The following is a 288,358-nucleotide window of genomic DNA, read 5'->3' on the forward strand; positions in this document are numbered from 1 at the left end:
ATAGGGTGACAGAGTTTTCTCTTTGTTTGGTAGCTCGGTCAACGCAAGGCCCACTTTGTGTCATGTCATATCAAATCAATACGCTACTGAATCTCTGTACCAAGTTGGCACTTGGTGGTGTTTAGACAAAACAGTCCTGTGCTTGGAATGAAATTTAGCACCAACAGCAAAGGCGTGAAAGGAAAACGACTCAACAGGCATATGCATCTACATTATGCATTAACGTAATTTGCATTTTTAATGTGGCATTTAATGGAGATTTTAAGAGCTTTCTTGGCTTGATTGAAAAGGAGATGTTCACCATTTTCTGTGCAACAATATTCAGCATATAGCATAGGGTTTTTTTTAACTATTCAGAAATCACCCTCTGTTTTCTGGAGAAAGAGCAACTTCCAACTTGTCAGGATTCAGTTTCAGTTTGTAGACCCTCATCCAATCTATTAAACCCTCCAGACACTGATCAGCCCCACTGGAACAACTTCCCTCAACACAGATGGCAAGAAGTGAAGCTGAATTTTCCCCCAAAATCTCTGGACGATCACTTCCAGTGACTCTGTAAGCCTTAAAGAGCATGTGAGAAAGAATCGACTCTTGTGGGACTCCACAGCACAGTTGCCATGGGGCCAAAGAAACACACACACACACACACCCAAGACTCTCTGAAATTGGCCATGTAGATACATGTGGAAACACAAAGACCCAATTTATCCAACTCCCTGTCCAGGGAACCGGTCCAGGAGGATCCCAAGGTTGATGGTTTCAAAAGATGATGAGAAATCAAGGAGGGATCTATAGGATTGCCCTCCTCCTCCTTTCCCAATACAGTGGTACCTCGGGTTACAGACACTTCAGGTTACAGACTCCTCTAACCCAGAAATAGTACCTCAGGTTAAGAGCTTTGCTTCAGGATGAGAACAGAAATTGTGCAGCGGCGGCACAGCGGCAGCAGGAGGCCCCATTAGCTAAAGTGGTGCTTCAGGTTAAGAACAGTTTCAGGTTAAGAACAGACCTCCAGAACGAATTAAGTACTTAACCTGAGGTACCACTGTACAGACAGACAATCAGGGCGACCAAATCTGTTTTGGTGCTAAAACTAGGCCACAAACTGGATTAAAATGGGTCAAGTTAGTAAGTTCCCACCAAGTACTGGTTATACACTGTTATACATTTAAAGCATTTTGAAAAGCACCCCTTGCAAATCCTGGGAACTGTAGTTTTTACAGGGTGCTAAGAATTGTAGCTTTGTGAGGTGTAAACTACAGCTTCCAGGATTTTTGAGGGGGGGGGGTATATGGTGTGTACGCTGCCTTATTCTGTAATCAGGCCTCCATTTAAAGGCTAATTGGGTATTTGTTCTGGGGATATATATGTTTTGTCTATTTTAATGAACCAAAATTTGTTTAAGTGGATAAGATTCCACATAAGCCCCATTCTACATGTGTATGGAAAATTATGTTTGCCACTTCTGCCTCCTCCCCATAATAAGGAGAAGAACAAATCCTTGATTGTAATTAGCGGATATTTGTTAGGACAAAGCCGGCAGCATCTTAGAAGTGGCTGCTCTGTCTATGCTGAATACAACACGTCGGAAATAGCATTTCTCTCGATGCATTTGGTGCGCGATCGGACAAGGACACCCAGTGTGATACTTCGATTAATTGCTGAGCTTGTGATGCAGAGAGCGAGCGAGCATCAGTTTACCAGTGCGATTTAAACAAATTAAAGTGAAACTTTGAAACGAAAGCTCGGAAGAAGTTGACTGTTGCTTTTATGGCTCATTAACTATTAGCACTAGCTGTAGTGCAAAATGGCTGTTAATTAACGTAAGTGTATCTGTTACACAGCCTATTAGCCACCGGAGAGGGGGATGCATTGGAAATGAGATGCGGCGTGATCCGACAAATAATAACCTGGCTGAAGGTTCACAAAAAAACTCACATATTGTGGATCTTTGCAACAGGAAGTTTTCACTTCCTTTGTGCTATGTCGAGGTCTAAGTAAAAGTTTGGGAAGATCTGATTCACCCCCACCCCCCTTCCATGATCAGGGAAAAAAATTATATGTATGAAATATCCAATAATACAACGCTCTAGGGTTCAATTTATTCAATTCTCCGCCTAGCTTGCTTGAGGATGCTCTGTTGAGTTTCTGGCTATTTCACTCATGAAATCTTCGCACCAGTGTTGAGACCTGTTGTCAAGGAGAACAGATGGAGTTCAGAACTGCAAGTCTCCACCTTGCTTTTCTCTTAAAAATCCTACTACTAATTTCCTTTCCATGTCTTGCAGACAAAAGTGGGTCGCCATAACAAGGCGATCCCTAAAGCTATGCCCTCTTTCTTTTTTCTTTCCTTTGTATAATTTTTATTAAATTTTCTGCTTTACATTTTAGAATACTCATTTAAACAACCTTAAAATATCAATGACTTCCTTCTCTTTCCATGGTTCATTTTGCATAACATAAATCCCTGCATATTTTATATAAACTAAACCATTCAGTATTCCATTATTACATCCATCAAAACTTGTTTACACTGTTGAATTTATCTTAAAGCTGCCCACGTTTTCAAATGTGCACAATTCCCCCCCATATATTCAATAAACCTTTTCCAGTCTTCTTTAAACTAATAATAATAATAATAATAATAATAATAATAATAATAATAATTTTTATTTATTTATACCCCGCCCTCCCCAGCCAAGGCCGGGCTCAGAGCGGCTTACAAGCAATAATAAAAACAAGATGAATGATTACAACTTAAAAACAAAAATAAAAAACAACATTAAAATAATGGAACATTAAAATATTAAAATGTAGCCTCATCGCAGGAGGAGAAGGAAAAGAAAAAAGAAAGAGAGGGAGGGAGGGAGGGAATCAAATTGGCTCCAAGCCAAAGGCCAGGCAGAACAACTCTGTCTTACAGGCCCTGCGGAAAGAAATCAGATCCTGCAGGGCCCTGGTCTCATGAGGCAGAGCGTTCCACCAGGCCGGAGCCAGTGTTGAAAAGGCCCTGGCTCTGGTTGAAGCCAATCTAACTTCCTTAGGGCCTGGGACCACAAGGGTGTTGGTGGTTCTTCTTGTTCTCTTATTCTATATGTTAGGTCCACAAGCTGTGCATATTCCATCAGTTTAAGTTGCCATTCTTCTTTAGTTGGGACTTCACTCATTTTCCATTTTTGGGCTAACAAAACACGGGTCACAGTAGTGGCATACATAAATAACCTTTTTTTATATACCTGGGAATTTCCGTCTGAATTATCCCCAATGAAAAGGACTCTGTTGTTGTTTTTTGAAAAGTACTTTTAAACATTTTTTTCAGTTCATTATGAATTATTTCCCAATACTCTTTTACCCTTTTACAGGCCCGCCACATATGATAAAACGTACCCTCAGTCTCATTGCATCTCCAGCACGTATCTGATTCAGTCTTATACATCTTAGCAGGTCTACTCGGAGTTAGATACCACTTGTAAATCATTTTCAGGTAGTTCTCCTTCAAGGAATAACATGCTGTAAACTTCAGATCACTCTTCCAAAGTTTTTCCCATAGATTTGGCCATGCCTGCCGTAGACCATTAGTCAGGGTAGCCAACTTGAATAAAATACTGGGGGGAGGGCAGGTAACACCTGCCCCATATCAATCACATTATGCGGTGCACACACACCATTTAAATGGCAATGCCCATCAACTTTGGGGGGACAGACCCCTCAATATATTTTATTGGGGGGGGCAAAGGGACCTCGGCTCCTAGGAGTTGGTTCCTATGATTTCAATCACCCAACAGACATATATGTTTACCCAGGTTTCCAAACTCTTCTTCTTGCACACTTTCCTCTTTTTATGTTAAGCAGTATATAAATCATATAAATAGATAACCAGACTCCCCACATCCCTGACGATTGGTCATGCTGGCTGGGGCTGTTGCAGTCCAGAAATATTTGGAGCATCTCAGGTGGAGCATCCAAAATATTACTGATAACCCACAAATGATGTCCTGGCAATCTGGTATATCAGATATTGGGGGGGGGGGCAGTGGAAAGAAGCACATTTGGAGTCTCAAATAGTTGTCATTTTAATCTGAGGGAAACTACTTCATGTGCCAGGTATGATGACCCAGGTACGCTGCAATTTGAAAAGACAAATACTGTCTGTGGGGATGGAATCAAGTTATATTTTCCAAAAGGGGAAAAAAAATGATTGTCCAAACACCTCTTTAATGTACCGCTGCTGTCCTCTCTCAGCAGCCATTCCATCAGGCTGCGGCAGAGGAAGTGGTAAAAGCACACAGTCCACTCAACTGGCTTGGCCTTTCCACCTGTTTTTTTTTTTAAATAAATAAATAAAGAATTAGTTACTGAATTTGCTTGTTTTCTTGTTCTTTCCTCAGTCCCCTTTCCCTCCCTAATCCTTTCTATCATCCCTCACACCTGCCATTAAATGTGTCTTTGCATCAAATGTGCAGGGTGATTTGTTATTTTAAAAAATGCAAATCACATTAGCTGATAATTAATGGGCTCAGAGCAGGCACAGAGGGACAAATTTAACCCTTTTCAGCCCCTGTTCTGAAATTCCCCTTCTGAAACTAACCACAAGTGGTAGCCAATGGGAGATTTCACCCTCATGCCATTTCCCTAGGATTTGACTCAGCGCACGGTGGGGGCAAAACATTAAAACCCACCCCTCACCTCCACGATGTCAGGTTTGCTCTGGATCGGGGCTTCAGGCCACTGCTATTTACTCAAACAAAGAAACGTCATGCGATTGTTTATTCATTAAACTCCTAGCCTGCCCTTGCGTCCAAAGGAGCCCAGGGCAGCAATCACTTCTGCGAACAAAAAACTGCGATGGCAAATATTTACCGCACTTTAGAACGGTTAAGAAACGCCTTAAAATGATAAAACCTCTAAAACAAATTTCAGAAGAGATGTGACAACGTTGTGTAGCTGGCTGGGCCTCTTGAAACATTTTGAGCAGAGTGATGTTGTCTGTCTAATGTCTGTTTTGACCTTATATGAAGTGCCTAGAAAATGTTTAGCCAGAGTGGCCCTCTCAACCTCCCTACCTGGCCCTTGGAATGCTCCTCACTGCTACAGTCCCTACTTCACAGTCTGAGTGTTTTTGTCTGGGTGGAATATGCCATTGAACTTGCATAATGTCCTTTCCCTGTCTGGATAGAGGATAAAAAGGACTGTGTGTAGAACTCAGCCTAGCGCACAAAGGTAAAAATTATATTTTTAGCTCCAACCAGTTTTTTGCCTTGGCTACCACTGACACGTTCCCCTTGGAGAAAGGTTATCCAGGAAAATAATAATAATAATAATAATAATAATAATAATAATAATAATAATAATAATATAGCATATCCTTTATGAATAGCAATAGGGATATCATGTGTGCATGTGTGCGAGACAGAGAGAGAACGAAGGAGACCCGAGTATTTATCCAATATAATGCAAGCAAGTTTGGTGCCAGAACAAATTGGCACTAGAGTAAAAGTTTTCACCTTGAAATGCTAGGAGATTGTGAATGATAGCTTCTTGAAAAGAGAGGAGTGATGGGAAAGAAGAGTGTGTTTTTATAAAATAATGTATTGGATAATGCTCTGCATATATATTGCCCACAGGTAGTTATGAAGAGCAGTTACTGTGCGGGGCCCAAACGGGAGCTGATTTCCTAAGATTAGTAAGGGGAATGGCTTAATTTCTCCTCTGCCTATGAAGGAAAGGAGCTGCATTGCATAACGTGCCAGCGGCACATTCTAAGAAATCTGGATTCAAATTGGATTAGCTCACACATAAAAATGAGTCTGACTGTCAGAGCCTGACTCCTGGTGGAATTCTGTCTGCAGAATAAACACTATTCAATTTGGCACGGTTGGCAGTCTCTGGGCAGAATAGCAAGCATGGGGTGCAGGCCTAAGCTAAAGTATATTGGTTGTGCCTTACTTTGCGGGGAAAAGCGGGAACCTTGCCAAGCTCTAAGTGGCATTATCAGCCCCTCAGGCAGGTGCAAGAAGCAAGTGAAGTTTGGCAGGGCCGGCTGAAAAGACGAGGCTGGATTTTTTTTCATGTGGGAAACTGAAAGGAAATGTGGTTGCATGACTAATAATTTCTTTTTGAAGTATTATTATTTTTGCAGGGCTTTTTTTCCAGGTGGGTGCCTCTCAGGTGGGTGCCATTGCCATACTAAAGGAATGTGGGGGGGTATTCATGGTGAAACCTTTTTCCCTAGAAAAATAGCACTGATGATGATGAGAATGATGATTAAAGGCACACTTTATGCAGTCAGTGAACACCACGTTGGTTGAAAACCTACTTGGTTAGTTAAGATTAGGGTTGCCAGGTAAGGAGCATCCCAGACCTTGAGATTTCCGGGGGGGGGGGGCGTCTCCCTGAACACTGCAGGCTCCGAGACATAGGGAGCAGCTGACAGGGTGCTCCAGGAGGCTGAGGCAGGCAAGAACAAGAAGAAGAATTTGGATTTGATATCCCGCTTTATCACTACCCGAAGGAGTCTCAAAGCGGCTAACAATCTCCTTTCCCTTTCTCCCCCACAACAAACACGCTGTGGGGTGAGTGGGGTTGAGAGACTTCAGAGAAGTGTGACTAGCCCAAGGTCACCCAGCAGCTGCATGTGGAGGAGTGGGGAAGCGAACCCGGTTCCCTAGATTACGAATCTACTGCTCTGAACCACTATACCACACTGGCTCCCTAGCTGGCCAGGTGGGGCTCGCTAGCTCTGGGAGGAGGGGTGTGATTTCTCACCTGGAGTAGGCTTGGAACAGGTGAGGGTCATCTGCCTCATCAAGCCCAGATGCTGCAACCAGCATGCAAAGTACAAAAAGGAAACAGAGGTGGGGTGCTGTGTGTGCTCAACTGCCCATGTTGATGGGCCTTAGCCTGGATGCTCGTGGGCCTCAATGGGGTTGTGCTTTGGGTTTGACTCTGGACTGTATCCTGACTGCAGGACTTGGCTGCTTGGATTGACTCTGGACTGGGTTTCCTGACCTTTGGACTTTGCTTGTGTGGCTGGATCCTGGACTTTGTGCCTGATGCACTGACTTGCTGCCAGGTAGGCCAGTGGGCAAAGAGACAGCCTGGGGGAACTCTCGGGGGTAGGAAATCCAATACAGTGGTACCTCGGGTTAAGAACTTAATTCGTTACAGAGGTCTGTTCTTAACCTGAAACTGTTCTTAACTTGAGGTACCACTTTAGCTAATGGGGCCTTCCACTGCCACTGCGCCGCCGCCTCACGATTTCTGTTCTCATCCTGAAGCAAAATTCTTAACCCGAGGTACTATTTCTGGGTTAGTGGAGTCTGTAACCTGAAGCGCCTGTAACCTAAAGCGTCTGTAACCCGAGGTACCACTGTATTGCACTAGTAAGGTAAATGTAAAAGACCCCTGGACAGTTAAGTCCGGTCAAAGGCAATATGGGGTTGCGGTGCTCATCTTGCTTTCAGGCCGAGGGAGCCGGCATTTGTCCACAGACAGGTTTCCGGGTCATGTGACTAGCATAACCAAAGCTCTTCTAGTGCAAAGGGACACCGTGACAGAAGCCAGAGCGCATGGAAACGCCGCTTACCTTCCCGCCACAGCGGTACCTATTTATCTACTTGTACTGGCATGCTTTCGAACTACTAGGTTGGCAGGAGCTGGGACAGAGCAACGGGAGCTCACCCCGTCGTGGGGATTCGAACCACCGACCTTCCGATCGGCAAGCCCAAGGGTCTCAGTGGTTTAGACCACAGCGCCACCCACATCCCGGAATTGCACTAGTACCACCTCCAAGGAGATGCTGTCTTTGTTAGCTGCTGTCTAGCTGTGGAGTGACTTAGTGAGGTCGCAGAGCAGGACGTCTGAATCCAGCCCCAAGCAGATTCATGCGGATACAGCAGGTCCTGCAGGTAATTAGTTGCCAAGCTATTTAGGGGCTTGAAAGGAAGTTCCTTAGGGGCTGGAAATGAGTAACCAGTTTTGTTGGTGTGAGATTGGTGTAATTCAATCCAGCTGCTGCACACCCAAGATTTGGGGGATTGCATCTTATACCCGTTGAGTGTTTGCCAGCCTCTGTTCACACCAAAGTAGTCTATTTGGGATTTGAATTCGGCAGAGGCCAAATGCGCTTGCTCAGTTTTCAGTGCCGTTAACCTTTTTTGCAGAGTCTCGAGAGACAGTCCACTTCTATATAGAACAGCAGGTCCTGCGGCTCATTTTTCCCAGTACAATTGGGTATGAAAAACCACACTGCACTTGTCTGCATGCATTTCATAGCAATAAATCAGCCCTTCAAAATACTGTTTGCCTGCTCGGTAATATTTGGTGACTTAGATGAAATCTCTTGGGCCTCTTCCAAGATTCAGGACTTGCTGCTGCAAATGATTATTATTACTGTATTTGTATTACTGCTTTTTTTAAAAAACAACAACCAAAAACAAAAAAAAACCTAGCACCATCTAGTGGAAATATCAAGTACTGCTGAGTTGCTGCAGATCTGGAGGGGTACGCATTTTTTAATTAGATTTTCTGCTGTGTCCATGGATGTGTGTGTGTGTTTTATCACACACAAGAAGTAGTTATGGTTCGGTTTTTCTGTGTGTGCATTGGTGCAAGGTTGTCCACGACAAGCAGTCTAAATCTTATGCCAATGTTTAGGAACTGCACAAGACCTGAAGCTGCCAACCCTGTATGTGGCAGCTGTGCTATTCATTGCATGCTATGGAACATTAGAAAAGGAACTGAAAAATAAAACCACCGATAGCATAAAGCCGTTTTGCATAACTATGGTGTGTAAAAATTGGGGTTTGCCTTTTGCTGCCCAACTCCCCATGGGTCTCTGAGTCCCCTAAGTTCATGATCGGTCCAAGAAGAATGGGTGGAGGTAGGATCCAGTGGAAAGCAAGGCAGATATTTATTTTTATGTTGCAACAGAGTTCTCTCGCCTCCTTCCAAGGAAGGAGAGACCCTGAACAAAAGTGTGCAGGAACTTTTAAAGACTTTTGACATTGCCCAACCCCCTTAGCCAAAGGCCACCCTAAAATCATCAGACATACATCATAGGAGGCAGTCTACAGCAGAAATCTTGTCTGCCAGGATACCTGATAATGATCACTGAGTGCATTACCTGGGCAGCCTGGCCATTCTTTTGTGATGGCTAATACTTTAGTTCCTGAATCTAGATCACAGGTTCACACTATTCATACACAAATATGCCCTTAAGACAGGATTTGGAAGCGGAAAAGACAGTGGGAAGGCTTTCCCCATTTGCCTCCCTTACTGCAGAGGAATATTTGAGGTCACTGGGAGAGTGAAAATAGCCTCAGGATTGCTCTCCTGTACTATTTCAGACACATGGTTTATATATTTCGATACATGTGCATGATTGCTGTGGCGCAGGATCGCCCCCTGGGCGGATTGCCCCGCCCCCGGGTGCATGGCATGCGTGCCCTTCCGGGTGCCCTAGTGGCTAGCTCCGCCTCTGCCACCACCTCACCCTTCACTTCCTGCAGCTGAATATCTTGAGCTACTCCTGTCCATCTCTGGCATACCCTCCAACTTTTGTCTGATGGAAATAGGGACATCTTATTTAATAATAATAATAATAATAATAATAATAATAATAATAATAATAAAAAATTTATTTATTTGTACCCTGTCCATCTGACTGGGTTACCCCAGCCACTCTGGGCAGCTTCCAATATCTATAAAACCATAACAAAACATTGGACATTAGCAAACTTCCCCATACAAGCTTCCCCTTCTAAAGGTTGTATAGTTACTTATCTCCTTGGCTCATTGGTCGGATAACTGCATACCTTCCAACCTTTCTCTGATGAAAATAGGGACCTCCTATTCCATACCCTGGGACGTGGGTGGCGCTGTGGGTCAAACCACAGAGCCTAGGACTTGCCGATCAGAAGGTCGGCGGTTCGAATCCCCACGATGGGGTGAGCTCCAGTTGCGCGGTCCCTGCTCCTGCCAACCTAGCAGTTCGAAAGCACGTCAAAGTTCAAGTAGATAAATACGTACCGCTCCGGCGGGAAGGTAAACGGCATTTCTGTGAGCTGCTCTGGTTCGCCAGAAGCGGCTTAGTCCTGCTGGCCACATGACCCGGAAGCTGTACTCCGGCTCCCTCAGCCAATAAAGCGAGATGAGCGCCGCAACCCCAGAGTCGGCCACGACTGGACCTAATGGTCAGGGGTCCCTTTACCTTTTTATTTTTAAAATAATATTTATTACTTTTAAAGCTTATAAAAAATGAAAAGAAAAAAGAAAAGACAAAAGAAAAAAGAAAAGAAAAAAACAATACAATACAAAATATAAACAATACAAAGCACAACCTTAACACATTAAACTAAACACATTAAACTAAACAAAACCCTATCCCTAACCCTAACCCTAAACAAAACAAAAACAATTTAAAAACATACATCACACCTTTTCCATACTCTATCTTTCATTCCCTTGTTTCATCGACCTCCTCTCACCTCCCTTTTTGTATTCCACTTCTATTAATTAATTATAAATATCTTAACATATTTTTAACCTTATTTTCCATTAAAACTAGAATACTTGTATATGCTTAACTCCTTATAACATTTCTACTAAGGCCATAAAATTTCATTCCAACATTTTTCTATCACTCATTAATTTTACAGTATTTCTATAAATAAACTTTAAATTTTCCAATCTTCTTCCACCATCTCTTCTCCCTGGTCTCGGATTCTGCCAGTCCTTTCCGTCAATTCCCTATAGTCCATCAACCTGGAGATCTTATGTCCGAGGCTCTTAACTCTTTTCCAAGTTCCTTCTGCAGGTCTTCTTCATATTCTTTAATGCTAAAGAGCAGATCTCGGGGAGACTCCAACCTAACAATGCTTTTATTCCTTCTCGACAGGTCAGCCAAATTTCCATAGTTAAAGTTAAGATCCATAAAGTATTTCAGGACATGTTTCAAGCTTCCTCCAAATCCAAAGGCCCCCAGAACTTCAATCTCCTCCTGACCCAAGTCCATATCCCAAAAGTCTGTTAATCCCTGCATAGAGGGATCTTTCCAACTTTCCTTCCATAATCCAAGCCGGGCTCCGATCCTCAAAATCTGACTTTTTCTAGATTCAATCATAGAAGGCCTCCACTTATAGTCCTCAATTTGCTTCTGTAAGGCTGAGGATCCCGCTTGTATTACTTTAGGTTCGACAACAACAGCTTTCTCCTCCTCCACCACAATTTGTCCTGCCAAAGTAGATTCCTGTACCAAGTCCTGAATAATTTCTGTGTTGGTGCTCACTTTTTGTCTCAAATTAATCGCTTTTTGTCCCAAGTTGTCAATTTTAGTAGTCATATCATCCGTCTTCTTATGAAGCTGTTCCAGCAAATAGCTTATCTTACATAATGCAGTCACTATGGCTTCTCCTGTCAACATTTTTAAATGGTCCAAGGTCAATCCCTGGTTCTCACAATTTCTTATCTTGCAGCTGGAGATTCCCCAGTTACACTCCTGTAACAGTTTCAAAAGCTCCCTCTAGAGGGAAACAATCTCCACTTGTATCAATCCTTTCAAGCACAACTCAAGCAATAAAGATAGTTTCAATTTTCAGTTACTTTTCCTCCTTTTTAAACGCAGAAGAGGACAATGGAAACAATATATTTCTCTTGTTTAGCTAGCTGTCAAATACGTTCTGTTCACAGTCAATGAACTCTCCCAAAACGTCACTCTTTCTGGCAGCCCGTTTCCAGGTTCAGAGCAGTGGTAATTTGATTTTTCACTCTCTCCTGCAGGCTCGCTAGGTCCAAAATTTCCCCCCTCTTCTCCTGCTTCCAAGGGGGGTTTGATAATTTTAACCGATGGAAATTTAATCCTTTGCCAAAGGCTTTCCGAGACTTTAGCTTGTAACGTCTTTGCTTCAATCTATTTACAAAAGAGGAAGGCGGACTTCCTGTTTAAAACCTTCCCGTTTCGGTGCCAAATTAAGGTATTTAAGGATCCAATTTTCCGTTCTGCTCACGGGTAGTTGTTTAAAGTCCAATTGTCCACAGGAAAAAGTCAGCGCTCTCTGGCAACAGCAACGCGGCTTCACTCCGTGAAAGAAGCAGTCAATTCGAAGCACCGCGCCACTCACCCCACGTCGCTCCGGATCCCCAAAACAGGGTTTCCCCGCGAGTAGGGGAGGCGCAAAAGGTGCCAGCCGAATCCCAGGTTCACAAGCTTCTCCCGCCTGTGATTTCAGTGGGTCTCCGCCTTCACCGTGGCGGTCAGACCCTGCTTTCCACGGAGCAAGTTCCTCCCGATTGGAGGAGCTCCACCATTGCCACAGGCGCCAACCTGGAAGTCCCCAGGGGTCCCTTTACCTTTTTATTCCATACCCTGCAACATTTCTCTGATGCAAATAGGGATGTCCTAAGGAAAAGCGGCACATACCAAGATCAAATCAGAAACCGGGGTGGCTTCTTTAAATCTGGGACTATCCCTGAAAAACAGGGATACTTGGAGGGTCTGCTTTGGCACAGGAAAGCAGTTTTTCTGAGCTATCCTTGCAATCATGAAGCTTGTAATATTGCTAAACACACACACAAGGCCTTCAATCGTGCCCCTCAAACAATTTCCTGTTTCTGCTCAGGAGCACCACAGGGCAGAGATCAAATAATGTGCTTCTCTTTTTCAGAAACAGGGCTTGAGAAACTGTCATGGATCACAGAGGTATTCTTAGAACAGTCAAAGTCTCATTTGGCAGCACTATAATTAATTGTCAGATAGATGACATTACTTGGAGTCATCAATTTCTGCTCCCCCGTGCATATATTTTAAGTTCTTGGCATGGGCAGGTGGACATTTTCTACAAACTGTAGTGCTGCATCAGTGACCCAATGGAAATGTGCACATTAAAAAGCTCCTATTATCTTTCTGAAATCAAATCACTACCTCGTTTGCCTCTGCCTTGGATGTTTTAAGATAATGAACACTTCCATAGCAACAAAAACCTGATGAGAAACGATTAGTTTGATTTGGACTGTTGCAAGTGGGGGGGAGTAATATAAATTGTTGGACGGGGCGGAAAGCTGCATTGAGACGAAAACATTAAGGTGAATAGGATTTCTACCGGCCCCCTCTTTCTGCATGACAATAGTCTTATCTGAAAAGGGAATGTCTTCTGTAGGGAACAGCGGAGCAATGCAAGCAGCAGTTTTCCATGGGCCAAAGTGGTAGATGCTGCTGCTTGGGATGTGGCCGGGTACGGAAAAGACTGGGTGCACGGGGCACATGTCCTGAATACGCCCCAAATTGATGTGCATTAATTTATACTAGTTATCTCCCGCTTGGACTACTGCAATGCGCTCTACGTGGGGCTACCTTTGAAGGTGACCCGGAAACTGCAATTAATCCAGATTGCGGCAGCTAGACTGGTGACTGGGAGTGGCCGCCGGGACCACATAACACTGGTTCTGAGAGATCTGCATTGGCTCCCAGACATTTCCGAGCACAATTCAAAGTGTTGGTGCTGACCTTTAAAGCCCTAAATGGCCTCGGTCCTGTATACCTGAAAGAGTGTCTCCACCCCCATCATTCAGCCCGGACACTGAGATCCAGCGCCAAGGGCCTTCTGGCGGTTCCCTCATTGCGAGAAGTGAGGCTACAGGGAACCAGACAGAGGGCCTTCTCGGTAGTGGCACCCACCCTGTGGAATGCCCTCCCATCAGATGTCAAAGAGATAAACAACTACCTGACATTCAGAAGACATCTTAAGGCAGCCCTGTTGAGGGAAGTTTTTAATATTTGACGCTGTACTGTTTTTAACACTTGATTGGGAGCCGCCAAGGGTGGCTGGGGAGGCTCAGCCAGATGGGCGGGGTATAAATAATAAATTATTATTATTATTATTATTATTATTATTATTATTATTATTATTATATGGGCAGCAGGATATAAGATGGAGGGAGGCAAGGCGCTTGCGGGCTTGCACTTTGCAACATGCTCGGATCCAGTGGAAGCAGGTCCATTAGGGCAGGGCTGTCCAACAGGTCGATTGTGATCTACCGGTTGATCGCTGGTGGATCCTGGTTGATTGTAGGATCAAACCCCCCCCCCAAAAAAGCTCAGCAACTTTGGCTTCCCTAAAAATAGCTCAACAACTCTGGTCAATCCAATGGGCAGATCACTGCCAGATTTTTTTATAGTGGTTGTAGATCGCAGTCTTTTGGAAGTTGGACAGCCCTGAATTAGGGCAAATGGAGAGCTGCCCTGCTAATCTCAGACTGCCTGCCTGCCTGCATTCTGACTTAAAGCCCAAACAAAGGCTTTCAGGCTTTCACCAGCTCTCGGGACTCACTTGTCTTGTGCCGAGAAAGCATGGACTTGTAAAAGGGTAAAGGAGTATTGGGAAATGATTCATAATGAATCGAAAAAAATGTTTAAAAGTACTTTCACTCCCCAAAAGCGGAGTCCTTTCTGTTGTGTAATTCAGACTGAAATTCCCAGGTGTCAGAAATTGTATGGGGTGAGTGCTGCCAAAGCCAGCATAGATAAAACTCCAGGCTCGCTGCCAGTTTCTGTCTTTAAGATTTATTTACAAAGTTCAAACGGTTTCAAGAACTTCAAAGCATGTCCGTCCCTGTCTCACTAAGATGCCTCGAATGGTTTTTTCTTACTCCTCCTCCCGCAGCAGGCCAATTTTCGGAAGACCCGCCTCTTACTTCCTCTGTTCAGTGAATAGCTATTTCCAGTCTCAGAATCCCCCCTCCCTGTCTCTTTTTCGCTGTCAGATGAGAAACTGCTAATTAGCTCTTTCGGCTCTCTATAGTGCTAGTGTCCCCCCTTGGCTCTCTAGCCGTCTGCACTTCCCTGACAGAAATGGTTATTTATATATGCCACTGCCGCGACCCATGTTTTGTTAGCCCCAAAATGGAAAATGAGCGAGGTCCCAACCAGTAAAATGAACCATGGAAAGAGAAGAAGGGAAGGCATTAATATCTTAGTAAAGGTAAAGGGACCCCTGACCAATTAGGTCCAGTTGTGGCTGGCTCTGGGGTTGCGGTGCTCATCTCGCTTTACTGGCCAAGGGAGCCGGTGTAGAGCTTCCGGGTCATGTGGCCAGCATAATTCTGGCGAACCAGAGCAGCACACGGAAACGCCGTTTACCTTCCTGCTGGAGCGGTACCTATTTATCTACTTGCACTTTTGACGTGCTTCCGAACTGCTAGGTTGGCAGGAGCAGGGACAGAGCAATGGGAGCTCACCCCGTCGCGGGGATTCGAACCGCCGACCATCTGATCAACAAGTCCTAGGCTTTGTGGTTTAACCCACAAAGCACCACCCGCATCCCTTTTAGTATCTTAGTATTATTTTAATTGTAAAACTGAAATTTTAATAAAAATTATATGTACATATACATACATATATATATAATATATATATATGTGTGTGTGTGTGTGTGTGTGTATATATATATATATATATATATATATATATATATATATATATAATTTTATATATATAGAAAGCATGGGCCCAACAATCAGTTTTTCCCCCTTGACCTGCTCTTTTCCCAGGGAAAACCCACTCTTTAGCTCTATATTGGAACAAACAGCAATCCGCAGAAAATCAGATTGCTTTGGCTGAGTGCTAAAGAGTGGTTTTCCCCAGGGGGAAGCAGCAGGACAGAAGTGTGGATATATGCCCCCACTTTTCATAGGCGGCTGCATACGCAGTATGCCTTCAAAGCACATTCCTCCCCTCAAAGAATCCTGTGAGCTGTAGTTTAAGGGTGCTTTGAATTGTAGCTCTGTGTGATGAACTACAGCTCCCAGGGTTCTTGGGGTGGGTTGTGTATTTCGAATGCGCTTTAATGGTATAGTAGGCAAAAAACAGTGGCCTGCCCTAAGTTCAGATACCTTTCTGGTATACAGCTAAAGCCCTGTAGTGACCCTTCATTTAAAGAAAAAAACCCCAACAAAGGAACAAATCATTTTTATTTTACATTAAACAAAAATTAACCTCAAATATATCTCACTGGTTCTTTTAAAATGTTGATTAATTGTGGTCCATAGGCCCTCGATACCTAATTAATACCTAGTGTTGGAAAGTCAGAGTCCGTGAATGACTTCTATGTATCCTGATATCTTACAGAGACAGAGCTGATTTAAAAACGGATCCCAGTTTTTCATCAGCAGGGGAAAATTTATTACTGTCAGGACATTTTTGGAACTGTTGAAACCAGGTCTTGCTCTGTCACCCTGTTGGAGTGTTTGGTTGGCAGAGTTATGCGGTCTTGAATAAGTCATATGCTGCAAGTTACAGGGCAATCTGTTTGAAATTTAGACACCAGAAATATTTGTTTGCACATCCAATTAGGCTAATTGTGTCTTCTGCGGTGGATGCCTGCAGTTCCCTTAGTACCATATTCATATTGTTTCGTCTCATTAAGTAGTTTAATTTAATTATTTTCCACTCCACTCTTGGCTGCATTCTGTGCCTAGCCATTTAAAAGTTTTCCCAATTAAACAAACACTCTCCATGCCATGGGCATTTCCCCCCTGAAGGTATTGGCCTAAGCCTTGGAACGGCAATGGTTTTGTTTAGTTTAATTTTGTTTCATTTATCTCTAATCTAGTAACCTACCAAATATTTAGGGATGCATAACCAAATTTGCAGCTTGTGTGGTGGCGTGTCTGGTGGGGAGGGGTGATGTGTGTGGGGGGGTTTGGATCAGTGTGGGTGCAAAACAGCAGGAGCACCACATTGCCTCCAGCTCCCCACATCTCCTGCTCTCCCTTGGGTAAGTGGCAGTGACTTGCTGTATACAGTGGTGCCTCGGGTTACAGACGCTTCAGGTTACAGACTCCCATAACCCAGAAATAGTACCTCAGGTTAAGTACTTTGCTTCAGGATGAGAACAGAAATCATGCAGTGGCAGCGCTAAAGTGGTAACTCAGGTTAAGAACAGTTTCAGGTTAAAACGGACCTCCGGAATGAAGTACCGTATTTTTCGCTCTATAGGACGCACCAGACCATAGGGCGCACCTAGTTTTTTGGGGGGGAAATAAAGAAAAACAATTATCCCCCCCAGCCCCAAAGAGCAAAGAAGCCAAGACAGCCAGCGGGATGGACAGCCAGCCTGTCTTGGCTTCCTCTTTAGCCACGCACAACCTCTCCAGCCGGGAGAGGCTGCATGTAGCTTTGGCAGAAGCCAAGACAGCGAGCGGGATGGATCCCGCTCGCTGTCTTGGCTTCCTTTTTAGAAACAGGGCTGGGGCGGGGGAAGCCCGAGCTTCCCCCGACCCCAGCCCCAAGAACGTGTCCAGGAGCGGGGGCGAGGTTGTGCGCAACCTCGCCTTTGCTCCTGGAGATTGCTGCTATCCGCAAGCCTTCTGAGCCCAGCGGGAACTCCCACCGGGCTCCGAAGGCTTGGGGATAGCTGCCCAAAGCCCGGGGTCCACAGCGCTGCGCTCCCCAGGCTTCGGGCTGCAGGCTGCTATCCGTAAGCCTTGGGAACCCGGCAGGAGTTTTCGTGTGCTGCTCTGGTTCGCCAGAAGTGGCTTAGTTATGTTGGCCACATGACCCGGAATGACTTACCATATTTTTCGCTCTATAGGACGCACTTTTCCCCCTCCAAAAATGAAGGGGAAATGTGTGTGCGTCCTATGGAGCGAATGCAGGCTTTCGCTGAAGCCTGGAGAGCGAGAGGCGTCGCTGCGCACTCTCCAGGCTTCAGGAAGCTATCCGCAAGCCTTTGGATTTCCCCCCCTCTATTTCCCCCCAAAAAAACTAGGTGCGCCCTATGGTCCGGTGCGTCCTATAGAGCGAAAAATACAGTAGTCATGACTGGCAACATGACAAAGTCCGGCTCCCTCGGCCTATAGAGCGAGATGAGCACACAAGCCCAGAGTTGTCTGCGACTGGACCTAAGGGTCAGGGGTCCCTTTACCTACCTTTACGGCCATGAGTGGTACCCTACACAAGTGGTTCCTGAGAACAAGGAGCAAGCTTTCATCTATGTTTGAATCTGCCATTTTGAATCAAGGTTACGGATCAAACCTTTCGAACTTGCACTGATTTCAAAATGGATATTGTGGTTTCTAAGAATTCCTGAGGTAGGAGGCAGCTGTTCACCAATGTTTCTCAAATGAGAGACCATTCCACAAAATGACCCGTAAGCCCATGGCAATGGAATGTAAGGACCTCCCATCTTAACACTTGAAGAGAATCTTTGGGTGCTGACCATGGGTGGTAAATCCCAAGCATGGACATTGCCATTCAAATGTTGTGCATGTACCATGTCATGTGATTTTTTGGGGTGGGGCTTATCTGCCCTGCCCCCCCATAGGCATAGCCAGGATTTATGTTAGGGGGTGGGCTTTATGAAGAAGAGTTTGGATTTGATATCCCGCTTTATCACTACCCGAAGGAGTCTCAAAGCGGCTCACATTCTCCTTTCCCTTCCTCCCCCACAGCAAACACTCTGTGAGGTGAGTGAGGCTGAGAGACTTCAGAGAAGTGTGACTGGCCCAAGGTCACCCAGCAGCTGCATGTGGAGGAGTGGGGAATCGAACCCGGTTCACCAGATTATGAGTCTACCACTCTTAACCACTATACCACACTGGCTCTCTTATGTTGGGGGGGGGGCAGAACCTCAGTTAAGTATTTTTATTGATTTACTTGATTTATGGTGGCAGGCTGCCCCCCTGGCTAGTATTTTATTCAATTTGGCACCCCTGGAACCAAGAGTGGATTTTTGTGATAGGACCATCAGCTCGATTCTAGCACTGGAATGCTTTTAATTTAATGTTCTTTAATTCTAAGAGGGGGCATGTTGCTTCTTTCCAGCTGCTTTTTTTTTTTGTACCTGGAGTTTCTAGTGAAACAAAGAAACCTCTGCAAGCCTAAAAAGGTAAAGCTACCCCTGACCATTAGGCCCAGTCGCGATGACTCTGGGGTTGTGGCACTCATGTCGCTCTATAGACCGAGGGAGCTGGTGTTTGTCCACAGACAACTTCCAGGTAATGACTAAGCTGCTTCTGGCGAACCAGAGCAGCGCACGCAAATGCCGTTTACCTTCCCGCCAGAGCGGTACCTATTTATCTACTTGTACTTGACGTGCTTTCGCCAGGGGTCAGCAACCTTTTTCAGCTGTGGGCCAGTCCACAGTCCCTCAGACCATGTGGTGGGCCAGACTATATTTTGAAGGGGGGGGAGAACGAATTCCTATGCCCCACAAATAACGCAGAGATGCATTTTATATAAAAGCACATTCTACTCATGTAAAAACACCAGGCAGGCCCCACAAATAACCCAGAGATGCATTTTAAATAAAAGCACACATTCTACCCATGTAGAATCCGCTGATTCCTGGACCGTCTGCGGGCCAGATTGAGAAAGCGATTGGGCCGCATTCGGCCAGCGGGTCTTAGGTTACCTACCCCTGTGCTAGACCATCGTTAAGCTACACTGTAACTGGCAACAACTTTCCAGGGTTTCATGCAGGGATTTTCTACAGCCTTACCAAGAGAGACCAGAGACTGAACCTGGGGCTTTCTACATGCTAAGGGAGCTAACTTGAATAAAATTTTGAGGGAGGGGGCAGGTAAGCCACGTCCTGCATAATCGATCACAAGATACAGTGCACACACTCCATTTGAATGGTAATGGCTGCTGCTGCTGCTGCTGTTATTCCCTGCCCATCTGGCTGGATTTACCCAGTCACTTTTCGGGGGGGGGGGCTAGCCCTCTTAAATATTTTATTGGGGGGGGCTAAAGGGACCTTGGTCCCTAGGAGTTGGCTTCTATGCTACATGCAAAGCATGTACTCTGCTCCAGTGTGACGGTAAATGTGGAACTCACATGTCCCAAGCTTGCATTTCATGGCCTTTGGGTTTCACACTTCTCCCCTCCCCCTATTTCACATTTCTCTCCTTCCCTTCCCTTTTTTTATGCATACACCAGATCTGTCAGAAAGGGGGCTGTGGGTCTAAGACTGCCACACGTCCGGATTTTCCCGGACTTTGGAGAAATTTCAAAGGCGGAATTGATTGGGGGGGCGCATTTCCGAAAGCTGTTGCTTTGTCTTGGATCTTAGGCAAGTCAATCGAAAAATTGAGCGTTTTTGTAAAATAATAATAATAATAAAATACCTCAACAACTTTGGCGTTTGCCTAAAAAAAGTTCAGCAAGTTTCAGGTTTCCCTAAGAAAATTTCAACAATTTCGCTGGTTTCCTTTAAAAAAGTTTTGGAGACTTCCTAAAAAAAAGCTCACTCTTGGGGTCTTCCTGGGGGAAAAAACCTCAATCTTGGGGACTTCCTGGAGAAAAACACCTCAATCTTGGGGACTTCCTAAAAAAAAGCTCAGTCTTGGGGTCTTCTTAAAATCTTCCTTTAAAAAAGTTCAACAACTTTCGGGGTGTCCTGGTTTTTCGAGTGCTGCTCGTTGGTGCCTTGGGAAACCCTCCTCCAGCGCGGGATCCTCGCGTGCTCTCGCCTAGTGACGCAGCTCCGGGTGGCCTCTGCGACTGGCGGAAGGGGAAGGTTGCTCCCACGAGGTCGCGCTCGATTGGCTGGCGGCGGGGGAGGCGGCCCGACTCCCCCTCGCAATGTTGCAAACCGCGCGCCTTTGATGGGCAGCTGGCCGCTTCTTGCGCAAGGCCAGGCAGGCGGAGCTCGCCGGGGACAGGCAGCCGGGCGCCCACCTTTCCCACGCGTGGACCCGAAAGGTAAGCGAGCAAAGTGGCGTGCGCTCTTGGAGAGGGCAGCCAGCCTGACTGCCTGCCTATCTGCGACGGGGGAAAAAGCCTGAGCTTTGCCGCTCCTAGGTGCTGAAGGCGGAGATCATATATATATTTGCAACGGAGGCCTAGGAGCCTCCGGGGATCCCAGCGCCCACGTTGCTGCTGGAGATGCTGAAGCGGCGAGATCTAGAGATCCAGGCGCCTGGGATCGCTTTCCGTAGGCCTACCGGCGAAAGCCGAGGTGCAGACTTGCATTGCACAACCTCTGGTGTGAAGCTGCGTTGCGTTTTTTTAGTGGAGCTTTTTTTCCATTTCTGGCAATGCGTAATTGGAGAGCGTCGCGCACTCTTGCCTTTCACATTTGAGCAAGCCTTTAAGTTTCTTTTTATAACGATTTTTTACCAGTTTTCAAAACTAAACTAAGCTTTTAAAGTTTCTAGCTCTCAGTGTGGGAGCCCAAAGATTTCTTCTTCCCAACGGATTAGGCAGAGACCCTTTAAAAAGAGAGCGAGCGAGCGAGCGAGAGCGGTGCTCCTCTGATTACTCGGCCATATGGGTGCTTTCGTGGGCCAAAGAAACCGGGTTGTGTTCTTTGTTCGCGTCTCCCCATCTCCCCTCCTACCTGAGGCTTCATGCACCTGATGAAGTAGACTTTCCTAGCATCCTGGAGTTGGAAGGGACCATAGGGTCATCTAGTCCAGCCCCCTGCAATGCCGGAATCTTGTGCCCAACGTGGCACAAGACTGGACTGGAACCCACAACCCTGAGATTAACCCTCGTGCTCTAGCAACTGAAGTTTATATAATTTTTTTTAAAGGTAGTTTTAAAGTTGCCACAAGCCTGTGTTGTTGTTGTTGTTGTTGTTTTTTTGCTTCTAAAGACTTAAAAGGGTTCTGGACATTTTAAATGTCTTCCCTTATCATTTTATAGGCTGATGGGCAATGAATGTGGTGAGCAACTGACTCCTCTTCTCCACAAGCCTTTGTCTCCCTCCCTGCATTCCTCAAGTCTGGAGACTTGAGGAATTTTTAGCCTGAGGGAAAGGTGGCTGTTTCTTTCAAGAGGAGTGGCTAGGTTAGCCTTTTGATGCCAAAAAGGGCAGTGAGTCTTTAAAGCAATGGTTCTTAAAGGGTGTGGCAGGAGAAGATGGCAAGTGGGGGGGGGCATTTAAACACGTCAGTGTAGTATGGTATCAAACAAACTTTTAGTATACAGTGGTACCTCGGGTTATGTACTTAATTCATTCCGGAGGTCCGTTCTTAACCTGAAACTGTTCTTAACCTGAAGCACCACTTTAGCTAATGGGGCCTCCTGCTGCCGCCGCGCCGCCGCCACACGCTTTCTGTTCTCATCGTGAAGCAAAGTTCTTAACCTGAAGCACTATTTCTGAAGCACTATTTCAGGTCTGTAACCTGAAGCGTATGTAACCTGAGGTACCACTGTAGTATCATAGTATAGTATCAAAATATTTTTGATAGTATAGTATAATTTTTTTAATTTTTTGCAGAATATGGATAATTATCTTTTCAAAATGAGAGCAAGATCAATGAAGTGATACTGAGGGCAATCCTAGTTGTGTTTGTTACCAATAAAAATAATAATTGGTGTGGCACGAACAAATTTTTATTCTGAAAATATGGCCCAGAGGAAAAAAGTTTGAGAACCACTGCTTTAAAAACCATAATATGTTAGCATTTCAAGGCTCCCTGTCTTTAAAGAGTCTACAAGGCGCTAGTCTTCAAGGAACCACAATACTCTTTATTGTTCACCTTTCTACCTTGCTTCTCTAGTTGACAATGTTCATAGGCTCTGGCAAATGTACAGCCTTTGCAACTAGAGACAGATAAGTTTAACAACCTTTTTGCATTCCCCATAGAAAAGCATAAAATCTTTTGCTGTTGATATCAGTGGTAATTGGCTTCCACTTATTGGAATATGTAAGGACCTTTAAGCTCAGTAATGCGAATGGTTTTACTGAGGGCTTGGTTGTCCTGGTAGTAGTCTTGCATTTGTTTGGAATATATTTAAAAGGCAGTGTGTGTGTGTTTTTCTTTTTTGCCTTAAGCCAAGGCAAAGTTGGACCACAGAGCTCTCCTGACTTCAAGGGAATAGTGTTTGCAATGGCATCAGTGAGGAGGGAAGAGGTTTGGGAGTGGTGAACTTTTCCACTCTTAGTCATCAAATAGCAACTACTGTGACTGGTGAATCGTACAACCGAGACCAAATAGTTGTGAATGTGTGTATGGAACCATTGTTGCTGAGAACTGTAATAGCAAAGATGTTAAAGCTACAAATATAACAAATTGTTCTCTGTGTTATCCAGTCTGATAGATTGTGGCACTAAGATCAACAGTTCCCAGTCCGCCTTGGGAATGTTGTCAGGCTATGATGAGATGGGCAGTAGATCATATTTGGAATCAAACCACTTTCTGCTCAATACTGGAGCCACAATCTATTGAAATTTTACAATGCCTGCTGGGTAATTTTACTGTGTTGATATGTATCAATAACAACATGCATTTTGAAAAATTGAAAAATCTCATTCTCCCTTCAATCTTCCATGAATTTGGTGTGTAAAACAGCGGGAGTGATGTCGGTTGCAGTTTCAGATTTCTAATGTTTGGGTTTTTGCTTCCTGTGGAATAGTGCTTGTTTCAAAGGAAACCACCAAGGTTACTAAAGGGGTAACTAAAACTTCAGTCCTAGGCACACTTACCTGTGAGTAAGCCTTACTGAACTGAAAGAGATTTACTTCCAAGTAGAAGCAAGCTCTGCAAAACAATTTTGGGCCTGCAGTATGGATATCTTCAGGGCTGCGTCCAAATTCTTCTTTTTATAATGTAAAGAGAAGGCCAGGGTTTCATATTGCATTTGACAACGTAAGAAAATGTACATGGTGCTGGTCATGTTTAAGAATGGAGGTATAAATATTTAAATAAAACCAATAAATGGACAAATGTTGGACAAATGTTGGCGGTTATAGGTTGGCAACTGTCAACCTTTCACGCTGTGTATCATTCATCCTTCCACTTAGTGTGAGAACCATAAATCTATTCTTGCATCCATAGTTTTGGAATTAAAAGTCAGAAGGGACTAGCTGATGATTTAGGCCAAGTTTTTCCTCATTCATTCTGCACTGATTACACTGTTTAGAATTCTTGGGTTCCTTGATTGAATTTGAGATACAAATGTTACTTTTGGCTGTTACCAGATTGCTTCCCTTGTAACAATTTTCAGTTCATGTTCTCACTTGTAAGGAAGACAACATTCAAGGTTTTTCCCCCTCTGAAAAAGTTTGAAACGTTTGCACAGTTAATTGGCAATGTGCAGTTATGACTTCTGGATTGCACCTTGTGTTAAAAACCAACTAGTTTTACAGCAGATTTCTAAGGAGACCAGGGGTTTTTTTTTGTTGGGGGCAGGAGATGGACGGACACGCAATGGCTGATTCTGAACACCTTTATGTTGCATCTCCTTATTACCTTGTCTTTGCTTGCTGTTAGGTTTTTAATCATGCTTCGAGCATTCAAACGCACAGGTGGTAGGTTTGAGAGCCATCTTTCAAGGTGGCAGCATTATCATAAATCTGTCCTGGCAATCAGAAGAGAGGATGTCAATGCCTGGGAAAGAAGAGCCCCGTTAGCCCCACGGCACGTCAAGCTTTTAACCAACCTGGGCTACAAAGTTCTGGTGCAACCGTCCAATCGAAGGTCCATCCATGAAAAAGTAAGTCCTAACATTTTTGTTGTTGATCACGAGGGCAGGAGCGGTGTACAGTTTGTTTCTTGTGCACATCTAATCACAATTATTAGGCCCTTGATGTTACAATGCCCATAGTGGTTTTATGGGTGCTGATGAAGCCTCTTGGCAGTGATTGGCCGAACTGCTCTGATGTCACAGAGGGACTGAGCAAGCCACAAAGTTTGCTCTTGCTGTTTGAGCTGCCTTGTTTTCTGGAGTGGGGCAGAGCAGGGTCCAGAAGGCCCTAGAGAAGGAGAGGTTGAAAAAGCAAACACAAGGGACTTGGTGAAGAGGTGGCAGGCACCAGACAAGTTTGTAGAACTGGGCAGCACCTAGGAAAAGAGGGCTGGAAGGAGGAGTGTGTGAATGAATGACAGGAGGTGATGGAGCTGCAGATGAATGAGTGGACGATGGAAGAGTTGGAAGCAGCAGAGGGGATGGAGGCTGAGGTTGACATAGTGGTGACTTCAGTGGGGGGTCCAGGCCCCACTCAGCAGAATGGGCAAACCCCAACAGGGCCAGCATCCCATTTAAAGTAAATGAAGTAAAACGGCACCTGAACTCCTCCCATAATAAGTCCTTCAGGCTGAGAGTCTAAAATTGCTTTAACAGCCCCAATGAGATCACATAAAGATTTATGGAATCAATATTGTGGTGGCCTATGGCTTTAAACAATTATGAACCCACAAGCCACATCTTTGGCTGAAAGCCTCCCCTCTTTCTAATATGAAAATAGCAATCCTTGTGTACTGCCATTTTGCTGTGGCACAGAGTGTGTGGTTTCATTTAGAAATGGCAGGTGAGAACGATACCCCTCATAAGTGGGGAAGGAATCTCTTCTCCCCCACCCACAGGAGTGGTTAACTTGTATAGAAATAAGGCTCACCTTCTGGAATAGCATCTATGGAACAATCTCAATATTTTCTGCCTTTGTTCAGTTTGGCTCGAAGCGTCAATTCCTCTCTTCAATGCTTTGTTTGCAGGACTATGTTAAAGCTGGCGGTATTATACAGGAAGACATTTCGGAGGCCTGCCTGATTGCGGGTGTGAAGAGGCCGCCGGAGGATAAACTAATTCCCAACAAGAACTATGCATTCTTCTCTCATACTATTAAAGCGCAGGAGGCAAATATGCCCTTGTTGGATGAGATCCTGAGCAAGGTAATATTTCACTTACCGAGGACTGCTAACTATTATTATAATATGGTGAAATGGTCAGTTCAGCAGGGTGAGAGGATTTGCAAAGTGCAGTATTGGGTTTCCACCATGCGACAATGAATTAACGGCAGTGTGTTTTAGTAGCATAAAAGGCAAAACAAACATTAGTGTTGTAACTCACTCTACGTGGGGCTGCCCTTGAGACTGATCCAGAAACTCCAGCGGGTGCAGAATGCCGTGGCGAGACTCCTTACAGGATCAGGTTTAAGGTGCTGATTTTAACCTTTAAAGCCCTATACGGCCTAGGACCCTCGTGCCTACGGGACCGCCTCTCCTGTTATGTCCCACGGAGGACCTGACAGTCTTCAAATAAAAACATCTTGGAGATCCTGGGCCACAAGGAGGTTAGGCTGGCCTCGACCAGAGCCAGGGCTTTTTTGGCTGTGGCCCCGATCTAGTGAAACGCTCTGTCACAAGAGAGTAGGGCCCTGCGGGACTTGACGTCTTTCCACAGGGCCTGCAAGACAGAGCTGTTCCACCAGGCCTTTGGTCAAGGCACAGTCTGACCCCCTTCTTCTGTAATCTTCATAGAACTCTAGCCCAATGGTTGCCATTAATTTGATTCTGAATTGATTTTAGAATGTATTTCAATTAATTGACTGTGATTTTATGTAAACTGTGTTATTTTTACTGTTGTTAGCCGCTCTGAGCCCGGCTTCAGCTGGGGAGGGTGGGATATAAATAAAATTTTATTAGTATTATTATTAGTGAACTCAGAGTAGACCCACTGAAATAAATGAACTCAAGACACATTTTCCCTGATCTAACCCCCTACTGAGATGAATGGAAGTGGCTGGAAGGCTTATCTTTGCCTCTTTTTATTTAGAAATCCCATTTATCTCATAGGAGACGTTCCCAATGCATTGCTCTATAAAATAATTGAAGCGACTTCTTTTACATGCATATTTCTATAAATGGCAGGGTCTGCTGTGATTTGATTTTAATTTTTAGTGTACTCAGATGAGTGGAGCCTGAGAACAAATGTATATGGTGTGTTGTACTTTCAGAACATTCGACTGATAGATTATGAGAAAATGGTGGATCACAGAGGAGTGCGAGTTGTAGCCTTCGGAAAGTGGGCTGGCGTTGCAGGTATCTAAAGAAAATTTATATTGTGTTTTGGCCATTTTCAACCAAAAGGAACTCCATATCTTTGCACCTGCTAGCTTTTATTTATTTAACTTACTCATTCGCTATAAAAGCATTAACACACTGCTTAATGTTATATTAAAAAAATCTCTAAACAGTAATTAGTGAGCATGGGATTAGGGAGGGATGCTTCTGCTATGCCACCTTCGAGATTTTTGCATTTTATTTTATTTATTCTATTTTTATATATATACTTTGCAGGTTTATACATTTCACTAATTTTACAAAACTTTTGACATTTCAAAACTTTACTTCCTCCCCGCTCTTTCTGCTGTTCCTTAAATTTATTTTTAATATCTTCTACATATCCAAATTAACTTAATTTGCTCATTTATTCAGCTTCTTTAAATATATACTCTTATGAAACTGCAGGTTATTACAATAATCCTGCCAATGTCTGTTTACAATTTATCTGTAAATATTCAATGAACCATTTCCACTCTTTTATAAAAAGTTATCTTAAGTTTTTGTATCCATTCTTCCTTTGCTGGGACTTCTGCTTCTTTCTATTTTGGGGTGACTGACATTATTGCCGCTGCAGTAGCATACATGAATAAGTTTCTGTACAGTTTCGGTAGTTCTGTCCGTGTAATTCCCAAAAGGAAAGCTTCTGGTGGTTGTTTTTTACACAGGTTATTTTAAACATCCTTTTCATTTCATTATATATCATTTCCCAGCAAGCTTTAACCTTACTACAAGATACAATGAAAAAAAATCTTCTTTCTCTTTACATTTCCAACACTTATTTGATTTAGATTTATACATTTTTGCCAATTTACTCGGTGTTTGCACCTTAAGTGAGACGTAAGAAACTTGGGAAATTGCCTTCCATCTGGTCAGTACTACTCGTCTGTGAGGAGGTGTTGTGTGAATAGTGTATATGAACGTGCATGAGTGCTGGCTGTGCACATGTGAGTCCAAGTACACGCCTGTAACATGGCTGTCCCTGTAAAATCTGCTATGGCAGTAGCTTTCCAGCAGGGCTTTCTTTTCAGCTGGAACTCCCCATAAATCAGTTCTGGCATCTCTCAGGTGGGTGCCATTGCTGTTATAAGAGAACAAGGGAGCCTGTTCATCGTGAGTTCCAGTGTCTCTTTTTCTAGAAAAATAGCGCTGCTTTCCAGGGTCTTGGGTCAGGTCTTGCCTGATCCATTTATAACTAGACACGGTGAAACCTGGGAGCTTTTGCATGCAGAACAAGAGCCTCACTACTGCGTTATGGCCTTTCTTATTTTCTAATTTTTTAAAATAAAGATACTAAGACGCATTTGGGAAACAGGAGAACGAAACCCCCCCTAAAATATTTTGCTTGAAGCAACTATCAGGAAATAAGGATTTGCTTTAAGTTTTTCATGTATGCTAAAACTCAGTCTAAACTTCTTCTTTTTAAAAACAAAATTGTTTAACCACATCAGTTAACGAACATGGATGCATATGCTATAATGTTAATATTTTAGATAAATAAAATCTTTAAATTGTTATTAAGGAAATGATCGTTTTTTCTCCTTCCAATAAAGTACAGCGGAAAAGTTGTCCAAATAGGAACAGTTAACTTATTAAACCTCGTAATGATTTCATAATTCTCTGTCTATGTATTTCTAATAGTATAACCAAATCAGTAATTTTTGATATAACTGTAAAAACTACTCTGAAATTTTATTACTCCAAAAATGAAACCTTCATCTGGTAGTAAATATTAAGATGATACCAGCAAGAACAAGTCTTTCTGTAAAAAAAATGATTTAAATCAAGTCTTACTGACTAATGATTTAAATCGTGATTTAAATTGATTTATTTAAATCAAATCCACCTTGGGCTTGGATGACTGTTGAGTTCATGGTGGGTGTTCGGCCTTGCCCAGGCACTTGGAGCAAATGGGCCCTTGAGGCATTGTGGCTCTAGAATTCCCTTTAATTTTCCTTACTTCTCTCACCAGTTTGACTTTGCTGCAGCATTTGATAGCTCTGTGTACTGTACTAACTATGTATTATGTAATTCTGAACCAGGTATGATCAACATTTTACATGGAATGGGATTGCGATTTCTTGCCCTGGGGCATCATACTCCTTTTATGGTAAGGCGCTCTCTCTCTCTCTCTCTCTCTCTCTCTATATATATATATTATCGGGGGAACATGGGGGTGGAGGGGTAGGATGGGTAGATTTTTGTTAATTTGTCCCCAAGGCCCATTGACTCCATCATCAACAACATCATCATTTTGTTATTTATACCCCGACCATCTGGCTGGGTTTCCCCAGTCATTCTGGGCGGCTCCCAACAGAACACAAAAACAGAATAAAGCTTCAAACAGGGCTGCCTTCAGATGTCTTCTAAAAGTCAGATAGTTGTTTATTTCCTTGACATCTTATGGGAGGGCGTTCCACAGGGCGGGTGCCACTACTGAGAAGGCCCTCTGCCTGGTTCCCTGTAACCTCACATCTCACAGTGAGGGAACCACCAGAAGGTCCTCAGAGCTGGACCTCAGTGTCCGAGCTGAACAATGGGGGTGGAGGTGCTCCTTCAGGTATACTGGGCTGAGGCCTTTTAGGGCTTTAAAGGTCAGCACCAACACTTTGAATTGTGCTCGGAAACGTACTCTGAGCCAATGTAGGTCTTTCAGGACCAGTGTAATATGGTCTTGGCAGCCACTCCCAGTCACCAGTCTAGCTGGCTATTGACATTAATCTCTTCCTGGTTTCAGCACATTGGTATGGCCCATAACTACAGAAACAGTAGCCAGGCAGTCCAAGCAGTCCGTGATGCTGGTTACGAAATTTCCCTAGGCTTGATGCCAAAGTCTATTGGACCCATAACATTTGTGTTTACAGGCACCGGCAACGTGTCTAAGGTAAGGCATTCTTCAAATGCATGGCACTAGTACATTTTCTCATTGCAACTGAGGTATTGGTTTCTTGTTGTACGTATAAGGCTTGTTCATATCTTCCAATAAAGCTATAGGCCCCTTTTACTGCATTTCTGTTCCTTCCACACAGGAATAATGAGATGTGCACATAAATTTTCCCATGTGATGGCTGGAACATAGGAAGTTGTCTTATATTGAGTTAGATCATTGGTCCAAGTCAGTGTTTGAAATTAGCCAGGTGCCAGGCGCGTTTTGCTACTAGCGTGGGTCCAGTTGCGACCACATGGAGATTTCTGGGAGCCAGGGTGGCAGCTGGGCCTTACTCCACAGTTGATACAATTTTCATTTCCACTGCGTGTGTTTCTCGTTCTTGCATACTGGGATGAGTGAATTGTTGTAAGAGCAAGCTGCAGTCAAGCAGTACGTTGTTGTTGTTTAGTCGTTAAGTCGTGTCCGACTCTTCGTGACCCCATGGACCAGAGCACGCCAGGCACTCCTGTCTTCAACTGCCTCTCGCAGTTTGGTCAAACTCATGCTGGTAGCTTCGACAACATTGTCCAACCATCTCGTCCTCTGTCGTCCCCTTCTCCTTGTGCCCTCCATCTTTCCCAGCATCAGGGTCTTTTCCAGGGAGTCTTCTCTTCTCGTGAGGTGGCCAAAATATTGGAGCCTCACCTTCAGGATCTGTCCTTCCAGTGAGCACTCAGGGCTGATTTCCTTAGAAATGGATAGGTTTGATCTTCTTGCAGTCCACGGGACTCTCAAGAGTCTCCTCCAGCACCATAATTCAAAAGCATCAATTATTCGGCGATCAGCCTTCTTTGTGGTCCATCTCTCACTTCCATACATCAATTTTTTTTCTTTCCAGTAGCACCTTAAAGACCAACTAAGTTAGTTCTTGGTATGAGCTTTCGTGTGCATGCACACTTCTTCAGATACACTTAGTTGGTCTTTAAGGTGCTACTGGAAAGAAAAAAAATTGTTTGTTTTGACTATGGCAGACCAACACGGCTACCTATCTGTAACTGGTTCCATACATCACTACTGGGAAAAACCATAGCTTTAACTATATGGGCCTTTGTTGGCAAGGTGATGTCTCTGCTTTTTAAGATGCTGTCAAGAAGTGTAGTTGAGATCAAAGAATCATAGTATTGTAGCATGGGAAAGGACCCCGAGGGTCATAGACAAATAGACAGTTCGTTGTTGGGATTCAAGGTGTCATATGGTGCCTAGCTTATATGTCTTGAGTTTCTAACACTGGTCCCAAGTCTGTGTCTAAATCAGATCATTGGTCATTGTCTGCATGGACTGACAGCAGCTAGGAGTCTTGCTGACCTACCTGGAAATGCCAGGGATTGGAACTTGTGACCTTTTGTGCAAGGCATTTGTTCTTCCACTGAACCTGAGCCCCTTAAACTATTAGGATGAACATGATCTGTAGGTCTCTAGCTGTGTATATGCTGCCACTGCTGTTTGATTTCAGCCCTTGAGGAGCACCCAACCATCTGGAGAAGGTGCAAAGGGTTGGAGGAATTGGACGGTTGAAGGTCTAGGTAGCAAGTATACATTCTGGAATAATATGGTAGGAAACTGACAAAAGCAGACAGAAGGAGATGCCTGAGGTCATACACCAAATGATGTGCTATTTCCACAATTTGAACTCCAGTCTTCCAGGTTTAATTCCAGAACCTCCCTCTCTCTCCCTCTTTCTCTCTCTCTCTCTCTAATGTGTGCAGGATAGTCCTTGGCAGAAGTGTTGTTCCTTTGATTGCCCGATGCCTTGCATTTTATTTATTTTTTGGTAAATCTAACCTCACTATCTGTCTTACTTTTATCTACAGGGGGCCCAAGAAATGTTCAATGCCCTCCCTTGTGAGTTTGTGGAGCCCCACGAGCTGAAGGAGGTCTCTCGAACTGGAGGTAGGGCATTCTAGGATGGGCTTCAGAAGCTCTGTGGGGTACGTTCTTTCTCTTTTATTTACAGTGCTCCTCTCCACAGACCTCAGAAAAGTCTACGGGACGGTGTTGAGTCGACACCACCATCTTGTAAGGAAGACCGATGGCGTGTATGACCCCGTGGACTATGACAAGCACCCAGAACACTACACCTCTCGTTTCAACACGGATGTGAGTACACCACTCCCATTATTGTACCCTTAAGTGTTCCAAGAGGGTCAGACTCTGCCCTATAGTTACCATGACCTCTGTTACCTACGACACCCAATTTCCTGTCAGTGTAGCTCATGTAACCAATGTGCTTTTCTAAAAAATAATAATTAAGCTGATGATTCTCATATATATAATTTTTCTGTTTTACAATTTAGAGTATTCATTTAAACATCCTTAAAATATCCATTACTTCCCTTCTTCTCTTTCCATGGTTCATTTTGCATATCATAAATCCCTGCATATTTTACAAAAACTAAACCATTCAGTATTCCATTATTACATCCATCAAAACTTACTTAGACTGTTGAATTTATCTTAATGCTGCCCATGTTTTCAAATGTGCACAATTTCCCCCATATATTCAATAAACATTTTCCAGTCTTCTTTGAACGTATGCTCTTCTTGTTCTTATTCTATATGTTAGGTCCGCAATCTGTGCATATTCTGTCAGCTTAAAGTTCCCATTCTTTAGTTGGGACCTCGCTTGTTTTCCATTTAAGCTGATGATTGTCTGGATGCATCTAGAGAACCGCCTAGTTCCATGACCAGATGATAAAGTGAGGCTTACTATCAGCATCAAGCATTTGCATCACATAGTTACTGAATCACATAGTTAACTATTTGGATCAAGGTGTTGGTTCCTTACAGGATAAGAAGAAATTGCAGCTTTATTTTACAGATTGCACCTTACGCTACTTGCGTGATCAATGGGATCTACTGGGAGCAGCATACTCCGAGGTTGCTAAGCAGGCAGGATGCACAGCGACTTCTGGCTCCTCTGCGACCTTCTGCTGCTGCTACCGAAGGATGTCCACAATTGCCACACAAGTAAGAAGCTTGTGTTTGGTGATAGCAGGCATCAGTTAAATCGGTGCTGGGGATCCTCTGTTTTGTTTCTCTTTTGAGGACTGCATTTGCTCAGAGGCAATCTTATGGGGACTGAAACTAGAAGTGGGCGGGGCCAGAGCTAAAAATTTGACTTGGCTTAAAGTTTGCTCTGTCATGGAATTCTACTCAATATTGATCCAGAGTAGAACTCTGACGTATAATTTCCAGTGTAAAAACTTAAACACGTTGCAGGATTCAAAAAAAATAGACCAGAGGCAATTGTATTTCATCCAGCAGAGCTTTACTTCTTGGTTCTCCAGCTGTTTTTGGACTATAATTCCCATCATCCCTCACCACGGGTCTTGCTAACTTGGGATTGATGGGAATTGTAGTCCAAAAACAGCTAGAGAACCAAATTTTGGAAACCCTGGTCTAGAACCATTCCTTGTTTGAAATATTTACTAAGGTTCCCTGAGGAGAGTATTTTGTTGAGTGCTAATGACAGACTAAATCTGTCTTGTTCAGCTGTTTATTTCTTTTGACACTGTCAATGGTGGTGCACTTGGGTATTGTATCTTCAAGACTTAAAAAAACTGAAAATCATTTATTGACTATGTGGCTGTTGTTCTTTAATAGACTTGTTGCAATATGTGACATCTCTGCAGACACTGGAGGGTCTATAGAATTTATGACAGAATGTACAACAATAGACAGCCCCTTCTGCATGTATGATGCCGATCAGCATATTATCCACGACAGGTGAGAGGGTCTTTCTAATTTTCTTTTGTGTTGAAAAGCTCCGTTTTAAAGCAACACACAGTTATTTCGTAGTGTTGCATTTAATTGTGATGGATACAGTTGAGGTGTCTCCAAGCATGCACGGTCTTGGATCTTGGAGGTTAAGCAGCTTAACAAAATGCACTAGAGGAAACTTCTTGCGTTCCTATTTTGTGCAGGAAGGTCACTCACACACAAGAAAGCCACTTCGGAAGGTTGGTGGCCTTCCCGAACAAAATAGGGTTGACTCTTGGTGGGGAGAAGTGGAACTGCCTCTGAAGACAGTTCGGAAACTTCAGCTGGTGCAGAATTCGGCTGCCAGGTTGCTCACAGAGGCAAGATGGTTTGAGCATGTAAAACCAGTCCTGGCCAGAACGTACTGGCTGCCAGTTAGTTTCTGGGCCCAATACAAAGTGCTGGTTTTGACCTATACAGTGGTACCTCGGGTTACAGACGCTTTGGGTTACGTGTTTTCAGGTTACAGACGCGCCGAAACCCAGAAGTACCGGAATAGGTTACTTCTGGGTTTCGGCACATGTGCAGAAGTGCTAAATTGCGCTTTGCGCATGCGCGCCAAATTGCATCACACGCATGCGCAGATGCAGCGCTGCGGGTTGTAAATATGTCTCCCGCACGGATCATGTTCACAACCTGAGGTTCCACTGTAAAGCCTTAAATGGGTGTGGGCCGCAATAGCACAAAGACTGCCTCTCCCCATGGGAAACTTCTTAGACCATAGCTGTCAACTTTCAGATTTGAAAATAAGGGATCAGCAGCCTCGAAAATAAGGGATCAGCAGCCTCACCTGTCCTGGGGACAGTCTACGGGATATCTAACAATCCGGGATAGCAGCAGGAAGCAGCGGGAAACGGCGCTGGAATAAGGGAATTTCCCGCAAAAAAAAGGGAAGGTTGACAGCTATGTCTTAAACCCTGTGATCATCATCTGAAACCCTTCTTCATGTGTCTCCTCCAGGAGAGGCCTGGAGGGGTGCAAGGACCCTTTTCTGCAGTGGCTCCCCACTTGTAGCATGCTCCCCCCTCAGAAAGGCTCACCTTCCTATCATATCTTTAGGCGCCAGGCAAAAATAATAATAATAATAATAATAATAATAATATCTTTATTGTCATTGCCCCCTCTCAGGGACAACGAAATTACTTGACTGCTCCATAAAAACACTAATTAAAACAATACAGTATAGTACAGCAAGGAAGATTAGATGACTTTCAAAGTCCAGGCTTCCCATTCAGGGCCGAGATCGCTCTGGAGAAGAAGCTGTTCTTAAGACGGCTCGTTCTTGTCTTCATCGTCCTGTATCTCCGTCCCGACGGCAGGAGCTCGAAGAGACAGTGACCAGGATGCGATGGATCTTTTACTATGTCCAGTGCCTTCCTATGGCACCTTGTGGCATAAATCTGCTCTAAGGTGGAGAGTGGGCAGCCAACAATGCTCTCTGCTGCCTTAACAACTCTGCACAACCCCATCCTGTCCTGGGTAGTACAGCTTCCGTACCACACACATAAGCCATAAGTGAGCACGCTCTCAATGGCACAGTGATAGAAGGCAAGCAGCAGTTTCTGCGGAAGATGGTTTTTCCTTAGAAAACATTTGTGTGTGTAAAAAAAAAACTTTTAAAAATGTTTTTTAGAAAGAGAGAAATAGTGCACAAAGCTTTTGTTGCCTGGAATCAAATTTCTGTCTCTTCTAGTGTGGAGGGATCAGGGATTTTGATGTGTTCCATTGATAATCTGCCAGCTCAGCTTCCTATAGAATCAACAGAATGCTTTGGAGACATGCTTTTCCCTTACATTGAAGAGATGGTAAGTGGGCGACTTGTTTCTATTTTGAGTGTTTAAGCGTTTGTGCGTTGGGGAGCTTCTGGGCTGCCCCGTAGGTAGGAAATCTGCTGTAAAACTTAACTGGCGGAAATGAAGTGTTTCTTAGAAACTAATTCAGACTACACAAGGTAGAAACTTCTCAAATAACGGTCTTTGGCGGGACCTTTCCCCCTCCTCCTCTGAAACCTATGGCTGCTAAACACAGGTGACATGGAAAGTTGTGCAGACCTCTCTTAAACAAGCCATTCCAATAAATGTATTTATCCATTTTGATGAATAGGATTTTGATTCTTTACAGTACACATTTTTCACAGTGGTGATCTGGCCAGTTGTGTAAGTGTTCTTTTTCAGAGGGGAATTAACTCTTTGTGTGTGTGTGTGTGTGTGTGTGTGTGTGAGAGAGAGAGAGAGAGAATTAATTTTCTGTTAATAGCCAAATCTTAGTGGCTGTGTTGTGACAAGACATCAAGTTCATTACAGTGGTACCTCGGGTTACAAACACTTCGGGTTACAGACTCTGTTAACCCGGAAATAGTACCTCAAATTAAGAACTTTACCTCAGGATGACAACAGAAATTGTGCGGCGGAGGCGTGGCGGCAGCAGGAGGCCCCATTAGCTAAAGTGGTACCTCAGGTTAAGAACGGTTTCAGATTAAGAACGGACTTCCGGAACGTTAATCCGAGATTCCACTGTACATGGCATTCAGGTTGAGAAGGGAAAAAATCCTGGGGCGTGGATTTATTCCACTGCCCAGCTCATTATGGTGCCACTCCCCATGGATCTCTCCGGTCAGCAAAGTCTACAGTCAAGTTAAAGAAGCAGAACAGCAGTCAGCAGACCTGATCCTTATTTGTTGCAACAAGGTTCAAACGCACAAAGATCTCTCCCCGTTTCCCATAATACATTTTTCAACAGCGTCATCGATACAGCACAAATATGTCACAAAGGAGGAGTGTTTGGTGTGTAGAAACATGAGCCCATCACCCACTCCTGTCAACAGCCCCAGTTCTCAACACCTTTTAACTACCCTCTTTCCCAAAGAGCAGTAAAGGTATTTACACACACCCCTAGCTAGCTGCAAGGCTTTCCTGCGCTTCTCCTTTGAAAGTATCAGAATTCAATCCACCATCCTGATGGATTTCTGTCTAGGGTATGAGCTGCCCTTGATCGCCTCCTGCCTCCTATTGTGAGGCTAAGTTCACACCTTATGGAGGGGCAAGGAGTATGTGACCTTATTCTTAAGGGATTATGGGGGCAGGGGGAGCCCTGGATTCCCCTCTTCCAGAGGAGTCATTAGCCGTTGGAACCAAAGAAATCGGTCAAGCCATTGAATTCAGAACAAAAAGAACATCTATAAACAGCTGCATACTATTAATTTTGAGGTTGCCGGGAATGTGGCTCTGGAGTGGAAAGAAGTTCTCCAACCCTGGTCTATATACTGACTGGCATCTCTCTAAGGTTTCATACCAGTCTTTTCCAGCCCGGACTGGATTGAACCTGGGATCTTTTGCATGCAGATCCTATGCTCTGCCATTGAGCTTAGGAAGCCCTTTGCAGTCAAGGCCCAGCAGGTGACATTTATATACCCCTCTTCCTGGTCATTGTTTTTCAACTCTTCTCTGAAGCTGTGTGTTAATGGCTTTGGATGAGTCATAAGTGGCTGCTTAGAGAGTGTTAATGGTTGTTGTGTAGACTGGAAGCAAGAAATTCCAAGAGTCCTGGGCTCCCTTAATGGCAGCAAGAGCTTTCCTGCGAATATCTGCTGCTGCAAAAAGTGAGAGAATGCCGCAAACCATCTTCCCCTCCATACAGTGTTCTGCACTGTGGTGTGGAGCCCCTGTAACATTTTTTATTTTGACACAGGTCATCGCGACACATAATCTGACCACTTCCAATTCCCTGTTGAATTAAAAAGAGGGGGAAATGATTATCTTATAAAGACAGCATTTTCTTTTTGCTGTTCATTAAAGGCCGTTGTATATGCTTGTAATAATTCAAGTGATTAACTGTACAATCCTATGCATGGCAAGAGAAAGTGACCAATAAATTTAATTAATAAATAATAATACAGTGGACCCTCTGGATATGAATGTAATTCATTCCAGGGGTCTGTATGTACCCTGAAAAATCCGCAAGTAGAGGCGCTGCTTCTGCGCACATGCACGGTGCAATAAAGCGCTTCTACGCATGTGCGTCCGTCGAAACCCAGAAGAATACACTTCTGAGTTTGCTGTGTTTGCAACCCGAAAGTTACGTTACCCGAAGGTAACATAACCTGAGGATCCACTGTAATATACTGGAAGTAAGACCGGCTGAACTAAAGTGTATGTGTTGTGTGTGGAGCTTTGCTTAGACATAGGCCACAACCATAACCCCCCCCCCCCCCGGTTTTTGAGTTACCACAAAACAGCCAAACAAGAGTGAGGCAACTGCCTCAGGGGACATATTCCCAGAGGCAGTTGCAGCAGCAGTAGCCCCTGGCTGTTCTCCCTGAGACCCTGGTCACCCTCCTCTGTTGGCACACGACCTCTCCTGAGCCTTGGTCCAGTTGCAGTAGGGGACATAATCCTGTAACCTCTTTTGAAATAAGATTCAGCTCCCGTCCCATGAACTGCTCTGTGTGGAAGTGGCCATCTTGTTTGTCACCTCAGGTACCAAAATGTCTCGGGCCAGCATTAAGCAGTGTTTGAAACTCCCATTGTATCTAGGCACATTTTGCGACAGGGAATTGCATCAGTTTCTGTGCTCTGGGCGCAGCCCTGCGCCTGAGATTTTTGATTAAAAGCGCAGAGTGGAAGGAAAAGACGACCTTTTTCTGCCTCCCCACTACTCTCTGAAGACTGGAAAAGAGACCCTCTTAATAATATTAGGAGGGCGGGCAGGGGAAGGACTAGACCGTGTATAAATGAACATAATATTTTAGTTGCAGTTCATCCATTTTCAGCTTTGTATTTTTGTTATTTAAAAAAAAAAGCGCCCAGCCATTCCGTTGTTGCGCCTGTAACCTCAGTTTCGGGTGCCACTTAGCTCCTAGCTTTCATATCTCAGTTTCTAACACTAAGAGTTAGCACTGTGCATCTTGGGGAGACAAGTTGCTGCATCACCTGAGGCAGAAAAATATCTTGGAGCAGCCCTGGGCAGGTAACTCACCAGTGTTAACTTATCTCTTCTCTGGTCAGTCAGAAAATACAATCTCATTGCTTATCACCACTTTGTGTAGTTAGGAGAGCTTTCCCCAGCCATCCTGTCTCTTAACTTTAGCTCTTGTATAGGTGAAAGAATGAGGTTTCCAGAGTTACACATGTCTGTCTAGATTAGTGGTTCCTAAATCTCTACTAAGGAAACCACAAATAGAATTTGTCCCTTGTCTTTTTGGCCTTCCCCCAAATCCTGACTCGGTTCTCCAGCCTGTTGGTCCTGCTTGCGGGCTTCACGCTATATAGATATACATGGCAACAAGATTTCTTTCATGCGTATTATATCTTGCCTAAACGGTGGCACAGCGGCTCTGTGAAGCGGGGTGGAAGGGGGAAGTGAATCTAGGAAGAAGAATTTAATTGACAATTGAAGGTCAGGAGAATTTCAGGTCTTCGAAGTAGCCTGACTAGCAACACAGCCTGCATTTTAATCTCAGTTTAAATCTTGACGGTTGCCTTGTTTTTAATGAAATATACTTTTCCGAGACTCTTATCTGTGAAAGATAATTATCTGTCTGAAAGCAAGTGCTCTGACGGGAAACCTTGATCTCCACAGCTGTTATCTGAAGCCTCGGAGCCCCTTGAAAGCCAGAATTACTCACCTGTTGTTAGAGACGTAAGTCTTGCAAGCCAATTGACTCCTTTTTTTCTCTCTTAACTTGGGCATGGCGAGGTCAGCCGCCAGGAAAGTAATGATGTGTTTCGTATACTTTTGTAGGCAGTGATTGCATCCAATGGTTCATTGACTGATAAGTATAAATATATCCAGAAACTGAGGGAGCGCAGGTAATACATAGCTTTCTCTCCCCACCCCCAGTATATCTGACTAAAGTTTTGAATTGTTGTGTCATATTGTGTTTCAATGCTGATGGGTTATTCCTACCTTGTTTTCTGTGGCGAAGCATGAGTGTGGCATGGCTGTCACAAGTATTTATTCTAATGGCGCTGATGCAGAAGCCAACTTGGGGACCTTCTCTGCAGGTTGTTCAGAGACGTGTTAACGATTCCACATTTCGATAATTTCCTCTGTGAGTTTACTAAAAGAATGCCATGGGGTCCCCACAGGGCTCTTGGGGAAAAATTAAGCAGGGGGTGGTTTTCACTAGAAAAAAGTGACTTCGGGGTGGGGGGAACTGCGCTGAGGAGGAGGCAGTGTTCAAATGAAAGAACTGGCTGCAAAAGAATAGAATTGAAATACAACAGTGAAGAGATCTCAGCTACACGGGAAAATTCCTTTCTGATCTTGTACATAGGAAACAGTTAGCTCCAGAAGATGAGAACAAAATCTATCCACTGAGCAACCTCAAGAGGAAGTTATTGAGATCTTTAAAAAGATCTAGCTCAGGGATTGGGGAACCACCTGCCCTCCTGATAGTCTTTGGTTCCCACCTGCTCTGTGGTCCTGGAAGTTACAGTCCAACAGGAAGTGGAAGGCAAAGGATGAAGCTCCTTGATCTAGGTTCTCAGCTTTTCTTTTCTTTTAGTGTTTCAGTTCTCATGTTGGGGAGGGATAGGCTTCCCAAAGTTTCACCCTTAAAATATGTCAAAGCCCAAACCTTGAAGACACACAGCTTGTAGGAACCTGGTTCCTCCATCCAAGGACACGGGTGGCGCTGTGGTCTAAACCACTGAGCCTCTTGGGCTTGCCAATCGGAAGGTTGACAGTTCAAATCCCCACAACAGAGTGAGCTCCCGTTGCTCTGTCCGAGCTTCTGCCAACCTAGCAGTTCAAAAGCATACCAGTGCAAGTAGATAAATAGGTACCGCTGCGGCGGGAAGGTAAACGGCATTTCCATGAACTCTGGTTTCTGTCACGATGTTCTGAAGCGGTTTAGTCATTCTGGCCACATGACCCGGAAAGGTGTCTGTGGACAAACGCCGGTTCCCTCAACCTGAAAGCGAGATGAGCGCCGCAACCCCAGAGTCATGTTTGACTGGACTTAACCGTCTAGGGGTCCTTTACCTTTTTACCTATCCAAGGGCTGTAAGAGAAATGCTTTCTTTGTTCATGCCTCCTTATTCTAAGATTCAGTAACTTTAAAAAGTTCTAGTTAAGTTTTAAGTTGACCCTTTTTCTAACTGTGTCAGGATAGCTTATACAGGAGTATCTCTTTAGCATGTCATGCTGTCTCAGGTCAAATGTAGGAACATGCAAAGGCATCTTAGATCAAGCCAGGCCATTAGTCAATGTAGCCGAGTGTTGTCTACACCAGGGCAGCCCAACTATTCATGCCAAGGGGTTTGCAAGAGAGCTTTGACATGGAACCCGCATCTCGTCATGTGTGGGGTGGCCTGAGACCCTGGCAGGGTCCCAGAGTCCACCCAAAAAGGCCCAAAGACTGCTTGTTGGACCGCCCTGGTCTATCTGGACGGGTAGTGTTTATCCAGGTTTATCCTGCAAGGAAGATTTTCTGTCACTGAGCCACTTCTCTTCCCTGGAGCCTTTAAAAGCCAGAGTTTTTAACTTTTATTTTCATATTGATCATGTTCATAACGATGCCATTTAGCAAAACAAAATTAGCACAGAAAAGCACATTCAAACGTTTTTTAAAGAGATGATATGCCAGGAGTAATTTTCATAGTTTTCCTTGGAAACATAAAAAAAAAATGCAGAGCAGACCCCAGAGTTGTGGGGTGGAGACCTAATATTTTGCTGTGCTCGTCTGGTTCCTTTTCCACTCCTAACTGAGGCTGAAAGTGTTTTGGCTAATGTTAGAATTTTTTGGAAGACTGGATTGAAACCATTGTGTTAAAGAGAGCTCCTTCCTTGCTTTCAAAACTTACTTTAAAACATACCAGTTGTTGAAGCCTATTTTGTTGACTTATTCTCTTTACTGACTTTTGTCTCTTCTAGGGAGTACACCCAGTCACTGACCATGGATAAAAAGAGGAAGATCTTGATACTTGGATCTGGCTATGTCTCGGGGCCTGTGATAGAATACCTCACGAGAGACCCCAACATTGAAATAACAGCAGGTTTGTAAGTAAGACTGTAGCATTAGAAGCAGAAAGGAGTTGAGAGTGTTGCCTTTGTATAAGTAAATATTTCCTATTTGAAGTCCTAACATACCTGATACTCAGATCAGTGCTCCTTATTTTTCATTACAAAGTACAGCCATTGGGTGAGATCTAGCACTGTAGCTCCATACACGGAATGAATTTCATTTATTATATTTCTGTGCCAATAATAATAATAATAATAATACATTTATTTATACCCTGCCCTTCTGGCTGCATTTCCCCAGCCACTCTGGGCAGCTCCCAACAGAATATTAAAAACACAATAAAACATCAAACATTAAAAACTTCCCTAAACAGGGCTGCCTTCAGATGTATTCTAAAAGTCAGATAGTTGTTTATTTCCTTGACATCTGATGTCGGCTTACATACAATAAATATATCCAACATATATCCAACAACGTCGCAACATGAATTGCATAAAACAATTAACAAATCATCAGTAAAACAGCCACCTTCTGTAAAACACTCTTAACAAAACAAAAAATAGGCTAAAAAGGACAACCCCAGGAAAAGTCACATTATAAAATTCGCAAAGCATTACAGCTCTCCTAATCCACGAAACAAGATTAACAGCATTAACAAACCAACAGCCAAAATCAAACTAAGCACTGTTGAATTCACACACAAACTCTCCCCTTGCCTATGACTCATAGCCTTCCACTCAGTTCATCGAAAGACAAATACACATCATGCCCATGGAAGCAACTCCACGAAGGCTTCCAGGGCTCCAAAGGCTGGAATTTATGCTCATGTGGGGAGAGTTACACTGATGGAAAAGGCCTTTCTAAGTTCACAAGCTTCCTTGAGTACAAAGACTCCTTCTGTTCACAGAGTGACTGCATTGGCCCAGTTTGCATGTCACGGTAAACCGTAGTTAATTTTCATGTCACAGTAAACCATAGTAAATTTGCATGTCACAGTAAACCGTAGTCAATTTGCATGCCACAGTAAACCATAGTTAATGGCTTACTGTGAATGCGCTTCTCTAGGCTCCTTTGCTCCCTTCTGTTAGCACATGGAAGAAACAAACCACAGACTGTTTTCTACACATTGTAGTTTGTTGAGGGTGAAATAAACCCTGACTCAGATATAATGCTCAGACAGGTATTGTGGTTTGTTTCTCCACAGTAGGAAGAGAGGCTCAAAGGAGTTCAACTGGCTCATGTATGGTTTACTGTGACGTGTACCTACTGTATCATATCTGTTAGGAGCTATGTCTTAAGGAAGCTGGTCAAAGCAGAAAGGCAAGCGGGTGTCTCAAAGGAGATGGCTGTGGACTTTGTTTCATCTTCTGTGTGTCTTGAAGCCTGAATGTATACATACATTAGATACTTGCCCGAGAGGGAAACAAACAATGCAAATCCAGGTTTTCAACATCTTACATGGAATGGTTATCTGCTTTTGAGCCTTATTATTGGAAGACATTGTTTTCCTTTCTGTTTCTGTAGGTTATTTTATGAACTTTCCCAGATCCTATATTTGCATTATTTTTCAGAAACACAGAGATTTGAAAGCTAACAGATTTGAAACTCAGGCTATTAAAATAAATAAATCTGAGCATTTCAGGCATGATTCCATCATGTTCTCAACAGTCACAAATGCTATAAATTTAGTTTGTTTAAACAAGACTAGTTCGCAAGCTGTACCAAAGGCTGGCTGTCACACATGGCCTGCTGGCTATTACAATGCCCACCTCTGTTGGTGGAGACTTTTGTAGGAGTGAGTGGCTTAGAGCTTCTAAGACCTAGCCATCTTTTAGTCTTTCATTCGTTGATCTTCTTGATTTCTTTCCCCCACTAACAGTTTCTTCGTTGAGCCTTTATCCTAGAACAGGTACTGCTTTGCCTGCATGGATTAGCTTAGTTTTAGTTGGGTCTTGCAAAGTTCTGGAATGGATTTACCAAAACTGAGCGGGTGACTTTGGGTCCGTCACAGCCTCTTAACCTAACTCACAGGGTCATTGTAGGGATTAACCAGGGGAGTGGGGAACCATGTATTCCTTAAAGACAAAGGTGGGATGTAAATGCAAAGAAATAGGCTTAAGAATAGGCTTAATAGAATAGGTGGCGCTGTGGGTTAAACCACAGGAGCCTAGGATTTGCTGATCAGAAGGTCGGCGGTTCAAATCCCCGCGACAGGGTGAGCTCCCGTTGCTTGGGCCCTGCTCCTGCCAACCTAGCAGTTTGAAAGCACGTCAATGTGCAAGTAGATAAATAGGTACTGTTCTGGTGGGAAGGTAAACGGCGTTTCTGTGCGCTGCTCTGGTTCGCCAGAAGCGGCTTAGTCATGCTGGCCACATTACCTGGAAGCTGTACGCCGGCTCCCTTGGCCAGTAAAGTGAGATGAGCGCTGCAACCCCAGAGTCAGTCACGACTGGACCTAATGGTCAGAGGTCCCTTTACCTTTACCAGGCTTAAGAAAGCTGAAGGCCCAGCTGGATGGAAATCTTAGCCTGCTATCCAGAAATCTCCATGTGGTCGCAATTGGACCTGTGGCAATTGCAAAATGCGTCTGATCCCTTGGGAATTTCTAACACTGGGCGAAAGGGAGGGGTCCTGGGAATGTGGAGTCCCGAAGGCTCCCTTGGCAGCTGGACAGAGGAGGGGGTGGAGAAGGGGGTTCATTCTTCCTGGTGGCAATATGTCACAATTTTATACAGAAAAGGGGAATCTACCAGTAAAGAAAATCCACCCCCTCATAAAAAAAAATCCATGACACGCTCTTTAAAACAAGGAAGAGCAGCAACCCATGCTATCCGGGGTCCAGTTAATTTCTCTGAAAGCTTCTAAATTTAAACCAGGCACCCCGCCCCCCCATTTTATACAGAATTGGTCCTGCCGAGGTTGCATGACACAACGTGACTAAGTTGTCTAAAACTTGCTGAGAGGTTATGATTGAATGCTTATTTAATGGGAGCTCAAGAGGAGGAAGTCTTGTCTACCGCTTTCAGCCAATGTTCTTGCTCTACGACAGCATCTGTCATGAAGAAACAACTTGAGCAGCTGGCTAAGAAATACAGCAATGTTGTTCCTGTCGTTGTGGATGTCACCGAAGACGAGAAGAGATTAGAGGCCATGGTGAAGAAGCACAACCTTGTTATCAGGTCAGTGTGTTCTGGTGATCGCGTAGATCAGGGGTCAGCAAACGTTTTCAGCGGGAGGCCGGTCCACTGTCCCTCAGACCTTGTGGGGTGGGGGGCGGACTATATTTTGGGGGGAAACAACGAATGAATTCTTATGCCCCACAAATAACCCAGAGATGCATTTTAAATAAAAGCACACATCCTACTCATGTAAAAACACACTGATTCCCGGACTGTCTGCAGGCTGGAATTAGAAGGCGATTGGGCCGGATCTGGCCCCCGGGCCTTAGTTTGCCTACCCATGGTGTAGGTGCTTCAGCGATTCCCCATGGTGTGGGTGCAATGGGCCAGGTTAGCTCTTGACGATTTTACCTGGTAGTGATGGTACTGAACTTCAGGCTAGAAGAGGATGCTTTTGTGGAAAAGCCCAAAATGCAACTACTGGGTGTTCCTTCATGTGTTAACACTTTGAAGAGATGCACTGAAGTGTGTATTTGTGAGAGAAGTCCATTCTTTCAACTGCATGCTTGACAAGGATACTGCAGAATTGGTTGTGACTCCCTCATTCATGGGTGACCCTTTCATTTTATCATCATTATAAAAACCAGGACTTAATATTTTGCATGGAATTGTCTTCCCCATACTGTGCTACACATACGTTGTCCCTTGAGGTGAATGGCCATGCAGGAAGGGTTCCCTTGTTGGTAACATGCCTCTTGAGAGCCAGTGTGGTGTAGTGGTTAAGAGCGGTAGACTAGTAATCTGGTGAACCAGGTTCGCTTCCCCGCTCCTCCACATGCAGCTGCTGGGTGACCTTGGGCTGGTCACACTTCTCTGAAGTCTCTCAGCCCCACTCACCTCACAGAGTGTTTGTTGTGGGGGAGGAAGGGAAAGGAGAATGTTAGCCACTTTGAGACTCCTTTGGGTAGTGATAAAGCGGGATATCAAATCCAAACTCTTCTCTTCTTGAGAGTCAAGGATAGAGCAGGTCACCCTAAGTTCACATTTTTCTTTTTAGCTTACTGCCTTACGCATTCCATCCTGTGGTTGCTAAGAAGTGCATTGACAACAAGGTGAATATGGTTACTGCCAGTTACCTGACACCTGCTATGAAAGAGCTGCAGGAAAGGTAAGTCTGTCTTATGTTCTCCCTGCTAAAGGGAGAAAGCAACCCTGTATCAGGAATTTTAAAATGTCTAACGTTTTACAATTTTTCATGTGCTGTAAGCCACCCAGAGTGGCTGGGAAAACCCAGCCAGATCTTTCATGTACATCTCTTGACTCGATGCTGGAACATGCATTGCGAAAATAGTGTCACTGTGGCAACTACCACTGCTTGCACCCATTCAGCAACCATTCCTCAAAGGTCCCTTTTTACAGTCCACTGGTGGCTCAGAACTCATGATATAGATAACAGGTGGCACCTAGGTAAAGGTAAAGGGACCCCTGACCATTAGGGCCAGTCGTGACCGACTCTGGGGTTGCAACACTCATCTCGCTTTACTGTCCGAGGGAGCCAGCGTACAGCTTCTGGGTCATGTGGCCAGCATGACTAAGCCGCTTCTGGCAAACCAGAGCAGCGCACGGAAACGCCGTTTACCTTTCCACCGGAGCAGTACCTATTTATCTACTTGCACTTTGACGTGCTTTCGAACTGCTAGGTTGGCAGGAGCAGGGACCGAGCAACCGGAGCTCATCCCGTCGTGGGGATTCGAACCGCCGACCTTCTGATCAGCAAGTCCTAGGATCTGTTGCTTAACCCACAGCGCCACCCGCGTCACTTCAGGTGGCAGCTGCACACATATAAAAATGCTTTAAAAAAAAAGTTTTGAAAAATACATTGAATTTGGCGACTCCACAGAGTCTTTAGCAAAGGCAGCTAGTTTAAACTTTACTGATGCAAAGGTGCAGTCATGTTTTCTAAGTTCTGTTCAAGTGTGCAGAGCAATGGGAGAAGGGTGACCTGTTCCTCCTTGCTCTCCTTGTAAAAAAGGGGTGCACAGATTCAGTTGCCTGGATGTGGGTCCCCTATTTATACTCATGTTGTTTGTGAACTATTGAGCTTGATTTGTGTTTCGGTGCCTCCCAAGTGTCCCAATTGAAGCAGGACATCCCAGATTGACAGAGCGATGTGGTGCCTCAATTTTCCCATTGGAAATCTTGGGGGTATGTTGTTTTGGTCTGTAAAGATGCCCCGTTACGGGATTCTTGTTTTGAAATGATATGCTCTCATTTCAGTGTTGAGGCGGCTGGCATTACCGTTATCAGCGAAATGGGTCTGGATCCTGGGCTTGATCATATGCTGGCGATGGAGTGTATTGATAAAGCAAAAGAAGTGGGGGCTACGGTAAGCTCAATAAGTAATCAATCTGTTCAAAGGTCTTCCCCTCCGCACCAGTCCTATTTTATAATACCGTATTTTTCGCTCCATAGGGCGCACCGGACCATAGGGCACGCCTAGTTTTTAGAGGGGGAAATCAAGAAAAAAAATCTAATCCCCCCCCCAGCCTCAAAGAGCAGCGTACAGGCTGCGCGCAACCTCTCCCTGCCGGGAGAGACTGTGTGCGGCTATCCCTGAAGCCTTCCTAGTGCAGCGCAAGTTCCCGCTGCGCTTCTCAGGCTTCGGGTTCCTTTTGCTGAAGCCGGGAGAGCAAGACTCTCCTGGCTTCAGCAAAAGGAACCTGAAGCCTCCAGAACACAGTGGGAACTCTGAAGGCTTCAGGCGGCTATCCCTGAAGCCTGGAGAGCGAGAGGGGTCGGTGCGCACGCCTCTCGCTTTCCAGGTTTCAGCGAAAGCAACGCGGAGCGCGGAGGGAGCGCTCCCTCAGCGCTTCGGAGGCTTCGCATTGCTATCGCTGAAGCCAAGGAGCCTGCATTCGCTCCATAGGACGCACACATATTTCACCTTAATTTTTGGAGGGGGAAAAGTGCGTCCTATAGAGTGAAAAATACGGTACCTCCTTTGTTGTGGGTTTATCAGCTGTCACCCACTGGGCTTAGAACATCCCACTCCTTCCATCCCTTCCCAGCTCCAAATCTAAAATTTTGTATTTCCTTCCTTTTTTACTTAAGCATCAGCTACTGCCTCACACAGAGACAGGGTGGTAGACTAGAAGTGAAGTCCAGGCTATTTCCCTTGAATTCCTTTAAATGTGGAATTCCATTTAAAAAATAAATTTAATTAAATGGTTTTTCAGATTAAAACTTTACAGTCACGTATCCAACATACAACATAGAAACAAGATTCCAAAGAATCTCCTGGACTTCCCTTCCTCCCCTTTGTGGGTCCTATTGTTAATCATTTCCTCCTGCATCTTTTATAATAACCTCTCCATTGTGTCCAAAATTCACCATTAAACTACAAGTGTTATTCCAATCCTACTAATGATTTTAACTGGTTACAATGGTTTTTAAGATAAAATATAAATTTTCTCCATTCCTTATTAAAATTTTGTTCTTCCTGTTTCTGATTCTTCTGGTCATTTTAGCCGTTTCGGCATAATCCATCAGCTTGATCTGCCATTCTTCTCTGGTAGGGACTTTATCTTCTTTCCATCTCTGGGCCAATAAATACAGTGGTACCTCAGGTTACATACGCTTCAGGTTACATACGCTTCAGGTTACAGACTCCCCTAACCCAGAAATAGTGCTTCAGGTTAAGAACTTTGTTTCAGGATGAGAACAGAAATCGGGCTCCAGTGGCGTGGCGGCAGCAGGAGGCCCCATTAGCTAAAGTAGTGCTTCAGGTTAAGAACAGTTTCAGGTTAAGTACGGAATTCCCGAATGAATTAAGTACTTACCCTGAGGTTCCACTGTATGGAATTCCATACAGGAACACGACTGCACACAGGGGATCCAGCTTATATAAGTCAAGATTAAGGGTGCAATCCTATAGGCCAGAGGTGGGGAACCTGAGGGCCATGTTGCCTTCTGTGCAGCCTTTTGAGGGCCGCTTGCCAGGTGGGTGGAGCAAGCCCACCCCCATGAGTTCTGCAAGGCTTACTTCTTGGGACATGAGTCCCATGTTCTAGGTACATTAGTTCAGGGGAAAGTTGACTCCCCCCCCCCAGCTGTGTTGGGTCTGGAGGGGATGAGCATCTGGCTGCTTCCAGAGTAGGAGGCAACTGGGATGTTGGAGAACTGTTATGGCCATCTTTGGCCTGCTCTGGTAACTAGCGTGTTGTCATCTGTTTTGCTGTGTTGCAAATATATTGTAAGCTGCCTCAAGTAGGTCATTTTGTAAACAAAGTATGGATATTGCTAAATGAAGACGTGGGTATGGAATTGCAGCCTCAGCAATACAGAATAAAGCTGTGCCGAATGAACCTGGAGCTTTTGGACGGATATAGTTTAATTGGAGACAACTCCTTTTCTTCATCTGCAGGTGGTGTCTTATACTTCCTTCTGTGGTGGCCTGCCAGCTCCGGAACATTCTGGCAACCCCTTGAGATATAAATTCAGCTGGAGTCCGCAGGGAGTCCTGCTCAACACAGTTCAACCCGCTACATATTTAAAAAATGGAGAGGTGAAGTTGTCTTCATATACCTGTTAAAATGCAAAGATGGGAAATCACTAAGTTTAATAATAATAATGAGTTATTTTCCTGTCTTTTCTCCTTGACTGAGTGTACCGTGCTTAGAATTAAGGCATAGGGTGCCTCCAAGTGCAGTTGTAGCCTTGGGATTTGGTTTTTTGGGTGTGATGGAATCATTCTCACAGTCCTGCCACACACAAAAACACAATCCTGTTCCCCCCCCAAGCTTTAATTTTAGCAACCTAATCTCTCTGTAAAATATTTTTTCATTAAACAATTGGGAGTCGAAGTCTTTGCCAATCTACTGTTAGCTAAATACCCTCCAACATTTCTCTGATGAAAATAGGGACATCCCATTCCTTAACGACAATTTTACTATTTATACCCCACACATCTGACTGGGTTGCCCCAGCCACTCTGGGCAGCTTCCAACATATATAAAAACATTAAAAAAGAACACTTCCCCATACAGGATTGCCTTCAGACGGCTCGGGGGTCAGATAACTCCATACCCTCCAACATTTCTCCAATGAAAATAGGGACATCCTAAGGAAAAGTGGGGCATTCCAGGATCAAATCAGAAACCGGGACGACTTCTGTAAGTCAGGGATGTCCCTGGAGAATAGGAACACTTAGAAGGTCTGAGGCTATAATTCTGAGTGCCCTGTTATCTCAGGCCAAGTGAGCAAGGCCAAGGCACCAGGGATTGTTGTGGCCTGTATCATTGCCCATGCATCTATTCTGCTCCTGGTGTAGCGATCTGGTTCAACCAGTTCTACTGGAGTTCAAAATGTGCAGAAGCACCTCGGGGTTCATGTTCTTGTATTTTATTTTTCTAAGATTAGTAGAAGAGTGTCTGTCTCTTATTTTCTTGTTTTCTATGACAACTCCATGTAGATGCTCTCATTTAAAATGCATTTCTACATTTATTTATATCTCACCCTACTGAAGTCTTCTGTGGTTATCAAATTAAAATGACCAATAACATTAATATCCTTAGAATTGGGGTCATTGTGAGGTTCTGTAGCCATGAGCTGTTACCGTGGACTCTGATTATTTCCCAGGTTTACTCATCCCATGCATAAACTTTGCTGTCAGATGGGATTGTTCTAGGTTGCAGTCTGAAGTAGTCCAATCTGATAACTTAAGATCACTTCTGAAATTTTACGAGATACCATTGGTGTCTAAATAGCTCTGCGCATAAATATCTCTGTGTCTCCAAAGCCTTAACATGAGTTTGCAGAGTTGTAATATGAGAGATGTGTTTATTGGCTGCTTGAGCCAGGCAGGGTTCAAGAGCTGGAGCCTATGCATACCCTGAATTCACTTAAATGTCATAATCTTAACACAATTTATTCCTGTGACTTTCAGTGATGTTGTAATTCCACGTGACACTTGCATTTTTGAATGTTTAGGATCAAAGTTTATAATCATTCCGGTTTAAGACACCCCAGAACTGAGCAATTTCTATTGCGAAGAACTGGTTTGCTAAACTGAACGTTACGCTGTTAATCTTATAAATTAAATAGTCTTGAATGGATTCTTGTTGACAGCCTGAAGGATATGTTTGCGTAGGTAGTTATACTGAGAGGTGTGGAGGGAAAACAGGAAGTTGAGGATGGGTTTGGGATCCTGCTGCGTAGAAATGAAAGGAATCCACAGTCTTCCACCTCACGGGAGACGGACATTTCTAAATAGGGACTTGGTGCTTGTGAGGACTCCTGCTATAAAACATAGTACTGACTCTTGTTTTTCACAATCCTTAGATTATTAATATTCCAGCCGGAGGAGCTTTGCTTGATTCTGTTACTGTCATGGATTTTTTCCCAGGATTAAATTTGGAAGGTTTTCCAAACAGGGACAGTACAAAATATGCCAAACCCTATGGCATTCAGTCAGCTCACACTCTCTTAAGAGGAACATTACGATACAGAGTAAGTACGCTTGGTACCGTGAAGGTCATGGGGAATTCCAGGTGAACGTATGTTATGGTTTTTATCCGTTAAGAGAAAATTCGGGTGGGAGGTTCTGTAAATGGCTGATATGCCAAGCTTAGCTTGTGGCCGTGCTTATGTAATAAAATATTGTAGAAATGCGAAGGTGTGGAGAGCATCCATTTTACTTTGTGTGAGTTTCGGATGAAGACTGTCCTGCGTGCCCTTAACTGTGATCTCACCTGTAGTTTTATAAATCATTTAACGCAGTCCTTTTTTCTAAAAAACACATTTAGGGGGTATTCTTATTTTAACTCAAGAAAATCATCACTTTATAGTTCAAATAGGGAAAAATAAATACAGTAAATAGACAAAAGTACAAAGATTCACAAAATGTGTTAATGTCCCACCCCCCAGAAAAAAAGCACTGATTTAATGTGTTAAGACAAATGGAAGTTGTTAATATTGCAGTTGTTGTATAAGGGATTGTTATCTTGACTGGAATATAATTGAAATTAATAAGATTTTGGAATGCAGAAATAAAGTAAATCATCAAACCATCAATGCTAGCACGCGGGGGGGCCACCTAAATTATATCATTTGGTGTTTGAATGATTGGTATTAATAATTGTATTATAATTTAGCACTGTTATAATGAGGCTATTATTGGATTATTGTAATTGAAAACTAATAAAAAATATTATTAAAAAAACTGATCAGCCGTAGGTCACCCTTTGCATGCACAAGGTATTGGGTTCAATGGAAAGAATCTTGGTGCTGTGAAAATGTTCTGTGAGATATTTATGTGAGATCTTGGGAGAATAATTGCTAGTTGGGGGAGGAAATATTGAGTTAGAGCAAGGTTAGCTAATCTGTGACCCTCTAGATGCTGTTGGGCTACAACTCCCATCATCCCCGCAGGGGGGGACTTTGTTTTATCAAAATTCAATGGTTCCCTGTGGCGAGGCTAAAATTTACCTTCCATCCTGCTCAATTCACCGTGTTGCAGTTACAGCGCCCCCTAGGCTGGGAACCCAGTGCAGTGGAACTGGTCGCGTTGCCCTAATTTTCATTTTCACTTCACCTTTAATTTGTATACTGCCTTTCTATTTTACTACACACAAGGCAGTTTGCAGCAACAAAATATACAACCAGGAACTCGCACCTTGTAATATAACCTGATCCCATACAGAAAGTCACAATTAAACATAACTTTAAAATGGAACGACTTCTATCAAATAAAGTAGTATTCAATAATTATTAGACTATAATAGTGCACAATAAAATTAACTCTCGAAACATCGGCAAACAATAACGAAACACGAATTCACTCTTAACCGTTACAATGAATAATTATGAAATTGTGATCAATAAAAATAACTGCAAGTCACAGTGCATAAAATACCAAAATGCATGCAGAACTATCCACCTCTGATCCCTAACCATTGGTCATGCTGTAGTTGGAGTCCCAACAACATAAGGAGGGGCACAAGTTCTCCACCTCTGGGTTAGATTGACCCATGGCCTGACAGCACAATTGTATGTATGCTTGTTTATTTTATTTAAACTATTTTAGCATAGCACCCTATCCAATTTCAGGGTGGCTTACAACAGCAGGAAAAGCACAGCAAGGCACTTATTGCACAAGAACTGTGTGTGCCAAAGCCGTCTTCAGATTTGTTGCATGTCGTTTGCTGCCTTCTGTCGTAATACCTATGCAGGCATATCGAAGGAAAGCTCAAAGGTTGGAATGGGAGGGAAACCATGTTGGTAGATTTCTGGTGCCACATATGAGTTTGGCATGTTGATCCCTGTGTTCTGTGGCAGTTTCTAACCCCTCCCCCCCATTCTTCCAGGGTTATTCTAAAGCTATTGGAGGCTTTGTGAAACTAGGACTGATAAATTCAGAGCCATGTCCTATGCTCAGTGCAACAGCAGCTTCTATAACCTGGGTGAGTGTTGCTTTCGTGGTCCAAGAGAAGTCTGCAGCTGAGGCATGTGTGAAATGGGTTCGCTTTGTATTTTTGCCATCTACACCTATAATTATTTTGAAATCCAGTATTCACACAACAGTGGGCTATCCCATTCTTGACAACAAAGCTCTCTTTGCACAGCCAATGGCTGTACCTTCTGCCCTTCTCATAAAGGTAAAGGGACCCCTGACCATTAGGTCCAGTCGTGACCGACTCTGGGGTTGCGGCGCTCATCTCGCTTTATTGGCTAAGGGAGCCAGCATACAGCTTCCGGGTCATGTGGTCAGCATGACTAAGCCGCTTCTGGCAAACCAGAGCAGCGCACGGAAACGCCGTTTACCTTCCCACTGGAGCAGTACCTATTTATCTACTTGCACTTTGACATGCTTTTGAACTGCTAGGTTGGCAGGAGCAGGGACCGAGCAACGGGAGCTCACCCCGTCGCAAGGATTTGAACCGCTGATCTTCTGATCAGCAAGCCCTAGACTCTGTGGTTTAACCCACAGTGCCATCCGCGTCCGCCCTTCTCATAGCCCACCCCTTTTCACATTTCTGCTTTGAATGCGGACTGTTTCTACTATCGCACGAAAAAGCTGGTGTTCGTCACCTGCAGTTTTCTTAAGGTGCAAATGCTTGTACTTTCAGTGTTCTGACTATTGGATGGTGATCTGTTATTGATTTTTTTATATATATACCCAGAAAGAACTTATGTGCAGGCTACTTGGACTTAAGCAGTCTGCCACATACGATGATCTCCGAAATGCCGTCTACAATAAACTGAATGAAGATGCAATGCAGCTGGATGCAGTCGAATGGTAGGAGATTGACCTTTCGGGATTGACCTTTCCCCACATTTCCCCCCCTTTTAAGTGCTTCTCTAGCAAGGCCAGCCCACTCATGAGATAAGGTGAGGCAGCATATATCCACAGGGGCAGCAGATCCCAATGTAGATCTTCATTCCCCCGCTTGTTTCTGATGTAGATCTTTACTCACCTCCTCCTTCCCTGGCAGGGAGGCGAGTGCCATTTTGTGGTTGGCCTCAGGTGCCCAAATGACTTGGGCCAGACCTGCTCTCTATCATCCAGGCATATGAGACTAGTTAAAATGGCTAAGAGTAGCCTGCCAATTCCCAGAGAGCCAGTGTGGTGTAGTGGTTAAGAGCGGTGGACTCGTAATCTGGGGAACCGGGTTTGCTTCCCCGCTCCTCCACATGCAGCTGCTGGGTGACCTTGGGCTAGTCACACTTCTCTGAAGTCTCTCAGCCCCACTCACCTCACAGAGTGTTTGTTGTGGGGGAGGAAGGGAAAGGAGAATGTTAGCCGCTTTGAGACTCCTTCAGGTAGTGATAAAGCGGGATATCAAATCCAAACTCCTCCTCTTTCCATTTCTTAAAAGCATATTTCAAAGTGAAACATCTGGTGTGAAACTGCAATGTTCAGCAGCTCAATTTGCATGTAGGCCTCTGGCTTGATGATGTTGTTATGTGATACTGTTCTTCATTTGCATGCTTCATTTTGGCTGTAAGGCCACAAATGCATAATGATAGAATAAGATTATAAAACAAGCAAATCCAATAAAGGAGTAACGGCAATCAAAATAATTACTGTGACATAATCGGGTGTACTTAACCTTCTCTGCTCTCTGCATATATCTTGATAGAACGTAAGTAAAAACTGAAAAGGAAAATGCAAGCTGATTGCAGAAGTTTGGTTCTGCATGGCAACATTGGAGGTGTAGCCCCAGGGCATGGCACTGTAATAAAGATGCCAATTAAGATGTGAGGAGGATTGTTGCATCTGCTTCACTTTCTCCTGACACATCGGTTGCCTGACCCAAATTGCGATGTGGTGGCATCCCATTCTTCTCGCTTTGCGATCACGGGCTCAAGCCACTGCTCTCAGTTTTTGGGGAGAAGGTCCTGGGCTTTTTCTGACAAATGGTGCCTTGTCCTTGCTCTTTCAGGCTGGGGTTACTTGGAGATGAGCCCGTTCCAATAGCAGAAACAATAGTCGGCGCACTAGCGAAACACATGGAGGTCAAGCTATCCTATGGTATGTGAAACACTCTCTGCTCATGCTGGTTTTGACCTATAAATCCTTAAATGGCTCAGGACTGCAGTACTTCAAGGACTGTCTCTCTCCATATGAACTAACCCGAACCCTGAGATCACTTTCTGAGGCCCTTCTGCGTGTGCTGCCTCCTTGAGAGGTCCAGAGGGTGGCAACATGAGAACGGGCCTTCTCTGCAGTGGCTCCCCGTCTGTGGAATGCTCTCCCTGGGGAAGTTCGCCTGGTGCCTTCATTATACACCATTTTTAACCGGGTCTTTGGTTGATTGACATCCGATGCCCTTTTAAATGTGTTCCCTTGTGGAAGGGGGAGGGTTGTTGGGTTTGTTTCTATTCCTATTTTTATTATGTCTTTTGTATTGGTTTATATTGCAATTTTATGTGAATTCCCCTGAGATCTACAGGTATACAAATCTAATAAATAATGATAATAAATAATATTATATATACTAATATTATGATATAATATCAATCCGGCTATATTTTTGGATTGATCTCTCCACCTTGTGTGGGAAGCTAAACAAATTATGTTGCTGCCCCCCACCCCAATTGCTAAGGGCAACCACTTTAGCATGTCTAGGCCAGAATACTAAAACAAGCAACTCCATTTTGTTCCTTCAGTCAAGACTATTTAGCTCCCCAACCCCATCCCATTTATTTTTATATTTTATTTCTGGTTGGCCACAAACAGATATTGGTGGATATGTCTACATCAGTTATGTTATATTCTGCAACGTTCTACATTTGGGAGGCGGAAAGATGAATTTCCTTTGCAATCAAAAGCAGAGCTAAGGAGAACAGGGGTGGTATCTTTCACACACTGAGTTTTTCTTGGGTGTTATGCAGTTCACTGTTAAAGCTATAGCTTGTTCATCTTTTCTGACAACAGAAAAAGCAACATATTTCTGTCTATTCCTTAGGTCCCGGAGAGCGCGATATGATAGTCATGAGGAATGAAATAGGAATCAAACATCCGTCCGGTCATTTGGAAGACAAATATGTCAATCTTGTGGTGTATGGAGACGATAAAGGATATTCCGCAATGGCTAAAACTGTAGGGTACCCGACTGCTATCGCAGCAAAGATGGTTCTTGATGGTACGTACGGGTCTTTCTAAGTTGTGTGGTACACCTGAGATGTGAGGTTCTTTTAAGTAGTCTTCAAATGTGCAAGTATTGTTTTAAGCAATACTTTTAATAATTCTTAAAAGGCTGCATCATCATTATTAATATCCCTATTAATAATCACTTGTGGGGCTTTTGTGTGTGTGTGTTTGTACATGACAACACTCACCAGTATGGAGTACTGGCACCCCTGTTTTTTTGCTCCCCATGGCAGCCATTTTGTGCAAGCAAAATTGAGATAGATAAGACTTCCAGCACCTTTTTATCCCCCCCACCAAAGAAAACACCCCACTGCTCATTTGTAAGTGTGAATTAGAAGTCTTAAGCTCATCACAGTGATTCTGTGGTCATGCAGTTCATTGTTGTCCTCACATTCGCCACAGTTTTGTGTGCTAAGATCCTTATCACCCATGTGAGCCATCATGTCACATACTTGGGCCAATTTCCAGGTCCCAGAACCCAGCAGGACCCAATGTTGTTATGTGTCCCGGACCCCCACACTCCTTGGCACTCTGTAGAGAAGTGTGTTTGTGTTTGTTATAATTGATATTAGCGTTCATACTGTTTTTGTAAGGTGTTTGGGGCCATTTATATGAGGAAAGCGGTTAATTGCAATAATTAATAATATAAAGTGCAGGTAGACTCTGCCATCTGGAACGCTTTGTAGCTTTGCTCAGAGTATTGCTGCCTGCCAAAGAGAAGGGACCTCACAAGATTTTGCGCAGGGTCCCCTCGGCCTAGGGCAAACGGGAGGTGCTATGGGTGAAACCACAGAGCCTAGGACTTGCCAATCAGAAGGTTGGCGGTTTGAATCCTTGCGACGGGGTGAGCTCCCGTTGCTCGGTCCCTGCTCTTGCCAACCTAGCAGTTCGAAAGCACGTCAAAGTGCAAGTAGATAAATAGGTACCGCTCCGGCGGGAAGGTAAACGGTGTTTCCATGCTTCACCGGAAGCGGCTTAGTCATGCTGGCCACATGACCCGGAAGCTGTACACCGGCTCCGTCGGCCAATAAAGCGAGATGAGTCCCACAACCCCAGAGTCGGCCACGACTGGACCTAATGGTCCGGGGTCCCTTTACCTTTACCTTTTACTCCTCGGCCTGCAGCTGTAAACTGTAAGTGTAAGAGGAACTGGTTTGTTTTAAGAATTGGTAGATCTCTCGTGCCCAGTTCCTCCCAACTGAACCCTTTCAGATGCTGTTGGACTACATCTCCAGTTATCCTTATCTCTTGGTCATGCTGACTGGGGCTGATATGAGTTGGAGTCCAACAACTTTTGAAGCACCCCATGTTGGGGAAGCCTGCTATAAGCACACGTAATTTCGCTGTTCCACTGTGACAGAGTGCCAGGGCTTCATTTTAGTGAGGCTGCAATCCTTGTCACCTCACTTAAATTGAATTAAATAGGACATACTTCTAAGAAAACATGGTTAGGATTGCACTGTAATGTTCTAAAATAATTGCCGTACAGGTTGCTTTTTTCTCTATATCTCCTTTAAGGAAGAGTTAATCAAATACAAGATGTCTGGAGGGTGGCAACACAGGAATGGCCTTATTTGGGTTGGCTCCCCCATTTGTGGAATGCTCTCCTCAAAGAGGCTTGCTGGGCGCCTTCATTACATAGCTTTAGGTGCCAGGCAAAAATGTTTCTCTTCAACCAGGCTAATTAACATGCCCTGACCTTTTAAATGTATCTGTGGAAGGAGGTTATTGGTTTGTTTTGCTTCTGCTTTTGTTTCATTATGTATTTTGAAGTTTTAGGTTGCGAATCGCCCTGTGATCTTCAGATGATGGGGTGGTATGCAAATTTAATTAATGATAACAGTGACATTTTTCTCTCTATGTTCCAGGAGAAATTGACACCAAAGGCATGGTCATCCCATTAACCAAGAATATTTATGGACCAATACTTGAACGTGTTCGAGCTGAAGGAATTACGTACAGTACCCAGAGCGTTATCAAACAATAAAGGAGACATATTTTCTAGCCTCCTTTTTTCCAGCTTGTAGTTTTGCACGCACATTTTGAAGCCTAATAATAGTTGTCCGTAGGCACCAATTCCCTGAAAGTCTTCCCTGTCCAGAGCCCATTGAAATGAATAGCAGCTACACAACAGCAGAACTGTTCTCTTGTGTGCAGTGCCAGTCTGCTTTAGTGAAACTTCAACAAGAGAAATTCCAGGTGAGTTGTGCTGTATGCCTTTTTTTACAGACTGGGATTCAACCCACTCTTGACCTGGAAGAAAATCCCATGTAATTCAGTTTGGCTTACTTCTGAGCAGGTTGCCCTGCAAAGGTGATTTGTAAAGCTTTCAGGTGGAGAACAGGTGTCCAGTCATAGCAGAGGAGCGCAGGACTCTTCAAACGATGCCAAAATGTTTTTACTCATGTCCTAAATGCTGCAACATTGCTGAATGTAGTGAGTTCAAGACTTCATTTTTAAACGGAACATTGACCCCAAATATGTGACAAGAAGAAAATTGTAATATTTGTTGCTTTCCCCATTCTATTCATCATATGTGTAGTCGGCCTAAGGTTCTGATACATACTATGAAGAGCTTCTGTTTAAAGTCCAGGAGGTGTTTCCCCCCACAAAATGGCAGTCATTTTATTGTGTCCTCGGCCTTCTCAGAATGCATATGGGGCAGCCCTCCCACAAATACGCACCTCAAGAGTTCCTACTTCCTTGATGGCCATGGAGCCAGATGTGTGCTGGAACTGCATGCATCTGTACCCTACATGGATCCCATCATGAGGTTTTCAGAGGCCATAGCTCAGCCCTGGCACCTCCTCGTAAAAGGATCTTTGGAAGAAAGAACAAGAACAAGCCTAGGACTGAAGACCTTTTTCCAGACAGAAGATAAAGGGTCACATAGACCAGTGGTCTGAAAATCCTTTCATGGCAGACATAGCCATGGGAGTTGCTTGCTTGCTCTCTCTCTCTCTCTCTCTCTCTCTCTCTCTCTCTCTCTCTCTTGTCCTCATCAGGTGTTCCAGTTAGGTTGAAGTAAATGTGGGGGGCAGGAGGAGAATAACTTCTGCGGCCTCCTAACTTTGTTGGGTACTAAAATTTGAGGTACCTTCACAAATTTGCTTCAGACCGTCACCTTCCATAAACTGGAAGGTGACAAGTATAACAACCGTGATGGTGGAGCTAGTATCATTTGCCCCACCTAGATGTTTACTTTAACCTGATCGTGATACCTGAAGGGGGCTTATATCATAATCAAAAGTGGAAACTCATTTTAATTTGCACTATAGTGCTTAGAAAATCACATCAACAGTATGTATGTATGTATTTATTTGGGAAAAACATGATTCTTTAGAACACTTTAGTAACATATTTGATGTGAGAGCTTGGAAAATAGCATTCTCTGTACCCTATGTCAAATATAGTTTCACATGTGCCAAATTTTGTATTGTTTGAAACCATGCTTCAATCTCCTGGTTAATATCCAAAACGGACCTAAGCTATGGAAAGACAGTGCATTGCAGCTTGTTGCTACAGGCCTTTAGTTTCTCTACTATATATTCTGTGAAACTATTACATTGTGCCTCATCTTTATTTGCTTGTGAGGTACAGCAATATTTTAGATGCAGTTTTTGTGCTGTGTGCACTGTCCTTTTGAGAGAAACGCCTAAGTGTTCTTGTTCTGCAGTTGCCTTTCCAATCAACCTCACCCAAAACAATAATAGGACATTTCGGCATACTGGGCTTGTTAACTATGACCATTTCTCTGCCTTATAATCACTCATATCTGGTAGTTTTAAATGGAGACATTCCAGATACAGTTAGGCATCCAATGTCTTTGCATCAATAAATGAATAAAAGGTCATTTTCTTCCTGGAAAAAATAAGGTCATAGAGAGCCCAACTGCTTTGGTATGCGTTCATTGTAAGCACCAGGGATACATGGAATGCATCACATGAACTGGTTATTATATGGAATTTGGCTTCTGGAACTCACTGGTTGTCTTTTGCATGTAATGCTAAACTTATGTGTTATGGGTTAGCACATGAGCCACAGCGAGTCTTGGGTTTGCATGCTCCACTCTCTTCCTGCAATACAGTCCTGAAGGAGAGTTTGGAAACTTTCATTTCTGATGCAGACTTAGACTATAGCTGCAGCTTTCCATGTTGCCCAGACCTAGATTGACCGCTTAGTCTGAACCATGCTTAGTCAAGCTATAGTTCTTGAAGCGGCCTTATTTTCACCAACTGTGATTAAGATAAAACACAGTTCAGGGTTCAGATGTAAAAACTAAAGTGTAGGTTGGGGGAGCGTGGGAGCCCAAGACTCCTTGTGGCTTGTCTTCATTATTGCAGTTCGCTATTGCATGTGAACCATGCCATTGTTTAATTTTCAAGTTGAAATCTTGCTAAAAAGATTTTCCTTCTGTTTGCCTCCGGTACTCCGGATTTGTCAGACATCTCTCTCGAGGGTGAATTGCCAAAAAATAATTGTCACCTCTGGCACGATCTCTTTAGTAACGAGTTGAAAATGTAGATGGAGCTCTAGTTTTGTTATAAAACTCCTGTTTCTTTTGGACAAAATGAACCGAGGAAATGAACTATAAAATGAAATAACCGTTGTCGAAAACATGTACTTTTCACAGAGAAGAAGCCGTAGGAAAGTGGTAGAGTGAAAATGATTTACTGTTTCATTTGAATTCTGACTTATACATGTTCTGTGTTCGAATCAGGGGGCTGCCAGCCTAGAAACCTCTTGCCACATGTTTGAATGAAGGGCAAGCTATGCCTCACAATCCTCTAACTTCCTTACGGTAAAGAAAGGTCTGTTCGAGAGCAATCAAGAAGGTATTAACTTAAGTTATCTACCTGTGTTCTTACAGAATATGTCTGCGTACAGGAATGTGCTGCAAGAAACATGAGGAAGAAATAAGTTCAACGGGTTTTAGTGCTCACCCAGCCCGACTGCTGTGGTGGAGTTTGTATACCAGACCAGTTCGGCTGCTGGCTGGATTCAGCCCTCTTAAATAGCTTGGAGGGTTGACTAAGGGGAAGATGGCTTCTTTCCAGTTTGCTCTATGAAGTACCACATTTCCAGTGCCAACCCTGATGAAGGGAACACACAAACCCCCTGCTGGCTGGGTATCCTTTTCAGTCTTCTTGCCATAGTCGGGTTTACTACCTTTGGGGCTCTCACTTTCTCCCTCAATGTAGGGCACAGAAAGCCACACACACACACCCCTTTGGCATGGAAGCATCCCTTCTGTTTTTTGGGGGGTTTTTTTTTAGTAATTGGGCAGCTTTTCAGTTCTAATAGGCTGTTTATGACTTTTATTTTAGAATTACAAACCCAATGCATGTCCTCTTCCCACTGCTCGTCCAACTCCCCCAGGCAAAAAGTTTCTTTTCATGGAAACACCCCTTTTATATGACCTAATACTTTCAGCTTGCAGGTCTGGAAAGGGACAAGTGAAATCGCATCACTTAGAGCCCGGATCACGGAAAAAGTTTGTGTCTGCATTTCTTTTCAGTATCCTTTTCTTACCAAGGTCAAAGTGTATTTTTATGTGCTGTATTGGGTTTGGGTAAATCCTGTGCTGCTTCTGCGATGCCATTTTCAATTAAAAACTTTTGACTTTCATTTATACTTGTCTCCTTTCACATGGATCAAAGCTGTGTGAGTGTAAGATACAGAACTGCAAAGGGGCCGAGAAGATGAAATCTTTGTGTAAGCCGACTGCAGGACCTTCTAGAGGTTTTGCAGGGGCCAGGAACTTTTTTGAAATGCTCTCAAATTCTGAGAGAGTACCGGGGGGCCCAGTCACAAAATAGATGCTATAGTGGGTGGTGGTGGCATAACACAAAGTTAGTCACCCCTGACAATCTGTTTAGCATGGGAAGTTAGCCAAGTTCTGCTCTTCCAATTGTGGCGATCACACAACATTAATTTCACTCACACTGATGCTGCTGCTGTCTATCAGAGTGCTTCTCGGGACCAAGAAAAGTGTACGAGGTGGTATCACCAAACTCATTTCACAGAAATCTCTTCGAAAGTTGCACCATAGCTTTTTAGAAGGGCTAGAGCAGGGGTAGGCAACCTAAGGCCCGGGGGCTGAATGCGGCCCAATCACCTTCTAAATCCGGCCCGCGGACTGTCCAGGAATCAGCGCGTTTTTACATGAGTAGAATGTGTCCTTTTATTTAAAATGCATCTCAGGGTTATTTGTGGGGCATAGGAATTCGTTCATATTTTTTTCCAAAATATAGTCCGGCCCACCACACGGTCTGAGGGACAGTGGACTGGCCCATGGCTGAAAAAGGTTGCTGTCCCCTGGGCTAGAGACTTACTATTTTAAAGAAATGAAAGCTCAAAATCTTTGGCACCTGCCCAGGGCTCCAGTAAGCCTTTGTGGGTGCTATGAGTTGGCAACCCTGGCCTTGCATGCTGTTGGTGTGTGAATCTTGTCAGTTTGATGTTTGCTGATTGTTTTGAGCTATGAACGTTAAGGTTAGTGAGGTAGTGGAATATCTTTCTGGGAGTTCTTTTTTAAAGCTGCTTGGGTAAATGAAATTTGTTTAGCATGTGTGGGAAAATGTAGTTTAGGGGGTGAAGGTTGTTTTATTGTAGAAAAGCACATGTGTGTGTGTGTGTGTGTGTGTGTGTGTGTGTGTGTGATTGTGTGTGAAAATGTGAGTCTCCTTTCAATGGCTAGATTTGTTATTCTGCTAGTAGTCAAGGTGCTATGTAACCTACAGGAATCATAGCCATGAATACTGATGGTTCGTGGGTTATCTGGAGGCATTTGGCTGACCTGGTAGGAAGCAGATTTAGGTGGATCTGGCCAGATTCTTCTTATATTCTTTACCTCAAACCTGTGCCAAGAAAAGCACCTATTAAGTTTCCCATCACATTTTGACAGGGGTGGAATTGACACACACATGAAAAACACTGTGAAAATGCTTTTTTTAAAAAACCTTTTGAAAAATACATTGAATTTTGCGTAGCTCAGTCTCACCATCTAGTGTCACATTTGTATATTGCACTTTACAACACATGTAAAACGTTTTATTTTCAGTTCTGTAGCTGAGCCCAGGATGCCTGTCGGGTGACGAGCTATAGTACAAAACAAGAATCAATGTAAGAAAACAGACAACATTTTGTCAAATGGCGACAATTTCAAAATTCTCATTGAAGTTAAAAGTGGCATCATTACAAAATGGTGATTTTCCTAGATGACTGTGCTTTTGAAATGTGTCAGGCAAATGTGATCCCATGCAGGTTTACTCAGAAGCGAGTACCACTAAGTTCTGCAGAGTTTACTCCCAAATAAGTGTAGGATTGCAACCTGGATAAATCTTTTCCTGGCACCCATCTCAAGTTCACTTCCTGGTTTTCCATTTTTGTTGTTGTTACTTCAATGCTGTCCTGTCCTGTGTTCGTACTAACTAGGTAGCTATTGTCAAGTTTGCATTTTTTGTAGTCTGAGAAAGGCAAACAAAAGTTAAATAGGCATTGCTAGTTAAAGATGTCTTGGGAGACTTGCGATAAGTGCAACAGCATCTTTTCTACACTTGACCCAGTTTACCGAAGTAGGCTCTGCATCTTTTGAGTCTGCAGCATGGATTACAATAAAAAATAATTAGAATATGTCATTTTTGTCTGAGACTGTTTGCTAGCTCAATTTAGGAACCGATGCACATTTATTAAAATGAATAATCCAGGACAAGTTAAAGATTATGAAAGATTTCTTATTCCTTTTTGCCCCAGATCAAAACCCAATGTGTTGCTAAAGAGATTATTCCAAGGACTTATGTTTAAATAACTAGTCAGCATGCTAAAATGATGAATGTGATTACAGATGTTGATGGAAGGAGACCTTGCAAGCAGCAGACAATTCCTTGATTTCTTTTATTTATTTACTTACTTAAAATAACACCCCTTCAACGAAGTTTTGCATAAAGGTGGCTACCTTAGTGTAACATTCTAAAGGGGGCCATTTGCCGCCATAGTAAGTGATTTTAGGATTGCAACTTTAGTTCACAACCAGGTTGATTTTCCTGGGTCAAATAAGTGGTGCACAAGATCATTATATCCTCATTGATTATCTGAATTGCTCTGTGCCCTAGGATTATGGGTTGGGAGAGAAAATAGAAGGAAAGAGGATTAGGAAATGGGGTTATAGAAGCAGCCATAAGATCAAAATTAACCCTGTGGCACTTACATCCCCAGAGATATTATGAAGAAGAATTATTGGGGCTGCTTATGCTCAGTGCTTGTTTTGGAACAAATAAGGGAGCAGGATGAACTGTCCCAGTGAAAATTGTTTTGCCTTTTTAGGCCGTGCATCTGGAACATAAAAGCTGCCCTCCCCTCCGGTATGTACTTTAAATGCAAATTTGGATTTACTTTCTTTTTGAAGGCAGCTCAGTGTCTTGCATGGTAGCTGCTCAGACTAGAGTAGGCAACCTAAAGCCCGTGGGCAGGATGCGGCCCAATCGCCTTCTCAATCCAGCCCACAGACGGTCCTGGAATCAGCGTGTTTTTACATGAGTAGAATGTGTCCTTTTATTTAAAATGCATCTCTGGGTTGTTTGTGGGGCATAGGAATTTGTTCATATTTTTTCTCCAAAATATAGTCTGGCCCACCACATGGTCTGAGGGACGGTGGATGGGCCCATGGCTGGAAAAGGTTGCTGACCCCTGGACTGGAGTGATCCCTGAGGTAGCAGCAGGCATGCACTTTGTAACAATAGTGACAGCACTGGTTGCCTTTTTTGCGGGTTCAGCCCGTTGTTTTACTGTACCTCCTGAAAGGTGACTGGAACTGCTAAAGCTGTCAGTGTACGACATCCATTTAGCAAGCAATCTGAGCAGTGGATGGTGTGCCATTTAGGAAAAGAGCATACATGGAAAGATCTAGTCTTCCTCTCCTGTTTCTGATCATATGTGCTGATCTATCGGCGGCACATCTCTCTCTAGTTATTAAGAGTTACAGATAGGTAGCCGTGTTGGTCTGCCATAGTCAAAACAAAAAAATTTTTTCCCTTCCAGTAGCACCTTAAAGACCAACTAAGTTAGTTCTTGGTATGAGCTTTGGTGTGCATGCACACTTCTTCAGATACACACCAAAGCTCATACCAAGAACTAACTTAGTTGGTCTTTAAGGTGCTACTGGAAGGAAAAATTTTTTTTTGTTTTAGTTATTAAGAGGTATACAGATGTATCCACACAATGTTCAGAAAATACACTACTGGTGTCTTTTTGCTTTCGCTTCTTTTCTTTTGCAGTTGGTGACTAGGCAACCTTTCAAAATTTGTCGTGCTTTTTTTTTATTTTAAAAAAATCATTTAAATTGGATTTTTTTTTTTTACATAGCAAACAGATAAATGAGGAACGGTACGTCTATTGTCTCCGCTTTCAATTTATAGTCTATAACAAAAATGTCTCTCACCAAACTGTTAAAAAATAGACATCTTGCAGTTGGGGAGGGGGATATTGTTCTATTGCCTATTCATAGTGTCAGCATCACATGGGTTAGGTCCTTTGTTTGTGTATTTATTTTTATTGATGAGCTTGGTTGGTTGTGGTGTGGCTTATTTGTGTGAGGGAGGTGGGCTAGGTTGTTGGGTCAGGTGGGCCATATTGATTTGTATACTGTTGGAGGGGACAGGCCATTGTCCTGTTGTGGTGCAGATGTAATACAAGGGAACCATACTAGGGTGAAGGCATCCTCCATAGCTTGTCCCCGTGCTGCTTTGAGTTTGTTGGTTAACTTTTCTAGTAGGGTGGTTTCCCATACGTTTTGGTACCAGTGGTCTATGTACACTCCTGATAGGTCCTTCCAGTGTCTAGTTGTGATACTTCTAGCGGTTGAGAGTGACTTATGCGTTCATGTGCATTGTTGTCCTGGAAGATATTTAATAGGGCAAGTTCTAGAGTTGCTTCTTGTTATCTTGGAAATTTCCTGCAGTACTGATATCCAGAAGGGTTGGACTTCCCGGCATTCCCGCCACATGTAGAGGTACATGCCTATTCTGGTGCAGCCTCTCCAGCATTTAGATGAAGTTCCTGGGTGTATCTGTGCCAGTTTCCATGGCGTTAGAGTAAGTTCTCTTCTTTTGGCTGAGATGGATTTGAATGGCGGTTTAGACCATTGGGCATGGTTTAATTCATGTTCTGCTCCCATTGGTTTTAATTGTGGTAAGGGGGTCTGTAGTATCTTGTATTTAATATATTTACTGATTATTATTTTTTACTGTGCTTCCCCCTCCCCACTAAAATCTATTCTGCCCTTGGAAAAAATGAACAGACACCCCCCTGGGAGTGAAACTTGATTCTGCAATATTGGATGTTCAGCACTGATGAGGCAGATCTTGTTTAAAGCATATATATATTTACAGTAGTTGGAATATTGATATTTATTTTGCAATGCCTTGGATAAAAACACTTTAAACAATGCTGAGTACAGATGTTATTCTCATAGAAACTTCTTATTTCAAAACAAGTGTATTTCAATTTCCCACAAAAGTTAAAACTGCATGCAGAGATATGGTTACTCACTTAGGATGCATGGGATAATATATCAGAAGTTTTTTTTTGTTTTTGTTAAAATTAAAAACAGGTACTGAACTACATCATTTTAACAATGCAATTACACAGAACTAGAAAACTGACTTTGTAGTAAAATATAAAAATCTACAATTATAAATATAAATTTGGTCCATGAAATCCACTCTAGAAATATTTACAGTAAGTATCAGCTATTCTAAATGCCTACCAAAAGTTTTAAAATGTTGAATATTACAGAGAGGAGAATTATATTTACATTCTACCATATTAAAAGTTAGATTTCTAGCAAATGTAAGGAATCCTATAAATAACAGCAAGTAAAGGGATACTGAAACATGACATTTGTTGCTAGGAACTTTAGGATCTATAGTTATGATTTAAAAAATAATTTAAAATAAAACCAAAGAAATTAGAAACTATTACTGTAAAAGAGACCACAGTTTCATTCTTAGAAACACAGTATAGTTCAATCAAATTAGTCCAAACATAACAAAATGCATTACAATGAGTCTTTCAAAAAGGCACACATAGTTAATGATATAAGTTCAGTAATAGAGCCATTTGTAACAACAGTTTCTTTTGAACAAGGGAAATAAAAAGATTATCGAATAGCTGGACGTTTCTTCCAACCCCACCTCACCCTCACTGCCCCACACAATTTTTAAAAATTAAACGCAACAGTAGTGAAATTTCCAGCTCTTGATAACCATTGCCATGTTCTGTTCATAGTCAAACTAAAGATTCCAAGCTTTCCGCTGCGTTGCCGTCTGGTAAAGCTGAACCATTACTGTCTATAGATACTGAAGGGTTTTCTTCTTGCCTTGAGCTAACAAGACTGAGAATAGTTTTGTAGAGGAACTGATACTGGTCCTAAAAGCGGGTGGGGTAAAGTAGAAGGTTAGTGTGGTTGGTCCAAACAATAAGAATCACACCCCCACAGCCCATTTGCAAGCTCAGCTGGTGAGTGGTGGTCATATTGTAGCCAAAATAGGGTGAACATAACAAGAGCCTGCTGGATGAGGCCAGTATTCTGCTCTCACATTGGCCAGCCTGTGTGGGAAACCCCTAAGCAGGGCCTGAGTACAGTCGTACCTTGGATCCCGAACGCCTTGCAAGTTGAACGTTTTGGCTCCCGAACGCCGCAAACTCGGAAGTGAGTGTTCTGGTTTGCGAATGTTTTTTGGAACCTGAACGTCTGATGCGGCTTCCATGGCTTCAGATTGGCTGCAGGAGCTTCCTGCAGCCAATCGGAAGCTGCACCTTTGTTTTCGAAGTCGAACGGACTTCCAGAACAGATTCCGTTTGACTTCCGAGGAACCACTGTACATGACAACTCTCCCTCCTGAGGTTTCCAGCAACTGGCATTCAGAAACATATTGTCTGTGAGAAAGAATGGGGTGCTCAGGGAACCCCAAATATTGCAGAAACACACACACAAACCCTTTATGCAAAGCCTTTTTAGATGATGCCTCAGTTACGCAATTCCCTCTCATCTGAGATAGGACTGGCAGAAACTCCTTACGAATTTTGAACAGGCCCTTGATAGATATTAGTCTCTGTGATGCCAGGTATTTCATTCCTGCTGCTTTACTAGACATGTTGTATTTTAACCTCTGTGTAACTGACTCTGGATTGCTATGGCAAGGAAGAGTGGTTTAAGAATGTTTCCCTGAATTAGAATGACATGGGGACCTTAAAACACCTTTCCGAGTCATTAAATGCTATGCTGGAAGGCTGGCTAGCAAAGCAAAATAAGATGGTAGCTGGTGAAGAATATATGCAACCTTTATGTAATTCTTATTATTACCTGGGGAATTATGTAACACTCAATTACCATAGTTTTAACCCTATTTTTTTATAGAGCCATTATTTGGTGGTCAGAGTGTTGAACTAGGACTTAAGAGACCAGGGTTCAAATCCTAGCCTAGCTATGAAGCTTGCTGAGTTGAGTCAATCAAAATCTCTCAGCCTAAGCTACCTCAGATTTTCGTGAGGATAAAATATGGAAAAAAGAACTGTGTACCCCACACCCATGACCTCTTTGGAGAAGAGGTGGGATATAAATGTAATACAGAGGTAAGTAAAAATAAAAAGCATATAATGTGATTCTTTCCTTGATGGGAATTTCATAACACATAAGAAAATTGTGCCAGATATTTATTTATTTACTTACAATGTCTGTGAAGACTCCAGGCCTCATCAGATTTATCATCTTAGCTACGTGATAAACATCCACACAGTTTTCATTTTCTAGCTGATGCATTAGCGTCGTTAATGCACAGAAGGTACCTGCTGTCACTCCTCCATGCCTTTGAGGGCAAAAAAAAATACAAAATACACATGCAGAAATAGTCATTTTCTACACTTAAGGTAAGCAAGAAAAACAGAGACTTGATTTATTTCCTAACAATGGTGCAAATCTGACCACTAAAACATGTTAATTTATAAATAAGAGTATTTATATTGTTTCATTCTTACAACCAGTGTTTGCACCTATTTGTCACAATGTATACGTTTTGCACGCCTTCCTTTTTTACCTAGAGAGGGAATGTCTTTAAATATTCCCCATACAAGGTCTTATGACCAGCAGTGATGAAATGTGTCTATTGGAGCCCAGAAGACTTCTGGATCTGAGCCAGGAAGGCATGGTTAACATCATGCTGAGTATATAGTTTTATAAAGAATATAACATTTGGGTGTTTCTGTCACCCAAAAATATAGGTTTGGTAAATCTGCAGTTGCTGTGTGAAATGCACACAGAGATACAGTGGTACCTCGGGTTACAAACTCTGCTAACCCAGAAGTAGTACCTCAGGTTAAGAACAGAAATCGCGCAGTGGTGGCAGCGGGAGGCCCTATTAGCTAAAGTGGTACCTCAGGTTAAGAACGGTTTCAGGTTAAGAACAGACCTCCAGAACGAATTAAGTTCATAACCAGAGGTACCACTGTAATAGGATTTCAGCAACTGCAGCAGGTCAGTACTTACTCATCATGCACAATCATGGGTCCATCTCTGTTGGAAGTTTCTTCTTTGATGACATTTATGAGTTCAAATGTTTTACTAATAGGACTGTCTGGATTTGGCCATTTCGGACACTGAAAATGCCTCACTTCAAGCACATAATCATCCTAAATAGGAAAAAAAAAGACACAGAATTCATACCTTCAACTGATTCTTGTTCTGTGTATTTATTGATAAAAAGGTGTGTATTGAGCCAGCTGTCACACATTCATCTTTCAGCTTTCATGATCTTATGCTTTCAAAGATGTCAGTCTGTGTGTCTGCTCATAAATTCGCCTCTCCCTCACCTGTGGGCCAATGGCTCATAAAAAAGAGGTTGGGGGGGGGAATTGCCATGAGCAGAATGGATTGTTTTTATTTCTCGGTTTGTTTGGACTGATAATCCAAATCAAGGAATATGTATCTTCATAATGGCATCATCCTGAATAGCAAAGTGACTTTAAAAGTTGCTAGCAATATAATCCTTGGGAGGGTTCAAGACTAACTGAGATGGATGGTGTCCATAGTCTTATTGTGCCTTTTGCAATTACAATAATACAGAGATAAAAGCCAATCTGACAAGTTAGAAATATTAACTTTTTCATCATAGGATTATTTTATTAGCAGAAACCTCTATAGCATGTTTTACATATGTGTACCTTACTGCAAAATATTTGAAGTCCCTCATGAAAACAAAAAAGGGTGTTTTTTGTTTTTTTAAAAATAATTTTTATTAACCGGCCAATCAAATCAAATTAAATCACATCACACAAATTCCGAATTACAAAGCCAAATTTTAAATTTTAAACAAAAAAGGGTGTTTGGGTGTGTGTGTTTTTGGTTTGTTTACTTTTTGAAAAAAAATTAACTGCAATTTACTCTGGGGTATGTTTTTTAGTTAGCAATTCAGATCACAGTTTTATTGTTGTTGTTTAGTTGTTTAGTCTCCAGCTATAAGGCATGGTATCAAGAGTACCTGTGTAGCTTCTAAAATGAAATCCTGGATTATAAGCTTCTCTTCATTTGACAAGCATTTGTGTTCTTCCGAAATCAGGCTGACTTTAAAGCTCTCACAATTTATAGGGTCTTCTTTGTTTGGCCAGTATACAAATTCATCTTCAGCCTGCTAAAAGAAAAAGAAACACTTCTAAACAGTGCTACTTTTCTAGAAAAGAGATGCTAGAATTCACGATGAACATCTCCTTGTTGGTGGGCAATGGAACCCACCTGAGAGGTGCCAGAACTTAGTTCTGGCTGGGGGAAAAACATGCTTCTAAACTCCAAATTAGTTATAAACTATAGCTATATCCAGTTGTTTTGTGAAGCAAAAAAAATACATAGTGCTAATGATGTGTATAGGGACGCGGGTGGTGCTGTGGGTTAAACCACTGAGCCTAGGACTTGCTGATCAGAAGGTTGGCGGTTCGAATCCCTGCAACGGGGTGAGCTCCTGTTGCTCGGTCCCTGCTCCTGCCAACCTAGCAGTTCGAAAGCACATCAAAGTGCAAGTAGATAAATAGGTACCGCTCCAGCGGGAAGGTAAACGGCGTTTCCGTGCGCTGCTCTGGTTCCCCAGAAGCGGCTTAGTCATGCTGACCACATGACCTGGAAGCTGTACACCGGCTCCCTCGGCCAATAAAGTGAGATGAGCGCCGCAACCCCAGAGTCGGACACGACTGGACCTAATGGTCAGGGTTCCCTTTACTTTAATGATGTGTATGCCTTACTTAAACTTAACTGAAATTATTAAACATGCAAGTAATGTTATGCTAAAACCATGGTCTTCCCGTTTCTTTGCAAAACTCCCCATTCCTCATTTCATATTTTTTTAAAAATCAAGTCATCCTTACATGTGAAGGAATGACTTTCTCATCCATAGCTATTCCTATGGATGCCCAGAACGCACACAGTTTAGGTCTAAAGTCTTCAGAATTCCTACATTTTAATACTGGTTCCTTATTGGAATTATCACTGCTTTGAGAATATTCTCACAGCACACAAATTAAATCACTAATCACTAACTACCTCTTTATTTTATTTTCATATTCTTAATGTCAAAATAATTACTTGATGAATGGTAACTATAAGAAAAGATGAAATCTCATGTTCTATGTTTCTTGCTGAACTAAAAACAGTGCTATAAAGTGAAGTATTTAACTCTTTAATATAGTCTTACCATATTCTGACTATCTGGAAGCATGACAATTATCTGAGCATTGTGGTCCCATATCATTCTCCAGAAATCTTTGATAGTGTGTAGTAGAGGATGCTGGGTAATAATGTATTCATTACTTTGATAATAACCCTGCAAAACAAATACATTCAGTGAGGTTACCCTGTTCTTATCAAGAAATAATAACAACAACAACAACAACAACAACAACAACAACAACAACAACAACAACAACAACAAATCAGTCTACTTCTCACAAATACAAGATGAGGTTTAAACCCGTGCTATGTTTTTCCACATCAGTTCTACAGATAGAAGGTTCTGAGTTCTTCTCTTCATGGCATCATCCTAGGACATAGCTAGAATTTTAGCTTAGTTTACCAACTTGTTTTTATATATTTGTTTGTTTAGCTTCCTAGAAGCCCTTTCAGTTTACAGGTGACATATAAATAAATATTACTCCTCTGCAAATAGAAGGCACTCATTTTATTATGCAAGCTGGCCATAGCCTTCATTTCACTAGCTTAATTTAGAAGCTGTTTAGAAGCTGTTTTTCCTACGCTAACAATATTCTCAGGTTTCATTCTTTAGCAGATGGAAAAATAATACATTTTTATATTAATCTTACTTAGCTGCACTACAGGCAAGTGGAACTGGCTAGCACAACAGAGGCCTTGTTTCTGGATTGAATGTTCCTCTTTACCTTCATAAATTTTTACACTTAGAAAACCATATGCAAAATTGAGGAGTTATAGATTAACGATGTCCCTGATATGCTCAAGCTTTCTTTTTGGAGCTTTAGTGGCATTGATAATGGTTGGCTAGCATAGCAATGCTAAATACCGTATTTTTCGCTCTATAACACGCACCCAACCATAACACGCACATAGTTTTTAGAGGAGGGAAATCCGTAGGCATGCCACCCGTAGGCATTCCCTCCATAACACGCACAGACATTTCCCCCTACTTTTTAGGAGGGAAAAAGTGAGTGTTATGGTGCAAAAAATACGGTAATTACGTCGGAACTAGAAATTAGTGCAATTAGCAGGACACGGGGGTAGGCATAGTTATCAAAAACATTTGGGAGCATTTCTATGTTATCTTCTATGTCCACACTCTACACAAAAGCAGTGGCATCGCAATGGGGTGGCACGCCCTGGGTTTCATGCCTGCAGGGGTGACAAGAAGTCACCCCGTGGGGGATCGCGGTGGCGCAAGCAGCCATCGTGCCGCCGCAGCTGCCTTTGGAAGATCCTTTGTTCACGGCTGCAGTCGCGAGCAGAGGATCCCGGCACAGGCAGCAAACCGCTAAGTACAGTGCATGGGCGGTGTGACACACATGCGCTGTACGTAGCAACGGCACACATGCGCTGTATAGCGGTTTGCTCCAGCGCTGTACGGACGGTGCCGGGATTTCTCCATCGCCACTACAGCCATGTTTGCGGCTGCAGCGGTGACGGAGGGATCCCGTCACCATCCGTACAGCGCTGGAGTGGCGCCGGCAGCCTACCACTCTATGGCGCATGTGCGGTGTTGCTACGTACAGCGCATGTGTCGTATGTAGCGATACCACACATGCACCATACCTCGTGACGCCCGCCCCGGGTGTCACGACGCCTTCCTTCGCCCGTGCACAAAAGCCATGTGCAGAGTGCAATCACCCAAGTGATTGCCAAGAAGCTGGCAAAAATACGCAAATGATTTCAAATTACAGTATAATTTAGGAAGAAACTCTCTCACCATAATATAGGAAGCGTTGATGTAGTCTGTGCCTTCACCAGACAACGATGGAATACCAACTCTAGATCTCTCCACTGTAAAACAAGTGTGAGAGCCATTTTACTTTCTCTAGCATACATGCAAATTCCTGCTATTTGCACAGATTCTGTATTTCTTCAAATCAAGAGATCTGGGAGAACCACTGACTTAATGGCAAGGGAGCGACATTACCCATTACCCAGCTGCTCTGCCATTGTGTAGGAAGGGGAAATGCCACAGGTCTTTTCCTCCCTTCTGTCTGGGCAATGATGAAAGACAAAGGGCCCATCTAAATTATCCTGCTTTGTTGTAGGCTTTCAATCTTACAGCAGTGGCACAGGATGAAGTGATGGAAAAACAGCTTTTGCGCCACTCCAGAAATTTATGGACCTTAGTTTTAGCGGGACTGTTCTTTCTGGTCCATCAGGATTATTCAAAGTCCCATGCAACGCCATTCATGTGGAACTGTTCCCCAATGCAATTGTGACTACAGTGGTACCTTGGGTTACATATGCTTCAGGTTACAGACTCTGCTAACCCAGAAATAGTACCTCGGGTTAAGAACTTTGCTTCAAGATAAGAACAGAAATCGTGCTCCCGTGGTGTGGCAGCAGCAGGAGGCCCCATTAGCTAAAGTGGTGCTTCAGGTTAAGAACGGACCTCCGGAATGAATTAAGTACTTAACCCGAGGTACCACTGTATTGGAATAACACTGTCACAAGCTATGAACAAAGAGGCTTTATGACTACTTACATTACATTGTCTGAGCTGTATAGGGAGCAAAAACAACTTGCCACATGGTGCTACACCCATATCATGTCTTTTTCATCAGCCACCAACACATTAGGCTACACGCTGAATCAGGTCTAAGCAAACTTATAAAATGTGGAACTACACCATAATTAATCTGGGTCACCAAGCAGCACATATTTTAGTATGTCAGTCATTCAGCTACAAATATCAAAAGGTAGAAGCTGCAATAAAGCAGTATTTATTCTCTCTGAAGTTCCCAATGTCATTTATGGATAGTCACTGTGACATATAGGATATTAGGCTTAAGTGGCTTATTGGTTTAATTTTGTAGTCAAACTCAAGGTATTCTCAACAAACTTACCAGGAATTATGGATGAGGTCCTGTTCTTTTCTCTATTACACTGTTTCAGTGCAGTAGAATAATCACACTGCTGTATATTAGATTGGCTCAGAAGCTGAAGACGAAATGAAGAAAAAGAACAGAGTTTTGGGTTGTGTGAATCACAAATAATATACATGCAAGTGTGGTTCAGGCCAGGACTACATATATTTATTAGGCTACACTGGCCAATGATCCCAGCTTTCATACCAGTTTATAGGATTACTTATATTGCAAATTCAGCCAATTAATTTTCTTTATTAATGGAACTTTTAGAATCACATCTTTGTTTTCAACATGCTTTAACAAAAACAAATAATTAAAATTAGTTATAAAACCCTGCAAAAACAGCAGCAGATTAGCACATCCTAATAGATTTCAATCATCAAATGCCTTGGAAAATGCAGTTACATTTTAATCTGGCGTTGGAATCCCATTAAAATTAGAACATGGAATGGCTCCAGGTAAAGAGAATTACATAGGGATGGATCCATCACTGAGAAGGTACAATCCCACACCATTAACCAGCATACAACAGCCACTTGTGAGGTGTAATCCTGTGTCACTAACCAGCAGAGAACAGCCACTAATTAGAGAGACAGAGAGAAGGGCCTTTCCCACCAATCTTAAAACCTCAGTCAGATGATATAAGAAGTGCTTTGACAAATACTTGCATCCCAGGCCATGCAGAGCTCTGAATAATGGGTGTTCTATGGCATGATGCAGATGCTGAATTCTACACTAGCGGCAGTTTCTGGCCAGTCTTTCAGGGAAACACAGCACAAAAGAGCATTGCAGTATTCCAAATAGGAGGTTACCAGAGTATGCAGTACTGTGGCCAGGCTCTTCCAGTCCAGAAATGGACACAAGTCATAGCTGGTCTCCTTGCCAAAGAAACTGCCTGGGGCTCAAGTGGCAGTGCTGAATCTAGAACAAGACTACGAACCTGCTCCTTCAAAGGTGAGTTTTAGCTTCAGGCTGTTGGCCATCATCGAACTCATTAAAACAGCCCTACGATTCAAATGCCATATAGACATTTTTGTGCAGCATCGGTTGTCCTGAATCCTTGAAATCAAAGGGATCTCACCTTGAATTGTTTCTCTAATCTTGTATTTCCCATTGGTCCAGGTATTAAGAGTGAATTAACATAAGCGTGAATGTGGTTTTCAGGTACTTCTGTTTCTTTGCTTAGTATGGCCTCCACAAGTGCATCATGAATAAAGACATACTGTTCCTGTTTTAAAAGAAAAAGTAAAGAAAGACATTAGTGAATCATTTCAGTTTTATTATTAGTTGTTATTGCTGCCCAAAAGCCAGCTACCTTTGCCTGTGTATGGTACAGGTTAACCACCAAAACCAGAATAGATCTTGCTAAGGATGTACAAATATTATCCAAAAGGCAGAAACCTGTCATCACCACGATACAAATATCATCATTTTATTTTGTATGCCGCCTTTTCCACAGTTAAAACAATATTCAACGTGGCTTACAACATGACAAGATTTACATAATTACAACCAAAGCAAAGCAATCATAAAAATAAATGAACCACATAAAAAACTACATAACCAAACTGAACAATTTCCACACAAAAATAAAAGTACAAAGAATTAATATCAATAACAGCAGCAAAAACTCCCCACAGAACTTCCCCCCAAAATACCTCAGTCCTTGTTGGGCAGCAGCAGCAGAAGTCTTTAAGGAGCCTGTCAGGCCCCACCCTAGGCCAGGCAGAGAGAGGCAAGGAGCAGGACCCACAGGCTCTCAGCAGTTATACAGATTTCTATACTATTTGTAAAGGGTAAAGGGGACCCCTGACCATTAGGTCCAGTCGTGGCCGACTCTGGGGTTGCGGTGCTCATCTCGCTTTATTGGCCGAGGGAGCCGGCGTACAGCTTCCGGGTCACGTGGCCAGCATGACTTAAGCCGCTTCGGGCGAACCAGAGCAGCGGACAGAAATGGCGTTTACCTTCCCGCCGGAGCGGTACCTATTTATCTACTTGCACTTTGACGTGCTTTTGAACTGCTAGGTTGGCAGGAGCTGGGACCGAGCAACGGAAGCTCACCCCGTCGCGGGGATTCGAACCGCCAACCTTCTGATCGGCAAGTCCTAGGCTCTGTGGTTTAACCCACAGTGCCACCTGCTTTGTACACAAGTATTAATAATTATGCTAATCCCTTCCATTCTATGATTCTGTGTTGAGATTCCTGCATTGCAGGCGGCTGAACTAGATGAGTCCCGGCAGTCTGTTCCAACCCTACAATTCTTTGATTCTATTTGAAAAGCATTGACTCTGAAGGTACTGCAGTGTGATCCACTCCCAGGGTGGATCCGCATGCCAACGTCTCCTATTTCTACTCTCCCAAATTACTAAGAAGTTTACTGGAAAAGAAAAGAAATAATGTATGGAAACAATACATTGGCAATTAGGAAGCACTTTTCCTCGAGCTAGAGAACGGTAAACAACTTTTTTTATTGGTTTTTTTGGAAGCTGCGGTTTAAATTAGCACCAGAGAGTTCTAGTAAGTTTGTTTCTCGATCTGTTTTAAAATCATGTAAGAGGTTTTGTGACACTAAGAACACACTTTTTCTTACCTCCGTCTGCACCAAATAGTTCCTTTGCGTCCGTATGTGCTTCAGGAATCCAAATATGTTGACAGTCCCTTCGTGCTGAATCTGCTGAAGCATACTATCTAATACTATGTATGTGCCCGTCCTTCCAACACCAGCACTGTTAAACATTGGAAACAAAATGAATAAATCTGAATCTAAGAAACAGCAAAAGTACAGCAGCCCAGAGCCATCCGTTCATGGAAACACAGCCAGATATGGATTAAATAAGTTTGGTATTATTTATAGGTAAAAAAGGTAAAGGACCCCTGGATGTTTAAGTCCAGTCAAAGGTGACTATGGTGTTGTGGCGCTCATCTTGTTTTCAGGCTGAGGGAGCCGGCGTTTGTCCACAGACAGCTTTCTGGGTCATGTGGCCAGCATGACTAAACCGCTACTGGCGCAACGGAACACCGTGATGGAAATCAGAATGCACAGAAACACCGTTTACCTTCCCACCACAGTGGTACCTATTTATCTACTTGCACTGGCATACTTTCGAACTGCTAGGTTGGCAGGAGCTGGGACAGAGCAATGGGAGCTCACTCCATCACGGGGATTCGAACTGCCTACCTTTCGATCGGCAAGCCCAAGAGGCTCAGTGGTATGCTTACAAAACTCATACTAGAAACAATTCTGAACATTATGGTTCAAAGATTGCTTTGTTGAATGTTCTTAACTGATCGAGGAAGCCACCTTCGTGGAAGATCTACATGCATACATGTGTTCATAGGAAGCTCTTGATTTGAGACATGATAGGTCCAGAAAACATTCATTCAGATTTTATTCTTGCAAATAATGTGAGCAGTAATTGCTTTGGTAAAAACAACAGACCTGCAATGAACCACAACTGGTCCTACAGCATGACGTTTAGCATACGATGCCTTTCGGACAAAGGTGAGCACAGGCAAAGTATATTCAGGAACACCCATATCAGGCCACTGAGTATAGTGATACTGAGAAACTACACGACCACAAGGCCTTCCTTTTTGGGAACCCTAAAACGACAATAATTAGCGAGAAATGCATATTTAAAAAAGAAAGAAATACAAACATTATTTTTTAATTGCCCAAACTATGAATTTTCAAATTCTATGTTGGGGAAGAGACAGAAAGCCACTGCATCTGATATGAATATATAAAATTATAGAGAGGATCAGGACATGGATGATAGAGAGGAAATTTTATTTCTATACCACCCTCCTGCCATCGTAAAAAATACAGTGAATAGTCAAAACATCTAAAAATTGAGAAACTAGATCATGATATAACAAAGCAGCGCAATAAGAGAACTGTAGTAATAATTACAACAATGAATTTATTCATATGCTGCCCATCTGACTAGGTTGCCCCAGTCAATCTGGATGGCTTCCAACAAATTAAAACACAGTAAGTCATCAAACATTAAAAACTTCCCTATAGAGGCCTGCCTTCAGATGTCTTCTAAAAGTCAGATATTGGTTTATTTCATTGACATTTAATGGGCTTTCCACAGGGTGGATACGACTACCAAGAAGGCCCTCTGCCTGGTTCCCTGTAACCACACTTCTCGCAGTAAGGGAACCACCAGAAGCCAAATGTGCAGGCAAAGAAATTGGCTGAATATTAACGTTGGGGGCCCTAAGTTCAGCAACTGAGGTGCTGCCACTAAAAAAGTCCTGTCTCCGTAGTAGGTTGCTAATCAGGTGCGGCCCTAAAAATAATTTCCTGCGAACATCATTATAATATAATTAACTTCTCTGCTTATTTTAAACCCAGAGGCCAATGAGAATTTTACTGGTAAGTTGACTCTCTTGCAACAAGAAAAACAACTGTGTCTCACAATGGTATACAAAACTTTTTTTATTTCTTCCTGTATCAAAGTTACTATTTAGTACTGCCACCTACCTTTTTCACCTTGGTATTCCTAATAGTAAAATTCCTCACAGTGTAATAGGCAAGTACATGAATGCTCTTTTGAGTGACTAGAAAGTTTCCATATTCTTCGCTACCATCAGCAGGCCAGTATTGGTCACATTTTCTCTGACAGCCAAAGGAATATACAGTGTTAAAACAATGTTTTATCATTTCATACATTAAGTGGGGTGTGATAAATAAAAAAGACTGCAATCCTAACTCCATGTACCTGGAAGTAAGCCCCACTGAATTCAGCTGGACTTGCTCCTGAGTAGACATGGTTAGGAATACATCGGAAGTATTTTTAATCAATAATATGGCAAGGAGAGGGAAGAAAAACACATATTTTTTTTGTCCCCAGCAGCTAATCCTAGGTCCCCAGGCTGCTCAGACTTGTTATTTATATACAAAGAATATGTATATTATTTGCATCCCTTAGTACCATTATTCATAGTATTGAATTGAATCTTGCAGTACAATACTGTGAATATTTTCTCAGAAATAAGTCCCAATTTGTTCAGTGAGAATAATTCTCATGAAAGTGTATAGGTTTACAACCTCAGTGCATTAACTAGATTCACAGAGAGAAATGTGCTATATAAAAGGAAAATGTTTATAAAGAATGTTTATACCCTTCCTTTCTCCACCAGGTTAGTTATCATTACAATGACTTCCACATTATGTTCCCAGATCATTCTCCAGAAATCTTCTGCTGTTGATTTTAAAGGCCCTTGAGCTGCAATATATGCTTTTGGTCTGTTGTAGCCCTGTGGAAAAGAAAAGTGTCCATTAATATATAGCAGAATAAAAGGGAAAGAACTATCAATTGATTGCAAGGAAGACATGAAACTAGTCCACAGAGACCTAGTGATAGTCTCCTTGCAGCAGCTCACATAAAGGTAGCTTGTCGCTGGAAGAGATTAAGAGCTGTTCGACAGTGGAACAGATTCCTACAAGAGGTTAGGGAGGGGGGCTCCTTCCTTGGAGGTTTTTAAGCAGAGGTTGGGGGGCTATCTGTCCTGTATTTGAGATTCCTGCATTGCAGGGAGTTGAACTAGATGGCCCTCAGGGTCCCTTCAAACTCTATAATTTTTTTATTCTATGGTCCTAACATTAATTTCAGGGCCGATGCCAGTGAAACAATGTTCAGGATGCTACAGGCTGCATTGCAAGGGACTCTTAATGAAATCCAGAGTTCCAGATGCACTGCATAAAGGTGAACAGGTTCAAGCTGTGGTCAACCAGATGTTGGCGATTGGATAGCTCTGTTGGTGGAGCATGAGACTCTTAATCCCAGGGTGATAGGTTTGAGCCCCATGTTGGGTGAATGATTCCTGCATCCTAGGGGGTTGGATTATATGACCCTTGTGGCCCCTTCCAACTTTACAATTCTATGATTTTATGGTTGGATTCCAACACCTATCAGTCCTAGGTTGCATGGCCAGTTTCTAGAGCGAGTCTTGATCTATTCTACCTAGCCTATAACTTAACAGAACTCCATCATTCTACCTCCTCCAACCCCCCCATTGCCACAATCTGGCATTGCTCTCTTTCGGTTCCAATGGTGGAAAACAAAACATCCCTCTCATCTGCTGCTGCTACACCCAAAGTCCTGTTCTAGTGGCTGGAAAGAACAGCCCTAACACAAGCTCACAGTAAAGGACAGTGAAATAGGAAGATGAACTTACATCTACGTAGTTGGCATTAATGTAGTCAGTAACTTTTCCATCCTTGTCTGCAAGTTGTGCAAGTTTAACTCTGCTATGATCATCTAAATTGAGGAAGAACATTGGAATACACAGCTTTCAGAATAGTGGTTTTCATTCTTTGAAAGTAAACATCCAAAGTTAAAAGTCAACATTGATAGCTGAAGCTGCTTCAGTCCCCACATGCTGCCTTCCCACTTACCGTACATCCCTCCAGTACAGGAGTGGCACTGCATGTCAGCTTCCTCCTCATTCTCAGTGTTGTAGAACTCAACAGATATTGGGTTGGTTCTGCCTGTCATTGGCTCTGGTTCTATCCTGCCTTCCACCCTACCAGTTCCAACGGGCACCAGCCACCATCTGCAATACAGTTGTACCTTGGAAGTCGAAAGGAATCCGTTCCGGAAGTCCATTCGACTTCCGAAACGTTCGACTTCCAAAGCATGGCTTCTGATTGGCTGCAGGAAGCTCCTGCAGCCAATCACAAGCCGTGGAAGCCCCGTCGGACATTCAGCTTCCAAAAGAACGTTCAAAAACCAGAACACTCACTTCTGGTTTTCAATTGTTCGGGAGCTGAAACGTACGAGTTCTGGGGCGTTCGAGAACTAAGGTACAACTGCATTTGGACAGGAATGAAATTCTGAAAGCCCATCTGGTTTTGACATGTAACTATTTGCCCACGTCTTGGCTGCACTGGGAAAACGGTTTTTCAATATAGTTTTATTCCATTTATTTTGGTTCCATTTTTTCACCCTTACACAGGCGGTATCTGTTATGCGAGGTGCATGTGTATGTCCAACCAGCCCGCTCATCCCAAAACAATGCATGCAGAAGATCTTGTTTTGAGTGCAAATACTCTGAATGTTTGGCCTTTTGGAAGAGTGGAGCGACTGAATGCATGGGTGAGATTTGCACACAGGCCTTCTATAACAGGCAGGGGTAAACTTTCGTAATATGGCGCCCGATGTGTGGCCAAAATTTGGAGCACCCAAAGAATGGTTCTTCTCAATTATGGATCTTCTCAATTTTGTTTCCCCTCGGCTCAGCACCCTAATGTGGGGGAACTGCCCACCCCAGCATTGGCCTAAATCCAGCACTGCAATAGGCACTGGCTGATTTACCAATGTCCAATCCTGGGATATAGTTCCAAACAGCAAATTTGTATCTTCATGTAAACCCTTGATTTTATTTCCTGACTTCTGGCTCTTAAAGAAGATAATGCATCATTATGTCAAACTGAAGAGGGATTAACTTGGAAAATGAAGGTACTGTCTCTTCCCATATCCTTTCCTTAAAAAAATGTTTCTTTGATATTTCACATTGGCCTTGTTAGGTGAAACTTAGCAATATTTTTTTAAAGCACCAAAATATTCTAGCTCATCACCCTCTGCAGCTTAAAACAACTACTGTATATTTATTTAGTTATACCTATGCCTTATAACTCACTTGTTTCATTCTAGTGATTTATTACAGATATTGAGGCTGTATGGAGGAGTGCCCATGGATCAGAAAAGGATTCCCTATACACTTCACTATAGGAGTCTGTTCTGAACATTCAAAGGGATACATGCTTATTGTTGAAATGGATGGGAAAGCTCTGTAAATGTAGGAGATCCTTGATTACATTTTCATGGGCCCTCAATAGTATCTGAAAGAACTCAGTATACCTGGAGCACTCAAGTGGCTTTGGAACATACCAAGTATTTAAGCTCTTGACATATGTGTACAAATGGAGGAGGAGGAGGAGTATTTATACCCCACACACCTGGCTGGGTTGCCCCAGATGGATGCAGTTACTTACAGGCAACAATATTTATGTATCTATTCTTATTCTTGTTGTCCGGATGATTAGAGCTGTCTGAAGTGATGCCCAGATCAACTGTGCAGCTCTGAATTTCCTGAAAATAGAAAGCGAGAACATCCTGTTGAATACACAAATCTATTTGCGTGCATGGCCCCACCCCACAAAATATACAATGCATGTTGCAACTATGTCTTTTCTAAAATAAGGTATGTTGAAAGAATTCCTTACCTGGTAAAACTCTTTCAGTGTCTAATGAAGAAATGAATGCAAAAAAAGGTAAAAATAAATTCCACAGCACACAACAAATGAGTAAATGTTTATATAGTACAAATACAATGGAAAGCAATCATGGCTATGAGATAAATATACACATATATACACATTCATAATAGGACACAGCTGAGTATATCTAATTTACAGCATGCAAGTAAAAGAAATTAAAATAGAAATATAATTTCAGTGACTAGAGAGATAATTTACCTGCCACTGAGGTAAATAGCAAGCCACCCACTGACTGTAATGAATCAGAATGGCTGATTCAATACACAGGCTGCCAATAATTAACCATAGATTGTTTTAGTATTATAATCCACAAAAAGTGGTTTGTGGACACAACCAACTTATTTGTTTTACAAATAAAACTATTAATAATGATAACTTCCCCCATTGGAAACATGCAATTATTCAATCATGCACAAAAGAGCTAAAATATATGAATTGCAAATGAAGTTAAGTTCGGTTTTAGTGATGCAAGGCACAGAAATTAGGTGTTAAATGAAATTACTTTTAACACTTTCTTATAGCACTATATCCATCATGTATTAATTACAGAGTTATCACATTCAATTATCTTTGGGCCAGTGGCACTGTCAAACAAACAAACCAACCAACCAACCAACAAACAAACAAACTGAAAACATGATTAAAGTCTCACAATCAGCGTTGAACAGTTTCCCCAATATCTTTCTGAATTTGTCAAATTAGTGAAAAACTTAACCATTCCATTTTGATCAAGGGCCTGTTCAGAAGATGTATTCCATCTATATTTAGAACACGTTCAAATTTCATACACAAGTGTAAAAAGAAAATGGCTTGCATTTTCTGCTTTTGTACTTATTGTATAATGTGTGAAGTGGGAACTCAGTATCTCCTGACGTGAGATGCATATGTTGAGTTGCAGATTATAGAGCCTTAGAATTTACCAGAAGAGAGCTTTAGGAGTTCACACACCGAACAGAAAATGTAAGCCACACATAATTCCTTGCACTTCTTTGGCTAGTTCATCTGTTTATTGCTTGATATATGTCCCTGAGTTACTGCACTTCTGAAGCTCTTAATGTGTAGGGGTTCCCCACTGTCAGCTACACAAATGGCGCTCACGTACATTGAAAGTTTGGGTCTCCCCTTTTCATAGCCACACATGAGAAAGCCATGTTCTGAAGAACATATACTCAACAATCCTATCTGTGTACATGATACACTATGTGGTCATGCATAAAATCTGATGGGGGTGAAAGAAGTAGCTTCCAAAAATATTAGTGCATATTTCCTCTACCAATCACATGGAACTTCTACTATCACAGTCACATGAACACCTGTAATTATAACGGAACGTTCAAAACATGTACCAGATTCTCATTTTAATAGGAAAATATTTCATACCTCAAATTCTTCAGCAAACCCATTACTGGTATGCAAGTCTGCAACGTGTTTTGGAAACTGCTTTGTTGGGATTGCTCCAACATCATCTTAAAGATGAATTTCGAGAGAGCAGAGGGGGGAGAGAGAGAAATATAATTCAAAACCATGCAGTAGACAACATTTCCGTATTTCTCCCAACTGTATTATGGCAGAGTAAAACATGCAAAATATTCAAGTATTCTTATTAATTCAGCACATGGTAGTGTCCCACAATCTTGCTTCACACAACTAAGAACAGAGCTGGAAGTGTGAGATACCAGAAATAGAAATATAGTTGTAGGTGGAATGTTGTACTTTGGTCTACTCACAACCCTGCTGTGAATTGCTATTCTGTTTTTGGATTGCTACCCCTCTTGGCTCAGTGATGTATCATTTTTCATTTTTCATCTGGAGCCATACAGTCATTGCAGAGGGTGAAGGTATTGGCTGAGATGATGCAGCAGGTCAAATACTCAAAGAATCCTCCATCCGGGAGCACTCTTAAGAAGGATTGCTTATATTAGTTGAAAACCTTGTTATGAATGAAGGCTGCTGGGTGCCCTTCATCTCCCCCTTCCAGCTGTGTTAAGTTTCTTCCCCCTTCACATATATGCATAGCCAAGATGCCTCTCTTAAAAGGTGCAGAAAGATAAGGAGGTCGTCAACCCCCAAACAAAACGACAACAACCATGCCTTTATATGCACTACAGTGTGGGGATAAATCCTGATTGTTCTCAAGTTATCCCGCAGTCTCACATTGGCTTTGCAAAGTTCCATTTCATTTTGTCTATTTAGCTACTGGAGAACTGATAGGACATTGAGGAAAATTCAAAATGTCCATCACAGGAAGCTCCATAACAACTGAAATCGAAAGAGAATTTCTAGGAATACCAATGGATTGAATTGAACTTAATAATAATAATAACAATAATAATAAATTTTATTTATACCCCACCCTCCCCAGCCAAGGCTGGGCTCAGGGCGGCTAACAACCAATAATAAAAACAAGTTGATTTAAATACAACTTAAAAATAAGATTAAAATACAACAGTAAAACATCAAAACATTAAAATGCAGCCTCATCACGGGAGGAGAGAGGGAAAAAGAAAGAGGGGGAGGGAATCAAATTGACTCCAAGCCAAAGGCCAGGTGGAACAACTCTTACAGGCCCTGTGAAAAGAGATCAGATCCTGCAGGGCCCTGGTCTCATGAGACAGAGCGTTCCACCAGGCCGGAGCCAATGTTGAAAAGGCCCTGGCTCTGACTGAGGCTAATCTAACTTCCTTAGGGCCCGGGATCACTAGGGTGTTGCTATTTATGGACCTTAAGGTGGTGCCCCATGGTTATATTGGCTTCACTTGCAGGCTGGTTTTCTGATGAAAACTCTACCCAGTGCCATGAGAAGATCACACATTCAAATTATTTTTCATTGTAAGCATGTATGTACATATGCATATTTTACTGTAAGGAACAGTGTTCTCTTCCCCACAAGTCAACGTGCATAATACCCAAGGAGGGGGCAGTTGGTTTGGCACCTGAGACATAAAATCCCACAAGCACCTCTCTCCCCCTGGCACCAGAAGTACAATAGCACCATATTAAAATAAACAGTTTCCTTTCCTTTCTTGACACCCGTAACCAGCTGCTTAAGGCAGCCACCTCACTCTGCCTAATGGTAGGGCTGGAAATGAACAGCATGTGTTGATCCTGAGCATTGTAAAGTATCAGCAGATTTTCAGGAGTAAATCATATAATTCTTAATCAAGGCCTTGTTCCAGATATAATGATCACTTACTGGTCCAATCAAGAGGAAGCCAGGCATTCATAAATGCCATTGAAATCAATGGGGACTTCAGAGCTCTTAACTGTGCACTGAAGTTCCCCTGACTGTAATGAACTTGCAGCCTGATTGTAGCATGTTTACTTGGCAACCTCATTGGAGTCATATTTTCACACACTGCAGCCAGAGATTTCAGGACATCATTTTATATTTTAGAACACAATTCGTTTTAGGTACAGAAAACATGCATTAAGTATAATCTCAAATAGACACAGTCTCGTACAGAACCTGAAAATGTTCTACTCAAAACAGGTTGAAGTAGTAAACATATGCATTGATTAACTGGTGAAGGTCACACTGTATCAAGCACCTTTGCCTCTGGAACACAATACATTTCCTCAAAAGTATTTTCAAAGGAATTCTACTGATTATTCATGCAGAATTGGGCTGTCTGGGGGCTCCTGGAGGGCCATGGTTAGGCACAGATGAGCAAGATGAAGCTTCAGTATCATCTAAACAGGTATCTTATTATTTCTATGGAATTTCCAAAGTGCTTCATGTGATGAGGAAATGTCAGGCAAGCTGCATAAGCTTCCATCAGCAGGTGTTTAATCATCTACGACACCTATTATTTCTTAGGCTTCAGTTACCAATAATTCGTTAATTTGTATTGGGATCCATCTGTTCTTTTTACTTGAATGGATCTGAATGCACAAATTGAATTAGCTATTCAAGCTTACATAAAATTGTGCAAATGGGCAACACTAACTTCAAACTTTGGAGAAGGACACGGTTGTTACAACTGTGCTTTCAAATCAAATTAGGCTGAAATCCTATGCATGTTGTTACAGAGAAGCTTGGTTCATCTGGAACTCTGCACATGACTCAGAACTATGTGTTGATTGACTATGTATTTTTTCTAGCTTTGTTCTGTGCCATTGCAAAATAACGAGGACAGAAGCATTGGTTTAAAATGAATCACATCTCATAGAGGTCACATCTATACTGTGCACTCAAAGCATTCTTATACCATCGAGAAACCTGGGAGTGGCAGCTTGTTAAGAATGCTGTGAGTTCAGCATCCTTAACTATGGTTCTCATGATTCTTTGGGCAATTCCATGACTTTAAACCTATAGTGCTTTAAACCTATAGTGCAGACACAGCATGAGTGAACAGCCATAATGGACAACACAATAGGTGAAAGCCTATTTATTTACTTCTGTATCTGCTGCATTTATATCCAAAGAGCTCAGTGTTGAATATACCATTCACCACCACCATTTTAACTAGTCTCTGAAATATTTGCCATATCCAATGCAGCTGGCACCTTCATTATACAGCTTTCGGCAATGCTGAACGTGTGCCTCTTTACCTTGGCTTTTGACACTTGTGATGTAGCTTGATAAAAGCGCCATGGATGCCAGTACACACACACATGTGTACACACACACACATGTCATGGTACTCCTTACTGGTGAGTACTATCATAGCAACGGTTAAAAGTCTCTCATTCCAACTTCTTTACCGGTCATTTAAAAGTCTCAGCTCATCAGATAACTGCCCATGAAGTCATTATGGCTTCTTTAAAGGTAAAGGGACTCCTGAACGTAAGTCCAGTCACGGACAACTCTGGGGTTGCGGCACTCATCTAGCTTTACTGGCCGAGAGAGCCGGTGTTTGTCCGCAGACAGCTTCCGGGTCATGTGGTTAGCATGACTAAGCCGCTTCTGGCAAACCAGAGCAGCGCATGGAAACGCCATTTACTTCCCCACCAGAGAAGGTAGACCTATTTATCTACTTGCACTTTGACGTGCTTTCAAACTGCTAGGTTGGCAGGAGCAGGGACAGAGCAACGGGAGCTCACCCCGTCGCGGGGATTCGAACCGCCAGGAAGCCCTAGGCTCTGTGGTTTAGACCACAGCGCTACCTGCATCCCTATGGCTTCTTTAGATGTCTCATAAAAAGGAGAACAGTAACTGTACACATCTTAGGCTCTACAAATGCCAGATGTTTACACTTAAAAAAAATAAACGAAAGCTGGGGATCTGGGGTTGACTCCCCCACCCCCAAATGCCCAAACATAGAACACAACCAAAGACCAATGCCAATAGCTAAGGGCACTGGTTGTCCAGCTACGTGGACCATAGCTTCTGACATATCCTCCTTCTGGTAAGAGAAATAATCATTCGTTTACCATTACTAAAAGATTCATGCACGATAAACTCATTGGGTGGGGGGGATTAACTATACAATTAACCAAATTACCTGACACAGGGAAGACTGGTGCTGGAGGAGTAGATATCACACGAGGGGATGTGTTATCTTCTAAATAAAAGTGTGCTGTTTGGAAACATTTCCTAAAAGAAAGAAAGAAACATTTAAAAGGGATACATATTAGCTACCTAAAGCATTCTGAGACGCCTTCTTAGAACTGTTTCCAAAGCTCTTTTTTTTTATGTTACAGAAACACTTGAAAAGTATTACCTGCTTACATCTACTAATAGCTAAATAATCATTGTGGACTTTCTTGCATCTCAGGGTAATAGCACTTGGGGAAAGTTGCAACCATGTAGGTCTCCTTGATTTTATTGAGAGGTTATTATTTTTATTTATTTGGAAAACTGTATTTATAAACCTCCAATCATTAAAAATTACCAAAATGGTATATGATGTATATACAAGAATAAAAATACAAGTAAAAGCAGATAAAACAGTTCTGAAATTAACCAGTTAACTAGACACAGAAAATGATGAGCCCCCAAAGTATGCAGCTTTGGCTGGATCATGCCCTTCAGTTCATTAAATGAATAGATGGTACAGTCATTCCTAATTTGAATGGTTTTTACCTGAAGAAGATGCAGAAGGTATAGCAGGCATCTGTCATAGTGAAGTATTCAAAGGTGCAAATCTGAAGCAGGTATAACTGTTTATGTCATACCAGGTTTCAGTGGTATCGATTCAAGTGCTAGGCAATTGTTCTCTTTAATATTGTAGCTGCTAGCATACACCTTTTTATACCACTGTGAGAAACCAGCTTCCCCAGAGACATCAAATTTGAATGAAAAAGCAGAAAGTTATGAAGAGGAAAATATAGAAGCTTGTAGTGGGAAAGGATAATTAAGCCCCAGTCCACTCTACTGTGATATATCTCATCCACATAAGTTGCTACATTGCAGAGTGTGCAGTATGTAAATGTTAACCAATGAAGGGAGTGAGGTTTTGAAATCAAAATATTTACTGAGCATCACAATATTAGTTGAATCCTCTTTCATTCTCCAGATGTGAAGATAATAGGAACGACATCTGGTAAGAGACTATTATAAGCAATTCAAAAGACTGTAATAATCATCTTCAGCTTTACACAATGCAGCATTTTCTTAATTAAAAAAAACTATCTTCAGATAATTAAGCTTGCTAATAACACTTTATATGGGTCATTTGCTTTGTTTGAAGTATTATTCACAATTGATTAACTTTAAAATGAGATAGCTGCATGAGGGGCGGAGGACAGAAGTATAATGTTACATTTATCACTTTCTACTTTATGCCAACAGTACCTAAATTTCCTTTTTTGCTTTCTTTGCCATTTTGTGGAACTTTTAGGCTGACCCACAAATCAATTAAATGAAACACTTAGCTTTATAAGCTGCTGTAGTTTGATTTGAATATATAACTATTGCTTACTTTAACAACTTAGATCAGACTGAAAGTCACTGTTCCTTTGGCTTTGCTTCAACAGTCTTCATGCCATGGCATAAAGGAAATAACCTGATAAATTACTGCCCTGCTATGCTAATAAAAAAAGCAATAAAAGTACATATATAGCAGCTTAAGTGCATTGCAAATATTATTTAAATGATCAAGGAGGTGGTTTCAGAAGTCCCAAATTTTTCTTTTGCTGTAATCAGCTTAAACAGATGTACACAACTGCAACTTTCTCAATCCAACCTCTGCACCTGGCTGCAAATGTTTTTGCCACATTAAACCTTTTTAGCAGACACAGTAATTGTTATGGTACTTGTCAAGGTTGAGAGGACTTTCCAGAACGTTTTCTTCAAACCAAATTTACAAATTCTGTTCACTAGAAAGCCACATACTTAATGCATTTGGAATGAATAACTCAACAGGATCTGAGTAGGAGCGGGGAACCTGATTTGGCAAATGGACTATATCCTAACCCAGGCTTCCTCAAACTTGGCCCTCCAGATGTTTTTGGCCTACAACTCCCATGATCCCTAGCTAGCAGGACCAGTGGTCAGGGATAATGGGAACTGCAGTCTTAAAACATCTGGAGGTCCCTACCTGCTAATGTCCCAAGTCTGAATGGTGGGTGGGGATGCTCAACTACTAATCACCTGATGTCAATGATGTCAAATGATCATTAAAGCACCACACAGGACTTGCAGAGAGCTCTGCGCACTGCTTTTGAAGTGCTGCTGATCAGCAGGCTTAATGTCATCATTTATCAGCTGTTGGGCAATACAAGCCTGACTTCAGCTTTGTGATTGGGTTCCCTGTATGGAACTCAGCTGTGTAGCTTCATCTCTAACTGCAGCACATCATCTAATGTCACCTGTGGGGCAGGCGGGCATGCCATGGGACCTGTGCTTGGCCAAATTTGGCTCATGGGTCAGTGGTTTCCTACCCCTGGATTTCAGTATTCCCACTGAAATGTGGGCCATATAATTTCTTGGCTGTCATCAATAAGATATTGAATTACATTACAGTATTACTGTAAGGGTTAAAATTTGATAATACACATGAAGTGCTTTAACCAACTGATACTGATCTACAAATATTCAGTATTATTACATCAGGATATGATAAACAGTCAACTTACCATAAGAGAGCCCATTAAAAAAGGTCACACCACCAAGCAAGACTATATGAATGTTTAACCCCATGACGTTTTTAAACTGAAAAAATGGGGGCATCATTTCAATCCTGACTTTGTATTAAGGCAGCAAAGAATGAAAACAAAGTGCAAAACATTTTCTTATAAAGCTAATTTTATGTTGCTGACAGATTGCAAAATGTATTTTTAAAACCAGGTTTGTTGTTATAGCACACATGTGTGTTTTGCATGGATCTACGTGTTAATACAAATTTCATTTCCACACATGACATGTGCCAAGGTTACGTCAACAGGCTCCTTCGTGTTCTATGTAGTATTCTTGAAACCTGACAATTTTTTACCTATAAATTAGTCCCACTGATTTCAATGGAACTTACTCTCAAGTAAGGCTGCAATCTTCTGTACACTGAGCCTTTGCAGTGTCATCCATCACTTATAATTAGTGCATGGAGCAACTGCGAGAGACAGGTAGCAAAACATATTACTGTTGTTGGGGAGATGAGGGAGAATCCAGCACTTATTCTGTAAATGTGATTGTATATGAAACCTGTAGTATGCATTCTTGTGATACTGTGGAAGGCATGTAATGTATGAAGCAGCTCAGAGGAAGGCAGAAATAAACTTATACAAATACAAATGTAAACTGCCAAAAAAGAAAATAATTTACAATATGGTTCAATGTATTGTATTTTACATTCTTACAGATTCATGACCAATAATTCAAAAAGAAATATTGCATCTCCCAGACTTTGAAACTGTGGTAAGAGTGAGTAATCTCCTTAAATTATATTTAGTTGTTATATCACAGAAATTGCAAAAAAAATTGTTAGTGACCTCTTGTGGCCAATGCAATTCCTCTTTCAGATTAACAAAAAAGAGAGAGCTACAAATTCTATTTTGTAGTACACTGAAAAGACATGAGGGATTAAATTTAACATCTAAGAGATATTACCATTAATGGGATATCTGTTTTATTTTGAAACATGAAGGTTGCAAAACGGCATATCTTTTTGGGGAAAACAGAACAAAATGAACACAATGTCATCTGAAAAGAACAAGGATCAGAACACATGTAGGATTACTAAAACTACAGCATGCAATCCTGGCTTTAAAGTGTATGGCAGTATTTTCTTCTTAAACAGGAAAGATTTCAAATACCATTTAGTCCCAAAAGATAAAATCTCTTGGAAGATGAATATGAACAGTCATGTAAAATGCTACAAAGCTTCAGAGAAGCTTGTCAACAAAATGAAGATGGTTAGCTATAAATCTCCATTTAAAACCCAGAACAAATGTACAGGAAATGTAAACTAAAAAAAATAAAGGGCTGCATTCTACAAAGCCATACTCATTGTAGACCCGTTTAAATCAATGGAAATGACTACCTTATTAAGTGCACATTGTGCCTGACTTGGTTGGACACTTATTGAAAATGCTCAGCTATTTGGATATTTCTCTTCAGTGGGCTGGTTTGCGCATGTATGTACACAATCAACAGCTGAATGTGTGAACTGACTATTATTAATTGTTAAATTACTATATATTAATATCATAGAATTGTAGATTTGGAAGGGACCACAAGGCTCATCTAGTCCAGCCACCTGCAGTGACCAATGGCCATCCAACCTCTGCTTAAAAACCTCCGAGGAAGGAGAGTCAACAACCTCCAGAGGGAGACCGTGCTATTAGGTTATATGTAAGCTCAATCTGTGGTGTTAAATCTGTGACAGATCTTTCACGCCTGCAAGTTATTACTTGATGTTTCAACAATAAAGAGATAACACTTTATGCATAAACTAGTTCTCACCCCATTAGGTAAAGGTAAAGGGACCCCTGACCATTAGGTCCAGTCGTGACTGACTCTGGGGCTGCGGCACTCATCTTGCTTTATTGGCCAAGGGAGTCGGCGTACAGCTTCCGGGTCATGTGGCCAGCATGACTAAGGCGCTTCTGGCAAAACCAGAGCAGCGCATGGAAATGGTGTTTACCTTCCCGCCGGAGAGGTACCTATTTATCTACTTGCACTTTGACGTGCTTTCAAACTGCTACCCCATTATTCAGAGGTAAAAGATGTTATTTTTAAAATAAAACTGCAAAGGGGAAAAAAGAGGGGAGATATAGCACTAACATACTTCTCTTGTATGGCACAACTCTGCTTGATTCCAAGGCTGAAAACTATTTCATAAAGCCTAATACTATGGATTAGGGGGACAGTTCAGGGACTGTAGTGCAAAACATTATTTCTTTTGGTTCTGCATACCAACCATGGACAGTTTGTGAGTGCCCCCTGTGGCCATAGTCTTACCTGATAGCAGAAATATGTTCTGAGAAGCCAACCACTATGTTAAATTTCCAACATAACATAGCAACTTTGGGTGCTCTCAAATATTACAGTGGTACCTCGGGTTACATACGCTTCAGGTTACAGATGCTTCAGGTTACAGGCTTCGCTAACCCAGAAATAGTACCTCAGGTTAAGAACTTTACCTCAGGATGAGAACAGAAATCGCGGGACGGCAGCGGTAGGCCCCATTAGCTAAAGTGCTGCTTCAGGTTAAGAACAGTTTCAGATTAGGAACGGACCTCCGGAACGAATTAAGTACTTAACCCGAGGTACCACTGTATAGGAAATGTAACATGACGCTCAGCTTCTAGAGTCAGAAGCAGCCACCAGGTAAGCCTGCAACTGGAGGAAAGGATGGATAAACTGGAGTTAGCACTAATGGGTGTTAAGCCCTGGGCATCTGCCCAGGGTGCCAGGTTTTGATGCCAACAAAAGACTTTGCACCAATATTAAAAGAGTGCATTAGTCCTAATGCACTTCTCTACTGGTAGTAATTGCCACAGCTACAAATGGCTTTATGTTACTGTGCAAATGTAGGTGCAAAACCAGGAAGTTCTTGTGGCCATAGGTCCTATTCATATTCTCTGTGCACACATTGGGCTCTAAAGGTAATCAATGGGATATGGTGGGGAGAGACAGTATTGGGAAAGACTTACCTCCTAAAGGGATTTTTTTTTTTTGCTGCTGTTGTGTTATCTATAATTGTGTCAACATAAACACTCTTGAAGCATGGTGCAAAGAGATGGAAGCATGCACAGGAAAGTGTCAGACACTTGCCCCCTTATCATACACAACCTGCTACTTAGCCATGAGAGTGCTAGCCACTATGCACCTCACTGGAGATTGTGGCATTTCAATATTCAGCAAAGTTTTATATTATTCTTTGTTGGAAGCAGCTTCTCTGACAGCACCATCTACCGTATTTTTTGCTCTATAAGACGCACCAGACCATAAGACGCACCTAGTTTTTGGAGGAGGAAAACAAGAAAAAAAATACTCTGAATCCCAGAAGCCAGAACAGCAAGAGGGATTGCTGCGCAGCAAAAGCAGTGATCTCTCTTGCTGTTCTGGCTTCTGGGATAGCTGCACAGTCTGTATTCGCTCCATAAGACGCACACACATTTCCCCTTACTTTTTAGGAGGGAAAAAGTGAGTCTTATAGAGCAAAAAATACGGTAGTTTAGGCTATTAACCTATGATGCTAAAGCATGCAAGTACATGAAAATGAATTGTATCACGGAATCGTCATCCAGGACAGCACAGGAAAGGTGTAAAACCCAACAGGTTATGAACACAAATAACACCAATATAAATGCATTTATAATCTTACCTCCAATATATGAGAATACCAACAAGAATCACCAGACAGATGAAAGTCAGGGCTGATACGACCACAAGAGGTATGACTGTCTTCTGTTCTGGGAGACCAATACGCGACTGAAGGCTACTATTACTTGCCTCTGCAGTCAGAGAAAATTGAAACAACCTATATTTAAACTTTGGCAAAAGGCACAGCATAATTGGCCACGATTTCAGAGACCCAGGTACTGTCACTTACCATTCTAAAATTTTAGCACACACTGCAGAGAACAAATACATTTGCAAACCAGTTTAGGGAAAAGTAAGCAGGTAGATGGCAAAGCAGACCACCACAGTGGAGGCAACTGAAGACCCTAGCAGAGCAGAATTTCATTTTGCAGCTACTGCAAAATAATATTTTTGAGGAAAGAGAATAAAAATGAAGAACTTCGATTCAATTATGTATTAGTAAATAATAGAAAGCTCCAGGATGCTGAAACCAGATATACTGAATTATGTAAAGATTGACCTAAAATAATAGTTTGCTTAGACATTCTGTTATTAGCTAAAAATGGAAAGGAATTATGAGTACATATTTGTTGCTGATAGTTCCTTTCGTAAGATGTGAAAACTTGGTTCCCTATCTGTCTCATTTTTATAAGAAAGCTGATCTATACAAGAAAGATTTTATTATTGAATGTCTTGAGCATGCTCTTCATTGATGATAAACACGTGTATTATAATGTTGCTCTAATAAGAGGAAGGGATTTGGAGTATTTTATGAAGATCAGAGATTAAGCTGTAATCAGTAGCACTTGGTGGAAATTGTAGAATCTTCTGTACTAAAACATCTGCTTTTCTTCATTAATCTATTTGGAATAAATTTTTATTCAGTGGTTTTAAAAAAGAAAACTGCCAGCTTCATACCTACTTCAAGTCCGATCAGACCTCTACAAAGCTGGGAAACTGGAAGTGAAGCCTGAGGCCTTAACAGATGTGTCCCATGATCAGTAACCATGTTGTGTAGTGTCACAAATTGACAACTTACCCTCTAAGCACCCTCATTTTCTTGGTCTTTCAGGCCAAATCCAGATGGGGAGAATGGGGTGCCTGGGGCCAGCAAAGATTCCCCCACTTTATCCTGGTCCTGTATTGCCTTACAATACATGTAAGCCTTAGTGTATTGCTAGATAAATCCTCCTCAGAGTTGCCCCCTGCCTGTTTGTTGCTAGCATCTCTAGTTGGCAGGGTGCATAAGGAGTATTGCATGCTGAGTAGACAACAGGCACCATGGAAGGATTTCTGGTCATTTCAGTGAGATGTGTGTGTGCTTGCACGCATACACACAATTTCAATTGAATACTGTGGTTTTTTACTGGATAGATGTCAAAGACATGTATAAAACACTTCAGTCTTTAAGCGGTGACTGAGAAGTGGGGCTCCCAACTTGGTTTAAGAGTACCACTATTCTCACACACGAAAATTAAGCAGAAGAAGCTTGTTCTGACATTGAGAGAAACTACAGAAAAATCTTCACCACCTTCTCTTATAGTGGCAATGGCACCCCCCTGAGAGGTGCTAGAACTGAGTTCTGGTGAGTTCCTGCTGAAAAAAGTCCTGAGTGGAACCATGGTTGGCCCAGTACTGTCCCCAACCCATAATGCCCAGTTTGAGGGCCTTCTACTGGCTGCGGCTAGTGAGGTCTTGCTACTACCCTTGCTTTTGGTGAGTGCAGCGAGGGCCTCTGTATTGGCAGATACCCTTCAAATGGTAGAGTGAAACCTACAAAAAATCCTAACCCCCCTCTAGCAGTGGTGCTCAGGGGGTTAGTATTGTACTCTAGGAAGCAATTCTGGCCTGTAAAGCAGTACATAAAATAAAATAATAACAACAATTTTAATTCTTATTACATATAATCAGTGAATGACAAGAAAAATAATAGTGAATATGAAAATCACACAATACCAACACAATAAAATATTTATTTTCTGCCCTTAGCAAGGAAGGGTTTCTAATTTTATAGATCAACGTTCCGCTGTCGTTGCTGTCATTTTAAAAATAGATTTAATAGGCAGCTCTGCTTGATTAGCGAAAGACCTCCTGATAGAAAGCACCTGTGTTTAATTGCTGTTATGATAAAAGCAAAATAAGGCACATGTCGGAAGGGAAATAGTTCTCATGAAAGTGCTCTAATGAGAATGGGAGGCTCAGTCGTTAACAAGTGATGTTGTCCAAGCAATATGATATACAATGCTTTTGAAGTATCCTTTTAGAGACCTTTAGCGTTAATTGCAAATGAAGCATTTTACCTTTAATTACAGCAAATTAGAACTTCTATCATTTATATAATTAACTAGTTCTACATTTTCTTTCAAAACATGGTTCCTTATTTTCCTGTATTTACAATCAGGACACAAAGCACATCATTTTAAATGATGAATGATTTTATGTTGAAGCAGTTCTGTATGACACACCTATATGGCTTTCCTGGTTTGTTCATATATCAAATTTTTAATTTGATTATCTTTCAAGCTGTGTAGCACATGGGGAGGGAGAGAAAATGGTTTAGTTCACATTTTGATAGGAAACTACCGAATTTGCACACCCCAAACTAATATACAAACTGAAAAACACAATAGTCCTTGTGTACAAAAAAAATATGACTATATAGTGAAAACAATGTACAAAAATGCATGGCAGGGGAAATGACCTAATAAAAAGCATTTATTAGGAGAAATGAGGACAAAAATGCATATGAACTGTCACACTTTTTTTAAAAAAAGGCAACAGCTGATTAAAAAATGGAGCAAACTGAACTTAAGATTAGAAAAATGATAAACTGAAAGCAACTGAAATTGACAGATTTACCCATTCCCGATACTTCAGTGAAGCAAACTATTAGGCATAGCTACAGGATATTCCTTAAATCTTCTGGTTCTATATCTATGACTAAGATTCCTGAAATGCATCCAATTAAGGTTAAGGCCCCTGGAGAAGGCCTACATCCCAGGCACCTGTTATTTCCTGAATTTGAAATATTTGTTTAGTTGGGTAACACTGCCCTCTACAGACAATGGAAATGTGTAAACGAAACAAACAAACAAAACAAAACCCTCAGTGTCTTTAGATTTCCGACTTAAGTGGCAGTTGTCAATTTAATCTGCAGTTTGATCAGCTCATATCTATTTTTAATTAGAGCATATTTGTGCCGCAGACCATCACCTGGCTAATCAGGGGCAGGTGTGAATATCAAAAGCTACTTCATCAGGACCTCTGGGACAATAATCATATAATCATTACCATCCCTTTTGCCCAGAGAACCCTGGGAACTGTAACTCTGTGAAAGACTCTTCTGAGGATGCAGTTAAATTGATATACAACTGATATTTGCAATCCAGTAGAGAATGTATTTCAATAAGGCTCAGTTTTAATTGCTTTTTCACTCTTAGTACCTGACAGCACAAACAAAACTTGATTTGGCCAGGAAAGATCAGAAAGTTAAGCTGGGTGTTCCTGGTGGAAGTTGTCAAATTTGTGATGTTTCACAAGTTTTTTTGCAACTACAGAAGGAAATGTATTACTAATAATTAGGGCAGATTTATTAAGCATATTAAAATCAAAATGAATATTTATGTAGCCAGCTACCTTTCACATCACCCAACATGGAAGAATATAAAAACAAATGTAATTAAAAATCACAATAAGACATAATTAAATCATGCCTTCAGACCACATAGAACTTCTCAGTCTTTCAGTAAGTGGAAACATCCTTAGGTCTTAAGCAAGAGAACTATCGTTTAGTGCATATATATACTACTGGTCAAGCCACAGAGCATGTAACTGCAGTTAACAGGGCTAGGATAGGAACATCTAAGACTGGTTAGTACCTTTAGAAGAGAAGAGTTGCAAAGATTATGAGAGTTAAATATGTCTAAGTCACAGTATAGACATATCCCTTAGCCATCTCTTAACTGAGAACAACTTGGGACTTTTTAAAAATTAAAAAACTGGCTTGCAGATTTGAATATGATGTTGTATATGCAAGAGACCTATTTCAGTTTCCCCCAATCTTACTATTGCACCATGCCTGTAATTGAAATAGTCATACTAATTCCTACTGGTCATGTATTTGCGTTTTACCATGTGGTTCCCTTTATACCCAAGTAGAAGAAGAACGCTACAGATCTGCAAGTTACACAACCGATGGCCATAACTAACCTGCCTCAGAAACGTTGAATACTGATGAGTGACCACTAGGTATGGATGCTACTGGTGATTGCTGTGATCCAGAAGTTAATTCTGTTTCTGAGTTACCTGCTCCAACTACCCTTTCAGGGTCATGGTCATTAACATCAGAAAAACTGAAATCTGTGGAAGTCTCATTATCGTTAAAGCTATCTGAAGGACCTTGGCCAGAACCACTCTCTTCATCATTTGCAAAAACCGTCCATGACTTAGGTTCCGGTGCCTTTTGTAAGGGATTGCTAACAGTCTGAATGTAATTATCCAATACAGCTGGATCACTGTGTTTCTTAGTTTTTGTCTTCCAAGCCAGAGCTGGTGCTGGTGTGTATTTCAGCTGGTCCACCTCATCGGTTATCACATGGTCTGAGAGAGCAATTGTGGTTTTTTCTTCTTCCTCTTTAGCCGCTTCAACATCTGGATTTATAATTAAATTATGTTGCTCGTTTGCATTGTTTACCTGTGTATCTGGCTCATCTACCTCCTCCTGAGTGTCTCTAGGGGAAATGCATGTGTGACAACTGTTTACAGGCAGGCCACTATCGTATTCATAATCATCATCAACAACAGAAGACCACAAATCTGTACCAGAACTGGCCGTGGTAGATAACTCACTGGTTACTTTACTGGGAACTAATAAAGTGTTTAAAGTTTTACCAACTTCGGCGCTGGGAGAACCAGGTGTAACAGAAATATACATATCCAGTATATCTTTAAAAGTATGCTGAACAGAATCAGAAATTATTTCAGGCACAGGAACGGCAATATCAATAATATTGGTAGTTGAGGGAGGAGTGAGAAACTCATCCTTTTCGGAAGCACTTGAAAAGCTATGGCTGTTAGCCGATGTATCTGTCTTTGGTAAAATATCAGCCGGCAAAACAGGGATATTCACTGTGTTCACTGTTTTGAGGGGAAAGGCACTTGTATTTTCAAAACTGGTTGACTGATATGACATGCCATTATTGTACAAGGAAGGAGCAACCTGGTGTGTGTCTTCATCGCTAAGCAACCTGGGTGAAATGTATTCAGTGCCTATATGGGCAACACTTAAATCTTCTGGTGAATCTGTGGGGTGGTTGCTGGTATGTGATGTGTTTGCAGCAGATGGTGCTGAAGGGTAATGCAACACTGTTTTATTCACAGCAGAATCTAGTGCCATTTTGTGCAATATTTGGTCAAATATAGAACTACCATTATCAGCCCATGCTATTTTTTCAGTCAGTACTGGATCGCTAGGCACAGTTACAGATGCTCTATGCAGTATATCACCATCAGAAGACTGAAAGGAAGTTTGCAGCAATGCATTATTATTTAGTGCAGCTGAAGCCTCATAAAAATACTGCTGGGTAGAAGGAGACAATATTTCACTAGAAGCAGGGGTAGAGAAAGCTTGCGGTGAGAATGCACTAAGCACAGGCTTAAGCAAAGTATCGTCAAAGGCTAGAGCTGTAACATGCAAAGGCTGAATAGGAACATGAGTTTCTGAGAGTTTACTAACATCATAATCAAACACCTTAGTAACAGGAAAAGCAAGAGATACTGGAAGGATTCCCTTTGCACTAGAAACAGCAATGATTTTTTCTTCTAAGGTTGTATCCTGCTTAGTAATCTCATCATTAGAAACTGCTGGTGGAAGTTCAGTCTTTGCACTTTCAGTAGAAGCCATTTCACTGAAAGAAGAAATTTGCAGTTCTCTGTCATTTTCATTTATTACACCACTTTTGTGAGGCATGTCAACATCACCATTAAACCCAGGTGTGCCGCATATCAATTCGGGTGAAGAAGCTTTACGCATAGACAAAATATCTGTGTCAGGCAAAAGGGACTCACTACCAGAATTTGCTTCAGACCAATCCATTTCACTAGCAAGAGAACACGTAGGCTGCAGCAAAGTATCAGCTTGCGAGATTGCAGAAGTCTTATGCACCAGCACACTGCTATAGCTGCTAAATAACGGACCCTGATGAAATGCGTCAGCAGACTCATGCACAAATTCTGACGTATAAGCAGCAACATTTTGGAGAGTGCCCACATTACTAGATAAAGCATAGGTAAGTTCAGACATTGTAGACAGGGCATGCATATTTAAATCACTGCTGGATGGTTCAACTTGAGACAACAAGCGAGTTCTATCATGACCAAATATCAATGTCTCTGAAGCAGCACGGGCCATCTGATGCGATACCACATCAGACAATTGAGCGAGGCTTGACTGTATTAATTCGCCACCGTCCGCCAATGTCAAAGAAGCATGCAGGGGCACCTTACCACTCTCAACAACTGGAGTAGTTTGCGGAAATGTTTGAGAAACCATATACAGATGGTGAAACAATTTACTACTGGAGGAAGCAGAGGAAAATGGAAGCAAAGGTACATCATCATAGGAAGACAGGGTGGAGTCAAATGACACATCAACACTGGGAAATATGGGTGTGGCATGCAAGGTCACATCACTACTTGATGCGGCGGGGAAAGTGTTGAGCATCTGAGTGCCAGACAACAAAGGGGTTACTAGAGAAAACACTTCACTACTGTAGGAAGGCTGAAGTGGTATCTCACCATTATACACTGGTTGAGTTGTCTGAGAGAGTACCTCACTGGCAGCAGAAGCTGAGCCATGTTCTTCAGAATTTGAAGAGACAGAGTAAGAGGACAACTCAGTTGGGGAGAGAGCAAAAGTAGAAGGATGTGGCAATTCTACATCCGCAACTGAAGCATCTTGTGACACCAGTGGACCACTGGGATGAGGTGCCGTTGTAGGATTTGGGGAACTAATGTGAAAGAGCTGCTTCCTATCCAATGGAAGAGCAGTAATATCTGTACCATTATGATACCACAAATTCCCATCAACTGCAGGCATTTTCTCTGCAGAATCTTCAGCTCTTGGAGGCACTATATCTTCTGACGGGATTTTAATATAGTCTTGAGAGAGATCATCGTGCATGCTTACTTCTGGGCTTCCTGAACTAAAGATGTTTTCCTGAGAGGTCTCCACAGTGACTAACCATGTAGCAGAAGTGGTGGGAACAGAAACCCAAGAGTCCTCGGTGTCTAGGTCAGGTTTAAAAGCAGACACCTCTATATCATCTTCATTACTATCAGAAGCAGATGCTCTTGTTGTCTCATGGTCAGAAAAATCATGCTCATATTCTTCCCCATTACCTTTGGTGGAGCTGTCTGCTGGAGGGACAACGGCAGTAGCTGACTGAGATTCCATGAAATCATCCTCTTCTTCCTTTGGTACTTCAGTGGCAGATTGAGAAGTTGTATCAAAAATTGATTTGGAATGGTCGTTTCCCCCATACGGGTCTTCCTCTCTTTCCAAGTATCTGTTTGTTCCCGCTTCATTGAATTTTGTCCCCATTCTGTCCTGACTGTAGCTAGGCGTCGTAAACTGGAACTCTTTTTTCCTTATCTGGTTTGCCACACTATCTGTGCCAGCAATCACGGCAGCTTCTTCACCCACCCCTGCCCTTGCCTCTTCGATTTCATCTTCCTCCTCCTCCTTCAAAAACAACACAGAAACACATACAAAACACAAGTCAATGTCTTATCAGAAGATATGCGAATAGAGGGAGATATGTTACAATGAAATCTCATGTCTTTGTGCTTGCATTTCCACACATTATGGAAGAAAAATGGCAATTAAAATTTAAAATATTTAAAAATTAGCTGCTAGTTCAAAATTATAATTCATTTGATTTTTGCCCCCCCCAGAAATGGAAACAGGCTTGTTTGCTTAAATATCATACATAGAATCTAACTCAACTGAAGGGGAGAGAACAACAATCATATGTATTTTTTATTTAAAAAATTGAGAAGTAACTTCCAGTTTAGGCATTTGGCATTATTTAAAATGAAGATAGTCATCTCAAACTATACTTAACAAGTTTAGAATAAGTAAATTCTGACTTAATTTTCGCAACAGCAATTGTTTCGGGCACAAAATATCATTGTTGAATGCATAGTCAAGCAACACAGCATTTGTTCATGGCTGAAGTTGCTTAGAAGGGCCAGATTAAGAGAGATAAAGCATTCTCCTGAGCCATACTTTCCCTAGCCTAGCAAAAAGCACTCATAACACATGGTTTTTCAGGAAGAACCATAAAGCCAACAGTGAAAATGTTTATACAGATTTGGCCTAGATGTAGGTGAATCAACACACAACATACCCAATACCCAAACTCAGTAAACTTGTTCCTAGTTTCTCAAGGGCTATACTAACACTCAGTTGTGTGTACGGGCAGTAGCTGTGCTGATTGCTGCTCAACTCAGCATGCCCATTTGACCATCCTCTGTGGTAGGAAGGATGCTATATCTCCTTAAGAGTCTTTAAAAAAACCCAAAAAACACCACAACCTTTTTTATTAATTTGATTTAAAAAAAAACAAAAAACTACGCAAAGGTGGCCTTGTCAACTTCGACTTGTAAACGCAAAAATTAATTTCACATCTCAATCCAAGGTTCAAACTTTTAAAATTAGGGTGGGCAGATTCAAAATAGGACAGGTCTCTTACACCTTTCAATAGGTAGAAGAGGGCTTTCAGAAGGTGAAGGTTACACAAAACACCTGCTGAAAATTTCTCCTCTAGCTAGTGTCCTGTCCTCTTTTGAATCTGGCCACCCTAGATCACAATGGATATTCTGCTAAACTCTAGGAGTGTGAGTATGGCAGTAATTGGGCAAGTGAAGTACATGATAATACAATACCTCATAATCTTCAGTTTCAGTCAATTCGGGAAATTCAATTTCTATAAAACAAAAATATGCACTATATAACCTAATATTTGAACCTCAAACAAACATCACTCATATATTCAAGGGTGAAAAAACAACTGATGGACCGGAAAGAGATATTTTCTTTACAAGAAACCCCTATGATCAGCATTCTCACCCCCCCCCCAACTTCTGCAAACCTTGTTGTAATAGGGAATGGGTGTAGGGAGCAGATATAACAACAATTTGTAAGGTAAAAGGGTAAAGGACTCCTGGATGGTTAAGTCCAGTCAAAGGTGACTATGGGGTTGCGGAGCTTATCTCGCTTTCAGGCCGAGGGAGCCAACGTTTGTCCACAGACAGCTTTCCGGGTCATGTGGCCAGCATGACTAAACTACTTCTGGCACAATGGAACACCGTGATGGAAACCAGAGTGCACAGAAACTCCGTTGACCTTCCTGCCGCAGCAGTACCTATTTATCTACTTGCGCTGGCGTGCTTTCAAACTGCTAGGTTGGCAGGAGCTGGGACAGAGCAATAGGAGCTCACCCTGTCACAGGGATTTGAACTGCCCACCTTCTGATTTGCAAGCCCAAGAGGCTCAGTGGTTAGACCACAGTGCCACCCACATCCCTTCTAAAAAACAAAAAACAATTTGTGGTTCAATGTTGGAGCACAAATACTGTAAATTTTTCAGTTAAATAATGTTGGATGTTGTTTTTCTTTGTTTAAAAGCAGCTACATGAGTGTGAGTGTTTTATTAGCTGTGTGTGCATGGCTACAGCACTAACAGAAGGTGGGTTTAAACATATTTCCCATGTTGCTTCCTGGATTAAATCTCCTGCCACTTCCAGCCATGGAAGGTTGGGCGGGGGGAGACAGCTACAATATGGAAACCCCCATCCCTTGTGGTTAATTGCAGATCTCTGTGTGTGCATGCATCTCTTAAACCCAGGAAATGGACATGCTTTGCACCTCTGATGTCCTTTCATCATATTACAAATACCTTTTATGGCAGGCAACCCACCTGCCAAATTCAGCTTATTTTTAACTATAGTGAATTTGCTGCTCCCATCTCTAAATTTCTTTCATTCTTTGTTTGTTGCTTTCCATATTTTATTTAAAGATGATTGCCAGCTTTTAAAACAAACAAACAAGACAGAAGATACTTTTATTCCACCCTCAACACAAGAATCTCTGCAGAGAGGCTACTTGAATTGATAATACATAAACAAGTGTATTGCTTGTGTACTACTTAAGCGGCCTATGAAATTTAATAAGAATGTACCACTGGACAAGTTACTGTAGTTATATGCTGTTCTTGTATTTAAATGAACAATTAAAAAAAATACTGGTGGAGCGGGTATTGGAAAGGTGGGATTTTTTCTTAATAAACAGTTAGCAACAAATGATGGTGATGATGGGGAAAATGTTACAGCCCAACCCACACTTTATCACTACCACGGCCCTAATCAAAATTGACCCAAATGATTGATATGTAAAGAAGTAACATAGAAGCAGAAGCAGCTATAGATTGAGATGCATCAAATATTTAAAAAATGGTCTTACCTGGTAGCTTTCTGGAGATTAGGAGGCTAGGGATAAAATAATGATGACATTCCCTGGCTTCTCAATTGTTTGTAATGAAATTTTTTTTGGATATCCATTTAGAATAATTTATACTGCAGGTCCAAAATATATTATGTAGCATTTCAGTACACTTTTTGAACAATGTTCATTTCCATTGCAGAAAAGCATGATTGTTATAACAGTTAAAGTGAATTTGGGCTTGGATTTCCACCTTCCCCCATTTCAATTTTCCATTCTTTCCCCCTCCCCTTTTGTGCAGTGTTTGAACTTATACTTTAGGGAGTTAGAACTGTATGAATGGATGATTAAAAACCATACTGGTGAATGAAATCCTATGACAACAACAATAACAAATCAACAAAACTTCAATTTACATTTTAGAGGCAGATTTCAACAAAATGTATGTCAGGAGTGCATACAGGAGCCAGGCCCTGTGACAAGTAGGGCTTCGCAGGACTGGGGCCTTCCTAAGTTTGTTCTGGAGAGGCAAGGCAAGGCCACACAGGTGAGACCGTTTGGTAACTCACTGCACCTGGTGGCAAGAGCTGGAAAGGGATATAAGGTCAGCATTTCCCTTCGGCTCTTTGCCACAGCAACACATTTCCTGCCTTGCTGAGTTTGGCTTCTTGCTTCCTGATCCGCGGACCTCGGCTTCTTGACTCCTTGCTTCTCAACCCTCGGACCCTTGACATCGTGACTCCCTGCTTCCTGACACTCGGACCCCTGGTTTCTGGACTCTCGTTCCTGCTCCCACCCCGCCATCTTGCCCCCGGTCCCGACGTCCTCAGCCAGGACTTCGATCGCCCGTAAACTGGACCGTGACAATGTGTTCACTTCAGGAAAAATGGCATGCATTGCTACTCTACGGCGAGCACAGTAACTAAGCAGCATGTGGCTTTCTGTAGCTTTTAAAGTATCTATCAAATTGGCACCAATGGAATCTCCTTTCCTTCATCTGTTTCATCCCCTGAACCAGACAGGGAGCTTCCTAATCTCTTTGTGCTGCATCATCTCCAGAACCTCCTGTGAACAACCTGGCGTCACAACCATCAATTCTTGGAAGCCACTGATATTCCTAGCCCTCTGTACCCCAAGCTGGGAATCATGGCTCTACTTCTTATGTAGATAAGATCTTTTGAGTCTGGATGACAAACCTTTCCCACACCCTTTCCCCAATTCTCTTATTGTGTTTTGATACATTCTGGAAGCTATACAAAAATAGAGTTCCTCTCCATGTTGATCAAAGCAGCCTGGATTACACCTAAAAACAAATGTGTGAAGCAACAAGCAAGAGTACAAAAGGAAGCAAGACCATCGACTCTTCTGAGGCTCCTGCTGGTGCATTTGCACTGTGCTGACCTTGCCGCAACCTCAACCTCTCTGTTATTGTATTCAATAGCAACTTGGTTAGAGAGGGACCAAGTTAGCAGCACAGCCCTACCATGCCATCCTCTATATCAGGCATGTTCAACCGGTCGATCACGATCAACCGATTGATCACAGGGCATCCCTGGTTGATCCCAGTTGATCATGTGATCCTGACCGATCACCCACAAAAAAAAAATAATAAATATAAAGCTCAACAACTTAGTTCTTCCTCTGCAAAAAAAACGCTCAGCAACTTCTATAGTGAAGGCTTCCCCCAAAAAGGTCAACAACTTTGGTCAATCCAATGGGTAGATCACTGCCAGATTTTTTAAAAGTGGGAGTAGATCTCAGTCTCTTTGGAGCTGGACATGCCTGCACTATTCAATTGAACTCAAGAAGTCATAAATTTTCCACTGCAATCAGAGAAAAATCAGTCTGGAGACAGAAGTCCAGCACAGTGTTGCTATGTGGATTTGTGTCTTGCATGTTCTGAAGATTTGGGGAGATGAATAGGGACAATTCAGCATGAGGGGTTGAGAAGGAAGGGAGCAATCTGCTTCACTCTCTGCCCAGGGTTCAAAAAGAGACTTGCACTGTCTTGAGGGTGTGATCGGCTGCCAATTCCAAAGAGAAACGCCCATGAATCTATTTAAGGAATATTCAACATGGCATGTAGAAAAGGAGGGACTGGAGACAACAAATGAAATCATGCAGGAAATTAAGAATGGGAGTAATCAAGAGGAGACAGCTAATTTAACAAATAATCCAACTCTCTTTTTTGGATTAGATCAAAACCTGGAGCAATTTCAATCATCTGAACATATTCCAAGAAAACATCTGCAAGTTGTGATCGTGCTATAAAATGGTATTCTAACAAGTTGGTGGGAAACAAAAGACCAAAGACCTTTTCCTGGCTTTCCATAATCATGTTTGGTACATAAAGAAAACATGTGTCCACATGAGAAACAGAGCCTTCTTATGCCTTTCTACAAGGGGAGAAATATAACCTTAAGAACAAAAGAAGAGTCTGCTAGATCAGGCCGCTTGACCATCTAGATCAGTAACCGGTTCTCACAGTGGCCAACCAGATGCCTGTGGGAAACTGGTAAGCAGGACCTGAGCACAAGAGCTGTCCTGGGGCTTTCAGGAACTGGTATTCAGAAGCATTTCTCCCTCAGGCTGTGGAGACAGAGCATAGACATCATGGCTCTTTGCTACAATACAGCCTTAAGCTCCATGAATTTGCCTAGTCTTCTTTGTTGGCCAACAACAACAAGATCTCCCTCTGGATTCTCCAGGCATCTGATAAGATCCAATTCAGTGGGTAAGATCAGGGTTTTGCAAGGTGGCGGCAGAACAGTAAGAAAAGATATTGCACTTGGGGAAACTAATTGGTACACAATATGATAAAAAATAGGGGTTAAGGGAAAGTGAGGAGAGCCAGTGTGGTGTAGTGGTTAACAGCGGTAGTCTCGTAATCTGGTGAACCGGGTTCGCATCTCCGCTCCTCCACATGCAGCTGCTGGGTGACCTTGGGCTAGTCACACTTCTTTGAAGTCTCTCAGCCCCACTCACCTCACAGAGTGTTTGTTGTGGGGGAGGAAGTGAAAGGAGAATGGTAGCCGCTTTGAGACTCCTTCGGGTAGTGATAAAGCGGGATATCAAATCCAAACTCTTCTTAGTCATTACTAGTATTAACTTAGCTTCCAGTCTGTAATTTGGGGATGTGTGTGCTCAACAGTTCTTGATTTCACGGTGGAATGATGTAAAAATACAAATGTAGCTATTTTTGAGGACCAAATGAAGACTGCTCTTCTTTGAAAGGTTGATTAAGTTGTCTTTCTCCATTTACTTCATACGTATTGTTTGTATTGTACTCCCAAGATAAACAAAACTGTAATCCTATACCCTTGGTGTGGGACGCCTTCGGCCTTTTAGATGTTGCTGAACTACAACTCCCATCATCCCTGGCCATTGGTCATGCTTGGTAGGGCTGATCTGAGTTGTAGTTCAGAACCATCTGGAGGGCCAAAGGTTCCCCACTCCTGCTATACCCACATAACTGGGAGTAAGCACCTAATACACTTAATGAGATTTACATTCTGAGCAGAAATGTTCAGGATTTAATAGTATATTCCACAAGTCCTCACACTTTGTCATAACAACTCTACCAGGCCAATAAAACACGGGCTGCTAAATGGTGATAAAAGAAAGGCAAATTACTGGGAAAGACTTGCTTCCCACCTCAGATCAAACACAGAATATAAATTCATTTATGGCATTTGATGCTTTGAAACTGCTGAGAAGTATCCTAGGAGAGCGAAAAGCATATGGAAAATTAAAGCCTGTACAAGCATCCTTAAACAACCCAAGATATCATACTCATGGGAAATGGTAGGATGTTCATGTATCCTCTGGTCCAGAGACTCTTGTAGAAAATTGTTTAGGAATTAGCTTATACCCGTCCTGTTAACTCTCTGTGCCATTCTGGGTAGGTTGCCTTAGACTATGAAAAATTATTATCGTGTATTATTCAATTCGCACTATTTATGTAAGGATGAGGGTGAAAATCTATATGTTTATATAATTTTAAAATGCAATTTTCTTAAGCTGTGGTAAGTATTCAACTATTCTGAATTCAGAGAATAAAGTTAGGATGAGTAGTTCAACAGAAATAAACCAAACCACTAATATAGTGTATTCCACATAAAGGAGTGAAAATAGAGCTTTGAAGTAAACAAAATGTAATAGTTAGTTCTTTTGAATTTTGCTGTCCAACATTAAGAAGCAAGGGAATTCCATCACCACATTTGCACTGAAGTAGAATTTCAAAGCGGCAACATGCAATAAGATTTCAAAATCAATGGAATCACATTCACCAATTCTTTTTTAATAGTACATGGACTATTATTTAATATACCAGCAATTTAGCAACTGACAGTTTATTTGACCATGTGAAATAGATGGTCCAGCTATGTCATGGTTAAGTAGGTATTTGAACCTAGGTGTTATAAAACTACATTGAAATAACTTAGGCAGCAGCAGGCAGAAACCATAATCAAAGTGGCTGTGGAACATTGCCATTATTATGGTTCATAATCTGAAATAACAGAACACCCAATGTTTACACTTAAGGAAATGTCAGGAAACAGAGAAGCTCAGAAATGTCAAATGAAAACCATTGATACTGAAATTCCATAGCACTGCATTTTCAGCTGGTTTGCAAATAAGACTCTTGTGGGTTTTCATAGAGAGAGAAAAAGTGCACTTACCTGGATCATCCAAAGGCATGTCAACAATCACTTGATCACTGTGTTTTCCATAGAGACCATTAGCACAAATGGCAACTATTTGAAGAACATAACTTGTATTAGGCAGCAGATTATTCAGAATGGCCCCCTGGAAGGAAAGAAGACAATTAACTACATTATGCACATTCAACACACCTGCTTCTTTTCTTGCCTCAGGCTTCTGCATGTTAACTACATTCCCAACTCTTAATAACCCCTATAATAAGAAATACTCTTCAGGTGCAGCATTTCCCCCCAAGTAATACACATGCATGTAATGGTCAGAACTGATACCCATCTGATAAAACTGACAACGGGCAAAACTGTTGCCCAAAGTTACACAGAAAAAAATGAATTCACATGGCTTTGCCTCAAAATCAGACTCAATGGTGATGGATGCTTGTTTCTTTTGATGTGCCTGCCCCATTCATGTAGAAAGTAGGGAGAGGATTGGTCTTCCTTTAACAGTAAAAGGAATGTGTAAGGGAGACAAGTCAAATCCTAAATCAGGCACATCTTACTTCCCGCCCCGCCCCCCTTGGAGGAGGAAAAATGTGGATTTTGGGTCCCGTTTCAGACTGACTGCACAGAAACCCATTCCTTCAGTTCTGGCTGATTTTCTCAATTCATTAGTTTGTTTCTAGTCTCAGAGCTGAGATAAAGTTGCCTGGAGCAGAGCAAACATGGAGAGGTTAGAGGGACAAGGAGAGTTCAGTGCCCCCCTACCAGCTGTTCCTTTCATAGTTAAAGCATCATCTAATTTTATATGTGAATAGGGCAGACATGTGAATGATGGCTCTGTCATTGGCCCAAAGCTTACCCTCTGTGAGAAGTGCATTGTACCAGTTATATAAATATCACCATGGGTAATTAAAGTTATCATTGAGAGAGAGCAACCAGCATGCTGAGTTCAGATTAGTGTTAGCAAAACAGTCCCTCGCAATAAGGATTTGTAAGTGAATCACTATCTTTGTTTTTGAACCAAATAAATAAATAAATAAAAGTGGTCAGTTACCAAGTCCTGATACCCATCTGTTAGAAATTCATGCTTTGTCTGGTCTTCTCCTTCCAACTCCTGATAAAAAACAGCAAATCTCTCGATCATTGTGTCATATACAACTCGTGGCCTCTCCCAGGTAACCAGAAGGCTGGTGTAGTTCTTTGGATCAGCTTGAACATTTTCTGGCTCTAAGCTGCAAACTTAGAAGAAAACGACACAAACAAAACCATGTTATTACGTGTTAAAGAAAGTCATGATACATATACAACATAAATAAAAGGAAACCCACAACATGTTCCTCAGCTATAGGGTGAGCCCAGCATCCTCCTGGCTTCACAACTGAAAGAACAGGCTATAGGCCCCTAAATCAGATGCTGTCTCAGGAGTGGTTGTAGCAGTAAATTCTGAAGAGCAGGTATACGTCATTACAACCCCATAGCCACACTCTCATAGCCTTGCCCCTGCAAAGACAATGCAACAAAAATGCATTTTGACGAATGCAGACTACGGCTTCAACATCATGGCAGCTTTTTTTCTCATTCACTTCTCCTGTTTTGCTGACATTGAATTTGATGAACAGGTGCGTTTTTTTGGGGTGGGGTGGGGCAGAGATTGCTTCTGTTTCAATGACTAGCTAGAACCTTATCTTCCCCAGAGGAAATCTAAGGAGGAAAGTGGCCCCATATCTCTAAAAAACAGAATAGATGTTAAGTCTTTCTTCACCTTAAAAGCCAACTCAAGAGAGTCACTAAATTATCATAGAGTCATATTATTAGAGAGTCATATTATCAAGCAGCCACATCGTGCAGATTATGGATCCATCTGTATAGAGGCTGGTATGCATGTTGAAACTGTTGGTATCTAATTGATTACATTGCAGAGTGTATTGCTTTCATCACTTCAAAGCAGAAAGACAGGTCTGTGGAGGTATTAGTGCACTGCCATTTGGAACAACTTCTGTGTGGCTGGATTTAAAGTGGCTAAAATGCAGCCACACAGATATAGGCACTGGCCTTAAGGCTGACAGTAATTAAATCCATCACCTAATAAGCCACTAGAATGGTCAGTTTTCATTAAAATGATTTCAATTAATGGAAGATGTTTGTATATGTATATGTATATGTATATGTATATATATATATGTGTGTGTGTGTGTATAAAATCATCTAAGAATTTGGCTCTTGAACACAAGAGGGCACTCAAGGCTCAATATTCATTTCCAGTATTAAACCTGTATGATACAAAAAGCTAAAGGACCCCTGGATGGTTAAGTCCAGTCAAAGGTGACTATGGGGTTGCAGCGCTCATCTCGCTTTCAGGCTGAGGAAGCGACCGTTTGTCCACAGACAGCTTTCTGGGTCATGTGGCCAGCATGACTAAACTACTTCTGGCACAATGGAATACCGTGACGGAAACCAGAGTGCACGAAAACTCCGTTGACCTTCCCGCCGCAGCAGTACCTATTTATCTACTTGCACTGGTGTGCTTTTGAACTGCTAGGTTGGCAGAAACTGGGACAAAGCAAAGGGAGCTCACCACTATTATGCTGATTCGGGCTGACCAATTGCATTGCAGATATCTCAGTTGTGGCCCCCCAACACAAAACCAGCCCTCTTCCCAAAAAATAAATCCTGGCTATGCCCATGGCACCAAACTCTAATATTTAATTATCATCTCTCTCTTTCCCATAGAAATGAATTATGGGGAGATTTTAAATTATGGATCAACACATAAAAGAAGAGTTTGGATTTGATATCCCACTTTATCACTACCCAAAGGAGTCTCAAAGTGGCTAACAATCTCCTTTCCCTTCCTCTTCCACAACAAACACTCTGTGAGGTGAGTGGGGCTGAGAGACTTCAGAGAAGTGTGACTAGCTCAAGGTCACCCAGCAGCTGCATGTGGAGGAGCGGAGATGCGAACCCGGTTCACCAGATTACGAGTCCACTGCTCTTAACCACTACACCACACTGGCTCTCACATAGTTGGCGAATCTCAAAAGTCAGGATTGGCTGTGAATGCAATTTTAGGCATGCGTTCTCAGATGTAAATCTCACAAGAGGACAACAGAGATTATTCCCTAACAAGTGTGTTTAGGATTGCATATTGGATTTTGAGCCCTATACTATCAATCTGCACATGGAGCTCCATGCAAGCTTCTTGGGAATACAGAGAGAAGTCTGCACATATGCGTGATCAATGAAGAGCATTGTATGTTGCTATATTTCTATTCGTAAGATTTATAAGCCAATTAAAGAGCTACTTAAGCAGTGCAAAATAAAAATTGTAGATAAAATGAAGCTCAAAACAAACAACAAACTGAGGGTGACTCATGCTCTCTATACCTATGGTTCTTTGAAATGTCTGAAGCAATTCAGAGATGCTCTGCTGAAGACAGATGCACAAGCAATGGCACCAAAACTGCATGAATCTTGCCACACATGGAGGCGCAAAGATTTCTCTTTTTAAAGAAGGCTGGGAATGAAAAGTATGAAGCACATATAGCCTGTTTGACAAGTGAAAAATGGCTTGTATGGAGCTCTGTTTCCACTCCATGTAAACACTGGAACTCCTGCATGCAGAAGGGGTGCCAATAAAACGAAATTCATTTTTGTTTGGACTCATGAGCCTGATGTATGTGAGTGCTTGGTCCCATGAGAATCTTTCCAAGGAGGTTACTGTGAAAAGGCAAGTTGTGATGAGATGGAACTTTGTATGTACTTAGACTTAAACCAGATGGATATGCCTCCTCAGTTCCTCAAGATTCTTATGCATCTCAGTCATCTTCCTATTTTCTAGCTTAATGCATGCCACCTGGCCAAGGAGAATAATCCAAACAGCTGCTGGAGATAAAAGGCAACGAACAAAATAGGGGATAACAGCAACCCCCCAATGGATGTTCAGTCATGGGACAAAACTAAGGAGGGAAGTGAAACAGCTGCAGCCTCTGTTCTAGCAGTTAGAACAAGGTCAAAAAAGAAAAGAAAAAAAGCATAGTATCAGGACCTACAGCACAAAAGGAACAGACACAACTGGTGTTCTGGTGCAAAATAAATAATAATTAAAATTTAAGTACTCATTTAACAAATAAAAGCAGTGTTTTTCAATGCCCACTAATTCTATATGGAGCTATAATATGCAGAACTCAAAGAACTTAACACATTTTTATTTTATGTACAACCTCATCCTTATCCTAGCTACTTATAACCACTACTGCTCACTTTATTCTTGGTAATTTATCTCATTGAAAACACCAGCTTATTGTTAAACTGATTAAACTATTAAAGAGAAGAGATGCCATTTTGTGACTTTCGGGCGGACTCATTTAGCTAAGTTTCTGAAATGGGAAAGGGAATCACAAGGGCTCACCAGTGATGATTTATAAGCTGGTTTTTTACCCTGCCATTCTGAGGCTTATGCCCCACTCGACAGGTTACATAAATTAAAACCACAACCACAATAAAACATTTTTAAAAAAAAATACAGTTAGGAAAAAATATAGGCATGACAGATAAGAAACAAGACTTCGCATATACCAAAACCTGCAAAAGCCTGCAGGTTTATTACTGATCAATGGAAAAAACAGAAATGGAAATACATATGCCATTCAATGCACATTAGCGATGAACAGTAAAATCTTCTTTGATTTAACAGGAGAGGTGCTTTTCTGAGGGCAAAGAACACAACTGGCAACTTGTACAGTTTTTATTACACGCTGTCGTCTCTGAAGCTATATGACCATTTCATTGTTGTACTGAATTTTTAAAGTAAGGCTTTTAAAAAAATAAGTAAAAAAAATCCCAATTGTTGCTTGATACCAAATCCAACTGGAGGGAATATGCGCGTACTGAAAAAATGCATAAAAATTGTCACTGTGCATACAGGCCCTGCCCTCCACAGCCAATATAGCTGCCAGGACCGCATGTATACCGTCCCACTCTGAAAGCAAACAATCACAAAGAACAGCTGTTCAGGTGGGTCTGGATTTAATTTAAAGCACACACAACTCTTTCCCCCCTGCCAAACAGCTAATTGGCATGATGACTGATTTCCTGACTGTTTTGTCCATGTGTGGATTTGAATCAGAGCCCATATATTTCTTATAGAAGCAATTTGTTGTGGTTAAGATTATGGTCATATCCGTTAAGTAAGCATGTTAGCAAGACATACCTGCTTCATGAATTACTTCCTCTCCAGTATATGAGGAAAACACCTGGCCGGAAAATTTATGCTGTTGCTCTCTAAAATTGTTTTGCAGGTAGTCCATCAGCATCACGTAACCAGATTGTTGCATGGTAAGGACATCGCAAAATACTGACAGCTGCAAAAATGCAATAAATGCAGTCACACAGGGAGTTTTCTTTCGAAACAGCTCTGCATAAACTATACTAACGAAAGGCACTTTTAGGGTGATGGAAAAATCAGTATTTGCATTGTGCTCATTGTTGTGATTGGGTCATAACTCTCATGCAACATATATTGAAAAGGAAGCATTTACATTCTCATAGTTCTTTCCCCCTCCTTTGTGTTTTAGTTTAGCGTATAATGAGGTTTGTGTACTAATTCTTTGTGTTCGGATAAGTGAAATTTTGCTTTGTGAATGTTCATAAAGTGGGACATGTGTGTACGCATACTTCAGTACTCAATGCCACCAGTACAATGAAAATGTTGTGTATATTTTTGTGTGTGCGATTAAAATAATTATTTCTTTGACATGTATTATGTAAGTTACCTGGTTTTCTGAAATGTTAACAGTATCTTTGAATATAATCCATTCAACTGTCTCTGAGCAGGGCGGAGTCGACAAAGATCCATTATACGTGTAATATTTGTCTGTTGCATTTGGCAATAGGTTCAACAAGATGAAAGGCTCCAATTCAGTTTTCTTCCCTGCAAAATATAATTTGCAAGTAAACAGTGATGATATGCATAAATCCAGGATGCATAAAATAAAAGCAGAGCCCAAACAATATTTCTTAAACAGTAACAAAGGAATCATCCCACTGTGAGCTTAGTTACTGTGAGGGTTGCAGGAAAACAAAAACTAAACGTTATTTATATATAAACACAATTCAGTAAATTATTTGGGGGATGGGGGGGAGGGTTGCACTACATATTTTGACTGGGTAGAAAGGTGCCTCACAACCTGCTGCCCTGATCCTTGCCTGTTTTGAAAACTGAAAGGTTGACTAGAGTCCTTTCACTTTGAGTTCTCTTTGTTTAACCTTTCTTGCATTTTTGGCTGCCTGCTTTGTATTCATAGCCAAGCACGACAGTAATTATACATGTGTGAAAAATGCCCTTTAGATACTGTTCCCAGTCCCTGGGTTCTGCTGTCAGTTCTTATATTTTACACAGTGGCCAGCAGCCCATCTAGGAAAAGGAAGACTCTGATCCTAAAGCTCCGCTGCCCCGCAGGATATCTTTGGGAGAAGAAAAGGCTGAGTATACAATACACAAATCCAAAATGGAGTCCCTAAGACGTTTGAATGATGCCTTGTGTGCCTCCTTCCAGCCAGTGGCGTAGTGTGGGTTGTCAGCACCCAGGGCAAGGCAAGCAATTTGTGCCCCCTAACCCGTGGATTTGCGCCCCCTAACCCGTGGATTTGCGCCCCCTAACCCTAACCCCAACCCCCAGATGTTGCGCCCGGTGCGGCCGGCCCCCCTGCACCCCCCACGCTATGCCACTGCTTCCAGCCACTCCTGCAGCCAAGCTGGTGCCAGATGTATTGCTCTGCTTTCTTTGGGCCACATTACCAAGGCCGAGTGGGGAGGGGGTCTTGTTGAATGAGCAGCTCAGGACCTCCATACAAATTGCCCAGGTTTGTGCCCTAGTTTGTGCCACTTTGGTGCTGTTAACGTAGCAATTTGACTTCACCCACGGAGGCGCACGGCATTGTCTCTCGAGACATTGAAGGATGTCAACAACAATGACCAGCAACCCAAGTAATTTACTAACATCAGTTCTAAGGCATGTAGTGGAAATGTCACAACTTTGTTCAGCTGGTTTTGTAGCTGGAATGTTCTTCTGAACATTAAACCCAAATCTGTGCCGCCTGCAGTATTTAGTTTTAAATTCAGAGGCTTCGAATAATAGCTACCTTCCTTCTTCCATCCATCACAGCTGTCTTTCTGATATCTTAAGATTGCTTTCGTAAGCTCCATACTTTAAATATTATCATAAGAACTTACAGTTGTGACAGCTTCATCAAATTAAGTCAATGTCAAGTGAGTATAAAGTTATGCACAATAACTTTCACCCCTACGGCAATAAAAAAAACAACCAGCTGATGGCAGAGACCAAGGAAAAAAGATGGCAGAGCAGTCTCATCTCTTCCCAGGAAATGCTAGGAAGCACTGCTGCAAGAAAAGTATGCAGCAGCAGCTGCAGAGAGTCTTTCTTTCTTAGGATATTAGCCAGGGCAGGACTAGGGCTTAAAAGCAGGCTTCCTCAAACTCGGCCCTCCAGATGTTTTGAGGCTACAATTCCCATCATCCCTGACCACTGAGCCTGCTAGCTCGGGATCATGGGAGTTGTAGGCCAAAAACATTTGGAGGGCCGGGCTTGAGGAAGCCTGGCTTAAAGGGTATTCCTCAGCTAGGCTGCCTTTATTGGTAGTTCGAACTGGAGGCTCCTGGATGCACAGAGAGAATTCATTTGTGGGCCTCTGCATAGTGGAGCCATGGGGAAGGGGTGTCCAATACTGGAATCAAATAAGGCCACAACTTTCATTGATTATAGATATGAGGAGGTTTTGGCATAGACATTGGGTGTGTATCCGAAAATCAACCAGCCTCCCCGCTGGCTGATGGACAGCAGAGGTTGACCATTGCCAGGCATCACCATATGGCATGCACAACATCCGAGCAACTCTCTCTGATCACTGGCAGGAGGTGCCACGGTTCCTTTAAATGGGATACCCCATTATAGTGGGACAGCAGTGGGGGAACCCCCTGCCTGCCTGGACTAAGGATTCAACCCAGTGCCTTATTTGCCCAAAAGTTGGGAAGATTGCTGTCAGGTAGGCCCAATTAGTCTTCAAGGAAAACTTGTCCCTGGCCCTGAACACGGGGACAGATTATCTCCATAGCTTGTGTATTACCAGGTCCAGTGGAGATTGAGGTGCTTCTTTCTCAGTGTGCCTGGTTCATATAGGTAGGGAGAAGAACAGAGGGATGAAGTCTTCACTCAGGTCCGCTCTGAGGTTGCACCCCTCTGCTTGCATCCGATTGGCTCCTGGAGCCCCCTGAACATTTACCTGGCAGGAAACAGCCTCTCCCATTGCACTGAAGTTAGATGGAAGGAGCAGGCAGCTGCCCCCTTTATCACAGCTTTGTTTGGTGGTAACTGCTGCCCTGCTGCAATTCCGCAGGGAATGGGAATTAAAGAGAATTCCTTCTTTAAGAACAAGAAATCTGACTACACCCCTTCCCAACAATTCACTTTGCCAAAGACATGATTTTAATATTCTTATTATTATAATCTTCTTGAATGAATCTCTTTGTGAAATGTATTAATATTTTGTTATTGGCTGCTTGGATCTTTCCCAAACACGGGAATCACAGGAACTTTCCTGATGTAAGATTTTAATAGTACCTTCTTTGTTCTTATATAATGGCACTGAACTCTGTCAGCAGAGCTGAGCAAAAATGCTTCCACTAAGTTGCAGTGTTTTGTCATCCTGTTAGACACTTCCATACATGTATCAAACTAAAATGTGTGTTCTGATAGATAATGTTCACTTCACAAAAGATTGATAGAAATCCTCTCCAGAGTTTGTCCAGTTTGCCACCATCGCAAGACTGACAAAATGACTCGTATTTATTAAAAGAAGTTTACAGCTCAGAAAAACAGCATCCGGTTTCACTTTCTGGACTGTGAAACTGAATGTATCAGTGGCACAAAGAAATCAGTCTTACACAGCTCTGAGCCACTTTTGTTTCCAGTCCATAAAAGGAGGGCAAAGTGCTTGAATCTTTGTTTTCTAACTGAACAAGAGTACACAATAGTTATATTTTGATTGATTTGGTTAATTTACAGACTGCTTAATATATAAAAGACTAAGTGTTTCACAAAATAAGAAAACATAATGCCACAAAGCCAAAATACAAATAAAACAAAATGCATACTGATAGAATCATAGAATTATCACAATAAAAACCCCGAATTAAAATACAGAGCAGTGCAGTCTTAACACCTAATGGTCAGGAAATGCCAAAACAAAAACAAAAAAGGAATGAAAACCTGTTACTGTTGATGCCTCTTGGGTGTCCCAAAGCATTGGAGCCAATGCAGGAAAGGCTCACTCACCTCTTTGGATGCTGACTATAGGAATACACTGTAGTAAACGTTAAGGGACCCCTGACCATTAAGTCCAGTTGTGGCCGACTCTGGGGTTGCGGCGCTCATCTCGCTTTATTGGCCGAGGGAGCCAGCGTACAGCTTCTGGGTCATGACTAAGCTGCTTCTGGCAAACCAGAGCAGCACACGGAAACGCCATTTACCTTCCCGCTGAAGCAGTACCTATTTATCTACTTGCACTTTGACATGCTTTCAAACTGCTAGGTTGGCAGGAGCAGGGACCGAGCAATGGGAGCTCACCCCGTTGTGGGGATTCGAACCGCCGACCTTTTGATCGGCAAGTCCTAGGCTCTGTGGTTTAACCCACAGCACCACCCGCGTCCCATTACACTGTAGTAGAACAGTCCAAAATTTATAAACTTCCCTTAAAAAGGGCTTAGTTCAGAATTCCTAAAACAATAAAATTAACGGCTGCCTTATCATTAATTTAAACACAGTACACATAGCACCCAGCTATTAAAAGATTTGGATCTCATAAGTATGTGGGCATCTCCATTTACTTCAAGTTCAGAAGCACATCTGGAAATGCAATGGAATGCGTGTGCAGACAAATTCACTTCCTCAGCTGAAGTGAATGAGACTGTTCAATTCAGATGGTGGCAGCAGAGAGGGCTCTGCACTGATGCCTGGTAAATCAGCTCCCAATGCCCCTTCCCGGCCCTTACAGGTATATTTATGAAAGGCTATAAGAATCAATACGAATATCGATTCAGTTTCAAATGTGGTATATCAAGACTTCATAAATTCACATCACTTCTAGGGGAATCCTATACCCACTTAACATTAATTCAATGGACCTTACTCCTGAGAGTAGACATGAATAGGATTGCACTGTCAGTGTATTCAAATGAATAATTGTGCATATGGTTTCTCATGTTACACCACTAACTCACCAAAGCGACTAACACTGGCCACTCCATCGATAATTGAATTGTAATCCATATTATCTTCCAGACCAACCTGTTGAAGAAATATTGCATGATTTATTCTTAAGTCAAGTCTACACTTTTATTAATTTGTTATATCTTGAATTATAACGTAGTATATTTATATTAGTATTGATGCATATGTGCACACACAAAAAACCCCGAATGCTAAAATATTTCAGTGGATAAGGCTTGCTTTTCCTCATGGAAAATTAATTAGCAATAAGACACACACAAAGTACAATGCTTACCTTTAAGATGGAAATGATTACATTTCTGAGTTAAGATGAACAATATGCAAAATGATGATTACCTCAAATAAAATAGATAAAGCTCTTAATTTCCCATTTCCTTCAATTGCCTTATCTAAATCCACAAACTGATTTGAATCATAACAGTATATTTGCATCTGTAAAAAGAAGAAGAATAACAATTTAGGTGTTTTCTCCCTCTCAAACATCAGTAATATCAGATATGTGTATTAACTTCAGATAAAAGCTTTTGAAACTCAGCCCTGTTCAAAGATATCTAAACACTGCTTGGAAACCTATCTTACACCTAATAAAATATTATCAAACTCTGCAAAACAGAATGGGAAGTCAATGGGGTCTGTCTCAGGTAACAGAGGAGGCAAGCAGAAGTAGACCTGATGTGGCAAGTAAACATGAGCTGACTCAAGGCCTCATCTGAACTAGATTGTACCAGTACACAGGGGCAGAGGAAGGGGGCTGCGGTAGGTGCGGGCCGCCCCAGGTGTCACCACTGGGGTGTGTCTGACAAAATGCCAGGCAGCACTCACCACGGGTCTTGCAGCATGCCTGAGCCATGTGTCTCGACACGGTGGCTTGGGTGTACGCAGGCTCTGTGCTGCCCAAACAGTCCGTCTGCTGCCTCCCCCCCAGCTGTAGGGTGGCTGAGTGGGAGGAGGCAGGCAGACTCCGAAGGCCCCGTGGTGTGCCACATCCCAATGGGCAGCTCGCCCTGCCCCTGGGCTCACCACCCCAGGTGCCCGAGCGGCTTCCTCTGCCGCTGCCAGTATACACATTAAACTCAAGCACAAAATGCATGCAAGTTAAAATGGAAAAATACTCATAAAGCATTCTTAATTATGAAACAGCAAATGCATGTCGGTGTGGCTGAGTTTGCCTACAGTGGTTCACAAATCAAGTTGCCAGTTGCATTGCTTTCCAAAGGTCTCCCATCTCATTTCCCAGCTAAGGAGAAGACAGCTGGGGTCATGGCTACAATTGTGCTGGGATCTGGAGGTGCTTCAAGTGGAGCATAATTTCAAATGCACCATTAGGAGATGGGCAATGCTGATGGCAAAAACAGATTTGTGGACCTCATGTCCCTTCATTAAACACTGAAACAGTGGAAACAGTGAATGGGCAAGGATCACATGCCTGTTTCCATATTTATTGCATATAAACCTGGCAATTTAAATGTGGGTTGGGGGGAAACCCACATTCCAGTTGGGGGGAAACCGAAGTACATGTCAAGTTTTAATTGACCCCTAAATAATTTAAAGGCCACCTGAAACACTTCTGGTAGAAACTGTCTGCTTTCTGCCTTTGCCATATCAACTATGCAGCCAGCAAACCTGTTACTGTTCAGGAAAGGATTTAGGCTTACACTCTATGGCATAACATTAAAAGAGCTGCCAATTACAAATACTCTGGGGGAGAAATGGAATACTATAGGAAAGAAAAAACAGGGCAAGGAAAGATAAGTAGTCATGAAGACTAGCTTCAGAAATACACTACTGCTAGGGGATCAAAGTTATAGGTGATTAACTTTTCTTCTTCCTCATTAAGTGAAGAGACAAAGCTTTTTCCTGTCCTCAAGGGAGGACTGTCCATTCAAGGGAGGAAGCAATTTATGTAAACCTTTGTGGAAGCAAAATGCTTCCTCCTTGACTGAAACGAAAGCTAGCGTGCACTATCCTTACACCAATGTATTGGCTACATTGAATATACGACATATTTTAGAAGACCAAGACAGGCTTTGAGGAGATTCCTGCTCCACTTCCAAAACATCTACAAGAGGGATAAATTCCACAGTGTTGTAGGACGTCCGGCAACTAAAGAGTCACCCTGCTGGTGCATCTCTATCTCTGCTGGCAGAGCAGTGCTGGCACACCACTTCCTAAGGCCCCCCCAGCCAGGTTTATGGTGGGGTTAGGGTGGGCCCTTACAACAGATATTGTGAATTCTGAAAGCATAAACCACCATGGGAAATGATCTTTCAGTATGGCAAAGGAGAAAGCAAGTAACAGATGACAATTTTATGGAACTCCCACCCTCTTCAGGTCAGACAGGCTCTCTCTGTACTGAACTTCAAGTGCCTACTGAATACTTTTTTAAAAAAAAATTCCAGCAGGCATTTAAATAGAAGTCTGTTGTTGTTGTTTTTGTAGTATTAGCTGATTTTTACCTTTTCTATATTGTATTTCCTGTACACAACTTGTAGACAATTGTAGTTAAGCGGTATATAAATTGTTTAGATAAATTAATACATGCGCACAAAGAACTTCAATGATCACTGCTGCATGTTTAATAGCCAGCCCTATATGTGGCTATTGCACATTTTAATGCCTTCTGTACACATGAAAGTGCCACAAATATCCTGGTATTTCTAATGGCTTACTGTACAAAATTTCAATGCGTTCATTACCTCAAGAGGATACTTTTGTCCATCTATGCTATGTTCAGATCCATCATGAGATATATTGCATTTTCCCCAGTGAAACATTATTTTGCTTGCTTTAAATACAGCTTCTAGGCCTCCTCCAATTACATAGTAATCATTTGCCAGATTAATTTCCACTAAAAAGAGAAAAGGAGTTGTTATTAGGCACGTTAAAGAGGAAAACGCAACAGCTTTTCAATTCAAACATATCAGTGTTAGAATAACAACAACAACAACAAGAACAACAATAATAATACCCCAACATGTTGAAGTTTTCATATAACCAGCCTGCACCAACTTGGTGCACTTCAGATGTTTGGGACTACAACTTTCATCAGCATGTGCTGTCTGGGACTGTTGGGACTTGTAGTTCAAAACACCTGGAGGACACCAGGTTGGTGAAGCCTGGTATAAACAGGGCCAGCCCAACCATGAAGCAAGGTGAGGTGACTGCTTCAGGCAGCAGGATTCATAGGACGGCAGATCCTGATGTAGATCTTTATTCCATCCTTGTTCCTAATGTAGATGCTTACTCACACTTTTTTCCCTGGCAGGGAGCAGGTTGTGCCAATTTGTGCTTTGCCTTAGGTGCTAAAATGTCTTGGGCCAGCCCTGGGTATAAATGAAAGCTCAATGCTGTGAGTTGGTTCCTAAGTTAATGCAACTTAAGCCCCATTGACTTCAGCAGGAACTAAGGAAACAATCCAACCTCCCATTGCACCAGGCTGGACTGAGCATTATTGTCCTTCCCCTGAACTAGACTCTGCCTGAGAATTCCTGATGATGTCATTCCATCATCATGGAACGTTCTCTTGCAATCCACAGGATGCCTGGTGGTGGCAGATAAAAGAGAGCCCTGAAACAGAACATTACAGGGCAGGGAGGGTTTGAGCTGGCTTGTGATCTGTTGGATCCTGAGCCAGCCTCACTACCATCATGTGACAACTTCAGGTCAATTCCAAGTGCAATAGCTGCACCAGCTCCAAGCCAGTGAAGCTATTTCCTGCTTCCCAACTTTCTGCCCCAGTAGACGTGTGGTGGGAACGTTGTGGTAGTCCTGCTGCTCTCTCAGTTCCTGCCAGACAGTAGCCAAGGTTTGGATTGCGCTTAAAGTCATTTTCAATATATTCCATGGATGCAATGAGAGCTAAGTTCAACTAACTTAGGCTGCAAACCCCACTTTACTTGGAAGTAAGCTCCACTGAATTCAATATGATTTAATTATAAGCTGACATTTTTAGGACCACCTTGCTTGACTTGATCAAACCCAATAAATGTTGATTTGATTGTGGACTGTGGATATTCTAGCATCTCCAGGAGGCAGAATGAGAAAATTCCTTGCTGTAATTACAGAATTCTAGTGCTAACAGCTTGATGATGGACCAAGAGTCTTAAGATAAAGCTCAAGGTAGAGCAATAATTTTACTTTCATCCTTTCCATCACCAAAGAAATGCCTGTGTGATCATGCACCACGTACAGACTTTCCCTGTGCACTGAAACAGGAACGCTGGTATCTACATGAGTGCAATCCTTTGCTTTACTGGTTCTGGTTCTTTTGCTGGTTCTTTCTAACTATTTTGAGCTCTCAAATGGAAAACTAAAGGAGATCTCAAGAATATTTCACCCACCAGCAAATATAAGCCAGCTTCATATGAGCAACAGCACAAATTTATTGTTTCTTTCAAAAGTTGTTTGGAAATCCCTCTAAGAGGAAAAACAATCCAAATGCCACTGTTTCATAGTTATATAGTTTCACATAGTATTCTTGTAGGATGGAAGAGAAAACAGTTTAGTATTGTAAAATGAGGACAGATCACCAACATAGAGTCGTACCTCTAAGTCAAACGGAATCCATTCCGGAAGTCCGTTCGACTTCCAAAACATTTGGAAACCAAAATGCAGCTTCTGATTGGCTGTAGGAAGCTCCTGCAGCTATTCGGAACCCACGGAACCTGCGTCGGATATTCGGGTTCCAAAAGAACGCTTGAAAACCATTTGAAAACACTCACTTCCGGGTTTCAATAGTTTGGGAGCCGATTTGTTCAGGAACCAAGGCATTTGAGATCCAAGGTACGACTATACATTCAAAGCACATCCAAAGCACATGACTTCCCCCAAAGAATATGAGGAACTCACAGAGCTAGACTTTCCAGTCACCCTTAACAAACTGCAGGAAGCTTTGGGGAAAGTCATGTGCTTTAAATGTGTGGTGGATGTGCCTTAAATACATTGAGTCAATCTACCCAAATTTAACTATTAAAAGCATTATTACCATAAATGTAAGGAATTCTGTGTCTGGGATCAAGAGATATTTTTTGGTGCACCCAATAGCTTAAGCATGCCCAGCAGGACTTTCCATTTTTGTCCTTTGATCAACAGAACCCCAATGGCATTCTACAAATTGTTTTGGAAATACCTTTCAGTTTCCAATGTGATGTGTTATCAAGTAATGCAGCATGGAAATTGCTGCCTGAGAAACAGTTCAAAGCCCCCTTTACGTAGCTTGCAGGGCAATTTATTTATATCCAAGACTGTGCAAGATATCGCAACTCTCCTGGAAAATCTAGAAGAATGATACACTGCACATTCAGACAGACAGCAAGCTGCAGTAGACAGCCTCCTCCAGATCTCAATTCAGGTGGTTCACTAGTGCTTTTCCATAGTAAACCTATGTGTAAACCTTTGTAGCTGGCAGCAGCTGCTCAATTAGTAATGGCTTCTCTTTGAAATTCCAGTCCTACACATAAGTGAGGGGTTCTTATAAAATGATTGCTCAAACATAATAGCCTTTATAAATTGCTCTTTGAAAACACTAGCTGTGTAGTTGTGAAAACATTAGCATAGCAGCGTGTCAAGTGTAGGTATTAACAGTCAATAATTATTATGTGGAAAATACTTAAATCTTTATTTTCAGTAAGCACGCATTAATGGATTACAGTAATTATGCTATTTCGAGGGCTATTTTTGTCAATGCATATAATTTCCCTTTGAGTCCTCTTGACTTGATGCTTGAATCTTACTGCCAGCTGTCTTCCTCGTAATTGCAAAAACCCAAACTTGAAGATGATTAAAAGAAAGAAAACGAAACAAGAGGTTTTAAAATACTTAAGTGCAAAAGGTTGAATCAAAACATTAAATAAATCAAAAAAAGGAGATGTGAAATTTGTACCTGTTTTGCCTGTATTGTAGATTAAAGTTTCTTCTGCTGATTCTTTTTCCCAGCCTTGGAATTTCAGCTCCTTAAGATTCACATTTACTCGAGTAAGATCCTCATCAATATTAATAGGTGATTGCTTGGCACCATTGCAAGCTGGATGTTTCTTCCCCCAGTTTGTTTGATTTAATGCTCCTAAACATCAAAACAATACAGGTAAGCAATCTAAATAAACTTGTATGAAAGCACTTGGTTTTATATGAAAGCAACAACAAATCACTGTTTACAATACATTGTGCATCAATGCCCATTCAGGAAAACCTATTTACATTATAGACTAATTTTGTCCCCTATTCAGTGTGTAAGAGCCTTACAAGGCTGCATCATCTCAAAGCATCTGTGGTAGAATAGCACATATGAATGCTCTACCGCATCAAGAACGTGCTTCATGTGTGAAGCTAACACGAAGAGCTTCTAGCCTAGCATTCTTGAACTCCTTGCTTCAGCCTTTAATTCTGCAGGTTGACTTGTGGTTCAAGACAAGCATGCAAATGAACATCTGGAATGGTAACAGCTAATTAGCAGTTCTGTGGGATTTCTTTCGGATTTACTTGCTGAGAGTACAGGGCTTGGGACCCAGGTTTCCAAGAGGAATATTTTAATTTTGAAACATCTCCGAACACCATCATCATCATTCTGCCCTTCATCCGAGGACTGCAGGGAGTTTTACAATATAAAAACACAAAAATGGCAAGAGTTTTGTGAAGGTTGCATATGGTGTTGCACTGTGTGTCTTTTTCAAATGTCTTAAATGGCAAAAAATGAAAAGGGGGGTGGGGAAGGAATGTTTGCTGTGGAGTAACATGGCTTAACATGACTTTCTGTAGTCACTGCATCCATGGTAATAGCATTGATGCAGGGATAAGAGCTGTTATTTGGATAAATGTATCAGTCCGAATGTTTATAATAGCTTCAAGAAAATATCCACAACTCCTGCAAATAACTGCTCACACGTCTTCTCCATGTGGAAATGGTAATCTGTCAGCAACCAATTTAAGTAAACACATTCCTTCTCTTTTGTGAAATGAAAAATTGCACTTTATGGAAGGGAATGGTCAATCTCACATGGGTTGATTGCCTAAAATTTACACTTTCATTAGAACCAATTATCTCTATATTGCTGAAATAGACTCTGATGTTGCAGATATTTGCCTCTTAATAAGGCAGGAGCCTTTCTGTACTGTTACCAATATCTGGTTTGAATGATTCATACAAGTGCCCCCAGCTGTCCTTCTGGTCCAGGCACGGCCAAACTTTGCCCTCCAGATGTTTGGGGTCTACAATTCCCATCATCCCTGACAACTGCTCCTGTTAGCTAGGGATGATGGGAGTTGTAGTCCCAAAACATCTGGAGGGCCAAGTTAGGCCATGCCTGTTCTAGTAAGTACCATTCCTATTGTAGCTGGTTATCATTCACCCTCCAACAAGCCACAGCTTTTCCTTGCAGACACAATATTTCTCCTTTCCAGCTAAATCCAAGAAAGCTGTCTCAGTTCTAAACGAGTGCCTGTCATTTGGATGAGTGTGAACAAACTGAAACTCAATCCAGACAAAACCAAAGTGCTACAGGTCAGTTGAAAGGCAGAACAGGGATCCAGCTTGTGCTGGGTGGAGTTACACTCCCTGTGAAAAGCCAGAGGTTTACAGTTTCGGTGTGCTCCAGGATTCTGCCCTGAACCTAGATACCCGGGTTTCTGCAGTGGCCAAGAGCATATTTGTATAGTTAAAGCTAGTTCACTAGCTGTGCTTATTCCTCCATGACATCCCTTTGAAAATCTGCTGGCCAACACTGGTTGCATAGAGCACACAACTCCCTTGTTACAACAACTTCTCTGGATACCAGTCTGTTTCTGGGCACAATACAAAACGCTGGTTGTGAATCTATTTGGCTTAGTCCCAGGCTATTGGAAGGACCATATACTCCCATGAAAACCTGCCAAGACTCTGAGATCTTTGGGGGAGGCCCTTCTCTCAGTCCTACCACCTTCACATGCATTGTCAGGGGTGCGTGCAGGAGCCAGGCCCTGTGACCAATAGGACTTTGTTCTGAAGAAGCAAGGAGCAGCCTCACAGATTGGTAACTCACAAGTAACTCAATAGGCCGACTGGTAACTCACAGCGCCTGGTGGCAAGAGCTGGGAAGGGATATAAGGTCAGCATTTCCCTTCAGCTCTTTGCCACAGCAACACGCTTCCTGCCTTGGGCTTCTTGCTTCCTCATCCTTGAACCTCGGCTTCCTGACTCCTTGCTTCTTGATCCTGGGACCCCTGATTTTGTGACTCCTTGCTTCCTCACCCTTGGCTTCTTGACTCCCGGCTCTCTGACCCTCGGACTCTTGGCTTCCTGACTCCTGGTTTCTGGACCCCCGTTCCTGCTCCCACCCCGCCATCTTGCCCCCAGTCCTGATGTCCCCTGCCGGGACTTTGATCGCCTATGAACCAGACCGTGACATGCATGTTTGGTGGGGACGCAGGAAAGGGCCTTCTTGGTGGCTGCTTTCAGGCATTGGAACTCCTTTTCTAGAGAGGCTTCTCTGGCTTCCTCCTTGCTGTCCTTCTGCTCACAGGTAAGGACTGTCTTATTTCAGCAGGGTTTCGGGAACTACTGTTATGGAAACAGCTCTTGATAGTGTGCCGTACTTTATTTCCTATATGCATTTCAATAGATACCGTACTTTGCCGAAATTACCTTGCAGCTTTCAATAAATATTTAGAAGCACTTTGAAGGTAAAGGACCCTCAGTGATCTGAGAGTGAGGGACAAGGAACAGGATGGTGGGGGAGGGAATGCTGCTATCCAGACTGTGGGTAACTGACCCAAAACCCCAGCAAAGTTGTGACTATTAAAACAAAAATGGAAAAAAAAAATGAAGTCAAATAACTATGGAACAAATTAACACAAGAAACAGTTTCTACTTGGGAAATAAATAAAAAAATCCAACTTGCCAAATACCATTCATTTTTATGGGCTTAAACTATGATTTATTACATTCCAGATTGCGTCCTTAGGTTATAAGTGCACTGAAGTACCACTGCAGTTCAAAACTATTATATCAGTAGCCATATTCCATCTTTAAATTTAAAACAGATTTTTTAAAATTGATATAGCATTTCAGTATCTCTTACCTTTAACCTCAACTGAGAAATAAATCCAGCTGTCACTAATTAGATTCCAGATCATTGTGAACAGTCAATTGGTCAGAAAAATTCATGCTGCTCTTTTGAAAAGTGACATAAATATAACATTGGTCATGGCTAAGATTCAACCATAAGTTCTGAATAATGAGCTATTAGATTGGAGAGGTGATAGTTATTGCTTGCTGTTTTAATGTTTTTTCGAAGTGAGTTGACTACACTGTAGATTTGAATTTCTAAAATAGCGCTTTTTACTGTGCAATAAATATATATTGATTAAATAAGCAATTAAGTTTATTTCAACCATGTTAAAAGGGGTCTATGGCCATACTACCCTGAACATGCTCAACCTCATCTGATTTCAGAAGCTAAGTAGGGTCAGACCTGGTTAGTATTTGGAAGGGAAACAATGTTAAAAGGGTCATTAAAAATGTCATTGAGACGTGTTAATAAGTTATAGAAAGACTGAAAACAGCTACTTGTTGCCAACATGCTAAACTTCTATGTCAAACATCAACCCCACTTTATGCTCTACATCACTGGCAACTAAGATTGTGCCAGGGACCATTCTGAGCTAAGTTTGCTCATTTCACTGCCTGAACTGATCACCCTCCCAGCAAGGACCAACACTTTAAAAAGTCTTGTTGCATCATTCATTTAGGCACTAATTTTTCTCTTCACCATTTTGTCTTCAGATTGCTGTTGGCTACAAGGCAGGGCCCCAGACCTTTCCAGCAAAATGTAATGTTCACTCCTCTTTTCTGTGGCAATTGTTCCATGCCTCATAGTTCCAGGAAAAGAGGCACAGGGAAGAATTAGTGTTACCTGGAATTAAGACAACAGAGGTTTGGGGTGTGTGCTTGTGATAGGAGACTGCCTTGCCTGCCCCAGAGGTGTAGTGGTCTGGGGTTATAGGAGGTTAAAATGCCTGCTACTATTTCTCCAAGGTGCCTGTCTCCTGCATCCTAGAGGAGCCCAATCAGCACAAAAGGGCAGCTTTTTAGCTATTGAGAAAGGAGTCTTCTCATCCTTTGTGCTGATTTGAGCTATTCAGAGTGAAAGGAGGTAAGTCAGCTGCTGAGGATTGGCTCCTAAGGTCAGTCTGAAGAAGGTGCTCAGGAAGAAAACCAAGAAGTTGTTTTGGAGGCTCCAAAGGAAAGCATTTAGGAACACTGAAAACACAATGTTTCAGTTTAATGGTGTTCAAGTTCTGTTGCGTACAATGGAACTTCAAGGAAAGCGCAGTTTAAACCACTCCAAAAGAAGATGTCAGAGCACTCCAAATCATTTGCTCATGTACATGCACAGAAAATAGTAGACCTAACTGAAAGGCAACACATGGAGAGCTGCATTGATTCAGCTGGAAAAAGAGACAAGAAGCAATTCATTTGCAAAAAAAACCAAAAAAAAAAAAAAAACCCAACTAAACTATGAACAGAAAGGATGAAAAGGTGGCCAGGCACATCAATATGCAATTTTGTATCTAACAGAGAAGCTAGCACAGTTTCAGATTATTCAGATTTCAAAGAGGGTAAGACCTTTCTCTTGGTGACTAATGGAAAAGCACGATCTTTCTGTTGCCTTGCAGCATACGACAGAACTGCTGATCTTTGCATACTGTCACCAAATTCCAGGAAGGATGAAAGAAAAGTGTTTCAAAAGGTACTACTCATGAAAGAGCTAAGACTTCCAGCTATGATGAATTAATCAAGTGGTGCATATGCCAGGAAGCATGAACAGCAGTTGAAAAACTTTTAAAAAATTAAATAAATCCCTACTTCTGGCTGTCACAGCAGTTGGCAGAACTGAGCATCTAGATAAACAAAGTATAGTATTTTCCTCCATCATTTGCACAACCATAATGAATAGCTAAAACTATTGAAATCATATGCATTAAACAGAAATAGACTGATCTAAGTATTTTTATTGCTATTAATGCAGCATACAAATCATAGCAACATGTTATGTCTAAAATGCAAATTTGAATGATAAATTGAATAATTAAAATGTTGGTTGGTTTAAACAAATAAGGAGTATCCAACTCCTCTTCACAACCTTTTTTTTGGCTCCACTGCCCTGAATCTAAGTTGTGAATTTACAAAGCTCACTTGGCTATACTCATGGGTTGGGATAATGAAAAGTACTTCACTTGCTCAATGCACACAACCCAAAACCTTATTTATCTAATATGGTTGTAAGAAAACCTCTGAACAGCTTCAAAATTATAAAAGAATCAATAAAAACAGACACTTTGAAACATTCAAGCAGAGTAAAAGCAACAGTAGTTATAGCTTTCTAACTTTGAATTTCTTTTTAAACTTCCGAAGTTACTGCTGTAACTTCTACATGCCTGGATAGGCTTGAATAAGCAAAAATGTTTTAAGCAGGCATCAAAAAGAATACAATGAAGGCACCTGCCCGATGTCAGTAGGCAGGGGAGAACCAAAGTGTAGTTGCTCCCACACTAAAAGATTGATTTCCTAGAAGCGTGGACCACGTTATATGTGGCACCTGTAATTGTGTCACTTCCATAGGTTGAAGTGGTTGAGGGGGTGCATATGGGCTACGAAAATCCTGCAGGTAAACTGGTCCCAATACATTGAGGGTGTTTTTTTTAATACTAACTGTAACATCTTGAACCTGCCCAGGTAGCAAATGGGCAATCTAAGTCCAGAAATCTATGCAGATGTGTTATATGCTGACAGCGTGTGACTCCTGTCAGAAACCAGGCTGCAGCGTTTTGCACTAACTGCTGCTTCCAAATCAAGCATAAGGGGATGCATTGCAGCAATCCAATCTTGAAGACACCAATGCCTGAACCTCTGTGGGCATGCTCTCCCCATCCAGGAATGACCATTGCATCACTTTTACACCAGTTGTATCTGGGAAAAGGCACTTCCAGTCACTGAGGCTACCTGTGCCTCCAGAACCACTTATCCATTTCGCCAGGATTCAAGCTCAGTTTATTCTGAGATTAACCTGGTTTCCAAATCATTTGAGCTATTCCTTAGACACACACCCTTTATAGCACCAAGTCTACTACCCACTTTGTTAGCACTCACCATTTAGTTTCAATTGCTCTGTAATTGAAAACTGGCCGATTCAGATTTGGAGAATGTGCTAGTCTACAACATAATCATAAAAATAATTTATTTAGGAACAGGCAGATGGTAGATAAAAAAAGAAAAGAAATGGATGCTCCCCGATTAAATGTGAAGCACTTTAGTTTCCTGCCAGGGGTTCTGGGACACAGAGAGATGTGAAGATGTAAGATGCTTGGGGCCTAGGGAGGTAGGACAAGGAAGGTTCAAACACCATCAAACTGAGGGAGCCTGTGCCTGTCTCAGGTCCATTCACCAGAACACAAACCAGAATTCATGCCCATCATTGCAACAACTTTAAAGAACAGGCATCTTTTCAAACCAAAGATAAACTTTCAAGCCCTTAGCCCTAAAAGAATATCCTTGGTGTGAAAGTTATTGAATCACCCTCAAAACAGGTCCCCTCCAAGGGATCATTTTGTTCTCCCTCTCTCATAGCTCTAGAACTCACGGACACCAATTGAAGCTGAATGTAGGAAGGTTCAGGGCAGAGAAAAGAAAATGCATGTTCACACAGCATGTAGTTCATTCACACCCACAAGAAATAGCGATGGGCACCAATTTGGGATGCTTTAAAAGAAGATCTAGACAAATTCGTGGAGGATAGGGTTGCCAATGGCTACTTAGCCATGATGGCTGCATTCTACTTCCACTCCAGTTGTTGGGAATCACAAGTGGGGAGAGTGCTGTTGTACTCAGCTCCTTCTTGGGCTATTGACATGACCCAGTAAGCCATTCTTATGTTCTTGCCTGTTATATTCTTCCAACACGAGACCCTCATTTTCTATCACAGCAGAGGAGTTTTTCATATGATAGTAGAGCAGCTTCTCCACATCCCTGAAAGTCTTATCTATATGCCTTCCTGCCTGTTCTCCAAGTCAGCCATGTAAGACTCATGGGAATTAACCCTAAGAGCCAGGAGAACATTGCATTTCTTCCCAGCCAGCAGAGAGTCATTCATGTGGCGCCGAGTGAGGGAAAAAAACACTGGACAGCCACCACACACCTATTAGCTCTCTATCTTGTTTTATATGAAAGGATTTTTAATTAAAAAAGATAAGCGCTTTCCAATTAAAAAAATACAATGCAATTATGACATACTGCACACAAATGTGCATGTAACCACTGTTTTAACCTTCTGCAACTGCTTAAGAGTCTGTGCATCTAGCCACCAATTATTTCCCTGATGGAAAGCCGATCAGATAAAATCAGATCAGTGCCAGATTTAGGGTGGTGCTGGCATCTCCCCCCCCCCCCCGGGTGCCAAGGCAAAGGGGTGTAAAATTGAAAAGACCCGTAATTGATAACATCCATTTGGGAGCCCCAAATTTTGGCCTCACTCAGAGTGCCATACAGTGGTACCTTGAGTTAAACGCCTCAGGTTACAAACGCTGCTAACCTGGAAGAGTTACCTCGAGTTGAGAACTTTGCCCCAGGATGAGAATGGAAATTGTGTGTCAGCCATGCAGCGGCAGCAAGAGGCCCCATTAGTGAAAGCACACCTCTAGTTAAAAACATTTTCAAGTTAAGAACGGACCTCCGGAACGAATTAAGTTCATAATTAGAGGTACCACTGTCTTACCAAAGTCCACCCCCGATCAGATACAGTGGTATTTTGGGTTACAAACACTTCAGGTTAAAAACACTTCGGGTTACAGACTCTGCTAACCTGGAAGTAGTACCTTGGGTTAAGAACCTTACCTCAGGATGAGAACAGAAATCTAATGAATAGAGAAGACAGACGAGAGAAAAGATGTAATTATTACAAAAGATGAACAAAATAAGCAATATGAAATGTGCATAGATTTAATAAGTGACAAAATTACGCAATGAGACTGGTTGGAAGTCAATAATCACAGTATGTTTGTGTCTTGGTTGGTAGGTAGGTAGGTAGAAGGGGTGGTGAAGGTGAGATAGGTGCTGTATGTTTTGTACGTAATATATGTAATGTAATGTTAAGTGTATATTGTTTTGTAAAGTATTGATATTTGCAATATGCTTTTTTAAAAAAGGAAAATGTTCAGACTCCCGAGAATAGACGGTGGCAGTCTCTAATTCAGAATAAAACATTTGCCTTAATTGATCGCTAGTTTCTTTAAGAATTAAAGTCATATTTCTATTTGTAAATTTTAACTTTACTCAGTGTGAAAACTCTGTTGTGTTATTTCATATTACTATTATGTACTTCTGGGATTTCAGAGGCTGGCCCACTGCTAGAGATGGGAATTAGACAGTCGCTTGTACATTTTTAGGAACAATTGCAAGTGAGCTGGGATTTTATTAGCCCAAGTAGAACAGGTCTCTAGCGGTGATTTGCACTCCTTCTCTTTCTCTCCGATAAATCAGAACACGAGGCAAGGGAGGTTATAATGACGCTTGTATGCCGGGTTAGACATATGTCTAGTAAATGATAGCTGCTGATCTCCCTGGGAGTTCACATAATGACACACATCTTCTGAAAACATGAAATTCACTATAAAACAGATTGACATAAATAGTCAGAAGTGCAGTCGCAAGAGAAGTCTGCTGACATTTTAATTCCCCCCACCCTCTACATTGCTATACTTCTGTTTAAATCAGCCTGACAACTATCATCCAAAATTTATACACATAAACCTTTGGCTATTGAGCCAAAGAGGAACATGTTTTGTGAACATTTCCACAAGAATTTTTTAAACACACACTCCTTTTGAAAGAATGTAAAAATAAAAATGCTTGCAGGTCTTAGGAGGAAGAGAGATGCATCACCATTGTCAAGGCAATTAGTCCATCTTTCCTTTGCCTCGACCCAATTGTCCATAGTTGTTGTTGTTTAATACATTTTTGGTTTGTAAGCATAAATATTAAGTGGAAAATACACTAGTGCCCTTGGCCTACAGCTGTTTTTATTTTTATTAAAGATTTTATTAAAGATTTCTTAGCGTACAAAAACATGTGCGTTGTCTCTTTTTTCAAGTTGTGTTTTCTACAATTCAGTTTCATTTTTTGTGAGACATTAGTGTTATATACAATGTTAGGTTAGGAAGAAAAGAACGGGAGTGGGGGGAAGTTGGGTGGGGTGTTTCTATTCTTCTACTTAGTGTATGTGTGGGGTTTTGTGTCAGCGTTACTTGTATGGGTTCTCTTACTATTTGCTTGTTGTGTTTCCTTGGTGGTGAGAGAGGTTGGGGTTGGCCTAGGTTGTGATTGGTTGTCTTTGGTTGGCTGTAGTGATGGGGGTGTGGGTGTATTTTTAAATCAGGTTAGACAGATTGATCTGTATGCTTTTGGTGGATACTTCTTATTGTCTTGTTGGGCTGTGTATGTGATAAAGGGGAGCCATACCGGGATGAAGGCGTCCTCTTCTATTTGTCCCTGTGTCAGTTTCAGTTTATTGGTTAGCTCTTCTAGTAAGACTGTTTCCCATACAATTTGGTACCATTGGTCCATGCTTACTCCTGACAGGTCTCTCCAGTGTCTGGCTATGATGTTTCTGGATGCTGAGAGTAGGTGGGTTATGAGCTCTTTATGATGTGAGTGGGCAATTATGATCTTGGAAGATGTTTAGTCGGGCCAGTTCTGGGATGACTTCTAAGTCAAATGTCGCTGGAGATGTGAATTGGGATGCCATCGATCTGCATACATTCAGCGGGATGCAAATCAGAATGCAATCTGAATGTACATCTCCACTCACTCTGCTAGTCAAGTTAGTATCACAGAGAAAATCTTGCCATGTAGCATTGGCCTGTAACAAAAGCACCAGCATGGTGTGACACAACAGGGGTGGTTTGCTCATTGCTTCACCACTGGGATGCTTGCTTTCTCTCCATTGCAGGATGAGGATAATTGGAAAGCTTGGTTTACTCACTGTGGCACAATCATGATAAATCAGACAATGATGCAATCACGTTACATGGCAATGTAATACGATGATGCCCTCTCACATTAAAAAATAAAAAAAAATGGTGCTGACGGTGGAACACAGGCTGGTAACAGGTAGCAAGGTGGGTGAGGCAGGAAAGAGTGTAAGTTTGTGTTCCCCCTCCGCAATCATTGTTGAGCCCCCTGAAATGGCAACTTCTGTAGTGAAAACTAAACCTGTTGAAAAATTAGCATATCACCACTGACAGAGAGATATACCTCCATACTTCAATAGCATTTGATAATTTGTTTGCTTTGTTGCTCTTCTCTTGTAACACATTTTTAAAAAAATTCTCCCCCCCAAAATTGGAGAACTTTTTTACCCTACCTTCTTTCTAAAAAAAGAAATATGCTTCATTCTGCCTTGCTTAATCTTTTAAAATTGCTAAGTAATTCACATTACTCAATTCTATGACAGATGTACTAATGTAAACTCCCTCTTAAAACACATTTGTTTGTAAGTAAGCCCTCATGGTTTCAATGGAACTAATTTGCAAGTATGGGTGCTTACGATGAACTCTTAACTTGAATTGTTATTTTTACACGGCCTACCCATCTGCAAATCTGTTAAGTCTAATATTAGTCAGTCCTTTCCTTTCCTGTCCAGTCCTTTCCAAATTGATGCCAATGGCTATTGTTGAGTTCTTCAATCATTAGTACAGTTACATAATGCATTTAATATCATATTGCAATAAACAATGCATGTTCCAAATACTTGCAAATGTAGCAAAAATAAATTGAACAAAAATATTTTTAATTGAGTTATTTCCTCTGAAAAGACTTGTAAAAAAGGTCAACTTCAAAACACATCAAGGTTTAAAAAAATAGGAAAAAGGCTGTTTTACTGCAGGAAGGATGGAGATTTTGCAATACTCTAATGGAAATTTGTTAATTAAATTGCTTGAGGCAACTGAGCAAGCAACAGTGGTAAAGAACCAAGCCAGTTAATCAAATTGATTCCCTGCTTGTCAGAATTGTAAAAGCAGATAGCACTGGAATGTGTTTTTTCATGTTGTGCAATTTCCACATTAACCTACAAATTTCCATTTTCTCCATCATAGCATTTGTTATGATGGTTCCACAGAATAAGAGATAAAGCAGACAGAGATGTTATTCTTATTGAACATCTTTCTCAGACAGCGCAAGTAATCAGCATTATCTTAGTATCTACAGAGCATGAAATTAATGTAATTTCTCTGCTTCCTTTTGCTACATAATGAAATTTCACATTTTAAGACAAATACATGGTTCCAGAATGTGGTGTCACTACTAGCAGCATAACTTTCATCAATATTCCATACATGCATGCACAAAATGTCTTTAAATTAAGTAGAAATTCTAATACTCCACAGCTGCTAGTACAGGAAAATGGAGCGTCTCCACCCCCATCGTTCAGCCCGGACACTGAGATCCAGCACCAAAGGCCTTCTGGCAGTTCCCTCATTGCGAGAAGTGATGTTACAGGGAACTAGACAGAGGGCCTTCTCGGGAGTGGCTCCCGCCCTGTGGAACGCCCTCCCATCAGATGTCAAGGAAATAAACAACTATCTTATTTTTAGAAGACATCTGAAGGCAGCCCTGTTTAGGGAAGTTTTAAATATTTAATGCTGTATTGTTTTTAACACTCGATTGCGAGCAGCCCAGAGTGGCTGGGGAAACTCATCCAGGTGGGCGGGGTATAAATAATAAATTATTATTATTAATCATCATCTTACATATAAGAACACCTTATAAATGCAGGTAGATGTTTTTCTATCAAAAAATGTGTAGTCTTTCTTTATTCTAGAGAAAGGGGGAAGTTTTGGAACACACAAGTGGATATTTTAAAGGTCTAACAGCCTATATTTCCATGCTTTACTTTGCTGCATATTTTTTGTTTTTAACTCTCTGCTGAGGTTCTCTCACCAAAGAGTACTTGCCCCAACCTTGGCTCTTGCCACCCAGATATTCTCCTTTTATACTTACTTTCCTCGCCTCCTCACCTCTTGTACCAACACTAAGTGTACATTTTCTTTCTGCTTCAAGCTATTTTGGTTTCTATTATATCTCCTCTTACATATTTTTGTTAAAATATCTCCTTCAGAATTATGACTAAATTGTCAAGAGCAGAAACATAAGATTCATTTTACCAAAACTGTGTCCTATCATACTTTTGTAGCACTATTACAAGATCATTTTTCCTGCAAGTGCTATCATGGTTTCAAAACCTACTATGTGTGAATCGTCTTCTCAGTTGGATTATACTATGCCTTGAGACGTGATAACGTTGCATAAAAAGATTTTGCAGCTGCCTTACAAATTCATCATTCCTCAAAATTAAGTGCTTTGTGAGGATTAAATAAATAATTTATGCATCACTTAACTACAAAAGTCTCTTGTCCAATATGTCAGATAAATAGCTTTGAAGCCAAAGCACCTAACGCTTCTATTTCCTAATATATTACAATTAACACTTTTGTATTGGAAAAGTGAGAAAATGTATTCTCACATTTTCTAAAAATATATATATACCTAGAAAAGGTAAAGTACAGAATATCACTAGCAAAATGGTTTGTGCTTTCTGGAATATGGAAGCAAGCTGCTGAACTCTCTACTGAGAACATAAATGTTTTATAACAAAGAGAAACACTGAAAACAAATTATTGTCTAAGATAATCTAATAAATGCTTCTGGTACACTTTGTGAGACAGAAGGAAAGATTAAAGTTGCATTCAAAAATGTAATTAGTACTGTGGATTGCTGTACAGAATTAAATTGAAAGACGATGAAAAGTTATCAGGGTTCCCCTGTCACTATTGTTCTGCTAGCTAGGGGTATTTTAAAGATGATCATTGCTTTGCAAGTATAGAATCCACTTACATTACTTAGAATTCTTACATAGTTTTCATTAGATTAATGGACAGTGATGTCTACTTCCTAATTTGCTTCATGATTTAACAACTGTGGACATCTGAAAACATATTTTAACTACTATTTCAGGGATGTTTGGCAGACGGGGGAATTAAATGCTTCACTGATCTGAAATGAAATCTGTGAGGTACAGCACAACCCTGTGCATGGAGTTCTGGTTTTTTAAGCAGAAGCAAGGCCCAATGGAGCTTACTCTCAAGTAGAGTGCATAGAATTGCTCTTTTGTCCTGCATGATGACTGTAATAAAATTATAGTTTTGCATAAATGTCTGTTGTTGTTGTCTAGTCGTTTAGTTGTGTCCGACTCTTCATGACCCCATGGACCAGAGCACGCCAGGCACTTCTGTCTTCCACTGCCTCCCACAGTTTAGTCAAACTCATGCTGGTAGCTTTGAGAACACTGTCCAACCATCTCGTCCTCTGTCGTCCCCTTCTCCTTGTTCCCTCCATCTTTCCCAACATCAGGGTCTTTTCCAGGGAGTCTTCTCTTCTCATGAGGTGGCCAAAGTATTGGAGCCTCAGCTTCACGATCTGTCCTTCCAGTGAGCACTCAGGGCTGATTTCCTTAAGAAAGGATAGGTTTGATCTTCTTGTAGTCCATGGGACTCTCAAGAGTCTCCTCCAGCACCATAATTCAAAAGCATCAATGTAATTCAAAAGCATCAATGCATAAATGTCTATAACTGGCCTATTTGTAAGTCAAGTCGCTTACTGAGAGCAGTTTTAAAGAGTTATGCGGGGCAAACTAGATGTGTCATCAATCATATCATTAGCCTTGTGTGATCATTGTTGTTTTTATGTAACAGCCATGGGGATGGATGACCTAGATCAGGTTCATGGTGTGCATGTGAGAGGTGGCATACCGTCCAACTTTTGGAAACCCAAAACCAGGATGCACGTGTTCCAGAACATGCTCCTGGACAAGTCCCCTCATGGGTGGGCCGGTCCTGATTTGATATGTCCCTAGGTTCTTGACTTCCATTTGCAAGAAATGAAACTCTCCAGTTTCACCAAGTGGAACTTGGTGACTGACTTTCAGCTTTTGGAGTTGGAAGGTTAGCTTTTCTTCTAGCACATTCATGGTTGAGAACACCATTCAGAGTTGTAAGAGGTTGTATGAAGTTCACCACAGTCCAATAAACATGTGGTTTGGCTAGCAGCCATATAGTAATATGGAATTAAAAGGGTTGGCTTCCTTTTGTGGTATTTCCTGCACTTCCCTAAAAAGTTCAGTTGTTGATACTTGGTAGAATTTCAGACCACTGGTTATAATTGCATCTACAAGTTGTAAAGTACCAATTCTATGAACATCAGCTGTGTATTCAGTTGAATTAAAACAAGGCAAGAAAGTCAATGTTTTTGTTTCAGTAGCAAAAACCTAAGCATGACCTCCCGTTGTATCTAAGCAAGAAAGACAAATTAAATGCTATTTGCATAAGAAAGCAGGAAGCTTCTGTTGAAAGCTACACTACCTCAGTAATCATGGGAAAACACAACTTTTTATAACAGTCGCAGAAGCCTTAGTTTCTCTTATGTCCCTTGGTTTTTGGCTGAGACTGAGGTTAACTTCAGCTCTGCCACAACTTTTCTATAATAGGATAATAATTATTAGATTTCTATACTGCCCTCCATCCATGGGTTGCAGAGTGGTTTACAATATAAAAACACAAACATACATAACATAGTAACAAACAAAAACAATATACCCTCCTCCAGTTTAAAAGGCCGCAGTTTGTTCAATTAGCCCATGGCCTGGGAGAAGAGGAATGTTTTTGCATGGTGCCTAAAGATATGTAAGGAAGGCGCCGGCCAGCCTCCCTGGGGAGAACATAACCCAAACTGGGAGCCACTGCAGAAAAGGTTCATTTTCATGTTGCCACCCTCTGGAACTCTCATGGAGAAGAGCCTCAGATTATGACTGCAGTGGCTGGGTCAGTTCATATGGGGGCAGTCCTTGTTGGTAGGCTTTTAGCATGCTTATGGACTGCACCTTCAAGATACGTAGAACCCTGCTTCAAGTAGCAAAACACCACACCAAAGGATTATGATGCCCCTGTTCTGTGCAATAGATTTCCTGATGATATATGGCAGGCATCCATAACCTGAACTTTTCAGGTGGAAGGAATCATAAGGTAACACAAAACAGGTGTAGTTTGATGAGGTCACTTGCATACTGAACATAGCTGTCAACGTTTGCCTTTTTTTAAGGGAAATTACCTTATTCCGAATAGGATTCCTTGCAAGAAAAGGGAAAAGTTGACAGCTATGATATATTAGCTATCAGTGATTTGCATTTCCAGCAAAGGTAATATATTATTAAGCCAGTGTTGTGTATTTCACTGGAGTAATATGTGGAGACATGGCTTAAAATGCCACTCATCCATGAAGTGATGACCATGTCTGGTGCAAAGTATGTGTTGTTGAACCAACTGGAAATAGTGCTGCTAGTGCTATCAACTTCAATTCTTATGTAAATGGACAATTACCAGAGTCAGGAAGCTATTTAGAAAATGTTCAGGTTTTTTTGAGGAGATAGCAAGAAGGAACAACAAAAATTGGCAAAAGAAATACAAGCAGACAATAAGAGATGCAGAAATGAAGTATCAGGTCTTAGAGATTGTACAGGCAATACAATAATCTCTCAGCCTTATTTCTTGATTATGTAAAGATCCTATGTTTTACACAATTTCAAAGTCTCTTCAATCACATTGCAAGATACTATATCCACATTTACATGATATAAATATAAGAACAAAAGGACTTCTTGCACAAATAAAACTCCAAAGGCATACTCAGTCCAAAAGAATAGTTTAATTGGGCTAGGCGTAGAAACCTTTGTCTCCTAAGAGGAAATGGCTATGCCCAAGAGATGGCTTTGTATCTGAATACCTCAGCTGAGGTGTCTTGAGATTTTAATCATTTAGGAACTGTAGACAATGAGTTAATCCACTTGCATATTATCCAGTTGCAGGTCTGAACACCAAGGAAAGGAAAAGATCTGCAGGTGTGCAGTAGAAGCCCTTAGGCTATAAAAACAGCTGTAAAGTAGATCTGCCAGTGCTTCGCAACCTGAGGGGAAATTTTGTCCTCTCTTGAATGCATGCTGAAATCCTGTGCGAAGCCTACCTATAATAATTCTTTAGCAGGGTTTTTATCTCCCATGTTTGTATGCAGAACAAAGATTAGGAAGGAAGACATAGAGCATGACTGCACCCCAACAATATATTGGGCCTTCAATCTAATTTAGTCTCTTCTTTTGCACCTTTTTTGTGAATGTCTCCAGAAAAAGTTGAAATAGAGCATCAGTCTAACTGATTTCTGATTTATAGGATGGTGACTTGGACCACTACTGAAGCACTTAAAGGCCCAGTCCACCCATCACATTAAGCCAAACTATGGCAGTAAATGCACAATCATGCAGGTAAAGAGGTAAAGGACCCCTGACAATTAAGTCCAGTCGCGGACGACTCGGGTTGCGGTGCTCATCTCACTTTACTGGCCAAGGGAGCCGACGTTTGTCAGCAGACAGTTTTTCTGGGTCATGTGGCCAGCATGACTAAGCTGCTTCTGGTGAAACCAGAGCAGTGCACGGAAATGCCATTTACATTCCTGCTGAAATGCCATTTACCTTCCCGCTGGAGCGGTACCTATTGATCTACTCGCACTTTGATGTGCTTTCGAACTGCTAGGTTGGCAGGAGCTGAGACTGAGCAACAGGGGCTCACCCCATCACGGGGATTCAAACCACCAACCTTCCAATCGGCAAGCCCAGAGGCTCAGTGGTTTAGACCACAGAGCCACCCGCGTCCCTATCATGCAGGTACTCAGAATAAAAAACACACTGGTTTCACACACCCTGGTTCCCCTGCTGATTCAACTTTAGAAAGTTATTCATTCATTTTCAATAAGGAATCCAGCAGAAGAGTTGAGAAAGTTCCTCTCTTGTTTCATGCAGGGACTGAACTTCAGGTTTTGTTTTTAGGAAGGGGAAATCTAAGTACAAGACCAAATACGGAACACTCCCTGATCTCTTCATGCTTTTAGTAGCTAAGATTTAATCTATGTGGGAGCACATTTTTACCCAGTCGATTCGGTTTGCATTGTAAAGACAGTTTGCTTATTTATAATAACAGACCGTCATAAAATATCAAATAGTACACTTACCTGAATAGGACCAGTCAACCTCTTCAATAATTTTGCGTTGCTGTCTAATATATCCAGAAACAAATTCTAAAATAAACAAGCAATAATAAAACATGTCAGCATCAAGTAGTACAGAGACAAAATAGAAAAGAAACAATATCAGTGTCAATGTGCTACCTTTGTTCTACATTCACACAATATTGAAACGTAATTAACATAAGTTGTGCAGTGGTAAATTCTGAAGCGCAGGCAGTCTTCATGACAAGCCACACACTCATAGCCAAGCTTCTTCTAAGGCTATGCAACAAAAATGAATTTTTGACCTACAGTATCTGTTTATTTTATTTAAAAGCTTTTAATGCACCATTTAATAATTCAAAAATCCCTAAGCAGTGTGCAGTCTAAAAAACAATATATTTTAAAAATACACAATGCTGTATATTTTTAAAATATGCAACCTAGAACCAGTAAGACAGCAATATAAAAGAGCATAAAAACATATGAAAGTGAATAAAACAGAAATTCGGAAGATTCAAACACACAAAACAGGGGCCAATTTCATGGGTCAGGGAAAGCCTGGGCTAAAAGAGAAGCTTTCACAAGAAACCTGATGCAACTGATGGTTCAGCAAAGGGCATTCCACAATACAGGGGCAACAGCAGAAAATGCCCATTTCTGGATTTCTGCACTATGAGATTCTGCATGGGGCAGTGCCATAAAAAGAATTTCCCAAGATGCCCAAACTGATCTTACAGGTCTACGCAGGGGCAAGCAGTATTGGTTCACTCCTTCCTCTTTGCTTATCATCTAGGCTGATGAATAGTTCTGGTATACTCAAAAGCTTTCTCATTGTTTTGTGACTGTTTAATTGGTCATCATAAAGGGGTGTTTGGTTTTTTTGTTTTTTTAATTGCTGATCATAAGCCAGCAATTTCAGGTTTTACAATTATTATTATTATTATTATTATTATTATTATTATTATTATTATTCATTTTCATACCACTTTGTTTTTAAGAGAGAGAAAATCTCAAAGTGGTTTACAACACATTAAAACATCAAGTAAAAGAAACATAGAACAAAACATTACTGAAGAAAGTCAAATATAAAATATACATTCAGAGCAACGTAAATAAGTAATAGGAAACAAAAATATCATCTTAAAGATTTAAAAACAAAACATTACAAAGGAGGTCGAAGTTGATTTGGTACTCGTAAACAACAAACCTGCTTCCCCTCAACCCGTGCCCAAATGTCATATAATGTCTCCACAAATAAATTAATTCTCCACAAACTGCTGAAGCTGTATAACCTCCCTGCAAACATTGTGCAAACAAATAAGGATAAACAGGTAAAAGTGTAGAGGAAACAGGAAGTCCGAATGTATGAAGCAGACAGCTTGAAGAACAGCAAAGCTGTTTTGCTAGAAAATTTACAAAACTTATAAAGGAAATTTTTTATTCAATATCTCACCTATAGCGACAGTGAAATAAATAAAAAACAGTGGAAGCTTAAGGGTGCCCAGGTCACCTTCTGTTGGGGAGTTATCATTAGGAGAAAACATAACAGGGTTCTGCTTGGCAGAGCATCTCAACATGCAGACATAGAGAGAGAAGAGCTATGGAGAGGCAAAGACTGCTTAGTTTAGCACAAACCTTTCCAAACATTCCTTGTAGGCTTTCCCTTGTGTGTAATGAACATGTTTCAACAATTAATATATTTAGCTATAATTGACATAATAGCTGTGGTTTGTGTTGGCATAGTTACAATGGCACACTCTTGCTTGGCAAGTGAGGCAAACTCATATTGCTAAATGCCTGTCAGTTATAATTTCCTTAGGATCCATAAATTGGGTTGTTAATTTAATTAATAACTAGATTAATCTAAATATTTAATTTAGGCTAAATATTAATTTAATTAAAACTAGGAAGTTTTTCCATGATAAAGCTGAGAAACTGAAAGGAGCACATTAATCTAGCTGCTCTTGGCGGAAGCTGATTTTCTAGAAAGTTTAGGCCCTGTTTTGTCGCAGAAACTGCTTTGGTGGCCCTGGATGATGACCTCTGTCGGGGGAGAGACAGGAGACATGTGTCCCTGTTAATTTTCCTCGACTTCGCAGCAGCTTTCAATACCATCAACCATGGTATCCTTCTGGAGCAGCTGTCCAAGTTGAGGTGAGTGGCACCGATTTGAGTATATAGTACCACTACTGACCCAACTACACGGGCTGCCAGGCCAATTCAAAGTGCTGGTTCTGAACTATAAAGCCTTAAACGGCTCAGGACCACAATACAGTGGTACCTTGGGTTACAAACGCTTCAGGTTACAGACTCCACTAACCTGGAAGTCATACCTCGGGTTAAGAACTTTACCTCAGGATGAGAACAGAAATCGCGCAGCGGCAGCGGGAGGCCCCATTAGCTAAAGTGGTACCTCAGGTTAAGAACAGTTTCAGGTTAAGAATGGACCTCCGGAACGAATTAAGTTCTTAACCAGAGGTACCACTGTGCCTCAAGGACTGGCACTCCCCATATGAAGCAACCCAGACCCTTTGATCGTCTTCTGAAGCTCTTCTTCATGTTAGTTCCAGAGAGTGGCAACACGAAAACAAATCTTTTCTGCAGTGGCTCCCTGTTTGTGGAATGCTCTCCCCAGGGAGACTCGCCTGGCACCTTTATTACATATCTTTAGGTACCAAGTGAAAATGTTTCTCTACAACCAGGCCTTTGTCTTATTAACATTCTATGTTCTTTTAAAATGTGTTTTTGGGAGGACGGTTATTGGTTATTGTTTGGTTTGGTTTTATCATGTATTTTGTGTTATCATTTTGTATGTTTATGTTGTGATCTTCAGATAAATGGTGGTACAGTGGTACCTTGGGTTAAGTACTTAATTCGTTCTTAACCTGGAACTGTTCTTAACCTGAAGCACCACTTTAGCTAATGGGGCCTCCTGCTGCTGCCGTGCCACCGGAGTGCGATTTCTGTTCTTATCCTGAAGCAAAGTTCTTAACCCGAGGTACTATTTCTGGGTTAGTGGAGTCTGTAACCTGAAGCGTATTTAACCCGAGGTACCACTGTATAGAAATTTAATTAATTAATTAATAATATAATATAGTTTATGAAGAGTGCTGCTGCTATGCACTTTAGTCCAAAGTAATTCCATTAATGGGGGACATAAACTGAAATTTCGTTTGATATTATAGGTATATTTTAAGTCGTCAGAAATATGGCAACGCAGGTGATGCACTTGTGGTAATAGGAACATATTCTATCAGTGTGTTTTGTTTTAAAACAAACTTTTAGTTAATTAATTCTTATTGTATTTTAAAACAAACTTAAGTGGTGTGCATTTAGGCTACTAAATGGGAGTGGCTAAAGGGAGAATGTCTCACCAGTGGTTAAAAACCTACTCTGTATGCCAGCCCTTAGCCAGACAAAATTCATTGTGAAAGCAGCTCAAATTCAAAAATGCACTTTAAAAATAAAACTGATTAAACAAATTTAACTGTAGAAAAAATAACTGCATGTTATGTATTCATCTTATCAGACATATGAATGTAAAATTATTTTGTTATAAGAAAGGAGTAGTACTCTGAATGTTACAAGTTTATAGTAGTTTTTACAAATCTATCTAACAAAGGCTCAACATTTCCCATCATGTTCAGTTTGATGAACAAAAATGTGACTAGTGGCATATGCTAGTTGCAGTCCACACACACCCAGCAGGGGCCGGTATTTGTAATACGTACATGTGTTAGGAAGTACTGGGAGAATCCTCTATGGATTTTCCTTCTAACACACACATAACTGGATCAAACAGAATCTACTGAGAAAAAGACCACTTATACTGGGTGTTTTTAGTAATCAATTCATTGCCTAAGTTCATTGATTACCCATTTGTTTTCAAGCTAAATGTAAGGTTCTTATGCAAACTTTTAAAGTCCTGAATGGTCTAGGTTCAGAGTTTTTGCAAGACCAACTGTATCCATATGAACCTTACCAGGGCCCTAATATTAACCTCAGAGATCCTGCTGTCTGGCTCTCCACTGAAGTCAACTAGGCTAGGAGATACTGCGGAAAAGGACTTTTCAATGGTTTTTCTACTCTTGTAGACTTCTCTCCACCAAGAGCTCCACTTTGCCCCGCTTCCTAAATTCATTCCACCAAACTTTTTATTGCTGCCCCCATGTGTGTTTTTAATCTGCTGTTGTGTTTATTATGTTTCTTTACTGCAAGCTAACTTGGGAGGGCTTGTCCTAAAGGTGGATAGAAATATATTTTTTAATTGACAAAGGGCGATTTTGGAGCAGGTATGATGCACACATATATTCCAGAACTTTGCTTCATGAAAGCTCAAGTGTGCACCCAATGAGGCAGTTGCAACAAGACAGAGGCCCCACCTCGAACCTCAGCTTATGTATCTTCCCCACCTGAGCTGCCCACTAGCAGGTGAAGAGTCCAACTGTGTGGAATCTGTTTCTGTACCTCTGACTTCAATCCTCTCCTGGTCCTGGAAGACAGTGGAGCAGGAGAGTTGTGGGCAGGAAGAGGAGGTGTGGAAGACCCTGACTCTACACCAGACTCTCTCCCTCCTTCTGCATGGGTTCTTCACTCTTCTGTCCTGCAGCTTCTCCCAGGCTCCCCCAGATCACTGATACCTTCGTCCAAGTCAGTCTCCAATCTCTCCTGGTGCCCACTTATTGGTATCCAGCCACAACTCCTCAGTTTCCAGCCAGTCCTAAGCACATGCCTCTGGTGGCTTCAGTCCCACCAAATATGGAGAGACAAAGTAACAACTATACACTGTTACTGTTTCGACACTGCTCACCCACAGGCAACTGCTAGGCTTAAAAATACACATTGAGTTTGAGCATGGACCACAGCAAGTTAATATTACAGAATCAAAACAGAGGTAAATGAAGCAATCCAAATCTATCCATAAACCTTCAGAAAGTGAGATAAATATGCTACCTTGAGGGTCCTGGGTCTATCCAGGGCCCTACTAAATCCATACAAAATATAACCAAAATCTAAAAGATTATAGGGACGCCACAGTGCTATCAAAACTCAGATATATTTTTCTCTACAAAGGTACAGTATTTGAAACAACCAACATAGACATAAACTTTGCTTTTCAATACTATGTCACCCTTTTACTAACACAACAGCAAAAACATTTACAACATCTCATGGTACTGACATAACAAAAAAGTCTCATTTTGGTTTGTTGAACCAAATAATGGAAGTCATGACCTTTCTTCAATTGTCATCTTGTACTCTATTTATCCCTCTATTTAAACAGGAAGCTCTTCGGTGTAGAGACACTCTCTTACAGGCTTCAGATTAGCTAACTGTAAACAGAAAGGTCATAGCAGTGTTGCACTAAGCTATCCATGTTCCACAGCCAGATAGAAATAGTCTTGGAAAGGCCCAAGAACTTTCTGCAACTAGAAAATGGAACCTTTATTGAGAAAGTGTGGGGACATACCATTACGGTTTTGTAAATAGCAACTATGAGGATCAGCTAGATCTAGGAGAGAATTTTGACCCACTCCACCCCATATCCCCCCCTCCTACAGATACCCTCTGTCCCATCAAACCAGTTGTCAGGATGGAATGTAGAGCCAGTGTGGTGTAGTGGTTAAGAGCGGTAGTCTCGTAATCTGGGGAACCGGGTTCGCGTCTCCGCTCCTCCACATGCAGCTGCTGGGTGACCTTGGGCCAGTCACACTTCTCTGAAGTCTCTCAGCCCCACTCACCTCACAGAGTGTTTGTTGTGGGGGAGGAAGGGAAAGGAGAATGTTAGCCGCTTTGAGACTCCTGAAGGGGAGTGAAAGGCGGGATATCAAATCCAAACTCTTCTAGACCTGCAGTTTAGTCCACAGTCGGCTGGCAGGTTCAATTATATTTTGGGGTTTTACCTCCATCTGGAAGCATGCTATGTTATCTGCATGGCAAAGCCCTACAAAAGTCTTAGGGTGTGTTCATATGACTGCTTTAGCATGCAGCTGTGCTTTTCCTTGTGCATTTCACAGCTCCCCACCACCACCAAGCTGTTCACATCAGTAGACCTTTATTAGGAATGGCTTAAGGGACGCGGGTGGCGCTGTGGGTTAAACCACAGAGCCTAGGACTTGCCGATCGGAAGGTCGGCGGTTCGAATCCCCGTGATGGGGTGAGCCTCTGTTGCTTGGTCCCTGCTCCTGCCAACCTAACAGTTCGAAAGCACGTCAAAGTGCAAGTAGATAAATAGGCACCACTCTGGCGGGAAGGTAAATGGCGTTTCCGTGCACTGCTCTGGTTCCCCAGATGTGGCTTAGTCATGCTGGCCACATGACCCGGAAGCTGTACGCCGGCTCCCTCGGCCAATAAAGCGAGATGAGCGCCACAACCCCGGAGTCAGTCATGACTGGACCTAATGGTCAGGGGTCTCATTACCTTAAGGACTGCAATCACTGTGAAGATGGTTTGAGAAACCACACCATCAAAGGGTAACGTTTTATAACAAAGCAAAGGATGCATATGTATTTTGGATAACATCCTGTGAACACAGATTAAAAACCCAGTGCAGGAAATAGGAGTGTGGGGACCCAGCCTCAGTCTTTGCAAGGCCAAGTTCACTTTCTTCTCCTTGAGGCAGCATGCTGGGAATATGATGCCAGAAACATTGATGAACAGCCAGAATATCAGTCAAGTAGGAATGAAACTGGTCTTATGAGACATGCTTATGTTTTTACTTTATGTCAATTGGATGCAAATGGAAAATTAGATGTTTATCTGACCCTCTTATTCTCCACCAACTTTTCAGTACATTTCTCAAATCAATTATCTCATTCAGCCTGACAGCAAAAAGAAAGGGGGGTGGGGGGTTGAAAAACCCCTATTTAACTATTTGTGCTGGTGAAATATTGTGCAGATCATAATGTAAAGAGAGGAGATCCAGGAGTCAAAATGGAGGAGAATTTATTTAAGCAATGCAATAGACATTTTATAATGCCGCCACAGACCTGGTTAAAAAACAACAACCACTGCCACTTCTGAAATAGAAATCTTTTACTCTTCACTGCTCTGATTAACTTGGCTATATGAATGCAAAGCAGGTCTTGACAGCTTTCCATGAAAACAGCCAACCCTTTTCATGGGTTAACACCATTGTAATTTCCCTTTATACTTTGAACAGATTGCCATGGACACAGATTCAGAACCCAGCCATTCACACCAGGTCTCTGAAAGTTTACACAAGTCTAAAGAGCGAACAAAGCCAATAGTTTACTAGCACAATCTTTCTGATATATCTTCTGCAACATCTCCCGCTGTCTCTGAAGACAAAGTTACAGTTAAATTATTAATATTAACCAACATGAAAGGTTTGTAATTTCCTCTGAAGTTCATAACACCTAGTTGTATGGAAGCGATAATATATTTCTCAAATTATACCATATTTTGATAAATAAAAATTGTGGTACTTGATGTGTTCTGCTTAATAAATAATGCTTTTTTGTTATATATGTGAGGAGACAAAGCTCTATAGTTGCTGTTTTAGTGGAATATTCACTGCTGGGAAACAGAAAAACCTGCAATTTTTTGAGGAAAAGAATGTCGGTGACCACTTGAAGGTGGGGTGAAAGGTGAGACATGGGTGAGACAATATTGCTTCTGGACACTATATGTGTGTTAATACAGGAGTAATGTGTGAAGAAAGAGCTTGTTCTGCAGTAGAAAAACATGTGTTGAGATGCACCTATACGAAGCCCAAGATTGGGTATTTGCATTCAAATTTCATATTGCTCCATTTACTTCTCATATTCAGAATTCACCTCTATGCATTTCATCAACAAACAAGCAATTTGTGGGTTTTTTAATTCCCACACCATTTGGCACACAGAAATATTCTGCTTATAGCAAAGCCTCAAAATGTGGAAACAGCGCCAATATTTGCATTATCATAAAAGAGGCATCTTGTTTATTCCTTAACCAAAGCAATCTGGGGCTCTTATTCTACTGAAGTCATTTTCCCTTTTACAAAGCTCATGGGTTTTAATAAAGGCTCCTTTTTTTTCATCTGGAATCTAATTTTGTAGCATACAAAGCTAATTATGGAGCTAGTGTATTTGCCTTTGATCTCAAAGGCTGGAAATTTACTAGGCTCGGGGTTAATTACTACTTTCTATCACAAGCCTTAAAAAAAAGAAAACCCTTCATAAGTCAAGGGTAGATGTAACTATTCTAATCATATACCCTCATAGGAACAGAATCCACAGTATACAAAAAAAGCCACTAATTAACATGAACAGCTAAAAAAAACACTGAACACAAACAAGCAGCATTTACACCTTCAGAATAGTTCCCTTCTTGGTATTAATTGCTAGATCGTGACTTTTAGTAGAGAGAATGCTTGAACTGATGCATTTAACAAATTTGCATTTACTAACTTCTTGCTTTTCCTATCCAGAGTAGTATCTGCCCTTCTTCCACCTTTGCATAGGTGTATTATGTCTTCATTTAAATTTGTTTGAGCAGTTATAATCTGAAGATGGCTCTTAAAATGGCATAAACACCCTGCCTTGGACAGCTGCAGTAAAATTGTACACACGGTTCTGAAGAGCTATTAACTTTGTGTCATAGGCTCCTCCCAGCCACAGTCTGGCTGGCTTTCCCCCCACTTTCCCCCATTTCACATCCATTCTCAGCACTGAAAGCTTCCTTTCCCTGGTCCTCTTTCCCTTCCTTCTTTCCTCTCATTTATACCCCTAGGGAGTAAATCCAGAGGTTTCTGCCTGTGAAATTACCTTTCTCACTTGATTCTTTCTAGCTGTGAGTTAACCTTTCCTTAACGCTCATACAGAGGAAATGTGGGTGCCAAAGCCATGCTATAGCTTCAGCAAATATTAATAAAAAGTGGTACAGAGGCTAAATGTTTAGGAGTAAAGAGGGGTAATCTCTCAGTTTGCACATCTTGTGTAAGACTTAATTGAACAGCTTCTTGCAAGTATCCTGACCCTTACCTCTCTTTTACACCATACTCAGAAAATATGTGGTTACGGGTGGTTTTTTCTTTTTACATTTTAAAAATAAAAATGCATATATATTTCCCCCCCCCCCCGAAACTAATACTGCACACAAGTTTATTTTTTAAAACCAGATATGACTTGCAACAGCATGTGTATTTAGGAATATTTAGGGGCAGCCAGTACTATCTGGACCCAAAGTATTCGCTTAAGGACCCAAGAGAGACTGGAAGGAAATCTCAAACCCTTGTAAAAAGATTTTTATTTTTATTTTTATATGTGTTGGAAGCTGCCCAGAGTGCCTGGGGTAACCCAACTTAATTCATTCTGGAGGTCTGTTCTTAACCTGAAACCGTTCTTAGCCTGAGATACCACTTTAGCTAATGGGGCCTCCCACTGCCACAGCGCGGCTGCCATGCAATTTCTGTTCTCATCCTGAGGTAAAGTTCTTAACCTGAGGTACTACTTCTGGGTTAACGGAATCTGTAACCCAAAGTGTTTGTAACCTGAGGTGTTTGTAACCCGAGGTACCACTGTAATTTTTAACGTACGTTTTGGCATTGTCACCCACAGCTGCAAAGTCATCTAGCCTACGTATAGATGTTCACAAAACTGTTTCTACCCTCTGTGATATTTATTCCATAAATAAGTGCTAGCAATTGACAACAAGTACTCAGTTCACTCAGATTGTTAGGACCAGCTAAGCAACTGCATAAATTCCCTGAATGAGGCATATTGGCAATATACACAGTGATGCAATAGCACAAAACACTGAGTTACATAGTGACTGAAACAATATTGCAGGTGAAAAATATATGGGCAAACATTTAGATTCAAGCACTGGACAGGCCTTGTTTTCAATCTCGGCAATGCAAAGCCTATTCTTACCTTGTCTGCAGAAAACAAAGGTGCTACTAAATTCATAATAAAAGATGGATCAAGATAGAATTAGATTTGCATGCCTGATATTATGAAGCTGACTTCATTAAGTCATTGGTTTAGTTTTATGAAGCAATGCAATGTTTTGAACAATGTACCTTTCATTCAAAGTAATTTCCAACAAGAAAAGAAAGGGGGTGGCAGTTCCTATGGTAGAGCAGGAAATGACTATAAGGTTATTGAAATATAATCAATAGATGGAGCTTATAATAATGTAATGGAAAAAATCAGGCATGCAAGCTGAATTTTTAAGATTATTGTTTCATTATTAAGTGTCATTATACAGTGCAACCTAATGGCTTCTTTGGAGGAGAAAAATATTTCACGTGGCAATTAATAAATCTAAATTAAAAGATGACTTATAGTCCTTTTAGGCTTTAAAAAAGTGAGTGAAACAGGACCCTGAGGCCAAAGAAAATATGAAATTAACCAGCTTATATCCACTGGGCTTCCACTTATAAGATTCTGTCAAGATGTGACTCTTAGATGTCTCTATAATCCTTGACTGGCCTTTTTTAGTTATTTACAAAATATTTCCCCCACTTTTAAGTCCCAGATACTCAAAAAGCAGCTAACAAGGGTCATTGTTCACACTGTTCTTTAAAAGTTTTATTTGCATCTTCATGTTAGAAAAGCTTGTTTCATCCCTGAAGTATATATATCAACATTTTTTAATAAGGAAAAAGTCTCTGTGTGGTGGACTTCCCATGTCATTCTCTGTATTTAAAACTTTCTGTTGCAATTATCACAAGCTTGCATTTCACCACATTCTAGTCACCATTCTAGCCACATTCTAGGCTTTAAAGTTTCTAGTATAATATTCCAGACATTTGGGATACAGTGACCAAGTTGGCATGTAAAAACCACTCACTGTAATTCAGACACTGGCGGAGCTTGCGAGGAAATGAGGGAGAAGTAATCAACTTGCGTCAATATCTGTTGGCAGGGTGCAATGAACCCTCAATGTGGGGGGGGGGCAGAGGAGGCTAAATGTGGCACTGGGGATCCTCCCGAGTGTGAGAGAGGAGCCACCGGCCACTGAAGCCGCTCCACGCATGGTCTCCTCCTGATGATGTGACAGTGCATATGTGCCTTGCAGCACACATATGACATCACACGTGTGACATGCACCAGGCACATGACAACACACACACAATGCTTGCTGGGCCTCCTCAATCCTGGGTGTGAGACGGTGCCGCACACCTGTGTGGTTGGTCATCAGCATTGGCCTCGGCTGGCTGCAGGGACTGACAAGATTGCCTGACAAAATGTAAAACTTTATTGAGCCAATTGGGGTTTGGTGGGTGGGTGATGATCTGGTGGTGGACGCGGTAGGGCCAGGCTTCTGTGGGATCCACCAGCGGGGCATATAGCCAGTTGTGCTTCTAGCACACAGCACAGTTGTTCTGCCTGCCCCTTCTCTGTGTTGTGGCTGCACAGAGGTAGGCAGGCAGCTCATATGTATGGCCTTGCTGTGGAATTATTCAGTCGCCATATTCATAGCCAGGAAGGAATTTGCCTGCAGATGCATTGGGCCTGTCTGGGGGGCGGGGGTTGCCTTCTTTGTTGCAACTGCCACAACTTTTGGCAGAAAAAGGCATTGGATTGAATCCTTAGTCTAAAGCTGGGGGGGGGGTTGGGTATCTAGGTAGTTGCCCCACCCCCGAAATCCAGGATAAAACTCAGGGTACTCTAGTAAAGGGGTCCAAGGCAGGGTTCTGTGCAAAAGCCTAGAGGGGGCTGGTGGGCCACAGAACACTGTGCAGAGTCTTGTGATTTCCCCACAATATGTTCTGAAAAGTTGACCTTAGCTGGAACAATCATTGCATATAACAGTGTGCAGTACGAAGACCATAAATATTGCATTTTATGATGTGGCTGTTGACTTTTAAATAGAATCGTAGAATCATGGAGCTCGAAGGGACCATGATAGTCAATCGTTTTGTATGACAGGAACTATAGTCAAGTGCTTCCTGCCATGTCACAGCGCTGTGGCCTTGAGAAAAGTTACACCTCCCAAAATCCTCCTTTCTACTCAGCTATTAAATATACAGCACGTACCGCATCTGAAGATACTCCAAGTGTCAACCTGGTTCCTGATTTGATCCCAGAATGACCCGCTTTTCCTTAGGATGTCCCTGTTTTCATTTGAGAGGGTGCAGAGAGTTGGAGGGTGTGGAGTTATGCAGCCCCCCAAGCCAAGGAGATAAGCAACTATATAACCTTTAGAAGACATCTGAATTTAGCCCTGCATAGGGAAGTTTAATGTTTTAATATTTTTTATACATGTTGGATTTCTGCCAAGCTAGCAGTTCGAAAGCATGTCAAAGTGCAAGTAGATAAATAGGTACCGCTCTGGCGGGAAGGTAAATGGCGTTTCCATGCGCTGCTCCGGTTCGCCAGAAACAGCTTTGTCATGCTGGCCACATGACCCGGAAGCTGTACGCCGGCTCCCTCGGCCAATAAAGCGAGATGAGTGCAGCAACCCCAGAGTCAGCCATGACTAGACCTAATGGTCAGGGGTCCCTTTACCTTTACCTTTTATACATGTTGGAAGCTTTCTAGAGTGGCTGGGGCAACCCAGTTAGATGGGTGGAGTATAAATATTATTATTATTATTGAATAGGAAGTCCCTATTTTAATCAGAGAAATGTTGGAGGATGTGCATCTGAACACCCAACTACTGTATGTGATAACATCCCATCTCTCACAGCAAAGTGGAGGTGGCTTGACATATAGAGAACTGAACTTTTTTACTTGCTCTGGTTCACGTGCTGCAGCTGCTGCATCATGTGAACATTAGGATTCATTGTTCTGGCCTGCAGCACAGTCAATGCCTCATGGAAGTCCAGCTGGGACACAATAGCTATAAACATCAGCCAATAAAAAAGCAGTGAATTAGTGTCATAGTTACATAAGTAAGACTTTTAAGAGGGCAACATACGCTTATTCCTTTGGATGATTAGCCCTGTTTCTGACACATAACAACACACTCCGTTCCTCATGCTATCTCCTGAGGCTTTCCCTGAGAGCTGAACAGTTTTCCAGGAAGCCATGTATCTTGAATGAACAGAAAATCAGCTTATTTAGAAATCATATATGCATGATACAGAGGAATGTAAAATTATAACAAGTCATGCCAAAAACTAATGAAAGCAGAGCATTTCAGGAAGAAGGAAGCTTGCAGAACTTTGAAGAACATCTCAGGTTCTTAGGATTAATCCTAACAGCTGGCTCTCAAATCTAGCCCTATACATAATTCTAGGACTAGATTAAGGTAGGGTTTTAAAATAGCTGTTAAACCCCCTTACACCAAGTTGAGGATAGCTTTTATAGATTATTTTGCAGGAACAGAAACTTGATTTGACCAAAGTATAAAATCAAGCATGCTTCATTTCCTCAGGGCTTGCATCTGTCATTTTGAACAAATATGAACGTGACAGAGTTACACATGGAACACACTTGCCTATGTGTGACATAATACCCATAGCTAATGATTTACTGAATCCATCAATGCAGTAGGCAATAAATCACATATATTCCCCAGCCAATGTGCAAAGAATTTGGTACATTGCTTATACTAGCCTAGCCGAATTTGTTTTATGAGCAATTTGAAGATTGTGTTGAAAACTCATCCTTAAAGAGAATGTCAGTTGAGTTTTATAAGCAATACTTGGCACTTAAAAGTATCTTTCCCCCTTCTTTTCTGTGAGTTCTTCTTCTTCCAATTCAACAAACCTCATTCCAAGCATCTACTTCCAGATCAAACAGAAAGACTGTAAGTACATCAAGGCATTGAAGACCTTGTTCCTTTCCTTTCTCAACACTACAATAAGCATGACCCCCTGCCAATGTCTGTAATAAAAGTCCAGGTCAAACGTTACAAACTCCCAACTGTTTTCCCCTATCCACCTAGATTCTCTGTGCCACATCCTGTCCAGTTCTTAATAGTGCTTCATCACTAGTAAGAGGTAATTTGAATCACAGCAATAAATGGTTTACTCCTTTTCATTGTTACCATATAATCACAGGCAGCGGTGAAGGCCAACTTGAATATTGGCGGAGTGCAGGTAAGCTCTACCCCACATAATCTATCACATGATGGATGTGATAGATTATGGCACACACACCATTTGAATGACAATGCCCATCAACTTTTGCGGAGCAGCCCCCTCAAATAGTTTATTGGGGGGCAAGACTCTAGAAGTTGGCTCCTATGATGACAGGAGATATACTAGGTGGCATTGAGGCCCCAAAAGCAAAATAAGGCCCAGATTTTGGTAATCATCAATTAGGTCACCTCAGCCTAAATGAATAAATAACAGAAAGAACCCAGTTCCACATCTGTCGTGATTACACAAGAATCTATTTTTTTTCATTACTGAATCATGCCAGACAGCCCTGCCTTACTAAACCAGTGCTTGAGGGGTAGGTGGGGTGGGTGTGGATGGCTTCATTTCAAATTAGCACAGACTTTGTTTAGTCTGTTATCAACTCACCACCTTTATAGCTAGGTAAACTATTTGCTAACAAGCTTGAATTAGTGCATCCACAATGAAAAGAACCATGCTACCATGGGGCTTATTTCTATTCTCTAGCCTTGCCCAAACCAGAGTTGCTTGTAAAGCTGTCAGACACAGCAGGTTGTGGTTTATAAAGCCATATACAACTTGGGAGCAGGATACTGGGAAGATCATTCACCCCTTACAAACCCAGTTGATGGCTATGCTCTGCAGGCGAGGAAGGCCGCCTACAGATATCATCTTATCAGGACGTCTGTTCCACACAATATAGGAACCAGGCCTTTAGTGTCATGGCATCCACTTTTTGGATTTCCCTCCCCTTAAATATTAAACCCTTCTGAAGGTATTCCTCTTCCAACCAGCCCTTTAAGTTGAGATGCAGTCTGCATCTGTATTGGAATTATTAAAAGAAGCTTTTACTGTTTTATTGCTTGTTATCTGCTGCCCTGGCCTCCTTTGGGAGGAATGGCAGGGTGTATATGCAATCAATCAATCCCAGGAGAGTTTTACAATAACTGGGGGGAAATGGGATAATTTTAGATCCACCTGAAAAGAAGTGGGATAGTGTTCTACACCACACCATCCCACTTTGAGAAATACAACAGGTACAAAATCGACCGACCGCATTTGTATAGCTATTGTAAACATTTGAATATTTGGGGGACATTTAGCACATTTGCACACACATTCACATGGGGACATAGGGATGTATAAATTTATCTTTCCCATCCCCATGTTTCCTCTGAGGCTTGCGCTCTAGGAGATGACACCGTGAGTCAGAAAAACCTCCAGCAGATTGTTCACTGTAGTCACGTTGCCATGAAGGGGAAAGCTGGAGCTCCCTCTGTGCAGATAATAAAGACTGCTCATGGTAGGAACATTTCTCTGCAAGATTCCTACAAAAAAAAATCCCACAGCAGACAGCATGATTCAGAAAAGGCACAGAAGCACTGAGAATTAAATAGCAGCAGCAGAAGCACCCAAAATCTTTTTGTATAGACCTACTGGCCGTGAATGAAGAAAGAGAATAGTTCCTAAGCTAAACTTATTTGTATGAACACTTGAATGACAACTTTTGAGTCCATTTTGTATTCAGTTGCTGACTACTGAAGTTTGCTCTCTTGCCTTAACCAACAGATGCCAAACGCTGAAAACTCTCACGGAAAATGGTGACGCAGTGGTGCAGTAAACAATTTTACAGAACAATTGATGACTTAATGTGAAAATTATTGTTTCCCTCAGTTGCTGTTGTTGTTGCAGTATCAGTACAATATGACAATATGTGCTTGCAGCTCTTAAAAGTTTCAGGAGCCACATGCTTCTTTGAAACAGGTTACAGATGTTCATGGTTTATGAATTATATATTACATTTTTATTCCAGATTACTCCAATAGACTTCAGTGAGGCTGCCTGAAGTGCCCAGATTAATCTTTTTCACCTGAAAACACTTGATAAATATTCCTTATTACATAACCCCCACAGTGATAAAACAGACATTTAACAGGGGATGCTAAAACCCCTACAGAAATAAATGAAGTTGTTCATGACAAACTGGGAGGGAAACGTTAACAGCCGCTTCAGTCCCAATATGGTGGCATAACAAACTCTAGGAAAGGCTATGAATAGATATTTATATATTTGTTATATTTTATCCCACGCTTTCTCCCGGGAACTCTGGGTGGCTAAATGCCTCTCATTCTCTCACCCTTTATTCTCACAGCAACCTTGTGAGATGTGGTAGGCTGAGATATAGTGTCTAGCTCAAGGTCAGCCAGTGAACTTAATCTGAACCTAGTCTCTCTGGTCCTTCTGGGAGGAAAGAAGATGGCCTGTTTGGGACAGGGCTTTACTATCCTGGAAGGAGCAAGTTTACTTCTTGGAGGCAATTTTGGATTCAAGGAGCTTGAAGCTCAGGTGGCCTCGGTGGCTAGGAGAGCCTAGTTCCTGCTAAAGCAGCTGAAGTATGTGTTTTCAGGACCTACTATATTAATGTAACTGGGTTTTTCTTTTTAAAAATTATTTTTATTAAAGATTTTCTTGGTTTACCAAAGTACATGTCTTGTCTCTTTTTTTCAGGTTGTACAGTCTCTCTTACAAATCAGTTACATTTGTTGTGGGGCATTAGTGTTGAGTAAAGGTGTCATGGACTTTGAAGACACTCAAACTCAGAATGTAAGGGAGAAACGTGCTAAGAGGAAGGCATGTTTGGCAAATCCACATCGTGATCAACTCCCGCCCAGGAACCAATGTCCCCACTGAGGAAGGAGGTGTGGGTCCAGAATTGGCCTCCACAGTCACCTACGGACTCATTGTTAAAACTGTGTTTATGGAAGACAATCTTACTCGGCTACTAGTGATCGCCAAAGAAGAAGAAGAAGAAGTGTTGAGTACAGTATAAGGTTGGGGAAGAAGAGGGGGGAGAGGAGGGATGGTGTGGTGAGGCTTATATTCTTTTGTATAGTGTACATGTGGGCTTCTGTGTCAACGTCAACTGGGCAGGTTCTCTATTCGTTTATTACATTTCCTTGATTGCAAGAGGTATTGGGGGGCAGGGTGTGGTTGGTTGTCTGTGGCTGTCTGCAGTGGAGTTTGTTTGCATTTGTGATGGGGGGAGGGCTTGTTGGGTCAGGTAAGCCACACTGATTCATATGCTGTCGGTGGATTCTTGTTGTTGCCTTGTTGGGCTGTGTATGTGATAAAAGGGGAGCCATGAAGGTGTCCTCTTCTATTTGTCCCCATCTCAGTGTCAGTTTATTGGTTAGCTTTTCTAGTAAGGCTGTTTCCCATATAATTTGATACAATTGGTCCATATTTACTCCTGACAGGTCCCTCCAGTGTCTGGCTATGAGGCTTCTGGCTGCTGAGAGTGGGTGGGTTATAAGCTTTGTATAATGTGAGTGGTCATTATGATCTGGGCAGAAAGAACTCAATCATAATCTTCAGAATTTTAGTTTTAATGTATAGCCTCCCTTGCAGCAACTCACAGAGCAGTACTGCTAGGTACCTTTGGCCACAGTTAAAAGGGAATTAGAGTTAAAGAAGATATGGTGAGGATTGTTATCCTAGCCAATCCTCAGTTTTGGAGGCTTCTCCCTAGGCAGCATGAGAAGTGTGGCAGAATATAACTTATTCCTTCCACCATTTTTAGTAGTCCCTTCAGTTCTATTATGTGTGAAGTATATAATAATGATGGATCTTCCCCTTTCACACCTATGGCTACCTTCACAAAGGCACAAAAAGGCATGTCCTAACTTAGTCATGCTCATTAATTTCAGGGGTCTTCTCTGAGTAAAACTTAGATGGATACCACCCATGGTATGAAAGCTGTTATTACTCGCCTTGGGTTACTCGGACTGAGTTAAGCCAAAACATGGATCAGACAATAGCCTGTGTTGCACTGTGCTTCCAGGTCTAGTCAATATCCACTGGAAGAGAAGTAGGGAAGAAGAGGCTGAACCTGGCAAAGATGACCAGAGGCCTTCCTTGCATTGGTATTTAACATGAGCTTTCAAGCTTTTTAATTTTCAGTGTTCCAGAGATTCAGTGGATAGTCTGTGCTAAATAATGTCCCTCTTAAGACTTAAATTGCTTGAAGGAAGCCATTCCTATTAAATTCAAATTAAAGCTTTTCCACTGACTGCTGGAATACTGAAATTAGCTGATATACAACATTCAAGGCAACAGAAAGCTAGTCACATTAAAGGAAACGCCTAAAGACTTGCCAAGAAAATTTACATACACTAATGACTGTGTGTGAAATTCTATCACTGTGTGCACAGAAACAGGTCTTTATTCATCAAGATACATCTGGGTGCATTTATTTGTATACAATGTTCAGTACACAAAGCAATTGGAAGAAGAAAACTAGAGCTGCATGTTGATACTTGGGAGATACTATTTGTTTCATTTTCCAAAAACTTTCTAGTGATTTTTTCTCTCTCCATTCTGCATTTCTGGAGATAAAATATTTAAAGTTGTTACTTAGCTGCAACAACTTTTCAGAGCTATCTAGACATCACTTAATGGAAGTGTTTGGCTCTAAGTCAATTTAGTTCCATTGATATCCTTATGACAGAGCTGACTTAATTGGATGGACGACTGAAGTTTTATTAATTCTCCAACCAAGCCAGAATTCTTCACATGCACAAAATATGCGAATTTAATTTTGCTAATAACGTCTGGGATCAGTAACCCATAAATTTCAAAGTGGGTCACATGAATGGGTGCTGGGATTAAAAACCTGTGAGAACAAAGACCAACAAATGCTCAGTGCAAAACTGCACTGCTCTGGTTGTTTCGGGATATAAAGGAGCTACTGTCACAGCAACACCTGTAGCCATAAATATCTACAGCAGCAGCACTCAACTCTGATTACTCTGCCACCCACTTCTACATTTTTACCAAATAAAAAGACTTTCACTGCTATATCAACCATGGCAACACATTTTTGTCATTGAGAGCCAGATTCAACTACCCATTTCTGTTAGAAGAAGCCAGTGCAAGAACTCCTGCTAGTGCAGTGAGGCTTCCCCCCTCCCCCTGCATCTTCCCTCCCCAAGGAGCAAGCAGGGGGAGGAAAGGAGATCATTCCATTGGGCAAGCAATTCCACTCTCAGTGTTTTCTTTGTAGGCTACTCTCCTTTAGCTTCCTTTTAAAACCTGTGCGCTATCTCTGTAGTCTCTCTTCTCTCAGTTCATCTGTTTTATTCCCTGTCCCTTATTGTTCTGTCTCTGTATCTCCATCTGTTATCTCCTCCCCTTTGCTTTTCATGCTCTATTTTTGCCCATGCCTCGTTGCTAAACAGCAACAGTACTAAAGGTGTCTACCTCCCAGTAATTCACATACTAATAGCTTTTGTAGCTATTACATACCTAGGTTTGCAACTACAGTGGGAATTGTATCTTCTCTCTACTGTCCTGTTTCAGCCTTTTCAAGTATCTCTCCTGTCCTAATTTTTTAGGAAACAAGTACAGTCCACCATCCGTACCATACATGCTTAAGGCAAAGCTCTAAAGGCGAGATACAGGATAGGCATTGCAAACAACCCGTGTACTGAAGTTGTATATATAAAGCTGGCATGTGGACACCCTTTAGTTATGCTGATGCAAAACCCTATAATTTTTTTATCACAATACACAGTGCTATTTTTCTAGAAAAAGAGGTGCTGGAACTCACCACAAAAGCCTTCCTTGTTCTCTTATAATGGCAATGGCACCCACCTGAGAGGTGCCAGAACTGACTTCTGGCTGGAAAAAAGCCCTGACAATAGAGATGCTCATACAGCATCCCTCATAGGAGAGTGGGTTCATCGCTGGTGGCTATGCCCCTCTGCCACCTAGCATTCTGGCAATTCCCCATGCCAGCCGTGCATTTTAGCCAGTGTGCGAAGCAGTCCTATATGCATAGAATGCCTGCATTGCAATGGGGGAAGACTGGGCCTACCAGGACCTTATCTTACATGGAAACACTCTGCATGAGTAGGCTGCATGCACATTGGGGTATTTAACACATTGGCCAAAAACACCCAGCTTGAAGTGGGAGGTGTAGCATGGGTGCTTTTAGCGTCCCTGAGAGAAGGAGAAGCCAGGGTTGAGGATACTCTAGGCAAAGCCCAGGTGAGAGATGGGATGCATGGCCACTGTTGATATGTGTGAATTCTTATGCCATGGACTATGTGGGTGGTTGGAGGTACTGAAGATATAAGTGCTTTTTTTGGTGCTGCTCTTAACTGGATTGAGATTAATACCCACCTGCATTTGCTGTTGCCTTATTGTAGTAAAGGGGAACATATAGCCCTCTTGATGCTATTGGACTACAGCAGGCATAGGCAAACTCGGCCCTCCAGATGTTTTGGGACTACAACCCCCATCATCCCTGACCACTGGTCCTGTTAGCTAGGGATGATGGGAGTTGTAGTCCCAAAAACATCTAGAGGACTGAGTTTGCCTATGCCTGGACTACAGCTTCCATGATTCCTAACCATTTGCCACTGCTCTTGTCATATCCTTCTGATCACTCCCTGACGTTAGAACATGAAGAAGTGCTAGGGGGATCAATTATAATGACTGTGTGAAGGTACATTGATGAAAAGAAGGCGGATTCCAGAATAATACACTGTAGACACATGGAATTTCCTGTGAAATTGAACAGCAATTCTTCCTACGTGAGGAAGCAGGAAAAAGCTGAAATGAACTTAGTGAATACTGTTTGGAAATGTCTACTTTATGGGTAATTACTGGGTAATTATACTGGAATAGTCACTTACATGCAGCAGTAAGTGTTGAGCTCTAAAAATATATATGTGATGATGTACAGAGTGGTACATGCCAATATAACATATTTTTCAATTTCCAAGAACGACTCCAGCACAAAACCACCAAATTACAACTAATGAAGTTCAGTTCTATCACCTGTGGCCTGAACCAAGATGATTTTTAAATTCCATTGCAGATGTTAATTAATATAAAAATCATGTCATTGATATGTCATTTTCAACACTGGTGTGTGAATGTTTACTGTCCTTACTTCAAATGCATTTAAGCTTTAACGTAATGTCAATCTGGTTTGTTTGCATTGTACTGCATTGCATTCCCTGCTCACCTCACCTGTTTACATTTTTCCTGTCTACAGCTGCCAACAAAGGGTAACACTTCATGCATCTGATGGATTCTAGTCTATGAAAACTTGTGCTATAATAAATGCATTAATCATTAAAGCATCACAATACTTTTGCTAAGATAGTTGTCATTTTGGAAAATATTCCAGACTCTGTGATACTCAATCTCTTCCCGCCCCCTGCCCCCCACTGTATTATTAACATGGTGTGATCTTGCCATGGCTACTTTAACAGTAATGCCAGATAATCTTGCTGCACAACCTAACTTATTACATTGTGTTCAACACTGCCACTGTTCCACAGGTTCTAGAAAGCCCAGAAAGAATTCTGAATTTCAGATATACTATGAAAAAAACTGAGCCAGTGGTGACCATTGCCACCAGTTTGTTTTGTAATAAAAGTTTCAAAGCCCTGAGGTCACATTTTATCTATAGTGAGGGTCAAGTAAACTGCTAGAAAGTAAGTAGTGTGGGACTGGGATTGTTTTATAGTACAGTGGTGCCTTGGGTTACATATGCTTTAGGTTACAGACTCCGCTAATCCAGAAATAGTGCTTCAGATTAAGAACTTTGCTTCAGGATGAGAACAGAAATTGTGCTCCGGCGGCGCGGCAGCAGCAGGAGGCCCCATTAGCTAAAGTGGTGCTTCAGATTAAGAACAGTTTCAGGTTATGTACAGACCTCCAGAACGAATTAAGTACTTAACCCTAGGTACCACTGTAGTGTGTTCCTTAAAAAGCACATATGGGTTAAGAGAAACTGCCATGGAAATGAGAATTACATCTCTTTTAGGCTGTATATATTATTGGCCTGAACACAGAAGCAATAGGAATAGCCTCCATGGCAGCTCCACAAGGAGGCTATCACATCTGCAGTGGTTTATCCAATGGATCATTGATGTTATATGGATTGTTTTCATGATCTTGGAGTGGAACTTCCATCACCCTTCCAAGGGAAAGGTATCTCAGACATCAGGTCAGTTTATTCAAAAACTATAGAAGTATAGTGATTAAGAGAACGAGGTAAGAACCATAGCTGACCGTAGGTAAGCTACAATATCTCAACCTAACAGCCTTCATTTGTAATATGGGGATAACAATACTAGAAAAGGCCAGTTCATTTCAATGGACTTGTTCTAAGCATGACAAAGTCTGGATCAGGCACAATATACACAAAGTGCTTTGAGCACTTAGAATACATGCTGCATAAATAACTGTATTAACATTATTACCACTGCCAGAAGACCATGAATAACGCTCCCCATGCTGCAGAGACCCTCCACACGATAAGCTTAAAGTGCTGATTACAGCCGCCACGTTAAGTAGATGCGCTTGTTCCCAATCAGGGGAGGACTGGATGTAAATCAGTCTAAAACCCAACTACGGCATCCTACTTTATTCCCCCAGATTTAGTCTGATTGCTTCTTTATTTAAGGATGTGTTGATGTGATGGGCAGAACAACTTGGATGTGTATAAATGTTACTTCCATACACTTCCTTGTGCATAGATGTTGCTCTATATAGATTTCACCATGGGATATGTTTTTTAAAAAAACTTATTTAAGTTGCCTTTAGGATTATTATTTTTTAAAAAAATGTGGGTGAAGGTATTCTGACTCCCACATGACATCAGAAACAAAGAGGTGCAATATCAGAAACTAAACAAGTGATTAGGGTGCAATATTCTAATTGTCTGGAGCAACCTCATTAGCCTCACTGAATTATTTTCTGAAGGTGACTTGTAAACTCACCCATTCATACTCCTTGCCCACATTTTCTGCAGAGCAAGTTCATTTCTATCTGAAATCTTTGTTAAAACAGGGGCAGTGTGCCTTCGCAAAAATACTTCAGAAGTTTTGGGGGCTAAAAAGACCTGTATATATTAGTAGTTAAGTTTCTTTGAAAAAGCTGCCTGTACAGTAATGAGTACATTTTACTTTTAGCTTATAGCTTTAAAGACTTTTCGCTTTAAAGATTTTCTTCCTGTTGATTTATGTTTCCTTATGCAGAACCCTCTGGTGTGTTCAAACAGAAGTTGTCTTAATGAGATGAGTTTATAAGCACAGTGACAAGAGAGGTGCAATACTGGGAAGGCTCACAAATGGTGCGTGAAGTTTTAAGAATAAGGCTTTCAGCTGTGATACTCGATTTCTAGAACCGACTCAGTCGTCCAACCCTCGAAGGAAAACTTGAAGAACACTGTTTCAAGATAAATTGAAATTGTCAGCAAAAGAGCTGAACCTTCTCGCCCTTAAATTCCTAATTAGAGCAGCCACAGTGGGAACTGACCATTTAAATGACAAGTGCAAGAAAGAAGGAAAACAAGACTTGCTAAGATGACAGTTCTCAAACTAATTACTTCGCAGTAATCCCACAGTATTCAATGGAAACTACGTCAGATGCAAAGACAATGCAGGGGAACCAAAGTAAGATTTAAGCCCTTTTCAGGCCTATTGGGGGAAAAACCAGTTCTTAAATAGGCTGAAATTCAATACTGTACTTTAGCACAACTAGGTTGCCAATTCGGCTGTAAGTGACTCAAGCACTTTGAAGAATGCTGTGAGGGGAAACCGGGGGGGGGGGGGGGGCATTGTATCAGTTCATGACTGCAACTTTGTCCCTTCCAGATGTTGCTGGACTTCCATCAGCTCCAGCCAGCATGGCCAGGGTGATGGGGATTGTAGTACAGCAACATAAGGATAGCTCTACTGCTAACACCAAGGTTAAAGGTTCAATCCCCGTATGGGACAGCTGCATATTTAGGTTGAACTAGTAGATGATCCTCAGGGTCCACCTCTGATTCTATGATTTCGCAACATTTGGAGGAGAGCTCCAGGTTGGGAGAGGCTGCATTATAGTACAGTGGTACCTCGGGTTAAGTACTTAATTCTTTCCGGAGGCCAGTTCATAACCTGAAAATGTTCTTAACCTGAACCACCACTTTAGCTAATGGGGCCTCCTGCTGCCGCCGCGCTGTTCTCATCCTGAAGCAAAGTTCTTAACCTGAGGTACTATTTCTGGATTAGCGGAGTCTGTAACCTGAAGCATATATAACCTGAAGTTTATGTAACCTGAGGTACCACTGTATCCACTCACCACTGCTTCTAAAATGAACTATTTATATGATGTGGCAAATGTATCCAAATATTGTAACAGTAAATAACATTGCTCCATGGAAATTATTGCAACATACTAACAATTGCAAACTTAATGCTATCTCATTTCTTATACATAGTGTCCACACACTGTTTTCATTTGTTCAGCTTTTCAAATGTCTTGCAACAATCAAATGTAAAATGTTAGTAGTTTTCTTTGTACTCCAGCAGTGTACATTTGGAGAGTGTGGATTTGGAGAGACTTGTCAATTTTCTTGGGGGGGTGGGGGGGTAGATATAAACCCTCTGAATCTGATCTCAGAGTATTTGTGGGTGAAACTTATCATATCATTTGTATCATTCTTGACCTTTTGCTCAGCCTCTGGTTTAATCTGTGCACTGCCATTTATACTCATATGGTCAAGATTCACTAAATAGGCCCCAACCAGTCTCAATGGAGAGAAATAAACAAAGACAGTACAAAAGATCATTCAGTTGAGGAGTTACCGCTGGCCATTAATGTGCAACCAGGCAATACTTTCCAGAGATTTAAGACTGGGGAGAGGCAAAAGACTAGTAAGGATGCCAAACACCCACACATTCATGTATGCAGCACAGCTGAAGATATGAATAATGGTGCTCCCAAGAGGAGGATATTTCATACAAGTATATTATAAGCAACACAACGCAAAATGAAGAAAAAAAGTTGCACTGAAACGAAGCAAATGAACTTGCAACAGTGCACCATGAACTAAGTCTACATATCATGATCAGTCAAATCAGTCTTCAGCATCATCATGACAAACACTTTTCATGCTAGTATTACCGAGTAGTTAAAGGCAAAGGGACCCCTGACCATTAAGTCCAGTCACGGACAACTCTGGAGTTGCGGCGCTCATCTCGCTTTACTGGCCAAGGGAGCCGGCGTACAGCTTCTGGTCATGTGGCCAGCCTTGACTAAGCCGCTTCTGGTGAACCAGAGCAGCGCACAGAAATGCCGTTTACCTTCCCGCCGGAGCAGTACCTATTTATCTACTTGACTTTGACATGCTTTCGAACTGCTAGGTTGGCAGGAGCAGGGACCGAGCAACGGGAGCTCACCCCGTCGCAGGGATTCGAACCGCCGAGCTTCCGATCGGCAAGTCCTAGGCTCAGTAGTTTAGACCACAGCGCCACCCACGTCCCCACCGAGTAGTTACTATATATTTATTTATATCACACCTTTTCCCCAGATGGGACTCAAGGAGGTTATATGTATGCCCCATGTGCACAAACACAAAGATTTCCTCAATAATTTTGAAACTAGACTTTTTTATAATAAAAAAAATACAAAACCAAATGTTAGGCAAAGTGGAAATATTGAATAGATTAGAAAACTGTAACAGGTAACGAGCATCCAAATTTACTATGATACTCCAGTACTTAGTACAGTATATTCATTCATGGGAACAATCCCATAGTTCAGTATACAAGTCATTCTCACTCAAGAGGATCAACAACAGACTAACCCTGAGATGATACAACCTGCTATAGTCCCTCGAGTCATATTTGAAAAATAATCAGGGGCCTTCAGATGTATATAGCTAATGTTACACCTGATGTATGAATAAAACTCTTGATCTTATTGGTGCTGTATGTTTTAGCATGTCCAAGTTTCATATTCACTTATCACAAATTAGCATTCTGTTTTTCAATGTAAGCTTTGTGGATCTTCAGTAAGGAAATGTTTCATCAAGTCTGCAAAACTCAAGGTTCTGTTTTACGTCTTTTAACTAAGATGATTTATAATATAAAGCTACAGAAAAAGCAGGCTTTTTAAAAATAAGGCTCAATAAATATTCCTGTAGTATTAAGGTTGCAAGCAACAGATGCAGACAAAAAAACAATAATTTCCTCATTATGAGGAAATAAATGAAGTTCATCTACTGTTGAGTCTGCCACTGACTTCAGTTAGTGGATTTCTGCTACTATACCTATTTTGACCTACAGTTGAGGACATACTATTTTCATTAAAATGACCTCTTTGTAAAGAATCAACCCCAAACACTTAATAGTCACAATAAGAATGGCATTAAATTACTCAAGTCATTTTAATGTAACCTCTGTTGAACCAGTCACAGTTAGCTACAAATTAAGCCCTTCCAGCAGTCTTCAAAATGGGAACTCAGATTACTTTTATATGTGCAATAAATCATACATTTAATATAATGGCATCTCTTGCATAGCTGGTATATGACACTGATCCCTTACAGTTTACAAAGGTTTAATGAACCAAAGGCAGCAGAACCTATTGGACAAAAATGTAGGTTAATATCTACTTTATCTGTTGTAAAACTGGACATGGGTATAAATGACTGCAGGAAATATTTACTTTCACTCACAGCACAGGAAGCAATATGCTCTAGTCCTCTGTTTGGCAAACGCTAATAATGTAACCACAGACATCGTTATATGTTCCATGCAAATACAACCCGGCCGCGTATTTCATTTCATTTTACATTTATTGGACAAAATTAAAAAAAATCCTTCCAGTAGCACCTTAGAGACCAACTAAGTTTGTTATTGGTATGAGCTTTCGTGTGCATGCACACATGATTGGACAGTTAGTCGTTTTGCTCGCACGCCTAGCTCATCTATTTGACACGATTCCTTCGAGAAATTCCCACCCTCGCCCGCTCTCACTGCATCCCACTTATGACACCCCCATCCCCACCCTCATTGGACACAAGTGTCATTCATGTCAATGGCAACAGCTCTCACATTCGTGGCTTGAGGTTGCTACTCAGTGACAACTGCCCGAACACGCAGTGCAATCCAACACAGAGCACATTGCACAGGCAGGTCGATGCCTGTTTCCAACGCATTGTTTGGACTGTAGGCAATTTCTCATTCAGTGACTCTCTTCCTTCCCTCTCTCTCTTCCTTATGTCATGTGCAGATGCCAACAGGAGCGCTTCCTCCTGCCTGGCTAGGCAGAGAACAAATGGCTGAAGCAGCAGCATCTCTCTCCCCCCCCCCCGCCCCCCATTTCCCTGCTTCCTTGTGCACAGCTTATGCCTTGGGGGCATCCCTTCCTTCCTGCTCTGCAATGCAACCAAGCGAGGCTTTCCCTTGTGGTTTCACAGTTAAGGGAAAAGGAAGGGGGAAGGAGCCCCCCCTCCCAGCTTCCTCCCAATTGATGCGTCTGCTGGCAATTCCGGAGAGAAACAGGGGCACCCCGCCTGGAGCAGGTCAGGAGGGTGCAGGGGTGCCAACTTGAATAAAATATTTGGGGAGCTCAGGTACGCCCCGCCCCTCATAGTTGACCACATTACGTGGTGCATGCACACCATTTGAATGGCAATGCCCATCAACTTTGGGGGCCCCAGTCTCCTCAAATATTTTACTGGGGGGGGGGAGTGAAGACCCCTCAGCCCCTAGAAGTTGGCTCCTATGGGCCCATGGACATAGCCAGGATTTTTGTTAGGAGGGGCAGGCCTTTTGTTGGGGGGAGCAGAACCTCAGTTTGCTAATGCAAACTGCTAACGCTAATGTTTATTGATTTCTATTTATTATAGGGGGCCAGCTGCCCCTCCATGCCCCCATTGGTTACGCCCATGGGCAAGCCCTGCCCCACATTTGAATTGGCCCCTCAAATATTTATTGGGGGGCAAAGATCCGTTAGCCCCTAGAGGTTGGCTTCTACGGGAGGGTGCCAACTTGAATAAAATATTGGGGGGTAAGCCCTTGGACATAGCCAGGATTTTTGATATGGGAGGCAGAACCTCAGTTTGCTATGCATTTTTATTATCGGGGGGGGGCAGCTGCCCCTCTCTGTCCCCCCTTTGCTATGCCTATGGGTAAACCCCGTCCCACACAATCGATCCGGTGCACGCACACCATTCAATGGCAATGCCCATCAACTGGGGGGGGGCGGCCCCCTCAAATATTTTATTGGAAGGGGGGAGATCCCTCAGCCCCTAGAACTTGGCATTTAGGGGAGGGTGCCAACCTGAATAAAATAAGAGGGGTGAAGCCCCGCCCCACATAATCGATCGCAAGAATCGGAGCATGCACCCCATTCGATTGGCGGTGCCCATCAATTTGGGGGAGAGAGCAGCTCAAATATTTTATGGGGGGGGTTTCTGAAGGGACCTCGGCCCCTCGGAGTTGGCTCAGGCTGACCCGAGCTTCCCTCATGAGAGACCCTGGGGAAACAGCAGGTGCTTCTTATTCATTATTCCTCTTCTGTTCCCTCAGGGGCTCTCCCTCCCTTCCACACACACGCGACGGAATGGCTGCCCTGCACCTCAGGCTCCGCGCACATCCCGAGAAGTCTTCCTCAAGTTTGGGAGCGAGGGGAATGGCAGACCCCCCCGTTTCGAGAGAGGGGACCTCCCGCCCCCGGGCCCGTGAGGCTGGAGGCGAGGCGACGCCGGGCGAAGTTGCCTCCCTCACGCGCCACAAACACTCACCGAGTCGGCAGAGGCAGAAGAAGAAGAGCGGCAGGGACGCGAGCAGCCAGCGCCGGAGGATTCGCATTTCCACACCGTCTCGGCTGCTTCTTTCCTCCCCTCGAAATGGAAAAGAAAACACCGCCCTCTTATTCGCTCGGTTCTCTCCGGGCCAGTGAGGGCGTTGCGCCTGGTGGGGAAGGAAGCGAGCGAGAGAGAACGAAATAATCCCCGCCAAAGACACTCTCTCTCTCCGCGAGGGACTTCGCAGCCTCCTCGGACCGAATGCGCTCCGAAAGAGCGCTGTTGCGGCTCGCGCGGCCGGTGTCTGCGCGTGCGCGTCTGCGCGTAGCTGCGAGAAAGGAGGGGGGGGGACGCATGTAGCTCGCGCGCGCGCTACGCTGGAAGAAAAGAGCTGCGCGCGAGACGCAGGCGGAGTTGGCGCGCGAGCGCGACTTAGAAGGAGCAGAGCGCGGGGAGGGGAGGGAGGGGGAAGGTTTGGCGGGAAGGCGGGGGGCGAGACGAGAAGCGCCCCGCGTGAGGGGAAAGAGAGCGCCTCAAAACCAGGCAGGCGGCTTGGACCCCGAGCATCCTTCCTTGAGGCTCTTGCTCCTCGCCGCCGCCGCCGCCGCTGCTGTTGCTTCAAGTCTCTCACGCTCCTCTCCCCTCAAGAAAGCAGGAGACGAAGAGAAGCGCTACCTCAGAGCTTGCGGAAAAGATGAGGTGGAGATTTTTCGTCCTGCCACATGCCCGGAATTTCCCGGACACACAGAGAGTACCGCGGTCCTCAGCCCCTCTGCCTCTCATGCTCCATTCAAAATCATAGTCGTGCCCCCCCCCAAAGCTCAGCGCCCAGTGTGACCTAACTGGTCGTGCTCCCCTAAATCCCCCTCTGGGAACGGCTCCCCGGGATCAGCTACCTAAAGGCTTCCTCACTTTCTAATGGCAGAGCAAGCCCCACATTCTGTCCATAGCTGTCAACTTTTCCCTTTTCTTGCGAGGAATCCTATTCGGAATAATAAGAGTTTGGATTTGATATCCCGCTTTATCACTACCCAAAGGAGTCTCAAAGCGGCTAACATTCTCCTTTCCCTTCCTCCCCCACAACAAACACTCTGTGAGGTGAGTGGGGCTGAGAGACTTCAGAGAAGTGTGACTGGCCCAAGGTCACCCAGCAGCTGCATGTGGAGGAGCAGGGAAGCAAACCCGGTTCACCAGATTATGAGACTACCGCTTTTAACCACTACACCACACTGGCTCTCAGTTTTAAGGGAATTTCCCTTAAAAAGGGGGAAAGTTGACAGCTATGATTCTGTCCCATGGGGTCATTTCCCCACAGACCTGTGAGAGGTAGGGTTGCCATATTTCATAAATCAGTACGCCCCAAAAGTTTTTGAGCATTTTTTTAGGAAGACCCCAAAATTGACAAGCTTTTTAAAGGAAAACCCCAAAGTTTCTTTTAAGCCCCAGAGTTTTTTAATCCCAAAGTTGTTGAGCTTTTTTTTCCCTTTCAAAACACACACACACAAAGATTTCCAATTGACTTGCCTAAGATCCAAGACAAAGCACCACCTTTGAAATCCCTGTAATGTCCAGACATATGGCAGCCTTATATTTCAGCCTCTATTAGTGATAAGCAAAGGCTATGGTAGCCCATAGAGCTGGCTTCACTCTGTGAGTGTGGATCTTCTTACTATCCTTTTTACAGCAATTGGGCACATGGGATTCTGCCCTTAGGGTGCTTCCTGAATTATTGCAACTGTTAGCAGCCCTCGGACATCAAGATTAGGAGGAGTTTGACCTAAACTCTGGCACCACTCATTTAAAAAATGAAGCTGCCAAATTAAGTTTGCACCATTCTCTTGAATCCCAACAAGTGTGAGAAAGCTTCACATTCTGGTTTAGCCATTCTCCATTCAAGAAACATCCGCCCTTCCCCTGTCCCCCAGAAACAGTACTTCTGTCTTATCCGGATTCAACCTCAATCCGTTAGCCGTCATCCATCCTCCAGACACTCACACAGGACATTCACCGCCTTCACTGGTTCTGATTTAAATGGGAGGTAGAGCTGGGTATCATCTTCTAATCAAGAGCGTAAAAGAGGCAATGAGAGGGGCTGTGATCAACTCTCAGCTGCCAACACAAAGGCGATTCCGTGTGGGGTTCTCCAGCCCCTGCTTGGTCTGCCTTGTCTACATTAATTATGGCCAAGACAAAATGGAGCACCAGTACTTTACTGGAGCAGTAAAGTTATCAGGGCAGCAAAGCTTTATTGAAAGTGCACATATTTATTTGGCTGCTCAGAGACCAGGAGTGGGGGAGAATTATTTCAACACGTTGCAGACCAGCTGATTTATTTTGGCTTCATGACTTGGATGCTCATCCCTCAGTAACTTAGTCCTTATCATGACTTTCTTACTTATTTCTTCTAGGGTTGCCATATTTCAAAAAGCAAAAATCCAGTGGCCAGAAGGGGGAGCTATGCAAGATGTCGCCATGACGGCAGTAGCCCAAGATCTCTGATCAGCATGAGCTCCCTTTGTCATAAGACAGCAAAGTGGGTTTTCATACCCTGAAACATCTTAAAGGCTCTCCTATTTGATGAGAAGGGCTGAGCGTCCAGAGAGACAGAACAAGCTCATCGGGAAACACTCCGCTTCAGATGACAAGCTGTTCTTATCTATGACTTAATTTTCTATGCAAGTCCATACAAGAGATAAAAGATTGCTTGGTTCACCTAATGGAACTGTAGGGGAAGCAGTTTAATTCAGCTTTGCTATGATTCCCTTGATTATGTCTGTCTTACGGTATCTGCAAATGGTCTAACCACTGAATATCTCCATGGCAAGCGTTCAGTAACCATCTGAATCCCCACTCTTGGTAAGTAAAAATCATCATCGATCCTACCACATCCTGCATTATACCTTATTTAACTGTACATGGAAAACCCACTTTATAGTCTCTTTTATCTCCATCACACAGATTAACCTCCTAAGCTGTCCAGTGTGGGCCCTGGACAGAAGTCTCTGCTCAGTTTCCCCTAGACAGCGATGCTGACTAGGGTCCTACACTGTGGGTACCTAGCACATGCCCACTGCAATGTCATGACATCACATTGCTGCAACATCATGACATCGCAGCATGGTGTGTGCACATGTGTTCCGGTGCCACTGCGGCGCCTAGACCAGGGCCAGCACCTCTGCTGCAGGTTCTCTGTCTGCTGTGTGGCCTCCATCCACTGCCCCAGTGGGCCCCAACAGAGGCTCTGGAGGCACAGGTCCTAGCCTAGCCACTGTGGTGGCATCTGAGTGCCAAAGGTAAGGCAGCAGGGTGACGGTGGCAGCACACAGTGATGGGAGGGTGGCGGTGGAGACTGGGCACCCCCAACAAAAATTGTTGGTGCCAGTGCCCCTATGGCTGACTCTGTCCATAAGAAATGATGCTCCCATGACTTCCCTGGTCTAATGAGGCCCAACAGCAAGGACTTTCTGCTGCAGCCTGATTCTCCAACTACCTGGTAAGCCTAGAAGGGAATGACTGTTTTGGAGAGGGCTGGCAGTTGGCCGAGCCTGTTCAAGCCAGTCCCAATCTTTGGAAAGCTGTTTGGCTTGCCTTGCACTGGGCTCAGAGTTTCTGAACCTCACCTATTCTGATTCTCATTAACGATGCCCAAGCAAAAAAGGATGGCAAAGCTTTGGTATTTCAAATGTCATCGGTGCCCTGTGCAAGGCCAAAATTCGGCACCCCCTGCCTCTCACCTTCTGTTCAGTACATCTTAGTTGTGATGCCCTGCGGCAACCCCTAGGCTTGGCACCGAGTGTGGTGGAACCCATTGCACTGTCCTAAATCCACCTCTGGCCAGTCCTGCAGTTATATAAAAATACATCATCTGCTGTGCAAAATTTCACTGTTCAGAATTCGTGCAACACATAAATCCTGCTCCGTAGCAAATTTGTGCATGCTTCCAGAGCCTACAAATGCAGAGACCTCCCCACCCCCTCAACTCTTCATTTCTCATCCACCATGGAGCTGAGGAGGAGAGGAAGATTGCATGAGCACTGACAGAACGTGTGTTGACAGGGCGAGTACAATTTGTGCAGGCTCCTGCTGTTACCCATCTCCCCCCAAGGCTGGCTACAGAACTAAGCGCTGGGAGTGAAAAGGAGAAGACATTACATTTGCTGTGTGGCCGATATTCCACATGGCCTCACATTTTGTCCACACATGCCAAGTTATCAGCCAGATCAGATTGCTTCTGGAATTGCCATTATTACCTCCAAATGGCCCCCACCAAAATAGTGATAGGGCGTGCAGATTTTTGTGTGTATGTGTATTCCAGTGTTTAATGTCAGGAGAAAAAAGAAATAATCCAATATTCGTTTTGACTCCATAGATAAGATAAAATGTACAAAATAATGGTGGGGATATAAATTTATTGTCCGAGATTACTTATCTCATTTTGGGAACAATCCTGTTATCTATTTACACTGAATAACCTCACTTTCCAGCTGAGAAGGATTTTTTATTTCATGTTTTAATTCTTATTTAGCTATACATGGGGACATCCTTCCTAAAAACATAACAATTATTGTCCATGGAATGGATTTTAATAAACACTGAGTAACACAACAGCTTCATTGCTTGCCTCCAAAGCTCAGAAGCCCCAGCCATGGTTTTGGGTCAATCCCTAGTCTGAGTCAACTTCAACACACACATGATGAATGCATGAACACATCTGGGAGGGGATGTATTTGTGTGCATGCACATACCTGTCTAAGCCAATGACAGTAGTGGATACATACAAGGTGACTGAAAACTGTGGCGCTCATTGTCTTATTCTCAGGTGGCTGTTGATGAGAAACTTTAACTACAATATTCCTGTCCATCTCTAGACACAGAAGGAAAAATAGCTCAGATTTTCATTTTTCATTTCGGAGAACTCCAAAATTGTCCCCTTTCAGTTCTGTGAGTCTGTTCAGGAAATCTGTTCCAGTCTATGGAAAACCTTTATTCCCTTGCTGTCTGAGATACGGCAAGCAGACATAAGAAAGAGAGGACTGTAGTGCTAAGATTCTGAAACAGCTTGCACGAGAAGATGCTCTTGACCTTCTTTCTTACTGCTCCCTTTTCAGGAGAGAGCAAAGAGGATTTCATTCCAATGAGAGTTCCCCTAATCTGGTCTCCTTACCATTGGTTTTTAACTATTTTATTGTTGGTTTATTTTAAAACCTTGAGCAGCTCAACTAACCTTCCCTTTTTAAGGAGCAGCTGTTTCTCATGGTTTGTTTGTTTGTTTTATTAATGAATCTCCTACATTTGTCTCAAGGTGATTTACAAATATATAAAAACAGGTTAAAATAGTTTTAAAAACAGTACAGTACAGAAGATAACTGAATATAGGTTTTAAAAACAATACACAAGGAACATCTAAAGAAGAGGTCTTTTATCCAGCTATAAAACAAAAATAAAATAATGATGATGATGATAAAATAATAAAATTATGACAACGACAATGATGATACTAATAATACCCCACTCATCTGGCTGGATTGACAGGCCTAAAAAGCCTGTCAAAACAAAAATATCTTCAATTGTTTCTGGAAAGTACTGTTTCACGTCACCCCAATCGCTCACCCGGGGTTTGTGTTTTCTCTAGAATGAGGTTCAGCAAAGACTGTGGTGTCTCTATGATATATGGTTTAGTCCAGGGGTCAGCAACCTTTTTCAGCCTTGGGCCAGTCCACCGTCCCTCAGACCAAGTAGTGGGCCAGAGTATACTTTGAGGGGGAAATGAATGAATTCCTATGCCCCACAAATAACCCAGAGATGCATTTTAAATAAAAGGACACATTCTACTCATGTAAAAACACGCTGATTCCTGAACCGTCCGTGGGCCGGATTGAGAAGGCGATTGGGCCACATTCAGCCCACGGGTCTTAGGTTGCCTACCCCTGGTTTAGTCTTTCTAACTACCAACAAGTAGAGGGATGGGGGCCACCCATTTGCTGTCTGGCACAGAGCCACTTCCTTTCTTACCTTAATGGCCCATACTTAGAGGGTCATTACCTCACCAGGAAGCTAGCATGGCTATTCCAGGAATTGAATCCATGCTGGATTTAGGAAGGGGGCCCTGGCAAACAGCCTACCCCACCAAACTCATAACAGTACAGAGAGTGAGTACCTATCTTATCTCAACAGCAGCCGCGCTGAAACACCCGCTCCAAGTTACTGAGCAGTGGACTTTTGATATTTTGGAGAATTGAAGGAGAAACACTCCTGCAGAACACAGTGACCTAGGTGTATAAGGAGTAAGGTGGTCTCTCAAATAACCTGGTCCAGTGTTCTAGAGGGTCTTATATGTTAGTACCAAAAACCTTGAACTTGGCCTCATAGCAGAATGGAAGCCAGTACAAATTCCACAGACAGGATGTTATATGCTGGTGGTAGTTTGTCCCCACAAAGCAATCTAGCTGCTATGTTTTAAAGTAACTGCAGCCTCTGGGCCAACCTCATAGAGCAGACTGCAGTATTGTTGTTGTTGTTGTTGTTGTTGTTGTTGTTGTTGTTGTTGTTACTACCCGACCCCACCCATCTGACTGGGTTGCCCTAGTCACTCTAGGCAGCTTCCAACATATATAAAAACACAATAAAACATGACGCATTAAAAAGATTCCCTATACAGGGCTGACTTCAGATGTCTTATAAAGTTTATATAATGACTCATCTCCTTGACATCTGATGGGAGGGCGTTCCACAAACAAGACTAATCTTGGAAGTTGCGGATGTAAGGTTGAAATGATGAGGTTGTGATGATTGCTTGTGTTTGATAGTTTTCTGTTGTTTTTGCTGTGCGGCACCTTGAGCACACTTCGATGTAGAAAGAGGGGGTAATTTTTCTTATAACCCCACCCCCCACAATAAACATAATAAATAATAATACAGCTAACTTGTTTCAGCAAAGTTATTAACTAACCCTTCAGAAAACATATTGGGGTTTCTTGAGCGATTATGCAATAAGCTGTCACTTTTACTTAGTAATTTGATCACACTTAAGCAGTGGAGTGCTGGTCTCGCTAACATTGCATTGTCAGCATTTGTTATAGAATTTTGTCTTTTGGTGTCCACACCAGGCTGCTTCCTTAGCAAATAAAATAAAATAAAATAATAAAATAAAATAAAATAAAATAAAGAAAAGATGGGGACTAAATGGTAACTGTGTTGGTTTAAAAACCAAAAACACAAAACCATCTACTGTTATTACATGAAGTGTAAAGAAGATGTGTGCAGCAGTCTGAGGTCTTCAGTCAACTAGTGCTATTCTGAATGGCAATAGGCGTGGGTGAAATGCACATAGTTTATTGCCAAACTGTTCCCAAACAGCAGAATCACACATTGACATTACTGAAAAGGTTACTACAAAAACGCATTGTGTGTTATCCAACATTTCATGTGTATACTGCAGCCCTGTCTTCCTGACAGGATTTTCAAGGGGTTCAGGTAGAGAATGAGGGGGGGGTGGGGGGTGGGATGGGATGAGGAAGACTGCTTGCACAAGCTGTCTTCTAAGCACACAACGTTGGATGCAACCTATTAGATCAGGGGCAGAGAACCCTTGACCCTGCTGATGTTACTGGGCTCAATGTAAGATGGTTTGATTTCAAATCCTTAGGCACAAGCTACCTGTCATGGGCAGAAAGACTTTAGGTAACATCTAATCCCCCCAACCCCGATAGCACCCTTGGATTTCAAATATATTTTTATCATACTATATACCCATGCAATCTGTCAGCAAATATATATATATCAGGGCTGCCTGTGGGGGGGTTGCATTTTAGCGGTTACATAGTGCCAAAATGAAATTGGCAGCATTGCCCAGGTACCATTTGTTATGTGGGAGGAAGAACCGAGACATGCTTTACGAGAAGCAATTCACAGGATCCAGAGAGGCATAGAAAAGTCAAAAGTGAAGCTAGTTGGGCTACCAGCAACTAAGCTACATTTGTTTGTTGCATCTTCATTTTTCCAGTCTCATTTCTTGAGAATTCCTTGCATCTCTTTTGCTACTTGTGCCATTCTAAACGCAAGTTTCGCCACATCTATTATTTGAAAACTGTTGCACAGCTTTCACAGTAAGGTAGGTGGTGTGTTGTTGCAAACAGCCAGATTGTATTCTCTTTTATTTCTACCTTGTAGCAAATATGTCAACACATCCTATATATGCTTTACTGACTGCTGTACTTAGGTATCATATCTGTTTTCTATTTTTCTAGCTTCATTATGTTTGCTAGCATTGGAATGATAACTACATACACTGTCTTACGCAACTGCATCTTAGGGTTTTTGCACTGTAGCTTTCCCTGCCCTGCCCTGTGGCAGCTACCTTTCCCTAAATTAACAACCCCATTCTGTGCAGGGAATTAAACCCCAATGAGTTCAAAGGAACATATTCCCAAATAGGAATGAGGCCAACATTTAATTCAGTTCACATTTGAAGGGAAACCTACCTAATGGCTGCTCAGTCCTTTCTCAGGTAGGTGGCAGTTGTGGCCCCTCACCCTTGGCCACCATCCCCAGAAGCCAGAACACATGCATTTGCTGGCTATTCTGGGAATTCTCCCTGCCAGCACAATCACAGGGTAGGACTTCTCTCCAGAAAGATAGCTTCAAATGGGCCAATCAGAGACACCATCGGCAGTGCCTTGCTGGGTGGTTGGGCATTGGCTGCTGCCATGCCCAGTCTGGCAGCAACACATACCTAATTTGCAATTTCTGTAACAACATACAGACCCAAACACAGCCATCCTTGTGGTGGCCCAGCCAGATGGGTGGGGTATAAATATTTTTTTATTATTATTATTATTATTATTATTATTATTATTATTATTATCCTTCAAAATTTGCACTTCTCCGAATTTTGCAGTGCAGTTCTCCAGCCATGTCATGTGTTGTTGTTTGTTGTTGTTTAGTCATTTAGTCGTGTCCAACTCTTCATGAACCCATGGACCAGAGCACGGCAGGCACTCCTGTCTTCCATTGCCTCCCGCAGTTTGGTCAAACTCATGTTAGTAGCTTTGAGAACACTGTCCAACCACCTCATCCTCTGTCGTCCCCTTCACCTTGTGCCCTCAATCTTTCCCAACATCAGGGTCTTTTCCAGGGAGTCTTCTCTTCTCATGAGGTGGCCAAAGTATTGGAGCCTCAGCTTTAGGATCTGTCCTTCCAGTGAGCACTCAGGGCTGATTTCCTTAAGAATGGATAGGTTTGATCTTCTTGCAGTCCATGGGACTCTCAAGAGTCTCCGCCAGCACCATAATTCAAAAGCATCAATTCTTCAGCGATCAGCCTTCTTTATGGTCCAGCTCCCACTTCCATACATCAGTACTGGGGAAACCATAGCTTTAACTATACAGACCTTTGTCGGCAAGGTGACGTTCTGCTAGATGCTAGGTTTGTCATCGCTTTTCTCCCAAGAAGCAGGCATCTTTTAATTTCGTGACTGCTGTCACCATCTGCAGTGATCGTGGCGAAGGGACATGAATAACTCAGAGAAGCTATGAGCTATGTCATGCAAGGCCACCCAAGACAGACAGGTCATAGTGGAGAGTTTTGACTAAACATGATCCACCTGGAGCAGCAACTGGCAAGCCACTCCAGTATCGCTGCCAAGAAAACTCCATGGACAAAAACAACAGGCATGTCATGTGTACAGAAATGCAAATATTAGCCCCCCCCCAAAAAATCATATACCAAAAAAAATAACATATATTAGGGGGAATTGTTTTGCAAAATGATGTATCTCAGACAAAATTGCATACAAAAAAAAATGTGCATGTTATGAGAAATTTGCTGATGAACTTCCATGAGAACTTCTTTAATTGCAAACTGATGTGGAAATGTGAAGATCTGAACTTACTGGAAAAGTGAGAAACTGAGAAAAACCGAAACTGACAGATACATTCATCCCTACTCTCAAACATGCATAAGCTTGAACTGCAATATTGCAACACACACTTACCTGGCAGCGAGGCTTCTTGAAGTGAACAGTCCTTACCTCTGAATAAGCATGCATGGTTGCATTGCTGCAATTCCAAACACACAATTGGGCAGAAGCCCCACTGACATCACTGTGGCGCCTCCAGACAGCCTGCTTACTGAGTATTTATCCTGATGTGCTTGTACAAAGCCTACACCCAGGTTATTCAACTTCACATCAATTCATTGTTATCCCATACTTCCTAGTGCGTTTCCCCACCACTTTCCTTACTGCAGAAAGTTCTTTTAGCTGGCTTTGTTGCACAAACAAGCCAGAACATTTTACTCCACTGAAATTCCACAAACGTAAATCTTCCGGTATGTGATGATTTCCAAAAAATAATGGCACTCTAGGGGAACATTTCTCAGTAAACATACTTAGGATTATGCTATAACCATTATTAGGAGGATTTCTCGACACCCTAGGGACAAGTTTTAATTTGTTAAGCCTTCTTGTTTGAAAGCAGGTTCCACAAAAACACTGGAGCTTTATTTTTATGAACACAGTCTAACCAAATGTATTACTTGATGGGAATTCAATGGGAAATTAATGATCAGATTCCTTTAAATGGGAAATCGGTGCTCAAATTGCTCTGATTTAAATGGCTCAAATAAAATATTTAGGAATGAGCTCTGAGAATTGGGCAAGTTCCTACGATTTTTATAAAAATGAATATGCCCTTGCATTTTCTATATTCCCAAAGCTGGGTGTCCTTTTGCTTGGGAAAGGGAAGGAGTCAGGGAAGGATAGTGTATTGCCACTAATAGGATAGTAGATCCCCACTACTGTGTGGCCTTGGAATCCAGGGAAGCCCAGAAACATGGCTGCTGACTCACCCATTATTTAGTATTCTGGACATTGTGCACTACATGGCTGGGTTTGGGTTGTTTTGTATTGTTTTGTTTTTGCCCCCCTGGGAGGGACAGTGAGCTGTCAAGTTGCTGCAGCTTGTGCATGGTTTTCATATTGGCAGCAGATTGAGCAGCCCTTCCTTACCTTCTAACAGATTGTAGAGGAAATATGGGGAAGGGGTTCGTATAGTTAGCAGGAAGAATAAGCCAACACCAGCAGCTACACTGCTCATTCTCCTGCTTGCTAACTTCCTTGTCAGAGTTGGAGAATCCAAGCCCAACAGCAGAAAGAAGAGAGAACAAAGGTTTCAGCGAGCTTGAACCTCAGCATCTCTCATATTAGAGATTAAATGCTGTTTTAGGTGCATGGTAATGTGGTTATTCATTTACCATGTGGCCAAAATTCAGTTTTTCACTACACAGCACAGGTACTGGTGGAGGCTTGGCATTATCAGGTTTTGTTTTTTCAGATCAAAAACTGATCGTCTTGACATGGCATGACTGTAGTGTTATCTAGAACACTGGTTAGCAAAAGGAGCCATTATCTGGCTAGACCTCACTCTAGTCTATTTTGCAGAGATATCCATTCTAGCCAAAAGCTGTGACTCAGTGTCTCTTGGAAAGAACAGTTGGGCTATGTGCAATGAATACTAAACACACTTTCTAGATATAAGCAACTGCTGCTTAGGAAAAAATGGGAACTTTCTAAGGAATGGGAAGGACAAAGTAAGGGGAATGAAAAAACTAACTGTTCATCATGAACCTTATCCTTCCTATTTGTTTGCAGATGTGATTAACTTTCCAATTGTGTTTATCTGCCATACTGCTTAGCTTATCATACATCTATTATCAAGGTTTAAAATTTGCCTTATTATTTGTAATAACCCCTGCTTACAATTACTGCTCCTACTTCACAGTACAAATTAATCTTTCATGAGTTCATGAAAGAGGCAAAAGGACAAAACAAAGACTATGTAGCCAAACATTCAACATTAAATAAGCAATAAACATACTGAAAATATTACAGGAGAAAGGGAACACGGTTTCTCCTTCAATTCTTTTCCCTAGGGAACCCAACTCTATTGCACGGCTTGAGATGTTCAATAAATATTTCAAGGAAACATTAGGAGGAGGAGTGCAAAGCATCTATTGCATCAGACAAAATTATATTTTATTTTGACTTTGCCAAAGCTGACACATTCATTTCTGCCTCAGTGGGTGACTTTGCTTCTGTTCCTTGTCCTAATAGTAAACTGTGGATTTGTAAATCACAATCCAGCCCTTGCTATCAGAAACAGGGAGTCAATATATGCTTGTGACATATGATTCTCCTAGCACTTACAGTAACACATAATCTTAGTGTTTTTAAATGTCACAGTGCTTCTATGTACGGTACCTCTTTCCATGATCCTGGGATAACAACTGGGGTTATCTAACGACAATCTCTTGTTTCTGCACTACCACCAATCTGGGCATGAAAAATGGGTACAAAAGGAGTGATTTGTTTTCATGATCAAGCTGACAAAGACTAAAAAAGACATGGAAGTGCCTAGCAAAATCAAATGCCCTTAATTGATTTCCTTTCCACGTGATTATAAAAGCTATAAGTGACCAACTGCACGCACTCATAGATAAGCATGTTCCCAGTTGTCAGCTATCTTTGATCCACAGCATTTACTCAATATTTTTCCAAACAGATGCAGAAATTCTTATTTGACTTTATCTTTTTAAAACAAGTCTGGATAGTTAGCTTTGTCTGCAGTTGATATTACCCTAATTGCCAAATTACTCTGCAAGCTTTGCTTAATTTGCCACATTCTAGTTACTCTCTGCTTCTTTTCCCTTCTTCTTCACCTTTGCTGCTTCCCCCCCTCCTTCCTTTCTTTTCATGTTCTCTTACCATTCTTTCCCTGCTTCCATTCAGACCATCCTCCCTGCATTCATTTCTGCTTTTCATGCCCCATTTGTTCTTTCCTCGCCATGCCTGCTTCTTCTTCGGGTTCAGTACTTCTTATTCCAGGCCTCTCTTTTTTGTTGTTCTTGCAATTTGAATAATCACTCTTTCCTTTGTGTCATTGGACATCTCCATTGATCTTACCAACCTTCTCCTTACTTAAAAGGTGAGGTTTTTCCCAAGGCCATATTGCTGTAGTAGGGGAGAAGCTCAGTGACCCCTTCCTAATCAGGGCATCATGGCTGTGCCATGAGGCTACAGCAGGACCATAAAAACAATTAGAGCATTTTAATTGGTGAACAAGTTACAATTTGATGCTGTAGTTATTGGTAATTTTAGAGTTAAATACTGCCTCTAGTTTTTATGTTTTGGAGATAAGACTCCACCCTTTAGCTTGTTGTGCATACTTTTTATTTCCTCTGCAGTTGTGGATTAGCTTGTTCATCAATAAGCAGCTGTTTGTTTCAGGCTAAGAAGAAGAAGAAGAAGAGTTTGGATTTGATATCCCGCCTTTCACTCCCTTTAAGGAGTCTCAAAGCGGCTAACATTCTCCTTTCCCTTCCTCCCCCACAACAAACACTCTATGAGGTGAGTGGGGCTGAGAGACTTCAAAGAAGTGTGATTAGCCCAAGGTCACCCAGCAGCTGCATGTGGAAGAGCGGAGACACGAACCCGGTTCCCCAGATTACGAGACTACCGCTCTTAACCACTACACCACACTGGCTCTCGTAAGCTTGCCATACGTCAGGAAAATTCCTGACATGTCCTGGTTTTCAGTTGTAAAAATGGTGTCAGTGAGGAATTTTGCCGAATTGGCAAAATGTCAGAAAAACCCCGGATGTACAGCAAGTTGAGCTACAATTATTTCAGCAGGATTCAAGCACATGTAGCAAAGCACTGCTTCACAGCCTTGACATATAAATAAATGCTTTGTGGTGCAATACAGATAATGTTAAGTGTGTCTGCAAAGAGCCAACAAAAACAGTGGTGAAAAAAAATCAGGCTCCATTGATTTTATTGGGATTTGAGCACATCCTTCTGTATATTGTACTGACATAGCTCAAAATTTGGACAATGTTTCAAAGGAAGCAAATGATTTCTCATCGACTACTGTTTCAGCACAAAGTGAAGAGCTTGCCTACCTGATTCAGGGTTAAGCCTTGAGAAGGATTGCTCTGTGTAGACATTCATCTGGGTCCATCCTCATGTGCAGTCCCTTGCCATGTCTGTTTATTATTGCATATCTTTATACTCTACCTTTCAGGATATAAATCCTACCAAGGTAGCTTACAAGTAATGCTCAAGTGTAGTTTAAAAATTGCCATATCAGGATCCTTCCCACATGTTGGTTGATGCTAGATCACTTGGTGGTGCTGGGTAGGGAGGAAGTAGTTCAACAGGCCCTGAAGTGGTCTTCATCTGCTTGCCTGCTTCTCCTGGAATCCTTCCTGTAGAGCACTTGATGGTAGAGCACTCTGCTTTTTGCACGAGGCATGGAAGGTGCTGGCAGTCCTAAATCTCAGTCCCAGTGAAGAAACATCAAACTTGGATGAAGATGAAGGTGGAGGAAGATCAACTCAATGGAGGATCCCTGCACTGTACCTGTGCCTAGCTGCGCAATGAGGAGATATAGTAGAAGTGTGGGCATATTCTGAGGTCCCTCATCAGCCAATGGAACCTCAAGCCATGTGCTGTTACTGCCTCCTCGCCTCATTATGTTGTAATTCAGGTTAGGCTCTGCAACCTTTGGAGTTCCAAAAATGTTATATAGTTTTCTCTCAGTCCAGTGGGTGATTCTTTGGAAGTATACGAGCTTCAGTGCATGTATTCTGAACTGCATGTAGGCCCTTCCCTATTAATTTGATCTTTGTAGACCTGCCCCTTCCAGAAGAGGACCTCAGTATGTATATTAGAGCACGCATGGCGCTCTGAATCAGGATCTTGGCTTTCATGAAAATCTGCAGTCAGCAGGTTTCATTTCCTACCAAGCAAACACATGGACATTGACTTTCTGCAAGAGCCATAAGACTTCTGAATGGGAAACAGTGGCACAAAGAGGACAAAGAGTGCCAATTCGGGAGGCGGGTGTGAAAGCAAGAATTCCTTCCATGCCTGCTAAAGTGTATATTACAAAACTGGCACCTACTTGGCAAATCACCCATTCAGGAACTGACATTGGCAGAGCTACAGGGATAATCCATGTGTGAGGGGGCTCTGTTAATTAACAATGTCTCTAGTATATGTGGCACTAACATAGTTTTGTATAACAGCAGATCCAAACCCCCGTGCTATCCAGAATTTCTTTTTTCTTTTTTGTTCAGTGGGACACTCTTTGGAGCTACTTTGTATTATGAACGAGATCATTCTGCATCGCCCCTTAATTTAGTTCCATTATTTATGCCACAGTTATCCTCTTAGTTGCCCTTGCCACAGAAAAACAGCATTAGTACAATTCATTTAAAGAATATATTCCCCCCTTTAAAAAAAATACTGTTTTTATTTATTTTCATGGTACAGAAGATAAATTTTCAGAAAACAATTGTTAAAACTGTAAACAACAAATAACTTGTCTTGATAAAATTACAGACTTTTATCATGCCATGTGTTAAAGTTTCATTTGATTACTTTAAGAGATCACACCACATTTTCCCATGAGTGCTAGGTGGATTCCTGCCACAGTCTGAACAATTTATGTCTTCAATAAACATTTGCCATATGCTATAAAAGGAATATGGATTGTGTTTGCCCTTTGCCGCTCTCACCTGCTATGGACCATACTCTGTTATACCAAGAATCAATGTTCAGCCCATCACCGGTTTTCCAACATCTCTTGATAGTGACAAGAGCTTGTACTCAACAAAACGGGTACCCATTTGCCAACTTCATATACATTAAGGGTATGTCTGTATCTAAGCCCTTGCTGCAAGAATAATTTCATTTCCCTTCATTTCTCTCCCTCCACCTCTCTTTCCTTCTTTCCCCTAATGTCTCAAGGGTGACTATCATTCTTTTTTATATGTATGTACTTCTTCATTGTGGAATGAGAAGGCAATTGCATGAGATAGGATTAGGTCATTTTTGAAAAAGGTAAATGTCAGCACATTAAGTGCAGATAGCAATAACACAAACACTGTGCTTGCTAGGGGAGGGATGGTTTGGAATGCAAGCTCTAATCAGCATCGCTGCTTGCTCTGTCAAGCAGCTCTTGCATCCTTAGTGAGCAGCAGTAGTTGTGATGACACCCCTGGAGCTGCTATGTCTGGATCCAGAGCACAGCAGGTCTCAGTCAGGTCATTGCCACTATCCTCAAAAAGAGAGAGGCAAGCTCACCCCTTCTATGTGTTGGTGGTAGAGTTGCACAGCAGGCTTGGCTGGGCTAAACCCTGACGTGCCTCACAGATCGATAATGTCATTGCCTCACATCAGCTGGCTAGGTTTCAGCACAAGCTTAGAGGCACCTGGTGCAAAAGGAATGGGCACTCACTACTTCCCTGTCAGGTATTTGTTACGGACCCACTCCCTCTGCCTCCTTCCCTGCAAGCCAGACCCACATGGTCTCTGGCCAATTAGGAGTTTCCCTTGGCCGCCACAAACATGAGGGCATTACCAGCAAGCGAGGTTAAAAATGAGCCAATCAGGGCCCAGATCTTGGGGATTCCTTTGCTGGCCAGCCAGGCACCGGCCACAGCCAGTGGTGCCAGGGATGGGATGGAGGGGGCTTCAGCCCCCCCCATATTTTTGGGCAGGGGGCAGCAGGTCCCCAAATATTGAGGGGGCCGCCACCCCCACTGCCAGGTGCACTCTCTGCAAAGATCGCATGCAGTGGGCAGCATCATGTGACGTGTCACATGACACGTCACATGACCGCGGCCCCTCATTGTGGGGGGGGCAAGTTGGCGCCCCTGGCCACAGTCATGACTGGCCAGAAAACAATGCATAAAAGGACCTGAGTTTGTTCTGTCACAGGTTGTCTAGTTGCTGGCAGAGGGGAGAATGGCTCTGTGACTGGGCCCGCAAATACTTTCCCAATAGGAGCCAACTCCTAGGGGCTATGGGGACTTCAGCTTCTGCAATAAAGGTGATGGGCATTGCCATTCAAATGGTGTGTGTGCACCAATGCCATTTGATCAATAATATGGGGCGGGCTTTACCTGGGTGCCCACAATGTTTTATTCAAGTCGGCATCCCTGTTCCAGGAGGCACCTTCCCTAAGACAAGTCTGCCATGTTAGACATCAGAATATGCCATCAGTTTCTTCTTTGTATATTCATATTTTCATCAAAATCCTTGCCTTCTCTCAGAAACAAAGAATTGTATATATTTCTACAACAGGCCATTTTATGCATGTACTTGACCAATCATTCTGTACAAGTTAGGTCAGCAGTAGCTTCTGTTATGATATATATCAGTTAATCAAGAAAAGAAAAGGGAAAAAAGTCATGAGCTTTCACTGGGGCTTAGTTCCTAGCACTCGTGCTCTTGACTGCAGCTATTTTCCATTAAGGATCATTTGTTTGTCCAAAGGAAACTGATGTGAAACCTGGTGCTAGCATAGATAGCCCCGCTCCTCTGTATACAATGCATGTGTACCAAACAGTATATGAATAAAAGGGAAGAAAATAATAATAATAATAATAATAATAATAATAATAATAATAATAATAATATCTTTATTGTCATTGCCCCCTCTCAGGGACAACGAAATTACTTGACTGCTCCATAAAAACACTAATTAAAACAATACAGTATAGTACAGCAAGGAAGATTAGATGACTTTCAAAGTCCAGGCTTCCCATTCAGGGCTGAGATCGCTCTGGAGAAGAAGCTGTTCTTAAGACGGCTCGTTCTTGTCTTCATCGTCCTGTATCTCCGTCCCGACGGCAGGAGCTCGAAGAGACAGTGACCAGGATGCGATGGATCTTTTACTATGTCCAGTGCCTTCCTATGGCACCTTGTGGCATAAATCTGCTCTAAGGTGGAAAGTGGGCAGCCAACAATGCTCTCTGCTGCCTTAACAACTCTGCACAACCCCATCCTGTCCTGGGTAGTACAGCTTCCGTACCACACACATAAGCCATAAGTGAGCACGCTCTCAATGGCACAGTGATAGAAGGCAAGCAGCAGTTTCTGCGGAAGATGGTTTTTCCTTAGAATTCTCAAAAAGTACAGTCTCTGCTGCGCCTTCATTTAAATGTGCATTTAAAATACATTTAAATGTGCCCTTTCCTGCATTCCTAATACACCATTCCCTTTAATTTTTTTTTTACTACTTCACAGGTAAGAATATTCAAAGAGTATACTGTTTGTGACCTACAAACTTTTGCTCATCTATATATGTGATGCAAAGTGACCCCTCCCCAATTCTTCCTACAGAAGCCTCTTACATGCAAGTATTCTTTATTTATTTTACAGAGGTATGAAGGGTCAGCAGCATCACATTAACTAATCCAGCTGTTCTGGGGGAATCGTGAGGCTTTCTAGGAAAGAACCATGTGGTTTGCAATCAGCATAGAACTCATGACATTTTAGCCTCTTTTTTGTAGGGAGGTGGCAGACAGGATGGGGGGGGAGAAGGAAGGAGTGCTGTGCAAAGCAATGCTCTAGAAGCTTTTCCCATGGCAACTGATATGCCTATTATATCTTTTCGTTTATACCATCGCCAAAAATGTGGGTCGTTAACAGAAGCATCAGGGTTGTTGCATTAATGATAAATGTCATGGAGCTTTTGGAGTGTCTCATGGTGCCCTTTTGTGTTAACCGCTTTTTAAAAAATATTATTTACAAGGTACCGTATTAAGGAAGAGCTAGTACATAAAAGTACAGTTTAGCAAAATGCCACCTCTGGAAGATAAGGGTTATTTGGTTGCCAAGCAACGGATTTTCTAAAACCAAAAGCTTAACTGAGGCTGAATGTTGTGAGCCTCTGTAGGCTGGGAGCAGGAAAAGTTCCACTCTCTCATTTCATTTCTTAAGTTTATTAAGAGATTATTGGTGACATTTGTAATTCGTTAGAGGAGAGTTAACAGTACACGGCATCAGACTCGATGCAAACAGCCTTTATTATATTTTCTTCATAAATGGAACAGTACATTTCAAACTGTTGCAAATCAAAGTATTGCAGCACGGGAGTAAATTCTAATTGCAAGTGCGAGTTGAGAGACTTAAAACCGTGCAGCTGATTACATAATAGAGCACCTAAAATGATTGTCTTGTTATTCTGTTTAGCATAGGCTTTTCTAAACAGGTGCAGACGACAAATCTGTGCATGCACCACTGTATTAACTTCCTCCCACAAAGTATAGTTAGATCATGGTGCAACAGGAACATATGATGTTCCAAAGCGAAACAAGGTGATATGTTTGAACTTGGCACTCATACCACATGCAACTGGGGCAGCTCTGCCTTCATCTCCTTAGGCTGTGCCCAATGATTCATATATTATTAGTTGTGGGGTGGGGAGAGTAGGTGTGGATCACAAGGGAAATCTTGCAGATTAGATGCAGCAAGGAATAGCAAGAGAATGTTAAGACAGTTAACCCTAGAAGGAATTTGGTTTGAGTGGCTTGTGAAATGCTTATTCCTTCTAGTGGAATATGCAGTCCCATGACAGTGAACACTCACGGAATACATTTTATCAATCTTCAATTGACTTTGGTATGTGTAATATAACACCTTATATTTTTTAAACTGTTTTGCATTAGCTTCCACATGTCTGTGGCCAGAATGAAAAATTTGGCTTCTAGGGCTACTCAACCCATATTTCCCAACATCGTATCATAGTCCCCCGACTCCTTTGCAACATTTTGGCTATTTGGATGTGTCAGGATGTCAGCAGCTTTGGAGCCAGTCACCATGAAGTCAAAATGCAGCCACTCACATTTGTAGGGTTTGCATGGCTCCGTCATATGACTTCCCTGAATAACATTAACTTAAATAAATGACAGCGATAAGAATAATATTACTATGGTTTTTAAATGGCTCAGCTCCTCACATAGCACACATTGTCTTATAATAAGGTTCCAAATAGAAAAAGGAATAATTCCCCTTTCATAAGCGGGATGGGCAAGTGTAATAAGAAACAGGGACCTTTTGCTCTGAGGAACAGCAGGAGATGTGATTTACAGATGCCAGAACTTATGTCGGTAAATAAACCAGAGGTCTGGTTTCCAGAGTATGTAGAAGGACTGGCACTAGCTTGGAGGGATGAGGGACAGTGTCTTGAAGGCAGGCACACAACTAATTTTGAAATTCATTGCATAATTTTGACTTCTTTCTTTTGTCTTGAAATGCATCTCACGACAGTTGGTGGTTGGATGGTTCTGTGCAGAGGGTAAGAGAAAGACCATTATTCTTGCCATGCCACCTGCAGTGCAATCTTATATATGTCTGCTCAAAGTGGCTTACTCCCAGGAAGGGGGGAAAAGTTAAACGCACCACCTCAACCTAGAACAGTGGTGGTGCTGGGGAACCACATTCCCCATTGCTTTCCTTATGCTGTTGTTTTGACATGGCTCCTTCCCTTTGTTTCCTGCTAAACTAATCTCTTTTAAAATTGTCTCACTTCCCCTCCCTCTTGCTTGTTCGATGACTTTTCCCAAGCTCTCTTTGCTGTGCCCTTGACTGATAGTTCCTATACTGGCAAAGCTGTGAATGAGCTAAAGCTCTCTTCCGGTTTCTCTCTCTCCTGACCTGAAGCACAAAGCCTCTGGTTTTTCATGCGAGATCTCATGAGGCCTGAAAGCTGCAATGCTCAGATAGCCCCCAATTCCCACCAGGCAATCATCAATAAGAGCGAATTTGTAAAGCAAAAACACCACGTTAGAACTTAAAATGAAAATCTGTTGCCCAAATGCTTCCATAACTGTAGCTCTTCATTTATAATTTATAGTGTGCCTCATTTGGATGCAAGGAAAATGTTAATTACAGCGGCTACCAAATTTAGATGTGTCTAAAATATGTAGAGAGTGGGGAGACATGGAAGCATACTTGGAAGGCTGTTGTTTCTATAGAGATATTGTAGGATAAAGCGTGCCCGTGTATTGCTCTTCCATTTTTAAACTCTGTTGCTCCATTTGAGATATTAGTAAGTGAGAGAGCTTGGGAAACCCTCATGCAAAGTGAATCTCAAACAGGGAGTATCTTCTCAGTCTGCTATATCATGCAATTTTCAGCCCAGTAATATTTACTGCCTGGTTTTAGGCAGAGCGTTCTTTCTCAGACCTGCTACCTGAGATCTTTTAGCTTTTAGGATGCCATGGATAAACTGGGTCTGTACGCATGCAGAGCATGTGATCTACCAGTAACTATGGGCTTGAAATCTAAATAGATGTGCATGGCCATAAATGTCTCAGTTGAGTCTTATCAAATATGTTACTTCTTCATGATGTGGAAGACATTCTATTGACTTGATCCCCCAAAATGGGGCTGAATGGGACTTTTTCTATATACTTGATATCCCAGCAACAAAGGTACAAACAAGACAAAGAGCAGGGCATAATTCCTTCTCATCAATGAGAACGTTTTCAAATCTGCTGAAAAGTGTTGATCTGGTAAGCGTTTAAAATACAGGAGTAAAAATTGGACAGAGCCATTGACAAAATGAATACAAAATATGCTAAACAAATGCAGGCGTGTGAGTCTTTTCATCTGTGTTCTACAAAACGAGAGTCTCTAATCGAGATTATTGTAGGTTTCCTTTTTAATACCCATTTCATAGACTTTGAAGGAATTTAGACTCAGCACTTCACTTTCCCTTGGTCTTAATGAAACCTTGAATTTAAATGAATATTAGCTCTCTCCTCACATATTCTGTCTAGGCTTATGAGAGCTGCCTATTGTAACCAAATACAACAGTTTCTTTAGCAGTGCTGAATTTACTAAAAGACAGCCCTTCCTCAGTGGGGGGTTACCAAAAAGGGAGAGAGAAAATTTCAGAGTGTCAGCAAAGGGACAATCTAATCCTCTTTGCTACTACATCTGTTCTAGCAGTCTTGCTCTACAAATCAAAAGGCATCCCATTAATTAAAGCCCTTTTCCCTTTCATTTTTATTCAACTCGTGAAATGTGACCAGTATTCACAAAGATGGGAGGGGGGTTACCGTACTTCCAACACCAATATATACCAGAAGAGTATACACTTTGATTTGTTGTCTAGTTTCCGCTTACTATTCTTCTCTTGTTTTCTCCCTCCCTCCCTCTCTCCCTCCCTCTCTTTCTCCCTTCTTTTTAAGTCGAGGACCTTCTCCTGCGGTAAAGCGCACTACATTCAGAGAGTCTTACGAAACAAAGCTCCTGCTTCTTGGTCAGCAACAAACTCATCTTTGTTTGTGCAGCTCAGTTAAGGAAAGAAGGCCAATTTGATGCAGGTTTCTATGGTCTGTGGTACAAAGGCATCCATTTGTATGCAAGCTCTCTGGCAGGCGCACCGCAGACTATGAGATCATCTGTTGCTGGAATTGCCAGCTGTAATGAGGAACTGTAAAAAATTATAAACTCTTTAATACAGTTCATTTATTTTTCTCAGCTGTCTGTGCCATAGATTTATGTGCAGTTCTGTGGGCAGCTAACAAGGGCATCTCTAGGAGCACCTCTTCAGACCAAGAGTTCATTGGGCATTTTCTCCACTTTTGATGGGATACTAATGATATTTGTCTTAAGCAGGAAGTGATGCTTAACTGCCTCATTTGGGTTGACTGGTGCTTAGAGTACTCTAATCCTATATTTGTTGGACTTTCACAGTGGTTTTGTGATCCCACAGCAGGTGAACATCTACATCACACTTGCCTATTCAATCATTTTGTGTGTGTGTGTGTGTGTGTAAAAGCAGGGATACATTTTATGTACTCAGATTCCCTCCCCCATTTTTTTCAGACATTCATTTACATAGAAATATGTGGATTTCTTTTTGCATTGTATTGATTTCCTAAGAGAAGAAACACTTGTTAGATTGAGTTTCCTTTAAAATAATAATTAAATAAATGCTTATGAAATGAAATGAAAGAAGAAATGGTTATTCCTGTAAGTCCGCTCACCTTTCCTGGTGGGCGGCATTGCAGCCAGGCATCCAGGAATCAACAGTGATCCAACTTGAGGGGTGGAGAGTTTTGACGCCCCCATCTGTGTCTTCCCTGCTGCGTCACCGGCACTGGGTGGGACCCTGCCCAGGGTGGCCCCGCTGAGCAGTCAGCACCAGGAAGGGGTGTGGCAATGAGAGATTTAATCGCGGCGTGGCCGGGAGGGACCTCCTCTCGTGCCCTTTCACATTTGCTACTGCCAGATACTGAGGTCCAGCTCTGAAGGCCTTCAAGAAGTGACTGGGAACCAGGCAGAGGGCTTTCTTGGTAGTGGTGCCCTCTCTGTGAAACACCCTCCCATCAGTTGTCAAGGAGATAAGAAACTATTCAACCTTTAGAAGACATCTGAAAGCAGCCCTGTATAGGGAAGGGTTTTTTTTAAAAAAAAAAAATCCTTAATATTTTATTATGTTTTTATATATGTTGGAAGGTTGGGGCAACCCAGTCAGATGGGCAGGGTACTACTACTACTACTACTACTACTACTAATGGTGTGTGTGTTTTTCTCTTTTAAGCACATACTACTGATGCAGAATGATTAAAGATATTTAGCTAATTAATCATCTGCCCTTTATCCAATCACTTTTGGCAATGGCAGTTTCTTAGTCCTTGGAAGGAAAGTGTGCAAAGTCTAAGTTGCTTGTGGGCCCACCTTAGCCATGACATTGTTGTCCATGTGAGGACAAAGCATGGCACTCAGTGAGCCTGGGCTCTTTTTTCTCAGTTTCATATTAGTGCACAGGGATTCTAGGCTATTTTTGTGGGGGAAGAATATGGCAAGTAGTTCTCTCTGGGTGGCTTACCTTCAGGAAGTGTTGCCAGTTTTACACGCTATGAAATACATGTTATCATACCACATTCATCCTGTGATGGTGCAACTTAAGCAGCATACAGAAAGATAATCTTGGTTCTCTTTGTCAGCCAGATATATTTAAATTTGCATGCGACCAAAACCTCAACGTAGATTATAGTGTGTGTGGTTTATCTTCACCGTGAAGTATGTAGCTTTCTTCATGGGATTGCACAGTTATTAGAAGGCCATATATAATATTGTAATTGCAATAAATTAATCAAATGGCACTATGACGTAAGTCTCAGTTGGTAAAGTATGAGACTCTTAATCTCAGGGCCCTGGGTTCAAGCCCCACGTTGGGCAAAATGATTCCTGCATTGCAGGGGGTTGGACTAGATGATTTTTGTGGTCCCTTCCAACTACTAGTTTATGATTCTATGATTCTATGACATGCACTCTGATAGGACTCATATGTGTAAAGCTGCAATCCTAAACACATTTGCATGGGAGTCAGCTGCGCTCTTTCATGAAAGTGAAGCAGAAGAACTTTGGATCTGAAGTTTGGGGCAATTGTAGGAAATGCAGTTTCGATTGCACCACTTGGGGGTGGCTTAACTGGTGAGTAACAATTTGTAATGTTGCCATTCAAGCATACCTTGATCTTCATTTGAGAACTTTGAAACAACCATATATAAAGAATTCATAAGCTTTAGGTTATCAGATCCTACGGTCTGGAGATAATTAATCTCCGTAATTAGAGATTATTGTATTCTCCATGAATGCAGAATATCCAATTCCAGGCTGCACAAAAGGCAAGTTCAGTTTGTTTGTGAAATTCTCTGCATCTGGTATATATTTATATAACTGGCATATATTCCTTATCGATCAACCATAAGTAAGATGTGAGTTCTGAACTCCATGAATGTATATATAATACTAAATTGATGGAATCTAAACTAGATGTCAGCCAACAACTAATTAATTGTTAACTTCTTCAGATTGATTCAACATAGCCCAGTTATAAGCTGCCAACATACAAGTAGCTCCCTTTGACAACATTAATTATGGATTCTGGCAGACAATAGCCGATGGAATTATTCACTCTGGGTGTGATCCACATAACACAGAGTTTCTTGACAAAGCTTTCATTAATTTGAATGGAGCTGAATCCATTGTTTTAAAAATTCTACAGAATGACAAAAAGGATGTATTGTTTTGTTCTACACTACTCCTGTTAGTGCGTGGGAAGTAATCTATATTAAAGATGAACTATTTGTAGCGCGCACTTCCAGTTAATTTGCCACTTTCTTAGGATGCTAGTGCTGATTTATGGAGCATATTCTTGTTGAACAAGGCAAGCTATATGTTGGTGTAGAGTATGGATCCCAGTTTATAAACTGAGACTCTTAATGATCTTCAAGTCCATGCAGGCAAAAGTGCCCCAGAAATTCCAGTCTTCCAAACCGTACACCTTGCATCTAAAACAGTCGTCCTGCATCAGCCTCTTCCTGAACCATCTTCAAAATGGATTCCTTCTGGGTAGCAAATTCACACCCCATTTGTGAGCAGAGCAGTGGTCAAAACTCCCATTGTTCTGGGCGCATTTTGCCGACAAGGAATTCATTAGTGTGAGCAGTTTCTGAGCTCTGGGCACTGTACTGCGCCTAAGATTTCCAATTAAAATTGCAGAGAGGACCTTTTCCTGCCTCTCCACTTCCAGATACTCTCTGAAGGCTAGATAAGAGACCCTCTTAAGAATATATGGGGGGTGGGCAGGGGAAGGACTAGACCATGTGAAAAATGAACATAATATTTGAGCTGCAGTTCATTCATTTTCAGCTTTGTATTCTTGTTATAAAAAAAGACGTTCCGCTGTTGCTCCCATAAGCTTAGTTTAAGGTGTCATTTAGCTGCTAGCGTTTATATTTCCTTTTCTAACACTGTTTGTGAGCTTCCGGTCATATTGGAGGCAGAATGCCAGACTAGATCAATCTTAGTCTGATCTAGCAGAACAATAGTTATCTTGATGAATCTATGCATACGTCTAATACAGTGGTACCTCGGGTTAAGTACTTAATTCGTTCCGGAGGTCCGTACTTAACCTGAAACTGTTCTTAACCTGAAGCATCACTTTAGCTAATGGGGCCTCCTGTTGCTGCCGCACTGCCGGAACACAATTTCTGTTCTCATCCTGAAGCAAAGTTCTTAACCTGAAGCACTATTTCTGGGTTAGCGGAGTCTGTAACCTGAAGCGTATGTAACCCAAGGTACCACTGTAATCCGATCACAACTTGGATTTCAATAAAATGAAGAGCTGCATAAGCCTATTCTTGGCTTCTCCCTTTTATTATACTTCAGATAAGAAAAGGTAATAAAGGTGCACTTAGGTGACTTGCTGTAATTCTATGCACACTTGCTAGGCAGAAAGCACCATGAGGGTGGGCAGATGAACCTCAGCTTGTCTAGTTTCATTTTTGCTGTTACTCAAAAATAAGTCTGTCTCATCCTCTTTTGTGCAGATTTATCGAAAGATTTAATGAAAACTTCGCATTATAATTGTATGTTTTATTATATGCATTTTCCCCCATACGTATTTTCCAATGAGCTTTCATGTAAAATACACATTATATATGGATTTTAGCTATAAAATGCTTGCTTTTGTGCAACAAAAATTCATTGCAATATCCGGAGAAGTGTGTAATCTGATTGGAGATGCATCCCAATCCTCAAATAAATTTGAGACCATCAAATTGGGTCAGTTGGCTGTAAAAGCAGACCGAGCAAATGTTTTACCTCTAGTGGGACACGCTTTGGAATAAGCATGCATCGTATTGCACTGCAGGTTGTGGAACGGGGGGGGGGGGGAATTACACTGGAATAATGTGATATCACAAGCCTTCAATTTCTCATTCATTTCTTGACAATATCAGTATTGACTTATAATGCAATGCAGCAATCTTCAGCTCTGTTCTTTTGAGGCCAACAGGCTTGGAAAGACATTCTGAAGCCTGTGAAAAAAATCCATACAGAGCAACAGTAAAGTCTGTAGGCTTTCAGACTCCATGGTAACTCAAACTGCCTGACAAATCCAGGGCACTTTTCCATTTAGGGCTTTCTCGTCCTCTGCTAAAGAATAAAACAGTCTCTTTTTCAACCTTCTTAGTCACTGCAAATTGGTGGATCTTCTCAGAGGAAGCCAGTTGGAGCTGGCCTCCCCTGCCGGTTGTATAGAACAAATCCAATGGTTGGCAAACACAGAGCAAAAATTTATAAAGCAGGGAAACCAGCATAATGGTGAGTGCTCTCAAAGTTGGCAGCCCTAGAGGCCTCAGCCACGAAGGGAGTGTCAGTGGGCACACAGTAAATTACAGAAGACTTCAATGGACCAGGAAGACCTGCTCCAAAGCCTATTCAGTTCAATGGGAAGACTTCTATTGATTTCAATGAGCTCACAATCTGGCTGTGGAAGAAGGATACACTTCAGACAGTCCTTTGATTTCCAAGCTGAGCTGAAACACACCCAAAGCCTTTGCGTGATCCAGTTTTCAGAGATTTTGCTGTGAGATCTGCATGGCATACCATAGGAACATTTGGACGGCACTAGGCTCAGGGAGAGGAGAACTGGGGACCATTCCCTTTGACTTCTTAGTTCTATTGCCTTATGACAAGAAGGAATTGAAGGGCTCCTTGGACAAAACTAAAGAAACCCTATATTGAAGTAGAGAGGTTTCTATGATTGTAGGAACAGAACACTGGGTGAATGAAAATGAGCAGGCTTTGGGATCAGAATAATAGAATCATAGAATTGGTATATTTCTGGGTTATATATATCTCCCAGAAATGTGGAGATTATATACATCTCCCCAAAATGTAGAGCGCTGAATTTAAGATTAATAATATGAGAAACTTGGAGAAAATCAAAATGGACAGCTCCATTTTTCGTTACTTGAGACACTTTTTAATGTCACAATCCAATGTGGAAACATGAGAACCTTCCCTGAATAATCTGGATTTGCCTCCTATCTGGGGTAATCACAGAACTAATAGGCACCCTAGTAGATGCTATAAACCAAGGTGGCTTTCCTAGAGAAGGAAACAGATTTGTTTGTGGAAGAGCTGACATTTTGCTGAAGTTCACACTAATTCTGTTCTTTTAATCTGTGTCTTCAAAGACTATCAGAGCTATGAATTCATCTATCTAAAGGTCATCCTTACCTGATATGATATTGAAAACATGTGAGTGCTTCCATGTATCACTGACTACAACAAGGATTGTCAAAAACAACTCCCCTGTAATTGATTTGTGTTTTTGAGCAAAATTGTTCCTTTTCGTGGACGTGGTTGTAATTTTAAGGCAGGATTGATTAGTGGCATCTGTTGTGCATGAAGGTTTAAAGCAAAAAAGAAAACAATTCCAGATCCAAAGTACAAAAAAAGAAGGGGGGTGAAGATCAGGATCAATGACATTAAGTATTTAAAGTCAAATACATAACATGACTTTGATATTTTGAGTATATTAGATCGGATAAGGCAAGGTTAACTGAATGCTCTGTCCAGCCATACATTGCTTGCTACTATTAAATACCCTTAGTTCAGCATGTGGACTTGAAAACAAGCCTTCTCTTTAATATAAGGTTTAATTACGGAATATCTCCAAACTGGGTGGATGGGTGGTAAAATGGCAAACAAAACTCAATGTAAGCAAGTAGAAATTGGTGCACATTTTAGGCAAAAAAAATTTCCCCTAATTTCACTTATATGATAATAGGGACTGAACTAGTGATTAGAGTTGCCATATTTCAAAAAGTAAAAACCAGGACACCCCAAAAGTTGTTGAGCTTTTCTTTACAAAACCACCAAAAAAGGTGATTTTTCAATTGACTTGCCTAAGCTCCAGGACAAAGCACCACATTTCAGAAATTCCACCTGGACGTCAATTCTGCTGCCCTACTAGTGATGATTGACCAAGAGTGAAACCTTGGATTTGTAAAAGATAGCTCAGTGAAGATGCTGACCCAATGCTCGGAAGCTATGAAAAAGGGGAAATCCATGTTAGGGATCATTAGGAAAAGGAAAATAAATAAAACTGTCAGTATCATAATTCCATTATGTCAACCTATGGTGAGATCACACTTGGAATACTGTGCACAATTCCAGTTAGGTTGCCTCAAAAAGGATATTGTAGAGTTGGAAATATAGTGGACGCTCGGGTTGCAAACATGATCCGTGCGGGATGCACGTTCGCAACCCGCATCTGCACGTTTGCGCATGCGCAGGTTGCGATTCGGCACTTCTGTGCATGCACAAAGTGCAATTTGGTGCTTCGGCACATGCACGACTGCCGAAACCCGGAAGTAATCCTTTCCAGTACTTCTGGGTTTTGGCAGTCCGCAACCCAAAAAAACGCAACCTGAAGTGGACACAACATGAGGTATGACTGTAGTTCAGGAGAGGGCCCCCAAAATTATCAGGGGCAACTTCCCTATGAAGAAACGTTAGAACATTTGGTGCTTTCTAATTTAGAAAAAAAAAGAACATCCATTTCATTCCTACTCTCTGCTTCTTGTTTCTTAACCAGTTTGCAAAATCAAATGTGACTGGGTTGAATTTTCTTGGCAACTGTCCATTTACATATGCGCTGAATTTGCTAGAGTGAGGGCCACTCTTTCTGAATGGTTCAGCAGCTTTCCATTAGGGTCCCCCCCTGCACCCAAAAGACCCCAACAGCTAGTGTAAAAACAGCACAGCTGTAAGGACAAACCAGAAGAACAAAAACTATGCTAGATGGTAATTCTCAGCACATTTAAAAGCTTTCATGGATGCAAGTTTTTCCAAGTAGTTTTTCCTAAAGATGATAGACAAAAAGTTTTGATTGATAAAGAAATTATTGTTTCCTTTTCTCTCCAAACAGGGTGGTAGCTAGCGGCTGTCTTTTTGTTTGCTACCCCTCTTCCTCAGTTCATGCATCAAATAAAATTGTAGAGTTGGAAGGGACGTCCAAGCTCCTGCAATGCAGGAATCAAACAATTCAGTATTCATATTCTTGCAAGCCTAGTTTGCTATGGGGTGGAAGAAAAGTGAATTTGCTAAATCCTGCAGTAAAGAGAGGGAACTTTGCTAAAACTTTGCTTTGTGTCACTGAAGCTAAAGTTGCGCATCAGGAATAAATCAAATCACAACTGGTGTTCTTTGTGAAGTCAATAGCAACCAACCTCTGTCTCCCAGCGCTGATATGCAGCTAGTAATACTAAATGATGTTAGAGAGTTGGTGCTAATGCCCAGGTAGCACTTTGAATGTTCTCATCGATATCCTCTTCTCAGACTAGTACAATCACACAAATTAAGCACATTTAAATTAATAAACTGGCTTTGTGTAGCCTGTTCTTTATCAAGTATCCAAAGGTTTTAAAGTTTTGTGAGCCTAGCTAGGAGAGGGAATGATGATGAAAGGAGACCACCAAAGAAAAAGGCAGAGATGGTCAGTGGGCCAAGATAAAGTAGTCAGACAAAAGCCATTCGAGTTGTCATGAAACTGAAACAAGACACAGTTTCTCCACCAGCATTTGAGCGATTATGCTAATAATCATTGTCAAGTGGCACATTTGATCTCAACTGAAGTACTGGTTTCAACCCAATAAACTTATGGTTGATCTGGCTTTCCAACAGCACTAGCACGGGTCAGCTTCATCCAGAATTAAAGGTGGGTAACTTAATGGATTTGCATGCAAGGTGAGTTGCCACCCCAGCAGATATCTTTATTTAAGGAGCTTACATCCTGCAAAACCCGAGGGAGATGCAAATGGCACCAGGTGTAGATTCAAGATCAGATATATTCCCTTTATTAAGGAAAGAACTTTTCTGCAACACACCTATAATTTTATTAAGAGGCTCTGGCAAGTAATTGCACTACTTAAGTGGTGGCTGGTGGCTTCTGACACAACTGAGTGGGATTAAATACCTGTAATTCACAATTCCCTGTTATTTATTATGGAAGTGGCTAACAGCAGCATGCATAAATGCACAGTAGTTTCTATTTGGTAGCAACACAAGCCACTCATTATTAGAGTTACTATGTTATTGTTGGGCACAGAATTATTAGGGTTACTATGTTATTGTTAGGTACAGAATCGGCACTGCTTTTTCCCGGCTGGCAATTATTTAGTTGGGGATAATTCTAAATAGCATGCAACAGCTCAGCATGCAATTTTTGAAACTGCCTTTGAAAATATATTTTGAACCAAGGAGACAGATAATGACTGACCTACATTTTTTGCAAATCAGTGCCTGCTACCAGAGCAGTAAGGTAAAAGAATATATTCATGAATGGCATATAGGAACAGGAAAAAGAGTATATTTGAAAACAAAACAATACTATTACTAACAACTATGGATGAAGGGATGAATACCTTCTGGTATTCTTGTTTTCATTTTGTTAGGAACTATGTATGGCCAGAGAGAATGGTTATTCTGAATATTCACACACAAATAAGGCAAAATAGATTTTGTCGGCTTTGGGGACTTTGGTCGGGGAAGGTATGTGACAGGGCATTTGTGAGGAATCTATCTGGATACTTTTACAGAAGTTCAACAATCCAGATGTGATTAGAATTGAGTGTGATGGATCCACTTGCAACAACCTTAAAGCAAAGGACAATGAGATAAAGGAAACAAATGAACGAACATGGGTGGTTGATGGGAGCCTGGCGCACAAGCCTGTGCATGACATTTGCTAGAAGGCTTTGCGAAATGTCTATTCAGTCCAGGTGTGCCCACATTGAACCCTGTTTCAGGGAGGGAGAAAAGAGAACACACTGAAATACCTCCCAGCTACACCTAGCAAGTTAACAGAGGATTGCTAATTTCTCTCTTAGGGAGAGCTATAATTACCAAACAGAATTTACATGGGCTGGGTTTGTTCTGTATATATACATAGCTTTAGAGATGAATTTAGAGGAGAATTTATGTCGCTCAACCTAGCTTTAACTCTGTGAGTGCAGCTTTCTCCCGATTGAAGTGCAGAGTGTTTGAGGACCAGGACATTCGCAGGGAAACCAAAATGCTTGTTTACAAAGCTATTGTACTACCAACCTTACTGTATGCTTGTGAAACACGGACCATTTATAAACACCATCTCCAACTCCTTGACAAATTCCATCAACAGTGTCTCTGAAAAATCTTACACATCACTTAGGAAGACAAGTGAACTAATGCCAATGTACTGGAAGAAGCAAAGTTTACCAGTGTCGAAACAATGATTCTTCAACATCAACTTCATTGGACTGGTCATGTTGTTTGGATGCCTGATTATTGTCTTCCAAAGCAACTACTCTACTCTTAAAAATGGAAAGCGTAATGCTGGTGGTCAACAAAAGAGGTTTAAAGACTATCTAGGCAAATCTTTAAAAATGTAGTATAATCACAGACAATTGGGAAACACTGGCCTGCGAACGCTCCAGTTGGAGAACAGCCTTTACCAAAGGTGCCATGGACTTTGAAGACACTCGAACTCAGGATGAAAGGGAGAAGCATGCCAAGAGGAAAGCACAATTGCCAAACCCTCACTGTGATCAACTCCCTCCCGGAAACCTATGTCCCCACTGTGGAAGGACATGTGGATTCAGAATTGGCCTCCACAGTCACTTACAGACTCACTGTTAAGACCGTGTTCATGGAAGACAACCTTACTTGGCCATGAGTGATCGCCAAAGAACAACAACGAATAGTTCCCTTGGAAATCAGATGACATTCACTGACAATGTTATTGAAACTAATTCCAGCTTGCTAGATTCTGGACTTCTAATTTACCTGGGAGAAATCTCACCATACTCATACATTTTAGACTCCCATGTGCTCTTCTTTTTCCATTCCACCGTCGTGAGAAAATTACAAGTTAAACTCAATTATAGTATGGTTAATTGATGGCGGTATTGAACTGGACACGAATCTATATTTAAATGAACAGTGGTAGGGATGGAGTTGTCAGGGAGATCTCACATTTAAATGAATGGGGAGCACTTAGAACTGAATACATGTTAGAAAACATGTTAAGCATGCATTGGGGGCCACTTTCAAAGCCTAGAATATTTGGTTAAAATGACAAGGTCAGGTAGCTGGCAGAACTAGCTCAGGACATTTTGCAGCCTGAGACAAAGGACAAGATTATGCACCCACTTACTGCTCCCCCCCCCCCTTGAGACCACATATCCAAGCCTGAGCACAATCTAGCCGTTGTCCCAAAGAATGCAAGAATACCTGTTTCCCTCCCCCTCCAACACACACACACACACATTCAGATTTCAGCAACTCAGTTAAGCATAGCTTTCTTTCAAGGTCTGTACACAGAACATGTGGGCCAGCTTGGTGTGGTGGTTAAGAGTGGTGGACTCGTAATCTGGTGAACCAGGTTTGCTTCCCCACTTCTTCACATGCAGCTGCTGGGTGACCTTGGGCTAGTCACACTTCTTTGAAGTCTCTCATCCTCACTCACCTCACAGAGTGTTTGTTGCGGGGGAGGAAGGGAAAGGAGATTGTTAGCCGCTTTGAGACTCCTTAAGGGGAGTGAAAGGTGGGATATCAAGTCCAAACTACTACCCTCCTCCTCCTCCTCCTCATAGAATGTCACATGTCACCACAGTGCATACACCTGGATTTCATTTTCATATGTTTTTTAAGTACAGAAGTCCGAAAGGCCCTTGCCTGGAAGCACCACCCAAATCCAAGCTGATCAAAGCGGGGAGAGGATGCAGACGCTCCACAATCAACCTCTGAAAACCACCCGCGATTAAGGTGGTGACCTACTCCTGCTGCCTCTCAGGATGGTCTACAGCTGCAAGACATGTGACCTGTGAATAATCGAACCCTTGTACGCATAATCAGGTCTCCTTTGAACTTCCCATCTCTGATACTTACAAGCATATCAGAGACACTTTCAGTCCCAGGGTTATTAATATTCAGAAAGGACTTCAGGACTTTGATTCCTCTCATAAAAATTGCTTTCATTTCTTTTTTAAAAAGCTATTGGTTAATTGAGAGCATTATGATGTTGCTCAATTAGTACATCTCTCTTTTAAAGTACACCCCTTTTTATGATCATTGCCCACAACTCACTCGCTTAAGTTATAAAGAGGGAAACCAAAGAAGACTCAAAACCAAAGCTTCTGCAGCTGTCTGTCATTCTTTACATCAAGGGCAGATGCATGCTCTGCCGGGAGAGAGGGAGTCAGAGCGAGATTGATAGGGAAGACAAATAGCCTGTTGGGGAAAATGCAGAAGAGATGCAAAGGACGTTCAATGAGAATGGCTTTCAAAGGAACAATGCCTTTTAAATTTAAATCTCTTTTCATCTCCTTTTTAATTGTTTCATGCTAGGCTATTTGTGCACCAGTACTTTTTATTCATTTGTTGTGGGCTCACCTGAGAAAAATATATAGAGCTTTTCTGGGAGTAATATTCCAGGTGCTCTTTCAGGTTTTTAAATTACCGCACTACGGATCCTACTTAGTTAACTGTGCTTTTGTGCTTTTCTCCCCTCACCTGCAGATAGATGCAAGATGTGAAACTCGTAAATCTTTTGAAATCATGCTTTCTGGCTGTGCTGTACCTAGAGCTTCATTTATCAGTTTATGTCTTGCATTTTGCTTCATCTATTCTTAAATGGATCAAGTGGGCAACAATATTCCAATGAAACAACAAAAATAATATATAGAATGCAGACTATCATAATTAGGGGCTGTGGGATTCTACAGTTGGAATATGCATTTGCACAGAGTGCATACGTCATAGGATTTCCATTTTTGATATAATGGCAGCCAATTCATGATCAACTCTCCCATGTTGTTGTTGCTTCAAATTGATAGCTGACGTAACTGAAACGACAACGTTGAGTGATAGCGGGCATAACCCTTCCTGCCAACCATTTGCCCAATGAAAATAGCTCTTACTCCCCAGAAGCTACTATTTGCTCCATTAGGGCCAAGCTACATATTAAACTTTATTGTGTAGCATGTTACTATGCTTCTTGTTTTTCTTCAGTCACAGGCACAGTTGTGATTGCAATCAGGATCAGATACCAGGGTGTCTACAGACCTTTCCATGTGTTCACTTCAGCAGAGGGGGCCCTCTTGGTAGTGCCACCTCTCTCTGAATTTTGTAGGGTTGTGGTCCAGAAGAGGGCATCCTCTGTGACATCCCCTAAGTTGTGGAATTACATCCCCACAGAGATGCATCTGGCACCTTCACTATACAACTTTAGGTGAATGCTGAAGACACTCCTTTTTGACACCTGTTGTTGTTGTTTAGTCGTGTCCGACTCTTTGTGACCCCATGGACCAGAGCACGCCAGGCACTCCTGTCTTCCACTGCCTCCCACAGTTTGGTCAAACTCATGCTGGTAGCTTCGAGAACACTGTCCAACCATCTCGTCCTCTGTCGTCCCCTTCACCTTGTGCCCTCAATCTTTCCCAACATCAGGGTCTTTTCCAGGGGGTCTTCTCTTCTCATGAGGTGGCCAAAGTATTGGAGCCTCAGCTTCACGATCTGTCCTTTCAGTGAGCACTCAGGGCTGATTTCCTTAAACATAGGTTTGATGTTCGTGCAGTCCATGGGACTCTCAAGAGTCTCCTCCAGCACCATAATTCAAAAGCATCAATTCTTTGGCGATCAGCCTTCTTTATGGTCCAGCTCTCACTTCCATACATCACTACTGGGAAAACCATAGCTTTAACTATTTGGACCTTTGTTGGCAAGGTGATGTCTCTGCTTTTTAGGATGCTGTCTAGGTTTGTCATTGCTTTCCTCCCAAGAAGCAGGCGTCTTTTAATTTTGTGACTGCTGTCACCATCTGCAGTGATCATGGAGCCCAAGAAAGTAAAATCTCTCACTGCCTCCATTTCTTCCCCTTCTATTTGCCAGGAGGTGACGGGCCCAGTGGCCATGATCTTCGTTTTTTTGATGTTGAGCCTCAGACCATATTTTGCGCTCTCCTCTTTCACCCTCATTAAAAGTTTCTTGAATTCCTCCTCACTTTCTGCCATCAAGGTTGTGTCATCTGCATATCTGAGGTTGTTGATATTTCTTCCGGCAATCTTAATTCCGGCTTGGGATTCATCCAGCCCAGCCTTTCGCATGATGAATTCTGCATATAAGTATGAGATGTGTGTTATTCCTGCGACTATATATGGCTTTGTCATGTCCTCGGAATGGAAGATGACATGCTCTTCAGTGAAATGGCTTCAAGCAGCAGGCCCATCGGCAGACCAACTCTGTGTTACAAAGATGTCTGCAAACGTGGCATGAAGACTGACAACATCAAGCCCACCATGTGGGAATCCCTTACAGACAACCGCAGTGCCTGGGCAGAATCAGCCAGGTCATGCACCCACAACAGTGACTAGAAGAGGAATGACCACTGTGAGGAGCACAGAGAGATGAAACACCATGGTGCATCTGCAGCAGCACAACTGGATGCCTTCATATGACCCAGCTGCAACAAAACATGTCTCTTCCATATCAGTTTCTACAACCACAGCAAACTCTATAACTCTTCAACAGTTTGGCGCACTCCTCCTTCGTCTCCCGAGACAGATGTATGCCAATAACAAAATGTATAGAAATTTTTAATTTCTTTTTTAAATCAGTTTTTAATACTGATTTTTTAAAAAATTGTAGTAACCTGCCCTGTGACTTGCTGGTGAGGAGTGACAATAACAATATAATGGGATTTTTCCAGCCTTGACTCTCTTGCAAATTTGTTTCCTACACATGATGCCAATGGGAACTCCCCCCTAAGCCCCATAACTGCACAGGTGAGGAATGATTTTTAAGGCAGTCATGGCTGCTTTCCTTCTGTGCACCGGACTCCTGATAACAGTTCCCCCCCCCGCCCATGCCTGCAATTAAAAGAAAATAAGAGACATAGTCACATGCTGTGCATTAAGCATAACATGTAGTTTGGCTCTGAAAGGTACCACATGGGTAGACAACCTGCAAAACAGAAGCCTTCAGCATTTCCTCGCCCATGTGGTTGAATGTTGTGAGGGCTGTTCACACGTTATGCTAGGAATATGCAAGGAATATGTTTGTGTGAATGGAGGTGAATGGAAAGTCGTCATGTGGACAGAACTCTGGCATACAGACTGAATGTGCCGATTTCAGGCAATTTGAATGTTTGTACCCAGGTGTGTTCATGTGCTATGTTCTCTTTATATCTTTGTATGTGGGCCTATATTAAGCAAATGACTGAAGAGAAATGAATTCGGTGCTTTGCTAAAGTGCCTCTTAAGAAGAGGAAACCAGCAATAACCATTTAATATTTATACATTTATTCTATTGAAATTAAAATGCCCTCATTTAGAGCATGTTTGAAGCAGGTAGGGAAATGTCCTATCATGTCTATCAAAGCCCATATGCTTTTTAGGGCAGAACATCTGTTCTTTTCAAAATAGTTCTTTCCCCATTTTTCACCCCAAATGACTTGTCTGCGAGCATTTCCCATTTAAGCTGCCTGCTCTTTATCATGCCTTTTTCATTATTTAGCATCCTCCTTTTTCCCATCACTTTACTCTGGTCTCTTGCTTGCACTGACATCAAAAGTATTTCATTGAAGATTTTAATATCTCTGTCTGTTCTCTCCTAATCCCCGGTGGTTAGTCAAACTGGCTGGCACAAAATTCATTGAGAACTGTTTCCTTGGTGACTGCTGACACATTTTAATTTTCTTCTTTCCTTAAGAGCATGAAATGTCCAGAATCCATACCTATCAATATATTGCTAGGTTACCTGAAATATAATAAATATAGGCACCCTCTTTTATAGTGAAATTACCCATTACAGTGGATGCTTGGGTTGCGAACGTGATCCGTGTGGGAGGCAGCGTTCGCAACCCGCAGCGCCGCTTCTGCACATGCGTAGGTTGCGATTCGGCACTTCTGCGCATGTGCAAAGCATGATTTAGCGTTTCTGCACATACACGACCGCCAAAACCCAGAAGTAACCTGTTCTGGTACTTCCAGGTTTTGGCGGGTCTGTAACCCGAAAAAACACAGCCTGAAGTATCTATAACCCGAGGTAAGAGTTTATAGTCATGGCTGCAGGGGCGGAGGAAAGGGTTGTGGTGGGGGCGAGTCATCCTGGGTGTCACCACTGGGGGGGGGTGACAAAATGCAAGGCGGCACTCACTGCGGGGCCTGCAGCATGCCTGAGCCACACGTCTCTCCTGGAAGTGATGCGGTGGCTTGGGGGCCCGCAGGCTCTGTGCTGCCCCAAACGGTCTGCCCGTTGCCTCCCACTCAGCTGTAGGGCAGCTGAGGGGGAGGAGGCAAGCAGACTCCTTGGAGACCCCACAGATCGTCCTGCCCTGGCTGGCCCTGCCCCTGCAGGCAGCTGGCCCCACCCCCATGGACGGCTGGCTCCGCCCCTGGGCGCAGGGCACGCGTGTCGCCCCAGGTGCCTGATTGGCTTGCTCTGCCGCTGCATGGCTGGGGAAACTGTGGCTTTCCCACAGTTGGACTGCAACATATCCTAACTAGGTAACTAGTAAGGCAATACTATGTTATGATTTTTACATATGGTAAAAAAATAATATTCTCTTAGAATGGCAATGCCGCCCACCTGAGAGGTGCCAGAACTGAGTTCCGGTGAGTTCCGTCTGGGTGGGGGGGAAAGCCTTGCATAGGACAATTTTAAAACAAGATGTAGAGTCTGAGAATGTTCTGTGCGTGAACACAGAAACTTACGATGAACTCTATCTCACACAGGTATTTAGGTAACCTCATCCCAGTGCCCATAGCTAGCTACCATCATCAATGATTAAGAACTAGAGTGCTAAAAGTTTCATCCACTAGGCCAGAGGTTTTCAACCTTTTTGAGTCCACAGCTCCCATGACCAACTACATTCTTTCTGTGGCACCCCTGTGGGGCTCAGGAGCCCAGTTATGTCACCTCTTGCCTGCAGAGCTGGGAGGAAGGGAGAGAAGGAAAGAGGGACAGAGGACAGTGTTTCCCACGGCTTCTCTGACCATCATACAAGGCACCCCAGGGTGCCATAGCACACTAGTTGAAAACCACTGCACTTGGCTCATTTTTACTTGGTTGCTATTATCTGCTTCTCAGTTGGGGTTTTTAATTGTTATGGTGGCGTTGTGGGTTAAACCACAGAGCCTAGGACTTGTCGATCAGAAGGTCAGCTGTTCGAATTGGTGAGCTCCCTTTGCTCGGTCCCAGCTTCTGCCAACCTAGCAGTTCGAAAGCACAAAGTGCAAGTAGATAAATAGGTACGGCTCTGGCGGGAAGGTAAACAGCGTTTCTGTGCACTGCTCTGGTTCACCAGAAGCGGCTTAGTCATGCTGGCTACATGACCCAGAAGCTGTACCCCGGCTCTCTTGGCCAATATAGCGAGATGAGCACTGCAACCCCGGAGTCGGCCACAACTGGACCTAATGGTCAGGGGTCCCTTTACCTTTACTTACCTCCAAGAGTCTGCCACCCAAACTGTTTAAATGCAGAAAGTCATGTGGTGATTTAGAAGGCAATGGTGATTCTTCTACTGTCTCCCTTAGGAGTGGTTTTGCTTCAATAATTTATAGCTCCGGCATCAGACAAGTACATGCGTGCAAATATCAAAAAACTCCTCGAGGGGAATTATTTCGTGTTGATAGCTCGGGGGTATCTGCTTTCAGTGGGAATGCTTCATCTCACAGGCCTGTAATGTATGCACATCTCATTACCCTTCCTCTGCATTCCACCGTGAATTGTTTGTAATGAAATGCGTCTTCTGCGGGAGGCTTGATTTGGGGCTATGGGGATTGCCTTCCTATGCATTTTATGCTGCTTCCACTTTGGCGTTCTTAAAATAAAATACCAAAGCCTTAGTAGCAAATAGTCAGTTTTCAATTTCTATTTTATAACGGGAAGGGTGTAATAAAGTGTACGTTTATAAGCCCTAATGTTATTAAATTCCAATAAAAGAAGATAAGTTATGGTATTTATTCAGGAGAAGGTATTATAATGATATGGGTGAGCATTAATGATTTGTTAAAAGTTCAGGCAGTTTAATTGTAGGTTCTTTAAGCAGCTCAAGCTGAGGTGGGAATACATGAAGATCGTTGGAGCAGTTGAAGTCTTCCAGCCCTGGTTCAATAATCAATTGTACTTTGCTATAGGGACTTTTATCTCTCATTTATCTTTTATCTCTCATATCTGATTTTGATTCCTGGCTTACTGGTTTTTCTTTCGGATAATACCTGTGCTTTGGTAGCGGGAAATGTCTGTATTCAGCTGGATGATCCGTCTCATTCTGCCACTTCTTGTTGTCTTTATTTGAAGTCTTGGATTCATTTCCCCGCTCATATTAAGAGGTCTTGTCCTTTCTCATAACTTCTCTATTTCTGATCTTTCTGCTGCAGGTTTTGTTTTTGTTTCTTTTTTTTGTGTCAGATCACTATGTTATCTCTTTTAGTCTTGCTCATGTTCCTCCCCTCAACAGGGTTCTGCTCCTTTTTGTAATATCCAAATCGTTGTTGTTGAGGCTTTTTTCTGAAATATTGTCCTCTTCAATTCCATCTGTTACTCTGCTGCTTGTATGCCAGATGCTGCTGTTTCTTCATTTAATTCTACTCTCTTGACTTTCCCGGGACAAACTCACACCATTTTCTACACCAGAGTTGCGAGGCTGCAAAAGGTGGGTCAGAGCAAAGTTACATACCCTCCAACATTTCTCCAATAAAAATAGGGACGTCCCATTCCATTATGGTAATTTTACTGTTTATACCTCACCCATCTTACTGGGTTGCCCCAGCCACTCTGGGCAGCTTCCAACATATATAAAAACATTAAACATTAAAATATCTTCCCTAAACAGGATTGCCTTCAGACAGCTCAGGGATCGGATGACTCCATGCCCTCCAACATTTCTCCAATGAAAATAGGGACATCCTAAGGAAAAGCAGGACATTCCAGGATCAAAACAGAAACTGGGACAGCTTCTCTAAATCTGAGATGTCCCTGGAAAATAGGGACACTTGGTGGGTCTGAAGTTATTGCTGCCATGTTAGGTTCTAGCTAAAGCTGACTAGATGCGCTACATGTGATATTTAGGCTAGGACTCTTCTTCTGATGAACCACCCATTTTAACAATTTCCAAGCATGCAGCAATATGGTAGGAGAAAGACATGAGCCTTAAAAAAATAAAATACATATTTCTCACCAGCCACATACCCCACCTTCCTATATGGCTCTAGTGAGAGAACTCTATACAGACCAAGAGCACTCAGTTCACTTTGTAGTGACTTTATCTTGTGAACCTCCCTGTGATCTTCGGATGCAGAGCAATATATGAATTTAATAAATAAATAATATTTCTATGGCTTTCTAGGCTTCTCCCAAAATCGCTGGTTGTCAATAGCTTCTTAGGCTAAGATTAAGCATAAAAATTGCTCCTTTTCATTTAGTTCTAATGCTAACGTATACCGCTCTGTGAATTGCAATTTTGGGATTAATAATATGCAATATCAGCACCGTGAGGTATAAAGCAGAAGTGAAACTGTGAACGTGGAGGCCTGGTAGTGGGTGGGTGATAAGAGACAGGGCCTTTTCGGTGGCTGCACCAGCATTGTAGAACAACTTGCCCCACAAAGTGCATGTGGCTCTCTCTTTGGTTGTATTTTGCTGGTGGGTGAATAAATTGTTATTCTGTAGGATTTTGCCTGCTAAGTACTGATTTATTTTTTTAGAAAGTTATTTAAAGGTTGTGCTTTTTATTTGTGGTCTTTAATGCTGCTGTATTTTACTGTATTTTTTGCATAATTTTGTATAACGTTGTTGTTTTAACTGCTCCAGGTATGGGCACCTGAAAGGGGAGATAGATATTTGTGCAGAATAGCAGGAGCTTGATTTTTGCACAGGGCTTGAAAATGATAAAAATTACAGGCCCAGAAGCGCTCCGTATTATTAAACGAGAATCTGTCCTACGATGTGGGACATAACTGAAACCAAAGAGATGAATGAATTGGCAGGAGACAGAGCAAGAATTTACAAGCCAGTATCTGGCACTGACAGCTTTTGAAAATTAATTGGAATAGAACCTAGATGGAATCCTTCAATCCCAGAGCTGCTGTAACCTACTTTTCATCAAATGCAAACCTGGTGTATCTAAAGCATTGAGCAAACGTACAAAAATGATACAATTCTGCCATATCATATAAAGACTGACCTACTTGAAAATTACACAGAAAAAGCGACAGATTCCACCCTGGTGTGCATTATTATTATTATTATTATTATTATTATTATTATTATCCTGAATAGGGTAACTGTGCCCCTGAAGGACCAGGTGCGCAGCCTGGGAGTCATTTTGGACTCACAGCTGTCCATGGAGGCGCAGGTCAATTCTGTGTCCAGGGCAGCTGTCTACCAACTCCACCTGGTACGCAGGCTGAGACCCTACCTACCCGCGGACTGTCTCGCCAGAGTGGTGCATGCTCTGGTTATCTCCCGCTTGGACTACTGCAATGCGCTCTACGTGGGGCTACCTTTGAAGGTGACTCGGAAACTACAACTAATCCAGAATGCGGCAGCTAGATTGGTGACTGGGGGCGGCCGCCGAGACCACATAACACCGGTCTTGAAAGACCTACATTGGCTCCCAGTACGTTTCCGAGCACAATTCAAAGTGCTGGTGTTGACCTTTAAAGCCCTAAACGGCCTTGGCCCAGTATACCTGAAGGAACGTCTCCACCCCCATCGTTCTGCCCGGATGCTGAGGTCCAGCGCCGAGGGCCTTCTGGCGGTTCCCTCATTGCGAGAAGCAAAGCTACAGGGAACCAGGCAGAGGGCCTTCTCGGTAGTGGCGCCTGCCCTGTGGAACGCCCTCCCATCGGATGTCAAAGCGATAAATAACTACCTGACATTCAGAAGACATCTTAAGGCAGCCCTGTTCAGGGAAGTTTTTAATCTGTGATATTTTAGTGTATTTTTGGTTTTCTATGGAAGCCGCCCAGAGTGGCTGGGGAAACCCAGCCAGATGGGCGGGGTACAAATAATAAATTATTATTATTATTATTATTATTATTATTATTATTATTATTACTACTACTACTACTACTACTATTATTCCCTGCCCAGCTGACTGGGTTTCCCCAGCCACTCTGGGTGGCTTACATCTCATAAAAAATTGTAAAACATTAGACATTAAAAATTTCCCAATACAGGGTTGCCTTCAGATGTCTTCTAAAAGTCAGATAGTTGTTTATTTCCTTGACATCTGATGGGAGGGTGTTCCACAGGGAGGGCACCACTACCAAGAAGGCCCTCTAACTGGTTCCCTTTAACCTCACTTCTCACAGTGAGGGAACCGCCAGAAGGCTGGACCTCAGTGTCTGGGCAGAACGATGGGGTTGGAGACCGTTTAGGGCTTTAAAGTTCAGCACCAACATTTTGAATTGTGCTCAGAAACGTACTGGGAGCCAATGTAGGTCTTTCAGGACTGGTGTTATATGGTATTGGCAGCCACTTCCAGTCACCAGTCTAGCAGCCACATTCTGGATTATTTACAGTTTCCAAGTCACCTTCACAGGTAGCCCCACGTAGAGCGCATTGTAGTAGTCCAAGCAGGAGATAACCAGAGCATGCACCACTCTGGCGAGACAGCCCGTGGGCAGGTAGGGTCTCAGTTGGTGTACCAGATGGAGCTGGTAGACAGCTGCCCTGGACACAGAATTGACCTGCGCCTCCATGGACAGCTGCATACCTGGTCCTGCAGGGCCACAGTTACCCCATTCAGGACCAGGGAGTCCCCCACCCCCGCCCACCCCCTGTCCCCCAAAAACAGTACATCTGTCTTGTCAGGATTCAACCTCAATCCGTTAGCCGACATCCATCCATATGACATGTTTTATTGATTTAAACTGATAATGTCTAGTTCAGGGGTTGACAAGGCTAACCGGGCATGGGCCGGATCACTCCTGTGGAGATCCTCTGTGAGCCGGACCAGTGCAGTGCGACCCCGGAAATTGCATCTGCACATGTCCGCGGTGCTGGAAATCGCTTCTGCGCATGCCCAGATGCCGAAAATCACGCCTGTGCGATTTCCGGCATCTGGGCATGTGCAGAAGTGATTTCTGGAGCCACAGAAGAGAGTCCCTGGGCCGCGCTGCGCAGGGTTAGCGCAGTGCACGGGGTCTTGCTGAGCAGGCAGCTCGGTTCGGGAGTGGCTTGTGGACGGGTTAAACGGCCTCCATGGGCTGCTTCCGGCCCATGGGCCGCAGGTTGGGGACTCCTGGTCTTGTTAAATGTATTCATTCTCCTTTTACCCAATGGAATATTAGCTCATGGCAGCGGAGGAAAAGGTAGCTACACATCTGCAACGCTCCATCGCAGAGATACATGCAATACGTGTCAAGCGATAATTAACCATATCCACCATTTCTTCCATTCCACAGAAGTGTATATATGATAATCAGTATGCTTGTTACTAGGGAACTGAGAGGGTTTAATGTGGTATGATATTGTTTTAAATGTAGTGCAGATGGGGGAATAATAATGTGATTTTAACCTACCTAAGTGACAGACTTGTTGAAAGGGATGCAACATAAGAACGTATGTGAAGTATTTACAGATGTTTAGTACTATCGAAACTTAGCCTTCTGAGGCTTTAATCAAACCCTTCTGGTTTAATTAAACTGGATTGTTTTGTACCTACGTAGCTTGGGCAAAACGAAGCGGACTGCTGTATTACAAACAAGTAAAAGTGTCTTGGAAGTTGCCTTTCAGTGATACCTTTACGGTTTCAGTTGTAACTAACTCATGTTTTAACTGGTTCCAAAACACAGTCCTCTGTACGTAGCCAGTGATAAAAGGCTTTCCCATGGGATGTATGTTGAAAGTCGTGAAGGCGAGTCCATTACTAAACAGAGGGCAATAACAAAGCAAAGTGAGATGCATTGTGAAACCTTGTGGAATTGCAAACCACACCTTCTCCCTTTCCAAGTAACTAGGTTATCAAAGGATCTCTCATTAAGGCTTCTGATAAAATTAAATGGGCAATTATGGCATGAGTGTGTAAGGACAGAAAACACCCTTTTTAATTATGTATGGCTTTTCCTCATGCAATGTTGTATGAAAGTTGCCTTCTTGTTCAGTGCTATACCATCAAAAGTTACTGCTTCAAGGGATCTTATAGACGTAATGACATTATTTAATAACCGCTTCGCTTAATTTCATCACGTTGCCTTTAGTAGGAATATGTTGGGTGAGTATGAAAGGCTGCACGCACACAGAGTGAAAACGTAGCTCTTGGTTTTATCAGGAGAAATTTGGAATAATTCTATAAATATTTAGACCCTAGGGCCAGGGTGGTTAAACCGACAGAATAAGAGGTCTAGCAAGAATATTCTAGGTGGTGCTAAACTGTTTCTCACGATCGTTGTGAAATACATGACTAATAATAATAAAACTATAGAAATTATTCTGACTAAGAATACATGACTAAGAATAATAAAACTATAGAAATCATTCTGAATGTGGTTTACTCACATTGGGTGGACATTTGTTCCAGGCAATACTATATATCAAATGTTTAAGATATAAATAATGGGACACAAAAAGCACCTGAAAATGGGCTAGTTAGCCATCTGCATAAATTTTAAAAGGCTGTACTTTTTATCTTTATAGCATCATCTACGAACAACATATTCTGGAGTGTGTTGCTGAATCCACAGACCCTCATTTTTCTGATCTTAAATTTGGTTGATCCCATTAACACATCAGTTTTCCAGCATTATTTTTTTTTAATCTGCATGAAAATTTATATGCATTTTCACACAGATTTCCCTGAATATATTCATTTTGTGTGCAATTCTACCTAACATACATATTTTTGACTGAGCGTGTGTTGTTGTTTTAAGGAAGAACTACTTTGCAGAATGCTAAGAAGTGCAATGTTCAAAGAAAAGCCTCTTAACTCAGGACTCCATGGGGTGGCCACACCACTGACACCAGGGAGCTATGCTGATATCAAACTGAATAGCATTTGTGTTGTCAGGGGATTTTGTGTTGACAGGAGCTGGAACAGAGCAACAGGAGCCCACCCCATTGCACAGATTTGGAGTGCCAACCTTCTGAATGGCAAGCCCAAGATGCTCAGTGGTTTACACTACAGGGCCATCCACATCCCTAAGACCAAGCTTAGGCTTATGGGGTGGGCTACTGGGCTTCTTCACATATCTGAAGTAGCCTCAAATCAGAGAGGGAGATTTACAGCGACAACCAGGATTGTTATTCTGTAGATGACACTTCCCCCTTCTTTAGCAGTATGGATAGTGGGAAAAGAATCTCCTGCAGAAGACACTTGCAAACAGCAAGCTGTATTTTTTTATGGAATAAAGGTATTGTTGTTTATCAGTAGCAGAAGTCTAAAATAATCCCCAGCCTTCTTGTTTCAAACATGCTAGCATAGGAATAAAATGCAGCCTGATCTTACGTGGGTGCTTCAAATTCTGTTTCTGAATTTGGGACTCAGCTATACAGCTGCAAATAAAATGTTTTAAGTGTGTTGCAAAGTGCAATATACAAATGTGACACTAGATGGTGGAAGTGAGCCATGCCAAATTCAATGTATTTTTCAAAACGTTATTTTAAAAAAGCATTTTCACAGCGTTTTTTATATGTGTGCAGATTCCACCTCAGTTTCATTTGCCAATCAGGAGGGGGGGGCACACTGGAGCTACCATACGTTCATCAGCCTCACTTGCTACTTTCACCCCAATAACAGGGGTGTTCTATTTGCATAGAAACAGCATCTAACAAGATGACAGATTGGTCTTTGGGAGAGAAAAACAAGAAATACAATCAGCCTGGAAGTTTTCCATTTGTCTAAAACAAGTGTAATTTATGGCACTGACCTACATGTTGGCGTACTTGGAAGAAACGAGCTAGATTTTTGTCTGGGTGAAGAAAAGGTGACCAATTGAATTACTGCAAGACAAGTTAGTAACTGCTAGCATTACTAGTATTACCTAGTATTACTAGACAAATCAGTTGTTTCAGGAGCCATCCTTAGTTTAAACTCAGTAGTTGCGATTATTTGCAATCATTCACCAAAGTGAAGTGGCACTTTAAACAATGACCCAGATATTTCAGAAGCTTGTTTCTGATCCAGCATATGTAATCCTAGAAGGTCAGTGAATATCTTCACGGTTTCATTGCACAAAGATTTTTGTGGGTTTCCTAGGTGATTTAGAAGGCAAAGAGAGAGAAGTGTTTATCTGTATGAAAGATCTGTGTACAAGCTGTTAACATGGGAAAGGTTAATCCTTACGGCAAGTTGTAGGTGTGATTGACTTTCTGATCCATTTAACTTTGTTGTGTGTTTTTTAAAAATAAAAATTAATGACAGCTTAATCCTGTACATGATCCTCAGGGTCCCTTCCAACTCTGCAATTCTATGATTCTATTATTTATTCTTAGAATTGGGTTGCCATATTTCAAAAAGTAAAAACCAGGAGACCCCGATTTTTCAATTGACTTGGCTAAGATCCAGGACAAGCGTAGTTTGGGTGGGTAGGGAGTGAAGAGACAACATCCAAAAGGCAGACTTCTTGCACTGACGCCATTAGCTTTTGTTTGCCTAGCCTTTTCTTCCCATAAAGAGAATGCTGGGGTTGATCCCATAATGTGTTGAGGCACGCAATACATGGGACATTTCAATACCTTGCCTTGTTTATTGCACACAAAGGCAATGCCCTTTTTATGGGAACAACGACTGCCGTTTGATAGCTACCTGCGTTTTCATAGTGCTCCAGCTCTGCACTTGGAATGTGTTTATTGCCATGGTTCAGTATGAGGCAGCCAGCTGGAGAATTTATTGTGATAGTTAAGTAGAAGGGACTTCCTTCCCCCTCCCACCATGTTGCAAATTTACAGCGCTTCCACAGAGCTCAAAGCAATGCCTCCTGTTGTTTTCCATATGTACAAGGAACGATTTCCTATTGTTAGTGCATACAATTCAGCAAAGACGTTGGGAATAAATGGGTTAAGGCATTCCTTTGTTATGGAATGTGCAAAGCACTGACTTTGTCAATGTAACATGCATGTTCCTGGAACATAATGATCCCGCATCAGAGGGAAAGTGGGCACCTTGGTCAGCAACAGAGCAAAAACAGAATAACCTGAAATAAAAGAGTAGAAAACCAGGGGCTTATTTGCCTAATCCCTAAATTAAACCCAGCCTCCCTCACCCCACCCTTGTGGATCTCTGTCCTATTATTCTCTCTAGTTTTATGTTAATGTTGTGTAAAACAGAGGAGATCTTTAAAGTGAAATATAGGATCAAATACTTAAATGCTTTCTATAGACTAGTGTATAAAAAACCCACAACATATGGTTTAAATTAGTTTCTGTTTCTGGTTTAGGCCAAGTAAGTCCTTAGTGCTGTAAATGAAAACAAGACTTCGATAGTAAGTGCTGTAAAGAGAGTTTTACCGGTGAACTACACTTATTGGAAATATCCAAGGACAAGATTTGTATGGATCTTAAATTCCCCGTCCCTTTAAAACTAGGAAAACTGGCGGCTAGCTCTTTATCTTCCCCACACATCATATCCAGGTCCAGTATTTTAGTCCTACCCCACCTTGGTATCAGAAGCAGAAGCTTAAGACTCCAACAACTTCTTCCTTGGTGAACATTCCAGACACGTTTGCCGATTCAGACCTAACACCAAAACCACGGATTATTATTCTGTGCAGTAGCCGCCACAAGTCTCTTTAGCTTCAGGTTTATCTACTCTCCTTCACTTCCTTCCTCCTTTTATGCACTTGGGGAAGCAATTTAAATATTTGGGTATGGGGTGTTACAAGCCATAGGTTTCCATTTCAAGAGAATACACACAAAACAGTGCTTTGCATAAACCACGGCCAGCTATTAAATCAGCCACAATGGGTTCTGCAAACCAGTTTCCTGTATTTGAGCAAAAAGAGAGAATGCATTTTGTGACTCACCTTAACCAGAATCTAAAAAAAAAAAAATCCCTCCTCACACACAGAGAAGTGGTGAAGGGGATCGCGTGAGCCCTAAGACTCGACGCAGCATGTGCACATTAACAACAGCCTGTGCTTTAGGGTTAGGTCTGAATTGCACCAGTGCTGATGAAAATAACAAAGCACATCCACAATTTGTGCTGGGCAGTGGAAAGTGTTCAATAATTTAACCCGACGAGCAGTGCTTTGGTGCAGTAGCAAACCCAGAAGTAATAGAAAGTCATGCACAAAGAAGAGAAGAGCTGCTAGGCAAAACTAGGATGTCGTCTCAACAAAGACTTGTGCTCAAATGACTGTCTTGTTGTTCAACAGTCTAAATCAGCTCCAGACTGGCAGGGATTCAAATGCACTCTGGAACTTTACATTTGCATAATTAAAGTGGATTAAAGTGTTCTGTTGCTCTGCTGCAACAAATCCACTTTAAAAACACCAGATTGTTTGGGGTTAGGAAAGTGCTGAGGAAATGCACAACCAATAACAACTGATTGATTGACAAGAGGGCATAACCACCTCATAAGTAAACTAGGATGAAATTAAGATGAACGCTGATTGCCATATAACCTTCGTGCAAATCAGTCAGAATATATGCTTGATGAAGACTGGATATCGCCTAACTTCTGTGGGGAAGACGCCACGTGCTGTCTTTCTGGACTGAAATTATTGCTGGTATTCGCTTTGTTTTGCAGAAATCCTTTATATTTGCAGATTCACACATGCTCTTAAATTATGCTCTTGTGCCGTGGCGAAGGGTCTAATAGATGGACAACAAAAATGGATTTTACAAGTCCCTTTGCTTGTTGAGAGACTTATATTACAACCCATGATTTTCTGCTTAGTGGTTGGAAGATCTCACTGCCCTTTCTGTATTCAAACACATGGTTTATAATTCTTGGTCTCATTTAGGTACATATTTGGACACATGAGCTGCTTATATTAATCTATACATTTAAATTCAAACTGGTGGATATTTGCAAATAAAAATTCTACAGATTATTATTTTTTTTTTTAAAAAAGAGAACTTTAATATTAGCTTTGCAAGCACATCAGGATGAATGCTCAATAAGCAGACCATGTTGAGAAGCCACAAAGAAAAATAGTGGCTCTTCAGCTACTTATGTGGCCCAGGCGTATTCTCCCCAATGCTGGGCTCCCAAATAAACAGATAGGAGAACATTACTTTGCATCAAATCAGGAGTTTTGGAATGGGCATTGAGTCTAACCATTGAACCATCAGGCCACCTGCTGGGGTAAACCTGTTGGGGATCAACGGGAGGAGCAGAGATCCTATGGCACATATCAAGTAGGAAACCCTTGCTGGGTTGCTGCCTTGAATAGTGCTATGGCCCTAGCCCCCACCTGGGCTTCTGGACAGAAGCGACTCCTTCCAGATACCCCCAGAAACAAGAGAACTGGGCTCCTGTCCACCAAATTTACTCAATGCCTAAATTGCTAAAGTTGTGGCAATTGCTATGAGGTAGGAAAAACCAAAGGACAGAGCCCATTAGTCTGATGGAGACATTCCTGCCTGTCCCCATATATGGCGACCATCAAATTGTCCATAGCAAAGTCAAGCACAGCATAGATCCATCAAAACTGTGTACAGAATAAAACACAGAAGTGCAAGCTCTAAGGCCAGTAAAATGACATCAACAAATTCTGAAAGTATTCAAACAATTTCATCAGATATAAAATTCACAATTTGATAACTTTAGTTTATTTCGCACAATGCAAAATCATAAGATATGGAGCTAAAATGGCCCGTGTAAATAATTTAAGGATATAAAGGGGAGGTTATTGTTCTCCTAATTGGCATGATACATTATAACAAAAATGCATTTAATTAAAGTAAATGAGGATGAGTTTGGGAAGAGATATGGGCCCTGTATTGGGAAGTTTTTAATGCTTGACGTTTTATTATGTTTTTATGTGTTGGAAGCCGCCCAGAGTGGCTGGAGTAATCCAGCCAGATGAGTGGATGATGATGATGATTAGCATAATCACATACACTTGTTTATTTATCTATGAACTTTGTTCATAGTTAGTAAGTTCATAGTAACTTTGTTAGGGACGCGGGTGGCGCTGTGGGTAAAACCTCAGTGCCTAGGGCTTGCCGATCGTATGGTCAGCGGTTCGAATCCCCGCAGCAGGGTGAGCTCCCGTCTTTCGGTCCCAGCTCCTGCCCACCTAGCAGTTCGAAAGCACTCCTAAGTGCAAGTAGATAAATAGGTACCGCTTTATAGCGGGAAGGTAAACGGCGTTTCCGTGTGCTGCGCTGGTGCTGGCTCGCCAGAGCAGCTTCGTCACGCTGGCCACGTGACCCGGAAGTGTCTCCGGACAGCGCTGGCCCCCGGCCTCTTAAGTGAGATGGGCGTACAACCCTAGAGTCGGACACGCTGGCCCCCGGCCTCTTAAGTGAGATGGGCGTACAACCCTAGAGTCGGACACGACTGGCCCGTACGGGCAGGGGTACCTTTACCTTATGAACTTTGTATAAACATTTGTGTCATCCTATTTCTATAATTAGAAATTTCCCAAGCTGCTTACAAAAACGAGCAATCCAGTTAAACAATTAAGAAATGTGCAGAATAAAAAGCACACTGGCCAACATCAAAGGTGAAAACCAATAATCCGGAATGAATTAGAAATAAATAAAATATATAAAGACACAAAAACTATTTGTTCCAGTTGGCCCTGCCTATAGTATTTTGTTCAAGACCTTACATGATTACATGCTGCAGGAGCTTTTGTTCCAGAGTAAAGCCAGTTATTTCATTGTCAAAACAACAACAAAAAAATTTCTTCCAGTAGCACCTTAAAGACCAACTAAGTTAGTTCTTGGTATGAGCTTTCGTGTGCATGCACACTTCTTCAGAACTTCTTCAGTTATTTCATTGTTCAACTCTGTTTCCAGTCTATACATTCTAGGATTATCTGAAACCACAGCATGTAATATTCACAGGCAATCACAGGAGAATCTTGGAATATTTAGCATATTGCCTCAGTCTTGACCCAAAAGATGTTTCTTTTTTTTGGGGGGGGGAGTGTTCTGGACTATCATAATGAATTATAACAGGGCTTACAATCTGCATCTATGATATGAAACTTCTATGATATGAAGTGATGTGTTGCACATCATTGGAAAGAATCAACTATTTCAAGAGAAACAATACTGTGAATAAGTGGACAGAAGGAGAATTTGTTAAAATATAATAGAGTTCCATGTACAAAATGCCCCGTAAAAGTCCTCGATGAAGTTTCCAAGCCAATTGACATACTATATGGGTCATTAAAGATGCAGGCCCCGTCCATTATGCATGGCAGAAATGCAAGACGCTTGAAGTAAATAATTGACAAAGTGTAAAAAAACAAACAAAAAAAAACCCTGATGAAAAGCATAGAAGAAAACAATGCTACAGCTTGAGAATGAGGAGGTCGTTTGGATCCTATGCAAAATATAATTTAAAATTTGTAAGTTCCTTAAGGGGACAGAGCCAGCCACAGGTGGGGATTTGTGAATCTGTCAGTTTCTCATTTTATCAATTTTAATTTCAGTTCCCCACATTTCCACATCACTTTGCGATTTATTTATTATTTAAGTCCTCGTGAAAATTCATCAGCATTTTGGTATGAATTTCTTCTACTACGATAGACACATTTTGCCTAATGCATATATCTTTGCAAAGCAACATAACGTGTTTTTGTATTCCATCTTCACCAATATACTGATTTTTATCCATTTCACCCTAGTTTCATGCATTTTGTGCACATTACTTGGCTGGGCAACAGTCTTGCAGAATTCAGAGAAGTGCAACTTTCAAAGGATGCCTGTTTATCAGTTTGCATATTGTTTAAAAAAGTGTGAACTGGTTGTTGTTGTTTAGTCATTTAGTCATGTCCGACTTCGTGACCCCATGGACCAGAGCATGCCAGGCACTCCTGTCTTCCACTGCCTCCCGCAGTTTGGTCAGACTCATGTTTGTGGCTTCGAGAACACTGTCCAACCATCTCATCCTCTGTCGTCCCCTTCTCCTTGTGCCCACCATCTTTCCCAACATCAGGGTCTTTTCCAGGGAGTCTTCTCTTCTCACGAGGTGGCCAAAGTATTGGAGCCTCAGCTTCAGGATCTGTCCTTCCAGTGAGCACTCAGGGCTGATTTCCTTAAGAATGGATGCGTTTGATCTTCTTGCAGTCCATGGGACTCTCAAGAGTCTCCTCCAGCACCATAATTCAAAAGCATCACTTCTTCGGCGATCAGCCTTCTTTATGGTCCAGCTCTCACTTCCATACATCACTACTGGGAACTGGGAACTTCACCTTTAAATGTGAACTAAATTGAATTTCACCCCAATCCCTAACCACAGGTTCCCCTTCTTTTTACTAGTTTTGGACCTGTTGGATATCAAACGTCTCAACACTTCCCAGGATGATACAGACAACTGGTTTATCATTTGAATGGGCATCATCTGGGTGGAAGACCGCCTCAAATATTTTATTGGGGGGCAAAGACCCCTTGGCTCCTAGGAGTTGGCTCAGCACCCACAACAAATTACAGTTCCCAAGATTATTTGGAGGGAAAAACATGACTTTTTAAAGTGCTATAATACGGCTTTAAATTTATGGTGCAGATGGGCCATAGTGTGATGTAAAAGGGGATGCGGGTGGCGCTGTGGTCTAAACCATTGAGACCCTTGGGCTTGCTGATCGGAAGGTTGGTGGTTCGAATCCCCTCAACAGAATGAGCTCCCATTGCTCTGTCCCAGCTCCTGCCAACCTAGCAGTTCAAAAGCACGCCAGTGCAAGTAGATAAATAGGTACCGCTGTGGCGGGAAGGTAACCAGTGTTTCTGTGCGCTCTGGTTTCTGTCGCGGTGTTCCATTGCACAGAAGCAGTTTAGCCATGCTGGCCACATGACCCAGAAAGCTGTCTGTGGACAAACGCCAGCTCTCTCGGCCTGAAAGCGACATGAGTGCCGCAACCCCATAGTCGCCTTTGACTGGACTTATCCGTCCAGGGCAAGCATAGGCAAACTCGGCCCTCCAGATGTTTTGGGACCACAATTCTCATCATCCCTAACCACTGGTCCTGTTAGCTAGGGATGGTGGGAGTTGTAGTCCCAAAACATCTGGAGGGACAAGTTTGCCTATGCCTGGTCCAGGGGTCCTTTACCATTACCATTACCTTTACCTAGTGTGGCATGAACTCTAGTCCACAAATACATGTGCTGGCAGGGATGGGCTACCAGCAGCTCCTGTCATCTAGTTCCTTGTTGAGTCAGTCAGTTTCCATGCTGAAATGTAACAATAAGTGCTGTGAGGGTGTGTTTGCATTGTATGTTCCCAAGCACAACCTGTGTGCTTTCATAATCCATAACAAGCAACAGTTAAATAACTAGGGTTCTTACAGTGTGGTTGGACTCACGTTGCCCCCAAAGCTGACCACCTGCCTGTCCCACTCTTGCCATAATAAAGGAAGAACTTTTTTGTTGCTAAATTATTTCTTTGATGCTAAATTCCCCCTCTTTCCTGACCTTTCTAGCACTCCGGCCCTTCTTTCATCTCCTTGACTGATTTCTTTCTCTTTGCAAAAAATCCAGGGTCTTGAAGACTGTTCCAAGTCAGCCTACCCTTTAGTTCTTCTTTCTTCTTCCTCCTCCTCCTTCTCCTCTTGCTTTTGATGTCCTCATCTTACCCTGCTCAAAATCCTCTGCTTTTCTACCACCACCCCCGTTTTCATGCCTTTCCCCCATGCGACCAGTCCGCTTTTGTGTCTCTTTGTATTATCCGGCGACTGCGTAATAAAGGCTCAGCTTTTGTCAGCTTCCACCCTTCAGCACGTTTTCCCTCTGTGGTCTGTAAGAAGCAATGGAGCGAAGAATAGTAATATTTATAAAAACTTAAGTCAGAAAGTGCAAAATCCCAAAATGGTTTTAGATATGCCTATCATCTGAAGAAGGCTCATTTCCTCTGCCGATGATTTGTTCTTTCTAGCGGAGAGTGCAGAAGTTTCTGAGCTTTAAAATCCTCAAGGGAATTCAAATGTCTTCAGGACTATCTCATTGGCTCCACTGTTCCCATTTCCTGCTTAAAGAGGGTGGAACTAACCCTGTACAAATCTGGAGCTAGTGTGATCCCTAATCTTCAACTCCTTTCTGCTGCTCATGATATCAGCAGGTAGGAGGGATTAAGAATTGTGGTAGCAATATATACAGGAGAGTATCATTGGCAGGGAGCCCTTTGATACTTGCCAGGTGTCTTGACTGAGGGACTGTAGAAATCCTGAAATGGGACTTGACTTAGCCTTTGATTAATAATACAGTGGACCCTTGGGTTACGTTACTTTCAGGTAACGTAACTTTCGGGTTGAGAATGTGGCAAACCCGGAAGTGTATACTTCCAGGTTTCGCTGTGCGCACATGCGCAGAAGCACTCTGCAGGCCATGCACGTGTGCAGAAGGACTCTATCGCGCCACGTGCATGTGCAGAAGCACTCAATCGTGCCACGTGCATGTGCAGAAGCACACTATCACACCACGTGCATGTGCAGAAGCGGCGCCTCTAGATGCGGACTTTTCGGGATACGTAAAGACCCCCGGAACGAATTAAGTTCGTATCCGGAGGGTCCACTGTAATCATAATCATAATCATACATTGCCCATCTGAATGGGTTGCCCCTGCCACTCTGGGCATCTCCCAAAAAATATTAAAAACACAATAAACCATCAACTTTTTAAAACTCCCCTGAAGAGGGCTGTCTTTTAGAAGTCAGTAGCTGGGATTGGGAACTTTTGTCCAATCCTCAGGGTGGAAACTGACTGACTCAACAAGGAACTCAACGACAGGTATTTGTCTGCATATTCTATGCCTGAGTGAAAGTTACATTAATCTAGTAATACAGACTTGGCTCCACCACTGTATTTTTGTTGCTCCAAGACATGTTTTGGGTACCTGATCCCATCACATTTCTAACATGTATTTTGATTTACAAAAAAAAACCAAGCATGCCTCTGCCACGATCATTCCTCTGTTGCAAATTATACACAAGCAGCTCGTATTTGCATATGGAAATGGGCCCTGAAATGTGATTAATATGTAGGCATGATCAAATGCTGCCAATTGGGTTGCGTAAACTCTCCTGCCCCCGACGTAATCTAAAAATGATCATTGTAAGAGGAGTTGTGCATATTCTCCTGAGCTTCCTGAAGCTGAGCAATGGTATGTTACACACCAGTATTCCCTTTTCCAGGATGTCATTTTGGTCTATCTGGCTGTTACGTATTATTAATTTTTGCACAAAAGGGAAGTGTCCAGCTTTATTTGAACAAACTATGTAAAGCTATTACATAGGTGGTATTATGTGCCTGGGCAATTGTTTTGAATGATTTTCTCAATATCCCCCTTATGTGGGAGAGACTGTGGGCAATGTGCATCTCATGGTGGAAATGTATTAAAAAATAAAATCTGGAAGTTGTTTCATATGGATGTGATGCGTTTCTAGAGAGCAAACTATATGCCATCCTAAACTGATGCTGTTAAATATCCCTGATGCAGAAAATGCTGTGCAGCCTGTCTTGTTCTTGAAACTCAGTGGAAAACAGCTGAAGATCTTACACTGGACAGGTGTAATGTAGTGATTATGGGGGGAAAAAACCCATGATTTCATTTGAAATTTAGGCTAAGACAAGAATCCCCACAAGGCTGTGGCTATGGGAGAAGCAAGACTCTCTTGGGGTGATTATGCTGTGAACGCCTCTGTTGTAGTTTCAGGCTGTATATTTGTGCAAATAAACCATATATCATAAAGACCCCACAGTCTCCACTATGCCTCATTCCAAAAGGAAACATGAACCCTGGGTAAGCGCCTGGAACTCCTGGAGTCTTGCACCGCTTGGAGATTGGGGTGCTGTGCAATAATATTAAACTCAGGAGGGGGCAAGATAGAATTGTGTCTTTCTTCCAGTCCTGTACACTGCCAAGAGCATCAAAGACTTGATGCAAATAAAAAGAATTGTAAATAATAATCTCCTGGAGCTGAGCTGTGACAGCAACCACACTCTAAATCACTGCATGCCTTAATGTGGCTTGACATGTTAATTAGTTCTGAGTAGGCTCATTGTCTTGCGAGGGGAAACAGCTATTACACTGAACTCAAATATACTATGTGACTTTCACTTATTTCATTTATCCTAATGCAAGGCTAGTTGCATTGCATTAAAAACAAGTTGAATTAAACTTACACATCTAGCAAAAGGAAATTTTGCACTGTAAACTCTGCACTTCCTCCAGTGTGTGGGTTAATGAGCCCAACTCACACGGCTTATTGTTCTACATCATGAAAATTCACCATTCCAGTAGATATGATTGCACTAAAATAAGTGCTTAAAATGCACCGGCGCTTTAGATAATCATGGCAGAAGTAAGCTTTTTGAACATTTTCCGGCATGGGTGCGGAGTTGCTCTGCATAACAAATAATTTAAAAGGTGGTAGCTTTATTGTATTTCCATCTCAGGGAGGTACAAAAGGCACACGCTAGGGTTGCCATACACCCTCTTTTTCCAGGACATGTTCTCTTTTTCCAGGGGTAAAATTTCTGTCTAGGAGGATTTTTTGAATTTACCAAAATGTCCTGGGTTGAGGGAGTGGACTACTTTTTATGTTGCATACACAGTACTAGACAAGCAAGTGCAAATAATATACATCTTGTGTGTGTGTTTTGCATGATGCAGGAAAGGTCCTTGTTTTTGTATATTTTTAAGGGACATTGTGGGACGTGGGTGGCGCTGTGGGTTAAACCACAGAGCCTAGGGCTTGCCGATCAGAAGGTCGCGGTTCGAATCGGTCCCTGCTCCTGCCAACCTAGCAGTTCGAAAGCACGTCAAAGTGCAAGTAGATAAATAGGTACCGCTCCGACGGGAAGGTAAACGGCGTTTCCGTGCGCTGCTCTGGTTCGCCAGAAGCGGCTTAGTCATGCTGGCAACATGACCCGGAAGCTGTACACCGGCTCCCTCGGCCAGTAAAGCGAGATCAGCGCCGCAACCCCAGAGTCAGCCATGACTGGACCTAATAGTCAGGGGTCCCTTTACCTTTTAAGGGACACTGTAGAATGCACCACCTCTAGCCCCCTACCCCAGGCACTGGCAAATGTGTCTTCTTTTTTGCTATTCAAAATATGGCAACCCTAGATGCCCTCTATACAACTCTAGAAAGGGTCACGGGATGTCTGACAAAGGATTCCTTTCACTCAGTGGCGTAGCGTGGGTTGTCAGCACCCGGGGCAAGGCAAGTAATTTGCGCCCCCTAACCCGTGGATTTGCGCCCCCTAACCCATGGATTTGCGCCTCCTAACCCATGGATTTGCCCTAACCCCAGATGTTGCGCCCGGTGCGGCCGGCCCCCCCTGCACCCCCCACGCTACGCCACTGCTTTCACTCCCATTAAGATACAGTTCCGAGGGTTCTATGGGATGCCAAGACAGTTGAACCAGATACACTGTTGGCTCTTTGAGAGTGTGTTTGTTTGTGGTTTGTGACGGCCAATGAATAGGGAAATATTGGTTACAGTTTCCAGCAATGGTTCATGTAGCAGTTTATTGGCAAATTACCAGGTTCTGCCCCTGAGACCGACTGAATGGGAGAGGGGGACATTAAAACCTTATTAGAGGATGACACAATGCCTTGTTGTTGCATCCTCCAGCTTCCCCTGGTGGACACTGATAGTCAACAACAACAATTTTATTATTTATACCTTGCCCATCTGGCTGGGTTTCCCCAGCCATTCTGGGCAGCATCCAGAGTATACAAAACCATAATAAAATATCAAACATTTAAAACTTCCCTAAACAGGGCTGCCTTCAGATGTTTTCTAAAAGTTGTGTAGCTTTTCATCTCCTTGACATCTGATGGGAGGACGTTCCACAGGGAGAGCGCCTCTGCCGAGAAGGCCCTCTGCCTGGTTTCCTGTAGCGTCACTTCTAACAGTGATGGAACTGCGAGAAGGTAGACCTTAGTGTCAGGGCTAAACGATGGAGGTGGAGACGCACACAAGCCACTGCTGGCTTCCATGTGCTATCACATCACACAATTGCAATCAAATTAGCCATGTCTCCTTTGTGTGGTTTGATTGTTCAATACCAGAATCTCTGCCCTGATGAGCCGACAAGCTAGTTTCTGCTGAGTAGACATAAAGCCAAATCTGCACATAGTGATAAAGTGAACAGCTAATAGATTACAAAACCAAAAACAAGAGGTTTATCTAAAAACACCTATTGGGAAATGCTTGAGTAAAATCATGTGGGTTGTTGCCACATTGTCAGCATCTTGGGTGTTCTCTGTCTCCTTCTGGGAAGGGAGGAAAAGTGTTTAGGTTCCTCGAAGCAGTTTGGGATGGGAGTGGCAATGAGGCACAAGAGGTTAGAAGTGAAGCACTAAAAACAAATGATACTTGTTTGGAAGGATACTGATATTTCTCGAGGAGTGCATGGTTCCATGCAAAGATTAGGGCTCTGAACTCAGCAGAACCAGCCACACAAACATTTTGGGGGAAACTCACCAAATTCCATTGCAGTTTGTTTCCTCAATCTTGAGTTGAATTTCGTCACTGTTGCTCCAGGCTAGTAGGGTTGCCATATTTCAAAAAGTACAAACCAGGACACCCCAAAAGTTGCTGAGCTTTTTTTTACAGATCCAGCAGGACAAAGCTTCTAGTTACTGACACACTCTGGCAACCATTTTATCACGTAATAGGACTTAGCACAACTTGTTGCTATTCCTGACGGAGGCGCTTGGTTCCAGACCTCTATCAGGCCAAAACTGATGATGTTTCCCTACCCCTACTGCCAACCTACAAGTGAGTGCAGACCCTCCAAGTGTTCCTATTTTCCAGGGACAGTCCCAGATTTACAGAAGCCATTCCAGTTTCTGATTTGATCCCAAAACATAAACAAGATACAAGGTCTTAGGATGTTGGGGGAGGAACCAGGGGAAGAGCATTAGAGAGTAGTGGGAAGATGGAGACCTACAGTCCTTGCAAGTGTTTCATTGGGGCAAGACCTTCTTGGAAGGGTTGCTGTGACCACTAGGACAGAGCTATTTTGTTTCTTTGAATAAAGAGTTGACGTCACTGATGTTGTGGGCTTTATTGTTTTATTGCTGACCTATGCCTGACTCCAGGGACGTGGGTGGCGCTGTGGGTTAAACCACAGAGCCTAGGGGTTGCCGATCAGAAGGGCAGCGGTTCGAATCCCTGCGACAGGGTGAACTTCCATTGCTCGGTCCCAGCTCCTGCCAACCTAGCAGTTTGAAAGCACATCAACGTGCAAGTAGATAAATAGGTACTGCTCTGGCGGGAAGGTAAATGGCATTTCCGTGCGCTGCTCTGGTTCACCAGAAGCGGCTTAGTCATGCTGGCCACATGACCTGGAAGCTGCACGCCGGCTCCCTCAACCAATAAAGCAAGATGAGCGCCGCAACCCCAGAGTCGCCTGCAAGTGGACCTAACGGTCAGGGGTCCCTTTACCTTTACCTTTATGCCTGACTCCAGCTCCTGACACAGTATCTCAGGTTATTATGAGTTATTTAGATTTACACAACAATTGTGTTCAGAATATTTTGGGGCTTTCTTGCCATTTAATCTTGATTATATATCCATAAGCAGGTCTTTGAGCCTTCCTGAAAACCTTGCCGCCTCCCCTTGGCCTCCCCTACAGAACTCTGAAATTGTGCGCTTCATAAACTTCAGCAATAAATATTGTCCTCAACAAAGTTCATAGCATTTCCCTGTAGGCCAATATTTAACAATATCTAAGCACAAGAAATATGTTCCTGGATCTCTAATGGCAAATTGTGCTAAGAGGAAGCTGCCTATCATATGGTAAATTTATTTTACTGAAAGATGCTTTCTAAATGGCTGTCTTTTCCTTTAGTCGCTATTTCATTCCCATACTGTGATGACACTTTGAGATGGAATCATTGTGTTGGCATGAAGAAAATCTGTCAGATCAGCTTTAGTCACTGAGTTTAACTAATCAGTTAGCTGTTGTGTCTTGTTGAAACTCACCTTATAGGATTGCATTAATTGCCTGCGCCAAGTTTTCATCTTCACCCTCAGGCTCAGATAATTTCATTTGATCCGTCTTGGTACATAGCGATGTTTGAAGCAAATCATTGAGATATAAAAATGAAGATTGTGGGCCTGATATACTTCAGTCAGTACTAATCCCTAAAAGTGAAAGGAATACATGAGAAGCAACGCGCTACTGTTCACAGTGCTGTGCTGTTTTTGAAAACTGGATGTTGAAATTTAATGAGTTGAACTTGGCAAAAAGAATGAAAAAAAATCTAATTGCTTTTGCTGTTGAAAAAATGTTCCACAAATCTGCCTCTAACACAAGATCTCATATTTCAAACAATTCCCTTTTGTGTTTAATCTTGAATTAACCCTAGTATCTTGGTTGTTTGGACAGAACCACTCCCAGTGGTGAGGCTATTATGAAAGAGGACTATTTATAATGAGCATGAGCATTCTGGGCCAGGTTGGGTTATGGCCCCTCCAAATGTCCTTTTTATTTTGTATTCATAATGGTTTGTGCTCATGGTGGTTTTGGGGTGGTTATATGTGATCTATCTTTCAGTACTGTCTATGCCTGCAAAAAATTTGGGACAGTCAGAGTTTCATTTCCAATCAGTGCATATCCCATAACTTCCTGCTGAATTCTGTTGCTTTTTTACACCACAAACGTTCTGGTTTATTATTTGTCCCACTTTTGTGCAAGAATAGCCCTCCAGACAGCAATAATGTGGTAACACTGGGGAAGCACCACAGAACGAATGAAGCAGAATGATGCGTGGACAGTCCAGTCTAAATCCACTGCTAATATGCTTAATGTGTCAATGTGAAAATGTTATGTACTGAAGTTCTCACCCTGGGCCAGCAGGGGGTTACTGTAGATAGTTTTCACTCAGGTCCACATATGCAAATAAGGTATTGAAAGTGACGTTCAGTGATTGCATAGTTACAGAAAGTGGTTACTGTTGCGTTGTAGTGGAGCTCTATATAAGTACGCTGGCTGAACCCTTCAGTTCAGTTCTGTTCTGGCCTGTAAATAAACAAGAGCTGTTTGAAGAATCACTGTGTCATCTGATATGTTCACCCACAACTTAACAGAAAAAATGCTTGTATGATGGGATGGTTTCATTCATTGACTGAAGCTAGAATGTCATTAAGCCAAGAGCCACACCCACACCCACACACCCGTTCAGTAAACACAAATGGTAGATATCTCCTAAAACTGTACCACTTCAGGATCCAAGCAGAGGATGGCATGGCTGAATGCTCCCTCTTTCAAAACCTGCAGAATTTCTGCCAAGTTATTTTAAGTGATGCTTAGCTGCAGGCTGGTGGTCTGACCGAAACCACAGCAGTTCCCTCATCCTCCTCTCCGAGAGAGATGCTTGGCTGCTCCATGCATGTTCCCAAGATGGTCTAATGAAGCAGCATCCCTTCCAGCTAGGTTCTCTTCTTGACACGCTCAGCTGGGGAAACGAAAGAGACAGAAACCTTTGGGGGAACCGTACAACTGTTGTTGAGCACGCTATGAACACAACATATAAAAACCCTTCAAATGAAATAGGATCCAGGACAACTACTCCATGTGCTCTCGCAGACTTGTTGATTTGAAGATAATTCTATGAGAAGGTAGAAGACAGTATTCTGTCTTTTGCTCTGTAATACATTTGTTTAAAAGCAGGGTGGTTCCTCCAAATTTAATAAGATCAGTTGTATCCTTTCCAATTCATCACACACACACACACAATTTTTGGTCGTATGTAGTTGAGAGGCCTGTTGAAAGAAACTTCAGTATATTTTTGGCTTCTTACATAAATCTAAAAATGCACATTCAGCCTGCAGGGATAGCTGCAGCTTTTCCCAACCAAGCATGGATGAAGCAGATCTATGGAGAATTCATAGTCCAGTGACAGCAGTTAAGTGTGGCCACAGATGGAACAGACCTCAATTAGGCCATGGTCCAGTGAGGATCAGGCAACCAAGCATGCTTGGAACAGATTCACATAATTTATGGGCCAGTGGTGATGATCACAAGTCCGTTTATGACAAACGTCAAGAGAAGATATACTTGTAAAGACACCAAATTTAAAATAGTGTCTAGCTTGCAGGAAGCCTTTTGAAAAGTTCTGTTTGAAGAATGAGATGATATTAGGCGAACAATAAAAACGGCAGCTCTTTCACAGGACGTTCATTAATTACAAGCACAACTCCCCCTCCAATTTTGCCCCCTCCCAAAGAAATATGAAATTGAAAGAATGTTCAGTAGCACCGTAACACATTCAAAAACTAGTCTAGGCTAAACAGTCCTGAAACGACACCACTGGATTATGAAAGAAAAATAATAATCGGGGGATTTTTTAAAAATCAAACAACTTACATTGAACACGAATTGTATCCCAGCTCATCAATTTCAGCCTCACTGACTGTGTGGTATAACGACAAATGTGTATCATGTTGGCCCCTTTGAGTCCCCACCACCACTTATGTGTTGAACAGAAGTTGCACCTCACTGCTGGCAGTGGAGCAGAATTCGAGGATGCATCACCATTCTGCTGAGTCCTGGCGATGCTGCTCTCTGCAAAAGAAGCAGTTAGATCAGGCCTACCTCTCTACCCCAATAAATCCCAACAAATCTGTGTGAAGGTATGATTGGATATTTGAAGGCTCCACACCCTTTATCACTCTTGCGTGGGGCAGCTGAGAAACGGAAGGGATTTAAGCAAGAATCTCAATTGTTCTTGTTGGGTACGCAACTGGATAGGGTTGCCATCTTCCAAACAGTGAGAACCTGGACAGTTGCTTCTTCTTCTTTTGGCCAGGGTTCTTGAGTTCTGTTTTTTGGTTTTTTGCCCAAAGTTGTTGAGCTTGTTTAGCAAAATCGCAAGAACTTGCCATTTTTGAGCTCTTTTCATGGATACTGCTGCCGACTGCAGTATTCTGGATATGCCCAGGAAATTCCAAATGTATGGCAACCCTACAGTTTGATGATAAGCTAGATGTACAGAGGGGAAAGAAGCAATCAGAGCCATGTGCAAAAGATCTGCAGTTGGAATTAAAGGGCATATATTCTGAGCCTCGGAATTTGTTTTCAGTACCAAAAAGAAACTGCATTTGTAGCCCTTTCACACAAAAGTCCATTCCTAACAAGCTTTCTTCATTTTGGCAGCCTAATTTAGGTGGAAAAGTCATGTTGTTGCTGCTACTCTTAAACTCTTGCAGATCATCCAGAGAGCTACCTGTAGATCTTGATCTCCCTTCTCCACATCCCTGCCCAAGGACACCTCACTGGTGGCAGAGATCAGAGGGTGGCGCCCCCCACTTAACTCACTGCTCCCTAATCCAATCCTCTGCCTGAACTTGTTATAAAGAGCTCCTTAGTTGCCTTTTCCTACTAAGGAAAAAGAATTGGCCCTACCTATATATATATTAATTCAGAATTCTCCCCTTGTAAAATGGAATGTCAGTCAACCACAGGATATTGTGTGAATATTGAAACATTTGCCAAATGCAGAATGTTTAATACCTGTATCTGACATCTGATTATGCTTTATTTCAATGTTTGATATTTGACAGTAGAAGGTAGCTGACATGCATTGGGATTTAGTGTTTTTAGCAGCATTTGATATTTGGCACTCAAAGGCGTTTAATATTTGACAGATGGTATGCAACGGTAAGCATTTTCAGGCAGCGTCTTATGGGATTTCATTTTTAATACTTGCCCAAAACAAAAACAAAATATCAGGGTCTATGGTTGTGATCCACACTTACATGGGAGGAAATTCTATTGCATATAGAGAGGTTTATTTCTGAATCAACATGCATAAGATTGCACTGCGGAGTACTAATATATCAAATTTAGATGTAAAATTTCACATTTATTTATTCATAACATTATTTATATGCTGTTGTTTTGGGCATAGCTCACATGAGGCAACTCAAAACATCATAAAAACATGGTAAATGCAGGCATCCCAAAATAATTGAAAGCAACAAAGGCAGCAACATTTATTTAAAAGTCCCGTTAAGACAGATATCAAAGACTTACAGAGCTCTCTAGAAGAAGAAGAAAAGGCAATAAAAATGAGGGGTTAAAACACAGTCTGCGGGCCATCACAGAAAAGTCTCCACCTCGTGTGCAAATTCAGAATTTCTAATTCACAATTTGAAGAGGAGAAATGAATATTTCGAATACAGTGGTACCTCGGGTTAAGTACTTAATTTGTTCCGGAGGTCTGTTCTTAACCTGAAACCGTTCTTAACCTGAAGCACCACTTTAGCTAATGGGGCCTCCTGCTGCCACCGCGCTGCCAGAGCACGATTTCTGTTCTCATCCTGAAGCAAAGTTCTTAACCCAAGGTACTACTTCCGGGTTAGCGGAGTCTGTAGCCTGAAGCATATGTAACCTGAAGCGTACGTAACCCAAGGTACCACTGTATTTGTGAGCATTTGTGAGCATTTGTATCATTTTTTGTTTTTTTTGTTTGTTTTTTAAATCATGGCCTTAAAACCTAACAGTTCACACCACTCATGAAACATGGAAGCAAATTTGGATTCACGTTAGGGATCTTTCTGAGAGCAGAAAGGGTCCTTCCACAAAAACACCTCGCCTCCCATGAACAGAAGCTCTCTCCATTCATGGAACAAAAAGGTGGCACCATCCAAGCCATCACATTCACTGTTTAAGCGGTATTTTCTTTGCAGCCACCTTTCATTAGCTATTAGTCAAAATCTGCCTATTATGCAATACTTCCAATTCCCAGATTATAAACACTGATGGGATGTCCAAAGATAACATATGTGTGTCAAGCACTTTAAGCTTCTTCAGGCATCAATGATAGTAATCTTATTAAGGCTACATTTGTCTGGCTTGGATCCAAACCTGCCAACTCTAACAATATCAAACACACTGTCACAAAGACTTCTGACTTGGAGGTGTTTGTGGGTGGATTTATTCACAGTCCTTTTCACCAGTGGCATAGCGTGGGTTGCCAGAGCCCAGGGCTGTGCAGAGTGGGGAGAGGTAGGGAATGGATGGAATACACATGCACATTCAACTGCCTAACATCGTCTGCGTCACCCAGAAGATCATGGCTGCAGAGATAAGAAAAGAAGAGTTGATCCATTGTCTGGAGAGGTCACTTTGTCAGGCTCCATGAAATATGGGGTTTTCACTGCCAAACGTTGCAGGGTGCCTTTTGCAGGTGTTTTGCGCTGCTTTGGAGTGAATCGGACGGCGTCGGATTTCTTGCGAAACTGTGACCCCATGGGTTAGGGTGCCAAAGACTCATTTTGTCAGGCTCTGTGAAAAGTAGGGTTTTCACAGCCAAACGTTGCAGGGGGTCTTTTGCCAGAACTTTGCGCTGCTTTGGAGTGCAAAACCTCGCCTCTTGCAGTGCAGGAACCACCAAAACGCCTTCAGAGCTGGATCTTAGTGTCCGGGCTGGATGATGGGTGTGCAGACACGCCTTCAGGTGCAAATGAAAGGAATAAAAATAAGAATTTAGTTAATGAATTAGATTGCTAATGACAACCATAGATGGATGAATGAATGAATGAATGAATGAATCAATCAATCAATCAATCAATCTATGCCCAGTCTTTCCCCCCCAATATACCTTCCTAGAAGTAGGAACACCAGAAGCTAGCCTTATCCCGAATCAAGCCATTGGTCCATTTAGCTCAGTATTGTCCACACTGATTGTGGCAGCAGCACTCCAGGATTTCAAACAGCCCTACTTAGAGATGCTGGGGATCTTCTGCCTGCAACACATGTGGTCCACCCCTCAGCTGCAGTCCTTCCACATTCATCTGAAAGCTTATTTCTTTCACCCTAAAGCAGGAATTGAAATATGTATTTCAGAGCATGTTTTCTCTCAAAATGCTGATTTCAAAAGGATCTTTTTTTTATTGCAAAGCAGACTTTTAAAAATTTCTATTTTGAGACCAAGACTGTGTCAGAACTTTCAGGGAGTGCAAAAGGCTGTGGGTAAGTAGGTTCCGATCCACAGCTTAGTCTGGGAGGTATGAGCCAGTCAGTATGGAAACTGGTAAGGACTGACTTCTATGAGCATCCTAAAGGCAGCACACTCTATCTCTCCTTTAGATCTGACCAAGCTCTTCCCGTGTAAAGGCCTTCAGCTTACATTTGCTGGCATGACATGTAATAAAGCACACAAACTGCAGCAAAAAGATGTATATTTTGATGCCGGTTTTATATGCATGTTGGCACTACACACACAAAAAGGAGGCATCTGGGTGCATCAGAATGAGTGGAGGAATTACAGGCACAGTTCCCAGAATTGTAGCTAAATCTTAGCTCTAAGCACTTCCAATATTTATGTCGGCTTCATGCTCACTCAGAAAGTGGCAGAGCAAAAATAACTGCATGAGTTATCTCTTGATTTGCAGCTGCTCCAGCAATTCACTCGGAGCTGCTGGGATAATACATTAATCTTTGCACAGCTGCTGTGAATAGTCCAGGAAGCGGCTTGCTCCACAGCAATCCCAGCCCTGGTCAAGACGCTCCCAATGTCTCTGTTTGAACTGTGGCTTTCAGAAGGCTGCAAAATGCCACATACTCACAACCTAATGCCAGGGAGGGCAACATCACTAAATCGTCAACACTTGCCGGTGCCAGCAATGCGACTGTCAAGTGGTCGCCATTCGTAGTACAAGTACTGTGCTCCCGAGACTGACGAAAGCACATTCTGAAAGGCTGGCTTCCCAATGGATGCTTCGCCATGGGTGAAAAGTTCAACCCATCACCCCAAGGGTTTATGGGAGCCTAATAAACTTTTCTTGGGAGAAAAGCAATGACAAGCCTAGACAGCATCTTAAAAAGCAGAGACATCACTTTGCCAACAAAGGTCCGTATAGTTAAAGCTATGGTTTTCCCAGCAGTGATGTATGGAAGTGAGAGCTGGACCATAAAGAAGGCTGATCGCTGAAGAATGGATGCTTTTGAATTATGGTGCTGGAGGAGACTTCTTGGACTGCAAGAAGATCAAACCTATCCATTCTTAAGGAAATCAGCCCTGAGTGTTGACTGGAAGGACAGATCCTGAAGCTGAGGCTCCAATACTTTGGCCACCTCATGAGAAGAGAAGACTCCCTGGAAAAGACCCTGATGTTGGGAAAGATGGAGGGCACAAGGAGAAGGGGACGACAGAGGATGAGATGGTTGGACAGTGTTCTCTAAGCTACCAGCATGAGTTTGACCAAACTGCGGGAGGCAGTGGAAGACAGGAGTGCCTGGTGTGCTCTGGTCCATGGGGTCACAAAGAGTCGGACACGACTAAACGACTAAACAACAACAATAAACTTTTGCTTAAATGTATTTATGTCATGAGTCAGGAGTTGGCTTCACCTGCTGAGCAGCAGCCTGAAGAAGCAGAAGGCAAAGTGAGGGTTTCCAGCCTCAGTCAGTTGCTGGAAACTACATTCATCATTTGTGACCAGATCTTGTTGCTTCTTGCTTCACACGACCTTGGACTCTTGGCTTTCTTGACCCCCAAGATTGTCTGACTATGTGAACTGAGATATTCCTGAGGACTGGACTCCACCTCATTTATGGACTTTGCCTCCAGGCAAGTAGCACCCTGAGAATTGGCTGATTGGCTGGCTTCTCTGTGCTTCTCAGAGCTTGTAGGGCAGCTGCTGAAGAAGGAACAAAAAGGGTTTTCTTGTGTGAGTTTCTTGTGGCTGATTAGCTGCTTTCTCTGTGCAAAGGTCAGAGGGGGCAGGGCTTCTGTTGAGGTAGGTGATTAGCTGTGGGAGGAGCTTGTCAGAGCTTGTAGGGCAGCTGCTGAAGAAGGAACAAAAAGGGTTTTCTTGTGTGAGTTTCTTGTGGCTGATTAGCTGCTTTCTCTGTGCAAAGGTCAGAGGGGGCAGGGCTTCTGTTGAGGTAGGTGATTAGCTGTGGGAGGAGCTTGTCAGAACTTGTAGGGCAGCTGCTGAAGAAGGAGCAAAAAGGGTTTTCTTGTGTGAGTTTCTTGTGGCTGATTAGCTGCTTTCTCTGTGCAAAGGTCAGAGGGGGCAGGGCTTCTGTTGAGGTAGGTGATTAGCTGTGGGAGGAGCTTGTCAGAACTTGTAGGGCAGCTGCTGAAGAAGGAGCAAAAAGGGTTTTCTTGTGTGAGTTTCTTGTGGCTGATTAGCTGCTTTCTCTGTGCAAAGGTCAGAGGGGGCAGGGCTTCTGTTGAGGTAGGTGATTAGCTGTGGGAGGAGCTTGTCAGAGCTTGTAGGGCAGCTGCTGAAGAAGGAACAAAAAGGGTTTTCTTGTGTGAGTTTCTTGTGGCTGATTAGCTGCTTTCTCTGTGCAAAGGTCAGAGGGGGCAGGGCTTCTGTTGAGGTAGGTGATTAGCTGTGGGAGGAGCTTGTCAGAACTTGTAGGGCAGCTGCTGAAGAAGGAGCAAAAAGGGTTTTCTTGTGTGAGTTTCTTGTGGCTGATTAGCTGCTTTCTCTGTGCAAAGGTCAGAGGGGGCAGGGCTTCTGTTGAGGTAGGTGATTAGCTGTGGGAGGAGCTTGTCAGAACTTGTAGGGCAGCTGCTGAAGAAGGAGCAAAAAGGGTTTTCTTGTGTGAGTTTCTTGTGGCTGATTAGCTGCTTTCTCTGTGCAAAGGTCAGAGGGGGCAGGGCTTCTGTTGAGGTAGGTGATTAGCTGTGGGAGGAGCTTGTCAGAGCTTGTAGGGCAGCGGCGCGCGCCTAGCGGCGCGCGCAGTTTGATCCATCTTTTAGATTTAGGGGAGCTAGTCTCAAACGTTTGTTGGGGGAGATATAGGTTTATTTGGGGGGATTTATTTGTCCTGTCTTCACGCTTTTTATGATGGAGGACCGCTGTAGTCACCCCCAACGACACCTTCTCAAGATGGAGGGTGAGGGAACAGCTGCAGTCGCCTGTGGTTCCTGCGCAATGTTTGCCATCTTGCCAAAGGTTGCAGGCAGCTTTACCTGCAGCAATTGCATGTTGATTGCCCTCTTAAAAGACAAAGTCCAGCAACTGGAGGAACGTGTAGCTACGCTCCAAAGAATTAGAGAGCTGGAGCTCTTCTTGGAAGCAACAGAGCACACCGTCTCCACCAAGGAGGAGACAGGGGACTCCCCTGAGAAGGAGGCTAGTTCACCAACACAGGAGCCAGATATATGGAGAAACGTGACTCAAAGAAGTAGGAGGCCCAGGGTTCGCTCTGATTGTTTAGAAATACGCAATCGCTTTGAGGTCCTTTCTCCTAGCATGGAAGACGAAGAGCAGACTCCATTTGAGGATCTCTCCCTCATTACAGTCGATCAGGTATATGAAGACGAGCAGCAAAGGCAGTCCTCAGGGAATGTGCAGGCGACCTTGGAACGGACAGCTCACGGAAGAACCCCGACCAGACCTAAGAGGAGGCGTGTAGTGGTGATAGGGGATTCCCTACTGAGGGGAACAGAAGCAGTGATCTGTGGGCCTGACAAGATGTCTCGGGAAGTGTGCTGTCTCCCCGGGGCTAAGATCCAAGATGTAACTGAACGACTGCAAGGAATCATAAAACCCACTGACAAATACCCCTTCCTCTTGGTTCATGTGGGAACCAATGACACTGCAAGCAATAGCCTCCAGAAGATCAAAAGAGATTACGAGGCTCTGGGCAGGAAACTGAAGCAATTAAATGCACAAATTGTCATCTCATCTGTCCTCCCAGTTGAACGACGTGGCCCAGGGAGAGAGGGAAAAATAGTGGAAGTGAACAACTGGCTTCGCAAATGGTGTAAACAGGAACGGTTTGGATTCTTAGATCACGGAATGCAGTTTCTTGAAGATGGACTTCTGGCAAGCGATGGGCTGCACCTCACAACGGTTGGGAGGAATGTTTTTGCAAAAAATCTCAGAAACCTCATCAGGAGGGCTTTAAACTGACTAATGTGGGGGAGGGAGACAGTGCTCCTGAAGGTAGGAGTCTATCAATTGATGAAGATGATCATCCAAATGTCATAGACCGAATGGAGCAAACAGCACGCAGACCTAGTGGTGGGAGGAAAAAATCCTTAAATAAGAGACACGGGGGAATGATTAATGGACTTCAATGTCTGTACACTAATGCGCAAAGTATGGGAAATAAACAAGATGAGCTTGAGCTCTTGGTACAGCAAACTAAATATGACATAATAGGAATCACTGAAACCTGGTGGGATAAGTCCCACGATTGGAATGTAATAATGGAGGGATACAATCTATTTCAGAGAAACAGACCAGACAAGAAAGGAGGAGGAGTGGCGTTATATGTCAGGGATGTGTATACCTGTGAAGAGATCCAAGATTTAGAACCTCAAAGCCAAAGTGAGAGCATTTGGGTCAAAATTAAGGGAGAGAAGAATAACAGTGACCTCATTGTGGGAGTTTACTATAGATCCCCAAGCCAAACGGAGGACATAGATGATGCCTTCCTGGAACAGATGGCCAAGCATGCAAAAGGAAGGGAGATAGTAGTAATGGGGGACTTCAATTACCCGGATATTTGTTGGATGTCAAACTCAGCCAAGAGCATAAGGTCAAACAGATTCCTCACTGGCCTTGCAGACAACTTCATTGTCCAGAAAGTGGGAGAAGCAACAAGAGGAACAGCCATTTTAGATCTGGTCCTAACCAATGTTGATGACCTGGTTAGTGGGGTAGAAGTGGAAGGATCATTAGGCGCGAGTGATCATGCTCTTCTGAAGTTTACTATACAGCGGAAAGGAGCAGCCAAGCATACTAGGACTCAATTTCTCGACTTTAAGAAAGCCGACTTCATAAAACTTAGGGAAGTGCTTGGTGAGATCCCATGGACAGTAATACTAAAAGGAAAGGGAGTTCATGATGGCTGGGAGTTTGTTAAGAGGGAGATAGTAAAAGCACAACTTCAGGCAATACCAATGAGACGGAAACATGGAAGGTGCCTAAAGAAGCCAGGGTGGCTATCTAAAGAACTTTTAACTGAGTTAAGATTAAAAAAGGATGTGTACAAAAAATGGAAAAGGGGGGAAACCACCAAAGAGGAATTCAAACAAATAGCCAGCACGTGTAGACACAAAGTCAGAAAAGCTAAAGCACAGAATGAACTCAGGCTTGCTAGAGAGGTTAAAAGCAACAAAAAAGGCTTTTATGGGTATGTTCGTAGCAAAAGGAAGAACAAAGAAACAGTGGGGTCACTCAGAGGAGAAGATGGTGAAATGCAAACAGGGGACACAGAAAGGGCTGAACTCCTCAATGCCTTCTTTGCCTCAGTCTTCTCCGATAAAGAAAACAATGCCCGACCTGAAGAATTTGGAGCAAATGATTCAGCAGAGGAAACACAGCCCAGAATAACTAAGGAGATAGTACAAGAATACTTGGCTAGTCTAGATGTATTCAAGTCTCCAGGGCCAGATGAACTGCATCCAAGAGTATTAAAAGAACTGGCAGATGTGATTTCAGAACCACTGGCAGTCATCTTTGAGAATTCCTGGAGAACAGGCGAAGTCCCGGCAGACTGGAGGAGGGCAAATGTTGTCCCTATTTTCAAAAAGGGGAAAAGAGAGGACCCAAATAATTACCGCCCAGTCAGTCTGACATCAATACCAGGGAAGATTCTGGAGCAGATCATTAAGCAAACAGTCTGTGAGCACCTAGAAAGGAATGCTGTGATCACCAATAGTCAGCATGGATTTCTGAAAAATAAGTCATGTCAGACTAACCTGATCTCGTTTTTTGACAGAATTACAAGCCTGGTAGATGAAGGGAACGCAGTGGATGTAGCCTACCTTGATTTCAGCAAGGCATTTGACAAGGTGCCCCATGATATTCTTGTAAAGAAGCTGGTAAAATGCGGTCTTGACTATGCTACCACTCAGTGGATTTGTAACTGGCTGACTGACCGAACCCAAAGGGTGCTCATCAATGGTTCCTCTTCATCCTGGAGAAGAGTGACTAGTGGGGTGCCACAGGGTTCTGTCTTGGGCCCGGTCTTATTCAACATCTTTATCAACGACTTGGATGATGGACTCAAGGGCATCCTGATCAAATTTGCAGATGACACCAAACTGGGAGGGGTGGCTAACACCCCAGAGGACAGGATCACACTTCAAAACGACCTTAACAGATTAGAGAACTGGGCCAAAACAAACAAGATGAATTTTAACAGGGAGAAATGTAAAGTATTGCACTTGGGCAAAAAAAATGAGAGGCACAAATACAAGATGGGTGACACCTGGCTTGAGAGCACTACATGTGAAAAGGATCTAGGAGTCTTGGTTGACCACAAACTTGACATGAGCCAACAGTGTGACGCGGCAGCTAAAAAAGCCAATGCAATTCTGGGCTGCATCAATAGGAGTATAGCATCTAGATCAAGGGAAGTAATAGTGCCACTGTATTCTGCTCTGGTCAGACCTCACCTGGAGTACTGTGTCCAGTTCTGGGCACCACAGTTCAAGAAGGACATTGACAAACTGGAACGTGTCCAGAGGAGGGCAACCAAAATGGTCAAAGGCCTGGAAACGATGCCTTATGAGGAACGGCTAAGGGAGCTGGGCATGTTTAGCCTGGAGAAGAGGAGGTTAAGGGGTGATATGATAGCCATGTTCAAATATATAAAAGGATGTCACATAGAGGAGGGAGAAAGGTTGTTTTCTGCTGCTCCAGAGAAGCGGACACGGAGCAATGGATCCAAACTACAAGAAAGAAGATTCCACCTAAACATTAGGAAGAACTTCCTGACAGTAAGAGCTGTTCGACAGTGGAATTTGCTGCCAAGGAGTGTGGTGGAGTCTCCTTCTTTGGAGGTCTTTAAGCAGAGGCTTGACAACCATATGTCAGGAGTGCTCTGATGGTGTTTCCTGCTTGGCAGGGGGTTGGACTCGATGGCCCTTGTGGTCTCTTCCAACTCTATGATTCTATGATTCTATGATTCTATGATTCTCCCTCCACTGAGCTCTGCTGTGGCTGGCAGCACAGGACTACGACAATTTATTTACCTACCATTATCTAGGGCTGCCATACATCTGGATTTCCCTGGACAGAAGGTGAAATAGACGTCCAGTGGGCGCCTGGTCTTGCATCTTTGTAAAAAAGCTCAACATCTTTCAGGGTTAATCTCAGGGTTGTGGTTTCAGCACTATGTTGGGCAGTAGATTCCTGTATTGCAGGGGGTTGGACTAAATGTGATCCCTTCCAACTCTATGATTCTATGGTGGAATCTACACACCGATTTTTTTTATATATAAAAAAACCACCTCTGTGAAAATGCTTTTTAAAAAAACGTTTTGAAAAATACATTGAATTTGGCACAGCTCACTGTCACCATCTAGTGTCACATTTGTATATTGCACTTTAAAACACATTTAAAACATTTTATTTGCAGCTGTGTAGCTGAGTCCTAGGGACGCAGGTGGCGCTGTGGGTTAAACCACAGAGCCTAGGACTTGCTGATCGGAAGGTCGGCGGTTCGAATCCCCGTGACAGGGTGAGCTCTCGTTGCTCAGTCCCTGCTCCTGCCAACCTAGCAGTTTGAAAGCACATCAAAGTGCAAGTAGATAAATAGGTACCGCTCCGGTGGGAAGGTAAACGGCTATTTATTACATGCTGTTGCTACAATTTGAATACCACGATCTCCTGTCAACCAGCCTCTGTCAAATTCATGGCAGGTTTTGACCTTTAGTATGCAATTGTCATGCAAGGATTCATGCCAATTAGCATCTCTGTCCGGGGGTGGGGGGTGGGGAGCTTTCATCAAATGCTGAGCAAGGCATGTCAGCTGATTGACACAATTGTAGAGAGATGCTTCTTGAGAGGGACACATCTCTCTGGCCAGGGAGGGAGACAATGAAAAGCAAATGGTCCTTGTGTGGAAGATGGCTTTTCTGCAATAAAATGAGAGGCTGCACTTGCTGAAATGGCCTGTTTTACCCTGCTCTCACTCATAGTTCTTTGTCACATCTGAATCCTACAGCTCCTCGAAGGAGCTCAGGGTGGCCTACACATAAGGATGTCGGAGAATTCAAACAGATACGGGATGGAGAAATGCCTGACGTTCATTTATTCGTCCTGTGTCCTGAATGGAAATCAATGCAGGAAACACAATTGGCATTCACTGTTGTTGTTGTTTTCAGCCCACAGACAATACATAATTGGTGAGGCCCACCCTACCCCGCATTTGCATTGCATTTCCTTTGCACAGAGATGAACGGCTTCTGCATTTAAATGAATGGTGTGGAATAATGTAAAAAGGACGTAATTAATTCTGTTTAGATATTAAAAACAACATCATTCTCACTGGGGTGGGTGGGTGCTCAACCCTGTGCTAGCCTGGCTCCACAGGTGAACTTTCAATCCTTTGGGTTTTAAAGGATCAGGCAATGAGGGATGTGGAAAACCCTGGAGAGGAGCTGCCAGTCAGAGTAAACAGCACTGGACTAGATGGACTAATAGTCTGATGGGGTAGAAGACAGCTTGCTATGTCCAAATATACCAGCAAATCAAACCTTCCTCATCTGCTTATTCACTTCCACCTCTGTCTCTAGCTAGGGAACATTAATAAAGTACCACTTAAGCTTAGTGAAATGCTTCTTCTTCTTCTTCTTCTTCTTCCTCTTCTTCTTCTTCTTCTTCTTCTTCTTCTTCTTCTTCTTCTTCTTCTTCTTCTTCTTCTTCTTCTTGGCAATCGAGTAAGATTGTCTTCCACAATTTTAACAGTGAGTCCATAAGTGACTGTGGAGGCCAATTCTGGATCCACACGTCCTTCCACAGTAGGGACACAGGTTTCTGGGCGGGAGTTGATCACGGTAAGGGTTTGCCAAACGTGCCTTCTTCTTAGCTCGTTTCTCCCTTTCATCCCGAGTTCGAGTGTCTTCAAAGCCCATACAAACCTTTAGTAAAGGCTGTTCTCCAATCGGAGCACTCGCAGGCCAGTGTTTCCCAGTTGTCAGTGTTTGTAGTACATTTTTAAAGATTTGCCTTGAGAGAGTCTTTGAACCTCTTTTGTTCACCACCAGCATTATGCTTTCCATTTTAAAGTTCAGAATAGAGTAGATGCAGTTTCATACCCCCTTAGGCCCTGATCTTTCAATGTGCTTTATTAACTTTCCAGCCTCCAAGATAGTGCCCAGGAAACAGGTGGAGGAAAATGCTGCCTTCAATCAGCATTTGATTTGCTGGTGTGCTCATCCAACAGTTTATCTGTGGGTTCACAACACTGTGTCTGAACACACTGTGAGCCCTTTTTTTATATTACACCAGCCTTCAGCCTAAGAGTTGGTTGCTCAAGTAGGCCACCCAGTGATCTTTATTTAAATCCATTTTGCACAGTCATGCCCAGCATACTCTAGCTATTACCCCACACATGATCTGGTGCAGAAGTCCTTCCCTTTATTTGTATTAATTCTAAATATATTGCGACTCATGGTTGCTTAGCAACAACTTGTGCTGCCCTTACGGACTGTCCAAATGCACGTGGGCAAGTTTTTTATATGCTGTCCTCTCATCAGCTATTTGAGGTGCGCTATAGTTTGAAACACACATCTGGGCAAGACAATTTATACTCCATTTCCTCCCCCCCTTTCTATTATTCATTGTTCAATTGAAACTAGTGAGAATGTTGCTAAAGCCACCTGCCTTTATGTAAATGCACTATGTGTCATCAAAGAGGTACTTTCAAACAGCTAATAAATATTCATTTGTTGCCAGGATTACGTTACTTTATTAAAGCAAGATGTTCTGCTCGGATAAACTTGTTGGATCTTGCTACCTCACCAACCCTGTACACGGAGGGAAAGCAAATTGCATGGGAGATTTAAAGTTACATAAAATGTTCTATACAGTGGCAGAGAATGTAGAATAGAGAGCCTCACAATCTCCACTCCGGTGGCCCAGGCACCTCTGCATCTTCTTCTTTGCCCTAACATTCTTTAACTCAGGAGATGGAAAGCATCAACACACCCTATAGCACAGGTGGGGAACCAGTGGCCCTCCTGATATTGTGGATACCCCATAATAACTTCCATTATCCATGGCCATAGGGTATGCTGACTGGGGATGAAGGGAGCTGAGAATTCAGCAACATCTGGCCCCCTCCCCAATTTCCCCGGCTTGCTGTCCAGTTACCCCAGTTCAGTGATAAAGGGCACTGCTGCAAAGAGCAACTTTGATGCATCTGATCACCCACTGAAAGGAGTTGACTGAAATCACATATCCTCCAACATTTCTCCGATGAAAATAGTCATAATCATAATTTTATTACTTGTTCATATGACTGGTTTCCCCCCGCCACTCTGGATGGCTTTCAACATATAAAAACATAATAAAACATTAAACATTAAGAAACTTCCCTATACAGGGCTGCCTTCAGATGTCTTCTAAAGGTTGTATAGTTACTTAGCTCCTTGGCTCAGGGGTTGCATAACTCCATACCCTCCGACATTGATGAAAATAGGGACGTCCTAAGGTAAAGTGAGACATTGAGGGATCAAATCAGAAACCGGGATGGCTTCTGTAAATCCAGGACTGTCCCTGGAAAATAGGGTCTGAAATCCCTTGAAGGGTCTGAAATCAGTTCCCACCCACAACACAAATAAGCCAATGGCACAGCCTAAGCAATTAGTACTCTGTTCAGCATTGATCTAGCAAGGGCAGCACGTGGGCAGCCTTGGGACTAGATGCAGGAATTTCACACGTGGCATCCTTTTGCACACACGGCGGCTGACCTAGAGGGCACTCAACACACTGAAACCTGTGGCCCCGAGCAGACTGCCCTTGCTATAGTAGGGTGAATGGGTTCTGCCCATCTAAACTGAATAATCAATGTTCCACCTCCTTTCCATCACTATGCTGCTTTTTGATAGCCGTTTTCAGCCAGACACAACTGCATGCTGTAAAAGTGGCCTCCAAACCTTCCCCCATTCCTTGCCTCTAACTTCTGACCTTTCAGATCCATTCTAAGGCTCTGACATATTTTACATGTCAGAAATGGATCTTTAGTCAAGGTGGATGTAATGGGGTTGGGAGCCCCACCCAATCCAAAGAACCCAGATATTCTGTTAAATGGATCCAGGGAGGGGTGCTTTGTCCAGACACTCAGACAGGGGCTGATGGGCCATAGCACTCCCAAAATGGTGATCTCGGAGGGGTTGCCCTGATTTGATATATCCCACAAGGTGATTCCTAACCTTGGTTAAGCCTGCCAAATAATTATCAACCAGTAGCAGGCTGGTTGAAAGAGGACACACACATAATGCCTGCACCAAGGCCTGCTGACATCTGTAATCAATAAAGTTGTGGTCTGTTTTATCCCAAAATGGTTGCGCTACATCCATTGCAACTTCATCATGCCTTGACTCCATTGCCCATGGCCTCAGTGGACCCGCAAAATAAAGTGCCCTTAAATTGTTGCCCTATTGATGAAAATAGGCCCTAACTGATTGGTTAATTAACATTGTAGTTGATCGATCTATTTACCAGAGGCCTCCCCAACTGGTGCACCACCAGGGCGAAAGTATCCTACGTTTGTCATGTATTATGGCATGCCACATGGCTGACAACCCCTTTCCTGGCAGTGCCCCAAGTAGCTGACAAAAACGTCGTACACAGCTGGTAGGGGATGTTCACCCTGGCAAGTCATACATTGTTCTGGTCTGATCTATGGATTCAAGCATTTGAAATTTTACAGCCATTACTCTACTAAATCCTTGCTGTGTGGCCTAACAAAACCACCATGTATCCCTGAACAGTGCTAAGCCTTTGACATTTCTCGGCCCCAGTGTGAAAAAGCCAAATAGAAATCCCTTGAACTCCTTTTTGTAAAAATGACAGGAGAGGCGCATGGAGATTGGAGGCGGAAAAACGCTGTTCAAATGAGCTGCTCCTTGTTACTTTGTAGTAAGGCTGGCGGTGGCTGGTAGATGTGGAATTCTAGTAAATTACTTATTTGGAGCTGATATGCAGAGGTGAAGATTGCGGATGCTGATATAAAAATGGAGCTGCTATACATCAGCCCAGAGTAAAATCCATTGTGTGCTTCATGCACAGGCAGTTAATGTTATATAGCCTGCCAGGAAAAAGAGGCTGTAATAGATGGCCAGGCCTTGATTTTTGTGATTTTAATATTGTTCAGGAAAAGGAATTGCAAGCCTGTGTTCTGTTTCAAAAATAGGCAGCTTTTGTGCATGTGGATAGATGCCATGCTCTCAACACCCCAGTTTACTGCACCAGAATGATTGTTGGTGTGTTTTTCCTTAATCCATTTCTGACTTTTATTTGCTACGCTGCCTTCGGAAATATGCTATTACCAGTGGCCAGTGAAACAATTCACATTCTGACACCGCATGAAATGGGGCAGATAATAAATCTTAGTGTACTTGCTTAAGACGCTGCTGAAATTGGCCGCCAATATATTTTCTCAGCCTGTTTAGGGAATAAAGCTGCAAGCAGGTGATGTCTGCTTTTGCTGCTTGCACTCTTAACATGTGAAATGAGGTCTTGTGGGTCCTGAGCTCCACTGGATCCTATTGCAGCCCGAATTTGCAAATCCATTCCATTACAAGAAAACAGAAGTGCCACCTTGCAACATTAGGGACAGGACTTTTCAATAGCAGCTCCATATCCGAGGAGGAGAAGAGGGAGGAGAACCTGAATGAATGAATATTAATCCCCTGCTCTTTCCAAAATGCTCTTGACGGAGAGAGCCCTTTGAACATTGCATTTGGGTTGCTTGTCTGGCCTTTTGGATGGTGCCCATACCAATCAATTCTTATGAGATGGCACATAGGTTTATCAGAGCTTTTGATTACCTTAATATTTAACCTCAAGCAGTGGTAGGGCTGCCATACAGGTCAACAACTTTGGGCAAAATGGGGGGCGGGAGGAAGAGAAGCTCAACAACTTTTGTGTCCAGATTTTCACTTTTTGAAAATTCCCATTCAACCATGAAACTCCCTGGGTGATATTGGGTCTAACCTGAGGATAAAGTGGGGAGAAGGCGAACCAGGCATGCCAATTTGAGCTCCTTGGAGGAAGAAATGTGGGCTACAAACGTTATAAAAAATAATAATCTGATGTTCCACATTAACTATTCAGTTACGAGAAGAATATGAAGTTGTCTTGTATTACCTCATACCTCCCATTATTTCATAGAGGAATCATAGGACTCGGCTAAGAAAGGTAAAGGTAAAGGGACCTCTGACTATTAGGTCCAGTCGTGACCGACTCTGGGGTTGCGGCGCTCATCTCGCTTTATTGGCCGAGGAAGCCGGCGTAGAGCTTCCGGGTCATGCAGCCAGCATGACTAAGCCGCTTCTGGTGAACCAGAGCAGTGCACGGAAATGCCAATTACCTTCCCTATTTATCTACTTGCACTTTGACGTGCTTTCAAACTGCTAGGTTGGCAGGAGCAGGGACCGAGCAATGGGAACTCTCCCCATTGCAGGGATTTGAACCACCGACCTTCTGATCAGCAAGCCCTAGGCTCTGTGGTTTAACCCACAGCGCCACCCACGTCCCAATAAATAGCATAGAATGCTGTTTATTTTCATGACAGTATGAAATGTGACAATCCCTCCTCAGCCACCCGGTTTCATGGCAAACATGCAAGCCTTTCACACCCAAATAGGAGGCTCAGTATGAAGCAGGAAGCTCAGGAGAAAAGGCAAATGATAAGATTTCAGTGTCTTGTTATTCATTAACTTTTCAATGCGCACAACTCTGCTTCAAATGACTGGAAAGAAAGAACATCCAAGCTGTTCACCTGCAGAGAACTCAGGATAAGTCAGACTTAAAGTCAGACTTAAGTCAGACTTAACAATGAGTCGTACTCCAACAACACTTGCTATGCATTGGAATATGCTAGGGCTGTCATACGTCCAGATTCTCCCTGACGTCACTGGGATTTCAAAGGCAGAAATGATATCTGGGGCGGGGGGGAGGATTTCTGAAATGTGGCACTTTGTCTTGGATCTTAGGCAAGTCAATAGAAAAATTGTGGTTGGTTGGGGGTTTTTTTTGGCATAAATGCTCAACACCTTTCAGGTTTTCCTAAATTTCAGGGACAGAGGAAAGCATTTCAATCAAAGAACTCAGGAGTAAGTCCCACTGAGTTCAATGGAGCTCATTTCTAGGTAAGGGTATATTAGGGTTGCAGCCAAAGCCTGAGAAGGAAAATATGGGGGTTATTCTACTCCAAGTTCAGGAAATGGGAAACCCCAAAAATTATTGAGCCTTTTTAAGGGAAACCTGAAAGTTGTTGAGCTTTTTTAGACAAACTCCAAAGTTGTTTACGACCCCTCCCCCCAAAAAATTGATTTGCCTAAGAACAAAGTGCTTAGGAAATCCCCCCCAGACATCAATTCCACCTTTGAAATCCCAGTAATGTCTGGGAAAATGTGGACATATGGCAGCCCTAGATCTGGGTACGAAGTATTTGACACAACTGTTCTATGAGGTGGACTTTAAAGTACCCAAACAATTCTGGGAAACTTCATTTTTTTAGGGACTGGGACTTTTTGCTAGTTCCTACATAAAACTAAAAAATGTCAAGGTCCTTTGATTAGGAGCCATTGCTATGAAATATGGTTCAGTTGCCGTAAGACTATTTAATGGAAGCATGTGATGTTTTACTGGGGGGAGGATGGGAGTTGCTACAGGGCTCATTATCCTTCTCAAATAGCGGCACTAAAAATGCCTCTCCCCACGTAACCACACTTATTTTTAGAATTTAGTTGGAAAGAGCCATTAGCTGTTAGAAATATTTTGTGAGTGGTGCCTGCCCATCTCCCGGTTTTGGAAGGCATGTTGAATAAAAGCCACTCACATACACTCCCAGTGTACCTGTTTTCCAGGGACAGTTGCAGAAAAGCCACCTGAGCTTCTGATTTGACCCTGGAATGCCCCTATTTTCCCCACCAGCTTGAGGAGGAGGAAGAGCAGGCATTTGTTCTGAGTGATGTCAGCAGCAGTAGTGGCAGCTGTGAGGGAGCCTCCCATTGCCTCTTTGTTGCCTCTTCATAGCATCCCCACGCCCAGTGTTAGAAATTGAGATATGAAAGGTAGGAGCTAAATGGCACCTTAAACCAATGGAATATCTAGGCTCTTAAGAGGGTCTCTTCTCCCGTCTTTGGAGGGTAGCCGGAAGTGGGGAGGCAGAAAAAGGTCCTCCTTTCCTTCCACTCTGCAGTTCTAATCTGAAATCTTATGCGCAGCACTGTGTCCAGAGCTCAGAAGCTGCTCACGCTAATGAAATTCCCTGTAGCAAAATGTGCCTAGGACAATGGGAGTTTCAAACACTGCCCATGCCCATTATGGTGCAACCAGTCAGCAGTAAATACAGGTTTAATGAGGAACTAGAGCCAGATTGGGGCATTTGATATTACAATGGCATTTTATTTTTTGGGTGGAAATTTATTTGAAGACGTTTGAGCTGTAGCTCTGTGCCTTTCTGCACATTTCCGAGTCAAATATGCAAAGCTAATATATAACCCAGCCTGATGGGCAGGGTATAAACAATAAATTATTATTATTATTATTATTATTATTATTATTATTATTATTATTATAATAACATATAAGGTTAAAATGGATCATATGGGAAAATTTCCAACCTAGCATTGCACACTTAGTGACTACTTTCATTCTGCGCTTATTACAGCAGTATTAGGAAATCACAAATTTGTGAGTCATGTCTCTGTAACTTTGGAGACAGACAACCGCATGGTGTTCCGTTTGGGGATAGCTGTGAAAAGTATGAGGAAGCTTCAGCTACTGAAGAACACAGTGGGTTACCTACGGAAGTGCCAAAATGAGGAAAATATTGGGGAGTTCCGGAGCTGGAAGTGAAGGAGCAAATTGATTCTACATACCCTCCAACATTTCTCCGATGAAAATAGGGGCATCCTATTCCATGCTCGCCAACATTTCTCCAATAAAAATAGGGACATCCTAAGGAAAAGTGGGACATTTGGGGATCAAATCAGAAACCAGAATGGCTTCTGTAAATCTGAGACTGTCCCTGGAAAATAGTGACACTTGGGGGGTCTGTAAGACAATGGGTTCTTTCACAAAGGTTGCAGCTTGCCTTCTCTCTCTCTCTCTCTCTGCTTCTTTCTCCCCTCCCCACCCCATTTTTCAAAATATTTTGATTCATTCCCCCACATTTGTGATATTAACACCCAGCCCGCAATTAACTTGTGAAAAGGCAGTGCCCGCTTGATACCTGCAAGAACTTAAAATTGCAGTTGTCTTCCTGAGATGGCCAACACTGCCAACCTTGCATAACCCTCTAAAGTACAAATTAGTAGATTGTTGAACATTTTTAAAAAAGTAACCTTCAGTTTAAATGTCAGCTTGGCAAGAGGATTTGTACAGTGTGAAGAGTTAGCTGCCTTGTACGGAGAAGGGACTGTCCCTGGAAAATAGGGACACTTGGAGGGTCCGATTCTCCTTTTGTCTCTCTTTTCCCTCTGACTCCAGGTTCTTGTAGTTGGCTGAGACCAAAATGCATTGACTGATGTGGTGCTTTTCCTGGTCTGGAAAGGCAAGCTGCAGGAAACCTGTGGGGAACATTGTTGTTGTTGTTGTTGTTGTTTAGTCATTTAGTCGTGTCCGACTCTTCGTGACCCCATGGACCAGAGCACGCCAGGCACTTCTGTCTTCCACTGCCTCCCGCAGTTTAGTCAGACTCATGTTTGTAGCTTCGAAGACACTATCCAACCATCTCATCCTCTGTCGTCCCCTTCTCCTTGTGCCCTCCATCTTTCCCAACTCCAGGTTCTTGTAGTTGGCTGAGACCAAAATGCATTGACTGATGTGGTGCTTTTCCTGGTCTGGAAAGGCAAGCTGCAGGAAACCTGTGGGGAACATAGCTGGCATGTTCTGGGTAATTTTCTCTCCCTCCAGAGGTTGCTATTACAAGATGGTTGACAAGGGTTAAAGCATTCATTTTAACCACACAAAGGGCATAGGTGACTGGCAGGCCAGTTGGCACCCATCCCTACAATTCTATGATTTAATTTTGACACTGGAATCCAACACCAGTCAGGTGACCTATCAATGGCTCATGGTGGCTTGAATGAAGAGAAAATCTCTAAATCCTTTATGCTGCCAGAAGGAGATAATTTCACAAATGTGGCTTCTTGGCAGGGAATCTGCATCACTAATATGCCAGATAAAAAGCCTCTCATGCCCTTTTATTGTTTTTGTTTTTGTGCCTGTTAATTGCAACTGTGTTGCTTCTAATAATTAGTTTTATGCAATCCAGAGCAAAAACAGCTTTTAAGTGGTGGGAATTTTTTCATTACATCTGATGATACAGAAAATAAAATAAATTCAAAACACGCTGAAATGCTCCTGTTCCCCCAGAATTTGACAACTTGACGATTTTGCTTTTCTCCTCACAAAACCCACATCTATATTGGAAAAGTATCCCTGCCCCCCACCCCCCGTAATCCTCAACAAATTATTTTCCTGTAAAAAACCCTTCTTTGCCAAATGCACCATAATCTCCTTTTAACTCTGCTGCATCTAATCCCGCTTCTGTGTCAGATACCACCAAACAGATGCTTTCATTTCCCACCACCCAAATGAAGATTGCTATGTTAGAATGTATATATGGAAGACATTTCTGCAATGCATTGGAAAACAGAATGATCTCTGCACAGGAGACACTGTAAGAGGCCTAAAATGAACTTATTTCAAACCAAATATTTTCAGGATGCTACCTATAATTTTTTCCTCCCTTGCTGATTAGACCAGATTGACACTATAGCATGAGATATAACTGCTGGCATTTCAGATTTCCTGTCCTTTCCTGTTGTAAACAACCAGTGGAGTGGGGGTGAATACCAGAATGAATGCTTCTGCTGTGCTTTGGGGCAATGCCAGGAACTTGCTGTCATTCATAAATTGTTCAAGCCAAACACCTTACTTTGAAGCCTCAGCAGAAAATTCCCCAAGATCAAATTCCAGTCCAAGGCACAATTGCTTATTATGTATCGCTCTTTATTAAAACAGACAACCAATTGCTTCACAACAGGAAAATTGCCAGTGAAAATGCATCCTGATTTATAACCCAGTTTATTTTGCAGGTGGATATTTAAAGGATTTACAAAAGAATGCTTGCCAAAAATAGGGAGGGGGGACATCTATGCCCAGAAATAAGTTTATCTGTTTGTTCTGTAACACAAAAAAACAACACTTTAATAATAACTTTTTTTTAAAGTGCCCACATTTCATTAGATGACAGGATTGGACACCTATCCTCATAAATGCCCCCAAATAGGGCTGCCATACGTCCAGACATTACAGGGATTTCAAAGGCGGAATTGACATCTGGTGTTTTTGTATATAAAAAAAGGGTCTTCCTTTAAAAAGCTCAACAGTGTCCTAGTTTTTACTTTTCGAAATATGGCAACCCTAGAATTCTATTGAAAAAAAATATCAAGAGTACAGTACTCTCAGCCTCCCCTATGCCATATCTTTGAAATACCACTAGATGGTAGTATAAGCACCAACTAGAAAAGCATAATCCCGCACACCCTCCAGAACATGATGAAACTAAACGCCTTAGGTGCTTCTCCGTCAATGTTTCATTAAGATTTATAAGGCTTCGTTGTCAAAAGTAATGTGATTTTAAACTCCAATTCATCATGTTAGGTCACACGCCTATTGCAGATGAAGACAGGTCTTCCCATTTCCTCAAACTTCAGGGAGATGAAGCACGTCAATTAAGCGTGTACTGAAATGAAAAGTCAGTATTTTTGCATATATTGCAAAAATAGGCTACATAGCCTCCAGGAGCATCTTATAAACAGCCACTGCTTGTTGTTTACGCCACAATTGCTATCTAGAAATCTCAGCAGATGGGCAGGACCAAACTGGACCTCAGGAACTTCAATCACATTTTTCAAGTTCTTATTAGTTTTATAAAATACAAAACAGTTTGCATATTTAGAGAACGTTTCACACCCCCGTTTCCCATTGTGCATAAAGGTAGTGCTCATTTTTGTGGTGAGGCTATTTATCACTGGCCTCCTTCCCCTACGGCAGGGATGGGGAACCCCTTCCAGTCCAAGGGCCACATTCCTTTCTGTACAACCTTCTGGGGGCCACATGCTAATTTGGGCAGGGTCCTAAGCAAAAGGGGTGGAGCAAGGGGTGCAGATTTTACCTTTGTACATAAGGCTAGTTTCTACACATGCTTGCACGCCTTTCTCTATCCTCTATCCAGGCTAGGAAAGAAGTATTGTCAGAATGGAAAGACACATCCCAGCCAGGCAAAACCTCTTTGGGTGACCTGTTTATTGAACATTCATCCAGATATGTTTGCAAGGAGATTAGATGATGCTGGCTGTTCAATGAGCATTTGCTGTGATTTGTTTGCGGGGAGGTTAGATGATGCGGTGTCAAAGCAAACGTTATCCTGCACTTTCCACCCGCCCCATTGTTTCCCTTCTCGCAAAAAGCCCAAACTTTCGGGAAGCGGATTTGTTGTTGTTGTTTATTGAGTTTATATACTGCCCTATACCCAGAAGTTTCGGGGCAGTTCACAGAAAAGATCACAAAATATATAATCAGAATAAAAACAATGACCCAAAAACAAACACACCCCAGAAAAGAGCGACATTTTAAAAGGGTATAAGATGTCAAACAGATCAACCAAAAGGTTAAAAATAAACGTTTTTGCCTGGTACCTAAAGGTGTATAATGAAGGCGCCAGATGAACTTCCCTGGGGAGAGCATTCCATAAACTGGGAGCCACTACAGAGAAGGCCCCGTTCTCATGTTGCCACCCTCCGGACCTCTCGAAGAGGTGGCACACGAAGGAGGGCCTCAGAAGATGATCTCAGGGTCTGGGTAGGTTCATATGGAAAGAGGCGGTCCTTGAGGTATTGCGGCCCTCATTTGTTGCATAAGAGCTACAGAACAACTATAACTGTGCAACCTGCATTTGCCAACGTGTGACTGAATCCCATCCAAAAATAGCAACAGCCTGGAATCATGGGGGGGGGGGGCTGCTTTTCTGAGTGGTATGAGACCATCTGACTTTGACTGCCTGTTTGATGGCTGAAATTATCTACAGAACAGCAATTGCCTTTCTGTGGTTGATAAGCCTACAACTCTCCCACATTCTGGCTGGGACGGATGGGAGTTGTAGTCAAAAACATCTGGGTGGCGTTAGGTTGGTGAAAGCTAATATAGAGCGTTTTGTCCAATTGGACACACAGCTGTCAACTTTTCCCTTTTCTTGCGAGGAATCCTATTCGGAATAAGGGAATTTCCCTTAGAAAAGGGGAAACGTTGACAGCTATGATTGGACAACATTAGGCACTTCAGCTTATTAATGTTATTTTTAGTGCTGTTACTCAAGCTAAGCTTTCATGACATCAAATGAATTAACAAATGGACAAACTAGGTGTCCCCACCTCCATTCTCGTGTCATTAAAAAGAATAAATCAATACATACTGAAGTATAGCGGTAAAAGTCGTGGTTTTGAAAGAATCACATTCATGGCGCAATGGGTCTGTGCATCTCACTGCTAACCAAAAAGTTGGTGGCTTACTTTAAGCCCCATTTCACCTCTACAATTCTATGATTCTGTGAGAAATCTCTTAAAGGGAAGATGAGACAGCAACTGAAATAACATCAGAACTTAATGTCACACTACAGATTCTTCCCTTGCGAATAGGCCATTGTTATCCAATCAACAACTTCATTTACAGATGGGGCACATAGCATAGGACTGCCATATGTCCAGATTTTCCCGGACATTACCGGGATTTCAAAGGCGGAATTGACGTCCAGGTATGGGTGTGGATTTCCGAAAGGTGGTGCTTTGTCCTGGATCTTAGGCAAGTCAATCGGAAGATCGGGTTTGTGTAAAAAAAAAAAAAAAGCTCAACAGCTTCTGGGTTTTTGTAAAGAAGAAGAAGAAGAAGAAGAAGAAGAAGAAGAAGAAGAAGAAGAAGAAGAAGAAGAAGAAGAAGCAGCAGCAGCAGCAGCAGCAGAAGAAGCAGCAGCAGCAGCAGCTATACTGCTAAAGCACAAGACCACAACTAACTACTAAGGGACACAGGAAGAATTAAGCTACGTCAGGAAATAGCACAGTGTTATGAATACTGACAGAAGTGTTTCTATATAGGCAGTAAGTGTGCAACTCCTTGGATATTATTTCAAGAGAATAATGGAAGCCCATTGACTGAGCTGTCTGAAGTGCCTTGCGATGCTATTTTCTGATCCTTAGACTGCTCTGCTAACAGCACTGCCATTCATTTCAATATAAGTCTCATCTAGCCGAGCACTTTGGGAACTGGGCCTTTTAATTTATGTTATTTGGATCAAAGGAGACGTAAACGTTCATTTTTCGAAAGCCCTTAATTCTCTCTTTCACACAGGCCAAACTAAACACAGTTAGGCAACCCATTAAATAATAATAATACGGTCAGGCTGCAGAATGTTGCTACGTTCAAAATATAAAGCCACTTCTTGAATGCTAATTAGGTATAAGAAAAATTCCCTTCTAGCGTGACCTTTTTAAAAACTGCCATAAAGCTAAATTTGTTTTAAAGACTTAAATATGCTCTAGGCTTTCCCTCTCACTTTTTTTAAAATGCACGGTAACTAGGCAACTTGTAAATGAAAGTTGCCCAGGTACCTTTTACGCACCTTTTAAAAAGAACTGGAAATTGATGTCAAAGGCAGGATGACACTGTAACTGATGCTTAAGGGAGAATTGAAAGAACAAACACGCACAAGTCAGGATGTGACCTGCTTCCAAATCACGATTCAGCTCTTTTTAATAACTGTTTGTCTCCCAGCAGTTTGCATCAGTAAGGCTACAACAATCCTGTTCGCAATTAGTTGGGAATTAGTTCTGCTGAGAACAGTGAGACTTGCCTTTGTGCAAAGGATCTGCCTTCATGTTATTCAGCACTTAGCACCCAACATCCAACACATTCAGCCCAGAAAAGAGAAGAATAAGAGGCAATATGATAGCCATCTTCAACTGTCTCAAGGACTGTCACATGGAAGAGGGAGCCAGCTTGTTTTCTCCTACTCTGGAGGGTAGGACTCAAACCAATGGCTTCAAGTTATGAGAAAGGCGATTCCAACTAAACGTAGGGGAAAACTTTCTGACAGTAAGAGCTGTTCAGCAGTGGAACGGTCTCCCTCAGGAGGTGGTGGACTCTCCTTCCTTGGAGGTTTTTAAGCAGAGGTTGAATGGCCATCTGTCATGGATGCTTTAGCTAAGATTCCTGCATTGCAGGGGGGTTGGAGTAGATGACTCGTGGGGTCCCTTCCAACTCTGTGATACTATCCTTTGAACTGGAGATGAGTGGGATGGAATCCTCCATTGGAAAGTGTGGAATACGTGGTGGTGTGAGACCAATGATATATGTCTGTGGCATATGATCTCTTTCACCCTCGCGAGTCACCACTGGCTGCTGTACGTACAGAATGATGGTGGTGTATGTGTGAAGCTATGATAAATTATGGATTTTCAGAGACTTCAATGATGGCAGGGTTGTCGTTGGCCACAATGCACATACAGTGGTACCTTGGGTTACAGACACTTCAGGTTACAGACGTTTCAGGTTACAGACTCCGCTAACCCAGAAATAGTACCTTAAGAACTTTGCTTCAGGATGAGAACAGAAATCATGCTCCGGTGGTGCGGTGGCAGCGGGAGGCCCCATTAGCTAAAGTGGTACCTCAGGTTAAGAACAGCTTCAGGTTAAGAACGGACCTCTGGAACAAATTAAGTTCTTAACCCGAGGTACCACTGTGTTTATTGTGCCCATCTCATTTTGGCCCCTGGTCAAACAGGTTTTCCTTTTCTTTTGTTTGGATGAAGGAACGAACAAATGGACAGCAGAAAAGTAAGATAAAAATAAAAATGAATCGTATGGATTTTTAGTGTGGCTTTCTGTTTTGTCACTGCAGAACACTTTGGAAAGGCAGCAAAACTTGGCCACTTTCTGTGGCCTCTGACAGAATGTTGGATGAGCGTTTTCTTTCCTTCATTTGATTCTTGTTTGTGTGAGCCGAGACTAATACTTAAAACTTTCAAATTCAGTTAACTCTCCTAAATCTAATAAAGCAGGGGGATAGAGACATCCTGCTGATCTGAATAATATTAATACCATGGCATATTAACATTTTGTTTGAACAAGATGTTTGGTCCCCTGTGTTGTATTAAAAATAAATGCAGGATTTTGCCTTTCATCAGCTCTAAGTAATTTTGTGGAATTAATAGATTAGGCAGTGCAAAAGAATCTCATTAAAAGGGTCATAAACTTACAGTTACTGGTCATAAGGCTTTGATTAGAGAGAAATGATGTTTCTAAAGCTAGAAGGAAAGTCATAAAAGCATGATTGCTCCCTGTGTTGTATTTCCCCCAATACAATTACAACTCCCATAATTTGTGGTCACTGGTCAATTTTACAAAAATGCAATTTTCACTTCCCTTTGTCCATTCAGGACAAAGCGCTGCCTTCCAGAAATCCCCCCCAGAATATACCCAACATCTGGTTGTGATTACAGTTTCCTAGCTTCTGGGTTTCTCAAAAGTGTCCAATATATTCATTGATCCCAGTATAATAGTAGTGCGTGAAAAAGCTATTTTTCTTTGTTTCATTTAAACCTGTAGTGTATAGTCTGAATCTTTACATACAAGAAATAAATAATGTTTCCAAGGGCTGCGTCCTCTTACTATCTTTAGGTATTGATTTAGCTAGAAATAACCAGCATATTATTTGACTGCTGTCACCATCTGCACTGATCATGGATATCAAGAAAGTAAAATCTCTCACTGTTTCCATTTCTTCCCCTTCTATTTAGCAGGAGGTTATGGGGCAAGTAGCCATAATCTTAGTTTTTTCAAAGTTGAGCTTCAGACCATATTTTGTGCTCCCCTCTTTGATCCTCATTAAGAGGTTCTGTAATTCTTCCTCACTTTTTGCCATCAAAGTTATTCAATTCACTCAAAGAGCCAAGCTGTTGTTTTTATATTAGGCTAAGAAATCAGGACTCGACGCCTTAACCTGCGGAAAATCATTGTTTTGAAAAATCTGAGGTTCTCCGATTCACTCCAAAATGGTGCCAAACTGTTGCAAACTTTGATGCTCAACTAAGAAATCAGGCCTCGACGCCTTGACCTGCAGAAAATCATTTTTCTGAAAAAATCCCTAAGCAAAAATCTGGCGTTCTCCGATTCACTCCAAAATGGTGCCAAACTGTTGCAAATGCTCCCCTGAAAGGTTTTTCTGTGGAAACAGAAGGGTTTTAACATCAGAAAAAGAATTAGCCCTCGACGTCTCAGCTTACGGAAAAACATTGTTTTGAAAAAATTCCTAAACCGCGCGGTCACAATTTCAGCAAAAAACTGACGTTCTGCAATTCACTCAAAAATGGTCCCAAACTGTTGGTAATGCTCCCCTGAAAGGTTTTTCGGTGTACACAGAAGGGTTTTTATCATCGGAAAAAGAATTAGCCCTCGACGTCTCAGCTTGCGAAAAAACATTTTTTTGAAAAAATCCCTAAGCCGCGCGGTCATAATTTCAGCAAAAATCTGACGTTCTGCCATTCGTTCCAAAATAGTGCCAAACTGTTGCAAATGCTCCCCTGAAAGCTTTTTCGGTGGAAACAGAAGGGTTTTTATCATCGGAAAAAGAATTAGCCCTCGACGTCTCAGCTTCCAGAAAAACATTTCTTTGAAAAAATCCCTAAGCCGTGCGGTCACGATTTCAGCAAAAAACTGACGTTCTGCAATTCACTCAAAAATGGTGCCAAACTGTTGCAAATGCTTCCCTGAAAGTTTTCTCTGTGGAAACAGAAGTGTTTTAACATCAGAAAAGGAATTAGCCCTAGACGTCTTAGCTTGTGGAAAAACATTTTTTTGAAAAAATAACTAAGCTGCGTGGTCACAATTTCAGCAAAAATCTGACGTTCTCCGATTCACTCCAAAATGGTGCCAAACTGTTGCAAATGCTCCCCTGAAAGGTTTTTCTGTGGAAACAGAAGGGTTTTAACATCAGAAAAAGAATTAGCCCTCGACGTCTCAGCTTACGGAAAAACATTGTTTTGAAAAAATTCCTAAACCGCGCGGTCACAATTTCAGCAAAAAACTGACGTTCTGCAATTCACTCAAAAATGGTCCCAAACTGTTGGTAATGCTCCCCTGAAAGGTTTTTCGGTGTACACAGAAGGGTTTTTATCATCGGAAAAAGAATTAGCCCTCGACGTCTCAGCTTGCGAAAAAACATTTTTTTGAAAAAATCCCTAAGCCGCGCGGTCATAATTTCAGCAAAAATCTGACGTTCTGCCATTCGTTCCAAAATAGTGCCAAACTGTTGCAAATGCTCCCCTGAAAGCTTTTTCGGTGGAAACAGAAGGGTTTTTATCATCGGAAAAAGAATTAGCCCTCGACGTCTCAGCTTCCAGAAAAACATTTCTTTGAAAAAATCCCTAAGCCGTGCGGTCACGATTTCAGCAAAAAACTGACGTTCTGCAATTCACTCAAAAATGGTGCCAAACTGTTGCAAATGCTTCCCTGAAAGTTTTCTCTGTGGAAACAGAAGTGTTTTAACATCAGAAAAGGAATTAGCCCTAGACGTCTTAGCTTGTGGAAAAACATTTTTTTGAAAAAATAACTAAGCTGCATGGTCACAATTTCAGCAAAAATCTGACGTTCTGCAATTCACTCAAAAATGGTGCCAAACTGTTGCAAATGCTCTCCTGAAAGGTTTTTTGGTGGAAACAGAAGGGTTTTTATCATCGGAAAAAGAATTAGCCCTCGACGTCTCAACTTCCATAAAAACATTTTTTTGAAAAAATGCCTAAGCCGCGCGGTCACAATTTCAGCAAAAAACTGACGTTCTGCAATTCACTCAAAAATGGTGCCAATTGTTCCAAATGCTCCCCTGAAAGGTTTTTCTGTGGAAACAGAAGTGTTTAGCTGGAGAGCTTAGCTGGAGAGCCAGTGTGGTCTAGTGGTTAAGAGCGGTAGTCACGTAATCTGGGGAACCGGGTTCGCGTCTCCGCTCCTCCACATGCAGCTGCTGGGTGACCTTGGGCCAGTCACACTTCTTTGAAGTCTCTCAGCCGCACTCACCTCACAGAGTGTTTGTTGTGGGGGAGGAAGGGAAAGGAGAATGTAAGCCGCTTTGAGACTCCTGAAGGGCAGTGAAAGGCGGGATATCAAATCCAAACTCTTCTTCTTCTTCTTGCGGAAAAACATTTTTTGAAAAAATCCCTAAGCCGCAGGGTCACAATTTCAGCAAAAATCTGACGTTCTGCCATTCGTTCCAAAATAGTGCCTGTTTTTCTGTGGAAACAGAAGGGTTTTAACATCGGAAAAAAGAATTTGCCCTCGACAACTTAAGCGGCAGAAAAAGATTTTTTTGAAAAAATCCCTAAGCTTACGTCTCAGTTTACGGAAAAACATTTTTTTGAAAAAATTCCTAAACCGCGCGGTCACAATTTCAGCTAAAATCTGACGTTCTGCAATTCACTCAAGAAAGCTGCCAAGCTGTTGCAAATGCTCCCCTGAAAGCTTTTTTGGTGGAAACAGAAGTGTTTTAACATCGGAAAAAGAATTAGCCCTCAACGTCTTAGCTTGCGGAAAAACATTTTTTTGAAAAAATACCTAAGCCGCGTGGTCACAATTTCAGCAAAAAACCGACGTTCTGCAATTCACTCAAAAATGGTGCCAAAATGTTGCGAATGCTCCCCTGAAAGCTTTTTCTGTGGAAACAGAAGAGTTTTTATCATCAGAAAAAGAATTAGCCCTCGATGTCTTAGCTTGCGAAAAATTTTTTTTTTCAAAAATTCCCTAAGCCCCTGGGTCACAATTTCATCAAAAATCTGACTTTTGGCATTTCACTCAAAAATGGTGCCAAACGGTTGCAAATGCTCCCGTGAGAGGTTTGGCAATCGAAACAGAAGGCTTTTTATCACAGGAAAAGAAATCAGCCCTCGATAACTTAACCGGCAGAGAAAGATTTTTTTGAAACAATCCCTAAGCCCCGGGGTCACAATTTCATCAAAAATCTGACTTTTGGCAATTCACTCAAAAATGGTGCCAATCGGTTGGAAATACTCTCCTGAGAGGTTTTGCAGACCAAACAGAAGGCTTTTTATCACAGGAAAGGAAATTAGCCCTCAACCACTTAACCGGCAGAGAAAGACTTTTTTGAAAAAAACCCTAAACCCCCGGGGTCTCAATTTCATCAAAAATCTGACTTTCGGCAATTCATTCAAAAATGGTGCCAAACGGGTGCAAATGCTCCCATGAGAGGTTTGGCAGTCGAAACAGAAGGCTTTGTAGCACGGGAAAAGAAATCAGCCCTCGATAACTTAACCGGCAGAAAAATATTTTTTTGTAAAAATCCCTAAGCCCCGGTGTCACAATTTCTTCAAAAATCTGTCTTTCGGCATTTCACTCTAAAATGGTGCCAAACGGTTGCAAATGCTCCCCTGAGAGTTTTGGCGGTCGAAACAGAAGGCTTTTTATCACGGGAAAAGAAATCAGCCCTCGACAACTTAAACGGCAGAAAAAGATATTTTTGAAAAAATCCCTAAGCCCCGGGGTCACAATTTCATCAAAAATCTGACTTTCGGCAATTCACTCAAAAATGGTGCCAATCGGTTGCAAATGCTCCCCTGAGAGGTTTGGCGGTCGAAACAGAAGGCTTTTTGTCACGGTAAAAGAAATCAGCCCTCGACAACTTAACTGGTAGAAAAAGATTTTTTTGAAAAAATCCCTAAGCCCTGGTGTCACAATTTCATCAAAAATCTGACTTTCGGCATTTCACTCAAAAATGGTGCCAAACGGTTGCAAATGCTCCCCTGACAGGTTTGGCAGTCGAAACAGAAGGCTTTGTAGCACGGGAAAAGAAATCAGCCCTCGACAACTTAACCGGCAGAAAAAGATTTTTTTGAAAAAATGCCGAAGCCCAGGGGTTACAATTTTATCAAAAATCTGACTTTCGGCATTTCACTCAAAAATGGTTCCCAACGGTTGCAAATGCTCCCATGAGAGGTTTGGCGATCGAAACAGATAGCTTTATATCACAGAGGAAGAAATCTGCCCTCGACAACTTAACCGGCAGAAAAATATTTTTTTGTAAAAATCCCTAAGCCCCAGGGTCACAATTTCATCTAAAATCTGACTTTCGGCAATTCACTCCAAATAGTGCCAAACGGTTGGAAATGCTCCCCTGAGAGGTTTGGCGGTCGAAACAGATAGCTTTATATCACAGAGGAAGAAATCAGCCCTCGACAACTTAACCGGCAGAAAATTCCTTTTTTGAAAAAATCACTAATTTCATCAAAAATCTGACTTTCGGCAATTCACTCAAAAATGGTGCCAAACGGTTGCAAATGCTCCCATGAGAGGTTTGGCCATCAAAACAGAAGGCTTTTTATCACGGGAAAGGAAATCAGCCCTCGACAACTTAACCGGCAGAAAAATATTTTTTTCTAAAAATCCCTAAGCCCCGGGGTCACAATTTCATCAAAAATCTGACTTTTGGCATGTCACTCAAAAATGTTGCCAAACGGTTGCAAATGCTCCCGTGAGAGGTTTGGCAATCAAAACAGAAGGCTTTTTATCACAGGAAAAGAAATCAGCCCTCGACAACTTAACCGGCAGAAAAAGATTTTTTTGAAAAAATCCCTAAGCTCCAGGGTCACAATTTCATCAAAAATCTGACTTTCGGCAATTCACTCAAAAATGGTGCCAAACGGTTGCAAATGCTCCCCTGAGAGGTTTGGCGGTCGAAACAGATGGCTTTATATCACAGAGCAAGAAATCAGCCATGGACAACTTAACCGGCAGAAAAATATTTTTTTGTAAAAATCCCTAAGCTCCAGGGTCACAATTTCATCAAAAATCTGACTTTCGGCAATTCACTCAAAAATGGTGCCAAACGGTTGCAAATGCTCCCATGAGAGGTTTGGCCATCAAAACAGAAGGCTTTTTATCACGGGAAAAGAAATCAGCCCTCAACAACTTAACCGGCAGAAAAATATTTTTTTCTAAAAATCCCTAAGCCCCGGTGTCACAATTTCATCAAAAATCTGACTTTCGGCATTTCACTCAAAAATGGTGCCAAACGGTTGCAAATGCTCCCATGAGAGGTTGGGTGGTCGAAACAGAAGGCTTTTTATCACAGGAAAATAAATCACCCCTCGACAACGTAACGACAGAAAAATAATTTTTTGAAAAAATCCCTAAGCCCCAGGGTCACAATTTCATCAAAAATCTGACTTTCGGGAATTTACTCAATAATGTTGCCAAACGGTTGCGAATGCTCCCCTGAGAGGTTTGGCGGTCGAAACAGAAGGCTTTTTATCACAGGAAAAGAAATCAGCCCTCGATAACTTAACCGGCAGAAAAAGATTTTTTTGAAAAAATCCCTAAGCCCCGGGGTCACAATTTCTTCAAAAATCTGTCTTTCGGCATTTCACTCAAAAATGGTGCCAAACGGTGGCAAATGCTCCCCTGAGATTTTGGCGGTTGAAACAGAAGCCTTTTTATCACAGGAAAATAAATCAGCCCTCGACAACTTAAACGGCAGAAAAAGATTTTTTTGAAAAAATCCCTAAGCCCCGGGGTCACAATTTCATCAAAAATCCGACTTTCGGCATTTCACTCAAAAATGGTGCCAATCAGTTGCAAATGCTCCCCTGAGAGGTTTGGCGGTCGAAACAGAAGGCTTTTTATCATGGGAAAAGAAATCAGCCATGGACAACTTAACCGGCAGGAAAAGATTTTTTTGAAAAAATCCCTAAGCCCCGGGGTCACAATTTCATCAAAAATCTGACTTTCAGCAATTCACTCAAAAATGGTGCCAAACGGTTGCAAATGCTCCCCTGAGAGGTTTGGTCCCCTGAGAGGTTTGGCGGTCGAAACACATAGCTTTATATCACAGAGGAAGAAATCTGCCCTCGACAACTTAACCGGCAGAAAATTCTTTTTTTGAAAAAATCCCTAAGTCCCGGGGTCACAATTTCATCAAAAATCTGACTTTCGGCAATTCACTCAAAAATGGTGCCAAACGGTTGCAAATGCTCCCGTGCGAGGTTTGGTGATCAAAACAGAAGGCTTTTTATCACAGGAAAAGAAATCAGCCCTCGACAACTTAACCGGCAGAAAAATATTTTTTTGTAAAAATCCCTAAGCCCCAGGGTCACAATTTCATCTAAAATCTGACTTTCGGCAATTCACTCCAAATAGTGCCAAACGGTTGCAAATGCTCCCCTGAGAGGTTTGGCGGTCGAAACAGATAGCTTTATATCACAGAGGAAGAAATCAGCCCTCGACAACTTAACCGGCAGAAAATTCTTTTTTTGAAAAAATCACTAATTTCATCAAAAATCTGACTTTCGGCAATTCACTCAAAAATGGTGGCAAACGGTTGCAAATGCTCCCATGAGAGGTTTGGCCATCAAAACAGAAGGCTTTTTATCACGGGAAAAGAAATCAGCCCTCGACAACTTAACCGGCAGAAAAATATTTTTTTCTAACAATCCCTAAGCCCCGGGGTTACAATTTCATCAAAAATCTGACTTTCGGCAATTCACTCAAAAATGGTGCCAAACGGTTGCAAATGCTCCCATGAGAGGTTTGGTGATCAAAACAGAAGGCTTTTAATCACGGGAAAAGAAATCAGTCCTCGACAACTTAACCGACAGAAAAATATTTTTTTCTAAAGATCCCTAAGCCCCTGGGTCACAATTTCATCAAAAATCTGACTTTTGGCATTTCACTCAAAAATGGTGCCAAACGGTTGCAAATGCTCCCGTGAGAGGTTTGGCAATCGAAACAGAAGGCTTTTTATCACAGGAAAAGAAATCAGCCCTCGATAACTTAACCGGCAGAGAAAGATTTTTTTGAAACAATCCCTAAGCCCCGGGGTCACAATTTCATCAAAAATCTGACTTTTGGCAATTCACTCAAAAATGGTGCCAATCGGTTGGAAATACTCTCCTGAGAGGTTTTGCAGACCAAACAGAAGGCTTTTTATCACAGGAAAGGAAATTAGCCCTCAACAACTTAACCGGCAGAGAAAGACTTTTTTGAAAAAAACCCTAAACCCCCGGGGTCTCAATTTCATCAAAAATCTGACTTTCGGCAATTCATTCAAAAATGGTGCCAAACGGGTGCAAATGCTCCCATGAGAGGTTTGGCAGTCGAAACAGAAGGCTTTGTAGCACGGGAAAAGAAATCAGCCCTCGATAACTTAACCGGCAGAAAAATATTTTTTTGTAAAAATCCCTAAGCCCCGGTGTCACAATTTCATCTAAAATCTGACTTTCGGCATTTCACTCAAAAATGGTGCCAAACGGTTGCAAATGCTCCCATGAGAGGTTGGGTGGTCGAAACAGAAGGCTTTTTATCACAGGAAAATAAATCACCCCTCGACAACGTAACGACAGAAAAATAATTTTTTGAAAAAATCCCTAAGCCCCAGGGTCACAATTTCATCAAAAATCTGACTTTCGCGAATTTACTCAATAATGTTGCCAAACGGTTGCGAATGCTCCCCTGAGAGGTTTGGCGGTCGAAACAGAAGGCTTTTTATCACAGGAAAAGAAATCAGCCCTCGATAACTTAACCGGCAGAAAAAGATTTTTTTGAAAAAATCCCTAAGCCCCGGGGTCACAATTTCTTCAAAAATCTGTCTTTCGGCATTTCACTCAAAAATGGTGCCAAACGGTGGCAAATGCTCCCCTGAGATTTTGGCGGTTGAAACAGAAGCCTTTTTATCACAGGAAAATAAATCAGCCCTCGACAACTTAAACGGCAGAAAAAGATTTTTTTGAAAAAATCCCTAAGCCCCGGGGTCACAATTTCATCAAAAATCCGACTTTCGGCATTTCACTCAAAAATCGTGCCAATCAGTTGCAAATGCTCCCCTGAGAGGTTTGGCGGTCGAAACAGAAGGCTTTTTATCATGGGAAAAGAAATCAGCCATGGACAACTTAACCGGCAGAAAAAGATTTTTTTGAAAAAATCCCTAAGCACCGGGGTCACAATTTCATCAAAACTCTGACTTTCGGCATTTCACTCAAAAATGGTGCCAAATGGTTGCAAATGCTCCTGTGAGAGGTTTTGCTGTCGAAACAGAAGGCTTTTTATCACAGGAAAAGAAATCAGCCCTTGACAACTTAATCATCAGAAAAATATTTTTTTGTAAAAATCCCTAAGCTCCAGGGTCACAATTTCATCAAAAATCTGACTTTCGGCAATTCACTCAAAAATGGTGCCAAACGGTTGCAAATGCTCCCCTGAGAGGTTTGGCGGTCGAAACAGATGGCTTTATATCACAGAGCAAGAAATCAGCCATGGACAACTTAACCGGCAGAAAAATATTTTTTTGTAAAAATCCCTAAGCTCAAGGGTCACAATTTCATCAAAAATCTGTCTTTCGGCATTTCACTCAAAAATGGTGCCAAACGGTGGCAAATGCTCCCCTGAGATTTTGGCGGTTGAAACAGAAGCCTTTTTATCACAGGAAAATAAATCAGCCCTCGACAACTTAAACGGCAGAAAAAGATTTTTTTGAAAAAATCCCTAAGCCCCGGGGTCACAATTTCATCAAAAATCCGACTTTCGGCATTTCACTCAAAAATCGTGCCAATCAGTTGCAAATGCTCCCCTGAGAGGTTTGGCGGTCGAAACAGAAGGGTTTTTATCATGGGAAAAGAAATCAGCCATGGACAACTTAACCGGCAGAAAAAGATTTTTTTGAAAAAATCCCTAAGCACCGGGGTCACAATTTCATCAAAACTCTGACTTTCGGCATTTCACTCAAAAATGGTGCCAAATGGTTACAAATGCTCCCGTGAGAGGTTTTGCTGTCGAAACAGAAGGCTTTTTATCACAGGAAAAGAAATCAGCCCTCGACAACTTAATCATCAGAAAAATATTTTTTTGTAAAAATCCCTAAGCTCCAGGGTCACAATTTCATCAAAAATCTGACTTTCGGCAATTCACTCAAAAATGGTGCCAAACGGTTGCAAATGCTCCCATGAGAGGTTTGGCCATCAAAACAGAAGGCTTTTTATCACGGGAAAAGAAATCAGCCCTCGACAACTTAACCGGCAGAAAAATATTTTTTTGTAAAAATCCCTAAGCCCCGGGGTCACAATTTCATCAAAAATCTGACTTTCGGCAATTCACTCAAAAATGGTGCCAAACGGTTGCAAATGCTCCCATGAGAGGTTTGGTGATCAAAACAGAAGGCTTTTTATCACGGGAAAAGAAATCAGCCCTCGACAACTTAACCGGCAGAAAAATATTTTTTTATAAAAATCCCTAAGCCCCGGGGTCACAATTTCATCAAAAATCTGACTTTTGGCATTTCACTCAAAAATGGTGCCAAACGGTTGCAAATGCTACCGTGAGAGGTTTGGCAATCAAAACAGAAGGCTTTTTATCACAGGAAAAGAAATCAGCCCTCGACAACTTAACCGGCAGAAAAAGATTTTTTTGAAAAAATCCCTAAGCTCCAGGGTCACAATTTCATCAAAAATCTGACTTTCGGCAATTCACTCAAAAATGGTGCCAAACGGTTGCAAATGCTCCCCTGAGAGGTTTGGCGGTCGAAACAGATGGCTTTATATCACAGAGGAAGAAATCAGCCATGGACAACTTAACCGGCAGAAAAATATTTTTTTGTAAAAATCCCTAAGCTCCAGGGTCACAATTTCATCAAAAATCTGACTTTCGGCAATTCACTCAAAAATGGTGCCAAACGGTTGCAAATGCTCCCATGAGAGGTTTGGCCATCAAAACAGAAGGCTTTTTATCACGGGAAAAGAAATCAGCCCTCGACAACTTAACCGGCAGAGAAATATTTTTTTGTAAAAATCCCTAAGCCCCAGGCTCACAATTTCATCAAAAATCTGACTTTCGGGAATTTACTCAATAATGTTGCCAAACGGTTGCGAATGCTCCCCTGAGAGGTTTGGCGGTCGAAACAGATGGCTTTATATCACAGAGCAAGAAATCAGCCATGGACAACTTAACCGGCAGAAAAATATTTTTTTGTAAAAATCCCTAAGCTCAAGGGTCACAATTTCATCAAAAATCTGACTTTCGGCATTTCACTCAAAAATGGTGCAAAACGGTGGCAAATGCTCCCCTGAGATTTTGGCGGTTGAAACAGAAGCCTTTTTATCACAGGAAAATAAATCAGCCCTCGACAACTTAAACGGCAGAAAAAGATTTTTTTGAAAAAATCGCTAAGCCCCGGGGTCACAATTTCATCAAAAATCCGACTTTCGGCATTTCACTCAAAAATCGTGCCAATCAGTTGCAAATGCTCCCCTGAGAGGTTTGGCGGTCGAAACAGAAGGCTTTTTATCATGGGAAAAGAAATCAGCCATGGACAACTTAACCGGCAGAAAAAGATTTTTTTGAAAAAATCCCTAAGCACCGGGGTCACAATTTCATCAAAACTCTGACTTTCGGCATTTCACTCAAAAATGGTGCCAAATGGTTGCAAATGCTCCCCTGAGAGGTTTGGCGGTCGAAACAGATGGCTTTATATCACAGAGCAAGAAATCAGCCATGGACAACTTAACCGGCAGAAAAATATTTTTTTGAAAAAATCCCTAAACAATTTCATCAAAAATCCGACTTTCGGCAATTCAGTCAAAAATGGTGCCAAACGGTTGCAAATACTCCCATGAGAGGTTTGGCGATCGAAACAGAAGGCTTTTTATCACAGAGCAAGAAATCAGCCATGGACAACTTAACTGGCAAAAAAATTTTTTTTTGAAAAAATCCCTAAACAATTTCATAAAAAATCTGACTTTCGGCAATTCACTCAAAAATGGTGCCAAACGGTTGCAAATGCTCCCCTGAGAGGTTTGGCGGTCGAAACAGAAGGCTTTATAGCACAGAGCAAGAAATCAGCCATGGACAACTTAACCGGCAGAACATTATTTTTTTGAAAAAATCCCTAAGACCCAGGGTCACAATTTCATCAAAAATCTGACTTTCGGCAATTCACTCAAAAATGGTGCCAAACGGTTGCAAATGCTCCCATGAGAGGTTTGGCGATCAAAACAGAAGGCTTTTTATCACAAGAAAAGAAATCAGCCCTCAACAATTTAACCGGCAGAAAAATATTTTTTTCTAAAAATCCCTAAGCCCCGGGGTCACAATTTCATCAAAAATCTGACTTTCGGCAATTCACTCAAAAATGGTGCCAAACGGTTGCAAATGCTCCCGTGAGAGGTTTTGCTGTCGAAACAGAAGGCTTTTTATCACAGGAAAAGAAATCAGCCCTCGACAACTTAACCGGCAGTACATTATTTTTTTCTAAAAATCCCTAAGCCCCGGGGTCACAATTTCATCAAAAATCTGACTTTCGGCAATTCACTCAATAATGTTGCCAAACGGTTGCGAATGCTCCCCTGAGAGGTTTGGCGGTCGAAACAGAAGGCTTTTTATCACAGGAAAAGAAATCAGCCCTCGATAACTTAACCGGCAGAAAAATATTTTTTTCTAAAAATCCCTAAGCCCCGGGGTCACAATTTCATCAAAAATCTGACTTTTGGCATTTCACTCAAAAATGGTGCCAAACGGTTGCAAATGCTCCCGTGAGAGGTTTGGCAATCAAAACAGAAGGCTTTTTATCACAGGAAAAGAAATCAGCCCTCGACAACTTAACCGGCAGAAAAAGATTTTTTTGAAAAAATCCCTAAGCTCCAGGGTCACAATTTCATCAAAAATCTGACTTTCGGCAATTCACTCAAAAATGGTGCCAAACGGTTGCAAATGCTCCCCTGAGAGGTTTGGCGGTCGAAACAGATGGCTTTATATCACAGAGGAAGAAATCAGCCCTCGACAACTTAACCGGCAGAGAAATATTTTTTTGTAAAAATCCCTAAGCCCCAGGGTCACAATATCATCAAAAATCTGACTTTCGGGAATTTACTCAATAATGTTGCCAAACGGTTGCGAATGCTCCCCTGAGAGGTTTGGCGGTCGAAACAGAAGGCTTTTTATCACAGGAAAAGAAATCAGCCCTCGATAACTTAACCGGCAGAAAAAGATTTTTTTGAAAAAATCCCTAAGCCCCGGGGTCACAATTTCTTCAAAAATCTGTCTTTCGGCATTTCACTCAAAAATGGTGCCAAACGGTGGCAAATGCTCCCCTGAGATTTTGGCGGTTGAAACAGAAGCCTTTTTATCACAGGAAAATAAATCAGCCCTCGACAACTTAATCATCAGAAAAATATTTTTTTGAAAAAATCCCTAAGCTCCAGGGTCACAATTTCATCAAAAATCTGACTTTCGGCAATTCACTCAAAAATGGTGCCAAACGGTTGCAAATGCTCCCCTGAGAGGTTTGGCGGTCGAAACAGATGGCTTTATATCACAGAGCAAGAAATCAGCCATGGACAACTTAACCGGCAGAAAAATATTTTTTTGTAAAAATCCCTAAGCTCAAGGGTCACAATTTCATCAAAAATCTGACTCAAAAATTCACTCAAAAATGGTGCCAAACGGTTGCAAATGCTCCCCTGAGATTTTGGCGGTTGAAACAGAAGCCTTTTTATCACAGGAAAATAAATCAGCCCTCGACAACTTAAACGGCAGAAAAAGATTTTTTTGAAAAAATCCCTAAGCCCCGGGGTCACAATTTCATCAAAAATCCGACTTTCGGCATTTCACTCAAAAATCGTGCCAATCAGTTGCAAATGCTCCCCTGAGAGGTTTGGCGGTCGAAACAGAAGGCTTTTTATCATGGGAAAAGAAATCAGCCATGGACAACTTAACCGGCAGAAAAAGATTTTTTTGAAAAAATCCCTAAGCACCGGGGTCACAATTTCATCAAAACTCTGACTTTCGGCATTTCACTCAAAAATGGTGCCAAATGGTTGCAAATGCTCCCCTGAGAGGTTTGGCGGTCGAAACAGATGGCTTTATATCACAGAGCAAGAAATCAGCCATGGACAACTTAACCGGCAGAAAAATATTTTTTTGAAAAAATCCCTAAACAATTTCATCAAAAATCCGACTTTCGGCAATTCAGTCAAAAATGGTGCCAAACGGTTGCAAATACTCCCATGAGAGGTTTGGCGATCGAAACAGAAGGCTTTTTATCACAGAGCAAGAAATCAGCCATGGACAACTTAACTGGCAAAAAAATTTTTTTTTGAAAAAATCCCTAAACAATTTCATAAAAAATCTGACTTTCGGCAATTCACTCAAAAATGGTGCCAAACGGTTGCAAATGCTCCCCTGAGAGGTTTGGCGGTCGAAACAGAAGGCTTTATAGCACAGAGCAAGAAATCAGCCATGGACAACTTAACCGGCAGAACATTATTTTTTTGAAAAAATCCCTAAGACCCAGGGTCACAATTTCATCAAAAATCTGACTTTCGGCAATTCACTCAAAAATGGTGCCAAACGGTTGCAAATGCTCCCATGAGAGGTTTGGCGATCAAAACAGAAGGCTTTTTATCACAAGAAAAGAAATCAGCCCTCAACAATTTAACCGGCAGAAAAATATTTTTTTCTAAAAATCCCTAAGCCCCGGGGTCACAATTTCATCAAAAATCTGACTTTCGGCAATTCACTCAAAAATGGTGCCAAACGGTTGCAAATGCTCCCGTGAGAGGTTTTGCTGTCGAAACAGAAGGCTTTTTATCACAGGAAAAGAAATCAGCCCTCGACAATATAACCGGCAGAAAAATATTTTTTTCTAAAAATCGCTAAGCGGGGGGTGTGTGTGTGTCACAATTTCATCAAAAATCTGACTTTCGGCAATTCACTCAAAAATGGTGCCAAACGGTTGCAAATGCTCCCATGAGAGGTTTGGCGGTCGAAACAGATGGCTTTATATCACAGAGCAAGAAATCAGCCCTCGACAACTTAACCGGCAGAACATTATTTTTTTCTAAAAATCCCTAAGCCCCGGGGTCACAATTTCATCAAAAATCTGACTTTCGGCAATTCACTCAAAAATGGTGCCAAACGGTTGCAAATGCTCCCCTGAGAGGTTTTGCTGTCGAAACAGAAGGCTTTTTATCACAGGAAAATAAATCAGCCCTCGACAACTTAACCGGCAGAACATTATTTTTTTCTAAAAATCCCTAAGCCCCGGGGTCACAATTTCATCAAAAATCTGACTTTCGGCATTTCACTCAAAAATGGTGCCAAACGGTTGCAAATGCTCCCTTGAGAGGTTTGGCGATCAAAACAGAAGGCTTTTTATCACGGGAAAAGAAATCAGCCCTCGACAATATAACCGGCAGAAAAATAATTTTTTGAAAAAATCCCTAAGCCCCGGGGTCACAATTTCATCAAAAATCTGACTTTCGGCAATTCACTCAAAAATGGTGCCAAACGGTTGCAAATGCTCCCTTGAGAGGTTTGGCGATCAAAACAGAAGGCTTTTTATCACGGGAAAAGAAATCAGCCCTCGACAACTTAACCGGCAGAAAAAGATTTTTTTGAAAAAATCCCTAAGCCCCGGGGTCACAATTTCATCAAAAATCTGACTTTCGGCAATTCACTCAAAAATGGTGCCAAACGGTTGCAAATGCTCCCCTGAGAGGTTTGGCAGTCGAAACAGAAGGCTTTTTAGCACGGGAAAAGAAATCAGCCCTCGACAACTTAACCGGCAGAAAAAGATTTTTTTGAAAAAATCCCTAAGCCCCGGGGTCACAATTTCATCAAAAATCTGACTTTCGGCAATTCACTCAAAAATGGTGCCAAACGGTTGCAAATGCTCCCCTGAGAGGTTTGGCAGTCGAAACAGAAGGCTTTTTAGCACGGGAAAAGAAATCAGCCCTCGACAACTTAACCGGCAGAAAAAGATTTTTTTGAAAAAATCCCTAAGCCCCGGGGTCACAATTTCATCAAAAATCTGACTTTCGGCAATTGATTCAATAATGGTGCCAAACGGTTGCAAATGCTCCCCTCAGAGGTTTGGCGGTCGAAACAGATGGCTTTATATCACAGAGCAAGAAATCAGCCATGGAAAACTTAACCGGCAGAAAAATATTTTTTTGAAAAAATCCCTAAGCCCCGGGGTCACAATTTCATCAAAAATCAATTTCCGCATTTCACCCAAAAATGGTGCCAAACGGTTGCAAATGCTCCCCTGAGAGGTTTGGCGATCGAAACAGAAGCCTTTTTATCACAGGAAAAGAAATCAGCCCTTAACAACTTAACGGGAAGAAAAAGATTTTTTTGAAAAAATCCCTAAGCCCCGGGGTCACAATTTCATCAAAAATCTGACTTTCGGCAATTCACTCAAAAATGGTGCCAAACGGTTGCAAATGCTCCCCTGAGAGGTTTGGCGGTTGAAACAGAAGGCTTTTTATCACGGGAAAAGAAATCAGCCCTCGACAACTTAACGGGCAGAAAAAGATTTTTTTGAAAAAAATCCCTAAGCCCCGGGGTCACAATTTCATCAAAAATCTGACTTTCGGCATTTCACTGAAAAATGATGCCAAACGGTTGCAAATGCTCCCATGAGAGGTTTGGCGGTCGAAACAGAAGGCTTTTTATCACAGGAAGAGAAATCAGCCCTTGACAACTTAACCAGCAAAAGAAATTTTTTTTGAAAAAATCCCTAAGCCCCGGGGTCACAATTTCATCAAAAATCTGACTTTCGGCAATTCACTCAAAAATGGTGCTAAACCGTTGCAAATGCTCCCCTGAGAGGTTTCGCGGTCGAAACAGAAGGCTTTATATCACAGAGCAAGAAATCAGCCATGGACAACTTTACCGGCAGAAAAATATTTTTTTGAAAAAATCCCTAAACCCCGGGGTCACAATTTTATCAAAAATCTGACTTTCGGCAATTGACTCAATAATGGTGCCAAACGGTTGCAAATGCTCCCCTGAGAAGTTTGGCGATCGAAACAGAAGCCTTTTTATCACAGGAAAAGCAATCAACCCTCGACAACTTAACCGGCAGAAAAATATTTTTTTGAAAAAATATCTAAGCCCCGGGGTCACAATTTCATCAAAAATCTGACTTTCGGCATTTCACTCAAAAATGTTGCCAAACGGTTGCAAATGCTCCCATGAGAGGTTTGGCGATCGAAAAAGAAGCTTTTTTATCACAGGAAAAGAAATCAGCCCTCGACAACTTAACCGGCAGAAAAAGATTTTTTTGAAAAAATCCCTAAGCCCCGGGGTCACAATTTCATCAAAAATCTGACTTTCGGCAATTCACTCAAAAATGGTGCCAAACGGTTGCAAATGCTCCCCTGAGAGGTTTGGCGGTTGAAACAGAAGACTTTTTATCACGGGAACAGAAATCAGCCCTCGACAACTTAACCGGCAGAAAAATATTTTTTTGTAAAAATCCCTAAGCCCCAGGGTCACAATTTCATCAGAAATCTGACTTTCGGCATTTCACTCAAAAATGGTGCCAAACGGTTGCAAATGCTCCCGTGAAAGGTTTGGCTGTCGAAACAGAAGGCTTTTTATCACAGGAAAAGAAATCAGCCCTCGACAACTTAACCGGCAGAAAAAGATTTTTTTGAAGAAATCCCTAAGCCCCGGGGTCACAATTTCATCAAAAATCTGACTTTCGGCAATTCACTCAAAAATGGTGCCAAACGGTTGAAAATGCTCCCCTTAGAGGTTTGGCGGTCGAAACAGAAGGCTTTTTATCACGGAAAAAGAAATCAGCCATGGACAACTTAACCGGCAGAAAAATATTTTTTTGTTAAAATTCCTAAACCCCGGGGTCACAATTTCATCAAAAATCTGACTTTCGGCATTTCACTCAAAAATGGTGCCAAACGGTTGCAAATGCTCCCGTGAAAGGTTTGGCTGTCGAAACAGAAGGCTTTTTATCACAGGAAAAGAAATCAACCCTTGACAACTTAACCGGCAAAAGAAGATTTTTTTGAAAAAAATCCCTAAGCCCCGGGGTCACAATTTCATAAAAAATCTGACTTTCGGCAATTCACTCAAAAATGGTGCTAAACCGTTGCAAATGCTCCCATGAGAGGTTTGGTGATCGAAACAGAAGCCTTTTTATCACAGGAAAAGAAATCAGCCCTCGACAACTTAACCAGCAGAAAAATATTTTTTTGTAAAAATCCCTAAGCTCAAGGGTCACAATTTCATTAAAAATCTGACTTTCGGCAATTGATTCAATAATGGTGCCAAACGGTTGCAAATGCTCCCCTGAGAGGTTTGGCGGTTGAAACAGAAGGCTTTATATCACGGGAAAAGAAATCAGCCCTCGACAACTTAACCGGAAGAAAAATATTTTTTTGAAAAAAATCCCTAAGCCCCGGGGTCACAATTTCATCAAAAATCTGACTTTCGGCATTTCACCCAAAAATGGTGCCAAACGGTTGCAAATGCTCCCCTGAGAGGTTTGGCGGTCGAAACAGAAGGCTTTTTATCACAGGAAAAGAAATCAGCCCTTGACAACTTAACCAGCAAAAGAAATTTTTTTTGAAAAAATCCCTAAGCCCCGGGGTCACAATTTCATCAAAAATCTGACTTTCGGCAATTCACTCAAAAATGGTGCTAAACCGTTGCAAATGCTCCCCTGAGAGGTTTGGCGGTCGAAACAGAAGGCTTTATATCACAGAGCAAGAAATCAGCCATGGACAACTTTACCGGCAGAAAAATATTTTTTTGAAAAAATCCCTAAACCCCGGGGTCACAATTTTATCAAAAATCTGACTTTCGGCAATTGACTCAATAATGGTGCCAAACGGTTGCAAATGCTCCCCTGAGAAGTTTGGCGATCGAAACAGAAGCCTTTTTATCACAGGAAAAGCAATCAGCCCTCGACAACTTAACCGGCAGAAAAATATTTTTTTGAAAAAATATCTAAGCCCCGGGGTCACAATTTCATCAAAAATCTGACTTTCGGCATTTCACTCAAAAATGTTGCCAAACGGTTGCAAATGCTCCCATGAGAGGTTTGGCGATCGAAACAGAAGCTTTTTTATCACAGGAAAAGAAATCAGCCCTCGACAACTTAACCGGCAGAAAAAGATTTTTTTGAAAAAATCCCTAAGCCCCGGGGTCACAATTTCATCAAAAATCTGACTTTCGGCAATTCACTCAAAAATGGTGCCAAACGGTTGCAAATGCTCCCCTGAGAGGTTTGGCGGTTGAAACAGAAGGCTTTTTATCACGGGAAAAGAAATCAGCCCTCGACAACTTAACCGGCAGAAAAATATTTTTTTGTAAAAATCCCTAAGCCCCAGGGTCACAATTTCATCAGAAATCTGACTTTCGGCATTTCACTCAAAAATGGTGCCAAACGGTTGCAAATGCTCCCGTGAAAGGTTTGGCTGTCGAAACAGAAGGCTTTTTATCACAGGAAAAGAAATCAGCCCTCGACAACTTAACCGGCAGAAAAAGATTTTTTTGAAGAAATCCCTAAGCCCCGGGGTCACAATTTCATCAAAAATCTGACTTTCGGCAATTCACTCAAAAATGGTGCCAAACGGTTGAAAATGCTCCCCTTAGAGGTTTGGCGGTCGAAACAGAAGGCTTTTTATCACGGAAAAAGAAATCAGCCATGGACAACTTAACCGGCAGAAAAATATTTTTTTGTTAAAATTCCTAAACCCCGGGGTCACAATTTCATCAAAAATCTGACTTTCGGCATTTCACTCAAAAATGGTGCCAAACGGTTGCAAATGCTCCCGTGAAAGGTTTGGCTGTCGAAACAGAAGGCTTTTTATCACAGGAAAAGAAATCAACCCTTGACAACTTAACCGGCAAAAGGAGATTTTTTTGAAAAAAATCCCTAAGCCCCGGGGTCACAATTTCATAAAAAATCTGACTTTCGGCAATTCACTCAAAAATGGTGCTAAACCGTTGCAAATGCTCCCCTGAGAGGTTTGGCAGTCGAAACAGATGGCTTTATATCACAGAGCAAGAAATCAGCCATGGACAACTTAACCGGCAGAAAAATATTTTTTTGAAAAAATCCCTAAACCCCGGGGTCACAATTTTATCAAAAATCTGACTTTCGGCAATTCACTCAAAAATGGTGCCAAACGGTTGCAAATGCTCCCCTGAGAAGTTTGGAGATCGAAACAGAAGCTTTTTTATCACAGGAAAAGAAATCAGCCCTCGACAACTTAACGGGCGGAAAAAGATTTTTTTGAAAAAATCCCTAAGCCCCGGGGTCACAATTTCATCAAAAATCTGACTTTCGGAAATTCACTCAAAAATGGTGCCAAACGGTTGCAAATGCTCCCCTGAGAGGTTTGCCGGTTGAAACAGAAGGCTTTTTATCACGGGAAAACAAATCAGCCCTCGACAACTTAACCGGCAGAAAAATATTTTTTTGTAAAAATCCCTAAACCCCAGGGTCACAATTTCATCAAAAATCTGACTTTCGGCATTTCACTCAAAAATGGTGCCAAACGGTTGCAAATGCTCCCCTGAGAGGTTTGGCGGTTGAAACAGAAGGCTTTTTATCACGGGAAAAGAAATCAGCCATGGACAACTTAACCGGCAGAAAAATATTTTTTTGTTAAAATTCCTAAACCCCGGGGTCACAATTTCATCAAAAATCTGACTTTCGGCATTTCACTCAAAAATGGTGCCAAGCGGTTGCAAATGCTCCCGTGAGAGGTTTGGCTGTCGAAACAGAAGGCTTTTTATCACAGGAAAAGAAATCATCCCTCGACAACTTAACCGCCAGAAAATTTTTTTTTGAAAAAATCCCTAAGCTCCAGGGTCACAATTTCATCAAAAATCTGACTTTCGGCAATTCACTCAAAAATGGTGCCAAACGGTTGCAAATGCTGCCCTGGGAGGTTTGGCGGTCGAAAGAGATGGCTTTATATCACAGAGCAAGAAATCAGCCGTCGACAACTTAACCGGCAGAAAAATATTTTTTTGAAAAAATCCCTAACCACCGGGGTCACAATTTCATCAAAAATCTGACTTTCGGCAATTCACTCAAAAATGGTGCCAAACGGTTGCAAATGCTCCCCTGAGAGGTTTGGCGGTCGAAACAGAAGGCTTTTTATGACAGGAAAAGAAATCAGCCCTTGACATCTTAACTGGTAGAAAAAGATTTTTTTGAAAAAATCCCTAAGCCCCGGGTCACAATTTCATCAAAAATCTGACTTTCGGCAATTCACGCAAAAATGGTGCTAAACGGTTGCAAATGCTCCCCTGAGAGGTTTGGCGGTCGAAAGAGATGGCTTTATATCACAGAGCAAGAAATCAGCCATGGACAACTTAACCTGCAGAAAAATATTTTTTTGAAAAAATCCCTAAGTCACAATTTCATCAAAAATCTGACTTTCAGCATTTCACTCAAAAATGGTGCCAAACGGTGGCAAATGCTCCCATGAGAGGTTTGGCGATCGAAACAGAAGCTTTTTTATCACAGGAAAAGAAATCAGCCCTTGACAACTTAACCGGCAGAAAAAGATTTTTTTGAAAAAACTCCTAAGCCCCAGGGTCACAATTTCATCAAAAATCTGACTTTCGGCAATTCACTCAAAAATGGTTCCAAACGGTTGCAAATGCTCCCCTGAGAGGTTTGGCGGTTGAAACAGAAGGCTTTTTATCACGGGAAAAGAAATCAGCCCTCGACAACTTAACCGGCAGAAAAAGATTTTTTTGATAAAATCCCTAAGCCCCGGGGTCACAATTTCATCAAAAATCTGACTTTCGGCATTTCACTCAAAAATGGTGCAAACGGTTGCAAATGCTCCCATGAGAGGTTTGGTGATCGAAACAGAAGCCTTTTTATCATAGGAAAAGAAATCAGCCCTCGACAACTTAACCGGGAGAAAATTATTTTTAGTAAAAATCCCTAAGCTCAAGGGTCACAATTTCATCAAAAATCTGTCTTTCAGCATTTCACTCAAAAATCGTGCCAAACGGTTGCAAATGCTCCCCTGAGAGGTTTGGCAGTCGAAACAGAAGGCTTTTTAGCACGGGAAAAGAAATCAGCCCTCGACAACTTAACCGGCAGAAAAAGATTTTTTTGATAAAATCCCTAAGCCCCGGGGTCACAATTTCATCAAAAATCTGACTTTCGGCATTTCACTCAAAAATGGTGCCAAACGGTTGCAAATGCTCCCATGAGAGGTTTGGTGATCGAAACAGAAGCCTTTTTATCATAGGAAAAGAAATCAGCCCTCGACAACTTAACCGGGAGAAAATTATTTTTAGTAAAAATCCCTAAGCTCAAGGGTCACAATTTCATCAAAAATCTGACTTTTGGCAATTCACTCATAAATGGTGCCAAACGGTGGGACATGCTCCCCTGAGAGGTTTGGCGGTCGAAACAGATGGCTTTTTATCACGGGAAAAGAAATCCGCCCTCGACAACTTAACCGGCAGAAAAAGATTTTTTTGAAAAAATCCCTAAGCCCCGGGGTCACAATTTCATCAAAAATCTGACTTTCGCCAATTCACTCAAAAATGGTGCTAAACGGTTGCAAATGCTCGCCTGAGAGGTTTGGCGGTCGAAAGAGATGGCTTTATATCACAGAGCAAGAAATCAGCCATGGACAACTTAACCGGCAGAAAAATATTTTTTTGAAAAAATCCCTAAGTCACAATTTCATCAAAAATCTGACTTTCAGCATTTCACTCAAAAATGGTGCCAAACGGTGGCAAATGCTCCCATGAGAGGTTTGGCGATCAAAACAGAAGCTTTTTTATCACAGGAAAAGAAATCAGCCCTTGACAACTTAACCGGCAGAAAAAGATTTTTTTGAAAAAATCCCTAAGCCCCAGGGTCACAATTTCATCAAAAATCTTACTTTCGGCAATTCACTCAAAAATGGTGCCAAACGGTTGCAAATGCTCCCGTGAAAGGTTTGGCTGTCGAAACAGAAGGCTTTTTATCACAGGAAAAGAAATCAGCCCTCGACAACTTAACGGACAGAAAAAGATTTTTTTGAAAAAATCCCTAAGCCCCGGGGTCACAATTTCATCAAAAATCTGACTTTCGGCATTTCACTCAAAAATGATGCCAAACGGTTGCAAATGCTCCCATGAGAGGTTTGGCGGTCGAAACAGAAGGCTTTTTATCACAGGAAAAGAAATCAGCCCTTGACAACTTAACCGGCAAAAGAATATTTTTTTGAAAAAAACCTTAAGCCCCGGGGTCACAATTTCATAAAAAATCTGACTTTCGGCAATTCACTCAAAAATGGTGCCAAACGGTTGCAAATGCTCCCCTGAGAGGTTTGGCGGTCGAAACAGATGGCTTTATATGACAGAGCAAGAAATCAGCCATGGACAACTTAACCGGCAGAAAAATATTTTTTTGAAAAAATCCCTAAACCCCGGGGTCACAATTTCATCAAAAATCTGACTTTCGGCATTTCACTCAAAAATGGTGCCAAACGAATGCAAATGCTCCCCTTAGAGGTTTGGCAGTCGAAACAGAAGGCTTTTTATCACGGGAAAAGAAATCAGCCCTCGACAACTTAACCAGCAGAAAAATATTTTTTTGTAAAAATCCCTAAGCCCCAGGGTCACAATTTCATCAAAAATCTGACTTTCGGCATTTCACTCAAAAATGGTGCCAAACGGTTGCAAATGCTCCTGTGAGAGTTTTGGCGGTCGAAAGAGAAGGCTTTTTATCACAGGAAAAGAAATCCGCCCTCGACAACTTAACCGGCAGAAAAAGATTTTTTTGAAAAAATCCCTAAGCCCCGGGGTCACAATTTCATCAAAAATCTGACTTTCTGCAATTCACTCAAAAATGGTGCCAAACGGTTCCAAATGCTCCCCTGAGAGGTTTGGCGGTCGAAACAGATGGCTTTATATCACAGAGCAAGAAATCAGCCATGGACAACTTAACCGGCAGAAAAATATATTCTTGTAAAAATCCCTAAGCCCCGGGGTCACAATTTCATCAAAAATCTGACTTTCGGCATTTCACTCAAAAATGGTGCCAAACGGTTGCAAATGCTCCCGTGAGAGGTTTGCCTGTCGAAACAGAAGGCTTTTTATCACAGGAAAAGAAATCAGCCCTCGACAACTTATCCGGGAGAAAATTATTTTTAGTAAAAATCCCTAAGCACCGGGGTCACAATTTCATCAAAAATCTGACTTTCGGCAATTCACTCAAAAATGGTGCCAAACGGTGGGACATGCTCCCCTGAGAGGTTTGGCGGTCGAAACACATGGCTTTTTATCACGGGAAAAGAAATCCGCCCTCGACAACTTAACCGGCAGAAAAATATTTTTTTGAAAAAATCCCTAAGCCCCGGGGTCACAATTTGATCAAAAATCTGACTTTCGCCAATTCACTCAAAAATGGTGCCAAACGGTTGCAAATGCTCCCCTGAGAGGTTTGGCGGTCGAAACAGATGGCTTTTTATCACGGGAAAAGAAATCCGCCCTCGACAACTTAACCGGCAGAAAAAGATTTTTTTGAAAACATCCCTAAGCCCCGGGGTCACAATTTCATCAAAAATCTGACTTTCGCCAATTCACTCAAAAATGGTGCTAAACGTTTGCAAATGCTCCCCTGAGAGGTTTGGCGGTCGAAAGAGATGGCTTTATATCACAGAGCAAGAAATCAGCCATGGACAACTTAACCGGCAGAAAAATATTTTTTTGAAAAAATCCCTAAGTCACAATTTCATCAAAAATCTGACTTTCAGCATTTCACACAAAAATGGTGCCAAACGGTAGCAAATGCTCCCGTGAAAGGTTTGGCTGTCGAAACAGAAGGCTTTTTATCACAGGAAAAGAAATCAGCCCTCGACAACTTAACGGACAGAAAAAGATTTTTTTGAAAAAATCCCTAAGCCCTGGGGTCACAATTTCATCAAAAATCTGACTTTCGGCAATTCACTCAAAAATGATGCCAAACGGTTGCAAATGCTCCCATGAGAGGTTCGGCGGTCGAAACAGAAGGCTTTTTATCACAGGAAAAGAAATCAGCCCTTGACAACTTAACCGGCAAAAGAAGATTTTTTTGAAAAAAACCCTAAGCCCCGGGGTCACAATTTCATAAAAAATCTGACTTTCGGCAATTCACTCAAAAATGGTGCCAAACGGTTGCAAATGCTCCCCTGAGAGGTTTGGCGGTCGAAACAGATGGCTTTATATGACACAGCAAGAAATCAGCCATGGACAACTTAACCGGCAGAAAAATATTTTTTTGAAAAAATCCCTAAACCCCGGGGTCACAATTTCATCAAAAATCTGACTTTCGGCATTTCACTCAAAAATGGTGCCAAACGATTTGAAATGCTCCCGTGAGAGGTTTGGCAGTCGAAACAGAAGGCTTTTTATCACGGGAAAAGAAATCAGCCCTCGACAACTTAACCAGCAGAAAAATATTTTTTTGTAAAAATCCCTAAGCCCCGGGGTCACAATTTCATCAAAAATCTGACTTTCTGCAATTCACTCAAAAATGGTGCCAAACGGTTCCAAATGCTCCCCTGAGAGGTTTGGCGGTCGAAACAGATGGCTTTATATCACAGAGCAAGAAATCAGCCATGGACAACTTAACCGGCAGAAAAATATATTCTTGTAAAAATCCCTAAGCCCCAGGGTCACAATTTCATCAAAAATCTGACTTTCGGCATTTCACTTAAAAATGGTTCCAAACGGTTGCAAATGCTCCCGTGAGAGGTTTGCCTGTCGAAACAGAAGGCTTTTTATCACAGGAAAAGAAATCAGCCCTCGACAACTTAACCGGGAGAAAATTATTTTTAGTAAAAATCCCTAAGCTCAAGGGTCACAATTTCATCAAAAATCTGACTTTCGGCAATTCACTCAAAAATGGTGCCAAACGGTGGGACATGCTCCCCTGAGAGGTTTGGCGGTCGAAACAGATGGCTTTTTATCACGGGAAAAGAAATCCGCCCTCGACAACTTAACCGGCAGAAAAATATTTTTTTGAAAAAATCCCTAAGCCCCGGGGTCACAATTTCATCAAAAATCTGACTTTCGCCAATTCACTCAAAAATGGTGCCAAACGGTTGCAAATGCTCCCCTGAGAGGTTTGGCGGTCGAAACAGATGGCTTTATATGACAGAGCAAGAAATCAGCCATGGACAACTTAACCGGCAGAAAAATATTTTTTTGAAAAAATCCCTAAACCCCGGGGTCACAATTTCATCAAAAATCTGACTTTCGGCATTTCACTCAAAAATGGTGCCAAACGATTGCAAATGCTCCCGTGAGAGGTTTGGCAGTCGAAACAGAAGGCTTTTTATCACGGGAAAAGAAATCAGCCCTCGACAACTTAACCGGCAGAAAAATATTTTTTTGTAAAAATCCCTAAGCCCCAGGGTCACAATTTCATCAAAAATCTGACTTTCGGCATTTCACTCAAAAATGGTGCCAAACGGTTGCAAATGCTCCTGTGAGAGTTTTGGCGGTCGAAACAGAAGGCTTTTTATCACGGGAAAAGAAATCCGCCCTCGACAACTTAACCGGCAGAAAAAGATTTTTTTGAAAAAATCCCTAAGCCCCGGGGTCACAATTTCATCAAAAATCTGACATTCTGCAATTCACTCAAAAATGGTGCCAAACGGTTCCAAATGCTCCCCTGAGAGGTTTGGCGGTCGAATCAGATGGCTTTATATCACAGAGCAAGAAATCAGCCATGGACAACTTAACC

At 42.2% G+C, this 288,358-nt stretch overlaps 2 protein-coding genes across 10 annotated transcripts; one reads left to right on the forward strand and one right to left on the reverse strand.

Annotated features, from left to right (window-relative positions):
• The first annotated feature begins 20,500 nt into the window (after positions 1-20,500).
• Positions 20,501-61,838, forward strand: AASS (aminoadipate-semialdehyde synthase). Of its 4 annotated transcripts, XM_083574445.1 has the most exons (25): positions 20,518-21,930; positions 22,159-24,439; positions 25,438-25,614; positions 26,679-26,763; positions 28,827-28,894; positions 29,522-29,668; positions 31,525-31,603; positions 31,683-31,810; positions 32,532-32,680; positions 33,317-33,439; positions 35,166-35,277; positions 39,050-39,109; positions 39,212-39,279; positions 41,348-41,469; positions 43,318-43,347; positions 44,488-44,617; positions 45,615-45,725; positions 46,835-46,943; positions 48,981-49,121; positions 50,897-51,064; positions 52,921-53,016; positions 53,737-53,852; positions 55,000-55,088; positions 56,026-56,202; positions 58,079-61,838. In XM_083574445.1, exons 2-25 carry the CDS (start codon positions 24,176-24,178, stop codon positions 58,195-58,197), a joined length of 2,868 nt encoding a protein of 955 aa, XP_083430571.1. In that variant the 5' UTR covers positions 20,518-21,930; positions 22,159-24,175; the 3' UTR covers positions 58,198-61,838. The 4 variants fall into 4 exon arrangements, with proteins under 4 accessions (XP_083430569.1, XP_083430570.1, XP_083430571.1 ...); XM_083574443.1 differs by lacking the exon at positions 43,318-43,347 and having other exon boundaries at positions 20,501-20,698; positions 24,217-24,439; positions 41,348-41,473; positions 44,465-44,617; XM_083574444.1 differs by lacking the exon at positions 43,318-43,347 and having other exon boundaries at positions 20,501-20,698; positions 24,217-24,439.
• A 4,763-nt stretch (positions 61,839-66,601) lies between these two features.
• PTPRZ1 (protein tyrosine phosphatase receptor type Z1) lies at positions 66,602-172,354 on the reverse strand. 6 transcript variants are annotated; one of them, XM_083574270.1, is made up of 30 exons: positions 172,030-172,354; positions 143,417-143,482; positions 126,164-126,343; positions 122,979-123,130; positions 120,619-120,714; positions 120,273-120,339; positions 115,750-115,907; positions 115,188-115,338; positions 111,033-111,217; positions 110,000-110,126; positions 103,764-103,804; positions 99,027-102,558; positions 94,840-94,969; positions 88,576-88,667; positions 84,512-84,597; positions 83,078-83,098; positions 82,847-82,943; positions 81,028-81,110; positions 79,972-80,106; positions 79,331-79,465; positions 78,278-78,441; positions 77,429-77,564; positions 75,919-76,065; positions 74,814-74,907; positions 73,682-73,755; positions 71,945-72,073; positions 70,745-70,891; positions 69,754-69,896; positions 68,941-69,076; positions 66,602-67,637 (listed from the first exon to the last, which is right to left on the reverse strand). In XM_083574270.1, exons 1-30 carry the CDS (start codon positions 172,094-172,096, stop codon positions 67,497-67,499), a joined length of 6,912 nt encoding a protein of 2,303 aa, XP_083430396.1. In that variant the 5' UTR covers positions 172,097-172,354; the 3' UTR covers positions 66,602-67,496. The 6 variants fall into 6 exon arrangements, with proteins under 6 accessions (XP_083430396.1, XP_083430395.1, XP_083430399.1 ...); XM_083574269.1 differs by having other exon boundaries at positions 70,745-70,894; positions 172,030-172,353; XM_083574273.1 differs by having other exon boundaries at positions 101,613-102,558; positions 172,030-172,345.
• Between the last annotated feature and the right edge of the window lie 116,004 nt (positions 172,355-288,358).

This window comes from Podarcis filfolensis, assembly GCF_964270895.1.
Source record: "Podarcis filfolensis genome assembly, chromosome: 10".
NCBI classification, from domain to species: Eukaryota; Metazoa; Chordata; class Lepidosauria; order Squamata; family Lacertidae; genus Podarcis; species Podarcis filfolensis.

What these genes read in the sequence shown, in the direction of transcription:
- AASS (XM_083574445.1), top strand. Translation starts at nt 24,176, where the DNA reads ATGTTGCATCTCCTTATTACCTTGTCTTTGCTTGCTGTTAGGTTTTTA. An exon ending in AAGCACAACCTTGTTATCAG is followed by an intron (nt 44,618 to 45,614) that starts GTCAGTGTGTTC and finishes TTTTCTTTTTAG; the next exon opens with CTTACTGCCTTACGCATTCC. An exon ending in CATATTTAAAAAATGGAGAG is followed by an intron (nt 49,122 to 50,896) that starts GTGAAGTTGTCT and finishes CACAATCCTTAG; the next exon opens with ATTATTAATATTCCAGCCGG.
- PTPRZ1 (XM_083574269.1), bottom strand. Translation starts at nt 172,096, where the DNA reads ATGCGAATCCTCCGGCGCTGGCTGCTCGCGTCCCTGCCGCTCTTCTTC. An exon ending in CTTCTGCCTCTGCCGACTCG is followed by an intron (nt 143,483 to 172,029) that starts GTGAGTGTTTGT and finishes TGTTTATTTTAG; the next exon opens with AATTTGTTTCTGGATATATT. An exon ending in GACAAAAGTATCCTCTTGAG is followed by an intron (nt 120,715 to 122,978) that starts GTAATGAACGCA and finishes TTCTTTTTACAG; the next exon opens with ATGCAAATATACTGTTATGA.